Source organism: Pituophis catenifer, unplaced genomic scaffold (genome assembly GCF_029215685.1).
Source record: "Pituophis catenifer annectens isolate HBS135680 unplaced genomic scaffold, rPitCat1.0.hap2 SCAF_2, whole genome shotgun sequence".
Classification (NCBI taxonomy): Eukaryota; Metazoa; Chordata; class Lepidosauria; order Squamata; family Colubridae; genus Pituophis; species Pituophis catenifer.
Genome location: NW_027256882.1, coordinates 232,822,086 through 233,110,443, shown reverse-complemented (window position 1 = coordinate 233,110,443; position 288,358 = coordinate 232,822,086). Strand labels below are relative to the sequence as shown.

The 288,358-nt window shown below is 38.0% G+C and overlaps 1 protein-coding gene across 3 annotated transcripts; it reads right to left on the bottom strand.

Annotated features, from left to right (window-relative positions):
• Positions 1–89,773: 89,773 nt before the first annotated feature.
• Positions 89,774–250,046, bottom strand: NTRK2 (neurotrophic receptor tyrosine kinase 2). 3 transcript variants are annotated; one of them, XM_070935629.1, is made up of 14 exons: positions 249,914–250,046; positions 235,197–235,333; positions 234,260–234,392; positions 233,032–233,331; positions 228,910–228,960; positions 226,246–226,278; positions 220,727–220,830; positions 219,755–219,854; positions 173,959–174,147; positions 138,573–138,703; positions 128,343–128,515; positions 118,728–118,962; positions 91,558–91,716; positions 89,774–89,959 (listed from the first exon to the last, which is right to left on the bottom strand). In XM_070935629.1, exons 1-14 carry the CDS (start codon positions 250,029–250,031, stop codon positions 89,774–89,776), a joined length of 2,049 nt encoding a protein of 682 aa, XP_070791730.1. In that variant the 5' UTR covers positions 250,032–250,046. The 3 variants fall into 3 exon arrangements, with proteins under 3 accessions (XP_070791730.1, XP_070791732.1, XP_070791731.1); XM_070935631.1 differs by lacking the exons at positions 226,246–226,278; positions 228,910–228,960 and adding an exon at positions 228,592–228,614 and having other exon boundaries at positions 233,028–233,331; XM_070935630.1 differs by lacking the exon at positions 228,910–228,960 and having other exon boundaries at positions 220,727–220,827; positions 226,246–226,274; positions 233,028–233,331.
• Positions 250,047–288,358: the final 38,312 nt, after the last annotated feature.

Genomic DNA, 288,358 nt, shown 5'->3' with positions numbered 1-288,358 from the left:
GTTAACCCCTGATGTTCCATATATACATTATTTACACATTAGAGAATAAGGCATTTACATCTGACAAATCCCCCTCTAAATGCCGGTTCGTTATACAACACCAGTTACATTCAGATTCAGGACAATATAATACATATAATTTAGAAGTTAAATATTTGTGTTGTTTAGAAGGTAAGGGTTTTGTTAATATGTCAGCTAATTGTTCAGAAGTATCACAATGTATTGCTTTGATGAATCCGTCTTGAGATAGTTGTCTCACGTGCTTAAATTTTATATCAATATGCCTGGACCTTTGTCCAATTGCATCGGATCTAGATATTTCAATGGCCGCTTTATTGTCTTCATGCATAATGAATGGTAAAGTAGGTTTCTTCCAAATATCTGTGATCAAATCATTGAACCATACAAGGTTATTTGCAGCTTTAGACAAGCAAACATATTCCGCTTCTGTGGTAGAAGTGGCTACCAGTTCTTGTTTACCAGTATACCAGTAAACTGGACAATCGTTCAATAGAAAAACATAACCAGAGGTACTCTTTCTGCATGATGTATCACCAGCCCAATCTGCATCAGCATAACAAGTAATTTTTGGTTCTTTGTCATTATTGGGTTCCAATATTAAACAAAAATCTAATGTACTTTTTAGATATCTTAAAATTCTTTTGACAGCTTCCCAATGATACAAGGTTGGTCTGCTAACATATCTTGACAATAAATTGAGAGGTAATGCAATATCTGGCCTAGTCCAATTGGATATATAAAGGAGTGAACCTATAACTGATCTGTAAAATGTGTTGTCTTTAAACTCAGGTGAAGATTCATCAATGTTTCTGAGAAAATCAGTTTGCATAGGTGTGTCACATGTCTTGGCATTATTTAAGTTACATTTGTTTAGGAGTTCAATGATTTTATCTTTCTGAGTAAGTTTGAATCCCCTTTTTGTTTTGTTAATTTGTACACCAAGATATTTGTTCACTCTACCTAGTGATTTCAATGAGAAGTGTTCGTTTAACTTATTTACAAAGATTTCCCTGCTCTCTTTATGCTTTCCAATATATAAAATATCATCCACATAAATTAATACAAATTCAATATGATCATTACTCTTTTTTACAAAGAAACAGTTATCAGCAGTGGTGGCGTTGAAATCCATGGTTTTAAGTACTTTTACCAAACAATCGTACCATCTTTTTCCAGATTGCTTCAATCCATACAGACTCTTATTTAATAACCAAATTTCGTTCTTATTAGTGTATTGACTGTGTGGTGCTCTTACATATATTTCTTTATCTAATTTTGCATGTAAGTATGCAGTCTGTATGTCATATTGAAACACGTCCAGATTGAGTGCAGATGCTACTACAAGAGCTGTTTTGACACTCTCTGTTCTCACTGTTGGTGAATATGTGTCAGTATAGTCTTCTGGATATTTTTGTGCATAACCTTGTGCAACTAGTCTGGCCTTGTATAAGGTATTACCTCCTTCTAAATTCTTAATTTTATAAATCCACCTGGTACCTATAATTGTTTTATCCTTAGGTGCGATCGCAGGTGTGAATACATTTAATCCTTGTAAACTTTCCATCTCTTTTTCCATAGCTAGTTCCCATTTTTCTCTTTCTTCACGGGGAAGTTTCAATACTTCCTCATATGTATTAGGTGTTATTTGTTCTCTATCCATATGCATTATGTAATCTTTGTATTTATTTGGTATTTGGTTTCTATTGTTTCTAATATTTCTTTCAGGTTTGCTATGGTTGTCATGCAAAAATCTAGCTTCCTTTTTTGTTAATGTGTCTGTCTTTATTTTATGCTGACTGTTTGTCCAAGTTTTGGTTTTGTTCTTACTTTTGTTAATACTTTGAATTTCTGTTGTTCCTTCCTCGCAAGATATATTATCTTTGCTTTTATTAGGAAATATTTCATTAAGGTGCAATTTAGACCAATTGGCCTGCTCATGGAACACAGCTGTTCTGGATACTATAAATTTGTTATTATTATCAATGAATCTGTACCCTTTGGTTCCAGTTTCGTATCCCATGAATCTTAATCTCCTGGATACATTTTCTCCCTTTCTCCTCAATTGTTTAGGTATGTGTACGTCTGCAGTAACTCCAAATATGTGCATGTGTGCTAATTTGGGTTTTCTATTGTACATCACCTCATATGGTGTCTTATTCACAATACTGGACCATGTCCTATTTTGAGTGTAATTTGAATAATGTAAGGCTTCTGACCAAAATTGTTTGCCTAAACCAGCATCCTCTAATGTGCATCTAATCATGGTTTGTAGTGTGGAATTCTTTCTCTCTGCAATCCCATTTTGAAATGCAGAAAATGGATTGGACGTGAAATGTAGCATCCCTCTATCCTTTAACCATTGGGAGAATTCTTTAGACATGAATTCACATCCCCTATCTGTCATAATTTGTTTTATTCTAATATTATGTTGTGTTTCTATGCGTTTGTAGAATTCCTTAAATTTCTGAAAGGTTTCATCCTTGTGCTTTAATGTGTAAACAAAACCATAGCGACTGTAATCATCCACTATTGTTAGGAAGTAACGTTTTCTATAGGTAATTGATGGAGTTAATGGACCAACTAAGTCCATATGCACCAAATCAAAAATATTGTTGGTTGATCTGTTAGATTTTTTTGGTCTGGGACTGGTTTTTAGTTTGGTGGATTTACATACTGAGCATTCCAAATAATTTTCACAATTTTTTATTTTGACACCTTCTGCGTGTTCAGTCATTTTTTGTACTACAGGAAAGCTTGCATGTCCTAACTTCCTATGTAAGATGTGAGCACACTCATCATGAATTGGTTTACCTATTTTTGGTTTCTTCTCATTGTGTGTATTTTTGTTATCATGAGTTATTTTACATTCATCATTGTCACTGTTACTGACATTTTCATCATCTGCTTCAATACAATCTTCCATATTTGAATCAATGTTATGTAACCATCTTTCTTTGGTTATCAGATAGGGTAGACCCCCTTTTATCATCACAGTGCCTACATTTGTTTTGTTCTTTTCTATAGTTGCTTTCCCCTTTGAGAAAACTATATTGATGTCAGATTCTCTGCTTAGTTTTATGGCACTCAGTATGTTGTGAGGTATTTCTGGGATTAATAATACCCCCTCTATTTTCCCTAAACCAGGCAAGGTCACATTTCCTCTGCCTAATACTTGAACCTTTTCTTGATTAGCTACCTTTATCACAAACTTATCTTCTGTAAATGAAGATAATATACTTTTGTTGTTAGTGGTGTGATTTGTTGCACCAGAATCAATAAGCCAATTATTGTTCTCATCTTGTTGTGTTCTGGTGCTGTCTTGTTTATTTAGCCCATTTAGTGACCCAGATTTTCTCTCTTTTGAATTTTCTCTACCCCCTCTACTTTCTCTGTAATTTGGTGGACTTCTATATTTGTGTCTATCTGTGGAAGATTGTCTGTAATTGTATTTGCTCCTGTATTCTGGCCTATGTCTTTCCCTTGGGACTTTGGGACAGTCTCTTCTACTGTGTTCCCTGGATCCACAATTGTGGCATCTAAAGGTCTCATTATATTTATCTTGAAAGACTACTTTCCTAAAAGATTTGTGTTCTGTTTGGTTACTGAAACGATTTTTTCTTGAATTGTCTTCTGCTATCAATTTGTTAGATAAACTTTCTATTGATAAATATCCCAAATTAATGGTATCTAAGTGTGACATAAAGCTATCCCATGATGGATCAAGTGAATTGATAATAACACTTTTCATTGTTTGATCTGAAATCACTTCCCCCCTCAATTGCAGCTCTGCTCTTATTTTGTTTAGATTTATCAAATGCTCACTTATAGAAACCCCTGGTTTCACTCTAGAAGAAAAGAAATCCTTAGACATTCTTGTGGTTGTGGCTACGCTATCGCTGTGAAATAGATTAAACATGCATTGAATTATTTCTGATACAGTTAGGTTTGGTTTGATGCTATGATACATTGCAGGAGACACGCTAGAAATTATTATGAAAAATGCTCTATGATGTAAACAATCTATTTTTAAAGTCCAAGGTCTTCTTGGAGGACTAGTTATAAAGAATAGTAAATTTTCTTTCATAAAAATAACCTGAAGCTGTTGGTACCACTCTTGTAAATTAATGCCATCAACTCTAAGTTTTGGGAAGTCACTGGGTAAATTCCCTACATTATTCTGTCCATTACTTACAACCTGAGGCAGTCCGTGGTCTCTCAAGTGCAGGAAATTACAGAACGGCATTGGGATGCTTGTAACGAGTCTGCGCGGTTCTCTGGCCAGTTCAAGTCTTTCGGGGCCGTCTACGTAGTTTTGCACATGCGCGTTGCTCATTTCTTCTTTGGCGCCGTTGTGGAAGGTTCTCTCCATTTCAGCTCTCTCGATCCGCTCCTCTTCAGATGAGTCGGTCTCTGGCTCGGTTTTTGGGGCTTTGGTGATGGCGACGGTTCTTTTCTTTCTCTTGTGTGCGCTGGCACTCGATTCTGTCTGCGGTGTAGGACGGAATCGGCATGGCTCTCTGGGCTCGGGTGTCGTCGTTTTCGAAGTCAGGATGGGAGCGTGCAGGTCTTGAGTTGTCGGTTTGATTTCTTGCTTCTTTGTTGATGTCTTGGAAATTTTCAATCTTGGCCCAAAAGCAGCAAAAAGCGTTTTCATTGCTGACTTTACTTGAGACTTTGTTAAATCGTCTTCACTTTCTGATTTTGGTTCATCTGAAGAGTTTGAGACTTCTTTTTCACTTTCTTCGTCTGATAGCGTTTTTCGCGCCAGAAATTTTGAACTGAGCGTTTTGATTGGCTCCGCTTCACTCTCTTTTGAAGTTCGTTGAAAACAAGATGGCTGCCATTCAAAATTTCGCGCGATGTCACATCTTTTCTTTTTTACAACTATTTTCTCAGTAGTCATTTCACTCACAGTTTTTTGATCTTTGGATTTTTCTTTAATGACGTTTTTCTCTCTCGCTGCTCCGCTATTTCTCAGCATCTCCTGGAGGTCCGCGATGAGGCTTTCATCATTCTTTTGGCTTTTTAGTATCTTTAATATCTCTGACCTGAGTTCGTTATTTTCTATCTCGATTTCTTCCTGGTCGTTATTTTCACTCTTCAGTTCTTCTTCTTCAGTGGTGTATTCTTCGGATTCTCTCGAAATCGCATTAGTGGATTCGTTGATTGTCTCTTGGTCAGTTTCTATTTCTTTGCTGTAGGCCCTGGTGTTGGGCCTATCTTTCTTGGACATTTTTTATTACTTATTGAGTCAATTAACCATCCTCTGCTACCAGCTTGTTGCAATATTTTCAGGATCAGACTCAATAAAGATAATAGAAGTTAGAGATTTAAATATATTTCTCTTTAATCATAATAGGCATTCTATATTCGCTGAATATTCAAGATAGAAGCAATGAAAATGGGGAGGATGGCTCCTTATATATACAAGGGGTGGAGCCAGGAATGGGAGTGGTAAATTATGAATACATTAAAGTCCAAAGAATAAGTTAACCCCTGATGTTCCATATATACATTATTTACACATTAGAGAATAAGGCATTTACATCTGACAACTACAATGATCTCAAGACCAGTACAGGTTTGTTGAAAAGAATTTGCCCTTTTAGAATTTCTGATTTTCCCCCCATCACTATTCAGAATTAGTAGAAATTCATGTGGGTTCGTACTGATACATTGTATAAAAGAATATTTGAAAGAACAAGTAACACAAATGTCCCTATTTCTTTCATAATTGAAATATTCCAATACAACAACCTAATACAAAATACTGTACAATGTGTCAATCCTCCTAATTTAATCTTGATGCTTGTAAAATGGATGTCAGCCTTGTGAGATGTTTCAGACAGGAAGCACGACTAGATGGACTAATTCTACTTTATTGTACGGTTGCCTCAACAGATCTTGCAAGTACATTTCTTCCCTGTCACCTTTACAACTAAAAAACTGAGCTGCCTTTTGTCCCACCATTCCCCTGGCTGTCTCTCAAGATCATTCTCACATAAAAGGTAAAGGTTCCCCTTGCACATGTATGCTAGTCGTTCCTGACTCTAGGGGGCAGTGCTCATCTCCGTTTCAAAGCCGAAGAGTCAGTGCTGTCCGAAGACGTCTCCATAGTCATGTGGCCGGCATGACTAAATGCCAAAGGCGCACGGAACGCTGTTACCTTCCCACCAAAGGTGGTCCCTATTTTTCTACTTGCATTTTTTACATGCTTTCGAACTGCTAGGTTGGCAGAAGCTGGGACAAGTAATGGGAGCTCACCCCATTACGCGGCACTAGGGATTCAAACTGCTGAACTGCCGACCTTTCGATCAACAAGCTCAGCATCTTAGCCACTGAGCCACTGCATCCCTATGCATTCTCAAATACCATTACAATATAGCATTAAACAATCAACGCTAACTTGTGTCCAATATATATAATCTTTTTCAAATGTTGGCATCCTTCAACACAGTGAACTTCTTATGACACAGATTCAAAAAGCCTGTCATGCTATGTCCCAAATATATTTCTGAAGATAAATGTAAAACAAAATTATTGATACTTATTAGTCTGGAAAAAGGTGGTAAACAAGAGATATCTACAGTCCTCTTGTTCATAATTCTTACCATCAGAAAAGCACTGTATAAAAAATGGGATTTATGCTGAATAACAAGGCAGAAGGCATTGCTTTCTAAGAAATACACTGATGATTATCAGAAAGATAATCCTTTAGTCTTCCTGAGACATGTTGTATAGAGTAGAGTCAAAGGTGGAACTTTTGGGGCTACATTGGGGTCCTTAGAGTTGGTGGAAACCAGTTCCACAATAACAGCCTTACATCAGTTGCAACATTTGGAGGTGGCAATTTCATGGCTCAGGGATGCTTTGCTGCTTCAGACCACAGTGACTTGTCATCAGTGAAGGAGAATAAATTCTGTATTATATAAAGATACAAGAGAATATCAGACCATCTGTCCTTCAGCTGAAGTTGAAGCACAAGTGATTGTCCAGATTTTTATAGCCCAAATGTACTGTAATAGACTTACTTATTATAGAAGCTTATGAAGTTTTACTCAACCAAAATGTGGAGCTGGGAGCTCAGATGGCATACTCCAGATTGGTGACACATGATATAACTGGTTCAAAATCTTCAAAGTGAATTTTTTAACACCATCATATGAGTTATGCATTGCTCTGGTATTGCTCACGTTGATGGCCACGCAGTTTTCCAAGGTCTCATGCAAGGTCCCTCTACCACCATAGCAGAGGAAATGGCCTGCCTCTCAGAGTTTGCATATGCTGGGTCACATTACTGGCTTGCCCTGACCTGCAACATGGAGATGCTGTGAGACAAACCAAAGAGAAATTCTTAAAAAGCAGCTGTAAAAGCAGAACAAGGAAAAAGGAAACACAGGGACTGCTGTGTTCTTGTCCTATTGTTTATTTATTCTTTTTTCTTTCCAGCATTTCTGTTTGAACGAGGCTTCACTTAGTGGAATAAGATTTTTATTTTTATTTTATTTTTTGGTCTGTTTATACATTTCAGAGCTTTCCCTGAGAAAGAAGTCATCTGAAACTCATGGAAGAAATAGTGTAAACAGCGATGCTGGAAAGAGAGAGAGAAAAAAGAAATAATACAAGAGTTGGGTTAAAAACGCAGCAACTGTTTTGTTTTTTCCTTGCGTATGCTGTGAAGGCACCAGAAACAACAAAATGTGTTGCTTTAAGCAATTGGACATGAATGTGAATCCATGCAGCAATTGTACCACAGTGAAAGGATCAAACTGAAAAGGCTGCTCAACGAATGTTGTCCTATTTTCTAACAGTTCCATGGCTAACGTTCAGGAAAAAACAAAATAATTCAAGGTTAACCTATCACCCTCTTTCTTCCAGCAACGTATTTGCAGTACGGGATTTGCACTAAACAAATGGCATATTATATCCTTTATAGGTTATAAAAGAAGCAGCCCCGATGGAAGAACTATACAATTGAGAGGAATCTGCTGGTATAATATACTCATTAAGTATCATATTTTTCGGAGTATAAGATGCACTTTCCCCACGCTAAAAGAGGGTGAAAATTTGGGTGCGTCTTATACACCGAATGTAACCCTGCCCACCCGCTGGCCCCCCACCCTTTGGCCTCTGCCTCCCAGCAATTTACCTCCTTGCAGCAAGCAGCAAATTGCATACAGCCTGTTTCAGCTTCAGCACAGCCTGATTAGCACAAGCAGTTGATTGTCGGTTGGATCGGCCTCCCGACCCTTAGCTGTTTCAGGCTGCAGGGATTGCCATTGTCTATTGCTGCATGGGCCTCTGCTGTTTGCTGCAAGGAGGTAAATTGCTGGAGGGCAGATTTTTTTTTTCTTGTGCTAATCAGGCTGTGCTGAAAATGAAAATGAAACTGAAGCTTCCTGTTTGCTGCAATGAGGCAAATTGCTGGGAGGCAGAGGCAGATTTTTTTTTTCTCGTTTTCCTCCCCAAAAGGTAGGTGCGTCTTATAGTCGGGAGCGTCTTATACTCCAAAAAATATGGTAAATGTAATGTTTTGATGTAGCTAGAATTTGTCTCACCCTCCCGTTTCTTTCTCTTTTTTTGGTTCTATTTTTGACTTCCAAATGTTGTCTTGCTTTCAAACTATTATTTAATTTAAGCTTCTAAAACAATTCCAAACTGGTATACAATCTGTTTTTATGTACTGTGTGAAAAGGACACTAACAAAAAAAATAAAGCCTTTTCTAGAACAAACATATTTTATCTGTAAGCCATTGGGGGTGGGGTTGTTCTTGTTATTATGCTATTTGAATAGTGCTCTGATCAACATTAATTGCTAAGAGTTGCCATTCTAAATTTGTAAAATAGATCATGATGATACACACATAAGTGCTTGGAAAATATAACTGGGATTCTTATAGAGCTAGGATGCCATGTCTAAAAGAGCAGCCAAATTCTCCATTACATTCAGCAGGATGTAATAAACAACAATCATGCTAAGAATATCCATTGTCATTTGGAAAAATCTAATTTAGAGCCAGAACATGGATACCAATACAGTGTCCACTGGAAGTGACCCTAGGAACCAGATTTTATTCTGTCCTGATAATATCTGAAGAACAAGTGTTTGTGATTTTAAAAGTCCTTTCCTGCATCTGAGGCCAGTTGCTGAAACTTCCTATTACACCTCACTACCATAAGATTATGTTGTATGTAAATGAATGGAACAGCTAACGTGTGAAGGCTCCACTTTGATATTAAGAACTCTCAGTGACTGGGTGCCTATGATGTGCTTATCAATTAATTTAATTTTCTAAAATTGCTGAAGCGTAATCTATCAACATGGTTGGGTTCAAACAAGCACATTAAGATCCAGTTCAAATGGGGCAAACAAACACAGTCATATTAAGCTACAGTTCTGGAGATCTGGAATGCCAGAATAAACAAGAGGAACAGTACAGAAAATAATAGGGAAGCACTTACACCCACTACTGCTTGTGGTCTGGCATAAGACCCAGATTTAATTTTCTTGTGCTTCAAGTTCAACAAATAGAATCCAGGTGGTATCTTTCTGCATCCAGAAGTGGAAAAGGGAAGCCTGTGATTTTTTGGTGACTCCCCTGTCTTTGCCATGAAAAATGGGGGCTGGAAGACTTCAGGGAAGTGGAGAAGGTCAATCCTTATTTTACAGATCAATGGCCGGGATATTGTATTGTGAAATAATAGTGCACTTTATTGCAGTCCAATCTTTTGGCACGGTTGCAGATTGTTCATAACATGCTGGGCCGATGAACTTCTTATCAGTTGGAATTTGTGCTATGGTTAGAGATCTGAAGCTAAGGTCAACTATTTTATTGCTATATTTTGTAGCTTGGAATTTGTAAATGCTCAAAGAAAATGGGTTCATAATTTGTACCGGACCAATTCTTGGAAATAGAATTTCAGTGAGCAATCATCTTGAATATACCATCTAGATGTCCTAATGCTACTCTCCTATTCCATAAAATATTCATTAGGCAAGAATAAAGGTATGCTATATGATTTTAGATGAAGGGGTTGTGGCAAATAGAGATCTAAGGCACAAGGCTGGAGACTGTGAGTCCTGCGTTAGGCATGAAACAAACTGGTTCATCTAATGGACTAATCATCCTCTCTCAGCCCTTGGAAAACTGCAATGGCAAGCCACTTTTGAAAATCTTGCCAAGAAAACTGCAGGGACTAATCCAGGCAGTCGCCAGAAGCAGAAGATTATCATCAGAATCAAATACAACAGCACTCCTTTAACTCCATTCCTTTAATAAGAGATTATGGTTTAGACGGTAATGTGTGCATTCAACATACTTGAAAAATTACTTTAAAATATATGTATAGCTCCAACTTCTTTTTTTAGGATGAAACAGCTGGCCCATATACTTATTTGTTAATGTTTCAGCAAAATACAAAACTACAATGAAAAATCTAATGCTCACATGATTCATCATTCCTATTATATTCTATGCCAAGTGAACATGTTTATGTGCCTGAATTTAATCTGAGAAGTTTTTAATGTCATCAGAGTAGAGACTTAGAGACTCAATAAATATTCCTAAGTGAACTAATATCCTACAGAATCTTTAAAAAGAAAGAGGGCAGATTATAAAAGTCCATTGAATTTACAGGGAAATATAGTAAAGATTTCTGGTATTTTATGTTTTAAGTACACAATGGCATTATTAAATAGTGGGAAGAAGTCAAAAATATTACATAAGCCTCTTTGCGTTATATCCTTTATCTTTAAGGGAGGAGCTCATCTCAAATATTTGTGCATATATTTCAGATGGCAACATCTCTTCCTCCCATCCCTTAAGGCCACTCACTCTGCCTTCCACACTCCCTTCACACTGATCTCAGATCTGGAGTTCTGGATTTGTTATCTGTATACAGCAACTGAGTCCATTAACTTACAATGCAGCTGCTATACAAGGAATCAAATGAAGGCAGTACTATGACAGTGACATCAGTTTATTTATGGTCAATTCCCCACATGTAGAAATATTTATCTTGCTTCTCATCCTAGACTCTCAGTCTTTTTTCTTGAGAATAAAATGCTGAAGCCAAGCCCAAAGTCAGAGATGACACAGTGAAGCCCAATTGAGTTCAATCTTTTATTTGCTTACCACTAATGGACAGAATCTTGCCAAACTAAAACTATAATTTCCTACTAGATATATCCTGAGGGATTCTGGAGTGCAGCTGCCCCGAACCTCTTGCCCTCTCCCCCATCCAGCACAGTTTCTTAATCCGAGCCTTTTTCTGGGAACGCTCTGTGTTGCCAATACTCTACCCCTTTGTGGGTCCCTTGCTGCTCTCTGAGCATGGTGGTTTTCTTGCAGACCTTTGATCACCAAACTAGGTAACATCATCAGTGCTAAAAAGAGTGGGGTTTGCTCTTATTTTTATATACTATTAGTTTGTCCTGTCTGTGTTGGTGGGAATGGTTTTAGTGGATCCTTGTTGGTTACTGTTAGCTTGTTGTCTGTGTTGGTATGTCCTTCATTGGGGTATTGTTTACTTCTTGATTGTTGGTCGTCCAGGTGCACTTTCCATCATGTTTGGAAGAGAGAGAGAGGGGAGGGGGAGGGAGAATGATGGTTGAATCTTGTCTCTCTATGTTGCCTTTAAGATGAAATGACTCCAGACATCCAAAGTAGGTCTTATCCAGTACAGAAGTGGCATTAACTTGCGTCAGGGCAAATAGCAAATAATACTAGCTCTCAATTCTTTATGAGCTGCTCAGATTGATTGATGTGTGGAAATCAAAAGAGTTTCAATTGATGGAAGACATTTACAAGAACATTAATACAAGCATGAGATAGGCCAGAAATAATCTTATTTATCCACTCCTAAGTAATGAGCTGCACACACACATACACACACACAGTCCACAAAACCTCAGGTTTGGAGAAAGTCAAAGTGAATGGCCCATATTCCAGGAGGAAGAATAGTCTCAGGAGAAGGTATTTCACTGTACCCCAAGCTTTTCTCCCTGTCTGTAAAAGGGAGCTGAGGTCCAGAGAAGTAGCCCCAGAGATCATAAATAAAGCATCCAGATACTTATCTCCCTCTCTAAGTGGCACTGTGGTTCAGAAACAGCCTTGGGAATGGCTCCTACTTTATTCAACCAGGGGTTGAATAAACCTTTTGTTTTCATCAGGCATATGCAAAATTATCCTTGACATCTTGTCTTCTTCCAAGCCAGCACAATTCGCTATGGGAAGCAAGACTTTTCTCTCCACACCCTAAGAGTTATTAAGGTGCCAAAATCAGTTGAGTGACCAGGATGTTTATCTTGAACTTACACACAATTTTGTAATAATAATAATTTCTAATGGGAAAGGCGCCATGTGGGGATAATTAGAGCTTTTTTCCTTTTTGATTGAATAAGATTTCACCATTGTTTCTCTGAATAAAGCCTGCGGGGTTGGCCTTTCAATCTCTCTCTTCTAATGCAGGGACAAAAAGGGAACTTAGAGCGCGAGTGAGCTATTTATTTTATTTTATTCATTTGATCTGGTTCATATTGTATATGCGTCCTCCATGCAGTTGAGGGTGATGGGCATAGTCCCCAACCTCTCATTTTAATTCCCTAATAAATCAGTGAGGATGAGGAGAGTAAATCTGAGTCAAGGACACAAATGATGTCAATGGAGCCTAAATTCCTCTGGAATATTCTCTCTCTCTCTCTCTCTCTCTCTCTCTCTCTCTCTCTCTCTCTCTCTCTCTCTCCCTCCCTCCCTCCCTCCCTCCCTCTCTCCCTCCCTCCCTCCCCAGGCAGGGATCAGCATAGAAAAGTTTGATTTATACAATTTAGTTTGTAAGCCAAAAACAAGAAATGGTTGCTACAGTGAGCAACAGTGAGAGTCACAGGTTTGCTCTGTGACTGTATAAGACAACCCATGTTTTAAATCATGAGAACGCAAAGAGAATCATGAGAACGCAAAGAGAACGCAAAGCAGGCTTGGCATGGGATTGGCAGCTCTAAGCACAATCATATAAGATTGCTAAAAATATTTCATATAATAACTTTAGCCTTTTGTCCCAATGGCTTTCAAGAGAGAAAGATCCAACTTCATTCTGGCAATTTCTTTGTTAGTGTCCCACTGATTTCCTATGCTGCAGTGAAAAATGGAACTCCTGTATATATATATATATATAACCCCCAACCAATCAGAACACACCTCCACCCAATCAGAACACAGCCAAGCTCCCACCCAATCAGTTCACACCCCCACTGGCAGTTAAAAGGAATAAACAGCTGCGATCACACATTGTTCCTAGAAGCACGAAGCTGAAAACACCAGCCTGAAATGACGAATGAGACTTCGTTGAAACGTCGCCAAGACACTTCCAATTTTACGTGGGAGAAGACCCGAATAACCAAAGACCTACATACAAACACCCGCGAAAACCTGAGAAAACATATATATATATATAAACTGATGCCACAGCTAAACTCTTTCTCACATTGCAGCTCTTCAACAACACTATAATGGTTCCATCTTAGCTGCACAAATCTTAATGACCATTAGATGGCAACCAAGAGATACAACTGTTAACTCATTCCTGCTACCTACTGGTTGAAAACTTGATCTATTGTTTTGTTAATACCCACAAGGAATGAAATTGACTAGACTAGTGTTCTCAAACTTGGCAACCTTAAGATGTGTAGTTTATAGCAGTGAAATTCAGGTAAAATTAATTTGAAAATGCCATGGTATTTGACTTCTATTAAACTGAGTGCAAGTGCTCATAAATGTTCTTTCTGCACTATCCTACAATGTATGTATGTTTGAAGAAACAACTTCCAGGAACCAAAAGACAATTACAGAATCATCCCTTGCCTGCTTTATCTCCAGCATAAAAACCTTGAATGTAGGTAAAATTGAGGGCAATTGATTGGTTCAAAGTGAACTAGTGAACTCTGATCAAGCTGATTGCTAAACCTGGGACTTTCTAGGCCCAGCCCAACTTCCTAAACTGTACTGGCCTTCATGGAACAACTAAATTTATACATGGCCCAGTATAAATCTTTATACTGTGAGATCTCTTGTGAGCAATTAATTGTGAGATCCAAATAAACAGTTCTCCAAACACTTATGAAAAGTCTGAAGAATGCATCTTAGATTGGGTTCGTTCATTGTAATAAGTCATTGTTCGTTTAATGATCTTTTAATGGGTAAGCTACAATTGGCTGGGTTTCACAGAACACGGTGAACTATGCACAATGGCTGGGGTCACCCAAAGTATTAAACCAAAACCAAGCCAAATGCCTTATAACTTAGTATAGAGTAGGCAATCTTTTGGTGTGCATGATCCTCTTAACATTGTCTTTTGCTATTGTTGCCAATTGGGTGCTTTTTTGCTTTTTAATTTTGGCATCTAAGCTGCAATTTTAATCTGTTTTCCAACCTCAGAATGATAACAATGGAAGGGGCTCGGAGGGTCACAGAAAAAGGGAATTTAGGTTTATGTGCTACTGATCTGGGGGGGTTACATGTTGCCTACTTCTGGTGAGTAAATACCATCCTTGTGAGCAAAGTTGGCCATGTTTTCTGTCTTGCTTATTCTCTTGAAAGCTGAAATAGCTCTGCCTCCTGCAAATGTTTTTACAGCAATATAAATATAAAGAAGAAATGCTTTGGAACACATAAAGCTCATACAAAGAACTTCTTTCTGAACAATTGAAAATATTTTGCTATTTTCTCATAGTGTATACACCACAAAGATCAAACTCTCTTCAGCTACCATCAGCTTTGACAAAACAGTCTTTAATGTTGCCTCCATTACGAAAGCCCATCTCTAAATTTTATATTTGTTACAAGTGCCACATTTCTATCATTGAACAATATGGCTATATTTACTGTAGCAAAATGTTGTAAAAATGACTTCTTGATAATCTGTTTTTATTTCCTATTGTAGCATTCCCACTTCATTTTTCTCCCACATAAACCGCCATTTCCCTCCTGCTCTCAATAGGTTGGAAAGTGATCTCTATTTTTTCATGCTGATTGAGTGATTAAGACCACTTTTCACCAGCTTGTTCGTCTTTCATTCTGGTCTTCTTAAGTCAAAGCATTAGAGTCAAGAGATTTTTCCTGCTGACAAGAAAAGCAAGCTGCTGTTAAAATGGAAAACATGGCAGATACAAAAAATTCTCACTAACATTCAGACTGAAACTATTTGTATTTTCTGCATTTGGTCTAGTTCAGGATTTTTTGCATTTTAAAGTAAAAAGATTTCCTTCCTTCCTTCCTTCCTTCCTTCCTTCCTTCCTTCCTTCCTTCCTTCCTTCCTTCCTTCCTTCCCTCCCTCCCTCCCTCCCTCCCTCCGGAGAAAATTGAGATGAGGGCTAACTGGCAAATGCCTATTAGTGGTAAAACTAGAATTTTCAGGATTGTCACATATCCAGTAACATAAAAAGCAATCTAGAACAGTATTCCTCAAACTTAGCAACTCTAAGATATGTGGACTTCAATTCCAAGAATTCCTTAGCCAGCTAGCTAGTGAATTCTGGAAGTTGAGGTCCAGATATCTTAAACTTGCCAAGTTTGACTAACACTGATCTAGAAGTGACAAAAGTTCTAACAAAAAAGCAAGTATGATTGTGGCAATGTTTATCTTTAAGATGTGAAAAATGGACATGATTTTAACTACTTTGCTCTAAAGTATTTGAAGAACATTGTCTTCCTAATATTTATCTGAAACCTGTGATATAATTTTTAAAATGTAAATTAAAATGGTTTAATATATTTTATTTATATTTTCTCAGAAACGTATACTTTTCTGGAGAAAAGATGCCAAGTGAAATGGCACTGTTTTAACTTTCTCAAACCATCCACGCTGGTAAAGGCCCTGCTCCATTTTATGGCATCATTGTGATTTCCTATACATTTCTAGGAAGTGAGGAGGCAGATTTAAAGCTTCTGACCATTCAAAAATTGACTAACTCTAGTTTTCTAAAATCTTAGTGGAATTGCACAAAAAGAATAGGAAGCTATTGTCTTCTGGTAGAATAGAAGAAGTGGTACAAATGTGCTTTTGAAATTTTCTATCCAGTAGGTAGGTAGAGAAATTGGATGGACATTTATTTTTCAAATTTCTTCAGAGGAAGGAGAAATTCACTAACAATTTCTCAAAGCAGGATTTCACTTTATTGAGGATGATATTTGCTTATTTTATTTTACTCAGCCTTTGTATTTATTTCTATTATAAAGCTGGCAAACCTGACTCAATAATGTTAGAATTGTCATTGCAGAAGATGATCAGGGCTTTGTAGGGGTTAGCAATGAAATGTTAGAATAGAATCACTGGGTATCTTGACATCACAGTCACTTCACAGACAATGAAGATCGGGGTCTGTGAAGGAAAATCTCTTCGCTCAAAGTAGCTCCTTTTCCCTCTGTCTTCTGCTCCACATGTAATTAGGCAAATCTACTGGGAAGCATATTTCTTCTCCAGAATGGCCCACACAGTTGAGTAAAGGAGGAAATGAAAGGCTCTTGTGTGAAATTTTATCTGGCAACATAGTTGGCTTATACAAATAATTCCCTTTCTCTTGGAAAATTTGAAACAATGGTTTTTTCATGCTAATGCTTAAACAGCACAAAATAGTGGTATAATAACAGCAAGATTCAATGTTGTTTCATTCCACTCCAGTCTTAACAGTCCACAAATAATTTAAAATAAATACACAAAACTTTTAGGGTTATGTGTATCTGCGTTTTATTGTTATGGATACCAGAATGGGACTGGGTAAAGGTCTCTGTGGAATAACCTTTCCTAACCTGGCACTCTCTATATACATTGGCCTAAAATAACAGTAATCCCAAGGCAGCATGACTGTAATAGGAGCCGCAAGCTGACATATATCTAATTCCACTGTTTAAAAAAGACAGATGTAGAGAAGATACTGTGTTTCAGAAGACTCTTTTACATGATTTCCTGATTTTGATATTATCAGGGCTAAATCCTGGAAAGAAGTGAAGTCTAATGCAAAAAGTTTCATAGCTTGCCTATGGCTTTTTTGTAGGCTCACAGCCAAGTGACAAGCAGGCTGATGGATTTATTTTTACCGCATATATATTCAGAGTACATTGCTCAAAACTAAATCAGTTAAAGAATAATCTGGGAACCATTCATTAATCTTAACTAATACCATCCACAGCACATGGTTTCTACCAGCTGAGTGAAGAAAGAATAGAAATCTGATATGAAGAATCCTCTCTATGACACCAAGTCTGGACATATGCAGAAGTCTTGAGCTCAGTATTAATTTGGCTTTTTCTTGAACCCATTTTGGTTCTATATAATCCAACTGGAAAGTCCATACGTGAAAGATTGACAATATTTTAAATCATAGTTTTGTATAAATTAGATATTTTATATCCATACAAATTCTCATTCAAAAGTTGGGATCTGGTTTTGTCCAGATATATTGTGGATCTTCTTGTGGGCAATCTATCTTTTGAAACCTTTGATAAGAGATCTAGCTACTCTGTGCTCCATCCTGTCTGTATGACTTGAAGTTGAATCAGACTTCCCCACAGTCTCAGCAAGAGCCAGAAAACTCTGCCTCGAGAAAAACTTGACCTACTGAGAACTGCTACCATTGAAGAGAAAGAGACCAAAGTTAAGATGGGAAGGGAAGGGGAGACGAGTATTCCCAGCTGGTCACGATCAGAGATAGCTTGCTGAAATAGCTATTTTTAAATGTTTTCTTGATTATCTGTCTGCAAGTGAAGGTCTTGGATATCTGTGTGAAATCTGAAGAGCAACTCTTAGCCCAAGTGCTCGTAACTCAGTTAGTTTCATAGAACTAAAGTCTTTCTGCTTTGAACAGCTACATAAAACAGGAGAAACTGTCTCAACTTTGGTTTCAACTTTAGATATCTTACTTCCTGTTCTATAACCTAGCAAACAATGACACTCTATTTTTCTACAGCTGACTAGAACCATCAAGTTCATTAGTGCCTCAGTTATTAATCTTTAACTGAGTATTGACGACTATGTCAGGGTTCCAAGTAACACCCCCAACTATTTGTGATGCTGTTCTGCACAATTCCTTCATGGAGAGTTAGCATTAGATTATCTCACTGTTACATCACTACTATGTTAAAAGGGCCAAAAGCCTTTTTCAATAAGTGGGCAGAGAAAAGTGGATGGATACATAAAGGTGAAAGTGATAGGTAATGCCAAATGGCCAAAATAGAAGAATTTTCATTACTCAAATACATTAACAATGCCTAGTCATTTAGCTTCACCTATATAAATAGGACATTTGCTACTGTTTGAGCATGCATAATGTATTAAGTTTTCAAAGACTGATTTTTAGAGAAAAGAGAGAAAAATACAGCCTATATTCTAGTGGTGAAATGTAAAATTTGTTACTACCGGTTCTGTGGGTGTGGCTTGGTAATATGACTGAGTGGGCGTGGCCAACTTTTTTTTTTTACTTTTACTTTTAAAACCATTTTTTCTTCAACCTCTTCAGCTGAAGAGGTTGTAAAAAAAATGCTTTTAAAGCCTCTGATGATTCCAGCTGACTTGCCTGATTGGCAGAGACTTTCTTTTTTTTTTTTAAAGCCTCTGATGATCCCAGTTGACTTGCCTGATCGACAGAGGCTTTTTTTTCCTTTTAAAAACATTTTTTCTATAACCTCTTCGGCCGAAGAGATTTTAAAAAAAATGCTTTTAAAAACTCTGATGATCCCCGCTGAGCCCCGCGATCATCAGAGGCTTTTTTTTTTACTTTTAAAAGCATTTTTTGGGCCAAAGAGATTGTAGAAAAAATGCTTTTAAAAAAAAAAAAAAGCCTCTGATGATTGCACAGCTCAGATGGGCAATGGGGGCGGGGGCGCAGGGATTTTTGCTACCGGTTCTCCGAACCACCCACCTTCATCGCTACCTGATCAGGCGATCCGGTCCAAACCAGGAGCATTTCACCCCTGCTATATTCTCAGTCCAATGTGACCACTGAGGCTGAATCCAAGTGCCAGGATCCTGTAAATAAATCCTGTCACTAAATATATGTTCTTTCAGGGTCATTCTCAAGGGAAATCAGGTTTAAAAAATGATTTAAGAAATCTTGATCGAGAGATAGCAGAGCCATAAATGGCAATGATTTTATTTGTTGTTATAAGTGAACAACATCCAAGTCCCCAGCCATTCGATTTCCCACTTGCTCTTTAGAATAGGAATCTTCAATCCTTATGCCACCCTCTCATGAAGAATTTGCAAAAATAAGCATGTTTTGGGAAAATGCATCGAGTCATTTTCTGAATCTTGAAGTAGCTGAATAGCAGTGTTATTATGGAAATTTCAGGTCTTCAAGTTTGTGTACAACAGCTCAGCTCTATTTGTAAATGGCAATAGATTTCAGCTGACTTTGCACCTACAACATTAATTTTCAATGAGTCACATCCTGTTATCATGATATATAATACTGTTTGCGACTCAATCAAGTATCACCCTATATTCTCATCCACTTGTTGATAATTTTTGCCTACGAGGCACTATGTAAGCGATACAGTACCAAAAAATAAATAATACTCAAAATAACCCTCCAAAAGAATTTCCATTCCAAAAATGAATACAGTTATTACACACACATTTGTATGGATTATAGAAAACCATCAGATCCACGTTGCTCCAGCAAGGGGAAAACAAGCCAAAATCCATAGTAGGGTTTCTTAAAATCTTTCTTAGCATCAGCAATTATTGGTCATTATTCCCCAGGCTCTTTGAGTAGTAACAGCACCATGTCTCTTCACTGGACCAATGTTCTGTCTTTCCCACTTCTCTAGACAATTCTGCCAGACCTGACTGCTGATCTACAACATGCCAAGACATTGAGGGGGGAAAATACAACCCATAGCAAAACTTCCCACCCAGCCCTGGAAGCATAGGTCAGGAGTGCCTGATTCACAGACTGAGTTTCTTAGCCATGACTGGGGGTGGAGGGTGTCTTTCATGTAAGGGAGAGTGTGTCTTTAGTGGAGGTTCTTCAGTCCAATGCAGTGATCCATGAGCTTGTAGAACTGGCACCTAAGGAGCTGTTCATCCTATGTTCTCTCTACCTTTTCTCCAACATGTTATTCCACAAGGAATTGATGGCCATTTCCCTTGCTTTGCTTCCCACAGGAGACTCCAACACAAGTCCTCTGATATCCATGGTTAAGGGAGTGTAGAACTTAATTCTTGGAGGAGTGGACAGCCTTACTGCAAAAGGTTGGTGGATAATAAGGGAATGGTTCTACCCAACTTCCGTTTCCCTGGAGGAAAAAAAAGTGGGAAAGCTTCTTTTCATGGGTTAAGCTTGTGGGAAAGTGGACCAGTTGTGTAGACAAGTACCAAAAAGACCTAGTCTTACCTTTTTCTTCTGTTGAATAACAGGAGAAAAAGAGAAACAGGTAGGGAATGTTTAGTCCTCCAATTCCCCAGACTGATCATTCCATGGTAAAGGATAACTGATGGCAGAAGACCCATTGGCATCAAAAGGGTATTTCTCATTCTGACTCTCTCATAGACACCCCTTCTCCACAATCTTCTCTAGCAAGTAGAACACTGAATTGTCTTTTGGCCAAGGCAAAGTAGAAGTGGGACATTTTAAAGCAGTATCGTTTCCTGCTGGCTTACAGTTTGCAGAAAGGCATTTTAATGTGCTTTAGATGCATTTGTCAGTGATAGGTACAATTGGTGTCATGTTACCTTTAACAGTCAAGGACAAAGTGAGGATGGCTCCTTATTCAAGAGGTTACAGAAGAAGAAAAAAATCCAGCCTGAAGATTCCTTTCACATTTCTTCAACAAAGCTCTCTTCTCTTGGCTTGCTTGGCACTTTACTCCATTAGTAGTTAAACACACTTATTCTTTTTAAAATATTTCAGAGTTGAACCAGTTCACATAATTGCCTTATCTTTTAAGAATCTCTGCTAAATTGAACTGAGCTGGCTTGAATGCTAAAATCCTCCCCCTTGTTTTGCCATCATTAGAAATCCACAGCACAAAATAAATGTTTCATATTCTCTTGACAGAAGAAGCACAGGTTATGCAAAGACAAACCAGAAGCATTGCATGAAATGCAAAACTAAGCCAATTGCCATCACAACACCTGGACAAAAAAAGATACACAATGCTTCAGTTAGCATCAAAAATAAAAGAACCAACACACTTTCCCACTGGAGCCCATGGCATCTTAAGGTCGTGTGTGTGTGTATGTGTGGCAAAGTGGTAAAATGTGTGTCAGTATGTTGCAACACAAACTCCACCCTTTATGTAATGTTTGATATTGTGATGCAAGTATAGGTAGTCCTCACTTAGCAACCACAGTTGGGACTAGCAACTCAGTCACTAAGCACCCCAGTCGCTAAGTGGAAAAATCACACAACTGGAGTGGACTTACAACAACAACCCCTTCAAAGTTAAATGAATCACCATAGTCGCTAAGTGAAACCTTTTGTGACTGGGACTTGTGATTTTACTTCCACATTCTCCATTAACTCTGTTTGTTGCAAGCTAGTAGGTAGCGCACAGATGGAGACCAAGTGATTCTGGGATGTTGGGGTTGTAATTGAGCACTGGTTGTGAAATGCCTGAATGGCAATCACAAGACCTCAGGAACTGTGATGGTTTTAAAGGCAAGGATTGCTTGCAAAGCAGTGCTTTCAAAAATATTATTGTAACTTCAAATGGTTGCTAAATGAGGCAGTTGCTAAGTGAGGATTACCTGGACAAAAAAGTGGAGCTTGCATTGTGACATCACGACGCATGTTCCATCATGTTGGCATCATGTTAGATGGTAATAGACAGCTGCTCTAGAAACAACTACCATGTCTCCCCGAAAATAAAACCCTGTCTTATATTTTTTTGAACCCCAAAATAAGTGCTTGGCCTTATTTTGGGGGAGGTCTTATTATTTTGGGGCATGTGGAGCAAGATGGGGATCCTCTTGCTATCTTACCTGATTTCCAGCTCTGTGTTTAAATATTTTTGGGAATGGCTTATTTTCAGGGAGGGCTTATTTTTGGGGGGAGGCTTATTTTAGCACATGCGCTCAAAAGCCCAATTGGGCTTATTATCAGGGGATGTCTTATTTTCAGGAAAACAGGGTAATAGTACAGAATCAAAAATTAAATCCAGAAGAGAGTGTCCATGCATAAGCCTAGAGGGTATGCAAAATATTACTAGTAAGGAGCCTAGGATCAGACACAACATTGGTGCTGTAAGACATCAATATTTAAGAAAAAGAGAATGGCCTGAATTTTGCACACAAAAATTTTGAAAAACATTCAAGTCTTTGCTTTTACTTTGGCACTTCTTTGCACAGAACTCTTAAACAAAACAAAACAAAACAAAAAAAGCTATTTTCCAACTGTTATTCCTTCCAGTTTTAATCAAGCATATCACACAGTGACAAAATAATTTATGAGTGCAAGAGGTCAAGCTGGAGAACTATACCTTCCGAGGCTAAAATTAGGGAGTGCAGAGGGAGAGAAAGTTGAGAAGAGGCAATTCATATGGAAAAAGTGAAGAGTAATGGAGGGTGACGAGAGATTCAAAGCTCTCCCCAGATATTGGAAAATACCCAGAGAAGGCAGCATTTCACTGAATTAGGAGAAGGGAAGAAAAGGCACCATTCTGCTGTATCCCTCCATGTTCCTTGCTCTTGGATGCATATTATCCTTGGGACTCTTCCTCACAGACAAGTTAAAGTGCTTTCATGTGTTGTTCCTTTTACTCTGCCCTAATAACAAAGTTGCAAATGGTGCTGTAGTTATTTTTTGCAGGTTTAGTGAAAAAAGGTTTTGATGGATTCCCTCAGCTTCTTCTTTTCCCTTCCTCTCTGACAAACCCTCTAGTGGAAAAATAACTTTCCCCCACATAACTTTCCTTAAGGTACAGTGAATTAGGGCGCATTTAGATGGATACTTAGCATGACAAGTTTAGTCACTTGATGTAATGGCGTGTGGGAATGACCTTGGGAGACAGATGGAAGAGCCACAGACTAGACAACAGTCAGACAAGCAGCAACGTGAGTTTACAGAAGGATTTTGAGCACGCAAACCACTCAGAAGGGACCCTCCCCAGTTTCTTGGACTGTAAAAGCAAGAGGAGAGAGATGAACTTTCAGATTTGCAATGTACACACACACACACACACACACACACACACACACACACACACACACACAGAGTATATATGTCATTTTATTATCCCACCTTTATTTTTAAAAAAAATAACTTAAGGTGGTGAACATTGCTAATATCCCTTCTTCCTATTTTCCCCACAATAACCATTCTGTACAGTGAGTTAGTCTGAGAGTCATCTTACCGGCTTTCATGACTAAGGCAGGACTTGAACTCACAGTCTCTTGACTTCTAGCTTGGTGCTTTAACCACTGGATCAAACTAATATAATGTAATCTTACAATAAAGTTTCAAGGCATGGTGGCTCAGTAGCTTAATGATGCCAGCAATGGTCTTTGTTTCAACAGTTTGAGTCTTAGCACTGCATGGCAGAGTGAACTCCCATCACTCACCTCAGGTTCTGTCCACCTAACAGTTCAAAAGCATGTTTTATGTGAGTAGAAAATAGATACTACTTTGGTGGAAAGATAAGCTGGTACTCTGTGCAGGCAGTCAGATTTGTGCTAGCTCTGAACCTTCCTGTTACGATGTCTATTTACGAGGTGGCTCTGGGAAAGAGAGGGCCTTTGATGAGACTGCAAAATGAACCCTCATCTTTCTTTCTGGTGCGAAGCCAGCTCACCTTCCTGTGGTGCACCCTGAGAAGCACGCAACTGTGTCTTACAACAGAACTGGTAAATTGGCAGCCAAACTATTACTCTACAATAGAATTGTGGTCTCCTAGCCAATGTAACAAGTCCATACACTAATAATGATAACAATAAAGCTAGAACTAGTGCTATTGGGTGGGCTAATGTGTGACAGAGTCACACATTAGAACCAGCACATACACATACCCACGCCCCCCCCCAAGTCCACACCAAAGACCTACTCCTATAAAACAAACTCTCTGTACCCCATTTTCTCTGTCGTCTAACCCCAAAAGCAAACCTCCTTGTTTTGGGAATAAATAAATTTCCTTCCTCATACCTTGTCTGGATTTCATTGACTTATTCCTGGCCAACTCTGGCTTGAATTGGAACCCCAAATTATTTTTCTAACAGCACCTAAAGCAGCATTAGAATTCATAGTCTCTTGGATTTTAGCCTGATGTTTTAAACACTACACTAAACTGGCTATTATTTAAAATATTTAAAGTATTTAATATTTATTTAAAATTTTAGTGTAATATTTATTTAACATTTAACAATAAATCCTATTGAGTTTATTACTGAGGTGAGTTCTCAGCTTTCACTTTTTTTCTTAGAACATGAAACATCTGGATGACTGAATTAAAAAGGAACTGCCAAAGATCAATTTTAAAACTCACTAAAACCAGTTATACAAATGCCTGAGCTTGAAATAGTACAACCCATTCCCTACTTTTGAGAATAGTTCATTACTGCTTGTAGATAAGTGGGAAAAAAGAGGAAATGTTTACTGAAGGAACAAAAATTTAACACTTCATGTGTGTCAAGTATTGTTTAACAAAAATATGTTATTGCTGGAAAACACTTGCTGAAAATACTTTCTTAAAAACCCTCTGTGAAAAGTAGTTTTAAACATTTTGCTAAACTTTTTTTTTTAATAATATAATAATGCTGATAGCTGGATCACAAATTTACAATTGTTTTGGGCCAAAGTAAATGTTTGTAGTATTTAATTTATTTGAATGGAGATTGCTTATATGAAGAACTCAGTTATGGGTCTACAACCAAATCAGATCATGGGGTTAGGGAGCACAGTGACTCTGCAGTTAGGATACTGGTCTGATGTTCGACAGGCTGCTGTTTGTTACCGCCTGGTGACCTGTAACTTGCTCCAGCTTCTGCCAAACCAGCAGTTTAAAAACAGGCAACTGTGAGTAGATAGATGGGTACCACTTCAGTAGGCAACTTAACAGGGACATGAAAGGAGCCCCCAACTGGGCATCCCCCAGGCAACGGAGATGTCATCGGTTGATCCTTTCACTAGGGAAGTACTTGGATGCTTCTGACACAGAAGTCTAGTATAGATCATGAAGTTCATAAATATGTAGAGCAGGGATGTCGAACTTGATTTCATTGAGGGCCACATCACGGTTGTGTTTGACCTCGGGGGGGGGGGGGGGCGGGTTGGGTGTGGCCAGGGTGGGCATGGCCAGCTCAATGTCATTCATGTCAGGGGCACCTGTGGCGGCCCAAGCGCTCTGCCAGTGAAATGGGCTCCTGAGTCCCATTTCTGGCTGTGACGGCCTCCTGCAACACTCTGCCAGCAAAAACGGAGCTCGGGAGGGCCGTGTGCAGCCCTCCCAAGATCCGTTTTCACTGGCACAAGCCAGGGGTGGAGTCTAAAATTTTTTACTACCGGTTCTGTGGGCATGCCTTATTTTGTGGGCGTGGCTTGGGGGGGTAATGTGACTGGGTGGGCATGGCCAACCTTTTTTTTTTAAACTTTTAAAAGCATTATTTCTACAACCTTAAGAGTTTGCAGGAAAACATGTTTTTAGAAGCTTCTGACGATCAGGCAAATCTGCTGGGATTGCCAGAGGCTTTTAAAGGGATTTTATTGCAGAAAAAAATGTTTTCAGAAGCCTCTGAAGATCCCAGCTGAGCCACGCGATCATCAGAGGATTTTTTTTTAACTTTTAAAAGCATTTTTTCAGCCAAAGAGGTTGTAAAAAAAATGCTTTTAAAAGTAAAAAAAAAAAAAAAGAAGAAGCCTGTGATGAGGTGGGCGGGGTAAGTGAACGGCGACCAGGCCGGGGACCAGTTTGGGGGCGTGACCAACTAATGTTATTACAGGTTCTCCGAACTACTACATTTTTTTACTACCGGTTCTTGTGAACCAGTGCGAACCGGGAGCAACCCACCACTGGCACAGGCACTGTGGGCCAGTCCCTCGCTGTTTCCAGGTGGCCCCACATCCCATATCTAAGCACCCCGTGGGCCGGGCCTTCAGTTTGACACCCCTGATGTAGAGGAATTTGAGTATCAGATTGGAAAGGCAGATTGGTATCACAGGCTGGGAAAGTTAGATATCAGGAAGTGACTCTATCAAATAATATGGAGACAGAGTAATAGGGGAGACATAGAATGAAATGATAGAAGCCATCTAATTTAATAAACTCATACTTGATTCTTAAGTGATTGCAGATATTACTTAAAGCAAAATGTTTGGCAGGTGGTAATTTGGAAGAGGTTATTTACTCAGAGCAGAGAGATCTAAACACACTCCATTTGGTTTTAAACCAGCTAGGTTTTGAATCTGGACTAATTGAGACTGAGAGCAGATCTGCCCTTTCTGCTTGTCCCATCTTCAGTATGGGCCATTCACTGCTTTCTGAGTGCAGGAATGGATGAAGTCATTCTGTCCTCCTTTCACTTCCAAACCATTACAAATCCATTCCATGCTCATGTTTTCCAGCTTTAATTCAAAACAATTTCCCCAACACTTTGTTCTGCTCTAATAACAGTCATAGCGTCAACTCCAGGAGTTGGTTGCTAGCCATTTCAACTTAACCTGCCAGACTGCTGGGTTCTTGGATTCTTCTTCTTCTTCTTCTTCTTCTTCTTCTTCTTCTTCTTCTTCTTCTTCTTCTTCTTCTTCTTCTTCTTCTTCTTCTTCTTCTTCTTCTTCTTCTTCTTCTTCTTCTTCTTCTTCTTCTTCTCCTCCTCCTCCTCCTCCTCCTCCTCCTCCTCCTCCTCCTCCTCCTCCTCCTCCTCCTTCTTCAAGTCAACAAGACCTAGATAGAGGTAAAATATACTCATGACATCCTATGGAGTGCTTTTGTGTTACACAGTTTTCTCCTCTGCTTTAATTCAGGTAAATGGCAGGTGGAACAACAGTTTCTCGGTTAAAGATTGATATTCAATCTTAAGCCACTCCTTTGCGTTAATTTCTAAAGATTCACAATAAACACATGGCATTTATTTTCTCTTTCTTAAATTCAGAGCAAATTTCTGAGAAAAATGATACATTGTAACATATTAAAGTTGAATTTATAGCTCTTTTTAATCAAATTGAATTTAGACAAAGCATAGTAGAGGATGCTTCTAGAGAATTCATTGCAAAGATTTGCACAGGAAGGAAATTGATGGTATGCATTCTGCTTTTGGGGGAGATTTTGACTGCCAGCACATTGTGGGAACAGATTAAATTTTGCAGGAAGCTGAATACTATAAATTATTGAGCAATGATAATCTCATATTTCTGGTTTACCCTCCTCAATTCTTAAAGAAATTATGATTTAGTGTTGAAATCAACGGTGACAGAGATACACATCTAAATGAGCAAGAAAGCAGATCTGGTACCGCTGAGCCAATCATTCTCTCTCAGATTGAAGCTACTTTACAGGTGGTTGTGAAGGCAGAACAAAAGAGAAAGTATATAGATTGTTTTGGATGCCTTGGTGAACAGATAGGATTAAATTCAACAAATAGCAATACTAATTTTGTAATTCCAGTTTGGCCATATCCAGAATGCAGGTCAGTACTTGTTAATGGGATGGGATGTAGGCAAGGGAACATTGGCTTGCTAAATAATCTTTTACAGAAAAGATTCTAGCCTTTAGACTAGAAAATAACATGAATATGTTTTTGGATAAAATTGAGCTTTGCTTGGATTTGTGACATAATGGCCAAAATGTGCCTAAACTGCTTTTACTATGCTGTACCTGGCACGGGAAATGCCAAGGATGGTAACCTGGTCTACGTTTTCTCTGTCTTATTAAAAAGCATTATATGAAAGCCTGAATAGATTATAGACATGATGGAGATCAGTATCTGTGGGCCCAGCTAGTGATTCTAACGTAAGGAAGACTGAGACTTGGAATATGGAAAGGAGGCAGGGAGGGAGGGAGGGAGGAAGAGAAGGAAGGAAGGGAGGAAGGGAGGAAGGAAAAGGGACAAATATAACAGATCTGAGGAAAGGTAGTCTAATTCCGTGAATCAAATGTTCATTAATACAGGCAGTGAGGTGAGAGCATAGGTTGATTTATGAATGAGATATCTATAATATATGTCAGAAAGTATGAATTTATTTCAACTAGTGTATAGGAATCCATAGACGGATAATAGTTGCATGTTATGTTCCAGTGAACAATGATAATGGAAAAACCAGGAATGAATTTTACAAGAAGAGGCACACCAATGAATGCAATACAGGGGCAGGAGGGATATTGTGCTAGGTGACATGAATAGATATGGGAGAATGAAAGATTACTGAAAATGATGGTACCATTCAGAGGCACCAAGAAGGAAGGTGCCCATTTCTTGAGCGTCTGCCTAGAAAACCAATTTTTCCACACATGCTTTTATGTACAAGTATTCATATGACACATGGCAAGAGAACGAATATAAATCTCAAAGCATGATTCATCTGGTTGTTTATGTTCAAACATTGAGAAAATTAGTGAAGGTGATGAAATGCTCGGCACATGGCATGGACCATTTTGTAGCAGTGTTAGAAGCTGATCGGGTGGAAACAGAGCATGGAAGAAAAGGAAAGAAGAGAAAGAAACTAGAGTGAAAATAGACAGACTGCAAGAACAAAAAGCTGTTGTCTGCATGTAAAAGCATTAGAAGGTAAACTTCCCAATATAATGAGGGAAAAAAGAATATGGAAACTGCTTGGAACAGTGCAAAAAGAATTATGTTCCAGAATGCCAAGGAAAAGTATGTGAACGGGAAATATGAAAAGAAAATGCATGGCAAAATGGTGAAAGAAAAGAGACAGTGGGTTAGAACAAAAGTCCATTTAAGGGAATTCAAAATACAAGGCTGAGAGGATGCATAATATGCAGTATACCGAGAGAAAAAGATAATTGCAGAGAACATAATCAAAGTGCAAGGAATGGCTAAGATTTAAAAAGGAGAAAATGCAGCCTGGTTCTGATGTAAGTTGAAGTTATCTTGGAAGGGAATGAAAGAGTGAAAGCACAGTTTCCAATAAAATAAATGGAATTAAAAATAAAAGTGATGAAATAATTTGCGATGGAACTGAAAGGAGGGTATGTTGAAAGTGATTTGTATGGGAACAATAGTGATATGCCAAAGCGTGGAACTGAAATAAATACTATAACTGTTGGTTCCCAAAGAAAAAAAAAAAAGGAAGGGAAGAGAATCATAAATGCAGTGAAAATGATGAAAACTGGTAATGCTCAGGAGCAGATGGTATAACTGAAGAAATGTTAAAATATGGATGTGATTTTGCTTATGGAGCAGCTGTGCAATTTGTTTAACTTGTGTGAAGATAGTATCTTTGCCTGATGATTGGGGGGAAAGCTGTTATTGTTCTTTATACACTGGGAAAGTTAACAAAACTGTAAAAACTACAGGGGCATTTGTTTGTTAAGTATATCTGAAAAAGTGCTTGGCAGAATTATGGTTGAAAGTAATGGTGAACAAAATTCAAGAAGTCCCAGCCAGGGAATGTGTAGCTCAGATTTTTGGTCTTCAGGAGATTAGTTTCAATTATACACTTGCACACACAATTGCTATTGGAAATTAGCAGTTTGCTCAAGGTAGAGGAGATAATAGGAGACGAGGAATGAAAACCAAAACAAATGCTCTGGAAGGAGCTTGCCTGAATGGTTTTGCTTTTAACGGGAGTGCAACAGAAAAATATTCAAAATCCAGTCCAGAGTTCTTGGAGCCAGGTCGGTGTTGTCAGTCAGAAGTCCAGCGGTCAGAATTTCACAAGCAGAATCCACACAAACATCACACAACAGCCATACATAAGATAGTGGATTCCAGTGAAGGATTGTGTATCAGGGCTGCCTCTTAAATCAAGCTGCAGTCAGCTGTCTTTAATCAAGAGACTTCTTTGCTTGGCAAAGAGCCTCATAGAATGCCTTTGCTCGCCTCTGAGCTCTACTCTCCAGATGCGGTGACTGGGAGGTCTTATGTCATCATCATCTGACTGTTCCAGCTTTCAGGTGATGCCTGTGCTTGATTGTCCTCAGGTGATTCTTGGCTTTGTATGGAGCTAGAGCAGCTTCTTCACATTCAGAGTCAGCATCTGAATCCTGAGTCATGAAAATCATTCCTTTGTTGATTTGGAGCAAATATGCGATCAAATAAAGGAGCCTTGGTAGTACAGTGGTTTAATGCACCCTGTAATTAACACAGCTGCCTGCAATTTCTGCAGGTTTGAATCTTACCAGGCTCAAGGTTGACTCAGCCTTCCATCCTTTCTAAGGTAGGTTAAATGAGGACCCAGTTTGTGGGGGCAATAAGATGACTTTGTATAAATATATACAAAAGTATGAAGGCTATTGCTTAACGCATTGTAAGCCGCCCTGAGTCTCCGGAGAAGGGCGGCATATAAATCAAAATAAAAAAAAAAAAAATTTGTGTTATGGAATGTTTTGCATGGATATGTTGAAGAGAGAACCATGTGTTTTGCAGTTAAAGTGCTGGACTAGGAACAGGGAGTCTCAGGTTTTAATCTTCCTTACACATAGAAGCCAACTGGGAGACTTTGGGCCAAACTATCAAGCCCCAAGGACTATCAACAAGATGCGGAATTACTTCAGAGTATTTTCTTTATTGTGGGTGGCCTGTAGACAGAACCCTGCCAGACTAAAGTAACTATCTGCTTAACTAAGGTTATACTCTGTAAAAGGCTAGGAGGGACTGTTTTAGCTGTATTCCTGCCTATCAGATATCTCAAGCTCCATTGTCCTTTGCCCTCTGGGAGCAGCCCCTCCCTCCTGGGATTCCAGGCTACATTCTACCACATCTAATTTCAATGTCTCCTATACTAAGAAGTCATCAATATGCCAACCGACACTGGTAGTTTAGGTTTATAACGTTAACCTTAAATGAAGAGGCCTTCATTTTAGTGTGGATTGATTCAAACCGATTACAACAACAGCAGTGACAGAGTTAAAGGTTGATTGTTGTATTTGATAAAACTAAAGTGGAACTAAAACATCAGTGATAATAAATAAAATGAATAGCCCTGGTGGCACAAGGCTTAGAATGCAGTATTGCAGGCTAACTCGGCTGGCTGCCAGCAGTTCAAATCTCACCAGGCTCAAGGCTGACTCTGCCTTCCATCCTTCTGAGGTCGATAGAATGAGGATTCAGATTGCTGGGGGCAATATGTTAACTCTGTAAACTACTTACAGAGGTCTGTAAAGCATTGTCAAGTGGTATATAAGTGTAAGTGCTATTGCTATTGCTAAATATTTATTGAATGGGTCAATACTGATTGCGGTAAGGACATTGTGTTATTCCATGTATGTATGTATGTATGTATGTATGTATGTATGTATGTATGTATGTATTTATTTATTTATTTATTTATTTATTTGGTTCGATTTATATTTAATAAATGTACTGTTAGAAGTTGAAAATTTAAATATACATGAGTTTTGAATGAAAATAGTGTTGTGTTGTTAGCTGAGAATCAAATAATTTGCAAAGAGTATTGGGTAAATTCAGTGGTGGGATTCAACTAATTTAACAACCGGTTCTCTGCCCTAATGTTTCTTCCAACAACCAGTTCACCAAACTGCTCAGAAATTTAACAACCAGTTCTCCTGAAGTGGTGCGAACTAGCTGAATCCCACCACTGGGTAAATTGTATAATACAGTGAGAAATACAGCTCTTATAATTAATATATCAAAGATCAAGATATATAGGATTGCTAGGGAAAGTGTACTGAAAACCTAGAAAATTTGTAAACATGTAAATTAATTTGTATACTTTGGTAAAATGTTTCCCATAGATGGGAAAATAGGAAAGATTTTATGACAGGCAAATGTTGTAGGAAGGCAGCGTATAGCATGTGATCTGTTGTGAGAAGTGAATATCTGTAAAAACAAGCAAAATAATTGCATGTAAGTCTGCCCACGTTGATCTATGGAAATGAGAAGTGGATAAGTTAAGAAAACTGTAAATGTTGAATGCAGTATTTAAAATGGATGTTGAAAAAAAAAAGACGAGGTGTTCAAAAATGAATGTGGATGCAACAGAAAAGTGAAGGACTGCCATAAAAGGATTATTTATTTACTTATTTGTTTATTTATTTATTTTACAAGAGAAGTGTATTTATTTCATCAGATTATGTGGCAGTTTACTCACTAAGCAAGAAGATGTTTTGGTGATTTAGACAGAATTAAATGCAAAACACATATATGAAAGAATGAAAGATCCGAAGGAATGGGGAAGCTGAGAAAGTCCTGGTTGGATGGAGATGATAACATCCTTAGAGAGGGAACTGAGAAAGTTCAAGAAGAAATTGATGAAGAAAGAAGAAGATAAGGATAATTTGCAATGATATGAAAATATGGAAAGATAGTGTTGATATAAACCACATCTAGTTTGATAGCGTTTTATTTTTATTTTGCTTTTTATTTCCTTTATTACTTCCTATTCACTTTCTGCTAGTTTGGAAATGTTAGCCTATTCAGTATATGTAGTATATTGTATGCATATACTGCAGTGGTGGGATTCAAATTTTTTAACAACCAGTTCTGTGGGCGTGGCTTGGTGGGTGTGGCTGGGTGATCATGTGATTGGGTGGGCGGGGCCGGGTGCGCATGTGACTGGGTGGGCATGGCCAACTCAACATCACTCATGTCAAGGGGCGCTTTGCCCAGCCCCTTCCTTCCCAGTCACTCCTTGTCACCCCTGGCCTCAACGTATCTATAGTTCTGTAAAATGTTCACTTTTTTCGTCTTTATTATCTGCATCTACATACTATAGATGTACTTTCATGGACCACTGAAAGGAGGAAATGGCTCACATGCTTTGCCCAAGAGTGTGATAGGCAACAGGCTTATAAGGGGCTGCCAGAAAGAAGGGGGGGGCAATGTATTTTCCAAAGCAGCAGAAGGCAAAACAAGAAGCAATGGATGGAATCTGAACAAAGAGAGAAGCAACCTTAAACTAAGGAGAAATTTCCTGACAGTGAGAACAATTAACCAATGGAACTGCTTGTCTTCAGAAGTTCTGGGCGCTCCAACGCTGGAGGTTTTCAAAAAGAGACTGGACAGCCATTTCTCTGAAATGGTATAGGGTCCCCTCCAAGGTCCTTTCTAAGTATTATTCTGACACCTTTCCCAGGCCCTCCACTCAGATTTGGCATCCTGTTTTCCTGCCTGAACAGGGGGTTGGACTAGAACAGAGGTCTTCAAACTTGGCAGCTTTAAGACTTGTGGACTTCAACTCCCAGAATGGCTGAAGAATTCTGGGAGTTGAAGTCCACAAGTTTTAAAGCTGCAAGTTTGGGGGCCCCTGGACTAGAAGACCTCCAAAGTCCCTTTAAACTCTGTTATTCTGTTATTCCTAAACTAAATAGCTAAGACCAGTGGTGGGTTGCTACCGGTTGGGAGATTGCGCGCAAAGTGAGTGCACGAAGTGAACCAGTGGTAATACCGTTAGAACCCATCACTGGCTAAGACACTCATTGGGACCCTCTCTCTTTTAGCATTTCTCTTGACACTTCTCCAAAATGCACCCTCAAGAAGCGACATCTCTCTCCCTCTCCCTCACACACACGCACAGAGGTTGGATTGGATTTGGATATCTCTCTCCCACCCTCCTTCCCTCTCTGCTTTAGGCTTAGAAAATTCCCCCGCTGCCTTCCCCAAACACCTCCCCCCATTGCAAATGCGGCGTGCGTTCGGGTGGGAAATGCCTGGAATGCAATAAAGCCCACCAATTCACCTCCTGCTGGCAGGCTGGTTAATAGCCTCCCACCGGCCGGTACCCTCCGATAGAGAGGGGCTCCTCTGGGTGCCGTCGGCCAAACAATGCCGACTGGTGGCCCCCAGAGGGAGAGCCTTCTCTGTGGGGGCACTTACTATCTGGAACGAGCTCCCCCCAGAGATACGGAGGATCCCGGATCTGCGCACCTTCCGCCGCGCTTTAAAGATCTTATTATTTCACCAGGCGGGCCTGGCCTAATTTTCTCCCTCTTTCATAAAATATTTTTTAATTTTTAAATATCTTTTAGTATTTTATACATTCAATTTTAAAATTGGTTTTAAATAGTTCGGGGTTTTAAATTTGTCGGAGCCAAAATTATTTAATTTGATTTTATTCTACTTTTAAATTTTGTATGGATGTGTTTTATTGTTTGGCTGTGCACCGCCCTGAGTCCTTCGGGAGTAGGGCGGTATAGAAATCGAATAAAATAAATAAATAAATAAATAAATAAATAAATAAATAAATAAATAAATAAATAAATAAATAAATAATTGAATGAGAGGAGAGGTGGGGGAGCCAATCTGAGCCCTCCGAAAGAAGGGGGGCTGAGGGAAAGTGCATGTGCTACAGCATGCTGCAGATGCCCTCACTCGCCCTTTGCCTGGCTTCCCTCCTCCCGCGGTCTCCTCAGTGCTCGCTCGTGTTCCCCCTCCCAACTCTAGCTTGATTGCAGGCGGAGCCATATTGCCTTTTGCAAGCCTGCTGTCGGAGAAGCTGGGTGCCAGTGAGAGCTGGCTTTTTACTTAGCTTTGTCCAGCTGTCTGGGGGGCGCATGGCTTCCTCCCCAGTCCCCTGTCCATCCGTCCCCGACAGCTGGACAAAACTAAGCAAAAAGCCAGCTCTCACCGGCACCCAGCTTCACCGACAGCAGGCTTGGAAAGGGCAATGTGAGCTTCTACCTGCATCAACCTAGACTGGGGAGGGAGGGAGCACGAGCGAGCCAGAGGTCCTTCCCTCCAATCTTTGCCCAAAGCCCCGTGCTGCACTGGGAGGGTGAAGTTTGAATTTCTTCCCCCCTCCGACCCACGCGTACCTTGGCAATGGGACTGTTTCCCTCCGCCCCCTTTTCCAGCTGCTGGATCAGAGAGACGAACCTAGCTTTGCTACCCATTGCAGCCAGGAATCTCAAAGCCCAGAATGAACGTTTGTGCTACAACCAGCCCCTAGATCGGCCTCCTGCAACCTCTGTCTCTCGAGGAGCCCGGCCGAACTTTTGCGCGCCACTTGCTGAGGCAGAGGGTGGGGCTGGAGCTAATAGGTAGCCAAACTAAGTGCCCAAAGGACCCCATCCCGTCATCAGGAATCCTGGTGCCTCAGCAAGTGAAACTTCGGCTAGGCTCCTCGGAAGACCATAGAGTTTGCAGGCCACCTGCCTAGCTAGTGCCCAGATTGGCTGCAACACAAGCATTCATTCTCGGCTTTATTTGAGATTCCTAGCTGCGATGGATAGCAAAGCTAGGACTGACCCCAGCCAGTTTTCTCATTTAGGGAGCCTCTGCTGATTGGGAGGGTCATGCGGCAAGATCTGGTAAGATCTCATATTAGGAATTACCTAGTGGCGATAAAAGCAGCGAAATGTAGCTATTTTGCTGCTCTTATTGCGTCATCAGATAATCGCCCGGCCGCCCTGTTTAGGGTGACCCGCTCCCTGCTCCACCAGGAAGCACTGGAGGACCCCTTGGAGGGTAGAGCCGAGGATTTTGTTCAATATCTGTATGACAAAATCACTCAGATTCGGGAAGATCTGGACTCCGACTGGGTAGTCTCAGGGGGAGGGACTGGGGCAGGTCTTGAGAATGTTATCTGGGATGAGTTTGATCCTGTGACCCCTGAGGACGTGGACAGGATTCTGGGTAGACTGAACACGACCACTTGTTTATTGGACCCGTGTCCCTCCTGGTTAGTGCTGGCTTCTTGGGAGGTGACACGAGGCTGGTTCCAGGGGATTATAAATGCTTCATTGGGTGAGGGTGTCTTTCCTGCCGCCTTGAAAGAGGCGGTGGTGAGGCCTCTCCTCAAGAAGCCTTCCCTGGACCCGGCAATGTTGGTAAATTATTGTCCGGTCTCCAACCTTCGTTTTGTGGCGAAGGTTGTTGAGAGTGTGGTTGCGCAACATCTCCCCCAGCACCTGGATGAAACGACGTATCTGGATCCGTTCCAGTCGGGCTTCAGGCCCGGGTACAGCACGGAAACGGCACTGGTCGCGTTGGTTGATGATCTCTGGAGGGCTCGGGACAGGGGGTGCTCCTCTGTCCTGGTCCTGTTAGATCTCTCAGCGGCTTTTGATACCATCGACCATGGTATCATGCTGCACCGGTTAGAAGAGTTAGGGGTGGGAGGCACTGTGTTGCAGTGGTTCTCCTCCTTTCTCTCTGACCGGTCGCAGTCTGTGTTGACAGGGGGACAGAGGTCAACCCCGAGGCCCCTCATATGTGGGGTGCCGCAAGGGTCGGTCCTCTCGCCTCTCCTGTTCAACATTTATGTGAAGCCGCTGGGTGAGATCATCCGTGGTTTCGGGGTGAAGTACCATCAGTACGCTGACGACACCCAGCTGTACATTTCCACTCCGGATCACCCCAACGATGCCCTTGAAGTGATGTCTCGGTGCCTGGAGGCCGTATGGATCTGGATGGGGAGGAACAGGCTCAGGCTCAACCCATCCAAGACCGAGTGGCTGCGGTTACCGACATCCCGATATAGTCAGTTGACGCCATCACTGACTATTGGGGGCGAATCATTGGCCCCCACGGAGAGGGCTCGCAACTTGGGCGTCCTCCTGGATTCACGGCTGTCTTTAGAAGAGCACTTGACGGCCGTGACCGGGAGGATTTTTCATCAGGTTCGCCTGATTCACCAGTTGCGTCCCTTTCTGGACTGGGACTCGTTACGCACGGTCACTCATGCCCTTGTCACCTCCCGCCTGGACTATTGCAATGCTCTCTACATGGGGCTCCCCTTGAGGAGCACCCGGAGGCTCCAACTGGCGCAGAGTGCGGCCGCGCGGGTGGTAACGGGAGCGACATGGCGCTCCCATGTAACACCTCTCCTGCGCGAGCTGCACTGGCTCCCGGTGGTCTTCTGGGTGCGCTTCAAGGTTTTGGTTACCACCTTTAAAGCCCTCCATGGCTTAGGACCTGGTTATCTACGGGACCGCCTACTACCACCAATAGCCTCCCACCGGCCAGTACGCTCTCATAGAGAGGGACTCCTCTGGGTGCCGTCAGCCAAACAGTGTCGACTGGCGGCCCCTAGGGGGAGAGCCTTCTCTGTGGGGGCACCTACCATCTGGAATGAGCTCCCCCCGGAGATACGGAGGATCCCGGATCTGGGCACCTTCTGGCACGCTGTGAAGACCTTTTTATTCCATCAGGCGGGCTTGGCCTAATCTCTTCCCTTTTTTAAATATGTAAATTTTAATCTGTTTTTAAATTATTGGGGTGTTTTAATCTGTCTGGGCCAAAATGATTTAATTTGATTTTATCTGGTTTTTAAATTTTTTGTATCTATGTATTTTATTGTTGGCTGTTCACCGCCCTGAGTCCTTCGGGAGTAGGGCGGTATACAACTAAACTAAACTAAACTAAACTAAACTAAACTAAACTAAACTAAACTAAACTAAACTAAACTAAACTAAACTAAACTAAACTAAACTAAACTAAACTAAACTAAACTAAACTAAACTAAACTAAACTAAGAGAAAAGGCATTACATATCAGCCTCATCCGAGCCTAGTGGCTGGGAGGGGCAAGGGGCATGACTGGGCGTGGCTAGCTACTAGTTTGGGCGAACCGGTGCAAACCGGCTGAATCCCACCACTGATATACTGTATATATATGCAGCTTGTCTGATTATTCTCTTGAAAGAATGTCTAGGATTAACTATCCACCAATGATAAAAGTGAAGATGGGTTTCCTAGAATAATAGGCTGCATCCACATTATTTTAAGTAGATCAATTTATAGAAAATGGAATGCAACCTGCTCATTGTTCCCAGTCTGTGTCAGCCCCACTAGAGGAATCACACCAGGAACTCAACTCCACAGGAAAGCTAAAACCACTTTTATTGAGATCAACATAATAGTATCTTACAAATTTGATTGTCCTACATCTCTCCTGTGTTTTATAGCTCAGTAAATTAAGGAGGTTATCTCACTGTTCTAGATGTAAAAAAAAATGCTTAACCCTCTCTTGCCTAAACAACAGCTCCTGCATATCTCCATCAAACACATCATTCTTACTCTGTAAAACTGAGTATCAACCAGATTTACTATCTTTCCATAATCCATAACCAACATGGGAGCATTAAATCAAGAAATCTACAAAATAGTTTCCTGAATGGATCTAAGGCAAGCACATCTTAAGACAAAGTACATTTTTAAAGGCAAAATACGCAGTCATAACCTAATCCAGTGAAAACCTTACTTGTGGTTCATGAAGAAAAAGAAACCTTAAATTCATCTAAAGCAGGGGTGAAATCCAGCAGTTTCTGACAGGTTCTGAAGAACCGGTAGTGGAAATTTTAAGTAGTTTGGAGAACCAGTAGTGGAAATTTTGAGTAGTTCGGAGAACCGACAAATACTACCTCTGGCTGGTCCCAGAGGTGCTATTTGCCAGGAATGGAGATTTGGCAATATCCTTCCCCCAGGAGTGGGGAGGGAATGGGGATTTTGCAGTAGCCTTCCCCTGCCACGCCCACCAAGCCACACCACGCCCATCAAGCCACGCCCACAGAAGTGGTAGTAAAAAAAATTGAATTTCACCACTGACCTAAAGCCATAGCTGGGTCATACTTTTATTAGGACCAACCAAATAAACATTAAAAAAATGAACATGCTTTTGGGTTTTCCACCATCAGGCTAATATTTCTACTCAGCTATAAATCCAATCTCAAAGTCAAACCTTTGCTCTGAAGAAGAGCAGATTCATATTTATGCTTTATTATATCTTGGTTGATAAAAATTATATTTACAATGTACCCTTACATGGGAGGTTACATTAAAGACATTTATACTGAATTGTGAATACTATTCATTTTAATGATAATATCTTGCCAACACAGTGTTCCATAGATGTAAAAAAAAAAAAAAAAGTCAGGGGATTAAACTAAATATTGTCATGGTAACAGTAAGAAAAAGAAATACTTCTAAAAGGATTTCCCATAAGTGAGAACAGTTCACATTCAGTAAGTAGCCTTCAATAGAAGTTGACATCTGTTATTCATTTGTTATTTCTTGGTTTCAAGAAAAGGCAGAGATAATTGGAAATAGTCAAGTGTTCTGGGAACATACTGAGTGAAAGAGCTGTTAGACTTAGAGCTTCTTAAATTCTGGTCTGTTTATCCCCCCAAAAAAAACCATTGCTAACATACCTTCATTGTCCTTATTTTTCCTGAATGGGCTAGTTGGCTAGTTGTCTTGAGTTACTTATTCTTCAGCAATAGAAAATCAAAGCAGATCTTTTTATTAAGGAAGCAGAAGGAAGAAATCTAGCACAAGTAGCACCTCTCTTTTTGAATTCTCAAAGGTGCATGGAAAAGAGGACAAGAGAGTGGAGGTTTATGTTAATTTCTTATGTTTCACGATGTTGACCTCTTCCATTGCTTGAATAGCTAGGCAAAATAACTCCAGCCTAAATTGCCTTTCTCAATCAGAATTTCATAGGACAGGCAGTGGTGAAATCTAAATTTTTTTCTACTGGTTCTGTGGGCTTGGTGGGGGGGGGGGTCATGTGACTGGGTGGGTGTGGCTATGTAGTCATGTGACTGGGGGGGGCAAAAGACAGAAACTCACTTTAACAATGTCTTCCTGGAGCAGGAAGTTGTACTAGATGACTTCCAGGTCCCTTCTAGCTCTGGATTGCTGTGGTCTTTCAAGGTACCCTCTGAAGCTGCATCTAGTGCAAGGTTTGTGGTCCTTCCTTTCTCTCCTTTCTCCCTCCCTCCCTCCCTCCCTCCCTTTCTTTTTCTTTCTTTCTTTCTTTCTTTCTTTCTTTCTTTCTTTCTTTCTTTCTTTCTTTCTTTCCTTCCTTCCTTCCTTCCTTCCTTCCTTCCTTCCTTCCTTCCTTCCTTCCTTCTTTCTTTCTTTCTTTCTTTCTTTCTTTCTTTCTTTCTTTCTTTCTTTCTTTCTTTCTTTCTTTCGCAGCACCCTCCCCACCTCCCATTTTTGGCCTAACAGACCTCAGGGAAGCCTCCTGGGAGCAAAAACAGACTCTCCCCAATAGGTAGTAAACAAATGCTTTAAAAAGAAAAAAAAAAGTTCAAGGATTGTGCCCCACAGCTGATTGTCACAGCTGATTGTCGGAACCTTTTTTTAAAAAAAAAAATAGCATTTTTTTTACTACCTATTGCCCGAACGGGTAGTAGAAAAAGGCTTTAAAAAAGTTTTTTAAAAGTTCAGACAATCAGTTGTGCCGCACGAACTTTTTTTAAAAAAACTTTTTAAAGCTTTTTTTTTACTACCAGTTCTGGCGAACCAATAGCATTTTCACTACCGGTTTGGGAGAACTACCCTGAACTGGTAACATTTCACCCCTGAGGACAAACTCAGGGGTGTCAAACTCGATTTCATTGAGGGCCACATCAGGGTTGTGTTTGACCTTGGGGGCGGGGGGAGGGCATGGCCAGCTCAACATCATTTGTGTCGGGGGAGCCTGTGGTGGCCCGAGCAGTCTGTCACCAAAAACAGGTTGCTGAGCTCTGTTTCTGGCTGCGACAGCCTCCTGCAACCTTCTGCCAGCGAAAACAGAGCTCACTGTGGGAAAATTCAACAATTCAATTTAAGTATTTAAAATAATTTTTAAAAATATTTTAATTTATATCATTCACATTTCATTTTGTCCCTTCTCTTGCATACTTTTAAAATTATTCTATTCCACCATTTCTTTGCTATTAGTGTAACTCTTGTCTTGTGGCAAGTTATCCTGCAGCAAGCTGGCTGCAGCGGATTGGCTACGCTGAGTTGTCCTAGACCTTATCCTCTTTTATTGTTATTCAGCATTTCATTAATGAACATATCAAATTTATTCTTAAATGTTTTCTTTCTTATTTTCATTGAGTTGAAACTAATGACCCCCTTTTCCATAGAAATATTATTTTAAATAGTGGTTGAATAATGTGACCATTCTGTCTGATTCATTATCCCCACTAACCAAAACCACCTATACTCTGATTTGCCTATAAATGGGCTTCTCATTTGAAAGCAAAAGTACCTGTTAGAATTTTAAGGTGTGTGAGTAAGGGAGGTAGAGAGAGAGGGAGGGAGGGAGGGAGGGAGAGAAAGAGAGAGGGAGAGAGAGAGAGAGAGGGAGGGAGAGAATGCAATTGGAGAAATCTGGGAAATGCCATCAATACTGCAATTCATATTTGATCTATTTTGGGGTTCTCTACAATTGTGGGCATTACAGCCCAAAGCATTTGGAAGACAGTTTTGAGCAGCATTGTATCAAATTGTGATCCATGAGAAGAAAGCCACAGCAAAGATGAACAAATTCTTCATTTTCCTTAGACAAGGGGGGAATGCCTTGTTCACTTGATCTTAGTCAAAAGGCCAAATACAGTTTATAAAATAAAGACAATTAACATCTTGATGCATTATTAAATTGCAGCATGATCTCAGTACTCCAACAGCAAAACAGCCCCTTGTCTGATTAGTTACAACATGCAAATAGTATCTAATGAGCTTGTTGAGAGCTTGATTGTGCAAAGGACAATCTTGTGAGGAAGAGATTTTTTTTTGGTTTTTTTTTAAAAAAGTTGAATAATAGCCACAGTTTTAGTTCAATTAGCTTGGCAATCAATTAGTGAAGGCCATCAGTGATGCTACAAAACCTTGCAGCTGAGCATTAATTATTCATTATTGTGTAAGCTTTCTATATATCATATGGAGGATTCAAATGTCAGAGATCAATAAATATAATGCATGCCGGTATAGTCGACTGAAAAGGTATTTTATGTACTGTTGGAATTAATGAGTCCATAGAAGTGATGATTTATTTTCTTCTAAAAGTGGTTAAGGCAAAGGTTAAACTACTGACAATTGCAGCTTCTGGACTTACACCCCAGGCTAGCCCAATGGTATATGCAGGCTTTTCCATGTATATCCTCATGCAAAGCAGGTATAGAGAGTATCCTTCTAAAAATTCAATCAATATGAGATCCGTCCAATCAATAACATTCTCAATTTGGCTGGGCTGCTCATCCACCCATCCCCAAACTGAAAAAAAATGTTAACCGACAATCATTAGGCCATCCTTTAGTAAATTTATAAAGGGTTGTTTTGTGCATTAATGGGCATGTGCTTTTTTCTTTTTAGTTTTTACTGATCCTGAAAACTTGTACTTGACTATTGTTGTCTTCCTGGCCAAATTATCACCAAGTCTGATTCTAGCACATTTGGATTGCATCAACATGCACACACAGTATCTTCAAAAATTAAAGGAAAAAGTATATTTTTAATGCCATTTTTAATGGAAGAAAGTTTCCCTTATAAGCAGTGCTTATTGCAGAGTTAGCTACTGTACAATTCTGTAAATGGATCATTGTGTTTTTTTTATTACACAGATGTCTTGCCCAAAAGTATTGTGTTTTGGTAAATGTTTTTTGGGGTGGCTTGAAACATTAAAGAACATATATAGGATCCAACTTCATTTATATGTGCCAGTGATTGCAATTTGGCATCAGTCTCAAAGCCTAATCAAACCTATTATTCTCCCTTCTCCTCCAACGATGTAAACACTGAGCTTAAAAATGATGGGTTGTTACTGCCTTTGACCCTTTTAAACTATGTTGAAATACTGCAATATAGCCTTAGAATCCCATTACAAAGTTTTAATTTTAGTTTCATGTGATTAAGATGAGCACTTACAGGTTGCAGAAGGGCCTCGCCTGATTTCTGCCTATTCTCCATGCAACAATGCAAGCATAATCATGGGAATGTTTAAAGTTGACCTCTGATATTTGCTCAGGTTTTGTTTCTGTGCACATGGACATCTGTTTATTCAGACGGGATGAAACAACATTAATAATCATAACGGAGTCTTTAGAAGACTTTTCTTCTCAGTGGGCAGCTATCTGATTTTTTGCAAAACCCCTGGAGCCATTTTTGAAGCACTGGATAGATCAAAGCGATAGCTTGGAAATGGAATGGTAGAAATGGCTCCAGTTAGCCATCAATGCTACAAAGGGTTCCAAATCTCGCCTCAGAATGCTAGGTCGGGTTGGTGGCTGGGGAATTCTGGGGCATTGAAGTCCACAAGTCTTAAAGTTGCCAAGGTTGGCTAGCCCTATGCTAGATACTGATCCCATTTTGCAGGTAGAAATAATATTGACTTTGTTTCTATTTCTTTCTTTTCTTTTTAGCTTTGCAATTAGTAATAAACCTTATGGGAATGGAAAAGAAGATTTGCCCAGAAGAAGTCATGATGGGAAGGAAGTGAGGTATTACTTACATCTCTCTCTCTCTCTCTCCCTCTCCCCCCCTCTCTTTGCTTTTATTCTATTTATCTTTCTCCTTTCATTTGAAAAATCACCCTTTAGGGCCATGTCAGTGAAAAGCAATTTAGTGACAGGTTGCAAAGAAAAAGTTCTGGTTCGAAGATTGCATAAGCAGCACCTTCGTTGGGGAATCAAACTTTTCCTTTGCAGATGCTTCTTTAACATATTTGAATCGAAGAGGGAATGACAGTTTTGCATTGTCCCAGAATTGTTCATTCTGCTTACAAAATCTGATCTGTTCATAAATTTTCACCTAGAGGTATGGAACTATTAGGAAGGACTCTAATGGTTTCTGAATGTCCTCTGAAAATGACTCTGGGCTTCACATAGCCTCAGATTTCCTGCAGCTCCCCAGAGAGAGCATGGATTTTTCTACCATATTAACCCTTATGATACTTTTGGAAAGTATCCTAGCATTAGTGCGTCTCTCCATTTCCTTTAATCAAAGAAAGCAAGGCAACAGAAATGATGATGGGTTATGTTCAAATGGAATGGCTGAATGAAAATTAGGAGATGGTGTTTGTTTATTCATTGGTGAAATGTTTATCATCTAACAATGCTTAAAAGACAAGTACTTTTTTTTTTAAAATTGCTAAAGTCAAGAGAAGACTAACTGAAGACAGAAAGAGACTACTCTCTAGTTGGAAAAGGGCAAGAAAAGGTGATGATCAAGTGAAATTTAGACCCGGAAGGCAGTAATATGAGAACACTGTTGGCATCTTTCCTTTTTTTTTTTCCGTGCTGAAAGGGGCCGAAGTTTCTTTGCACTACTGTTCAGAAGAGTGTGCAAAATCATTCAACTCAGTTATCTTTAGTACTACCATTTGAAGACAGGAAGAAATCTTATGATTTTCACTGACCATTGCTTTATCTCAGGATAATTTATTAAGGATATCCCTCAAATGAAGAAAAATTCATTAAATTAATGCCCATCTATGTTTCTTTTTTTTTATTGAAAAAGTTTTCAATTACAAATTTTCCCCCCCTTTCCCCCCCCTCCTCCCTAACCCCCCTCACCACCCCAACCCCCCTCCCCCCTGTGACTTCTTCAAAAATAAAAACCTAATACATAACAGATTATATAATATTTTACCATCCCCTTATTCCCTCCTCCAAATACTGACCCTTACTTCTAGTAATATTATTAATATTATTACTTCCCCCTCTTACCATACACTTCAAAATAACATTCCATTATAACACTATGTAATAACTTCTAATTTAACACAGTAACATTATTATAACTCCCAATTTATCAATAATCTGCCCTTTTTTCTCCTCCCCCATACTTATGTCTATATATTAATATAACATTTCAAAACAACCATCCACTTTAAAACTATATAATAAATCCTACTTTAACATTTAATCTTTTGTGTATATTAATATGACATTTCAAAGCAACCTGCCCCATGAATTCTAGTTTTACATTTGTTCTACTCTATCCATTTCCTCCACTCCCATAAATATATCTCTTAAGCATCCCTTTTCTTAATCTATACAATCAATACACTAGCCTGTCTCCACCCACTTTCCTACAAAATTACCATACACAACAATTCTTAATATCTTTATTCTTCCGCCCATCCTACTAAAAAAAATATTCCCTTATATAAACAAAATCAATGACTTTAAACTTATAAACCATATAATATCTTCTTTGATATCTTTCCACTGGATTGCTGACTCCATCATCCGGATTAGGGTAACATAACATCCCAGTTGCAACAGAATATTCAAAATCCTCAGTTATCATCTGCCCCCATCAATAATGAATATCTTCATATATATATATAAAAAAGAAAACAACCACCCGAGTGACTTTATAATTGTAATCCATATAATATCTGTAATAGTGGCTTTCTTCAGGATTATTATTTCCCATTCTCATAATGGTGTAACAACCAGATCTTCTGCATGCCCCAGCATAACTCTCTTGCCTTATGGCTCAGCATAGATATAATACGTTGATCAATAAAAAGAAAACCAAAAATAGATAATTCCAATCCAACAATTCAAGGCCCTTTTCACATCCCAAAATTACGGCATTGCAGAGGTCTGTCACTCTCCTCAGGATGATATTAACCACATAACTGGCTTCGCTATTGCTTAATTTAGAAATTTTTATTTTTGTGAGACCTATTTCTTTTTTTCCTTTCTTTTTGTGGGTTTGATCTCCATCCTGATTTCCTTTCTGCAAATTGTGTATCAACTGATCGGTTTTCATTCTGGTTTATAACTTGATCTTGTTGGTTTTGTTTTTGTGACTCATATTTCTTTTCTGTAAGTTGTATATCAATTAGTTGATTTCCATGGTTATCTGTAACTTGGCGAGTCGTCACGTTAGAATCCGATACCACTTCTCTCTTATTTATAAATAATCCAGCTGAGGTATCTGGAGAATCCAAAGGCAATTCATCTGCAAAGGCCTCTGTAACTTGATATTTTTCCTTTATTTCTAACTCCTTCTGCTTGTCTTGTGTTGTGCATAAAGATGTTAAGTTCATTTTTAAAATTTTTTGATAAAATTCTTCCGCTTTTTCAACAGTATTTAATTGATATCTTTCTCCTTGATATCTCAATATTATACCAACTGGAACATTCCATCTGAATAAGATATTTCTTTTTTTAAGCTCAGCCACCAAGAAACCAAATTTCTTTCTTTCCAATAATATCTTAGGCGGGAGCTCTTTATAAATCCAAATCTTTCTTCCAAAGAGTTGCAAAGTAGACTTAAAAGATTTCTGCACAATATTATTTCTTATATCTTTATCTGTAAAATAAATCACCACATCTCTAGGCAATTGCCTTTGCTTTGCAATCCAGGAGTTTATTCTATAAACTCTATCGATCCTACAAAATACCTCCTCAGGTTGAACCTTTAAAATCCCAGCCAGAACTTCAGAAGATATTTTCCTTAAATCCTCTCTGTTATTTTCCTGTAATCCTCTCAGTCTGATCGCATATTCAGTAAAATTATATTGCATCATTAAAACTTCCTTTTCAATATGTTGCTGTATATTTTCTACATTGCAATCAGCTTCCATTTCAGGTTTTTCTTCTAAGCTATTGTCTTGAATATTTATCAAATCATTTTCAATTTTTTCTATTTTATTTTCCAAATTGTCCTCAATTTCCTCCACTTTAGACTCTAATAGATTAGTATTTGTATCCAGCCTGATCATAAATTCTGAGAAACCATTAGCCATTTTTATAATCTTTCAATGCAAAATATCAAACTTAGATTGCACCAATTCTTTAGTTTCCTGCTTAAATTTCTCAAAGTTCTGATTCATAATCTCATCCCTTCTTACAATCTCCTCCAGAAGAAATTCAATTATATTAAAATCAGTTTTCTGAGATTGTAAGTTAAGAACTTGTTCATATAGTTTGTGGATGGGGGAATTCCCCCCCCCCTGCTTGTTTGTCCAGCTTTGTAAGCCTAAACGCCATATTTCCACACAGGCAAACTTCTTTAGAAAAGAAAAAAAAAACCAAGCCTCTTTCCAAACAAGATCAGTATCAAATCAAATCTCCAAGAAGGAGAAAACACAAAAGTGGAGCTTTTTCTTCAAATGTAGCCAGGAGCATTTATTCCGCTACTTTGTGGCTTAATAAGAAACTGAAGGACTTTCCCTTTTCAGCTTCCCTGCTCCAGTTTCGGCAGTCGCCATTTTAAAAGATCTTTTTTACTTTATTGAATATCCTTTGCGAAATAAGTATTAATACTTGCAATTTAGGGTCACAGGTCCAGATCCAGATGTTATCCTCTTTGGTTAATCTGTTAGTTATCTTGAGAAGCTTGTTTTCGTAGCCTTGCTCTGCAAAAAAGCAGAGGTCTCCCAACGCCCGGAGCAAACGGCGAGTGATATAGGGAGCCTCATCCGCTCGCCCCCAAGAGTAAAAAAAAAGACTCTGGGGGCTACGGAGAGCTCTACCTACACTCACCTGCTCTCTCTCACATTTCCTCCTGGAAATGGAGTTTTTCGAGCCGCCTTTCCGCTGTACAGGTGGCTCTTTACAGGCGAAGGGGCTGGCGGTCCCAAGGGACCGTCTGGTGGCTACAAAAAGCAAACTGGAAGCCCCCATCTATGTTTCAAAGGTGCCCATTTTGCCAGTTTGCCCTGATGTCAATTATTTAAATCCAGGATGGATTATTTCTTTTATATCTCTCGACAACATTTCCTACCTCCTATCAAAGCATAAGATCATTATTACCCATAATGAAGTCAATTTTTGCCTCACTACCATGAGGATAAGGTGGCAAATATAGGTAGTCCCCAAATTATGATCATCAAGCCTAAAATAGGCATAAAGCAGGTCACCAAGTAACCAGATCCAATTTCATGACCTTTTTTTGGCAGTCATTAAGTGAATATGGTTGTTATCAAGAGAATATTGCTATTATTTGCTATGGCGGGATTTTTTTTTTTGCCAGAAACCAGAAGTAAGCACTGATTTCTATCAAAAACATTATAAATTGTAGTTATGTGACTCTGAAGTGAGGGACAGATCTCATTCCTTTAAAACCAGTTCATAAGTAGCTTTTTCAGAGTCTGTCATAACTTTGAATGGTTATTAAGTGACCGGTCATAAGTTGAGGACTACCTGTGTTGTCTAATACAACTGTATTTCTTTGATAATTTCCAACTTTTAACCTCTTTCCTTTCTTTTTCTTTTCATTCTTTCTTTAATTGTTATTTTTATGAACTATGTAGAATTGTAATTATGTATGTATATATGCTGATCAAAGACTGTAATACAGCTTACCTACCTACTTACCATCTCTAAACCGTGATTGGACCAGAATATTAAGTATGAGTCTTGAAACAGTGCAATTATATTTTATTGGGTGGCCTAGAGCAGTGTGTCCCAACCTCAGCAACTGTAGATGTACATGCCCCAATTTCCACAATCCCCTAGTCAGAATGGGAGTTGAAATCTTACCCATCTTAAAGTTGCTGAGGTTGAGAAACACCACTTTAGACCAGGGGTCGGCAACCTTAAACACTCAAAGAGCCAGAAAGATCCTAACTGGAAGCCCCCGTTCAATTCTGGAGCCAACCGGAAGTCCAGTTCTCCCATCATAGTCTCCTCCTAGCGTGGCGTCCTTTTTCCTCTACCTGTTCTAACCGAAAGCCCTATCAATTGTGGAGCTGACCAACAACAGGGAGCCGTAGCAGAGGGATGAAAGAGCCACATGTAGCTCCAGAGCCGCGGGTTGCTGACCCCTGCTGTAGAGACTTCTAGTCTAAACTATTTCCTAGAGACTATGGAATACAGTGTGATGTGAATGTTAGCTTGAGTTTGTGTTAAGAGTGAGAAACGGATGTAGTAAACAACATACAGAAGGAAAGTTTGCGTACTGTCATTCAACAAAGTAGAGAAACTATGGCTATATTGTTCAGAGTTTCAGGCAACACACACCTATACTTTGACCTAAACAATACATGTGAAATTCAAGTTCTGCAGTGCAACAAATGGAAAAGTTCTGAAGGTCTCTATTATGCGGACATGTGTTTTTTCCAACGTGATATATACATACTCAGAGGTGAGGTGCAAAGGCATTTTATGTAACCACACAGACTTCAGTTTGTGCTCAATTACCATAAACGTCCCTCTCTATTACCAACCTTTTACCCTTCAAAGTGTAAAGGAAGTAGAAGCTTTTGTTTCTTTGAGGCTAATATTGTGGTTATACGGCAGCCCTATACGCAGAAGCCTTTTAGCGTTTCATCACTCCCAACTGGCTGTTTTTCATTGCCTGTGGTTTATTGTCTAAGGTCTTCAGGAAGATTAATCATCTGATGGCTCATGATTACAGTACAGGATCTGGAAAGCTCGAACCAAATTCTTTCATCGTCACATATGAGCACTGGAAAAGAAAAAGAATCTGAAATGCTCTTCACCAACCATAAAGTTTGAAAAATGTTTCTGATTACCATTTCTGATATCATGTCATCTGTTGACTATAATCTGTCAAGCTCTTTTTTGGTTTGTAAGGGTACACGAAAACAGCTAATCCAACTAACAAAGGATATGGAAATTATATTCTCCGTAAAACATTCACAAGTCCTTATTAATTAGAAAGGCAACACAAGTAGTCCTTGACTTACAACCACAACTGACGCCAAAATGTCTATTGTTAAGCACGGAAGCACACCCAATGTTATGACCTTTTTTGGCATCGTTATTTAGTGAATCACTATAGTTGTTAAATGAATTTGGCTTCCCACATTGATTTTGCTTGTCAGAAATTCCCTAAGAAGGTTGCAAACGACAAACCCAGAACCCTGGGACATTGAAACCATTGGCCATTAAACGAATAGTTGTAAGTCAAGAACTACCTGTAGTCATCCATACTAAGGATAAGATCTTCTGATTTGTGTTCTGAAATGTATTGTAAGGATGTATTGCTTCTTGTGGCTTTATTCTACAGATTCTCTTACAATATTTTTTTATTGGTTGTTTGATGTTTGAAGAAGCTCTTTCTTCTTTCTTCTTTAGCTTGCAGATTTGATCCTCCTGCTCTATCTTGAACATGCTGGCTTGTGCAAAGCTACATTGGTAGAAGGAATTGTGAATTTGTTCCTAATAACATGACCTTTTCAGTGCTTTGCAAAGCCCTAAAAAGTATTAGACCAAAACATTGCAAAAAAAGTAATTGTAATTACAATTTTTGGAGACAACAAACACGCACACACCAGGAAAATAAATGAATATACATTTTTCCATAGAATATATAACTCCATTGTTACGTACTTTGTTTCTGTTTTTCAGTCTAAAAATAATTAAAAAGTTGTCTTTCCGGTGTATGGCTGCCCTATATTATCATAAAGTGTATTTTTAAAAAATTCTGCACAGCATAGGAGAAAACTACTGTCGGTTTATACATGGAAATCTCTTAATAGGATATGTAGGCATCAGGAATGACCATTTTATTGCACTTCATTAATTTTGAAGGAAGGAACGATTAATGCAAGTGACTTTTGGAAAATTGGTTCTTATCAGATTATTTACACTGTATAGTGTTGCTCCTTGTAATTCTTGGACTGCAGCCCACCCTTACCAGATTTCCATGGAATTTACTTAAAATCCTCACTGCCTACTTCTAAATTAGGGCTAGCAAGATTTTAATCTTACAAAGTTTATCTGTTTTCTACCAAAATCATCCCAGCCACCCATCGGAGCTCAGGTGTGAAATAGCAATGCGAGAAGACTTACATTCAGAAATAAGCTACAAAATTGCACAAGTATGTATTCAGCTATGATCCAGACCAAAAACAAATCCAAGCATTATATACATACATACATACATACATACATACATACATACATACATACATACATACATGTATGTACATGTATATGTGTGTATATATACATATAATCGCTTAAACATTTTAAAGCAAAAACATTTTATAGTCACAGTACCTATTAAATTAACATTTTCTAGGATTCCCTCGAAGTTTAAATCAAATCTATAAGGTTCTTGCTATGTGTTTTGTAATATTTAGCTATAATATTTAAATGTCTTTAATAAACTTGTTGTTTATTCTGAATTTACTCTCTTTTTTAATTGGCAATTTTGGTAATTGCTTCTCCAGTTATAATTTCCTGCATGTTTTGCCCCAAATTTGTATTTTCCTAATTTTGTCACTTTATTCTTAGGCTTTCACAGAAATAACGGAATGAAAATATAATTTTTTTTTGAAAAGGATTGAATGGAAAACATTTTCTCTTTCATTTCTTATAGAAGAATAAGAAGACATGAAATGAATTCAGAAACTGATTCTCCCATTTTTACCAATAAATATCTGCAGAGATCCTTGCTAATGCCTACAAGAAATGTTTACAATAAATCGAGACAGTTACTGTACGCTCTAATATCCTTGACAATGTAGATTTGAAGGACAACACATGAATTTTTTATCAGCAACTGGAAGTAAATGAATGATAAAATACTAATAAATAAATTAATAATAGCATATCAGCAATAACATTTCATACTTTCTCATACATTGTTTCTGATTTTAGCTTTCCATCTATAAATAGGGCATATGAAGAATATTAAGTTTATTATATTTAATGCATTGTTGCATATTATTCTGATCAATTTGTTTGATCCTTTTTTGATTTTGTGAAACTGTTCTAAGTTTGTCAATATTAATAAGAAGTCACTGAATTTTGTTGTTGTTCTGCTTTGATTACATATCTTCATACAAGTGGATAAGTCTCAGTGATGTGAACTTTGCTTCTTACATTTGGACTTATTATGGCAAGTTTAGCATTTTAATATGGACATAATGGCAAGGATTGGAGAATAATGGCAGTCATTCCTTATATTCCCTGTTTTTTAAATGTAAATTTAAGATATTGTAAGCAGTTTCGTTTACATACTGTTTTTAATCTGATCTATCTTGAACATGTAGAAAACATATTGAACATAAATGGCAGTTTTCTGCGCATCTATCTGGACATGAGAAAGGTTGACATCCTTTTATTCTGATAACGTAAAAAAAAGAAAACCAATATATATGCAAAGTTTTTTCCCGGGGCAGATTTCTTGTATAGGCATTTCTCTTTGCCAGAATCAATCTCTATAAAATCTGTATCTTTTTCACAAGAATGCATAGATAAATCTACAGGTAATCCTCAATTGACGACCACAACTGAGCCTAAAATTTAGGTTGTTAAGTGATAAATTTATTAAGTGAGTTTTGCCCCATTTTATGACTTTTCTTGGCACATTTTTTAAGTGAATCACTGCAGTTATTAAATTAGTAACACGGTTGTTAAGTGAAACTGGTTTCCCCCATTTGACTTTGCTTATCAGAAGGTTACAAAAGGGGATCACCTGTCTCCAGGACACTGCAATCGTGCAGTGAAGCATCCCATGACCATAGAGATGCTACAATGGTCGTATGTATGAAAAATGGTCATTAGTCACTTTTTGCAGTGCCGTTATAATGTCAAACAATCACTAAATGAACTGTTGTAAGACAAGGACTACCTGTATTTGACTAAAGTTCTCTAACAAAGTTTAAAAAGCTGAAATATGAATTCCAATTGCTATGTGCAGTTTCCCACTTGTCCTAACAAACACGTGTCATATGTAATTTTTGACCATGAACTGCCTTGCAAAATTCTGAGACAAACATAATCTGAAGAATAGCTGCTCTGATCCAATATTAGCCTGAGATATATGCCATTAGGTTAATTGCTTAAACATATGGATTAGATGAAATTCTCTATCATGCGTAGTTAACTTCCTGTATCTGGTTTCAGGCTGCACACGTGTTTTGCTTCCTATGGCAATGTATAAAAATAGAGATGGTGAGTACTGATCATTGTGAAAGTTCCTTGAAAGTAGCAAGAGCTTGAAGTTTTATTTAGTATTTTCAACAGTTCAGAATAGAAATATAAAATAATTTGGCTGGGAACTGCAAAAAGGTTTATGGAACGGGCATGATGGGCATGTTTATCTATGGTGGACATGCCAATCTACAAAAAACTACTGGGCCAAAATCAGAAAATGGCTGGAAGAGATAATTGACCAACCCATATATTGGAAACCGGAGACATTTTTGTTGGGAATATTTACTAGGAAATATATTAAAGAAATACAATTTTACATATAATAATGGCTGTAAGAATATCATATGTACGGAACTGGAAAAATGATGAGATACCAACTGAGGAAGAACTGATAAGGAACATTCTGGACTGTGCCGAGATGGACAAACTAATGAAGGAGATAAAAGAAAAGGAAGATACAGAATATTATGCAGTATGGAACAAATGGTATAATTGGCTGGAGATTAGAAATAGCAAATAAGAATGAATGAGAAAAGATCACAAACGGATAATGTCTGTAAAATAATTTATAGTTATAATATTATATGAGAAGGAATATATATAGAAATAAGGGATAATGGGACAATAAGGATAAATATATTTAAAGAAGAGTAAGAGGAAAATGTAAATAATAGAAGACTACCGCTACGAAATTGTTGTAAAAAGGGAATATAAAATTTGTGTTTGTGTTAATAATAATAATAATAATAATAATAATAATAATAATAATAATAATAATAATAATAATTTGGCTGGAGGTGAGGTTAGAAATTCTGTTTGCATTGCACATTGCAATGTATGAACTCTAGTGTAAGCCCACTCATATCCATCTCTCCTCAGCTGAAACTTTGCATATATAAATAAAGCTCTGAAAAGAAGCTATGAAGATTCTCAGTCATCCAGGTCATACTTGTATCAAAAGCGGTTTTTATTTTTGAAAAGGCAACTGGGCTGATTTTTTTAAGGAAGAAGAAGAAAAAGACATTTCGCTTCTTATCCTGGAAGCTTTATCAGCTTCATCATGCCATCCAATGCAACTAATGAAGCTTCCAGGATAGAAAGCGAAATATCTTTTTCTTCATCTTCCTTAAGAAAAATAGGCCCAGTTGCCTTTTCAAAAATAAAAACCGCTTTTGATACTCTGAAAGGAAGGTACAGTATGCTATAACAATAATAGTGCTCTTTAAAATAAGCTTTAAAAATAAAATAATAAAATAAAATAAGCACATTAGGGGAATGTGCATTTCAAAAAGTTTAAATTACATGGTAAAAAAGTATGGGTCAATGAAAACAAAATAATCTGATTTTCCCCTGGTTCATTGATAGTAACATCTATATAAGGTAAGGAAAATTCATAGGAGACCCTTTACTATGGATTTCTTCCAGTTCATTAAAATAAAGTTCAATAAAATCCATTTAACCAAATTGAGAATGTCTTTTTTTGAGGGGAGAACCAAGTAATCAGCAGATGAAAAAAATTATTCTATGAAATTATTCCTATCTCAGAACATGTGTGACAGAAGCCAAAAATAATATATTCCATTGTTTTCCTTAGCTTCTAAACAGCCTGAGATGTTCTCCAGGACTAGCAGTGCCTAGCCTTGAAGGTATTTTTTCTTCTTTTCTTATCCAAACACAGGATAGTCAATAAAGACTATTAGTGGGCTTCTTTCAACAATCAAGGTCTATAAATATCAAAGGAAAGATTGTCATCAAACCAGGGGTGAAATCCAGGGGTTCTGACAGGTTCTGGAGAACCGGTAGCGGAAATTTTGAGTAGTTCGGAGAACTGGTAGCGGAAATTTTGAGTAGTTCAGAAAACCAGCAAATACCATCTCTGGCTGGCCCCAGAGTGGGGTGGGAATGGAGATTTTGCAATATCCTTCCCCTGCCAAGCCCATCAAGCCACGCCCACCAAGCCACACCATGCCCACCAAACCACGCCCACCAAGCCACGCCCACAGAACCGGTAGTAAAACATTTTGGATTTCATCACTGCATCAAACTTATTAAGAATTAACTATTTGCTTTCATTCAATTTTAATTACTGCCATAGTTGAACTTGCATTTGTGAAATAGTTTTATGGTTGTAAAAACAAAACAAAGCTAAATCAAAGATGAGCTAAGAGCTGGAGCCAAAGAACCTTGCCAGGCAGGAAGAGAGTGGTCTCCCTGGTAATATTTAGACTTACTTTCAGATCCAAGTGCTTTGAATTAAAGCTTTCCCAGCAGTTGAATTGCACTGTTAGCTCTTTAATGAATGGGGAATTACAGTTAAATTTAACCAATATAATAACTAGAAGAGAATAACTAGATAATGGCTTGCTATTTTATAACCTATTAAGCTGTCGTAATTTTATATTCATCTTTTTAACATGTCTTATTTATATATAAAAAAATTCTATTCACATGATAATACTGTGCATTTCAATGTAAAAGAAAAATGACCCCAAAGAAAAGGAAAAGAAAAGATCAGCAATATGCAAAACTCTAAATGGTTATTATTGTTTTCTGCAAAAGGATTACATATTGGAATTAGTTATTAGACTGTTTAGGATCTGCTGTCTGAAATGTTAATTATCTAAATTCAGGTGTTATGTATTTGTTATAAGCAAGCAAGAAAGACTGATATTCTTACCATATTGATTCAAATTAATATGCAAATCTTTTGCGATTCTCCTATTAGTGTAAAATTGTAATTCTACAATGCCTAGAAAGGCATCTCAAATGATATCAAGAGTTTTCATATTTTTATGATTCCCGCTTGGAGAGGAATATTATGCTAGAATCCTGTTCCCCATGTCCTATAAATCCCTCTGATCATCGCCCCCCCCCTCCCCCCAGGTGCTGAACATCATATTGGAAAGAGAGAAAGGTATGAAGAAAACTGACCAAAGGGGTATTCTGAGAGAGGAGTAGCTTGCAATTCATTTCCAAATCTAATAATTTGGAAATGAATCTAATATTTACCAGAGCTGGTATGCATTTATTCCTTTCGATTGGAAAGGATAATACTGGCATTTCTGGGCACAAAACACTGATGTGCTGGTTGGGAAATTCTGGGATATACATTTTAAAATTGCTGGAATTACACTACTTCGGTCTAGTAATCCTGTGACATGGAAGGAAAGCAAAATGCCAAACTTCTGGCATACATGAATACTCATTGAGACCAACTATTAATGCCTACCTTTCTTCCTTTTATAATCTACTCTATAATCAGACCTCCCAGAACAGCATACTTAATTAAAAAAATAGAAACCTAATCATTAATTAACAGTAAAAATTTAAAAACCAAGAATAAAAGCAAGGAAATCTGGAAGATTAAATAGGCAAGCAGAAAAAATAATTTTAGGACCTTATTTATTTAGGCTAGCAAATATTTTTTTAAAAAACCCACTTTTTTTTTTTTAAAAAAGAGAAATCTTACATTTGAAATCTTAAAATATCCCACAACATGAAATCATTTTACCATTTTACTATTAAAAAAAAAATGTCCCACAAAATGAAATCATTTTACCATTTACTGAAAAAATTACATCAAATGGCCTATCTAGAGAGAATATTCCACAATTTGAGAGCCAGCACACAAACAAAATGCAACTATATATGGTTATTAAAAACAACTGCTAAATCTCATAGATATTTTTATGTAGGTGGCACAAACCAGAGTAAAGCATAAAATGTTATTCTGAAGGCATAAACAGGAAATGGTTGATAGAGTTTTTTTGTAATTACTGAGGTTTATAATCAGGAGTGAAATCCAACAGGTTCTGACAGATTCTGGACAACCGGTAGCGGAAATTTTGAGCAGTTCGGAGAATCGGCATATACCACCTTTGGCTGGCCCCAGAGTGGGGTGGGAATGGAGATTTTCAAGTTTCAAGTTTATTAGATTTCTATACCGCCCTTCTCCCGAAGGACTCAGGGCGGTGTACAGCCATATTAAAACACATGGATTTATAAAATTTAAAACCAATTAAAATTGAATATAAAAATTTGGCCCACGAATTAAAACACACATACACCCATTTTAAAATTCATACTAGGCCAGTCCAGCTTGCTGAAACAGAAGGGTCTTAAGGGCACGGCGAAAAGTGTGCAGGTCGGGGCTAAGACGAAGCTCTAGGTGCAGCTCATTCCAGAGGGCTGGTGCCCCCACAGAGAAGGCTCTCCCCCTGGGTGTTGCCAGTCGGCATTGTTTGGCCGATGGCACCCTGAGGAGCTCCTCTCTGTGGGAGCGTATTGGCCGGTGGGAGGTTGTTGATGGCAGAAGGCGGTCTCGTATATACCCCGGTCCTAAGCCATGGAGCGCTTTAAAGGTGGTAACCAACACCTTGAATCGCACCTGGAAGACCACCGGTAGCCAGTGCAGCTCACACAGGAGGGGTGTTACGTGGGTGCACCGAATCGCAGCCATAACCACCCGCACGGCCGCATTCTGGACCAGTTGGAGCCTCCGAGTGCTCTTCAAGGAGAGCCCCATGTAGAGAGTGTTGCAGTAGTCCGGACGTGACATGACGAGGGCATGAGTGACCATGCGCAGGGCATCCCGGTCCAGAAAGGGACGCAACTGATGCATCAGGCGAACCCGATAGAAAGCTCCCCTGGCCACGGCCATCATGTGATCTTCCAAAGACAGCCGTGCATCCAGGAGAACACCCAAGTTGTGAGCCCTCTCTAAGGGGGTCAAGGTCTCACCCCCAATAGTCAGCGATGGAACCAGCTGACTATACCGGGATGCCAGAAGCCACAGCCACTTGATCTTGGAGGGGTTGAGTTTGAGCTTGTTTCTCCCCATCCAGATCCGCACGGCCTCCAGATATTTTGCAATATCTTCCCCCAGGAGTGGGGAGGGAATGGGAATTTTGCAATATCCTTCCCCTGGAGTGGGAGGTGAATAGGGATTTTGCAGTATCCTTCCCCTGGAGTGGGGGGTGAATGGGGCTTTTGCAGTATCCTTCCCCTGCCATGCCCACCAAGCCACACCCACAGAACTGGTAGTAAAAAAAAATGGATTTCACCACTGCTTATAATGTCATGAAAGATTTTCTACTTTCCACTTAAAACCTGAATTTATAAAAAAACAAGCTAATGATTAAGTATTTGATGTATTTTGGATAGTTAATGTATATATCCCTCTCAAGTGAATTATCCTGTGCTGGGTGTGAGTAAATCTGTCAGCCAGGGTTATATTCTAATTTCTATTAAAGCAACAAGAGCAATACAGCTTTTGCAAATAATGTGCTTTAAGATGTTGCATTTTTGTCCATTGTTTCCCAAATAATGGCATAGGAATATATGTTATCTTTGTTTTTTTCCAATCTATAAACAGTATTTAAAATCTGTGGATGATAGATGAAAGGAGAAAGGTTCTGCGAGCATCACTTCCTTCTTTTTTGCGGGACATTTTTCTTCTCCGTTTACAACTTCCAGATGCTCTAAAACGAATTGTCCAACTATCCCGTCAATCACACCATCCCCTCAGAACACCGCAGTTACACAGCCTCAATAACCAACTCAAACTGTCTCCTTTCTTTCTGAATAATTGATGTTTTATTATTGTAGTTAGTAGCAGTTACCATCAGGAGGAGTAGAAAAACATTTCTGCTAGTGGCCCTCGCATTGTTGTTCGTGTTCTGCTGTTGCTAGGCAACCAAATGTCACTACTGATGTCTCACAAGGATCTGATTTCAGAGTAGGACAGAGAAGAGCAGATATTGAAGCAGGCACAAATGCAATTCATAGAAAGGTCAACATGTCTGCTTTCGGACACCATCAGTATAAAAATTCTCCTTGACTACAGTCTATGTTAAGGCTATTTCTTTTTATACCCAAGATAACCTGTCATAGTCATAGTTTAAATCTTAAATAGTTAAGGGGAAGCAGCTCTCCTTTCTTAAATGTTGCTTCTGTATTCCAGAAATATCCTACTGGAGATCTAGCTCTGGCAAGTGAAAATCTGCATTGCCAGATATAGTGTGGTCTTCTGAAGTAGATTGAGAGGTCCACCTTACCTGGAGCTGAAGTGAAGTGACTCTGATGCCTACAAGATAAGCGGGAGCGGGATGGGATGGGATGGGATGGGAGAGCAGAAGAAGTAGAGCCATTGGAAAAAGACTACATAGGAAGAAATAAGAGAGACACAGCAACAAAGAATATTTATTTATTTGGTTTATTTGATTTCCAGAAGTGACACTTTACAGCTTGCTCTCACTGGAGGTCTCCCTTCTGCTTGGTGTAGACTTCTTTTCCCAGAATTTCCCAATCAGTGGCTGGTTGGGGAGTTCTGGGAGCTGAAGTTCACATCTCTTAAAAGTTTCCAAGTTGAAGAAACATTGTTTTAGTCAGTCTCTATACATTGACCTCTATATTTCAACTCTTTATGTGGTATAATTTTTCACATTAATCTCAAGTATAGTTCTCAAAGGATTCAAGACTATATTTATTAAAATGTTTATCTTACCCAGTCAAGCCACTCATTAAGTTATTATAATTATTATTTATTTCTATTTTTCTCAAGAACTTCTTGTATGATCTGTCCTCTGTTAAAACGATGAGATACCACAATTGTTTCTTCCTTTTCTAGAGAAAAAAGGACAGTGTTTTGTTTTGCCTTTTCTTCATGTTATAATTAATTTCCATCAATGGAACAATGCATGCAAATAAGCTTCAGCATGTACAAGGAGGCACGTGCAAGGATGGGTTTGAAGAAGGATAATTATCTGAGCTCCTTCGTATTCCATAATAGCCCATTTTAAGTCCAACTGTTTGATGTGACCCTGACTGAACCTCAAACAAACCAGACTGTTAATATAATCATTAACGACAAATTTTAGCAAAGGATGTGATTCCATTACAGGTAATCTTCCACTTATGACAACAAATGGGAACAGAATTTTCATTGCTAAGCAAGGCGGTTGTTAAGTGAGCGATGCCTGATTTTATAACCTTTTAGCCAAGGTTTTTAAGTCAATCGTTGTGGTTATTAATGAATCATACAGTTGTTAAGTGAATCCAGCCTCCCCCATTGACTTTGCTTGTTGGAAGTCAGCTGGGAAGATCATAAAGAACATGTCATAAATACATGCTGGTTGCCAAGCACCCAAATGTAGATCATGTGACCGTTGGGATGCTGTGCTGATTGTAGGTTTGAGGACAGATTGTAAGTCATTCTTTTCAATGCTATTGAAACTTCAGTCACTGAATGAGTGGCTGTAAATCAAGGATTATCTTTACTTCTCTTTCTCTCTCATTATATCTATCTATCTATCTATCTATCTATCTATTTATCTATCTATCTATCTATCTATCTATCTATCTATCTATCTATCTATCTCTATCTTCTCTCTCTCTCTCTTAGCTATATTCTATCCATCCATCATCTATCTATCTATCTTCTATCTATCCATCCATCCATCCATCCATCCATCATCTATCTATCTATCTATCTTCTATCCATCCATCATCTATCTATCTATCTATCTATCTATCTATCTATCTATCTATCTATCTATCTTCTATCCATCTATCATCTATCATCTATCATCTATCATCTATCTATCTGTCTATCTATCTATCTATCTATCTATCTATCTATCTATCTATCTATCTATCATCTATCCATCATCTATCTATCTCTATCATCTATCTATTAAATTTATATGCGTATCTCACTGACAAGTTACTAATAATGCTAATTCTATATTTCACTACATATATACTTTATATGTACAGTATATGCTGTACAATGCTACTAATGCATTATAGATATGATAAGCATTGTAAATAATATGTTGTACAATTCCTACAAAGATTAGATTTATAAAACAACAACGTTGCTTTCAGAGGACACAATAACTTCAGTCACATGCCAGTCAAGGGTGACACAGAGATTGAAGTGACTGCACATTGGCAGGGCAGCTACCTGGGTAGAGCCTACACCTTTCATATTGCAAGGCATCACAGTTGTATTTGGGAGGAGAATTAGAAGGTGCTAGCCAAACCCCATTTTTTTGAAGATGCTGTGGTATGGCAGTTGTAGGCACTTTCAGTACTTGTTTCTAATTCAGATACAGGCAGTTCTCAATTTACAGCCACAATTGAGCCCAACCGTTCCATTGATAAGCAAGACAGATAAGTGATTTTTGCCCCATTTTACAACCTTTCTTGACATAGTTCTTAAGTGAATCACTGCAGTTAAGTTAGTAACACAGTTAAGTGAATCCGGTTTTTCCATTGAGTTTGGTGGTCACAGGTTCACAAAAGGTGATCACATGACCCCAGGACACTGCAACCATCATAAATGCAACCATCATAAACTGCCACGCATCCAAATTTTGATCATGTGACCATGGGGATGTTGCAACAATCGTAAGTGTAAAAAATGGTCATAAGTTCAGTGCCATTGTGACTTCAAAGAAAAGAAGGACTGGAAAGACATGATAGCAGTATCCCAGTATTTGAGTGGCTGCCACAAAGAGGATGGGGTCAAACTATTCTCCAAAGCACTAGAGGGCAGGACAAAAAACAATGGATGGAAACTAATCAAGGAGAGAAGCAATCTGGAATTAAGGAGACATTTTGTAACAGTGAGGACAATTAACCTTGCCTTCAGACATTGTGGGTGCTTCATCACTGGAGGTTTTTAAGAAGAGACTGGACAGTCACTTGTCTGAAATGGGATAGGATCACCTGTTTGGGCAGGGGGCTGGACTAGAAGATCTCCAAGGTCTCTTCCAGCTCTATTCTGTTTCTAATTCTGAATGATTATAAGTCGAGGACTACCTGTATTTACTTTAGATTGTGTGTAGTAAAAAGATCTAAAAAAGAATTAAGATGCAGTATATGTGCTTTAGAATATTTGAAGTCACCTTGCTGTTTGCTTAATGTACCTCTTGAAAAGAAAAAAGATTTCCCCCCACCTGGGTGTCTTCCCCTCCTTAAAGCTCTGTTCATGCATACAATTTTACTTCTTATTTAGCTGTTTATCCCACCACCCTCTGCATGGCTTCAAGGAAGTGCTATTTCCCCAGGCCTGTTTCTACAGGTATATTCTGCTCCTCCATCCATTTCTGCCACTCAAAATCCTCTTATCAAGAAGCTGCAATGCCCAAAGTTTTAAAACATTTATGTCTGTCAGCATATGGAAACTGAAGTTGTTCCAAAGAATCATCAGAAATGCCAGCAAAAGTAAAATAGGAAATTCTTAAACAATATTAAAATAACACCCCCAGGAGTATGGAATGGAAATCAGGAGATAGAAGCCACAATATACCTGGGCAGATTTGCCTAAACCACACTACAATATAAGTTATTTTTACAGTAAGTCAAGTCAGCATAAGTGAGAGTAAATTAAGAAGAGATAAACAGTTCAAAAAATGAATAATAATAATGACAACCACTATAACAATAACAAAATGCATTTTTCTAGCCAGTTTAAATATTTGCCAAAACTTCTGTTTGCTTCTTCCTTCATCTTTATATTCATAGTTTGTTCTATCACTTGTTCCCTCCTCCCCCTCCCCTTCCCCCTCCCCCCCCCCTCCTCCTCCTCCTCCTCCTCCTCCTCCAGGTTAAAACCCAGGAATACCACTACTAGGTCAGCTCTTCAACCACTACACTGCGTTTTTCTTTCTGATCTGTAATTGTTCCATCAAAAGAGTTGGCGCTTCATTGGATGTATCCACACCAGCAGGAATACCTTCTAGGCATCCACGAATCCATATGCTCCAACCCTCATGTCGGTTTGTGACCTTTTATTGTCCCCATCAGAGCATAAAAAGTTTTGACTTGAGTTATCTCAAATCTGCTAATTTAAAAAATGCATTCAAAATCTGGAACTTATTATCCCGTGGAATTGAAATTTCAAGCATCTTCACACCAGTTGTATTTGGAAATTTGTGGCTTGTCCAGCATGACTGAAGTTAGCTGCAGTCATATGATCATGATTTCTAATGCTTCCTGCGAGCTCCCAAGGCAAAGAATACAAAAGCCAGCAAGAAATCAAATTTCCCCCACCTGTCGTTATTGTTTCTCTGTTTAGGTAAAAAAAAATATATCTGAAAGCATGATCCAACTCCAGTTCTCTATAAAATTTTCTCATAGTTCATTTGCATGTCTTTTTGTTGTTATTGTTATTGTTGATGTTGTTGTTTCTGAGTATGGGAAAGACCTCTGGCTCATATCAAGTAATATGCTTCTATATTTTTTGCCCGAAAGAAGCAACTGAAATATTTGGGGGGTGGGGGGGGAAATCCATAAATCCTAATAGCTATTTAAAGACATGAGTATTGCTATGTTCTGCACATTTTTGAAGCCTCTCTGATTTCCTTTTCATCCAGTTTCTGACCTGCATAACTTATTTCTTCTAATTAGACTGAGCAAGAGGAAGACATTCAGAATTAGGTACAGCTTTCTCTGTGTTCACAAATACTTCATAAGTAGCCTCACAAGGACAGAATGCTATGTTTTAAGTGGTAACCTTAGTCTGTTTATTGCATAGCTATTGATGTGTATTGGACTTGTTCTATTTTTGAAACAGTGCCATGGTAACTAGTCTCACTTGACAAAAACCTGATGTCACAGCAAAATTAAAGGACGTAGAGACTGAACTTCAGGTAGCCGGAGAGATCAAGGCTGTTAGCACAAGAGTCACATCATCGGAAAAACAAGTTGCATTTGTCTTTCGACAATATATTCCTGACTGGAGACTGCAGGATTGTCAGTGAATCAAGGACACTTATGTTTTCTCATTCCTCCAGTGATCCCATCATTTCTGCCTGCCTTCATAAATAGATAATACAGGAGAAGAATTTGAGAACACAGATAGAAGGGTTTCTGAAACATTTTGCTAATAATGAGCCTATTGGGGAAAGAAAACATGCATCTGAAGGTGATGAGGATGGTATCTCCAGTAATTGAGATTCGGTTTTTGCTCTTTAGCCCCAGCTATTCACTTCCTTTAATCTGCATGGTAAAGATTCCTTGCCTTGCTTTGCAACATAAAATCTACATCCAGAATTTACTTTTCATTCCCTTTAAAGGGAGAAATAATTCCAAGTCATTGAAAAATGTATTCAAGGCCTATTCTTCTATATCTACTTTAGCAACTTTGGGGGTGGGGGGAAAGTACAGATGGGGGCATGTGCTTTATGGCTTAACTACCAATAGAAGAATTAGTGTCCAAAGTTGCTTTAAAAAACAGAATCCGTTGTTCTGAAAGGAAAGGCCATAACTTTGCAGGCATCGATAGGCAGAGGGTGATTTTGGCAGTGATAGTGGTTATTGTTTCATAAGTTCTAAAAGAGTCCACATTTGGAACTCAGTGTTAATTTGAATCCAGTTACTAAAAATTGCTAGTTAAGGTTGCATAACCTATGCGTTTAAGGCTGCAAGTATCTCTCAAATATTGGTGGTGCCTCCCCTACAATAGTGATCACTAATTATAATGTTGTATATATGGTTTAGGGGTTAAGACATCAGACTAGAGATGAGGAGACTACAAGTTCTACTTCTGCCTTAAGCACAAAGCCAGTTAGGTGAAGCCCTTGGTGGTTTTCTTGCAGATGTTATGTTACCCAACTAGGTAATGTCATCAGTACAATGAGAATGTTATCTAGTTAGATAACGAAATGTCTACAAGAAAACCACCCAGCTCAGAGAGCACCAAGGACTCCACAGTCCAACTCTGAGCTACAAATATTCTCTTATATTGACAGTTAAGTGACTATGAGCTAATCATTTTCTCACAGCTCTAGTAAGCAGGCAATTGCAGACCACTTCTGAAACTATAGAGAATTGTCCAGATAGGAGTCAGCATTGAATCAAAGGCATCTTCCAATTAAAGTCAATCAAATGTACTGTTTCTCCTGGTCCCACTCACTTTGAATGGAATGGCCCCTGGTTCAATAATTGAAGGCCAAGTCAGTCTTCAGTCATGAGCCTTTCTCTATTGAGTTCTGCTTTCCTGGGAATTTAGGGAATTTGAATAAATCATACAGGCTTTGTCAGATTCAGATTGCTGTCACAATATGTTTAAGCTTGCCATTCAGGTTTCACTTCTTATATTCTCCAGAGAGCAAATTTCATGAACTTCACTTTTTCTGATGCTTCACCTAAAGCAGATTTACACATTTTTCTTTCTCTCCCTCCCTCTCTCTCTGCAGAGAGAGAGGGGTGGGGGGTGAGGGGGAGTGGGAGGGGGGGAGAGGAAGAAGGAGGGAGGGAGGGAGAGAGAGAGAGAGAGAGAGGGGGGAGAGAGAAACACTCTTATATTTAGAACTATCATTGCTCATCATCTTCCCTTCAAAATATGCTTACAGAATGCAAGACGTAATTCATGGTTACCAATTATAGTTTTAGCAATGCCTGTTTAGCTTCTGAGAGGGAACGTTGGCCTGTCTCCAACTTTCCACAATTTTTCCCACATTTTTTTTTTATTATCTGAGAGCACGGAAAGACAAAAGCCATATCACACTCTGAGAATAAAACCTATGTTGGAAGCATCATCCCCAACTATCAAATTGTTTCTTTTTTTAATGATGCCTAAAGTAGAGAAGGAATTACTTGGTGTTCTATTTTCCATTTTGTTGCTTACGTGCATGGAAGAATGGAGTAAGCAAAGACCAATAGCCCTATGGGACTCTCCATACTAATTGCCCACAGAATTGTTTACAGTTGCTTTGAAAAGGGTTAAGGTTATTGCCTCAACAATAAGAATTTTGATATACAGGTAGTCCTAAACTTATAACCATTCGTCTGACAACCGTTCCAAGTGACATAGGACTGGTCTTTGCATTACAATCACAGCGGTCACACAATCAGAATCTGGGCAATCCGTATTTATGAAGGCTGCAGCATCCTAGGGCCACATGATCAGTATTTACAATTTTTCCAAGGGGTTTCTGACAAGCAGTCAATGGATGGAGGTGTAGTCACTTAACAACTGTCTGACTTGCTTAACAACTAAGGCCAAAAAGATAATAAAATCACTTTAACTTCAGTGCAATTTACTTTAAAATCACTGAAATTCACTTAAGGACCACATCAATTGATGATGGAAGTTCCAGTCCCAGTCGTGATTGTTAAGGTGAGCACTACCAGTAGAGATATAAAGCTATAGAGATAATATAAATTGTTGCCTATTGCTTCTCTCGTGGTTTCTGCCTATCCTTTTTGTCCTGTTTTGCTAATTAACTGTTTTTGATGTTTCCTATTGTTTAATATCTAAACATCAATCTTTTTTTTTTTTTTTTGCTAGCTGAACTGAGTGGTGGGCGTGCTTATTCTGATCTAGATGTAGGAATTGACTGAGAGTAAGCTGGAGACAAACTAAACTGGAAATGACCCATAGTAATTTTCAATGATCTCCCACTGGATTAAGGTATTTAAATCCATCTCACTGCACAGAAATAAATTGGCTAAGTTATTAAAAATTATGTTCGGTGGTTGAATCTTTTTTCTCCTGCAACCATTCCATATGTGCTGTGAGAAGAAATCTTAAACATTTGCAGTGGTTCTTTCACTAAGTCAATGTTTCTCAGCCTTGGCAACTTTAAGATAGGTGCACTTCAGATCCCAGAATTCCCCAATTATCTGGCTGAGAAACTCTGGAATTTGAAGTCCACATCTCCTACAGTTATTAAGGTTGAGAAAAAACTGCACCAAGGCATGCAAATTCATAAACCCTGGCAGATTTGCATGTACTGTAGCAGTGGTGAAATCGTTCACAGTGTTACGTCCTACCGATGAACACGTGACAAAGACTCACAGCTGATTGGCCACCAGCCAGCAACCAACTGGCGGGAAAGCGAAGCATGCGGATTGGCTGAGCCACTGATAGCTCTAGTATAAAAGAGCTAACAGACGCTCACTCACCCTGTTGTTAGCTCATTGAGCAAGACCTTTGTTAGCTGTTATTGTTAGCCAATAAAGAACTGTTAACTGTTTACCTGCCTCGCCTCCGTCTTTGCCCATGTTGTTCTCAGACTAGAAGATGTGGGTGGCCACCAGTTCACTGCCCACACATGTGTGGTGCATGCCAGACACACACATGCACAGTGCGCACCAAACACAGGCTGCGCACACATGCACAGTGTGCATCAAATGCACGCTTCATGCGGAAAAAGAAGCCGTTTGAAGGTAAGTAGAACAGCGAGGGCGGGAAACAGCTGTGCCGCGTGATTTAGATTTCCTGCTTTCTAGTGAATATAAATCACGCGGCATAGCTGATCTTCGGAAATACTGGTTCAGACGAACTGGTAGCTTTTTTTAAACTACTGGTTCGTCTGAATTGGTGCGAACCGGTAGCATTTCACCCCTGTACTGTAGGTGTAATACTAAAGCATTCATAGAAGCAGATCAAATCCAAATGTTCATCTAAATCTAACAGTGGTTATTGGAGGGAAAGATAACTTGCATTAGGATTGCAATTAGGAATATCCTCTCTGCATCGTATTAAAAATAGCTTCCTTTCTGGCGCCTGCAGCAGAGCCTTAGCTGGAAGTCTTAACTTTTTTTAAATGTAAAGTCTATTTAGGAGAAAACAAACATATTTTCCTGCAAGTCAACTCCAGCTCGTGGTGGCTTCGTGGCCATTTAGCTGTGTAATTTTCTTGGTGATGTTATGGAAATGGTTTGCATTTTTCAATTTTCCTTGCCACTCTATGGCCCTGTAGTTCCTGGAGGTCCCCCATCTAAATACAATCCAGAGTTGACCCTCCTTAGCTTCTAAATCAAGTAAGACAGCCTGTTAATATGGAATGTTTTTATCAATTAGCCACTTTATGCTTCTTTATGCTAAATACTGCATAACAGTTTTTTTTTTTTCAAATTTATATCTATCCCCAAAAGGTTAAAGGCTCTAATCCTGTCTATGGAAAGACAGGAAAGAGCATAATAGAAAAATCTATCTACAGAGTAAGATCTTATCGGTCTGAACAATGAACAAATCAAAATGGCTCAGATGATTCAAAGTGTGAAATAGCCCACTGCTCTCTCTGTTACAGAAAATGGCCTTTGTATTACACAATCAGTTCAGTTCCTTATACACATCAACACATCTCACTCATTGTGAATCTACACAATCCACTTTAAAGGTTGGGGAATGGAAACTGAATATGTAAAATAATAACTATAGATCAGGCCACTAAGCCAACAAAGGTTAAGCTGTGGAAGGAGAATGGGTCCTATCACTTTTAACTGTGCCAAATTATGTATTTGCTGTTTGTTGTCTTTCAAAACATGTCACTAATGCTTTAGAAAGTAAAGAGGACACTAGATTTGACATCCAAGATTATTTAAACACCAATGTGGCAACTAATAAAAATGTGATAATAAATAGCAATATATTTATGTAAGGGTGAGGTAAATAAGGCTAATCTGTCTCTCTTTTTTTTAAATGTAAAGTTTAGTTTAAAATTTTATGCCCCTTGGACAGAATTGGAACAATTCTGCCTTTAAAAGGGAGCATTTGCTTTACTTAAACTTGTCTGAAAAGATGCCTATCTCTTGAGTACATCTTATTTTGTCACTCACCAGTTCTTATGATTGCCTGACATGTTGATTCGAGGATTTGGGGGTATTAATGGAATTCTCTTAAATAAGAAACTTTTGGTGATGAAAATATAATTTGATGTATAAGAAGTCTATTTTAGAAATAGCAATCAAATTCAACAAAGGCAAAATGCGCAAATGCTTCGCATCGAGAGCACTGCTCGGCAACCAGGTCTCTAGGATTTTTACCTACCCTGTTGCTAGGAGACAGGACATCTATATTTCTACTGGCTTGAGAAGCAATCAGAGTGTGTGTGTGTGCGCGCACACACACGTGCACGCAAAGGAACATGTGCACATACATGCCAGTTCCCAAAATATTGAAGAAATACATTTGCAGAAGAAAATGAAGGAAGATAAAGTCAAAGCTAGAATAACCTGAACAGCTAATGAAAAGCTAATGGGAAGGAATAAGTGAAATCTAACCCTGCATGAATCCAAGAAGAAGACGACGATTAAGAATCAGCAACTGGAGATTACAAATGAAACAGCTTTGTGCTGTACCTGATTTCTCTGATTTGATTTCGGTTTTTGTGACAAAATAAATGAGTCAAGAGTGCTTATGGAGAGTTATTTATGGGGTTATTGTACATTTATACATTGAGAATTTCTTGCAATTTCTTGTACATTTATACATTGAGAATCTTCCTGCAACCCAGGATAATAAGAGCAAGTCATAGATCTTTGTAATTCAATCTCAAAATCACAACAGTCATAAAACACAAAAGTAAGCTGTTGCCTGTGTGTATCTACATATATAGCAGAGATTGCCAATAGTGCTGGATGGGCATTTCCTTGTTTTAATTTTCTCTTTGTTGTAGAGTAGGGTTTTGTTTTTCTTTGTATGCTATTTAATTCCTATTTCTGCTCATAAGGCACTTGAGATAGCTAACAATGAATATATATATATATATATATATATATATATATATATATATATATATATATATATATATATATATATATGCATATTCTTTCTAGCCAGGTTTTACCTATGTAAACTTAGTTGTTCTTCAGCCCTAGGTTCTGTGAAATCTCATTCACAAGTTCTTGGGCCCTGTATATATATATACATACAGTATGTGTATACAGTTAATATCTCGGGTTTCTTCCCGTGTAATTGTAAACATATTGTATCCCCTTTTAAGGATATGTTTACAATTACACAGGAAGAAACCCGAGATATTAACTGTGTACACACACACACACACACACACAAACACACACACACACACACACACACACACATATGTAGGTCTTTGGTTATTCGGGTTTTCTCCTGCGTAAAATTGGAGGTTTCTTGGCAACGTTTCGACGAAGTCTCATTCGTCATTTTCAGGCTGGTGTTCTCGGCTTCGTGCTTCTAGGAGCAATGTGTGTGATCGCAGAAAACAAATGCATACATATATATATATATATATATATATGCAAAAAATTAAAATCTCGGGTGTTTTCCCACGTCATTATAAATAAGTTGGTTAAAATATTTAAAATCCTGGTTAAAATCCCAGCTTAAAATCTTCTAAAAATCCTTACAGAGCACTCTGCAAGGTCCTTTAAAACCTCAGCTAAAATCCTACCAGTGACTTTAAAAGTTTTTCTTAAAGCAATGTTTCAACAGGCTCACAACCCTGTCATCTTCAGGCTCTGTTTCATGTAGAAGCTATGGGTTCTCTGTTGCGGGGCCGGAGCTGTCGCTTATCTATATTTGCTGCTGCTGACGTATGCTGGCTAGCCTGCAACTCTGTGTTCCAATTGGAGGACAACAGTTTTTCTTCCTGCTTCCTCCTCCTAGTTGCTTGGCTTCGTGTTACAGGCCCAGCTTTCTCAGATTCTCTATTATTATCTGTCTGCTGTAGAGGGGAAAGGATTCAGGTAGGCATCACAGCACCCTTGATTGTTAGTTGAGATCTCAGCCTATCTTCTGGCTCGATCCTCTCTAGGCTCTCTAAGCCTAGGCTCTCTCTAAGCTAGATACTTAGCCAAACAATTACAACCATTTGCAGAATCGATTGCTTCCTATGTGCAGAACTCATATCATCTCATAGAAATTCTGAGAAACCAACGCATAGAACAGGGTGACCTACTTGTAAGCTTCGATGTGGTCTCATTATTCACCCAAGTACCCATTACAGAAGCTCTAGCAACGATCAAAAACAAATACCAGCGAACAAATCACATCATAGAATTGGCAGAGCATTGCCTATCTAACACCTACTTCATGTACGGAGGGCAAAGATATAAACAAATGCAAGGGGCACCAATGGGGTCACCGCTCTCCCCAGTTATTGCCAATCTGTTCATGGAAGGATTTGAAATTAAAGCATTGGAACAAACTATCTATAAACCAAAATTATGGCTCAGATATGTAGATGATACGTTTGTCATCTGGCCTCATGGAAAGACAAACTAGACAATTTTCTAGCACACTTGAATAACATGCACCTGAAGATAAAGTTCACTATGGAAATGGAGAAGGAAAATCAACTCCCATTCCTAGATATACTAATATGTAAGAGAACTGATGGCATCCTAGGACACAGTGTTTACCAAAAGAAGACACATACAAATCGTTACCTGAATGCACACTCACACCATCCTCCCTCACAAATAAGTTCAGTGGCAAAAACTTTAATCACTAGAACTAAACGTCTAGCAGATGAGGCACATGTACAAACAGAGCTTAAGACCCTCACAGAAGTATTAATGGAAAATGGGTTCCACGAAAATAGAATTAGAACTATAATCCAGCAAGGGACAGTAGGACAGAGCAAAACCCAAGAAGAAGAACAGAATATGGGAACTGCCATCCTGCCCTTAGTAAGATATTACGGAAACAAAAAATAAAAACAGTGTTCCGTACAGATAGAAAAATATCGATGATGGTGAGAAACCCTAAGGATAAAATTGAGTTGGAAAACCAGGGGATATATGAAGTGCCATGTGCCTCCTGTCAGTCATCTTATATTGGACAGACAAATAGATGAATAAGTGTGCGTTTAGAAGAACATAAAAATGCAGTGAGGAAAGAAGAGCAAACTTCTTCTTTGGTACAACACATGAAGGCCACGGGACACAATATTGATTTTAATAAAACCAGAACAGTGGCGAAAGAGAAACATTTCAACAAAAGAATAATCAGGGAGGCCATCGAAATTGAAAAGAGGCCGCAGATTATGAACAGACGGGACGACGCCTCTAGGTTATCAAGTATTTGGGGACCTGCACTGAGAGAAACTCGAGTGTTAACATCAGAAGAGAGGCAGAGATTCCAACAAGAAACCACTGGTGTTGTAAGGCCTGCCAGAATTCTTCCTTCTTTGCAAGGGTGGCTAGCAATAGGGAGAGAGAGAGGATCGAGCCAGAAGACAGGCTGAGATCTCAACTAACAATCAAGGGTGCTGTGATGCCTACCAGAATCCTTTCCCCTCTACATCAGACAGATAATAATAGAGAATCTGAGAAAGCTGGGCCGGTAACACGAAGCCAAGCAACTAGGATGAGGAAGCAGGAAGAAAAACTGTTGTCCTCCAATCAGAACACAGAGTTGCAAGCTAGCCAGCATACGTCAGCAGCAGCTGACCTCTCTCTCTCCCTATTGCTAGCCACCCTCTGCAAAGAAGGAAGAATTCTGGCAGGCCTTACAACACCAGTGGTTTCTTGTTGGAATCTCTGCCTCTCTTCTGATGTTAACACTCGAGTTTCTCTCAGTGCAGGTCCCCAAATACTTGATAACCTAGAGGCGTCGTCCCGTCTGTTCATAATCTGCGGCCTCTTTTCAATTTCGATGGCCTCCCTGATTATTCTTTTGTTGAAATGTTTCTCTTTCGCCACTGTTCTGGTTTTATTAAAATCAATATTGTGTCCCGTGGCCTTCATGTGTTGTACCAAAGAAGAAGTTTGCTCTTCTTTCCTCACTGCATTTTTATGTTCTTCTAAACGCACACTTATTCATCTATTTGTCTGTCCAATATAAGATGACTGACAGGAGGCACATGGCACTTCATATATCCCCTGGTTTTCCAACTCAATTTTATCCTTAGGGTTTCTCACCATCATCGATATTTTTCTATCTGTACGGAACACTGTTTTTATTTTTTGTTTCCGTAATATCTTACTAAGGGCAGGATGGCAGTTCCCATATTCTGTTCTTCTTCTTGGGTTTTGCTCTGTCCTACTGTCCCTTGCTGGATTATAGTTCTAATTCTATTTTCGTGGAACCCATTTTCCATTAATACTTCTGTGAGGGTCTTAAGCTCTGTTTGTACATGTGCCTCATCTGCTAGACGTTTAGTTCTAGTGATTAAAGTTTTTGCCACTGAACTTATTTGTGAGGGAGGATGGTGTGAGTGTGCATTCAGGTAACGATTTGTATGTGTCTTCTTTTGGTAAACACTGTGTCCTAGGATGCCATCAGTTCTCTTACATATTAGTATATCTAGGAATGGGAGTTGATTTTCCTTCTCCATTTCCATAGTGAACTTTATCTTCAGGTGCATGTTATTCAAGTGTGCTAGAAAATTGTCTAGTTTGTCTTTCCATGAGGCCAGATGACAAACGTATCATCTACATATCTGAGCCATAATTTTGGTTTATAGATAGTTTGTTCCAATGCTTTAATTTCAAATCCTTCCATGAACAGATTGGCAATAACTGGGGAGAGCGGTGACCCCATTGGTGCCCCTTGCATTTGTTTATATCTTTGCCCTCCGTACATGAAGTAGGTGTTAGATAGGCAATGCTCTGCCAATTCTATGATGTGATTTGTTCGCTGGTATTTGTTTTTGATCGTTGCTAGAGCTTCTGTAATGGGTACTTGGGTGAATAATGAGACCACATCGAAGCTTACAAGTAGGTCACCCTGTTCTATGCGTTGGTTTCTCAGAATTTCTATGAGATGATATGAGTTCTGCACATAGGAAGCAATCGATTCTGCAAATGGTTGTAATTGTTTGGCTAAGTATCTAGCTTAGAGAGAGCCTAGGCTTAGAGAGCCTAGAGAGGATCGAGCCAGAAGATAGGCTGAGATCTCAACTAACAATCAAGGGTGCTGTGATGCCTACCTGAATCCTTTCCCCTCTACAGCAGACAGATAATAATAGAGAATCTGAGAAAGCTGGGCCTGTAACACGAAGCCAAGCAACTAGGAGGAGGAAGCAGGAAGAAAAACTGTTGTCCTCCAATTGGAACACAGAGTTGCAGGCTAGCCAGCATACGTCAGCAGCAGCAAATATAGATAAGCGACAGCTCCGGCCCTGCAACAGAGAACCCATAGCTTCTACATGAAACAGAGCCTGAAGATGACAGGGTTGTGAGCCTGTCGAAACGTTGCTTTAAGAAAAACTTTTAAAGTCACTGGTAGGATTTTAGCTGAGGTTTTAAAGGACCTTGCAGAGTGCTCTGTAAGGATTTTTAGAAGATTTTAAGCTGGGATTTTAACCAGGATTTTAAATATTTTAACCAATTTATTTATAATGACGCGGGAAAACACCCAAGATTTTAATTTTTTGCATATGCACACCCGTGAAAACTTAAGAAGACATATATATATATATATATATATATATATATATATATATATATATATATATATATATATATATATATATATATATATGTTTTCTCAGGTTTTCGCGGGTGTTTGTATGTAGGTCTTTGGTTATTCGGGTCTTCTCCCACGTAAAATTGCTCAGATTGCTCCTGGAAGCACGAAGCTGAGAACACCAGCCTGAAGATGACAAATGAGACTTCGTCGAAACGTCGCCAAGACACTTCCAATTTTACGTGGGAGAAGACCCGAATAACCAAAGACCTACATATATATATATATATATGTGTGTGTGTGTGTGTGTGTGTGTGTGTATGTGTATGTATGTATGTATGTATGTATGTATGTATGTATATATAAAACACTTAGCATTCCATAAGAATAGTTAACACCACTGTTAAACTAGCTAAAACTACAAAGATGTCGGGTGCAAAGAATCAGGACCATACATTAAGTTCTAGTTAAGCTGATTTATTGCTCATGCCTATACACAAGAATCTAGTTGATTAGTAGTCGGCACTAAATCAGTGCTAGATAAAAGTTAAGAGAATTCAAGAGAGATTGAACTTGGAACGTAGTGACTCTAGGCTGATTCCTCCCTTGACTCCATCCCCAGGCTCTGCCTGTCCTTCTCTTACAAAAGGTCTGGAATTTACTGTATTAAGAAGAAACTGCATGAAAGAGAGGGGAGAATGAACAAGATAAACAGCAAGGATTTGAGAATGTTGATTTTGGAGAAGAGATGAATCTGAGAAAGGACTGAGTAATTTTTGAACTGATTTTTATGAAAAAAAGAATTATTCATTTTTTTTTAATATTCACAATTATTCATATTTTTATATCTACTGTATGTATAGAGGATTTTACTCTGAATAGTAACAATGCCCTTATTGAGTGTAGTCATTTCCTCAACCATAGGCAACGGGACAGTAGTGAAATGCAATTTTTTTACTACCAGTTCTGTGGCTGTGGCTTGGTGAGCATGGCAAGGGAAGGATACTGCAAAATCTACATTTCCAACCCACTACAGGGGAAGGATATTGCAAAATCGCCATTCCCACCCCACTCTGGGACCAGCCAGAGGTGGTATTTGCCGGTTCTCTGAACTACTCAAAATTTCCGCTACCGGTTCTCCAGAACCTGTCAGAACCTGCTGGATTTCACCCCTGCAATGGGACCATTGATCGGAGCAGTGGGAAGGAAATGCACATTTTTCTCAATAAACGAGGACACCTCTGTGGTCCTGACATTCCATGTTGTTAGTGAACATGTACACTAAGCTTTCTAGACCACTTTATAATCCAGTGGTCTTTTTTTCCCTCTGCATCCCATTTTCATACATTGAAAAGGCAGCCAAACCCAGAGACAATTGAACAAATTTAATGTTGGTCCTCCAGAAGATAAGAACTGAATTTACAGATCCAAATTACAAGACTGACTAAACTAGTCACTAGAGTAAACATTATGAAGAAAGTTGATAATTTGAATAGCTGGTTTTGATCATAGCAATCATATTTTACCATGATTTATAAGCAGAGATTAGCAATTCACCTATGGCAGGGGTCCCTAAAACACGGTCCGTGGACTGGAACCAGTCCGCGTCATGCCAGCAACTGGTCTATGAAAAAAGCGAAGCCCCATCTGTGGGATGCAGGCAGCACATGAAACCATACCCCCTCCAGTCCACAGAAAAACCTCTCTCCACAGAACCGGAACCTGGTGTCCAAAATGTTGGGGGCCACTGACTTCTGGTACAGTTGGGGAGAATTGGGTTAGCTCAGGGATGGCCCACCTTCTTCAGCAGAGATTATATATATTTTTAAGCATGGTGTTGCCTTCAGTTCACTAGTGTGATCTTGGGAGATCACTAGTGTGATCTTGGGATCTTGGGACACAGAATGAACAATTAGGGACTACCCATCACTATATTAGATGAGCTTTCATGTTTTACCAATTCTGTGCGTCTGTGCATGAGTTAGATATTGTTCCCATAGCATCAAACTAGGAATTGGTATCAGAGACATGAATGATTTTTCCAATTTTTCCTTCAGAGACCCTGTCTTGGCCAAGGTTACAAATAAACACTTGACTAGAAAGATTTAGTTGCCCCCTCCCCTTCTTGGAAAATCAACAAACAAATGTTCAAAATAAAACAGCTATGTTTTATAGACTTGATGCATTTTCACAAAAGCTTTCCTCCAAGGGAATCAGTTAATATGAATAAAATATTGAATCCAGAGCAGGTAGACTAATAGATTTACCCTCACTGAGCGGAGTGCAGATACTTTTTTCCAAGTTTATGTATCTGCTTTTACTTAAATAAGTTAATGTTTGCCATTCAGTTCTATGGAATGAAAGATATATTGTACATGTAGATATCACTGTAATAAGAGAAAATGCTGCTAGGATTTCATAGGAAGGAAAAATGCTTCACTACATACTTTTAGATTCACATATATGGATGCATGCACATGCACATACACAGATTCATTCTCCCTATGGTATAATATAGAAAATGTACAGATGTTTTTACTGTCTATCTTGGTTTATGCAATGAGAAAATGGTTGTAAAAGATATAACTGAATGAAAAATGCAGTGGACATTATATATTTTGTCCATTTGAAAAAGTATTTTTGAGCTGCTGATTACCCAGAAGAGTTCTCATAAAAATGTAAAAATCCAAACTTTCAGCAATAAAAAAAAAAAAAGTAAAATATCACATGCAGCAAAATTGGGTCAGAAAAAAACCTCTAAGCCCTTACCAAACAAAAGATCTCATGTATTTTTAAATGCTTTAAAAGTCGTATCAAAATCAACATGACTTAACAACTAACTCAAACTAAATAAAATATCTTCATGAAAGAAATTAAGAATATGGGAAAGCGCAGAGAAAGGAACAGTTGTATACTCCCACCAATCTAATTTCTCCTGGCGATGAAAAGATTCAGAATGATCTATAAAACATAACTTTAAAAACAGACAGTTCTTATACTATGAGAGCCAGTTTGCCCTACTGGTTAGACACCAGGCAAGAAATCAGGAGAGTGTGAGTTCTAGTCCTGTTCTAGGCACGAAAGCTGGCTGGGTGACTTTAGTCTATTCACTGTCTTAAGCTCACAATGTCAGGCTTGAATGACAAAGTAGTTGATCAATTCCTATCACAACCAATGAATCAACCAAGTGTTGTAATCAATGGATCATCCCCCCAAAAGTGGACCATAATCTGTGGGGAACTGTTAAGAAAAAAACTTATTTGGAAAAGGTGGATTTTCCGGCAATCAACTGAAACTAATTATGGTTTAAGTCCCCTTTTTAAATGTTCCCTAAAATATACTTATGTGCAATTCATAAAAGAACTATGTAAAATATGAGCAATAATGTGTTTGTATCAAAAAGAGAAATGGCTACAAAATGGTATTTTGTATTGACTTAACTTCTGGATATTCTTCAGTAATTCCATTTTGAGAGTATTTAAGACAAAAAGGAGATGTTTAAAGGCATGACTTGCTGGGGTTATAGCAAGCAACAAATAGGTTCTCCTTGTCTTGCAAATATTTGTTTAGTGACCATTCAAAGTTACAACAGCACTGAAAAAAGTGACTTGCAACTGGTCCTCCACTTCCGACTGTCTCAGCCTCATCAGTCATGTGATCAAAATTCCAGCACCAGGCAACCAACATGTATTTACAATGGTTGCAACAATCCAGGATCATGTGATCACCATTTGTGATTTTCCCAGGGGGCTTCCAACACACAAAGTCAACGGGGAAATCCGGATTTGCTTAGCAACTATATGATTCACTTAACAATTGCAGGGATTTCCTTAAAAACCATGACGAAATAGTCGTAAAATTGGGTGTGACTCACTTAGCAACATCATTTGGCAGTGAAAATGCTGGCCCCAATTGTGGTTCTAAATCAAGGGTTACCTTTGTTAGCGTTTGGGCAGACATCCTTTCCCAACAAGCAAAATGCAAGTATGATTTCCATTCTGTATATAATATGTAGAATTAAGAAAAATGTGCTTCTCCTACAGCAGGAGTGTCAAACTCAAGGGCCGTGGGCCGGATCCAGGCTGTGGGGCACTTAGATCTGGCCTGTGGGACCAACCTGGAAACAGCAAAGGACCGGCCTGCGGTACCTCTGGCAGCAAAAATGGGCTCCCAACCTCCATTTTTGGCAGGGACGGCTTCCTGCAACCCCCCTGCCAGCGAAAATGGAGCTCAGGAGGACCGCATGCAGCCCTTCCGAGCTCCATTTTCACTGGCAGGCGGTTGCAGGAGGCTGTCCCAGCCAAAAATGGAGGTTGGGAGCCCATTTTTGCTGCCAGAGCACTCGAGCCACCACAGGCACCCCTGACACAAGTAAGGTCAAGCTGGCCATGCCCATCCTGGCCACACACACACCGCCCCCTGAGGTCAGACACAACCTTGATGTGGCCCTCAATGAAATTGAGTTTGACACCCCTGTCCTACAGGGACCAGCATAAAGGGGAACAATTGCTTTCTGTCTGTCATAAATATAAAAGTAGATTAGTTGTAGAATGTTTAACCTCAAACAACCTAAACAAAGCTTTTAGAAGCAAAATATTTGAGTGTTTGATGGTAAAAGAGGGACAGAGGCTCAGGGAACTGAGACAGCACGTGACCAGCATGCAGAGACCTGAAATTCCAGTTCAAGGAATTGATCAGAGATGATGGGGAAAAGCCTTCATTATCTCATTCTGCAGATCTATTGCCTGAGATAGCAGATGGTGCTTGGTGAGATGCTTAAGTCTTAAACTTGATATAAATTGGTGACCTTGCACTTCCCTATTTCTAAAATGGCTTTCAAGGCAAAAATAAATGTGAGATACTTTGTCACAAACTGTGGAAGAGTGGCATGCAGGAATATTTTCTTTATTAACTAGTATATTGTTTTGAAAGGTTAAAATTATCCTCTGTAGTGGAAATGTGTAGTTTCATTGGAAGTCACACAGCGTTTTTAATGCAAGTGAATGATTGGTTAATTACACATGGCCTTTGGCTTAAGGGGGAAAAAATCAGATTTCTAGTAAGAATGATTTGTCCCTTTGCATGCTGACAGGAGGGGAGGGAAATTGAGAGAGGAAGAGGAGAGGAGAGGAGAGGAGAGGGGAGGGGAGGGGAGGGGAGGGGAGAGGAAAGGAAAGGAAAGGAAAGGAAAGGAAAGGAAAGGAAAGGATCCACATGCAGTTTTATCCACATGCAGCTACTAACAGATTAGATCTGAGACAATGAGGCCTTCATAAAAATAGGTGCCTCTGGTGAGAAGCAATTTATACATGCAGAGTCTGAATTTAATTTGAACCAGTTTATTAAGATTAAGAGGATTAAGAAACCTCTTAATCTTGTGCACTGTCTGTGCCTGGCAATTCACAGAAATGAGACTTATTTTCTAAGGCTACATTCCATGACTGTAAACTAGACAGGGAAGTTGCAAAACCATCCCCGTGGGTGGTATAGTTTTTATAGTTGTGTCAAGAAAATAACACTGAGCTTTATTTGACAATGTTTACAACTTATTATTAAAACTTTATAATGCTGGAGAAAAAATAATGAAAAAGCAGCTGGAAGCGGGACCATTCTGTCCACCAGCATTATAGCACTGGCAATAGCACTTAGACTTATATACTTTATAAGTGCTTTGCAGCCCTCTCTAAGCGGTTTACAGAGTCAGCATATGGCCCCCAACAATTTGGGTCCTCATTTTACCCACCTCGGAAGGATGGAAGGCTGAGTCAACCTTGAGCCTGGTGAGATTTGAACTGCCAAATTGCAGGCAGCTGGCAGTCAGCAGAAGTAGCCTGCAGAACTGCACTCTAACTACTGTGCCACCATGGCTCATAATTCTCCATAAAGGGAACAGAATGGGACAAAAGTTGGGGTGAGGAGAGAAGCCAGCAACATAGAGTTTGAATGTGAGGTGAGCCATCTTGGAGACTCCAAAGAAAAATTTCCTGAAAAATTCCTCAACTTCATCCCTGTAGAGAATAGAGTTCTCTACAGAGCCCCCAAAGTGTGGCTGACTCAGTCATCTAAAGCCTGAGTTAGACTTATGCATCACTGTATGCCAGGGAATGTATGCAGTGGTGGATTTCAAAAATTTTTACTACCAGTTTTGTGGGCATGGCTTGGTGGGCGTGGCAGGGGAAGGATACTGTAAAATCTCCATTCCCACCCCACTCCAGGAGAAGGATACTGTAAAATCTCCATTCCCTCCCCAATCCAGGGGAAGATTACTGCAAAATCTCCATTTCCTCCTGATCAGCTGAGACTTGGGAGGCAGAGAATAGATGGGACGGGGCCAGTCAGAATTTTTACTACCAGTTCTCCAAACTACTTAAAATTTCTGCTACCGGTTCTCCAGAACTGGTCAGAACCTGCTGAAACCCACCTCTGAATGTATATGTCTGTCGTTCAGAGAAGGTTACATAGCTGTTACATTTATACTTCTGTGATTAACATTAATAATAATAAAGTAATGGAAATGGGCATTAACCTGACTAATGCCCATTTCTGATTAGGAGGCGAATGTGCCTTGCTTTCTGCCCACCTCCGTACAGGAAGTCAGATCAACCAATCAGCATGCTGGACATGCATCTCCACACAATAAGATAGTTGAGATTTGGGAGATGTGCACCTTGGCCTGTCTGCAACCATTTGCAACCTACACTTATCCATCAACCCTTCACTGAGTAGGTATGCGTCCATGCCTATGTGCAGTTGCGAACAAGTCTAAATCAAATTTTACACACAGAGAGACACACACACCCAACTACCCCAATCACATAATCCAAAACAGAGCTATTATTAAGAATTCCGGAATCCCATAATCCACATGTTTTCCTTAAAAGGAGAACGCTTTGGCCATGCCGGACTAATGCCAATTTCCATCAGCTTATTATTTTTAGATGTTTTTAGGTTCTTCAGCTTCCAAAAGCAAACAAGCAAACAAAAGAATCCTAATTGAATTCAAACTTTGGCCTTGCAAAAAATGTTTCAGCAACCAACATGGACACAGGAGTGTCGTAATTAATGTCAATCTAAGCAAGGGGTACAGAAATGATGACATGTAGCAGGAAAATCTAGACATTTTTCCCCTTGCAGTGAAAACATTTTCAACCTTGGGAATTTTAAGATGTATGGACTTCAACTCCCAGAATTCCCCAGACAGCATGATGACTGGGAATTCTAGGAGTTAAAGTCCGTACATATTAAAAGTTCCTGAGGTTGAGAAACACTGTATTAGACTGATGCAAGCTGAGAGTTGAGATGCATTTTGTTCAAGCACTGCCTTTCAGCGTAAGCCCCGATTGCAACCTATAAAGCCACTATAACTTAAAGGTTGGGTCTAAATAAACCAGATATAGGAAAGTTTTGGCTTTAGGGTCTTCAAGAATGGTGATACATGACTCTCAATTTTGTTTCCACAATGTGTGTGAGAGAGGGAGAGAGGTAGAGGGGAGAAAGGAGAGAGCGAGAGAAAGAAAGAAAGAAAGAAAGAAACAAACAAACAAACAAACAAACAAACCAAGTGTTGATTGACAGTTTGTTGCAAAAGGAGTGTGTGTAGGAAAATCAGGTAGCAGAAAAGTAGATATAGTGTAAGAGAGAGATGTACAAAGAGTGATCGTATCCTTATATATTGCAGATTTGCTGCTGACGGACTACCCTTCCCCCTATCCAGAATGTGCTCCTCATAAGAAAAATCACACACTTGTGACAACCAGACAGTGATCCCTAGAAAGCAAGCTACTGCGGTTCATTACAGTGTGGTGCTTTGTGAAGTAACAGTCATTATGTATCTGATCTCTCTCTTTTTTTTAAGGATGACATTCTTTATTTTGGGTCATAATTTGTATTAAATACACTTTAGTACAAGAGACTTTCCATGTCGGACTTAGAGAAGTTGATCACATGACTCATCATCAACAAAACTAATGCTGCTTTTTGGGCTTTACTTTAATTTCAGCCAAGATGCCACAGGTCTTTAATTTTATTTCATTTTTTTAAAAATCAATGAATGTTGATACCAAAGTGCAAAACAAGAACTACTAAATATCTTTACGGAGACATCACATTCAACTAAAAATTGAATAGAATTCTAAACACCAGGTCACAGCTTGAGTGACATTATAGGTATTTTTATTGATATCTAGATCTTTCTCTTGTTTATCACACACCAAAACAGGAGAAGCACAGAGAAAAATCTAGAGCCGTTATCTATATACATATAATATCTATGTAGGTACACTACTAAGTAGCCCCATAGCACTGGGATGAACAGTTTTGAAATTAAACTTATTTATGATGCAAACTGTAAGTAGGGCTACTTGCTGATTTACAAAACATTCTCAGCTGTTCATTCAACATGTAAGTATTCTTTTAAAATTACAGAAATGTGTTTTTAAAAGCTGCACGTAGGTCTACGAAAAGGTTTGATTTTTGTCTGCCTTCCTGTCGCACCCTCTCCATATGAACAGTTTTTCACATGTTCCTGCTTAGATTTAGCCAATTATCGTTTGATCTTTTTCTAGCAGGCAGCATACGTAGCAGTGAAACCATAGACCTGGCTTTGAATGCATAGACAGTAAACATAACATATAACGATCCCAGTTCCGCTCCTGAGACATATGTTCAAAAGATGGCAAACTAGTCACTTGGTTGTTTGTATGAAATTCACAGTGTTTCCCCTACAACATACTTTTTTTTTTTGCTTCATATTTGCAATGAATGTATAACATTAAAATAAAGGATTTTATTTTAGGATACCTTAACTGGCTGCCAATATCCTGGGAAGAAACCTCTCTTTGTGGCCATCAAAGTGGGAATCCAGATATCTGCAGCCTGGATAGTACAGTATGTGCCTAGTATTAACCATGGCTGTATATGGGTCTCTTGAATTAGAGCAGCCGTCCTCTGGCCTGAAGAAAACACTCCCATGTGTGCCATCAAAAGTTTCATTTAGCTAGAAAGCTCCAACTCATGCATATTTTTCAAAGTGGCACTCACAGTTCAATCACGGGTTGCACCAAACCCAAGATGATCTTCTTAATAAACTAAGTTAATTGGATAGTCTTCTTCTGGGTTAGTGAGAATTAAATGATAAAAGTCAAAACATAACTGAAAAAGATATATACAAACATACACATACTCACATATACTGTACATATACACAGATACACATTCATTCATTCATTCCATGATGTGCTGTAAGGGAAAGCTTTCAATGGAGCAAGGCCTAGAGCAGGGGTCTCCAACCTTGGCAACTTTAAAACTTGTGGACTTCAACTCCCAGAATTCCTCAGGCAGCTTTGCTGGCCTAGAGGAGGAAAGGACAAGAAAGCTGCACTGGCCTACCTTAATGTCTCTTGCTTTTTGCCAGGTTGTAGATCAGAAGGATGAACTAGCTTCCTAGTTACTCATCTTTCTGAGACAACAATTTGCAGCTTAGTCTAGGAGTTGTGAATTATACGATGGGATGGAATTTAGGTTGCCACCTAAATATCTATCCTCTCAAAAGAGGATCTGCAGTGCAAGATGCAACTACATGGTGGAGGAATGAAGAGAAAGAAAATTAATTAAACAAAATTGAGTCAAATTGCTGAGAAAGTAGGAAATGCAGATCAAGGACCTTGACTCAGGTGGCTCCTAAATGACAACCATTTGTAAACAATCTTCAGATTATTTACAATCAAAGGTAAACAATTCCTGCAAGAAAGGCAACATCCCCGTGCCACAGCAGGAAATTTTTGTCACTACCAAGATTGCATTTTCATAGCAATCTAAAGAGTTTCATAAAATATATTTGTGGACATCCTTCCCTTCCCCAAAAAAGTCAAGAGTTAGCAGTACAGCTACTTCAAACAGGTCATTTCATTTCAGTTTCCTCATTATTATTCAGGATTTGTTTTTTTTAAAAAAAATCCTAGACATTAGCTGTTTGAAGAAAGTCTTTTAATAAGTTCTTTTCAAATGCTGCTAGGCATTTTACTTTTGATAATATTTATTCTCCTTATATATAACTGCTCTTAATTGAAATGTAATATGAAAACAGCTGCAGTTAAGGCTTACAACTCAATTAAAAACAAGGCATATGAATTTGAAAAGCTCTGGATAAAAGAAACCCATGAGTCCAGCTGGAGATAGGGCGGCATATAAATCTCATTAAATAAATAAAAAAATAAATATTCAAAAGACCTGGGTGAGCAATAAGGTCTCCATGTGTTACTGGAAAGCCCATATAAATCATGTCAGAGAGTGAAACCATCCCAAAGCTTTACACACTAATGTTCAACCTCCTCAGGACAAGGACATTCTGAAAAAGAGTGATGGGCTTTCCTGACACAGGCCATAGAACAGAACAGAATAACAGAGTTGGAAGGGACCTTGTAGGTCATCTAGTCCAGCCCCCTGCCCAAGCAGGAGATCCTACATCAGGGGTGTCAAACTCACATCGTCACGTCGTCGTCACGTGACGTATCAGGACTCCCCCCCCCTTCGCTAGTGGCCATAGTGTTTAACTATACACTATTTTCTTTTAAGAATGCAGTAATACAGGTAGTCCTCAAATGATCACAATTCAGCCCCAAATTTATGTCGCTAAATGAGACTTTTGTTAAGTGAATTTTGTCTCATTTTACGGCATTTCTTGCCAGAGTTATTAAGCGAATTGCTACAGTTGTTAAGTTAGTAACATGATTGTTAAGTGATTATGGCTTCCCCATTGACTTTGCTTATCAAAAGGTTGCAAAAGGGGATCACATGACCCCAGGACACTGCAGCCGTCATAAATATGAGTCAGTTGCCAAGCGGTCAAATTTTGATCATGTGACCATGGGGATGTTGCAGTGATCCTAAGTGCGAAAAATAGTCATAGGTCACTTTTTTCAGTGCCGTTATAACTTTGAATGGTTGCTTAAATGAATTGTTGTAAGTCGAGAACTACCTGTACCCCGTGTAAACTCTTCTACAACCTATCTGGCTAAAAACAGTCCAATGCTGTCTGTAGTCACAAAGCTCCGTAAGCTTTAGATCATTTGGGAAATGGGAAATGTTTCCCCATTTAGTCCAACAAATGTAGAGGTTTTAAACTTCAATTGTTCCAATACTGTAGCTTGGGGAATTCTCTGAATCAGTCAGCCTGCTCCAGAGAGTGCATAGTTCTCATGAGTCTAATCAATATTTAAGGGGTGTATATGCATTGTAAACAGCTATATCTGAGCTTTCATACTATCTAGGACTTAGGTATTTGCTTAAATTGTTTCTGAGGAAAAAAAATCAAACTCATTGGTGAACGATTTGGGAACTCTGTCAAACCCAACTTTGTTTGAGCTTTGCTAAGCAGCACCCATTTCCCTCATTCTGCATGATTCCAACCAGAAACAGAAATGTTCATTAAATAATAACTGGAAAAGACCTTGACAGTGATGGAGCAACTCCATGTATGTCGAACCAGAAGAAAGTTCTTCCAGTATTTTTAAAATAAATCTGTACAGGAGTATAGCTGTAGCAAATCTACCTCTTAGTCCTAAAGCCAACAACTAAAATCGATTTGAAAGAAATAAATAGATGGGAAGAAAACATTGAGGGATTTTTGGGTTGAGCAAATAATCTATATTTAAGAATTTCCTCTATTATGTAGATCTGTATGGAAGTTTAAAATTGACTTACCAAATATAGAAAAAACATACATTCATTTTTTTTAGAAATGGAAATTTTGGTTACTTAGCATACTCAGCCTATTCATATTACTGTCTTCTATACATCACCATTAAAATTGTATGTGTAGTTTACACACGCTTATACATATACACAATCACCAAAGTCTGCATATGTATAGATCAAATATTTATAAGACACATATTCAGGTATGTCTCTGTTCTTGATATATACAGAGTTTATGTAAACACACACACACACACATATTTATATATATTAGTGTATGTGTGTCTTTATACACTTATATTTGCAGCATAGGGAAGAAAGACATTCTCCTTAATAAGCGTGATTGTCACATTTGCTCAATGTAGAATGTTAGCTAACACTTTAAGCATGACAAATATATGCTATACACAATAGTTATTAAAACCTTTCTTTCCTCTGGGTATGTACATGTGTGTACATGTATATCTGCATACATGTGTATACACACACAGAATATATATATATAATATAATATAACAAGTATATATATATATACTTGTTTTCACTTGAATGTCTAAATGCAAATAAGTTAATATCATTCCTACAAGACAGTAGCTTCTATTCACAGGTCCACATTTACAGCACAACCCAAATTTTAGCCACACTGTACAGAATGCTGACTGTATAGAGCATTTGGTCCTTTAAAAAGGATATGTGGTTATGCTACTGCACACTACATTATAACACAGTACTTTTAATTACTCAATTATTCTTTTCCAGAAAGGAAAAAAAAAGGATACCATCTAGTAAAAAATTACATCCATTTTGGTATACAATCCTTCAGCAATCATATAATACACATGCTTATTATTCTCAGACTAAAGCCATCTTCAAATTGATACATTTTAATGAAGCTGTTTTCCACACTAACGTCTGTCTGCTAATCCAGCTGTTATCAAATTCAAGCTAATGTTCCACATATTTTCAGTTTTGATTTGTAGCACTCCCACCCACCCACCCCAAGACACAAATGCAACATCAATTTGTCCAGTGTGGAAAGGCAAAGTGCTATTAAGGCTCCTCAGAACACTCAGCACATTTTAAACTAGGTTCTTGTTGTTTATAGGTCATACCTGTTTTATTGGTTCCCTGTGATCAAGGCTGAATGATTAATGATAAATATCTTCTTAATTATCCCTTGAATGGCGTTTCTTAAGGACCTTATGCCAGCTTCTATTGCCCCGATGAGGAAAGCCTTCACCACAATTTGCTTGGTGGAGTTTATTGGTTAAGTTTATTTTGAATAATGAAATAACATTTCCTTATTAAAAAATAAATTTCCAAGAGAAACAATCATTGTGGCTTCTCATTCTCCATCAGAAGAGAGAAACTGATGGGACATGCAAAGTGGGAGATCTTAATGAATATTAATTGGCAAAGGGCTTGCTGAGAATCTCTACTTGTGACTAAACATTATGGACTACAGAAAGATCTGGAATATATAAAAGAACAGAGCTGAAAAGCCACTACCATCAGAAGTATTGTGAGTATTTTAATTCTAACTTTGCCAAGTAGGGAATTCCGTCAGAATTGCACTTTTTCAGAAATTATGAAAGTGCATAATCCATGGATAGATGTGCTTTTTGGCAATCTCTGACACATCAAATTTTGTTTTCTATATATATCTTTTTACTTCATTCAGATTAGAGCAGTTTATCCCAATCTGTCACCCTTAATGTTTTTCAGGACTGCAAACTACAGAATTCCCAGTTAGGTTCTAATGGGAATTGCAGTTCTAGCATAACTGAGGGCATCAAACTTGAGAAGATTGAACTAAAATGACACTGTATAAACAAAACTGGTTTTAAAGTCAGTATGCAAAAGTGAACATTCAATATTTTTCTTTTTCTTTTGTCTTTATGTATTACTTTTCAGCCATTACTTAAATAATCTTCAAAGTTTATTTCATATTAATCATCCTAACATTTTTAAAAAACCTATTGAAACTTATATAGGAACTAATATGTGTGTATGTGTATGTTTGTTTGTGTGTGTGTGTGTGTGTGTGTGTGTGTGTGTGTGTATACACACACACACACACACATACATATACATATACATATGGCTTTAGACATACATTGTTATATGTATAACTTAGCAACTTCTAAAATTGACATAATAGAATCCAACTTCACCACTATTCACATTTCTAATTTTAGTTCAGATTTTGAAACAAGATCAGCATCTTTCTAGATTGCAAAAGGGTGCTTCAAAAGAAGAAATGTAAGTCAAACACATTTAAAATGATTCTGAAAACAATTATAAAAATAAGTGTCAACTCTTTAAAATAAAATTACAATTACAAAACATTTAGGAGCTCTATATTCAAATCTCCTTTAGTGATTTAAAATATTCCCTCCACATTTTTGCAGCAGTTTTGAATTTATTTCATCATAATATCTTATAATAAAAATAACTTGACATGTATATCCTAAACCTTCCACGTTTATATGTAATATGTTTTTGTTAGCCATATAGTATAATACTTGTCACTCCTAAATGAAAGACTGGCCATTCTCAACATTCAATATCCGATTATCTGATCAACCAGTAATTGTTTCTCATTCTTATTTTTGCTGACTTTTCTCCAGAGTTTCTTAAATATGTCCTATTTCACATCAGTAATAAATATTCAATATTGTTGCATGACCCTATTGCACCTGTAACAACACATATGTTTCACAGCAGCAATTTTATTACAACTAAATATCGGAATTTATTATGCTTACTTGAGTGTTCAATGAGATGTGGGAGTTTTTTCAGAATGAATAGTGGAGTAATAACTGATAAAATGTATGCTGGGTTTGGGGAAAAGATTGTTGGGAAACTGCCAGGTAGGCTGGAAGGAGAGATCAAGCAAGGGCCTAGCTTAGAGTCCTTGTACAGCCACAAGAGGCATAAACTTGATCTCCACCCAAGTTTCATGAAGCTTTGGTCATTCCCAGCAGAAGGGTGTCTAAGGAAAATCTTATAATATAGGTAGAAATCAATAAAGTTGTTTTCTTCAGCTATTTATGAGTGGTTCTGGTTGCTTCGGCCTGACAAGGATAAACAGAAGTTGAATAGGAGGAGAAGGATCAGTAAGTGCTGATAAAACATCATGTTGTAACCTCTATATTATCCATGTCTAGCTTTTCCCACATCTTGGGCATCCTAAGATAATACCACCCAGATGTGTGGGGTTTCAATCCCATTCCAACCCAACCCAACCCAACCCAACCAGAGACATCAGATTTGAGGCATAATATATTTGACTAATGCCACTGTATTACAGCCCTGTTTTCAAAAGAGCCCTAGAAACTATTATGGGTATATTATTTAATATACCCAACCATGCACTTGCATTATCAAAAACAAACTAGGGAATTCTTGTAGTAGTGACATCAGGAGAAACTATGGCAAGGTGAAGTTGGGGGATCCTAATTGTGCATAAAGTGATACAGTTCTGGGAAATGTGAACAAGACCTTTACTTTTCAGTCTAGTTGACACAGAAGCCCCTTTCAATATAAAAAAAGTTTGCAACCGGAACAATGCCTTTACTTTCCTATACGTCTCGCAAGGCAAAGCACCAGGTTCCTACTCTTTTGTGAAATAATTACATTATTCTGTAAAATGTTACATTGGATGCCATCTGATCTGATCATTTTTCAAAAGAGAAGTTTACATAAGATGCCGACTGATTTTTCCCCCTTCAGCTTGACCTCAACTAGAAATAAAATAATTATTCCCATAGAGAATGCCAGTCTACTGCACTTGACACTTCCATTTTCAACACAGATGTCAAAGCAAATAAAGTAGAGGCAATTCCATAGATGTTCCAGATATCCATACAGCAGAAGTCACAAGGTATGAGTCTTTTTTTTCCCTTTTTTATCCAGATCAAAGGCAAAAGGACAACAAGGCATTTAAGCTGTGATGAGCAAAACCGAGTATCTGCTGATAAAACAGATCAGGTTGTTAAGGCCTTTGTCTATGCAGAGTTATAATAATGCAGAAGCCTGGTTGAATAGAAATTGGGGGGAAAGAGAACAGAAGGGGAGAAGAGATATATGTCAGTAAAGTCACAACGTCAATACTGTGTATACAGAGGAAGAGATGCACACAGCTTGCCCTTTGAAAGCTTCTCCGTATCTTTGTATTTAATACTGCCAGAGTTAATAACACATTGTAATGGAGTTTAGTTGCAACGGAAACATTCATTCACACACTTCATACAAGGAAGTGCTAGGAGTTTCTACCCTAGAATATCCAGGTAGACTGGAGAGGCCTTGGCCAAGTTCTGAAGGAGAGAGTAGATTTCTTTGATATTGAGTCTCATATGAGGCTCCCGCTGCCAGCACCCAAGCATCAGGTCATATACTTCCTTTGGGCAGGTACGAGGTCGCTGTAGGACGCGGCCCTGAGTAATACACTCAATTACCTGAAGAAAGGACAAGAAGAGAGCCTGTTGATTTGTTTCTTTTGTTGGCGATACATCATTGGCCAATACATACAAAGATAATCTCCCAACATGTTTGTCTAACACTTTTGTACTCTTATTCCTATTTATTTACTTTTAAAAATACCATTTTTTATTTGCACCAGAAATACCCAATAATGACGGAAAGGCAAGGCAAGGCATAAAAAAAAAAAATAAAGTTATTCCATTTCATTGATACATTGGGAAAAATGACCTACACTGGTACACAAGGAAGATCTTTCAATATTTCTCTCCTCCTTTTCTTATAATAGTAATTTATTAAACTTATAGGCAGCCCAACTCCCAGGGACTCTGAGAAGTTTAAAATAAGAGCTTATAGCTTTTGAATATTTTCATTTTGAGGTTAGGATGTGTTAAGATATTTAAATTTAGTAGCTGGAACAATGAGGTTGGACAATGATTCAGAACACACAGTTATAGTTGATTGGTTGGAGAGTGCTGGCTCCTGCATGAGTCAATCGGCACTGTGATTAGTTGCTTGGGTTGGAGGGGGGATTTCCCTTTTCCCCCGCCTTTTTCTTCTGTGTGCTCTGTGATTTACCTCATGATGCTCCTGTTTGCCTGACTATCTTATTTATAGTAAATATAGATGTTAAACATGTTTATTTATATAAAACTAGAAGTTTGTGTCAGCATCTCTGACTTCATTTGGACACCTGCTGCGCAATTCCCTGACAGGATGCTGGCAGCACTGCCGCAGCACAACCTACTCTTGGCTGAACAACTTGGAGGTTGCTGTCAATCCCTTCCTCATCCCTGCAATCTCTGACTTAAAATTAATACAGGAAAAATTAATTTCCAAATTTTCTTACAGTGAAACTACAGTGAAGATATCCTGTGGAAACTACTGTAGATTGGTTTCATGTCCTCTAAAGAGCTTGCTATCGTTATATTTTCATCCCATTTTGACAAAGATGAAGCAACTGCCAACATTTTGATATTTCCTCATTTTAGCCTATGAACAAATGGTGTTTCAAGGAAAGTTTCAAAGGAGATTGAATCAAGGTGGTTTCTTCTCAGTTTGCAAAATCAAATTAAATCTCTTCAAATCTCCAGTATGAACTGCGTTTTGATTGGCTTTATATAGGGCTTTTGGACTGGCATTGATGCCTGGCACTGATCTTCTTTTTAAGGTTCCACTATAGTTTAGGGACGTGGTGGCTCAGTGGCTAAGACACTGAGCTTGTCAATCAAAAGGTTGGCAGTTCAGCGGTTTGAATCCCTAGTGCCGCCTAACGGGATGAGCTCCCGTTAATTGTCCCAGCTTCTGCCAACCTAGCAGTTTGAAAGCACGTAAAAAATGAAAGTAGAAAAATAGGGACCACTTTTGATGGGAAGGTAACAGCGTTCCGTGCGCCTTTGGTGTTTAGTCATGCCGGCCACATGACCATGGAGATGTCTTCGGACAGCACTGTCTCTTTGGCTTTGAAACGGAAATGAGCACTGCCCCCTAGAGTCAGGAACGACTAGCACATATGTGCGAAGGGAACTTTTACCTTTACCTTACAGAATGGTAACATAGGACAATATCCACATACCTCATTGTTTGAGAGCTGATACCACGGCTGTTTGCCATAGGTAAAGATTTCCCAGAGAACAACGCCAAGGCTCCAGACATCACTTTCCGTGGTGAACTTTCTATACATGATGCTTTCAGGTGGCATCCAACGAATAGGTAACATAGTATGGCCACCAACCTGGTGAAAAAGAAAGAAGTTTAAGAGTCTGGGGGAGTAACGAAATACCCAAAGTGGCATGATATTTTATTATTTGGATATGACATATTATGTGCAATGATTACAAGTTCAACTACAGTTATCAAGCATTTTCTTCCAGCTGTGTGCACCATATTATTATATTTAGAGAATTCTGCTGCTGTACTAGAACTGATCTCCATGTGGAAAATATCATGGGGGAAATTTAAAAGAATCAAAAAGTATTTTCTGTCACAAGTTACTATTGATTTCTGACCTTCCTACACCCCCCCCCCAAAAGAAGAGTCAGCTGCCCTTCTTGTTTTATGTTCTCCAGGGAACATGAGGTACAGTGAAAATTGATATTTTTCAGATAATCCCTTCTTCCTGACCAGAATACATGGAATACAATAAACAACCAAAGGTGGACATTGTATTTGCCTAAATGTCAGATTTTGGCAGGAAGCTGGGTAATTAGGAATAGGTTTTCTTTTTTCAAGGCCCGAATATGTGAATGTCTTGTCGCAATTCTAAACCACAATAAAACTCCTATCTTGACCTGCAAAAACTGATTCTGAAACAGCAACAGCAGTCCAGGGAGGAGAAGCAAACACGCATTTTATTTATGGCTTGCTTTCTCACATTTACTTGTGCTGGATTATAACAATTACATAATCCTATAGTGTAAGTGAGTCAGTTTAGTGTAGCGATGAAGGCATCAGCTTAGAAACCAGGAGACTGTGAGTTCTAGTCCTGCCTCACTCTCTCTCTAGTCACTCTCTCTCAGCCATAAGAAGCAGGCAATGGCAAACCACTTCCAAACACTTCCACTTCCAAACAACCTTGCCATGAAAACTGCAGGGAGTTATCCAGGTAATCACCAGAAGTCAACTTAGACTCAAAGTCATAAACCATAAACAAATAAACAAACAAATAATAGTTGAAGGATTGATAAGCTTCTCAAGAAACTGGAAAGCCACTTGTTGGTGATCCTATAATTCTAGGTTTCCTGAACTAAGCAGCATCACATACTGTACATGCATGCATATACCATAAACAAAGCTAAGTTACTGAATCACAGTGCTCAGCATCCAACATCTCATAAATGGGCTTCCATCATTTGCTGCTACTGTATTTGTAATAGCTTCGAAAGGGCTTAGCCTTTACTTTACACATCTGGGATCTATGTGTGAAGCACTCCTGGTGTTCTCTGTTACTCTAGAGATTTGTTTTGGTTTCTAGAGCACATTACAAGCTGCTTATCATGGGCTGTCAGAGCCAGGATGTGTAAAAAAAAAATCCCTTAACCGAATCAATATGATCTATGGCTACATATGAAAAGGAGAGCATTAATAATGTATTGTCAGCATGCATACCAGACATAAACACAGATTTCACTTCTGACCTTTGGTCTAAGAAGAGCTGGGATGGCAAACAGCTTTTTCATTTACTTGGTGGTTGCATTCACTTTATTAGAAAGTTTTTTTAAAAAAAAATTAAACTCACAGAAATATGTGGTTGCACACAAGGAGCATAGGGCAAGTGTCATTAGAACATTATTAGTTGTTAGAGGCTTGGGGCTCATTAAATATTCAGTGGCTTTTAAATCTGTTCATCATATTGCATCTATAGCTGCAAACCCATTCAATGGGTTTTATGGCACAGTCTTTAAAAAATTAATGAAAATGGCTACTGTAAAACATATTTTTTTCTTTTATTGAGATTTCTCTAGGATTTATGTTTTTCCCCTGCCGTAAGAAATGTAAAAGCCTACAAGTCAGTGAAGCAATATTCCTTCTTATTAACCTGTTATATTAGATAATGTAGCTCAATAACAGAAATAAATGTAAGAACATCATGTGACTGTTAAGATTATATATACCTAACAATGGGTGGGATGGTGAGAAAAAAATAATTATATTAAAAATATTTAATAGCAATAACACATATATGCTGCTTTACAGCCCTCTCTAAGCGGTTTACAGAGTCAGCATATTGCCCCCAACAATTTGGGTCCTCATTTTACCCACCTCAGAAAGAAGGAAAGCTAAGTCAACCTTGAGCCTGGTGAGATTTGAACTGCCAAATTGCAGGCAGCCGGCAGTCAGCAGAAGTAGCCTGCAGTACTGCATTCTAATAACTGCACCACTGCGGCTCACAATGATTAATTAACCAACTTAGCCAACTTAATATCAGAATTATTTTTATTTCTGTACCTTTCATTCCTGTGAAATGACTTGCTGAAGATGAACCTTCTATCCTTATGGCAAAGCAAAAATTAAGAGCTCCCCGAGTTTAAAACCTAACTGCAAATTATAACCCTTGTGCGATTCTTATGCTTTCATCTCTAGCTGGCTTTGGTCTCAAGTCTGGATGTTGTGACATTTCACAAAAATTGAGGCTAACTATATACAAAGTATGGATTCGGTTAGGCCCATCTCATCAAGGGCTTGCAGAGGAATTAAAGGTAGAAAGAAACATAGGGAAGATGCTGGCATAACAATCACCTGCCTCACTCAGTTGGCAAGAAATTTGTAAAGGAGCAACAGGGACCGGGTTGTCCCAAGGTGCTTTTTTCCAAAAGGTAATTGGACTGAACTGAAGAAGCTTCTTGGATGAGAAGTGAAGTATTTTCAAAGAAAAAAACCAAGAAAGTCAGTTGCCTTCGGAAAAATACACCTCTGGGGCAACCATGACCTGGATGAGTGGGAATCAATAGACAGGAATTGAGCTGTTTATTCCACCCCCCCCACCCCCACCCCCACCTACACAGACAAGCAAAAGCCAATGGTGGGACCTCTGGTTGGGGATGGCAAGAGTAGACAGGATCATACCACTACAATCATTGCACTGTTCCTTTCTTCCACCATTCTCATGCTAATCGGTGGGACTCCTACACTCCTTAAACATGCATCTTTCAGCCTGTTGTAAGGCACACTCATATTGCAAAAAAAAAAAAAAAAAAAAAAAGGGCTACCTGTTTATAATATAAACCCCTTCTCCCTGCTTACTATTTCATTCATGCTCACTTTAGGGCCACGGTAACAATAAACACTGCCTGCTTTTGTGGAGTGCATAAGAAAGACAACGAGGAGAGCGTTGCTGCATGCTAATTGACACATTTTAATGACTGCCTTCTCTTACTCTCTCTTTGCCCACCCCCTTCTCTAAATTGCTGCTTTCAAGCATGTGCGACTCGCAACCATGGAAACCAAGTCTCTAAATGCACAAAACCCACCACATCAACCTTTGGAGCACACTGCTGGTGAATTTCCAAAAGATACAATAGCTGGGGAGATGGCCACGAGGAGAGTGATTGCCTTTACAGGCATGGCGCTCTAATCTTGACAGATTTATTTTCTAGAGGATAAAAGCTTGCACATGCATTCTACTAATAAACACTATTTAGCACTGAATGTAGTATGTAGCATCCTAGCAACCATGCTTGTACACCAATAAATTACAATACAAAAACCCCCATCAGAGTTCAAAAGCAGCAGCTAACTTGCCTCCTGTTCCTATACCATGGTAGCAAAATCCCTCTTCCTCTTCCTTTGCCTTCTTTTTCTTTTTTATCTTTTTCAGTTAGTCTTGAAATGACATCAAACGTCAGGTGCAGACATGACAAAACATTGATATCCCAGTAATGCTACTCCTTGAATTGTGGAACTTCTACTTGGTGCTTTTGGTGTTGAATGCTAGCATGAAGTATCCAAGGCTTATTTTAATTCATTGATAGCTTATATTCTGATGTTTTAAAGGTCAGGTTACTTAAAAGTACTTCCTATACTTTCATTTACCTCTCTTTTTCTGAATGTAGCAATTTCTTTATAAATGGAGCTCTGAAGTCATAAAATTGCAGAATTAGAATGGACCTTGGAAATACACCCTCCTGTTCAGTATAGGATCTGAAGCTATTATGTTTGACCAGTAGAGCAAAATTGACAAAGTTTATCAGTGAAAAGTAAATATAGATTTAATCCAACAGTTAAACATAACATGTGTGCGCAGTCAGTGCAATATTATTTTTATAAATCTGTTTTCTCTTTGAAAACATTTCTTAAAGAAACCAAAATCCAGTTCCCACAGATATTTAAGTCTCTTTCCCACCATTGTCTCTTGCTCTTTTTCTTGACTTCCTCCACAGTTTCTCCTGTTCTCTTTGAAAGACATTTTTAGAACCTGTTTTTAGAACCTGTAAGTGAATCCTTCTTCTGTTCCAACATAACTTTCATCAGTAACTAAATTCTGCCTCAGTATTTCACATCTTTGTAAAATATGATCAAGCTTTGTGAGTATATATTTAATGCCAGGAAAGGGAAGTGTTGACAGCCTTTATATACATGGTAATGTTAAGCGAACCTGTTGACTATATAGGTTATTTAATCAGAGTTAATTATTACTCATTAATAAATTGGCTGTTTGCCTACATTTTCCTTCCTTTCTATCTAGCTATGTTACCTCAGATTTATACAAAGAAATGGGAAATAAAAAGATCTTCCAGATAGGTGGTGGCAGCAAAATCAAGAGATTTTTTTAGAGATGTCCCTGGGTTAATGGAAGCTTGCTTTCCTTCCTTCCTTCCTTCCTTCCTTCCTTCCTTCCTTCCTTCCTTCCTTCCTTCCTTCCTTCCTCCCTCCCTCCCTCCCTCCCCCCCTCCCTCCCTCCCTCCTATTTATGTATGGTATATATGTGCTAAAGAAAGAGACAGGAAATTAAAATCTGTTGATATGAACCAGAGATTCATAGAAGAAGGAAGAATTTTGAACCTTAATCCAATATGCTGCTTAATTCAGAAAATACAAAATTATAGAATTACCAGCAAATGTCTTTCTAGCTTCTTCTTGAAAAACTTGTCAATTCTTTGACTACAGGGTTATGTAATTGCTATAATTGAGGAAGGAAGGAAGGAAGGAAGGAAGGAAGGAAGGAAGGAAGGAAGGAAGGAAGGAAGGAAGGAAGGAAGGAAGGAAAATTTCCATATCAGAGAGAGTATATGACTCAAGTTCAGGTGTAAACTTTAATTTTATCTACGAGGAAACAGTACATCTGTTATCTAAAAGTTTAACAAAACTGGATCATTCACCCCCACCCACCACCAACACAAACGGGTGAGATTCCTTATAGATCTTGGAACCAGCCTTTGACAATGTGGGTAGGAAAGGATACATTTTTTAAAAAGGGAGAAAAATCCACACTGAAGCATGTTGTTTCAGTAGACAAGGCAATGACAAAATAATGTTCTGGAAAACCTGGGCAAACTGTAATGAGCAAGAAGAAACCTGGAAAAGTTTTCATTTCAGTGGAATCTCATATTATAGCTCCTCAGGGATAAGTCAACTTTAATCTTTAAATAACTTTCCTCTTAATAACTGTAATTTAACCTGCTCATACTCAGCAGTCTTCAGTTTCCTTTAAGGCTCTGGGATGCTGCTTCACAGAAGGCAAGGAGCATCTCTATGTAATTAAAATTACATCTGCAGAATAACTGTTCATTGAGCTTTCAAATCTTGGTGCCAAAAACAATGTTTATAATTGTGAGGGCAGCCCCTTGAAAACCATGAGACTGGAAAATAAATCTCACAGTATACAGTAATAATAAAATTACAGCCCCCACAACTGCCCCGAGAATTAAGAGGGGTCACATCTAGGATTCTCTTTTCCCTTGCTGATCTTGTACTATGCTACATTTTCTTTTTCTTTCACCCAGATAGAGAATGTCTATCTTTGTGTGTCTATATGCTTGTATTTATATAGTGTGTTGCATTTATATATTCTGTTTGTGTGTATTCCATAAATCCCATAGCATAAGGTGAGAATTTGGCTGAAATCAGAACAACAAACCTTCTGTTATCTACCTGGATAATACTTAATATGAGGACTACCAACAAATGTAAAATGAGCTCCTTAATCCTTGAGCAGCTGATTGATAGTACTTCACATCACCAGGATTTCTACCTCCCAACCTCTCATAAATCATTGAAATCAAGCTCTATTCATGATATACTGATCAAAACACACTGAGTATTGTCCTATCTATGTGCCTGAGCGTTTACTGCTTAAAGGAAATACTATAAGCTTCCAGTCAACCAACAAAACAGCAATAGCAATAGCAATAGCACTTAAACTTATATACCGCTTCACAGTGTTTTACAGCCCTCTCTAAGCAGTTTACAGAGTCAGCATATTGCTCCCAACAATCTGGGTCCTCATTTTACTGACCTCGGAAAATTGGAAGGCTAGTCAACCTTGAACCTGGTGAGATTCGAACTGCCAAATGAATAATATGAAGAAAGCCTGTCCTCTGAGCTACTAATCATGAAGAAACAGAAATATAAAGTAAATAAAATAATTAGTCCTTCAAACTCTTCCATATTTTTTCTTTACTTTTCTGGTGATTTTAAAAAAATTCTAAGGTGTTGCTGTGAAAAGACACAATGCAGAGAAAATTAGATTGTAAAAAATATCAACTAGTCCACTGAACTCTTCTCTCAAAGTGTCCATTCACTATGGCACCAATTCATGATTGTATTAAAGGATTCTTGGGACTTGTAAGAATGACATGATGATTACATGCTACCAATTTGCTAACTAAATGTTTTCCCCAATCATTATGACCACAATTGCGTATAAACAGAAGTGGAGAAGGAGGAATAAAGGAAGATTCTAATCAATGTAAATGCAAAGAGAAAGCTCTTGCAATAGAGCACAGAGGGGAAAATCCTCACTGTATTTACTGTGTAATCACTGATATGTCCCTGGCAACATGAAGCTCAAAAGAGACATGCATTATCACAGTCTCCAGTAGGAAAATGGGCTCATAACATAGGCTGCAAAACAACAGCTTTCTAAAAATATTAGAATTTAAAGGAAAATTAGGCTCAGAATGACATAGCTGCAGGTTCCAATTGACTGGAGAAGAATAAGAAAAAAAATTAAATTCAACATCTCAAAAAGAAAAGAATAGATGCATTTGTGATCAATCCTAAAATATTTCAGAACATCAGTCTAGAACTACCTTGAAAATTCCTTCTTGCTTTCATAGTCATTCTTATTTATAGATTTACTATAAACTCAACATTTGATATAGATGATTAGATAGATAGATAGATAGATAGATAGATAGATAGATAGATAGATAGAGAGTATGCTGTGTTTATATTATCTCACATATCTCTTCATTTTGTTTACTTCCTAATTCACAAGGTGATCTTAGCGACGGGACCACATTTTACGTGTCAGTGTATGCATAATTTAGAGAAGCTTCAGAACTCAGAAACCTTTAGCAATATATGGATTTGTAGTGGGGCCAAGTGAAGAGAAAATGGTTCCTTCAAGAGGATGTATCTGAGAAGGCTAATGTGAGTTTTACAAGCTGAGATCAAAAGGAAGTTGCCCATTTGTCTTTCCCAAAGACCCTCCCAAATTCCCAATGTATTATAATTTTAAATATTTAATACAGAAGGAGTAATATCATCAGTCCATGCATTTTTTAAATCTCTGCCTCACTTTCATTTTGGACTGCAGCAACTGTAGCATACCAAAAAAATATAAGGCCATCCCCAAAGGTGTTTTTTTCAAAAAGCAACTGGACTTCCCCCTCCCTTCCTCTGAAAATGTTTCACTTCTCATTGAAGTTTCTTCAATTCTGGATGAGAAGTGAAACATTTTCAAGGGAGGGGGGAAAAAATGAAAGAAAGTCCAGTTGCCTTTTGAAAAAAGCACCTTTAGGACAACCATGATCTGGTGATGGAGAAGCTCCATAGACATTATGCCAAGTAAGGCCCTTGTCCATGGGTCCAGCTAGACTTGGAAGAAATAATTTTACATATACGGGGTAAATGGGAAATGGTTTGGAGAAAGATGCTGACTCATTTCCCTAGATCTTCTTTGCCAGCTCAAAATGGTTTCCTTAACATACAGTGCTTTCACTATAGTTCCCCCTTTAAAATATGCATTTAGAAGATCAGAGGTGGAAGTAGGGTAGCTTGGATCTGAGATGGAAAATGGGAAAAGGAAACCCTTCAAAATCAAATTATCTTTGCCCTTATTCTCTACCACAAAATACCACAGGATTCCCAGATATACCCATCTGGACACCATTTTCTTTCTCTAAAACTGATTCTCACTGATTCTGCAGAGCTGGCAGCAGAGTTGGACAGTGAGGAGGCTGGGGAGGAACATGGGCCACTCCTGAAGTCTGGGGAAGGCTCGGACGAGGGCTCTGCGTCAGAGGCAGAGAAAAGGCCATCTGGGAGGTATGTGCTGCCTCTGGAGACTCCAGAGTCAGACCTCAGAGAGGCAGAGGAACAGAGGGAGTCTGTTCCCAGTGCACACATCTGCAGAGCTGTCAGAAGGCAAGAACAGTTAAAACAAAAGGGATGACTTGGGGGTAAGGCTTGGAGATGATTGGCCCCTCCCATAAGACTTAAAAGAGGAGCAAAGGCACGTGGGCTTTTACAGGAAGCAACGTTGTTAATTCTGTGTAGTTTAAAATCTGAAGCTCTGTTTGATTCTGGACTCTGTGTGGCTTTGCCAATTAGGTCTTTGGCAGCGTGACAAGGGAGATAAAGGTGGGTGATTATCAGCCTTATCCCAAAGGACTCTTTACAACTATTTGGGACTCATCTCTGAATGGACAGACTTCACAGCTGTTGCAATAAAAGAGGTTTTTGGGACTACTCGTGTGTTTTACTGACTGAGGAAGCCTAGATCAGAACACATTTTCCAAACAAACCTTTTAAAAAGATGCTCCCAGAAATACTTTTTATTCGTGCAAAGGCAGCATCTGCTTTCCTGTCATATTTTAAGGAGACCTCTGAATATTGTTTGAGGGACTTTATTGCTATGATGTGGTGGAAAATCCATTTTTTAACATTAGCTAGTTTCCTGTTGTACATCTTTACATCACTCAGTGGTTTTCTTTCCTCCCCTGCCTCTTCAGCTAGAAAACTCTGTCCTATGAGTAGTTCTTAGGGGTTGCCTGAGGCTTAAGTATCAGCTTACGCAAGATCTGAAGTATATCTCCTTATTGGCTTTTTAGAAAATGTTGAAGATGGGTCTCATCCAGGAAGTATGGGTTGCTAATTGTGGTGTTGAGTCACTTTGTAGAGTTGAGTTTTCTTTTGCTGATTTTATTTGTTTTGCGTTTTGCTAATGTGGTGTTTGGGGATTTAAGGGAAAGCTGTTTTATATGTATTTTATGTTTTTGACTTTGATAAAGCATCTTGAATCAATATGATTGGGCACTATATAAATAATTGTCAATTAATAATGATACTTGTCTTAAGAAATGCATCTTTCCTAATCAGTTTTAATTCAGGACAAATAACATAAATCAGCTGAAACTATCAGAAATCCTTGTTTGAAAACCCAAATGTTTTCAGAATGAAAAGAACAGGAAAGAAAATGTATATTGAATATTGAGTATACTGAAAATATATACTGAATACTGAAAATGTATATTAATAATTTTGACAAAAATAAAGGCAACAACATTTGCAAAAGAAATGGAAAAAGAGTTTTAATTTTTTAATGAAAAATAGTTAAAAAAAATCTGATTGGCAGAGATTCTTGTTTTAAATCTCAACGCAAAACAAGCTTTCTAACTTGAAAAATCTCTTCCTTCATATGGAAAGCGGCAAGCAACCATACTCTAAGTTGCTTCATCTTACATGATTATGTATATATGCAGTACATACATATACATATGCATATGCATATGCATATACATATACATATACATATACATATACATATACATATACATATACATATACATATACATATACATACACACACACACACACACACACACACACACACACACACAAACAAACTTATGGATGACTTTAAAAGGACTTGAATTGTGAATGAGAGGGTTCTCAGGAATCTACCAAATGCTCTTCCCCATTATATATATTCTGTGTATATATTCTCTGAGAAAAAAACAGAATATCATTATGCAATGGAAAAATAAAAGAAAAGCATCTTTTTGATCGGATCCAGCATTTGAATCACACAAGCAATAATATGCTTTCTGTATTCAGATACTTTTCTCCTACTTTTCAAAGCAAAAGGCCTTCAAAAGAATTTGTATTCAATATGAAGAACAAGATGAGCATTATTTAAAAATAGGAATTCTATAACCAAGACAGTTAATGGGATTCCCCAAATAGAAAAATCTTCAGTGTGTATATTATTATGAGTGAATTTAACAATTGCAAAGTCACTAGTGAGGTCTTGTCAAATTGGAGATTATTTTATTTTATTTTATTTTATTTTATTTTATTTTATTTTATTATTTTATTTTATTCTATTTTTTAATTAATTAAAAATATATGTTGCCCATTTCATGATGAAGCAAGTCTGGGCAGCTTAGAACATCATAAAATAAGAATATAAAACAATTTGAGCACTAAAAACATTAAGAAAACATGGAACATTAAAAGTTAAAACATTAAAATTAACAACAAACTAGATAAAAAGGACCAATAGGTAAACAGGATGGAGGTGGGATAACTATGTCTCTTGTGCCAATCTCACAATTTAGCATTCATAAAATACATCACAATATTCATACAACATAGCTATTGCTGGGCAGGAACTACTGTAGTTTGGTTCAAATATTTAGCACATAAAAGGTAAATCCATTGATAGCACTATGATACCTTACTCCACATTGATTATTTCCTACAAACAAATAATACACGTTAATGCATTGACTGTTACAACCAGAAACACACAATATCATGGATCTCTTTCCTATCAAATTCTACCTTATTGTTCAAAACTCTTCAGTATAATCTTTGACTCTGAATCTTATACCTTACAATAACAAGCCAAACACATGACAGGAACACAATCCCAGACTGTGAATAGAATTTAAGATTAACAATAACAACAACAATAATAAAAATGGCAAATTACTTCGGTAATTCTGTCAGAAAACTTCATTATTGCAGTCAAAATGAGCCTATCTTGATCTAATGGTTTCTTTACTGTCAGACACAAAAAACCAGAAATAGGAGTAGAGTTCAAAGCACTAAAAGTTTATTTCATGCTACCTATACACAAGAATCTGATCTACTAACAGTCAAGCCAAATTGGTGCTAGATAAGGATCAACCGCGTGGGTGATTATGGGAGCGACGTGGTGCTCCCATGTGACTCCCCTCCTGCGCGAGCTGCAGTGGCTCCTGGTGGTCTTCCGGGTGCGCTTCAAGGTTTTGGTTACCACCTTTAGAGTGCTCCATGGCTTAGGACCGGGGTATCTACGAGACCGCCTTCTGCCACCAGTAGCCTCTCACCAACCAGTACGCTCCCATAGAGAGGGGCTCCTCAGGGTGCCATCGGACAAACAGTGTCGACTGGTGGCCCCCAGGGGGAGAGCCTTCTCTGTGGGGGCACCCGCCAACTGGAACGAGCTCCCCCCGGAGATACGGAGGATCCCGGATCTGCGTGCTTTCCGCCGTGCCATCAAAACATTTCTATTCCAGCAGGCCGGCCTGGCCTAACCTCTCTTTTAAATTGCTTTTAAAAAATTTAAAAAAATTTTTAAATTTTAAATTTGTCTTATGAATTTGGGGTGTTTTAAATTTTGTTTTCCAGGCCAATTATTTAATTGTATTTTAATGATTTTTTAACATTTGTATTATATGTATTTTATTTGGCTGTTCACCGCCCTGAGTCCTTCGGGAGTAGGGCGGTATACAAATTCAATAAATAAATAAATAAATAAATAAATAAATAAATAAATAAATAAATAAATAAATAAATTCAATCCATGGGGTACTGGACATAGGTCTCTTGTGGGAATGTAACAATGTAACAACTGTAAATTGCCCTTGGGTTCTGCCTGGTCATCTACTATATTTACCTTAGTTAACAACATATATCATTAATTGTATCACATCATCTTAATTATATCTCATTTTTCTCCACATTCTTCCCTATGACAATTAGGAACAGATAGTGATGCTTCAGGACCCAGAGGGTCACACGTGTCAATCAGTAGTGCTATAAAAGGTAAGGTGAAGGTTCTCCTTGCACAAATGTTAGTCATTCCTGACTCTAGGGGGCAGTGCTCATCTCCGTTTCAAAGCCGAAGAGCCAGCACTCTCCGACGACATCTCTGTGGTCATGTGGCCGGCATGACTAAATGCCAAAGGCGCACGGAACACTGTTACCTTCCCACCAAAGGTGGTCCCTATTTTTCTACTTGCATTTTTTATGTGCTTTTGAACTGCTAGGTTGGCAGAAGCTGGGACAAGTAACAGGACCTCACCCTGTTACGCTGCACTAGAGATTCGAACCGCTGAACTGCCAACCTTTCGATCAACAAGTTCAGTGTCTTAGCCACTGAGCCACCAAGTCCCTCAGTAGCGCTATAGACTCAGGCAAACAAGTAAACAACAATTCTACTCTGATGGAGCCAAATAGCTTTTGAAGAATTCCATGCAAGGGTCCATTTCATCCTCATTCACATTTTTTAGTTTTGTAAAAAGCATTGTGCTAAAATTGGTTCGAATACTTAGCTGGACCAATCAGGACCTGATCCAACTGAGACAATTTTTTTTCTCACCTCCCCCCTTTATTTGCTACCAGAGACATCCATGCAATCTGGCAAATAATTTTTGATTCACAAATCATTTTTAAGTAGGCTTACTCTGGGGCAAATGAATTAAGGATTGCATATTTTAAAAATCCCATTGAAAGGAGGCTAAAAATAAAGCCAGCTGCTGCGATCATTTTGGCACCCACTTGTAGCCCTGAAAAACACATTCGTCATCCTCCAGATCGCAGTGTGACGCAATGGACAGCCCTGGCAGTGATGTAGCAGCCGAGCTGAAAAGCAAACGTGGGGAAGAAGCTAATTTCATTTGAGCACCACTTGCCAAAATAGCATCTAATAAAATGCCTTCAACTGTGATAGTTCAATACAAACACCCACAAGCACTCCTGGCAAGCATCTTGACTGTCACCAGCTCACTCTCACTTTTCCTGTGGAAGACCTCAACACAACTCGCCCACACAGGTATACAGCTGTGCAGTGACAGCTGAAACCTGCAGGTGTTTGCTAGTATTGCCATTTCTGAAGCGATGGAGGAAGAGAGAAAGACAATTTATCCCTGGCGTTGAGCATTTGTACTATGGTGCATGTACTGGTACTGGCAGTTAAACAACTCCCCCTCTTCCATTATTATTTGAAAAGGAAGAAAAAATCTGCTGTGTTGATTTTCAAATGAATACATATTTTGTACTAGACGTAAGTAAAGCAAAATAATGTTCTGGGCTTCTTACAACGCCATTAATAACTCTTAAGAGGGTCACAATAAGAACAGTTGCAGGAACTCGGTATGTCTAGTTTCATGAAAAGAAGGACTTGGAGTGATATAATAGCAGTGTTCCAATATCTCAGGGGCTGTCACAAAGAAGAGGGAGTCAAGCTATTTTCCAAAGCACCTGAAGGCAGGACAAGAAGCAATGGGTGGAAACTAATCAAGGAGAGAAGCAACTTAGAACTAAGGAGAAATTTCCTGACAGTTAGAACAATTAATCAATGGAACAACTTGCCTCCAGGAATTGTGAATGCTCCAATACCGAAAGTTTTAAAGAAGATGTTGGATAACCATTTGTCTGAAATACTGTAGGATTTCCTGCCTAAGTAGGGGGTTGGACTAGATACTAGAAGACCTCCAAGGTCCCTTCCAACTCTGTTATTCTAGATTCTACAAGGAAAATCTACAATGAATGAAAGTAGGATTTTGAATAACAGCCACATGGAAATGGATGCTTGTGTTATTTGTTCTTGTTGTAGCCTTTCCTGACAGCGGCTGTCTTCCAGCTGTTTGGGAGTTCAGCACTAGCTAACTTTGGCCAGTACATCCAATAAGTAGAAGTTGTACTAATGTACTAAGGTCCCAAATACTCAGAAGATGCAAAGCTGCTGAGGCTCTGGACTATAACATTGTTTCACAATGTGTATCATTCCACAAAGAAGAGGAAAGTGAATGTTACACTTGAGAAACTAAGACAAATCTGTTAGCATAAAAAGTTGCATAGCCATATATTGATGAAAAATTAGCATGCTGTCATAGTTTAGAGACAAAATTAAAAAACACAATTGCAGTAACTCTAACATGGCAACTTCTAAACACCCAAGAAGGGCAGAGAAAGTATTCAAGAGCTGAACAGTCAGTGTACTCCACCTTCTTGGTAAATATTCATGGCTATTTCCTGACACGCAAGGTAGTTTTCTGTGGTATTGGGACAGGCAATGAATATAATTCAGTAGGAAAAATATGGGGGAATGAGGGAAGAAGAAAATATCAGAATGATGATATTTGTAATTGTCTCTAGTATAGATACATAGATTTATTTATCTGAATTTTTATTTCGCCTTTAATCAAAATTAAAAAAAAGAAGTTGGGTTTCTTCTTATTACTACACAGAATTTTCCATTAATTTAATATTTGTATTGCATAATACATGAACCTAGAATATTGGACTTTGTGACATTTACTGTATAATACATTTACATGTGATAAGAAAGTACCACTGCTCAGGTTGAACTTTGAATGCTTTTCCTGAGGGCTTTTTAGATTTCCAGATGTGAAGCAGCTGCAAGTAACTTTGGATAAGTGGAAGAGAAAGAGGATTCTGATGTCTTTGCTTCAGAGATACCAAGATTCCAGGCCCCACGAGAGCTTGTAGCATCAACAGATGTCACCAAGTTCTCAGTTTAATGTGAAAGAAGGGGCAAATAATTCAACGCATTGGGACTAATCAGATGAACAGTGTTTAATTAATAGGGCTTTGCAGATCTGAGAAAGCACTTTTTGTCATAATGATACACAAGAAACAACTCTTCAGCACTTTTTAAGTTTTTTTAAAAATATGTTAATTTTTGCTTAATTTAATTTTTTATTTTTTAAAAAAAATGTTAAAATAATGAATCTATATTATAAAGTGATTATAGGGTGGAGAAAAAAAGAATATATATCATCTTCCTCTGATCCAAAGCAGAATCCATGTAAGTATGGATATACATGTGGATTTTATTTAGTTGATAAACTTCTCATTAAATCTAAACTACTGTATATAGCGTACTATGCCATCTTCTCATTTTTAGAACTCAAAGACTTTTTGAAATTCCTGGAACTTGGCACTCAGGCACATCAACCATCACTATAGAGATAAACCACAAGTACACACTATTCAAAAATGACGATAAAAAAAGCTAAGAAGCAAACTAAAGCCAGAATACATCCTCTTCAGCAGCCAATACCAGCAAATAAGCAGGAATTAACACTAGACAAACAATCAGACAAGCAGAAAACAGTACCATAATCTACGAGCTATTAAGGAGACAAACAATCAAGCAAAAAAAGAAAACCCTAATCAGGAACTGCTAAGGAGAAAAATGCACACCCCACTAAGATTGGCTGGGTAAGCTAAGTATATACTGTAAATAAGGAGAGCACACTCACGAGGTGTGATTATGTTACCTAGCTGGGTAATAAAATGTCTGCAAGAAAACAATGAAGCTCACAGAGCACCAAGCTCAAAGTTCAACCCTGAACTACATATATTATCTCCTATTAGTGTTGAGTGCCACCACCATGCCTATAATTATTTGGGACTGATTGGAGAAAAGCCATGTGCAGCACAGCATGTCACTTCTAAACAGTGTAGCAGCAGCAGCACTTTGCTTATCAAGTGAGTCTTTAAAAGAAGCAGAAAGAGAGGCTAATTGGTCGTATCTTGATGCTTCACCACACTGGAGTAGAGTAGTGTCCCTTGACAGAGATTGAGCAATTAATTGAATGTAATTTTAATTACAATTAGAATTGAGATGAATTAAATTGAATTAAAATTAATGTTTGCGCTGGCCCCACTATAAAGTTACCATTAGCCTTAGCCCTACCTCTAACTCAAACTCCCTTTGCTCTACCTACAGTTTTATACATATTTAGTCAAGTTCATTTCTAATTCTCTTCCTTCCACAGCATGCCAGACGTATCTTCTATTACTTCATGTCCTAGAATTTCTTGTTAATATACACGGCTTCTTGGGATCCACGGACTGCAAGAGGCCTCTTGGGGGTTATCTTATCCAGGACTCTAGCAACCTCTGAATTCCAGAGGTTGACCAAATGGTTGGGAAAATTTCCAGTTGCCTGTCAGAATAACCTCTGGATGCACAAATCATCTAGGACAGACTATGTTAATCAGCAATGCCTACCCCCATCTTCAGTAGCTTGGTAGCTTTACCTGGACCAGGAAAGAATTAACAATGATCACATACTAACCACCCTATAAAGTGCCTATCTTAATGACTCAAGCTAAAGTTACCCAGAACAAGGCCATACTTGCTTTTGAGGTCATTTCTTTCCAGAAGCCCCATGGCATGGAGTCCCTCAGCACTAAGCCACCAATATCAACCCTGTTTTGAGGTCCAGGAACTCAGGAAAGGGCTCTGCCATCCAGAAAGGACTTTATATATAGGCATTCACTGCTCATTGACTATTGAACATTTCTGCTCTAAAATATCCTGAACCACTATGGTTGCCAAAGGATCTGAAATTTATGTTTTATTATGCATATATATATATGCATATATATTTTCATACTCATGCATGAATATAAGTAATGGCAAAATCAGAAGTCATAGGGTACTGGAGATAGGATCAATGAGCTGTGTCCTATCTCAATAGCTCACTGGAGAAGCAAATCAACCCCAGCATAAAACAAACACAATCAGCTGGCCTTCTGCATCACATTGCTGTTACCAGGCAAAGACATTAGTGTGTGAAAGGGAACAACATCTATAGTGTAGAGAAGAAGCATACTTTCTCCCCAATACAAAGGGGCACCTCTGTTTTTAACAACTACAGGCCCTCAAGAGCTATCTAAATCAGCTGTTACCAGGCTATAGTCAGTATGACATATTAAGAGAGACTTCCTGGAGCAGGAGAAGATTTTCACTCTCTGTGTTAGATCCCAATGACTTACCCGTGTTTTCCTGACAATAAGACCCTGTCTTATATTTTTTTGAACCCCAAAATAAGAGCTTGGCCTTATTTTCGGGGAGGTCTTATTATTTTGGGGCAGATGGAGCAAGATGGGGCTCCTCTTGCCGTCTTACCTGATTTCCAGCTCTGCGTTTTAATATTTTCGGGGAGGCTTATTTTCGGGGGGAGGCTTATTTTAGTGCATGCACTCAAAAGCCCGATTGGGCTTATTATCAGGGGATGTCTTTTTTTCGGGGAAACAGGGTAGATCAACTTCCTCTTCTATCTATGGAGGTGTGACCTAGAAAGTACATGTTCCTTTCCTGCCCTAAAGCAATCCTTTTCTCTAGGATACTAGAGGATTCCAGCTGTAAGCTGTAATAAATGCCAGTGCTGCTTTAGCTGTTCTGCACCAAGAACATGGTAGGTGGCTAAAAGAGAGCTGGCACTCCTACTTTTCAGCTGCTTCATCCTATTTCCCTTGGGAAAACGCAAAAAAATTGTATTTCAAACTGGAGTATCTTCAAATGCCAAGCTTGGCTGGGTTGGTTATGCAGGGAAGAGTTTCAGGGAAGAGGAAGAATCCAATTTCGATACACTCCAGAATCAGTGGATCAACAATAGGTTGGATTAGATCCATTAGACAAAGATTCTATTCCTGGTTAAATTAATGCTATGTTAGATGAACCCTCTGACTCTACGTCATATTATTTTCCCATGATCCTAAAGTTACAGCACTTGTTGTAGGCTATCAAATCTGGGTTGCAAAACACCATACAACTCATAGATAGCAACAAAGAGATACAGAAAGATTAAACTCTGTTGCTGCAGCACTAACTCTTTCTTAACACTTTTATCGTGGAGAAATCCTTGAAATAATGTACATGTCTCAGGGAACCCCTGCACAAAAATATTATGTCTACTGCTAGCATTGTGTAGCATTAAAATTTCAAAAAAGGTGGGGTTTTTTGTAGTCATCTGTTGCAGAACCACAGGTAAAAGCAGCATCCTAGCATCATGCAGCACATGAAGTTCAGACAATGCTCTTTTTCCTCATATCTTTTCCTGATCCTCTACCAACTTCTCATGGAGCCCTTCCATTAAAACCCCATTGAAAGAGGGTGCTTTGCTAAATTCACAAAGCTCCTGAAGAAATAACAACAATTAGCTTGTCATAAGAAACATATTACGATCCCATATCAGCACCTGTATTTTCTATATTAAGGTAAATAGCAGCCTCTGGTGTGGAAGGAAGTTAAATTGAGGAGACAGCAAAGATATACTGTACTTCCTGTTCTAGTGTTGCTACTTCATTCGACTCCTCTTTCTTTCAGAAATACATTTAAATAGAAGTATTATGGCATAATACTATGGCATTTTGGCAGAATTATGGGCATGATTCTGACAAATTAATTTCCATTTAGCTCTTAGTATTATCAGATGGCTAGACAGTATTATACAGTGTAGAATTGTACGGTGGTTAGATACCATCAAAACCGATGTCAGCCAGAGTACAAAATAACTGAAAGAAGCTGTACAAGATTGGAAAATGTGGACAGAGGTGACCCATAGAATCGCTGAGAACTGGACACAGTTGAATAGATGGCATCATCATCTTTATCATGTGTGTGGAATTGTTCTTGAGCTGCATCCAGATGGATCTGTCCACTGTGAGATGTGGGCCCATGTGATCTTCAGATCCTTCCCAAAATCTGCTTTGGAAAGGCCAACAAGGGGGTGAGTCCTGCTGCTCTAGGGAACTTCATTGTGGAACAGACTGTACATCTGTACAAATGTAACTATGGATTCTGTGAGTGGGACTATGAACCCAAATCTTGGGATTTTGTGAAAATCAAATCAAAGACAATTTTAAAATAAGCGCAAGACTAGGAAGCAGCTGGGTTACTGCTAATTGGCATTCCAAAATGAAAGCAACGGACAGAAAGGCTAAATCATGCCGATGGTATGAAAGACAGGAAAGATTAAAAAAGAAGTCTTTATCCCAATCCCAGTAGCCTAAATGCTTTAAATTACTGGGATCTTTTTAAAAATGGGCGGATCTTTTGAAAACTAACAACAATCAGTGCAAGAGTAAACAATGCAGAATCTGATAGACACATTTAGATTTAGCAAACCCAGATCAAACCACACAACTGTACATACACCAATGGCATTGTAAAAAACATTTTTAATCAACCATTTCTCAAGGCACATTGTTTTATTTACAAAAGTTCTGGATTCAGCTAATGGATATTACAGTTAAAAATGATCCAACAGAAGTCCTTAACAATATGGCCAACCATGGGAGATATTATTTAGTCAACTCTACAAGGATTAATTATGACATCTTCCTCTACCAGATTTTACTTCCACCTTAAATCACCGCCCGACTCACAACTGTCTATCTCTTTAGTATTTAGTCTTCTGCTAATGCTTTATTTTATCCATGAAGAATGACTGGATACAAGAAATAAAGTACAATTGCTTATATTTGATCCTGGATATAGTATTACGAGATCAAGCAAATGTGCTGTGTTAAGTCTGTTTAGCAGATACATTCACAAGTTGTTCAGTTTAGGATCCATGTTGCAAAATGGAGAAACTCAAATATAACGGATATGAAACAATGGGTGCCAAAAGAACACGGGGCACAGGAAAGAAAGAGGGCTAACAATTTTGGATTTCAACATCTGTGTAGAACAGAAGAGTGAAATCAAGAGGCGGCAACTCTCAACCTATTTGTCCTTTAAGACCTATGATTTAGTCACTTGCTACACATCCTTCTAAGGGTGGCTCATGATGAGGATTATTTTGTGGCAGGCAGGACCCCATCTGCAGAGCTCCCTCCTGAGAGATCTTAAGATATTTTTCTCTCAGTCTCTTCTGCCAGCAATAACAAATGTTTCTTCTTAAACAAGCTCATGATTCTCTTGTTGCTTAATTTAACTTGTTTATTGTTTGTTCTGGCTCTCTGTACTTTTTGCTTTTGACTAGCTTTTAGTCTAGTAATTTTGTTTTAATGGTGGTATATTTTTATCCTTTTGGGCTGCCAGACAGAAGGCTGCTCGAATCTTTGTTCTTCCTCTGTAAGAGTAAGCAACCAACGGCCTTCCACAGCTTGTCCACAGGGCAGGGAGCTGTGCATAGCAGACTTCACCAAATGGCATCTTTTCTGCCTTTATTAATCATAATACCTTTTTCTTACATTTCAGCCTGATGTTTGGAAAGAGATGCTTCTCTGCACCATAGAGCACAGGGCACCTGCAGGGCAGGTTAAAAAAAAAAAAGGGAGGGGACAGCTATAATCATGCAGGGACCAAATCCCCATCCCTTTTTACACACCACACACACACACACACACACACACACACACACACACACACCAGCAAAATGGGCGGGATTTCAATCACACGGTCATGGCTGCCATGCTGACTTTTGGAATGCCGGTGCAAGAGATGCCTCTGATATATAACAGAATCTCATTGGGCTCCACCTACCAGCCCTGGACAACATCTTCAAATCTCACTGTTTGAGGAAGTTGCATCACAGAGACTCTTCCTATCCTGCTTACAATCTTTTTGGACTGTTGCCTTCTGGCAGAAGATACAGAACAATTACAACTTGGACCACACATTTTCTGAATAGTTTTTATCCCAGAGCTATAGTTGCACTCAACAATGAACTTACGGGCCACCATCAGTGAGCTCTTGGACAGCATTACTTGGTCTGTTGTGTGGATGTTTGGGTGGTTTAGGGGTGGTGAATTTGTGGTGGGTGGGGGTGTATTTGGGGATTGTTATGTGTGTTGGACCTGGTCTTTGGGTGTTAAGTGAATTTTGTTGTATGGGTATACTATGTATACACGTACAATGACAATAAAGTTAATATTATTATTATTTGAGAGAATGAATGTGTGATTTTTCCCCCCTCCAGGGAATGATTGCTACACAGAACTGTTGAAATTGCCTGAATTTTTTGAAAACTAAGCTCTCTTCTAAAACTGAGTCTCCTTCCATTCACTATTTGCAAATGGAGGGAGTCTTTATATAGCAAAAGGGAATTGACAAAATACATGCTATATTCATCTCATTGATGAATTCTGTTTCATAGCATTCCTTTACAGTCCAGGGAAATTTGTGCTTTCTTTTGCTCAAGCATTTAAAAGGATTGCACACTTACAGCCAGGTGAACTACTCAGGTGAACGCACATTTACTGAGGGCCAATATAGTATAGTGATTAAACGTCTTAGGTTAAGAAAAGAGAGAGTTGGATTTTACTCAGTAAAGTTCACTGGATAACTTCAGGCCAGTCACCTCTCTGAACCCTACCTAACTCACAATATCGTAGTGGTGGAAAACAAGAGGTCTTGAAGTTTATGCAGATGCAAATGCATACCAAATAAAAATACGGCCCTCTCTCTGTTTTGGAAGCTGATTCAAACCAAAGGACAAGAACTCACTTTGCGGGACCCTAAATAACTTTGGAACTCTGAAATATCCAGGGCATAGCATCTCAACCAACTTGTCTCCTTCCTCTGAGCCAGATCCTCCCATCTGGCTTTATATTCTATGCCTGTGGAAGCCACGTTCTTCATTCTATCTTTACTCAAAAAATGGTACCGCACATCTTTTCATTCCCTCATGGCCATATTTTGTGGTAGGTTTTTTTGTTTTCTCATGGGTATACCAGTGGGAAAAAAAGACAAGATGGTGACAAATGGATTGTTTCTTCATTGGATCCTCCGCAAGTGGTAAAAAAGAATTGTTCAAAAAAAGCTTCATCTGGATGAAACAGGTATCTCAGTTAGCCAGATTCAGCAACTTGGTTTAGGAAGGGAAATGTGGGATATAATAGGTCATTTAAAGTCTAAGACTTTTGGGGAAGGGCTTAGCTTTTCAAAGAAGGGATGCGGTGGCTCAGTGGCTTAGACGCTGAGCTTGTCGATCGAAAGGTCGGCAGTTCAACAGTTCGAATCCCTAGTGCCACGAAACGGGGTGAGCTCCTGTTACTTCTCCCAGCTTCTGCCAACCTAGCAGTTCGAAAGCACGTAAAAAATGTAAGTAGAAAAATAGGGACCACCTTTGGTAGGAAGGTAACAGCGTTCCGTGTGCCTTTGGCATTTAGTCATGCTGGCCACATGACCACGGAGACTTCAGATAGCACTGGCTTTTCGGCTTTGAAATGGAGATGAGCATCGCCCCCTAGAGTCAGGAACGACTAGCACATATGTGCAAGGGGGCATATACCTTTATCTTTACCTTTAGCTTTTCAAACAAAAGATCCTTTCCTTGCAGACCGAGCTTCCGAAACTGAATAACTACTTTCCCATTCTATCTGTACTACCATTCAGGCTCTGAACAAACAAACAGCACCCATGTAGCTAACACCATCACTAGCATGCAGTGTGCCAATTATCCAAAGGTTATCTCTCTCTGCAGTCATCTCTGCAGTATCCCTTAATAGCTGTGCTGACACAGTGCAGAACATTATTGACAATTGGACACCAAAGGAAAAGGTTGGTCCTTTTTTTGTTGTTGTTCTTGTAACGGGACAACAGAAGACCAAAAATTTGAAGGCAAATTAACATCCTCCTGAAACATGACCCAGGTTCTAAAGTGTCAGTGAAAATTATTTTGTGGACACTGCTATTCTTCATCCTTCTTTTCATCATGTTTTGCAGCCCAAAGAGACTCACAGGCAAGGCAAAGTGGTACAATAATTAGTAACAGAGCACACAATTAAGGAGTAACAATGTGTTCCAATGCTTTTTATAGTTGCTTTATAATGGTCAGTCTACACATTTTCTTCAATATGCCGATGAATCTCATCTATTAATACCTCTTGCATAGTACAGCTAGAAGTAATCATATCTGGCTGAAGATATCTGGCTAAACCTGGGTCACCCAATCATCAGCTTGGTATTTGAGAAGGCAACAATTGATGCTTGATTTGGAGGGCAGAGGATGTTAGGAAAGAGCAGGAACATGGGTAAATAACTAAGGTTTTTTTTTTTTAGCTTTGCTTTACCCTTGGGACTTTGGAGGATTTGCAGTTTTATCATTGGTTTTGTGAACCACCGAGAGCAGCCTTTCACATCTGGAGTTCTAACTGAACCCTACAGTTATGCAAGGGACCATAAACATAAAAACCTCCCTTTTTAATTTCAAGGCTAGCACTCCAAGCGGTGGGAAAGTTTATGTACCACACCTCAACTTACCCAACATGCTAATATACCATGAGCTACAAATATAATCATTTTTATGCAGGAGTTCCCCGATACCTGAAAATTATCTCCAGGGTCCCACCAGTGTGGACACAATTCCCAGAATTCCCTAGCCAGCCAGGACTCTAGCGTTTTATATTTTAATTCTATGTAAATAAATATATTTAAAAATGTGGCACTGAGTCAGGAACACAGGATGCGTAAGCGTCTTTATGGGACTATATGAGGTCCTGCCAAGTTGAAACAAGAACACGGCTTTGCTTTTAGTGCCATCCCTGACAGTTCCTCTCTGCATCCACAGGTTGAGGGATCCAGTTTGCAAAGGAATTGATCAGATGCCCAAATCCCTTGGCTCCTGAATAAGATACTTCTTTACAAATGACTGTGCTCAACACATGAATGATGAATACTATGACTGCCAGAAAAAGAAAAGGGGTATTGTAGCTCCCAGAGATCCAGAAGCCAAGCCAAGAGATAGAAAGAAAAGGGGCTAACACTTGAGTACTTATCTCAGCCAACTTAAACAAAGCAACTGTATAACAGAAAAGGAACGGTGGAAAATGAGAGAACACCATCCCAGTGAGATTTTATGGACTCCCCAAAACACACAAACTAGGGGTCCCCCTCAGATCTATTGTAGCGCTAGGGGATATTCCCACCTACAACTTGGCTAAATGGCTGGCACAATGATTAAGCTTCCTGACTTCACCTTCAAACACCACAGTCACATCATCACCATAATTTTTGACACAGCTACGAGGCTTATGCGGCTATGAGGCTCCTTATGAAATCATGGTCTCTTTTGACGTAGTGACCCTATTTACATCCATCCCTCCTCACTTACAAAGTGACAAACAGTAAATTAGAAGATTACAACACAGATCAAAACAACCTAACTAGGTCACAAATCATGAATCTACTCCATTTAAACTTCTTCATGTTTAAAAGGGAAATGAGCAAATAAAAGGAACAACCATGCGATCCTCAATATCAGGAGCTATTGCAGAAACAGTCCCATATAACTGGAACACAGTGCATTTTAAAACACCTAAAGTTTGGTATCACTACATGGATGACACATTTGTGGTTATCAAAGAAATGCGCTGGAAGACTTTCAGACCCTATTAAATTCCATCTTCCTGGACATGCAATTCACAGTGGAGGAAAAAACACATGCTTAGATATGCTTGTCAATAGATGGGAAGATGGAAGCCTAGAAATCATGGTATATTGCAGGGCTACCAACACTCCATGCATTCTAGTTTCAACGGTAACCATCCACTGTCAATAGAACTGCATCAAAATACTGTAAGGCAGAGTATGAACACACTATACTACCCAGCAGGCAAAACAGTAGGTATCTACATGAACAATTTAGGGTGTCCTCATACATTTATCATAGGGTGCCTGTGCAATATGCTGGGGAGAGAAAGGAAGAAAGAAGACAAAAGACCAACTACATGACACACCCTGCCATATATTAAAAACATTTCAGAAGCAGTAGAATCCAACTTCTGAAATCTGCAAGTGGGCATCATCCACCATCCAGAGGCTACCAAATGTGGACAAATCATACAAAGATTGTTTGGAGCTGGAGAAACTTTGAATGTAGTTTACCAGATTCCCTGCATGGATTTCCCCTATGACTATGTGGGACAGAGAGGAAGCTAATTACCAGATTGCAAGAATACAAGTGAGCGGTTAGACCAGGAGACCCAAACTCATTGATAGGGTCACATTGAATGCATTCAATTTTGCAGTTACTATAATTGTTGGCCGAGCAGGGACAAAAGTAGCCAGATAAATCATTGAAGCCTGGGAAACGGGCCTTTGTCAGTCAATAAGAATGCTGATTTATCACCAGCCTATCAGGTGTTTAGAAGCCAAGGGCATATTGTCACATGAAACAACAATTAAGAAGTTAATAGCTAGCCGTCAACACCTTAATAAACAATTAAAAGCTACACACAACCAGGAACCATATAAATACAACACACAGAACAGCCCAGTGCATATATTCTGGAGAGAGAAAATCCCTGATGATGAGCTCTAGCACAAGCCTGAAAGCTTGGAAAAATAAACCTTTGGTCCCAGTGACTAACTCAAATTGGATCCTGCAACATTATCCTAGGGCTCATATATTTACCTTCGTTCACATTAATTCTTTCTCCTGCAATGGAACTATCAATGATGGGAGAACTCTGAGCAAGAACTTCTAGTTCCCACTCCTTCCCATAGTAAAAGAGAAATGAAGACAACAAAAAAGGCCCTTCTGATTCAGGGAAGCTAAGGTCCCCATTTCCAATAACCTCTTGGGATTTTGATAATTGTTACTATAGAACCTGGTCCTCCCATCACTTTGGGAAATGGAGATGATAGTATGATTGTCTAGTGCTTTGCTCCACAACAGTGTGCAATTTTGTGATGATTTTTAAAAAGCAAATACTTTTGGGTAAATCCTACAGTTGCTTGACTTTCCTCTGCTGATTCAATCCCAAATATCCCACTGTTCTCCTGCTTCTTATCACCAACTATGGGATTCTGAAGCTATTTTGGGTACCATGGTTTGTCCAAGCAACATATGCTTTGTAGGATCCAAGGACCAAAACATGCATGCTAAACCAACCATGATGGAAACTGCTGCAACTTTATGAATAGAGGCTGGCTGATGACAGCCTTTTTCCATGTTGAGCTTGTACATCTGCCCCATAATCCTTCTTTTTATCCCATGTTCACTCATATGATGTAATGTCATTCTTGTAATGTGAGAATGAAAGAGCATGGAAAGCAACTATTCCAAAAGACAGAAATCTAGTTCAGATGTCAACTAATTGCTGAGTCTGGATCACTAAAGGAAGAAATAGCACAAACCGAAATAAAAATGTTCTTCTCAGCTCACAATAAAAACAGCTGCATGAATATAAATAATGTCTTTATGTGTAACTTCTTCAGTTTTTCTAATCATATGAAACCATTCACTTTTGAAGCGAACTCTCAAGACGGTCAAAGTAATGCTGCTAAAATAAAGAATGAATTCGCTGGGACAGCAAAACACTTTGATCCAAATGTAACATAAATATGGCCTTTTCTTTTTTTTATGGGATCACAACCACCTTCTGTTCTCCCCAAACTTGTCACTTTACAACAGGGGTATCAAACTCAAGGGCCATGGCCGGATCCAGCCTGCGGGGTGCTTAGATCTGGCCTGCAGGGCCACCCTGGAAACAGCGAAGGACCGTCCTGTTGTCTGCCAGTGAAAACAGAGCTCAGGAGGCTCTGCAACCCTCTGCCAGTGTGCAGCCCTCCGAAGCTCCGTTTTTGCCCTCCCGAGCTCTGTTTTCACTGGCAGAGGGTTGCAGGAGGCTGTCACAGCCTCCCAAGCTTTGTTTTCACTGGCAGAGTGCTCAGGCCACCACAGGCACCCCTGACACAAGTGATGTCAAGCTGGCCATCCCCACCCTCAAGGTCAAACACAACCCTGATGCAGCCCTCAATGAAATCGAGTTTGACACCTTGCTTTACAATAACCACAGCCACTTGCCTCATTAAAGAAAGTTTCAGTGAGGACAGCAATAAATAATTTGTTTGCACAGGAGCTTTAGGGTTTTTTTGCAATACACTTTGGATATTTAATAAATCAGTTTATCAGCAGTGACTTTAATTTCCTCATTACACTGAGCGTAGGATTCAAGTGATCTTTTTTTCTTACAGAATCTCACTAGAAGAAATTCTGAAAATAGGCCCTTCTTCCTAAAACCAAGGTATAACATTACTTACCCTGTAGTAATCTGTGCTATATACATCTCTTGACATCCCAAAATCTCCAATCTTCACCAGTAGGTTCTCCCCAACCAGGCAGTTCCGAGTAGCCAGGTCACGGTGCACAAAGTGCTGTGATGCTAAGTAAACCATACCAGCTGCAATCTGCTGAGCAATGTGCAGCATCTGGGATTGGGTTAGTTCAGCCAAACGATTCCCTTCGGCCATCAGAACTGCATCAGGTCCATGCGCCCTGCGTGAACACAGAAGAAATGTAGGAGATCTAAGGACACCTTTCCAATCGATGGTCTTACAGAAGAAAGCAGGAGGGTGGGAAGGAGGCATGATGGAAGCATAAAGGCCAGAATTCATCAATTTACTCTCCCTCAGCCCAGCCAGGTTTGCTACTGTGAGGGAAAATGAAAGGAGAGACCACTTTATATGCCACTTTGAACTCCTGAACAAAAGGCAGGATGCAAATTTAGGAAACAAACAAATAATAAGTCTTTGAATAGTATTGGCTAGTTATAGATCAGGGGTGGGCAACTATGACAATTTTATGACCTGTGGACTTCAACTCCCAGAATTCCTGAGCTAGCTGCCTCAGGAATTCTGGGAATTGAAGTCCACAGGTCATAAAGTTACCATAGTTGCCCATCCAGAAAGTTACCTAGAGATTCCATATGTGAAAGAAAAATGACATATAAATTAGTAAATTTTGTTCCTATTGCCAGTTACTGCTTTTTGAAGCTCTATTTAGAGGCATAGATTTAAGATGCCATCATTTTACTTAATTTGAGGTGAAGGAAGTTCTGCTCTTTGAAATTCACACTTATGAATTTCCTTTGCTTTTACTTTATATAATAAAGTAATTTTATTATTACTTTACTTTTATAATAAAGCAAACCACAGGACAACAACAGGATAACTCTGTATTGCATATCATGTTAGTTTGGTCAAGTGGTCCAATTTAATCCTATTTGGTCTAGTGGTTAAGGCACCAGGCTAGAAAACAGGAGCTCATGAGTTCAATACCACCTTAGCCATGAAAGCCAGTTGGGCAACTTTGGGCTACCTCACAAGGTTGTTGTTGTGGGGAAAATAGAAGGAAGGAAGGTGTGTTGGATATGTTTGTCACCTTAATTTTTTTTCTCAAAGTTTAATAAAATAAACTTTTTTATAAATAAAATTAATAAATAAAATAATTTATTACTTAATGAAGTAATAAAAAATCTTTTAGATTGTGTAGAAATGAATAGATTAACTTTAATGATTAAGGATAGAGAAGACTCAGAATATTTTAAAATATGGAATTATTTTTATCACTGGTTGGAGAAGAGATATAAATGATTAATTATATAAGTATGCATAAATATGTGATGAATAGAATATTTTGTTAGTAATGAAATGATATTATGGATTGGACAAGGATCAACATAGAAGAAATAGCACATATACAGAAGAAAAAAGAAACTTTGGAAGATAACACTGAGATGTCACAGGGAAGAGATAACTGATGTATTAAATGTTTGTCTGCATACAAATTAATTTTTTTTTAAAAAATTTAAAAAAATGTTTTTTTTGTAAAACTAAAAAACTTGTCTGAAGTAACAGTAATTGTCCCTGTCTAGGAAAAATGTGCTCAATAACATGATTCTTCTTTTTTCCTAGATGTGAAGTAAAAATTAGAAAGGAAGATGAAAAGAAAACGTATCCTCTCTGATCTTCTTACTCTGACTTGGTGCACTTGTACAAAGTGCACTTTGTACACTTGCCTTTATATTTATTTTGGGAGAAGTCTATGGTAGAAATCTACTCTAAATACAGCTGTGTTTAAAAAATACAAATGTATTGACCGGGAGCAATTTATAAGCTCAAATAGAGTTGTAGACATTCAGTTTAGTTTCTGTATTATTGCACGTGCAGACATTGTAAATTCATAAGAAAGAAAGAACCACAACAGTATATAAGTGTATGTGTGTGCACATGAACATACAGGACATTGTCGAAGTGCAAAGGATGGAGCAGCTTTAAATGGTGACATCCCACCTCTGAAAACATCTATCATCTATCTATCTATCTATCTATCTATCTATCTATCTATCTATCTATCTATCTATCTATCTATCTATCTATCTATCTCTATCTATCTATCTATCTATCTATCTATCTATCTATCTATCTATCTATCTATCGCCTTATTTATATTTGCCAAGGAACATGAGAATAACCACTAAGCTTCCTCCAGGCTATTAAGAGTTAAGAGGACATTAGGGGGGTTGGGGGTAGGAAGATCTCAGGGTATGTCAGCAAACCTAAGGTTTTGCAACCTCTGCTCGTATACGTATCATCAGTATGAAATGCTTAAAGCAGAGCTCTAAGCAGAGGCTGCCTCCTTGACAATTAACAGCAAACAACATTCAGAAGCAAAGAAGTGCACCTTAAATGAGCTGCAATAGGTAAATAACAGTTTTGCTGAAACTTCTGGGTTTTGGCAGCACCAGACCACAGTGAACAATGGGTCTGCACTTATAACCACAGCGTTCACTTCACAATTGTGGCATTTACATTTACAACCATTGATTTCTCTTAAAAGAGTGCCACAAAAAGCATTGTAAAATTGGGTCAGTCTTTTGACAACCGTTACGACTTGTGATGGTGATAAAAGAGGTTCCATAATGGTCATAACTCAAAAACTATCTGTATACTCTTTATTTACATATTGAAAATGAATTGACTTGATTTCTCAGTGAAGCGCAAACAATTTTCCTTTTCCTGCTACCGGTATTAAAGTACCACCCCACCCTGTTCTGAACATATTTTGTTATTTTGTTTTAATAAGTCATTGTACCTTCCTGCTATTTCCACTTAATGCAGATCCAAAACAACTATAATATACATCCCCAATCAAATGCTTTTCTTTTCCTGCTTATGCAAGAATCACTCAATGCCTACACTTCATTTTCATGCTACTTTTCAGGGACTTGTTCTGTTTCTTCTTCCTCAATATAATGTGAGATTTCAAAATGTGCCATATCAATACTGGATGATGTGCTTGCTATTTCTATTTCTGAGCTGTAGAGCTGTGAATCAACTCTTTTCAGATAGTAGAAGCACAGATCAAGGTTGCTCAAATTAAAGGCCATGAAGTACATGCACTTCAGAGCTACTGAATACTTTGAAGCTCAAAGAACACTGCGCTGAAAATCAGATACAGTCATATTCTTGCCTGTGACCAAATAGAACATAAAATTGAACATAACTGAAGACTTTCGAGAGGCTGAAATATCACCAGCTTTTAACAGGGCTCTGTGATCTAGTCATGTTGTCCTGTTGCCCCATTCTTATCCCTCCCCCAAAAAGTCAAGTCTATCCATCTCAATTCAATATAATTTTCTGCAGTCATATATCAAAACTTCCTTCCTTCCTTCCTTCCTTTCTGAGTTGCACTCTCTAATCACTGTTTCATCTCCTCTAGAACTGGATTTACTTTTGTCGGTGTTTTCTCCTGAAACATTTGAAGTGTTGCATTGCCTAAATTTCACACTCAGGAATCCTTTGTGATCTTCAGATCCTGGCCTGCGATTGTCTGTCTGCCTCTGTTTGACTGTGTGTGTCTGTCTACAAATTGTGAGATCGTTTTTTTTGGCCTTGGGGGGCGCTGCAGGGTAAGAAATAAATGTGCTTCCAAAGCATGATTACATGCAAATTTTCTCTCCTATTGTAAGTAGTGTCAAATGAGAGAAGAATGCTAAATTTTAATTTCGTGTAAGAGAGTCTCTTTTTCACTGAACCGTTATGGATGCTACAGATGACGAATAACAAACTTTTCAAAAAAGAAGATATATTACCGTCAGATTGCTTCTACCTCAAAACAGGTAGAAGGCAAGCCATGCCATAATATATAAATGAATGGATGCTTGAGTTGCTATTAAAGCCATGTAATTATAACTAATGTTTAATGCATTCAATTGTGGGAGACTATCTCTTTCCACTAATTTCCAAGTCATGCATTAGATAGTAAATCTCTATCAGTAGACTGGTTTTCCGAACCTTCTAAGACTGATGAGCATCTTTATAAGCAAGCAAATAATAGATATATGTATATCCCAGCACTTCCCATCCAGGGAGCCTATTTATTTATTCCACAAAATAAAGCAAAAAGGCACTCCTTGCTTGTGGTTAGTGGCTTTTCTCATTAAAAATTTTCTTAGGCAAAACAGTTTGTGGCATGATGTAATACCATTCTTCACTTACCAACTGCAACAGATAGACCAAAAAAAAAAAAAAAAAAAAGGAAAGCAAAATAGCAAGACAAAGCAATGTAAAAACAAAGAAAATCAGACTTATTGGGGAGGGGGAGGGAGGAAAACAAATAGGAGGTAAGTGAAGATGACCTGACAATGTTGCTACAACAGGATTGTCCTTATCTACTCGCTCACAATTTCAATCTAATTTTTTTAAATGTCTGCATACTAACAGTCTAAGAAAAATTGGGCAACTGTACAGACTTTAGTGCAGGGATGCACAACTACTGAAGCTTCACAATCAGTGGACTTCAGCTCCCAGAATTCTTAAGCCAGCCAGGAGAGTTGAAGTCCAGAGGTTGTAAAATTGCCATAGTTTCCCACCCCTGCTTTAGTGGAAACTAATTTTTTTTAAAAAAATCATAAAAATGGATAGAATAATTCAAATATCATTAGGAGGTCAAGCAGGGAAGCTGCTATTCTACCACCATTTTAGCTACTTCTCCTATGGAAATTAAACTGATGAATCCTGGGGGGAAAAACCAAGTACCCCCAAGTATCAAAATTCTTGATTCAAGGCTTTATTCCATACATGTTAATCTGCAACATTTTATAGAAGAAAATTCTATATTAAAAATATTTCATAAAGAAACATTTATGTAAAATAATAAACTGAGTTATACTAGGACAGATTATTCACTCCTTCAGCTAAACTACACTTCGGTGATGTGAATAACCCAGCTGGGTTCACACAACTAAACCCTAAAATGTTGCTTGCAAATCACACTGTCTAGATTAATAGAACATGCTAGCCCAATCCAAATAAATCATACTACGACTACTAGTACAGCTATACCAATGCCCAGCAGCAATTTTTCAGGTTATTAAGGTAAAATTACTTTACCTAATTAGGAACACCTAGTCTTGAACATGAACTTTATATATACAATGATGATGATATGTTTATGATTATACTTGGCCTCTCCCCTTTGCAGAGGGATTCTTACTTTCAGAACAAGACTAGACAGTTTTATTTGTTTGTTTCTCCTTATTTGAAATATTTTATCTTTCCTAAGGGGAATGCTGTGCATGCATTAATAAACAAAAGGTGTTTGATTTAATAAAAAAAAATGCATTTTGGCATTTGATACAATAGCTTTGATTCAAACTTCTAATTCTATAATAAATGTACTAATCTTTAGGACTTTTAATGTGTGTAAGTAGGTGAAGCCATTTTTAGCGTGAGCCTGGATTTTCCCTGAAGCAAAATTCAGAGTACTTAGTTTGAAAGATTTTTGTTTGTGAAATGAGGTATAATGTGTTTGTGTACTGTATGCGCTATAAAAGTGGTATGTAGTCTATTCTTTACCCAAACTAAATTATGATATATTTATATCATAAACATATTAATTTATAAAAATAAAATATTTATAAAAAAATATTCTTCAGATTTTTCACCTTAGAAAATAAAAGCTTTGCAGTAGAGAACTACAGATATTACTAGTAAAAAATGCTTTATCGACACATTTAAACATGTTGATCATGAAACCTGAGTTATAATACTATTTTCAAGTAATGACACATTCTGTTCACATATTTAAATCATGGTTTGTGAATATATGTATATATATTTTACTTTGATAACCTAATTACCATTCATTTTTAATCACGGGGACATGGCCAATTTTTAATCATAATGCTTTTCGGAATAAGTAGAAAGTAAGATAAATTAATTCAGAGAATATAAGATATGGACAACGTTGAAGAACAGATTCTCCCAAAGAATCACAATGGGAATTAATACCTGACCCCAAATGTAGATTAGATCTATAGATATGCAATACTTATGTAGAAAAATAGACGTTTTTATAATAATTGAAGACTTCTATTATTCTGACATAGACAGAGCTTAGGCTGTGATAAAGAAAACAGTGATTAAGTAATCCTAAAGTATGATGGTGATCTTGTGGGAATGGTAACTACTGCAGAATCTATAGGGGACACTGTGTCAGGGTTCCAATTGGAGGCTCAGAATTTTCTTTCGTTGGAGGTGTTACTTGGAACCCTGACACACTGACTATATTATTTTTATATTTAGCATGCATTCAGTTGAGGAACTGCCTGTTGGGTCCAACACATTTGAGTATAAAAGGGGTTATTTATCAAAGTGAAGGGATGGATGAAAAACAAAGGGCCAAAGAGAACTTATTTAAAGCCTTAATAACTGAAGCTCAACATTAACAATGTAAAAAAAAAGACCACCAAGCCCAAGAGGCCAGCATGGGTTTGGAATAGTGTCCAGGTAACTGTAAGAGGTAGTGAATGAAAAGTCTGTCATAATTTAAGCTAAAGGTTTCCCTGTCCAGTCATGTTGGTCTCTAGGGGGGCAGTTCTCATCTTCATTTCTTAGCCAAGGGAACCAGCATTGTCTGAAGACACTTCCATTTTCTTGTGGCCAGCATGATTATACACGGAGGCGCATGGAACGCTGTTACCTTCCCATAAAAATGGTAACTATTTATCTACTCGCATTTGCATGCTTTCAAATTGCTAGGTTGGCAGGAGCTCGGAGAAATAACGGGAGCTCACCCATCATACACTTGGGTCTTGAACTCAGGTTTGTCAGCTTTTCAGCAGACAAGCTCAGTGTCTTTAACCACTGAGCTATCGTGCCCTCTCCTGTCATAATTAAGAATACAAAAAGGAGAATAAGCTTTGCTAGATAATGTGGAGGGGGGCAGCAGAATATGAAAAAACAAAAACAAAAAGGGAATAGTAAGAACTCCTTTATATATATAAAAATATATTAGAAGCAGGAAAGATATCCAAAGCAACTGAGGTATTAGGTGACAAAGAAGCCAAAACATTCAACATTCTTGTATGGTTTTTTTTTTTTTAAAGTTATTCATCAAAGGGTCTTGAGTAAACTTAGCATCCATGGGATAAGAGCCCAGGTCTTTTTAAAGATTGGTAACAGGTTAAAAAGATCAGAGAGGAGAGAGTGGAAATAAAGCAGCAATTATCTCAGTGGAGGGAAGTACAAAGTAGAAGCCCTCAAAACTCTTTATTAGGAATCTATTCAGCTTATTCAGAAATGATGTTAAACAGCAAACTGCCCAAGTATGGGAATGATAATAAAATATTTGGGCTGATAAACAACAAAAATAACACTAAAGAATTATGTCTTTAAATTGGATGAATGATCAACCAAGTGACAAATGTAGTCCAATTTAAGTAACTGTGAGGCTATACGTGTTTGGGGCATACAAGCCTTCCTCATATAGAATTTGATGTGGTCTAAGTATTGTAACTAACTGGGACAAAGATCTTGGGGTCACAGAATAACACTAAAAGAAGTGGTTTCAATGTGAGGCAACTGTGTAAAATACAGCAAAAGATCATCAGGAAAGGGAGTAAAAATCTATTTAAAAATGCCAGCATTGTACTGTAATCCCCATTTATGAGACAAAGCTTGATAGAAAGGCAATTGACTGAGAACATGACTAAAGCATATAAAATCATGCACAGGCTGGAGAAAGTAGGTGGGAGGTTTTTTTCCCCTTCCTCTCTCAAACATTAAGACCAAGGCCATGCAATAAAACTTGTTGGATGATTTAAAACAGACAATAGGAAGACAATTCTCCATATAGTGCATAATTAGCCTGTGGAATTCATTACCACATGGCATAGGGACATCTGGAAGGCCACTATGAGAAATAAAATGCTGGACTAAAGGAAGGATTTTTGGCCTGATCTAGTAAGACAATTCTTACGCAGGAATGCGTACCAATCAAATTATTCCATTTGGACCACAACTCAGCAATTTGGAAAATAGCCCAATTTCATCTTAGACCCATTGGAAAGCTATTCGGATTGATTGCAGGGCCAAATACAAATTAAGAGTTGGAAATGTGAATCTTTGCGCACTCACTGACTTTCACGGAGAATTGACACACGACTATAACTGTTTACCTTTCTTTTCTTTTCTTTTTTTAACAGAGGTCTATTAAATGCGTATGTATGGCAGAATTTTACAAGAGGGAGAAGTCCACCAAGTTTCAGAAAGTAACTTGGACAAAATTAGATGAAATGTGAGAAGCATAGTTGCCCCTTCTGAGTGGATCAGAGCTGCCAAATTCAAGATGAATAGCTTCAGGGATTTTTCTTTAAGGCCAAACTTTTAAATGTGTTGTGCATTTACAGGAAAGTGAGATTCTGAAAAAAGAACTGCATTTTCCAATGTGAACAACTGTCAGTTTTGAGACTGCGTCTCTCATATCTCACAGATTGTTTCATGTACCTGGGATGGAAAATTTGCAAAGAGTATTAAGTGTTGGCAAGAAAACAAGGAAGCTCTCCTTTCAGATGAACTTCATAGACATAATGCACCCATCCATGCCACTTATTTGTCAGCAATATGAGCGTTGTTTGCCATTGTCTTCTTCAACATATATTTTCCAGTATCCAGTTGGCTTATATTCCCAATATTCCTTGGAGCTATTCCTTTTCATTGTCAATCACAACCTCCTTAGTTTCTGCACCCAAGTAAGGCCAACCAGACACCACTGGTTCTATTATACAGGTAGTCCTCAACATACAACAGTTCATTTAGTGACCATTTGAAGTTACAACAGGATCAAAAAAAAGTGATTTATGACCATTTTTCACACTTATGATTGCTGCGGCATCCCCATGGTCACATGTTTTACACTTCAGATGTATGACAATTAACTCACATGTATGACGGTTGCAGTGTCCTGGTGTCATGTGGTCCCTTTTTGCAACCTTCTGACCAGGAAAATCAATGGGGAAACCAGATTCACTTAACAATTGTGTTACTAATTTAAGAATTGCAGTGATTCATTTAACAAACATGGCAAGAAAAGTTGTAAAATGGGGCAAAACACACTTAACAAATTTCTCACTTAGCAACATAAATTGGGGCTCAACTGTGGTCATAAGTTGAGGACTACCTGTATATTTCAATGTCTCTTGTCTGAAATACCATTGGAGAATCTTAGTAAAATGAACTGTTTTTATTTTCATTGTAAAAATAGTACAAAGCTGAAAGCATATGATTACTTCATTTTCTCCACACCTTGAATTTTTCTTCTTATATCAGAGATATATCCCATCAAATACTGGTGAACTGCAACTCTGAGAATACCACTATCCTTGTTTGTTGTGGCTTCTGGGAATTATAGTTCAGCAATATCTAGAGGACCAAAGATGCATATAAAATGCTTGGAGGAAAAAATATAGATTATTACTGAAACACTGCGTGGAGGTTTTTGACTCTAACTTAATGAAACTTCAGGGGTGTTCAAGCAAATTCATATTTGAACATAGAATTGGGGGGGGGGGACACAAATATTTCTTAATTCACCTAAGGAATTTGTTGAGATCTCCATGTTTCATGTATTCAAAGACCATGATGAGAGGATCTCCTTCTACACACACTCCATAAAACTTGACAATATGTTCATGCTGTAGATTAGTCAGTAGTTCTGCTTCTCGATGGAAGTCTTTGCGGGCATTGTCACTGGCATCCTTCAGAGTCTACAAAGAAAGAATCAAAAGTTGAAAGAAAGGTAGATGCTTAACAACTTCTGTATCTTGTTGTCTTGGGGGGCGGGGAGAATCATGAAATTGGAAGAAGTTAGGCCAAAGAGATAAGATGCTTTGGTGTATATACCACAGTTCCTGATACGGTACTATTGGTAGCTTCTTTACCAGAGACAAATTCCTTGTGTGTCTAGCACTAGCACTTAGACTTATATACCGCTTCATAGTGCTTTACAGCCCTCTCTAAGGATGGAAGGTTGAGTCAACCTTGAGCCTGGTGAAATTCAATCTGCCAGACTGCTGGCAGCCGGTGATCAGCAAAATAGCCTGCAGTACTGCAGTCTAACTACTGTAGCACCGCAGCTCATGTGTGTCTAATCACACTTGGCCACTTCTGTTCTGTTCTGTTCTGTTCTGTTCTGTTCTGTTCTGTTCTTGGGATTCGGAACTCTCAACTCAGTGACTCTAATATCCAAGTTTTTGATCCATCTTTTAATTTTTTTCCAACCCAACTTTGGAATATTGGGAAGAAATTATGCCAATGCTTTGCACTCTGTCCATTCATCTGTCTGTCCATCAGCAAGACAACTCTCTCAAATCTGTACATCTAGTCCTCAACTTACTTCATTTAGTAACCATTCAAAGTTACAACGGCACTGAAAAAAGTGACTTATGACCATTTTTCAAAGTTATAGCCTTTGCAGCATCCCCATGATCATGTGATCAAAATTCAGATGCTTGGCAACTGGTTCATATTTATGACCGGTACTATGTCCCAAGGTCATGTGATATCTTTTGCGACCTTCTGACAAGCAAAGTCCATGGGGAAGCCAGGTTCATTTAACAACCCGATTACTAATTTATCAACTGCAGTGATTCACTTAACAACCGTGGCAAGAAAGTTCATTTAACAACCCGATTACTAATTTATCAACTGCAGTGATTCACTTAACAACCGTGGCAAGAAAGATTGTAAAATCACTTAACTAATGTCTCACTTAATAACAGAAATTTTGGGCTCAAATAAGTTCATAAGTTGAGGACTACCTGTATTGAATGAGATCACATTTGTTATTGAAACCAGTACAGAAGACTGAGCTGAAAAAAGAAGCTTCATTTTTGTCTTGGGCTACATCTCCCCACATTATTGTTGTTCCTGATGGAACTCAAAATAATATTGTGAGATTTTTGGAAACACTGCTGTAAAATGCTGAGACTCAGAGCTTTTGCTGAACTTTGTAATACTGCAAAGATGGAGATACATTTCTGAGGAACTACTGTCATAACCATATCTACATACAGGCAAAATGGTATTTATGCAGAAAGGCAGCCCTAGTAGCCTGAATATACCCACCCTTATTTCTCCCAGGAGTGTTACAGTGATAACCATAAAACTTCATTTGGTAGAACATGTTGCATCTATAGTGCTATTAAGCCCTTGCTATGGAACCCCTAAGGAGCCCACTGAGCTTTTGCTTTTGATCTCCAAGAAGCTGCTGAGTTCTATGATGGAACGGTTGCTGTGGTAACTATACACTGCCTTGTGAAACAGCCAAATGAACAATTTCTCTTAATCCACGATAGGTTTCTTTTGTCTCAGAATTACTCTTGAGGGAACATTTTTAATGACATCCTCTAATGCTGGTGTCCTCAGTGCAGTTCTCATAAGACTAGAAATTAGCTTAATAAAAAAAAAAATTTTCTCCTTGCCCTCTCCATCCCTCTCTGACCTCAGCACTTCCCAGGTGTCTTTTGCAGGATTAAGGAGAATGCATTGGGAAGGAAGGGAGGACCTTTCAGTGGCCACCACATCCTCCTATCTCCATGAATTTACTGGAAAGTCTAAGGACAGGTCCCATGTACATGTTCTAATACAGACAACAGTAGGGTTGCCATAAAGCATAAAGATCTCATATTAAGAATTACCTAGTGGCGTTATTGCTTAACGCATTGTAAGCCGCCCTGAGTCTCCGGAGAAGGGCGGCATATAAATCAAATTTAAAAAAAAAAAAAAAGCAGCAGCAAAGTGTAATTATTTTGCTGCTCTTATTGCATCATCAGAGAACCACCCGGCCGCCCTATTTAGGGTGACCCGCTCCTTGCTCCACCAGGAAGTGCGGGAGGATCCCTTGGAGCAGTGGTTCTCAACCTTCCTAATGCCGCGACCCTTTAATACAGTTCCTCATGTTGTGGTGACCCCCAACCAGGGGTGGGTTCTAAATTTTTTTACTACCGGTTCCGTGGGCATGGCTTATTTTGTGGGCATGGCTTGGTGGTCATGTGACTGGATGGGCGTGGCTAGCTGGTCATGTGACCGGGTGGCCATGGCTATGTGTATAGGGACTACTCAGAGGGCTGAAAAAAGTCATTTCTGACAGGTCCTCGCACTTTTGACTGGTCCTCACACTTATGACCATCCTCACATTTATGCCCGTGCAGCATTCTTAACAACCATGTCACTCGTTTCACAACTGCTTCTCTTCACCATGGTGATAAGATAGGGCAAAAAACGTAAAATGTGAGGATAGTCGTAAATTCGAGGTTCTGGTCAAAAGTGCGAGGACCAGTCAAAAATAACTTTTTCAGCCCTCTGAGTAGTCCATGTGCACAAAAGGACTACCCAGGGGGCTGAAAAAAGTGATTTCTGACAGGTCCTCGCACTTTTGACTGGTCCTCACACTTATGACCATCCTCACATTTATGCCCGTGCAGTATTCTTAACAACCATGTCACTCATTTCACAACTGCTTCTCTTCACCATGGTGACAAGATAGGGCAAAAAACGTAAAATGTGAGGACAGTCGTAAGTTCGAGGACTGGTCAAAAGTGCAAGGACCAGTCAAAAATAACTTTTTCAGCCGTCTGAGTAGTCCATATGCACAAAAGGATATAGCAATAGAGAGGGATGAAGGAAGGGAAGGGAAATTAGAGTAGGAGTGAGGGTAAGAGAGGGAGGAAGAGAGGAGGAGAAGGAAAAAGGAAGAGGAAGTAGGGAGGAGAAGAAGAGGGGGAGGAAGAGAAAGTAAGAAGGAAAGAAAAGAGAGAGGTGGTAGGTTTGAGGAGAAAGATTGCTGTACAATAAAAAAGATGAAAGGGAAGAAAGCCAACCCCAAACAAATATAAAGATATTAAGATAAAGAATGAATTGTTAAACTTTAAAGAATAAAAGAGAACAAATATGAATAAATAGCAATAATTAGAAACACACATACAAACATACAATGTATTTTCTTTGAACAGAGCATTTGGCCGGTTCACAAATTTAAACAGTGTTTAGTCATTTCAATTAAATTTACAATTTCTATATTTCCTTTTTGCCATATTTATTCCTCATCTATTTTTGTAAAAAACCAATATTACCCTTCATCCTCATCTCTAATTTTAATCAAATTCAATTTTTCCCTTCTATTCTATATTATATCCCTTCCCATTGTCATCTATTTTTATATCCATCCTCACATTGGTTAATTATGTAATATTACAGTTGTTTAATATAAATTCAACATTTTAATATAAATCAATTAGTTATATAACTACCTTTTTTGTATATTAATCAATATGAACATGAATATTCCAATTATTTCCATGCAATACAATTTCTTACAAATCAATTAATTATATTTACCAATAATAATAAACCAAATAATTTCCCCCATATATTCCTCCAAACCACAACTTAACCATTTCTGCTTTCAACACAATATACAATTAATAGTATCTCAATTATTACAATTCCCTAGTTAAATAGAGCTTTTTTTCTTTTGTGTTTTAAAATCTTGAATTCTCATCTTTTTCCCTAAATTTCCCATTGTTTGCACCTACTTTTTTTGATGAGGAAAAAGAAAAGAAATCTGCCTGCCTAATTTTCCAACGTTGCAGCAACAGCAAAGCCAACAGCCTGCTTTACTTTCAGTTTCATTTTTCAGCATAGCTAGGGGGAAAAAAATCTGCTCCAGCAAGCAGCAGAGCCCTGAGCAAAACAGCTGAGAGCAAATCAGCTGAGAGTCGGGAGCCGATCTAATCAAGGGCTAATTAGCCTATGCTGAAGCTCCGCGGGCCAATAAAATTACAAAAAAACACCGAACCGTTTGTTAAATTGCTGGCTTGCCCGCCCCTCGCCCACCACTATTTATTGGCAATAAATAGTGGTGCGGAGGGGCGGGGCAAGGGGCGGGGCAGAACCGGCAGAATCCCACCACTGGCTATAGGGCAGCCCTTTGAAGCCCCGCGGCAAGAATTTAAACAGTTTTTTTTCCTCTAGCCATCAGCTGGGACTCAGGAGGCAGCAATAGATTGGGAGTGGGCGGGATAAGCGAACGGCCGGCAATCCAACAGAGCAGAGAGTGAGGGTGAGTGAAGGCGTGGGGGGGGCGAGAGAGGGCTTTGGCGACCCCCGTGAAATGGCCGTTTGACCCCCAAAGGGCTCGCGACCCCCAGGTTGAGAACCGCTGCCTTGGAGGGTAGAGCCGAGGACTTTGTACAGTATCTGCATGACAAAATCACTCAGATTCGGGAAGGTCTGGACTCCGACTGGGTAGTTTCAGGGAGGATGACTGAGGCAGGTCTTGAGAATGTTATCTGGGATGAGTTTGATCCTGTGACTCCGGACGACGTGGACAGGATTCTGGGTAGACTGAATGTGACCACATGTTTGTTGGACCCGTGTCCCTCCTGGTTAGTGCTGGCTTCTCGGGAGGTGACGCGAGGCTGGCTCCAGGGGATTATAAATGCTTCATTGAGTGAGGGTGACTTCCCCGCTGCCTTGAAAGAGGCAGTGGTGAGGCCTCTTCTCAAGAAGCCTTCCCTGGACCCGGAAGTGTTGTCTAATTATTGTCCGGTCTCCAACCTTCGCTTTGTGGTGAAGGTTGTTGAGAGTGTGGTTGTGCGACAGCTCCCCCAGCACCTGGATGAAACGGTGTATCTGGATCCATTCCAGTCGGGCTTCAGGCCTGGGTACAGCACGGAAACACCATTGGCCACATTGGTTGATGATCTCTGGAGGGCTTGGGACAGAGGTTGCTCCTCTGGTCCTATTAGATCTCTCAGCGGCTTTTGATACCATCGACCATGGTATCATGCTCCACCGGTTGGAAGAGTTAGGGGTGGGGGGCACTGTGTTGCAGTGGTTCTCCTCCTTTCTCTCTGACCGGTTGCAGTCTGTGTTAGCAGGGGGGCAGAGGTCGACCCCGAGGCACCTCATATGTGGGGTGCCACAAGGGTCGGTCCTCTCGCCCCTTCTGTTCAACATTTATGTAAAGCCGCTGGGCGAGATCTTCCGTGGTTTCAGAGTGAAGTACCGTCAGTACAATGATGATAAAAGTCAGCTGTACATCTCCACTCCGGACCACCCCAACGATGCCCTTGAAGTGATGTCCCGGTGCCTGGAGGCCGTGCGGATCTGGATGGGGAGAAACAGGCTCAGGCTCAACCCATCCAAGACTGAGTGGCTGTGGTTTCCGACGTCCCGATATAGTCAGTTGGTGCCACCACTGACTATTGGGGGCAAATCGCTGGCCCCCACGGAGAGGGCTCGCAACTTGGACGTCCTCCTGGATTCACGGCTGTCTTTAGAAGAGCATTTGACGGCCGTGACCGAGAGGATTTTTCATCAGGTTCACTTGATTTGCCAGTTGCGTCCCTTTCTGGATCGGGACTCCTTACACACGGTCACTCATGCCCTCGTCACTTCCCGCCTGGACTACTGCAACGCTCTCTACATGGGGCTCCCCTTGAGGAGCACCCAGAGGCTCCAACTGGTGCAGAGTGTGGCTGCACGGGTGGTTATGGGAGCGACATGGCGTTCCCATGTAACACCTCTCCTGCGCAAGCTGCACTGGTTCCTGGTGGTCTTCTGTGTGCGCTTCAAGGTCTTGGTTACCACCTTTAGAGCGCTCGATGGCTTAGGACCTGGTTATCTCCGGTACCGCCTGCTGCCACCAGTAGCCTCCCACCAGCCGGTACATTCTCATAGAGAAGGGCTCCTCCGGGTGCCGTCGGCCAAACAATGTCAACTGGCGGCCCCCAGGGGGAGAGCCTTCTCTGTGGGGGCACCTACTATCTGGAATGAGCTCCCCCCGGAGATATGGAAGATCCCGGATCTATGCACCTTCCGCCGCACTCTCAAGACCTTTTTATTCCATCAGGCTGGCCTGGCCTAATTTTTTCCCTTTCCCCCCTTTTTAAAACGCAAATTTTAATTTAAATTCTTAATTTATTGGGGTGTTTTAAATCTGTCTTCGGCCAAATTGTTTAATTCGGTTTTATTCAGTTTTAAATTTTGTATTTATGTGTTTTTATCCTATGGCTGTTCACCGCCCTGAGTCCTTCGGGAGTAGGGTGGTATATAAATCAAATAAACTAAACTAAACTAAAGCTTTTCCTCAGATGAATGTTTACTTTTCTCGGAATGGAATAGATGTCTTTGTCTGGATCATTGCTGTGCCCAGAACATTTTATTTTCCTTATTAATTTATTTATTTATTTGCATCCTGCTTTTTTAATTTTTAGAAATAACTCAAGGCGGTGGATCTACTTAATACTGCTTCCTCTTCCTATTTTCCCTACAACAACAACTCTGTGAGGTGGGTTGGGCTGAGAGAGAGTGACTGGCCCAAGGTTACCCAGCCGACTAAACCAAGACTGGAATTCATTGTCTCCTGGTATCTAGCCTTGTGCATTAACCACTAGACCAAACTAGTTCTCCTTAGTAGAGATAGTAAACAGTTATTTTCTCAATCAACTTACCTAAAATGATCCTGAACTGTAAATGTTCATTTATTTGTTGGTCCATCTGAAGGATAACTCCCTAAACACTGAATAGAATTGGACCAAATTCTACAAGTGGCGGAAGCCAGGAAAAAGAATAATGAATTCAAAATTGGAGGCAAATCTGTTTATGGAGAAAACAATTTTGGGCAATTTTCCCACATTACTGTCATTTCTTGTGAGTCCAAATATATATTGTACAGTTTTTGGAAATATTATGATGAAATAGAAAGGCTCAGAGCTTATACTGACCTTATAAGCAAAGAAAGAGATAATCTTCTAGAAACAACTAAGTTATAGCTGTAGATATGTTCCAGATAAAATTGCATTTATATACTGAAAATGATCCCTACTGTTTTGAATACTTATCCTTATCTTGCCTGGTACCATAAAAAATAAATATACATTTTCATTTGAAGACATACAATTTTGTCTTATTTGTATAAGTGAACTTATTTGTTCCCTATGACTATCATTAAGTATTTTATTTTTTATTTTTTATTTTATATTGGATTTCTATACCGCCCTTCTCCCTGAGGACTCAGGGCGGTGTACAGCCAGATTAAAAAACATGCAGAACAAATATTAAAAACAATTAAAAGATATATAAATTTGGCCCAATTAAAACTCATTACCAATTAAAAACGTTTAAAACATTTAAAAAACAGTTAAAAATTTCATCTTAAGCCAAAGTGTTGTACCTTATGATTCTTGACAAATGTATCTTTTCTTTTATGTACACCGAGAGCGTATCTACCAAGACAAATTCCTTGTGTGTCCAATCACACTTGATCAATAAAGAATTCTATTCTATTCCCTTGATTTCTTTATCTTTACTGATATTTTTAAACAGCAAAATTCTGACGTTAGTAGCTTGAATGTTTTCAAAATGAAAACATGGAAACCATGGAGAGCAATGTGTACTGGTGACTAGAATTGTAGAAGAAATTAGTCAGTTCCACATATTGATAAAATTTGAATTAATTGTTGCTCCAAAATTTATAATGGGCAAATTAGAATGCCAACACAATTGTGTTTTATCTTTTGCAGTGTACAATAGTACTTTGACCAATAAAAATATCTAAAAATAGCATAGAAGATGGCATATGAAAATACCCGTATTAGGGGAAATTGCTTGTAAAGAAATGCACATGGTTAGGAAAAAAAAAATGCTAATTTCATATCAAATGAAACAGGCCATTTTGACTATCTTTACAGAAGTCTGCAATTTAGCCTGTTGCCAGTGTGTCCTCTTAGAATAATATCACTCCATTTCTCGATAAAAGCAATGTAGCACAAGTCAACTTTCAAGCAAGATAGAAAAATGCTATTCCATTCAGCATAACCCCTCATCACATAGCTTTTAGAAGGCTTATGAAAAGCCAGCACGCCATTTAAATCTCACTTAAGTCCTTCTGCACAGAAGCTCACTGGAAAGTGGGCATCTACAAATCAAACTCTCTACAAACAAATTGAAAGTAAAAATAAGCCCGTTGCTCCTTTTCCTTTTCCTTTTCCTTCTTCTTCTCTATGGAGATTTCAGTCCTCTAGTCATGATTGTCTCAAAGGAGCTGTTCAAAAGGCAACTGGACCAGTGATGGAATCCTATTGATTCGCACCGGTTCGGGCAAACCGCTAATGATAAAAGCTACTGGTTCAGAGAACCAGTAGTAAAAAAAAGCTACCAGTTGGTCCGAACCGTTATTTCCAACGATCAGCTGTGCTGCACAATTTAAAATCGCTAGAAAGCCTGCTTTCTAGTGAATCTAAGTTGCGCGGCACAGCTGTTCCCCCCCCTTGTTCTACTTACCTTCCCGAGCCTCCTTTTTCAGTTCACAGCACGTGTTTGGCGCGTACTGAGCATACACGCGCACAGCGTGCATTTGGTGTGCACTGCACATGCATGTGCAGTGTGTGTCTGGTGTGCACTGCACATGCGCTTACACAGCACGTGCTTGGCGCACACCACATATGCACGGGCAGCAAACTGGTGGTAAACTGGGGAGGATTTCACCACTGAACTGGACTTTCTTGATATTTTCTTTGAAAACAGTTTGCTTCTCATCTAAGAAGCTATTTTATTTCAGAACTGAAGAAGCTTCTTGGATGAAAAGTGAAATATTTTGAAGGAAAATTCCAAGAACGTCCAGTTATCTTTTGAACAGCACATTTGGGACCTTCTCTTTCTCCTTTCCAAAAAGCTAACCATGGTTTTCTTTTCTATGTGTGAACGTGTGCATATTTATTTATCCTATTTCTACATAAGACCTTGGAATACCTACTCTTTTCAAATTATTTATGGTTACAAGATCAGAATATCTGCTGAATTTTTTCACTCTCCCCCTTTCCTTGCCAAGCACTTCATTTTCAGCTGTAGACTTCCCACAAGGCACAACAGTAGCTATTTCTTCACATGCACACAGTACACAATGCTGTTCTGGGTTGCTCAGCAACCAGTGAGCAGGCATGTCAAAGATCCAATGAATGAAAAGAAAATGTGACAGTGCTTGAACATTAACAAAGATATGTTCTGCTTGTTCTGGTACTACCCAAACTACATTTCTTCTGAAATGGACATATCAGTCACAAAGTACTCTATCTCAACTGGAGAAAATAGAAACCATTTTGCAAAACTGGTGGTCAGTGCAACTCTGCACTTATTCTGGAGGTGGTCTTACCAGTCTCCAAAACATATCCTTACTGTGCTTGTTTCTGGATTTCTTCTTGCATGAATTGTGCTTGTTTATTTCATCTTTTTGTCACAGAGACAATCATGGGGTTAGAAAACCAAGTAAACCCAAATGAAAGTTAGTGCTTAGCTTTGAAGTCAAATCTCCAGATCTGACGTCATATCATCACCGCTACTGGCTCGGTGGAACCGGGCGGAACCCATCACTGGTTTACATGCATCATTAACATTGCATTGAATTTATTCAACACAAGTAGCAAGAAGACTCTTTATATATTTTTAATAGTTTTTCAGTTCATCACAATAACCGTTACAGCTACTAGCAGTTCTTAGAGAAACTTGTGGGGCACCAGAATCAAAAATGGTGCAGAGTTGGATGTAACTCTTGGACTTCGTATTATAGGTGCCTGCCTTAAAACAACAGCAATTAACATAACTTTGTAAATACATAGAGAAAGGAGTATTACAGTTGAAATCCAAATGTGGATCAATCTAAACAATAATGGGAGTAATAATCTCAGAAATAAATAGTTTATTCTGGAGAAACAGAAATGACTGATGTATAACACAAGTCTTTAGGATATATATATACATTACCTTTACAGCAACCAAGATCTTATCCTGCTCAGGATATAGGTTATAACATTCAGCCAAGAAAACTTTGCCAAATGCTCCTTCTCCCAGCTCCCTCTTGAGGACGATATTGTGGCGTTTGATATGCTGGACAACTGTAATGTAAAAAAATGAAAATCAGTCATCCGTTTCTAGTTAGACTGTCAACAGCGGAAGCTTACAGCTTGTTGAATGAAGTTTGCTATGAGGGTTTTCGAAGCCCTATTGAGGGGTCATAGAAAGTGAGATGTCTCAGTTTTGCCCTTTCTCATGATTAAAAATATTATGATAAAATAAAAAGGATTAGAGCTTATACTGAGCTTTGCCGTATTGCAAAGATAGAGATAATCTTCTACAAACAAATAAATTGTGGCTGTAAATAAGTTCCAGATAAAATTGCATTTATATACTGAAAATGATCCTAAGTATTTTGAATACTTATCCTTCTCTCTCCTAGCACCATAAAAAGCAAACATAAATTTTCATTTGGCTACAAGTACCTTGATTTTTTTATCTTTACTGATATGTTGAAAGAGCAAAATTGTAATGTTAGTAAGCCTGAATGTTTTCAAAATGAAAAGGTGAAAACCCTTCAGAAATCAGGCCAAGTAGAGAGCAATATGTATCAGTGACTAGAATTGGCGAAGAAATTGGTTGGTTCCTGATACAATTTGAATTAATTTTTGCTCCCACAATTGATAATGGACAAATTGGAAGGCCAACACAATGATCTTTTATCTTTTGCAGTGTAGTACTTTGACCAATAAAAGTATCTAAAAATAACATAGAAGATGGCATATGAAAATACCTATATTAGGGGAAATTGCTTGCAAAGAAATGCACATATTGAGAACGAATATGCATAAGAATGCATGCTGCAAACAGATGCCAAATCAGGATAGAAACTTTTGTGGTTAGAAAAAAAATACTAATTTCATATCAAACTAAACAGGCAATTTTGTCCATCTTTACAGAAGTCTGTAATTTAGCCTGTTGCCAGTATGACATCTTAACTAGGCTTCCTGCTTCCTGCTCCAAAACAGGCTGTATTCAAATAATTTGTAGTATGGCTATATTATTATTATTATCTTCTTTATTCTCCCCTCTTATTGGGATGATGATGATGATTGTTGCTTTGCATGTACACTGAAAGCTTCTGCACTGGAGGCAAATTCCTTGTGTTTCTGATCACACTTGGCAAAATAAAGTATCCATCCATCCATCCATCCATCCATCCATCCATCCATCCATTCAATTTCTTACAGCTCCCTGGCCACCTTTTTATTAACATTACTAGAGCATAAGACCTTATAATCTTTCCAGGTAATTTGCTTTATTTCCTTATTCATCAGAATTTATACTCATATATACCACTAGGACAACTTCTAGTAACAAGTACTTAAGAGTATTTGTATTGATATTTAATGGAACATTGCCAGATTGAGTCTTTCTGAACTCCTTGGGTGGTCAGGAAGGGAGATTTCACAGAGTTGAATGTGTATTGGAAATCTTGCAAAGGTCCTAAACATGTGCTACAACCTGGGTCATGCTGGGTTAGGAAAACTGTCACAGAAAGAGTTATTTCCTATCTGCCAAGGACAGCATGCATTGTATGTTGTTTTTTGCTCAGACTTTAATTTGCGTTTCCTCAAAATCAAATCAAAATGACCAAGAACCATAAAATAACAAATAGCATAACATCAATCACTAACATATATCCCTCCACCTTAAAACAAACCTCCCCAATTATTCAATCAAAGCAAAGAGTGCCAAAGCAATAGTTAATAAAAATAAATTTAACTGGGAAACTCAAACTTACAACATGGTAAACAAAGTGATAAAATAAGCACATAATTGTAAAACTATTTTATACACAATATACTTGTATAGAATCTGTAGAAATATGTAATATAGATCAGCTGCTGTAATCTTCATCCAAAGCTTTCAAAAGGTCAGCATATGTTGACCTGAACCCCAACTGGATTTCTTCCAGTTAATACAAAATGTGGTGATGACCACCAACTCAGATGATTTACAGCGAGAATTAGATAAATTAATCAAGGACAAAAGAACCAATGACAGGTAGTCCTAATGGCTATGAAACTTTAAGAATCAAAGAAACCATATCTCTGAATACTGGTTGCTGGAAAAGTAGGAAAAAGGGGCTGCCCCATATTCTTCTGGTCTTATTATGGGCACAGCAGAGGATGGGGAATGTAAGTAGACTGGTCTTTAGTACAACCAGCTTTGTTCAACTTGTATTAATTACACTACCGCAGTGTTGGCGAATCTTTTCGGCACCGAGTGCCAAAATGAGAGCCCGCAAGAGCCCGCATGCTGGAAACCAAAAGAGCAGCTGCCTGGCTCGCAATCGTGTGCTGGGAAGGTGATCTTCTGGTTTCTGGTGCATGCATGTGCACCAGCCACCTGGTCTTCCAGTTTCTGGCACACATGTACATGCGAAGACTAAGCATGCATGTGCTGGAAATTGGAAGAGTGTCAATGAAGTGTCCCCCCAGCCCACCACCGAGAACAAGCCAGCCAAGCCCCCACTGCCACTTCTGCCAAGAGAGCACAACCGCTTCCTGGCCTGCATGCCTCTTAATTAATAGAAATTAATTTCTATGAAGACCTGAACCAATCTTATACATTGATTTAGCTGGCTTGCTTTTCTATAACATCCAGTACCTTCCAAGACTTAATTCCCAGAAAGTTGCAATCCCAAAATATCTAGACTACATCAGGTAGGGGAAGGCTGATAAACTTTTACTGTTAGTTGCTTCACAATATCTAGACAAACATCTTTGCCCTTGACTGGAAGATCTTGACACTGGACTTTTTACACATGCCCACATATGAGTGAATAGTAGGTCTTGTGAATTGAAGGAGCAGCAGGCTGTAATTGCAAGATACTGACTCTTCTGCTAAGGGCCAAGGAAAGACCATCTAGCAAAAATACTGAAGTGCTGGATTTATTGTACAGGAAGGCTACTATTTGCTCCTATGATGCAGTGACAAGGAATCTACCTGAATCTCAACAGACAGGATAATTCTTAATCTGATGTTAAGTCCAATGGCAAACAGATCACATCCTTTTCTGTGCTAGCTGCTGTTCTTACTCTCTCTCTCTCTCTCTCTCTCTCTCTCTCTCTCTCTCTCTCTCTCTCTCTCTCTCTCTCTCTCTCTCTCTCTCTCTCTCTCTCTCTCCCCAAATGCCTCTCTCTTTCTGAGTTGATAATTACAACATTTGATGCCAAGCAGCTGTCACTGAGGAACAGGAGCTGCCCAAATACTTCCGCTGCACAATGCATGCAGGCTTATTGGCTAATTTAGTGCACTATAATGAACTCTCCCACTGGCTTCCTTCCATCCATAGCATGGGACACAGTGAAACATAGACTACAAGCTTGGACATTTTGTTCCGATGCATTTGAAAGGAGAGGAAACAATTGGGAGAATCTGTACTCACAATTGTCCCTTACGTTCAGCTCACCCTTGCTTAAATAGTGAGCATCCGGAAAACATCCAAGGGTGCCTCTGATTGTCAGAAGGGTAACGGATGTAGCCTTCTGACAGATGTAAGGTGCTGATGAATAATTATGCCCATGGCCAACGGGAAAGTCACACACTCACATGGGGGGGGGAGACTGATTGACTGAATGGCTGTTTCAGCTTTATTCCGACTTTCACTTGCTTAGTCTAATGAATTTGACCTTCAAATAGCAGGCATCAATCTTTTGGAACTTCTAAATTTACTCTAACTTTTGTCTAGTTCCATAATTTAAAATCCTATTTCTCTCCAAAAAGCTTAGTGTATAAATTTCCCCCTTCCTTTTTTTTATCCTAAACAAAGATATAGGAAAGAGGCCATGATTACTCTACAACCTTTTGTTTCAAAAGGTATTTTTGAGCATAGTCTTTCTCGGCCAGAATCCAACATTCTAACCAGGGGTGGGTTGTACTTACCTTTACTACCGGTTCGCAGCAGCAGCACGCATGCGTGCTTCTTTCGCTTGCACAGGTGCTCTTCTGTGCATGCACAGATGACCCATGATGATGTCGTGGCAGGTGGGCGGAACCTCCCACTGGTTTTACGGACAGAACTGGGAGCAGCCCACCACTGATTTTAACCAATTCTCTATACTGGATGTCATATTGCTGGCATAGTGCCAGCAAGAGACAACAAGTATGAAGAAAATCAAGGACCTGCACAACACATATAATAATTGGGGAAAATCCATACATACATATCTAGTGTGGATGAGTCAGAGGAGCACAAATTCATCCTACATAGGGCTTGGAAATTTTGATAGGGGGAGAAGAGGTTGATCTAGCCTAGCATCTCTGATTATTCATCTCCCAACTCCATAGGCCCTCTACAGTCCTTGAGGAAACTTGAAACTTAAGGGCAACTGCTCTGTTAAGAAGACCAAGATGACATTCTGATGAATTAGGAATCCTTAATTTTGTAGTTTTAGCTAAAAGAGGCATGCAAACATTATACAAAAAATCACGCTTTCCTGACTCTTTACTCACTATGGCATTTGAATCTCCTATTAACTGAAATTGAAAATGTCATCTTCAGATAAACAAAGTATCTGACTTTTTCCCCCTTACTTCACAGCAATATGTTGCTATTACTTATCTTTTTAAAAACATTCTGTAATCAAGGTTTATTAAAAACCCTCTGATGTTTATACCATTAAACCTGTGTAAAATGCCACCCCATTGCTTCCAAACACATGCCTTGATTCTATCACTGGAGAAGCCTGCTTAAAAAAAGTGCCCCAAATCAAAAAAATAAAGTGCTCCTCCTCAATTCTGCTAATGTCTCACTTCTGTCAGATATGCTGTTTGAGCTGGATTTTTTTCTGTGCAGGCACAAATAGATGAAGAAAACCAGGGAAGCAGTGGTGAAATCCAAATTTTTTTACTACCGTTTCTGTGGGCGTGGCTTGGTGGGCATGGTGTGGTGTGGCTTGGTGGGCATGGCTTGGTGGGCATGACAAGGGAAGGATACTGCAGAATCCCCATTCTCTCCCCACTCCTGGGGGAAGGATATTGCAAAATCTTCATTCCCACCCCACTCTGGTGCCAGCCAGAGGTGGTATTTGCCAGTTCTCCGAACTACTCAAAATTTCCACTACCGGTTCTCTGAACTGCTCAAAATTTCTGCTACTGGTTCAGAACCTGCTGGATTTCACCCCTGTGGGGAAGGCCAGGGAAGCAACTACCTGGACAGAAACAATTGAAGACCTGGCTGTTGTCCCAGACCTTGGGGACATGGTGATTATGGGCACCCTTCTATTAGATAAGATAACATTTAAGATAAGATAACTTTTATTGTCACTGTCCTGTACACACAATGGTACACATTAAAATGAAATTTTGATGCACCACTCTCAATAGCCAACCAACAATGTCACCATCCCAAGGATGATGATGACAATCATCATCATCATCATCACAACAGCACCCAAAAATGCCAAGTTATACAAAAATGACACCAACAGACACACACACACACACACACACACACACACACACACACAGAGTACAATCCAATTTGAAAACAGCGGAAAAAAGAGTCTTGAGAGTTCACAAGGTTGATACTATATGACAGAAAGCTATTACAGAATCTAATTGTTCTGCTTTGGATACCATGAAGTGTCCTCCCAGAAGGTAATAATAAAAACTGGTCATGAAGAGGATGTGTAGAATCCATGACAATACTGCAGACCCTGGTCAAACAGCACTTATATGCCATGTCCTGGATAGAAGAAAGTGAACTTCCAATAATGTTTTATTGTATTTGATTGTGGGGAGGGGGGTTTACAGCTGGTCCTACTGTCCTGCTCTTTATTTTTATCTGCAAGCTGCCCAGTATCATTGTGGAGTGGGGTGGCCTCAACATTTGATTTAAATCAGTCAATCAATCAATCCAAAGTCTCTTGTAGCTATGGGCACCATACAGCTTCATAGCTGAAGCAAGCAGTTCTGAAGAAACCACATGAGCAACATGTGCCTTGCCCAGGTTTAAAGGGTACCACTTGAATCAAATGAAATGAGCATAACTTAGTATCAGGAAAGGGAGACTTATGTATGTGGAACATATGACCACTCAGAACATACAATAATAGGATTGGAAGGGAAGATCTCCTAGTCTAACCACCTGCTCTAGCTATAACATTCCAGACAAATTATTGCCCAGTCTCTTCTTGAAAATCTCCAGTGATGAGCACCCACAACTTCTGGAGGCAAGTTGTTCCTGATTAATTGTTCTCACTGTCAGGAATTTTCTCCTTACTTCTAGGTTGCATCTCCCTTTAATGATCTTCTACCTGTTACTTCTTGTCCTGCCCTTAGGTGCTTTGGAGAATAGGTCCACCCCTCACACAACTAAACATTCCTTCTCCAAGGCACACTGCTTGTTCAGTCTAAAAGCTCCAGAAATGAAAAGTCAGAGTCCAAGGATTCCAATAGCTGATCAGTAGGCCAGTGTTTCTTAATCTTGACATCTTTAAGAGGTGTGGACTTTGTATGTTGATAACTGCTATAAAGAAGATCGGAAGTTGCATATTTTGGTTTTGTTTGATTTTTTTTCTTTGCTTTATAGCTTTTTTCAAAGCTTTTTCTTTTAGACTTCTTTCTTTTTTATTTTTTTTAAATTTATTTTTATTTTAGGAAATTTATATTGCCACCTATTCACACATGGCAACTCAACTTTATTTTAGGAAATTTATATTGCCACCTATTCACACATGGCAACTACAGGAATATAAAAATCTCATATATAAAACAATAAAACTAATAAAAGAGAATAATCTCATAATATAATAATATAATAATCTCCCACCCCACGCCCAGGTAACAACACATCACACAAGCCATTTAATGGGCTCCATCCCACTCTGTGTTCCCCAGGCCCGCTGGCAGAACCAGATCTTCAGTGCCTTCTGGAAGAGTGTTAGAGTAGGGGCCAGTCTAATCTCTGGGGGAATGGTGTTCTAGAGCCGTGATGGTGAACCTACAGCACCCGTGCCAGAGGTGGTACACAGAGCCCTCTCTGTGGGCACGTGTGCTGTCGCCAGTTGCTGTTCTGGTTTCTGGCATGCACATACGTTCCAGCCAGCTGATATTCGCACATGCCGGAACCCCGGAAACCCGAAGACCAGCTGGCCAGCGCACATGCGCCCACCAGTTACCTGGTCTTTGAGTTCCTGGGGCTCTGGTGCATGTGTGTGCATGCGCACGCATGTGCATGGGTGTTCCAGTTTGGGCACTCAGTGCTGAAAAGCTTTTGCATCACTGTTCTAGAGTGAGGGAGCCACCAGGTAAAAGGCCCTTCTTCTGGGTCCCACCAGGTGTATTCTCCCTAGGGGATGGGACCTGCAACATTCCTTGCCTCCCTTCTCTGATGGGTCGGGTAGACGTGACCAGCAAGAGACGTCAGATAACCTGGTTCCAAGCCATGAAGGGCTTTAAAGGTGTTTCAATTGCACCAAGAAACGAATCGGCAACCAATGCAGTTCCCACAGGAAAGTGATACATGTGCATATTGAGGTCTGCACAAAACCATGCAGGCAGCTGCATTTTGCACCAACTGGAACTTTTTCCCTATGTTATTTTGTGTTTATCTGTTAATTTTGTACAAAAAAAAATTAGCTATTATAAAGATGTGTGGATTTCAATTCCCAAAACTCTGGGGGGCTCTGAGAGTTGATGTCTACACATCTTAAAAGGTTGAGAAACAATGCACTAGGCAAAAGGTATAGACAATGTTTTCGGTGCTACATTATTGAGGTAAATTTTAAACCTAAGGTAAATTTTATGCAAAAGCTCTTAGAACTCCTCTGACAACAAACAGGCATGCCTCTAATTCAGCTCAGAATGCAAATGTGTCACAGTGATACCCAAGGAGGTCATTGTTTTCACACACACTTTGCCATCATGAGCTTTTGTGCCTCTTGGTTACATCCAGTAACGCCATTGCTCCTCTGAGATGTTCTGAGTAATTTGGCTCAAAGATGAGTTCTGCGGATCTGATGGTCTCCATGCTTTCTCTGCTGGCCCAGTGCTTTCACTGGCTCCCAATCACTCCAATGGATGTGTTTCCTATAATGGCTAATTACAAGTCAATGGCTAATTACAAGTCAATGGCTAATTACAAGTCAATGGCTCCTAATGGCTAATTACAAGTCAATGGCTCCTAATATAAATCAGCTGATCGATCCAGAACTCAGCACATTATACACAAATGCACTATGGCAACATGGTTAATCTAACCATGTTGAAAAAGAAAGATCTCCTTCTGTACATCTCAGAAATCATCAAAATGAGTTGAATTTTTATCTTGGAAAATAATAGATCCTACCAGAGATCCACTGGGATAACCAAATTCTTTTACATCAGTACAGTAACCTTATTAGTCCCAAGGGAGAATTTTAATGTCAAGGATTTTTCTAATCTCCTTTTTAAAAATTCTGCTCATTTAATAGAATTACAACACCTTATGGAAACAATTTCCATAATTTAACGATCCACCCTATGAAGTATTTATTTTACTTTTGTTCTTATTTTCTTGCACATTCTGACTGTATGAGTTGAAGTTCTAGAATTATAATGGAAGGAGAAAAGGTTCAGATATAGTTTACGATGTAACCTAATCCTTGGAGTCACCAATCCAAGCAATCTGAAGCCTTATAGCCTAGAAAATTAGAAATGATTTTGTAGTTCAAAGGAATAATAAACATTGGTACAGCTGCATGAAACAGTTGAGGGCTACATAACTAAGTGATATGTTTAACTATGACAATTTTTATTAAAACATATTTTTAAAAAAGATGTTCAAGTATTATAGGTTGTATGGCACAAGCTTAACAATATTTACTCAACAGACGTTACTCGCAAGCTAATATATTGAAAGTTCTATGCTTTTGCATCTGTGAATTTATTCTGAAGGCTAAAAGATGCGTTACTTCACGTTTATTTTTATTTTTAGAAGAATAAATTTCTTTGAGGAGCTTTTCTTAATCTGGCACTAGGCTGATCACCAGATTTCTGATAAAAATGATAACATATTCTTACTTTATTCCTGAAGAGGCCCCATATATGCATTAAGGACATACAGGTAGTCCTTGATCACCGATGACCACACTTGGGACCAGAATTTCCATTGCTAACTGAGTCGTGTCTAAGTTTACATTCTATTTTGCCATGCGTGTTAAATGAATAATGTGGTTGTTAAGCGAATACAGCTTGCAGTATTGACTTTGCTTATCAGAAATGGCTAGGAACGTAACTAATGATAACCATATTACTCAGGGACACTGCAAGCATTGCAAATACATGCCTGTTGTCAAGTGCCCAATTTTGATCATGTGATTGTGAGGAGGCTGTAATGGTTGTAAGTGCAAGGACCTGTTATTAGTCTCTTTTTTCAGTATTGTTGTAATTTCGAATGGTTGCTAAACAGATGGTTGTAAGTCAAGGACTACCTGTACAGTAGTCAGGGAAATGATTTTCGGAAAGTGATGCAAGATCAGTCCAGAAGCATACTCTGGATGAAAGCCATGAAGGTACGAATAGCAATAGAACTTAGACTTATATTCAGCTTCACAGTGCTTTACAGCCCTCTCTTGAAGTGTTTTACAGAGTCAGCATATTGCCCCCAACAATTTGGGTCCTCATTTTACCCACCTCAGAAAGATGGAAGGCTGAATCAACCTTGAGCCTGGTGAGATTCAAACTGCCAAATTTCAGGCAGCCGGCAGTCAGCAAAGTAGCCTGCAGTACTGCACTCTAACCACTGCACCTCTGTGGCTCAAATAAAGATGCTTTCTCTTCAGAATACATGTCAATAAGGCAATAAGCGATTATTATTTAAGAAGTGTTCCTTCTGAATGTTAATAAACTGAGTTTTTAAAAATGATTAGCTTGTAAGCGTTTAGCCATTTAGCTAACCTTTAAATTATCCTTTGCAATCAATACATTTTATTAGGATGCCACTGACTATAATTAAGGTTCTTCCTTAAGTGTTTAAAGAGAAATCAAATGATTAACCAATTATTGATTATTGATCCTGAGACTGCAGAATTTTCATTACATTTGATTGAGAGATCAAACACCATAGGTATTACACATACTAAGAATAACAATCTGTAATGTACTGCAACTACTTGACAAAACTCCCTAAGCAATCTGATCTTCATTGATTCAGATTTAAATTGCATTGTATCCAAATGAACTAGACACAACCAGTTCCATTGTCACAAAAAATGATGGAAACAGAATAAAGGTAGATGACTTGAAAGCTGTATGGAAGATTACAGCTGACAATTATGTCTGGGCTTCAGGAACTATTTATGGATATGCATCTATGAACTGGTTTCTTACACTCGTTGATTATGCATCTACCCGGATTATGGAGGCAATCCCACCTCACACATAGTATGTCTCCGCCAAACTCCTTTACTGCCAAAGGCAATCCAGGTGCTTCATCTGATGCCAAAACAGGTAGAATGAACTGAACAGGTGAATTCATATATGACCAATTAAAGAACTGCAGTTAGGCAGCTAACCAGTTTTTCTTCATGATAGTCTCTTTGATACACAGATAAAACTGAGTGTAATGGGCCATTTGTGAGTAACACGATTCTGAAATTTTGTCTGGGCATCAAAAAATGACAGAAAAGAGGATGCCTCTTCCAAAAGTTGCATCTATGTGGAAGTGGGAAGTCCAGTATGTAGAGCTGGACAGTTGGGAAAGGCGGAACCCATGGGGCAACTTGGCACAAGCTTCTGCAAGGGACCACCTGGAAGAAAGCTGTTGATGCTTCTTTCACACTTGTAAAATAAGGGCAGATCAGAAGGAGGCACTGATATCTGGTCACAGCAAAATGAGCAGGGAGAAAACTGTACCCTTTAGATGCATAAAAGTCATAATAGTCAAAAAAGCTGGTTACAGTGAACAGGGCTGTAGAGATTTAAAAAAAAAATAAGAAGTTGAAGGTCATCCAAGGATGAAATAATGTTTCCAATGTGGTTGAGCAGTTGGGAAAAAGATGAGCAATCTTTGTGGGCAATTAAATGTTTTGATTCAAGTAGAAGACTGCAACTGGTTTTGAAAATAAAGGAATAGCTGTGTAAGAACTGACTTTGTTCAATGAAAATAGAGATTGAGAGAATCCCTTATAAATCGCACAGTTCTCCAACTCAGCAAACAAATATATGGCTATCAAAACCCCTACTTTCCGTGAGAAGAAGTGAATCAGGATGTAGCAATGGGAATCAAATTATTTCAGTCTTAGCATGATGAGAACAAGAGGTTTCAGGCTTGAAATGTGAGGAATGCTGGACGATATAAATACACAAGGCCTTCATGAAATGCTTTATCAGCAATTTTAAAAAAGAGAGAAGTAATTCCTGACAAAGGAAACAAGAAAATACCACAAGATATTACTTTATAAAAAAGACAACAAATCTTGTTGTTTCAGGTGCAGCAGAAAAGCCAACATAAAATGGATCTGATATGGGATGGGATTAAATTGTTATTTCCAGGTGAATTCTTCAAATTATTTCTCTTCAGCCACCTAGGGAGCCCTTGTGAAATATAATCCTTTCTGCTTGCTCCCAAAAGGGTTTGGGAACCAAATCTTCATAGCTGTAAGGCAAAGGAAATTGAGATCTGCAAGGAAAACTTCCTCTTGATGGATAGAAAATTTGTTGGATCAGTTTAGAAGGCAGACATATTCCCAGAAGGTGGGGGAGGTGGGAATAGCAACATAGAAAGGAGGTAGTTGTACATTCAATGTTGAGAGAGATTCTGATTTTGGACACTTGTGCGTTGCTTACTTATTAATCCAAAGAACAAGCTCTTCACCTGTTCACACAAAGGTCATGGCTAAGGGACTGAAAAAGTTTCTGCTTCAGTAGGCTGGGAGATGAACATAGAACATAGAACAAAGAATAATAGAATTGGAAGGAACCTTGGAGGTTTTCTAGTCCAACAAATAAATGGGTGTCCAGTCTCTTTTTGAAGGTCTTCAGTGATGGTAGGTATCTGAAGGTAAGCTAGTCCATTGGTTAATTTTTCTCACCGTTAGGAAATTTCTCCTTAGTTCTAGGTGGCTTCTCTCCTTGGTTAGTTTCCAACCATTGTTTCTTGTTTGTATAAAATTACATCTGAAATCAGTATAGTCTAATTGTTGAAATTTGAGTAGCCTTATTCCCCCCTTTTTTCCAATAAATCTACTTTTGGTTTTATTCAGCAATCAACAGTACAAAGGATAGACAATTCCAATATTCACTGTATCCACTCTGAATCCATGGTTGCCAAGACCACAAAAGTGTGATAAGAAGGCATTTGGAAAAAAAAATATTTGTCAATCTTCATCCAACTCTCAAAAGCAATCAGAGGAAATATGAAACAGGGGTATATTTTAAGAGAAAATGAAAGCATCACCCAAGACCATGAAGATTTATTCTGCCCTCCTGAGGAAAAAAGCGAGGATTTTTCTGTTGTCCCGTAATGCAAATAAATCAGTTGTCCCAGCTGGATTTCAGAAGATATGTTTCTGATGGAATATTTGATTGAGACCATTTCCAGGTTTGCAATCTGGACAGTTTGACCATACAGACAGTCTTGGAAAGCTAAAGTTGCCCTCCCCACTTTTAGTGTTTTACACCTTTGATGCAGAGACCACAGAGGTGTGGTCTCTTACTGTAGTGAAGACATGCATCATGAAGAAAGTCATAAAGGGAACATCTCCAAAAAGATTATCTGAGAACAGCCACCAGTGGAGGGATTCCTAGATATAGAGTGGAACGGAGAAGAAGAGATGTCACATCCAAGTTCACGAAAAGTGGAGTGGACAGACCATACCTGGAGTGGCACAATCAGATAAATGAAACAGACATTTGAAGAAACAGTTGCCCTAGGGCCCAGCAGTTGTAAGATGGTGTCAGTTTGTTAAAGGGGAAATACTGTGTGGAAACACCCAAAGTACACACTGGCACCAAACAGAGTTTCTCCTCTGTTAGGAGAACGTGTAGTATCTACACTTGCCTATAGGAATTGGGTAATCTTTGAGGAAGAAGAGAGGTGTTCTCATAATTAATCCACAGGCTGAGAGATTCTAGGAGCAGGATAGGTTTTGGTGAGAATATATGACAGGGAAGCAAACCAGTGGTGGGTTGCTCCCGGTTCGCCCCAGTTAGGGCGAACCGGTAGTGGCGGCGGTGGGAGGCTCCGCCCACCCACCCAAATGTCATCAAAAATGCTCTGCACATGCGCAGAAGTGCCGCACATCTGTGTGCTATCAATAGCGAACCGGTAGCACCAGGATTTGAAACCCACTGCTGAAGCACACATTTAAATAAGGAAACAAAATGATTCTTTGGCGACATAGAACCAATTACATGTGTCATATATTTACATAAAAGACTTGGGGTCCTTGGTAACTCATAAGGCAAAATGTTACAATGGTAAATAGATTACTCTGTTGTGAAACAAAGGAAGGGGTAATCATACTGGATACCTTGAAGCTTGCTTCCTGCAAATTATTGGCGTAAAACATATCCCTTTCTGTCTTCAAATGACAGTTTCTCATAAACAGTTAATGTAGTGAAGATCCAACGCTAGTCAAAATCCATGCTGATATAGCCTTTGAAGATACCTTTGAAGACGCAGGAAGGCTTGATGTGGATGTAGCCCAGAACTCACTGTGGTAGCCTTGTCAAAAAATCAATGGAACCTGAAGATTTAAGGCAGTTCGTTTACCTTGAAAACGTGGCTGTTCTACTGTGAGAGCCCCAAGCCATAGGACAGTTTGCTATTCCATTTGAAACAGCCTCTAGTTGTGACATGAATAAGGCCATGGATGGTAGCAGGGTGGAGACAACATCAAGTTGTTGCAGTTCCCCTTTGCATTCTGTTTTATGAAATTCTAAACACTATTCAGAGTGGTATCTCTCTTGCTGCTTGAGTAATCTATCTTCACTGAAGGGAAATTCCTCAGGTCTAGCCTTAGCTTTCAGCAATGTGGAGCCAGTCGTGGTAATGCACAGTGATGGAAGATGCTATTATTTTGCTGAGTCAGCTGTATGTCAGAGTGTGTTTAATTCCTGCTTGGATGCTTTTGTTTGAGGGGAAAAATAAGTGGATCCTTTACTTCTGCTTCTCTGGCAAATGAGATGGCTATAGGGATATGCTTTCCTACCAAAAATATTTATTTTGCCTTCGAGTTGATAATATGGCGGGAAAGAGCTCCTGAAGACTATAATCTGCCTCTAAGTCTATCCAATTTTCTACCCTCCTTTGTTTATTGGTGTAAAATACTGCTGACAGCGGAAACCTAATTATTATGGTAGAGGCAGCACCGAGTTAGGACACAAGATACTGGAATATGAAATCAGCACTCCTTTTTCACTTCATAAAAGTAGAAGTTCAGTGCGGTGAGAAGTCAATGGCATAGAATTTGACTCAACCCAGGAGTGTCTGGTTGTCCTCAGCAAGAATGGAAGCACTGGAAAGAGGACTTGGGCAATGGAATAAGTGGAAGACTGCCGAAAGACAAGGCCAGGAAGACTGTCCTCACAGCCATTTCTTCGCTGTATAAACAGAGCCTTCCTTCAGGAAAGCTAGGTATTTGGTCTCTTTCTGAGCATCAGCTGATTAGCAACCCCCTCTTTCTGGTCAAAAAATTAAACAACTCGCCCCCCCCCAAGTAATCTTATGGATGTAGTCTAAAGAATTAAACAGGTGATACTTGAAACAATCAGTTTGTGAAATTAGAAAAGATGGCCTGAACTTTCTAAGATAGCATAAGCCAGTGGTGAAATGTAAAATTTGTTACTACCGTTTCTGTGGGCGTGGCTTGGTGGGGGGGAGTAATGTGACTGGGCGGGCGTGGCCAACTTTTTTTAAAAAATTTTAAAGCATTTTTTTACAACCTATTTGGGTGAATAGGTTATAAAAACTGCTTTTAAAAGTAAAAAAAAGGCTCTGACGATCACAGCTGTGGCACGAGTGTCAGAGCCTTTTTTTACCTTTTAAAAGCAGGAAGTAACAACACCTGGGCAGGTGGGCAGAGCCTCACGCCACCATCGCTACCGATTCTCCGAACCACCTTCCACAATCGCTACCGGATCGCCCGATCCAGTCTGAATTGGGAATGCTGTAGCTCAGCTGACCATCTTGCTTCCTGAGTGGGCTTGCTGGAGGCATGTGCTGCATAGAGGTTCTTCAGTTTTTAGTCCAGGTGGATTTAAGTATGTATGAATATGTGGCTGTCTCTGGACTGGAAACATTTTGTGGACCTCTCTGAGTTAACCACTGGCTCTACGTATATCCTATGCATACATTTCATCTGCTTTTTGCTATTAGATTAGAGAAAATTTTAAAGATAGAGGTCACCTTTTTATTCATTATGTTGAAAATAAAAATATTACTTGACTGAGTAAATTCGATGAGGCACCATATCTTTGCAGAGGCAGGGGAACTATGGAAGAAACAGATTACCATAATACATTCTAATCTGGATTCAGGCTAATTTAGTAGAGAATTGAAAACCTGTTGGTCTCTCTTGGAACTAGAAAAGCACATGTGTCCCTCTTGAATTTTTCAGAAATGTTCAATATCATTAGTTCATACTATTTTTCTGGCCTATTTTCCATGCATATACTGAGGGGAGAGGGATGGGGTGGCTCAGTGGCTAAGACGCTAAGCTTGTCAATCGAAAGGTCGGCAGTTCAGCGGTTCGAATCCCTAGTGCCGCGTAACGGGGTGAGCTCCCGTTACTTGTCCCAGCTTCTGCCAACTTAGCAGTTCGAAAGCATGTAAAAAATGCAAGTAGAAAAATAGGGACCACCTTTGGTGGAAAGGTAACAACGTTCAGTCATTCTTTGGCATTTATTCATGCCAGCCACATGACCATGGAGATGTCTTTGGACAGTGCTGGCTCTTCGGCTTTGAAGCGAAGATGAGCACCACCCCCTAGAGTTGGGAATGACTAGCACATATGTGCGAGGGGAACCTTTACCTTTATACTGAGGGGAATAGTTGTATGGGTTGTATTTATTTATATATTTGTTTGTATCATGCCTTTATTATTTTTACAAATAACACAAGGCAGTCAACCTATCCGACATACTTTCCTCCTCCTATTTTTCCCTCAAAAACAACAATCCGATGAGCTGGGTTGAGCAATGAGTGATTGGTTCAAGGTTACCCAGCTGGCTTTCATATCTAAGGCAGGACATAATAGTTAAGTTCTCAAATTATGAAGCTAGGGAATATCTATTCAACACACCTGTGAATGCACACGTACACACAAACCCATCCCCAAAAGAATCTGTTCAGGGTTTTTTTCAGTGTTTGGATTTAAAAAAAAAAAGTAGGAATATCCCATTCCTTAAACTGGGAATCCCATTTCCACTTTTAAACCCCAGAGGGGGAAAAATGGGAGAAATGAGCATTACTGAATTGTCCTCTGGAAATTTAGGACGCTCTTCTGGTAAAGAAGTTATTTTTTTCAGTTTTGATTGATTCACCAACAGCAAATATTTCTAGATCATTCTGATATGATCAAGCTGACTCATTCTTCTGGCTTTTTAGTTAATAATAATCTTTTCTATGAGGGCTAGTCTTGAAAAACACTAAGAAGCTACAGTTCCTCCAAAATGGGACAGGGTTTGTGGCTGATTCCTGGAACTATTATAATGACAAGCATTTTAACACTTGTCCTTCGGAAGCAGACTTCATACACTAGTACTTTCTAACATAAAGTAGAACACCATTGAAATATAGTACAATGAAACAGTACAATAAAAGCAGCGGATTGAAAAAAAATATACCTGAAGAGTAGGCTTCTAAAAATCAACCTATGTATTAAAATGATTAAAATGCCTGGAGGAAGAAGGAAATCCTTGCCTGGCACCAAAAAGAAAATAGTGTCAGGTATAGTGTCACAAGGAAGGCCTTCCAGAGATGAGGGGGCACACAGTCATCTTATCTCTACATGGGTGATTCAACCACTGCTCCCTGAAAATGATCTTGAGTTATAGATAGGAATATCCAGGAAGAGGCTTCTTCAGATACTATTATCCTGAGCCCTGAAGGGCTTTATAACTTAATATCAACACTTTGAATTGGAAGAGGAAACAAATGATGTTTGTTTCCTGATCAAATTGGTGTAATGTTTTCATCATCTCAGCCAATACTCTTGCTTCAAGCATTTTGTACTAACTGAAGCTTCCAGATCATCTTCCAAAGCAGCCTCATAAGATGTCCCCCCAAAATAAAGATGACTGTAGCAAAGCTATTTTCATTTAAATAAGAACATACCTAGTAAAAGATACTTCATGCCACAGAACATGACTCTCTAATTATAAAGATGGATCTCCAAGCACCCTCAACCTACAAGCTTTGGCCCTTTTGGAGGAATACTATGTCTTCCAAACTAGCTAAACATCACTCACCTGGACAAATAAACCTTCCACTATTGGCATTTGTACCTTGTCCAGGTTGAACTTCAGTTTCTTGATCCCCATCTAGTTCATTACTGTGCTCAGGCACTAATTCATCATTTCTACTCTCTGATTAGAATCTGATGGAAAGGAGAAATAGAGCTTAATGTCATCAGCATACTGATGATGTCACTCTAAATCTCTGAGTGATTTTGCTCAGTAACTTCATATAAATCTTAAACAGCATGGAGAAGAAAAGTGAGCCTTGAAGAACTCCACAATATAAACACCACAGAGTAGCACAGAAACTCCCTAGTGCCTCCTAGAAAAGGCTATCCAGCTCTGAGTAGGATTACTACAAAGCTGTGTCAACAAATCCTGTGTTCAGAAAATCTTTCATTTGTTATTGAAGGATGGCACCGAAGACTGCTGAGAAACTCAAGCAAAATTAACAAGATCATAAAATTCCTTCCTTCCCAGCATAACTCATCCTATAGCAAAACAATTTCGGTATCAAAACCGAGCTAAATTCTAATTAAAAGAATTCTGGAAACCTAGTTTCAGTCATGAATGGATCTGATCAGATTCACCAGTACTTTTCAAAAACTTTACTTAAGAAAGGGAAGCACAATGGCTCAGCAGTTAAAGACAGCTGGAAAGATCACAGCCTGGGTTTGAGACCTGAGTGCTGCATGAAAGGGTGAGCCCAGGTTCAAGACCCAAACACTGCACAATGGGGTGAGCTCCTGTTCCTGGCCCAGCTCCTGCCTACCTAGCAGTTCTAAAGCATGCAAATGCGAGTAGATTAATAGGTACCACCACTTCAGTGTTCCATCGCCTTTGGCATATAGCCATGCTGGCCATATGACCAGGGGAAATGTCTTCGGACAATGCTGGCTCCCTTGGCCAAGCAATGGAGATGAGCACCATGCTCTAGAATCAGACACAACTGGACAGTGAAACCTTTACCTTTTTAACCTAATTAAGAAAGGCACCTTAGTAAAATGGTATGCCCAGACAATATACTGAATTGAAAATACTTATATATAAATAAAAAAAATTGACAGAAAAAAAAGAAAGGCACCTTAGTCATAAGAGAAAAGTTATTCAGAACTCCTGAGTCCTGCACCTTTTTTCCCAAGAGTGGCATCACAATGGCTTCTTTTTAAGAGTCATATAGAGACATATGTATACATTTTTTGCCTAGCAGAGCACAACCCATTCCCTTAGATCAGGAGTGTGCATCTATGGCAACTGCTGCTCAGAAATTCTGGGAGTTGAAATCCACAAGTTGTAAAGTTTTGCTATAGTTCCCCATCCCTGCCTTAGATGTAATAAACAAGGGAAGCCAGGGGAAAGAAAACAGCTGAGTGAACGAACTGTACCAAGCACCTTTGATCACATTCTCAAACTGAGAATAGAAAGGCATCCAAAATAATTGGACCTGATACTACCATAGCCCTTTACAAACTGGACTCCCCAAATTTTAAGGATTAAGGCATGATGCATAGGACTAATTTTATCCCCCAAGAGTCCAGGCAACAGGTTACACAAACTTACTAAGAATTATGTTTGATATGTGCATGGCTAGATCTAAGAAGCCACAACCTGCTTGGGAAATCATTATCTATCAATCATCTATCATCTATCATCTATCATCTATCATCTATCATCTATCATCTATCTATCTATCTATCTATCTATCTATCTATCTATCTATCATCTATCTATCTATCTATCTATCTATCTATCTATCTATCTATCTCTTATGCTACCCATCTCTCTACAAGGTGACTAAAAACCATGTTAGAAGACCCACACCATAGTTCTTATTGAAAGAACTTCCTTCCATTACTAATTTCTTTCTAAGTAATACTCAAGATGCTGGCTTTCTAAAATAGCTTTTGCTGCATGTGAATTTTTTTCCAATTGGTTCCAAATAAATGAGATAAATTCATAATGAACTTTAGACAGAATAAAAAGGTATACAGCATACCTGCTGTGCATCAAAGAAAACCTCCAGACCTCAGTTGATTTGCTGCTTTAATCAGATTTTCTTCCTATTTTCCTGGTTAAGCGTTTTAGCGACTATTAATTTAAATTAATTTATTTTAAGACAGCCTAGAGCACCTGTTTACCAACTGACCAAACATTTGCTTTGAAAAAGAGCTTTTTAGTAGGTATGTCGGTTGCTCAGTGAGAAATTGTCCATTATATTTGTGCATGCAATGCCAAATCCAGTCTAAACATCTGGATGACTGTGCAAGCAATCATAATATTATTTATAAGCCTCCCAACTCTCAGTGACTCCAGGCATTTAATTCCTTGTTATTGGGCATCCTAACTCTCACCAGGTTATAGGCTTATTTAACTAGAAGAGATATTTGAATTGTATGCATGGATTTTCAATGTGTTCCTTTCAACACACCCACCTCTCAAACTAGGTATGAAATAATAACAAAAGTTCGATTGTGCTTAACTCCATTTCCTCTTCCCTATATTCACATGGAAAAATCTATATATCATGGGGTCTTAATTATCTGGTGTATACATGCAAATATTAATAGCACAAGGATGGATTTTGGAAAAGACTTGTGTAAGTGTCAGATGCATTTGAAGTACACGTAGTCCTTGCTTATCAACCAGGACATTCAGCGACTGTTCAAAGTGCTAAAAATGAGATTTATGACTGATCTTGAAATTGTGGCTGTTGCAGTGTCCCTGCTGTCACGTAATTGTGATTTGGGTAGTTGGCAACTAGCTTGCATTTATGGTGGTCACAGTGTCTTACAGTCACATGATCACCATTTGCAATATTCTCAGCCGTCTTCTGACAAAGTCAATGAGAAGTCAAAGTCAGGGAGTTGCAAATCACAGTCATATGACATCACACTTAATGATCCATGGTGATTCACTTAATGACTGCAGCAGGAACTGGCAAAACTTAGGTCATAAATCAGCATGGTCAGGCTTAACAACCATACCACTTAGCAATAGAGTTGCTAGTTCCTATTGAGGTCAGGTTTACTCTTGAAGTATGGAAACTGCAGCTTATCAACTTGTAAATATAAAAGCCACCAGCTCAACTACATCCATGGGGACACAGAGGTAAAGTTGAGGTCCTCTCCCTTTGTACCTCTGCATGTGAATGTGACACCAATGCTTATACAAAAGGGACATCTTGATTTTTTTATTCCCTTCCTATGGATGCTAGTGCACTGGCTCCCAAATTGGATCAGTTTTAAAATAGTAACATTATAAGTCCATGGTCAGCAACATAAAAAGCGAACATTCTAAAACCTGACTCGCTACACCTCATGCGTATGAATGCACTTCCTCAATGAAAGTTGCTAATCAGAGAGAATAATAAAAGATACTGTCACAGATTCAAACACCTTCTGTGCTTTAACTCAAGTTCTGAAGATTTACATGCCTGGTATGAAGAAAGGATTCCTTGAGAGCTTTAATTGCCTGAGATGTAGCCCAGCAAAATATTGTTCAAATTTAAAGTTTGAATTTTGTTTGAATATAAAGTAGACCACAACCTACTTTTGGCAAGAGAGAACAATTACTCTTTTAGGGCTAGTGCTCTTCAACATGTTCATGAATGATCTAGATGGGGGAATAGAAGGAGAACTCATCAAATTTAGAGGTGACACCAAGTTAAGGAGCACTACTAACACCTGAGAGGAGATTCAGAATGAACTCGGCAGACTTCAGCATTGGGACCTAGCTAACAAGATGCAATTTAGCGGTGAGAAAAGAAAACTCCTGCATTTAGGAATGCAAAATCAAATGCACCGGAATAGAATAGTCAATACCTGGCTGAAGAATAGTAACTGTGGGAGAGATATATGTGTCCTAGTGGGCCACCACTCCAGTATGAACCAGCAGTGTGCTGCAGCTGCAAAAAAAGCCAATGCAGTATTTAGGCTGCATCAACAAAGGGGGTGGGGGGTAGCATCAAGATCACAGGTAGCAATCGTACGGCTTTATACTGCACTACTTAGGCCACACTTGGAATACTGCATCCAATTCTGGTCACCACAATTAAAAAAAAGATGCTGAGACCCTAGAAAGAGTGCAGAGAAGAATAACGAAGATGATAAAGGGGTGATGGTGGTATCTGCAGGATAAATCATATGAGGAATGGTTAAGGGAACTATTTATCTCTATTCTAAAGAAGAGAAGAATTAGGGGTGACATGATACCTGTCTTCAGTTCATGAGGGGCTACTACAAAGAGTGGAGGTCAACTTATTCTTCAAAGTTCCTGAGAATAGGACAAGAAGCAATGGTGGAAGCTCATTAAAGAGAGATCCAACCTGGAATTAAGGAGAAATTTCTTGACAGTGAGACCAACTAATCAATGAAATAGTTTGCTTCCCAGACTTGTGGGTGCTCAACTTCCACTGACAATCATTTGTCTAAAATGAGATAAGGTCTCCTGACATGGGCAGGGGGATCGGCTAACAGACTTCCAAGGTCTCTTCCAATCCTATGATTCTAAGCCATCAGTGAAAAGAGCCTGAGTGGCGTAGGAGGCTAATGTCTCCTAAGGCAGCATTTAACATCCAGCTGCCTGCAATTACTGCGAGTTCAATTCTCACCAGGCTCAAAGTCGACTCAGCCTTCCATCCTTTCTAAGGTGGGTAAATTGAGGACCCAGTTTGTGGGGGCAATAAGCTGACTTTGTATAAATATACAAAAGTATGAAGGCTATTGCTTAACGCATTGTAAGCCGCCCTGAGTCTCCGGAGAAGGGCGGCATATAAATCAAATTTAAAAAATAAATAAATAAAGGTAAACAGCTGCTAGACATTGGTCTGTCTTTCTTTTTATCTGCCTCTCACCACTCTTTCTCCCTGCAACTTTTCAAGACTAATATGTTTCATCAAGAGTTTAACAGTGTGACTATTTTAAGCATTCTGCTTCCCCTGCCTTAGCAAAACCAGCCAGCTGATTATCTACAAATCCTATTTCTTTTTCAAAGGAAAGCTGGGGTCAAAAAGCACTCAATTATAATGAAATGCATGTGGCTGTAAAAGCAGTTAGAACTTAAAAGTGTTAAGGACTTTAGAAATTTGAGTGTGCCTTGCTTACTGTGCTACCTCAAATGGTATGCTAAGCACAGAGGTAAACACCGAATGAGCAACGGTAAATTTGTTTAGCTACTGCCATGTCAGTGGTTTGCTAAGCCCATTAAATGAATGAATAAAAGCACATAGGATGCTTGTATTGTAGCTCCTACAAAAAGCATTCGCTATATTGAGAAGATGATGACTGGGAGTTGGTGCTCTGGTCAGCAGCATGATTACTGCAATGCACAAGATATAAATCTGCAATTTAGTTCACTGGCAAATAGTTTCCATTCACATCTGGGGGATTTTGTACCTTAGCAAGGAGCCTGAGCAATTTCGCTGCCTTTGCAAAATTTCATATCAGGCAGTTTCAAGGCAGTGACTGGTGGGTTTCCTCTATCCTTCTATCTATTGGCAGAAGGTCTATCATCCCATAAAATGAAGCCTTCTTGAAGTCAACCTATTCAAAAGATATTTATACTTATGTCAAAGCACCCCCATCCCAGAAGTCTGCCTAAATGTTTAGAAGAGTTGGTTTGAAATATAAGGCAGAGAAGGTGGAATTGGAAAGCACTCACTGCTACTGTATTTCTAGAGCAGAGGTCTCTCCAACCTTGGCAACTTTAAGCCTGGTGGACTTCAACTCCCAGAATTCTGGGAGTTGAAGTCCGCCAGGCTTAAAGTTGCCAAGGTTGGAGACCCCAATTCTAGAGCTTCCACCAACTGAAACCAATTTCCCCCATGAATCTATGTTAGTCAGAGAAGCAGCCTCCTCTCTCACAAACCTTCGTCCCCCTTTGTGTTTGTGAATGTGTATTTATCATCCACTTTGCCTACTTTATGATCTTGCCCTGCACACAGACCCATACAGAGACTCACACAAAACGTAATCCACAACTGGATTCTTGTGCGATGAATCTATTGATCTCCTTAGAATTCAGTGATTCAAGGTTAAGAGACAAAAGGTGTTCAGTCTCTCTCCCAACTAAGGGCAAAATAGCCAAGGCCAAGGACCAGCACCTGGATGGAGAAGATGTGTTTCAGCAGCACTTGCCGAACCATCTGGAACATTTCTTACATCCCCATAATCAGGGGTGGGCTTCAAAAATTTAAGCAAGGGGTTCTCTGCCCAGTTGCTGGGTGGTCATGGCCAAGGTGGGCGTGGCCTAGTCGGCCTCCTGCACCATGGCAGGCAGGGCGTTTTTGCCCTCCCCGGGCTCTAGAGGCTTTCTTTAAGCCTCTGGAAGGGCGAAAATGGCCTCCCCAGGCTCGGAGGCCCTCTAGAGGATGGAAATGGGCCGATAGGCTACCGAACTTCTGGTAGGCCTGTTTTTCACCTCCCTGAGGCTCCGCGCGTGCCCTGCACTTACCTGCATCCAAAACGGGTTGTGTGGGGACTCCTAGGAGGGGTGGGTGGGGCGGGGCCAGCCAGGAGTGGGATTTGGGGGTTCTCCGAACTGCACATAATCTTAGCTAGAGGTTCTCCTGAACCCCTGCAAGCCCCCAGCAACCCAACCCTGCCCATAATCCCTTGTGTCATCCATTCTTTATGAAATGTTTCATGTTGGGAAAAGAAGGGCCACTTTTAAATTGGAACAGCAGCTGGTTTAGCAGTGGTTGGGGATGAGACTTAGGTGATATGTCCCTCAAACACAGCAAAGAGTTTTCTACTGCAGCAGCCAGGATGGGACAATGAACCCACCAACAAAACATATTCAGAAGTAAATCTCCACCTTCCTTCCCCTCCCCCCACAAGAGTACTTTTCTTAGGCCCCATTGAGGAATTCTTGATGTAATCTCATACTCTAATGATGACATTTCTTTCAAATGTGCATGGGCAAACTTGGCTACCATTAAGGATTTTTAATATATTGTTCTCAGCAAACAAACTGAGCAGTCTTAACACCTCTTTGATTCAAACATTGATACAATCACAGAAGTATTTTCTGGGAGCACACTGTTCTCCTGATATGCATCAGCAGTGTTGTTTCCTAGAATGTCCATAGGGCATGCATGATTGCTTTGGCATTCCATAAATTTCTGGAAAATACTGGTGAAGAGAAAGTCCCATGCCACTGAATCATAAAAAGAAAATTAAAGACCTCTTATCCACCTTGTAAGTAGGGATAGTCCTCAATTTACAATCACAATTGAGCCCAAAATTCCCATTACTAAGCAAGGCAGTTGTTAAGTCAGTTGCACCCATTTTACAAGGTTGTTTTTTTTGCCACAGTTGTTAAACGAATCACTGTAGTTGTTAAGTGAATCATGCAGTTGTTAAATGAATCTGGTCCCCCCCCCATTAACTTTGCTTGTTGGAAGTCGGCTGGGAACGTTAAAAATGGTGATCCCATCACCCCAAGACAGCGCAACTATCATAAATATGAGCCGTGGTGGCGCAGTGGTTAGAGTGCAGTACTACAGGCTACTTGTGCTGATCACCGGCTGCCAGCAGTTTGGCAGATCGAATCTCACCAGGCTCAAGGTTGACTCAGCCTTCCATCCTTCCGAGGTCAGTAAAATGAGGACTCAGATTGTTGGGGGCAATATGCTGACTCCGTAAACCATTTAGAAAGGGCTGTAAAAGCACTATGAAGCGGTATATAAGTCGAAGTGCTATTGGCATTGCTATAAATACATGCAAATTTTGATCACGTGACCATGGGGGGATGTTATAATGATTGCAGGTCTGAAAACTGGTCATAAGTCATTTTTTCAGTCCTGTTGTAACTTTGAACAGTCAATAAACAATGGTTGTAAATTGAGGACCACCTGTATTAGAAATAGGCACGCTTTTATTGTTTTTATTTTGTTTTGTTTTGATTTTTTTTAAAAAAAACCTGATCCTGCCCCTCCAATCTGGAATAGTAAAGGGGGAAGGGGGGGGTAACATAGAATAATTTGTTCAGATCTCTGTATTGTATGAAATAATCTAATAGGTTGAAATATCGGATACACATTTCTCTTGAAATTGCAGGATCTGGATCCCATCTGAAAACAGAACATTAAACTTTGGAATTTATAGGGTGTTTTTTTTTTAATCTAGTACACCACCTTCAGATTAACCCTCAGCTCCGCTTTTCATATTCATTCTCTGATAGTGCATCAAAGGATCTTTGCAAAAAGGGTTTGGAAACAGTGTTTGCATATGTTTAAATAACAGCAACATCCAACAGTTCTGTTATCTGTCTTGAATTTTGGGAACGTTAATTTAATTATGTCCTTAAAAATTCTCTAGGATTCCAGCTCAAAACTGTTAGAACTTGTAAACCTGGAGAACAATGATATTGTATTCAGATTCTTTCCCAATTGTTTAGGAGAAGGGTTGGGGGAAGAGAAGGAAAACGAAGAGAAGAAGAAGAGGCCAACAGAGTATTCCACTCATTAACAGGCTACTCATTATGTTGCTTCTGATTGTATCACTGTGGAAACAATCCTTTGGAAGCAACAACATTACTATTATAATTGAACACCAGCTTGTCAACAACAAGTCTGTTGAATCAACAATTGCTTTTATTCCAGACTCTCCTCTGGAACTCTTGCCAGAGGCAAGGAACATAATGCAAGTACAGACACTTGATTAATTACATGATCATTTAATAACAAATTAGAGAGAAGTTTGACTGATTCATGAATAGTTCTTTTAATTTACTCCTAGCATTCTTACCTTAATGGTTCTCAGATATTTTAATCCAGAGATAATAACAACAAACAACACAAATTCACTAGGAATTAAAAATTAAAACTGTTTTTCCCCCCAGTACAGCTTGCAGACTTCTTTTTCTTCCTTTCAGCTGACACTTGCCATTAAAGTAAAATTCCAAAGAAAGTAATTGCATCAAATAATGAATATTAGAACAACTTGAATAATAGCCTCATTTTATGCGTTATACTGGATCAAGCATACAAACAGACGAAGTACACCCTATGTGCTTAACACATAAAATGGATACCTGTAGGAGTACAGCAGAATGCACAAAGGCTAGCATGAGGCTAAAACCCTAGTTACACACTGAATGCCAGACTGCATGAAAGTCCCTATGTACATATAGGTGTATTTGTGTAGGACCCCCCCTTGGAGGAAATGAACTCAGTTCATGGGAGGGGGGAGCATGGCCAGCAGGACGCATAAGCGCTAGGGGCAGAGCACAGTCCTGTTCCCTTCCTCCTCTTGTTCACTGAAAGCATGAAAAGGTTCATCAGAATTGCACTAGGGTCCATCTGAAACATATAGAAACAGTAAACATCACAGTGGCAACTGTAATAACAATGGCAACGAAATGGATTCTAGATCGATGGGTAATATAAAGGTAGTCCTCGACTTACAACTTTTCATTTAGCGACCGTTTGAAGTTACAACAGCATTGAAAAAGTGACTTGTGACCATTTTTCACATTGAAAGCCATTGTAGCATCCTCGTGGTCAAAATTTGGGACGCTTGGCAACTGGCTCATATTTATGACAGTTGCAGGGTCCCAGGGTCACGCAATCCACCTTTTGCGATCTTCTGACAAGCAAAGTCAATGGGCAAGCCAGATCCACTTCACAACTGCATGACTAACTTCACAACGGCACTGCTTCACTTCTTCACGGTGATGAGAAAGGTTGTAAAATGGGGCAAAACTCACTTAACAACTCTCTCGCTTAGCAATGGAAATTTGAGGCTCAGCTATGGTCGTAAATTGAGGACCACCTGTATATATTTGAATCAACATGTTCGCCAAGAAGGACCAGAGATTCCATTTATTGGAAAATGTGGGCAGCTGCCACATATTGGATGCTAGAGTAACTCTAAAAGAACGGGCTGAAGGAGTTTATCTGCATGAGTTGGAGCCGCTGTCTAGTATACACAATACACAATACACAATACACAATCTGAGTGGACGGCTTTTGCGTATAACTGAGGTGGTCACTGCATTGCAAAATTCCTCAGGAATACACAATTGGCATGGAATTGCTCTGTAATTTGTGTTTCAGTTTTGGAAGTTTATTTGATTAAATAATCTAGGAATTTGAATGGAATGAATTTCTCCTCCACCTCTGGTGCTTGTTTTTGTCTGCGCTGAGGACAAATATTTCATCTCCCTTAAACAAGATCAAGAAAAACCAGTTGTAGAAACAGATTTCAAAGTGTAGAAATATGTACTCTGGTTGGATTAATGTAATTAAGTAATAACATTAAAGTAATTAAAAGTTTAGAGATGGAGAGCAGGTGCTTGGATTTGTTTTTGGAAAAATCTGGCTTATTTTGTGATAAACCTGTACATGTTGGACAAGAGACTTTAAATGAAGGATAGCTACATACTTGGACTCAAATTTATCTGCACAATTCACTGCCTTCCCAGCTTCTGATGTTCATTAAAAATAGCCATTCTTTGTGGAAAAAAGGAAAGGAAAGAAGGGGAGGGGAGGGGAGGGGAGGAGAGGAGAGGAAAGGAAAGGAAAGGAAAGGAAAGGAAAGGAAAGGAAAGGAAAGGAAAGGAAAGGAAAGGAAAGGAAAGGAAAGCAAAGGAAAGCAAAGGAAAGGAAAGGAAAGGAAAGGAAAGGAAAGGAAAGGACTACACTGACTGATTACTGTTCAAGATTACATGTTGAAAAAAAATGAACTTTGATAGGGTTAACCATTATGATATTATTTAATGGTTTTAATGATACTCCTTTTAAATTATTTTCTTAGGTTTCTTTTGGTTTAAGTAGTAGTAGTAGTATTTTTATTGGCATAAAGCTAGGGCCACAATTTAGAGGACAATTACAATTTTTTGAAAAAAAATATATCTCAGCCTTGGGAGTCAAGCTGAACTTCTAAGTCCAAGTAAGCATGTACATCTGTTTCTACATGCTTAGCAAGGGCATACAAGTTCCAAATCAAGCAACAACATTGTACTCTTTAAATTATTATTTATGGCTATAGAATAAGCTGTCTTTATTATGAAGTGAACTTACTGTGTATTTGTTTTACAACTGTTTAAGTGCACGTGTCAAAAATCTGTCATACCAATGCAGCTTTTGTAATTTGTTCTATTTCCAGTGTAATGTATTTTGCGAGTTAGGATTTTTAACATAGTTGAAATAGGCAAAACATTCATTTCTTCAAAAATGACAACTAACACCTATTGATCACGTAAACTAACACTATTACTGAATATTGGGGATCCACTGACATTGCTTACAGTTAGGTTGGTGCAATTTAGCAATATCCACCAGGGTGGTCAAAACAGGAACGATGCCAGTTGTGGCATTCCAATCCAGTCCTTTGGGATGTACATTGATTTACAGAAATATACAAAACGGCAGGGCTTCAGTTGTGTTTCAAAACCACCATCTTGCCTGTTTTGAGCTGCAGATGCCACTGATCCAATTTCTCTTGGAAATATAAGCACAACTGTAACATCTCTGCCAGCATGGGGATAACTGTAAAGATATACTGTACAGTTCAATAAATATTTCATTTTTATTTTATGAAGTTGTAAATTTATATCACTGAAATAAATTAAAAGTTTACTAGAGATTGCCTGAACGTGCACCGGTATGTTGCATATGGTTCCATTTTAGTGGAATGTCAGTAAAATCTAGATTAGTGTTTAGATTGGAGATTCGGTGTGCATAAACAAGTGTGAGCACACTTGGGGTGGAAGTGGGCTTCAGTTACACTTGTGGCCTATTGCCCCAAATGTGGCAAAATAATAATAATAATAATAATAATAATAATAATAATAATAATAATAATAATAATAATAATAATAATAATAATAATAATAATAATAATAATAATAATAATAATAATAATTTTATTTCTATACCGCCCTTCTCCCGAAGGACTCAGGGCGGTGTACAGCCTATTTAAAAACACAAACAAAACAATGATATAAAATTTAAAATAATTAAATAAATGGCTCAAATTTAAAACCCCAATAAATTTAAATACCCCAATTTAAAACTATTGTATTGATAGTCCGGCCTGGCGGAACAACAGGGTCTTCAATGCGCAGCGAAACACCCGGAGGTCAGATATCTTACGAATTTCCGGGGGCAGTTCATTCCACAGGGCTGGGGCTCCCACAGAGAAGGCCCTCCCCCTGGGCATCGCCAGCCGACATAACTTGGCTGATGGCACCCTGAGGAGACCCTCTCTGTGGGAACGAACTGGTCGGTGGGAGGCTATTGGTGGCAGAAGACGGTCTCGGAGGTACCCGGGTCCTATGCCATGGAGCGCTTTAAAGGTGGTAACCAACACCTTGAATCGCACCCGGAAGACCACCGGGAGCCAGTGCAGCTCGCGCAGGAGGGGTGTCACATGGGCATAACGGGTTGCGCCCATAACCACCCGCGCGGGCCGCATTCTGGACCAGTTGGAGCCTCCGAGTGCTCTTCAAGGAGAGCCCCATGTAGAGAGCATTACAATAGTCCAACCGGGAAGTAACAAGGGCATGAGTGACCGTGCGCAGGGCGTCCCGATCCAGAAAGGGCTGCAACTGGCGAATCAGGCGAACCTGATAAAAGGCCCCCCTGGCCACGGCCGTCATATGCTCTTCTAAAGACAGCCGCGCGTCCAGGAGGACACCCAGATTGCGAGCCCTCTCCGTGGGGGGCAAAGATTCACCCCCAATAGTCAGCGATGGCACCTGCTGACTATATCGGGGCGCCGGAAGCCACAGCCACTCGGTCTTGGAGGGGTTGAGTCTGAGCCTGTTCCTCCCCATCCAGGCCCGCACGGCTTCCAGGCAGCGGGACATCACATCAAGGGCATCGTTGGGGTTGTCTGGGGTGGAGATGTACAGCTGGGTATCGTCAGCGTACAGATGACACTTCACTCCAAAACCACGGATGATCTCACCCAGCGGCTTCACATAAATGTTGAACAGGAGGGGCGAGAGGACCGACCCTTGCGGCACTCCCCATGCGAGACGCCTCGAGGTCGACCTCTGCCCCCCTGCCAACACGAACTGCGAGCGGTCGGAGAGGAAGGAGGAGAACCACCGCAAAACGGTGCCCCCTATTCCTAACCCCCTCAACCGCTGCAGCATGATACCATGGTCGATGGTATCAAAAGCCGCTGAGAGATCTAATAGGACTAGGACAGAGGAACAACCCCTGTCCCGAGCCCTCCAGAGATCATCCACCAACGCGACCAATGCCGTTTCTGTGCTGTACCCCTGCCTGAAGCCCGACTGGTACGGGTCTAGATAGATAGCTTCATCCAGGTGCCGGGGAAGTTGTCGTGCCACCACGCTCTCAACAACCTTCGCCACAAAACGAAGGTTGGAGACTGGACGATAGTTGGCTAATTCAGCCGGGTCCAAGGAAGGCTTCTTGAGGAGGGGCCTCACTACCGCCTCTTTCAAGGCAGCAGGAAAGGCACCCTCACCCAAAGAAGCACCTATAATCCCCTGGAGCCAGCCTCGTGTAACCTCCCGGGAGGCCAGTACCAACCAGGAGGGACACGGGTCCAATAAACACGTGGCGGCACTAATCTTACCCAGAACCCTGTCCACATCCTCGGGAGTCACAGGATCAAACTCCTCCCAGATAACATTCTCAAGACCTGCCCCGGTCTCCTCCCGTGGACTCATCCAATCGGAGTCCAAGCCATCCCGAATCCGAGCGACTTTATCGTGCAGGAATTGCACAAAATCCTCAGCACGACCCTGCAAGGGATCTTCCCGCACTCCTCCCTGAAGAAGGGAGTGGGTCACCCTAAACAGGGCGGCTGGGCGGTTCTCTGCAGATGCGATAAGAGCAGAAAAATGGTTAGATTTTGCCGCTTTTATCGCCACTAGGTAGGTCTTGATATAAGACCTCACCTGTGTCCGGTCGGAATCGGATTGACTAGTCCTCCAAATGCTCTCTAGGCGTCTTTTCCGACGCTTCATCTCTCTCAGCTCCTCAGAGAACCAAGGAGCTAATTGAGATTGGCATCGGGTCAGAGGCCGCAAAGGCACGACGCGGTCCAAAGCTCCGGAGGCCGCCCTTTCCCAGGCGGCCACCAGCTCTTCAGTCGAGTCATGTGTTAGAGTCTCATGTATCAGTATTGTTCATACCGTTACCAGGAAATGATGCAAATACGATGGGCATGACCGAAGCTATAATCTATCCTTTATTAATATTTGAAAATCGTGGGCAACCAAGATTGTGTGGTGGGTCATAGATAGTGACATGAAGAACATGCTTTTTCAGTTGAACATAGACTGAAACAGCACTGGTCATTTTGGTATGTATCTTTATTAGGGATGTGGATGATTGAAAACAATCCTATTACACCTCTTGGCTGTGTAGAGAACCACTGGCCATGCTGTTGTCCTGGTGAAGGATGGAGTGGGAGATACTCTTTTGCTCCTTCCTGATTGGACAGTTTTAGCCATTATTTATTAAGGACCAGCAGTTCAGACCTTGACTCCTTGAGTGGTCTCCTGAAGCTATTTAAATTCTGCATGGATTCTGCATTGGGAGAGGCCATTATTTGGCTTCCAGAAGTTGTGAGGGACTAGATCAGGGGTGTCAAACTTGATTTCATTAAGGGCCGCTTCAGGGTTGTGTTTAATCTCGGAGGGGGCAGGGAAGCGTGGCCAGAGTGGGCATAGCCAGCTTGATGTCACACATGTCAGGGGCACCTGTGGTGTCCCAAGCGCTCTGCCAGCGAAAATGGGCCCCCGAGCTCCATTTTTGGCTGCAACGGCCTCCTGCAACCCTCTGCCAGTGAAAACAGAGTTTGGGTGGGCTGCATGCAGCCCTCCCGAACTCTGTTTTTGCTGGCAGAGGCACTGCAGGTAAGTCCTTTGCTGTTTCCAGGATGGCCCTGCAGACCAGATCTAAGCACCCCGTGGACTGGATCTTGCCCACAAGCCTTGAATTCAACTCCCCTGGACTAGATGGAACACAGCTAAATTGGAAGCCTGCAGTAAAGTTAATTGAATGAAAAACCAAATGAAAAAAAAAAGATATGGAATGAACTCAAAGAGATAGAACGCATGGAAACAATAATTGGATGACATTCCTCTGAACACTGCACATGCTTGCGACAAAAAAAAAAGTAGATAAAAAGTAACACAGAAATGCTGTGAAAAATGCTGAAAAATGACAAGACTTCAAGTGAAGCTGGAAAACATTAAAATACAGATGTGGTTTGCTTACAGAATGGCAGTGCAACTTGTTTCAAGTGTGCACAAAGGTAGCCTCTGTGCCCGACAACTGGAAGGAAGTTGTTACTCATCCCCTATACAAAACGTAGGGTAACTTGTGTAAACGTCACAACTACAGAGGAAATTAGTTTGTTGACTTGCCAAGTGTGACTGGAAATGTGTTTGAATTCTGTCCGTATAGGTGACCATGAGCAAAATCTGGGAAATCATGCTGAATTGATTTTTCTCTTCCACAGGACCCTGTGAATTGTATAGATGTGACAAGCCTTGTACTTTTGTTGATTTATAGAATATGTGTGATAAAGTGAGCAGGCTTAAACTATGGAATGTTTTATGCAAATATGAAGTTGAAGGTTAGATCCTGAATGCATTAAGGGCATTATGTGCTGGAAGTAAAGGATGTATGAGAATAAACAGGACGCTTAGTAAACGTGCAGCACTGAGCAAGGATTAAGACAAGGATATATAATGTTCCCATGGTTGTTTAAATGTATTTCAAATGTATTTGTGGGTAAAGAAATGCTTGCAGTGATGGTAGAAATGTGCTCATTGGGGATGGAAATATTTGTGTACTTATGTATGCAACATGATACAGTGTTGATGATTGATATTTTCAACATTAGACTGTGGGATGGCTCTGAAAATGCTTAAGTCTGAGATCATGGTGGTTGTTTTCCACAGAGAATACGGAGTGAAGAATTGTAGGTTAAAGATGAATGGCAAAATAACCCAATTCTGAGCAAGTGGATTATTCTAAAGAAACAATGGAAAAATTTTAAGATGTATAAATGGTCGTAGAAAGATAATAAGCTTTCTAATAATATAGATATTTTTATAATAGCTTTATAATAAGCTATTATAATGGAAGAACGTGTATCAAAAGAAGTTAAATTCATTACATGAAAGAAAGCCCATTCAGTTACATGGACATGATAGTAAATACAACTAGCCCTTGACTTTTGAGCCCCAAATTTATGTTTATTAAGTGAGTTTTGCCCCATTTTACGACCTTTCTTGCCACAGTTATTAAATGAAGCATTGCAGTTGTTAAGTTAGTAACCTGGTTGTTAAGTGAATCTGGCTTCCCCATTGACTTTGCTTTTCAGAAGTTTGCAAAAAAGCTGATGACATGACCCTGGAACACTGCAGCCAGTTGCAGTGAACCAGTTGCCAAGTATCTGAATTTTGATCATGGGACTGTGGGGATGTTGCAACTATGGTAAGTGTGAAAAATGGTCATAAGTCACTTTTTTCAGTGCCGTTGTAACTTTGAACCGTCACTATATGAACTGCTCTAAGTCGAGGACTACCTGTATGTTAGGAATAATGTAAGAATACATTGGACATGGCTCCTCCTAAAGAAGTGATAGGGTTAGAAATGAATGAGTCCTGAATGAGTGTGCATCGAATACACAAATGAATTGCCGTGGCAGAAGACATAGGCTGTGGAGAGAACATATGAACACAAACAAATAGAGACGGGGAAGTGGAGGTTAGAGAGAAAGGGAAAGGGAAAGGGGAGACAGAGGAAGTCAGATGGAACTGCTGAAATCCTCAAAAAGAGAGAGAGGTAAGAATTTGAAAGAACAAAAAAGCAATGTCCGATTTAGTGCATGGATGCGGTGGAAGTAAACATGATTTTCCAGATCAACAAAATAGAAATAGATACAGCTATATAGATATATATAAGAATATATACCATAAGCAATAGTACTATTGGACTATACGTGATTATAGATTAAAACATATAGAGTGATATATGTATAGAGTGTTATGGTACAACTATGAAAATAATGGTTATAACTATGACGTACAACATTATGTATTTAAAAAAGACCATATTGTATGACTACGAGAATAATAGTTATACTCACGGTGTATAATACTATCTATACTTAAAAAGGACTTGATATAGCCAGTACACTGTCATTGCAAAACTGGAAATGTGATGTATAATAAAGGAAAATGCATAATAAAAATATTTTTTTAAAAAAAAATCATGATTTTCCAGGAAGGAAGATATTAAAATGCTTCAAATGTTATTGATGTAAACTAGTAATATTTTATTTATTTTCTTATTTCATTATTGTGCCTTTCTTTGGCTCACAATTTCTTGTTCAGTTTCTAATGCTTTAAATAAGGCTGCTTATCCCAAAAGGGAATAGGTGATAGAAATGTGTGTGTCTGCTATTGGTTTTACCTCAAAGTCTATGGAGTCAACTATCCTTTTTATCTACTCAAATATCTCTGATTTCATCCAAAACATGTCACAGTTTGATCACCATTTGACCTTCACTGTTCAACAGATTTAACAATCAGTAAAACTTACTTCACCTGCTGAATTTGTAATTATATTCATTCAAAAAAACATATTTTAAACTTTAAAGGTCAATATTTGTTCTCTGGCCAAAGAAATAAAAGATAAATAGAATATAAATATTAGATTTATTCCATTTGAAAATGTTAACAATGGGGCAATCTTAACCACACCTAATAAAATAAGCTTTATTAAGGCCTATAGGTTGTAATCTGAAGAAACATGTATATGGTTAGATGCATAGCCTGTTACTTAGCATTCATAATCAATTTCAGAAAGGGGGAAATCAATCATAAATTACATGCGCATAGGGAAGACACCTATTTACCTATAGACATACATACACATAAATATATATAAATATGTACTTACATGTGTCAGGCTTGAGTTGACTGTTTGTAATTCCAAAATATTGAGGGTTTTCAATTACAGGAATCTTTGTCATTCCAATAATCACTGCATCCGGGCCTCCCTCAGAAGAAGATGGTGTGTTGCTTCCATTAGAGATGTGATGAAGGGGACTTGCCGAATCGTCGTCATTGCTGATAACTGAAGAAGGGCCTAAAGTTAGAAACAAAGATTCCCCTGTAACTTGGCAAAATTCTTCCCTCCCTCTACTCTCTCCTAGGCTCTCAAGAGCCCAACGCACTCAGAAATGACACTCAGTGACTTTATCTTCAGCACCACCGAGGTAGGATGGCTATCAAAGGAACTGAGAGAACTTCTGCATAGCTGTTGGCCTCCCCTTTCAGATTTTGGGAGGAGGCTTGTCCCACCTCAGTAGTGTCCCACAGAGCCACCCAGTACTCTTTCCAGAGCTAACAGAAAAAAGCAATAAATAAATAAATAGCCACTAGTTATTGAGCAGATCCTGGGCTCCTTATTCCCTCACCGTGTTTCAGCACTGAAGAAAAAGTGAGAAACTAATTGGCCCATTGAGGTAGAACAATAAAACAATCCCTATGACTGGGAAAAGTAGATGGATGGATGGATGGATGTAAAGATAGAAAAAAAGAAGCTACAAAAACAATACGCAGTTAGTAAATAATAACAGAGAGGAAAAGAATACTGTCAGCAATCTAAGCCAATTTCATATATATCATATCTTAAGGTTATTAAAAAATTCTAATTTAAAGATAAAAAAATAGCAATATAGGTAGTCCTTGACCTATAACCACAACTGAGCCCAAAACTTCTGTGGCTAAGTGAGACAGCTATTAGGTGAGTTTTGCCCCATTTTATGACCTTTCTTGCCCCAATTGTTAAGTGAATAGCTGCAGTTGTTAAGTTAATAACACCATGGTTAAGTGAATTTGGCTTCCCCATTGACTTTGCTTGTCAGAAGCTATCAACGGAGGATCACATGACCCTGGGACACTGCAACCATCTAAAATATGAACCAGTTGCCAAGCATCTGAATTTTGATCACATAATCCTGGGGATGCTGCAATGCTCTTGTGAAAAATGTTTATTAGCCACTTTTTCAGTGCTGTTCTATCTTTGAACAGTCACTAAACAAATGATTGTAAGTCGAGGACTACCTGTACTCTATTGTTGTAAAATATAATGAAGGCTGTACCAAAAGGAAACATATTGCATGCTGGATGCATAGATTACACATCTCCTTAATCCAATCCTTAATATCTGGAATAATACTTTTGTTGCTCTTGTCAATATCATCGTCACCACCACCACTACTTTAGTAAGTATTCAGGACATAAGTTTCATTAGGTCAGGGCTGGATGGTAAAAAGGCTCACACTCTCTTTATGGAAGGGAGGGTGGAAAAGTCAGCAGCCACAGAGCAGGATGAGGTAGGAGTTCTCACTTGTGGAAAATTTCCTGTGTTGGACCTCCATCAAACACATTACAAAAGTGCTTTCACGATATTTTGTTTTGAACTGAGCTGGTTATTAATTGTCTCTCATTCCTAGGACCCAAGCATAGAGTGCCACATCCAGGAACATCAATGCAGTCCTTGTGTTAGAAGCTCCTTCAAGCATTCAGCGCGGTCCTGATTAATTCATGTCTCCATACTTCCTGACAAGGATCTTTCTCAGTCCTACTGGCAAGGTAAAGTTAAAGGAGTCCCTGAGCTAGTCATTGCCGACTATAGGGGGCGGTGCTCATCTCCATTTCAAGGCCATTGAGCCACACAGTCCAAAGACATTTTCACAGTCACGTGGCCAGCATGACATCATAGAGCACTGTTACCTTCCCACCGAAGGGATACCTATTTATCTACTCACATTTGCATGTTTTTGAATTGCTAGGTTGGCAGGAGCTAAGCCGAGGATGGGAGTTCACCCAGTCATGTGGCGCTTGGTTTTCAAACCTAGGCTGCCAGCTTTGCAACCAACAAGCCCAACATGGTGGGATTTTCTAAATGGAAACATGTACTTTGCCTGAAACTGTTCTTTTCTATTTTTAGGTGTTGATGATAACACATCGAACTGAAAACAAGGGGTACTTATATTAATAATTAAATCCTTGTACCACTTTTTGTCATGTGAGCATTGTACAATAAGGTAGACCAGGGATGTCCAACGTTACCAACTTTAAGATTTGTGGACCTCGACTCCTAGAATTCCCCAGCCAGCATGAACTCTGGGAATTGAAATTTATGGGTCTTAAAAGTGGCCTAAGTTGGACACCCCAATGTAGACTTGAAATGGAACATATTGCAGAAAAATAGGAGAGCAACATCTCAAAAATACAGGAATGGACTGAATAAGAAAAGGATATTTGCTTTTTTTCCCCCCTTGTCCCTCACAAATTCCCACAGGAATTTTTTCAGTCCTGCAAAGTTTTGGGACTACAGGGTGAATGTGGAATTTGTTTCTTGGATGCTGTTTATAGCTGGATAGACTCCACTGGCTTTCTCCCAACTTTTGAGCACACATAAAGAAAAATAGCAGGCACGCACATGCAACGTGTACATATACAGACAAATTACAAGGGAGACGGAGTAATTATTTAAATTAAAATATATAGCTAAATCAAAATGTCTCAAACAGGTGCTGAAAGTTGGTACAATGTACATCTCTTTGAGAAAGACATTCCAAAGCTGAAAGAACATCATTGGGAGGGAAAATATTTTGCTTTGTGAAAACATATTGCACTTTCCATAAGAAAACTCCTTGAAAGAAGTCTTCAGCCAAAAGTCTTGTACCCCTCAAGATCAGCAAGATCTTGTATGTCTTTCCCAAGATTCATTCTCTTATTGCCATTTTAAAACATATGGCTATGGCCCTTCTCCTTAAGATGGATTCGGTCCTGCTTTTAATAATTAATGTTTATCTTCCGCCATCACTAAGAAAAGCTGAAACCACTGCAGTATGGATGGAGTTGGAACACTACATTAGTAAACTCCTCATGGACCATCCAAAAGCCAGGGTCTTACTAGGGGGAGACTTTAATGCTAGATTGGGACCAGATGATTGCACATTATATATGAAATATCATCAATATCCACCATTGGAGGTTCCATACAAACCAGTAGCTTCCTCACACAACTTTCTAAAGACAATTCTATATGACACCACTAATATTGTATTTCTAAGAATTTCCATAAGAGGAGGAATGCTTATTTATTTACTCAGTACATTGCAACAATCAAGGCTTCTTGAGGAGTTAAAATAAAAACGTAGTAGTAGAATTTAACGTGTCATTTAAAATCAGAACATCAACACTGAGTTATAATTTTCAGATCGAAACATTCAAGACTTCCGATCGCAATAATCCAGATGTAATCCTCATTAAACCCATTAAATTAAGACCCTTTCTCATATCACAAAGCCTTTATTCATGTTAATATCGTAATGTCTATAAATATTCAAGTGTTAATTATGCTCAGGAACAGAAGAAATGCTCCTAAATAATTTAAACCCTCTAGGAAAAGCTGTGCATTGGGCATTCTGCAACTCAGTGCCAATAATACATAACAAGATGGAAGGGGAGGGGAATCAAAGAAATGCAAATTATTTTTTCCTATGTTACCTTGTCTTCAAGTAATTTTTGACACTGAAACTAGATATTTTCAAAGTTGTGTTGTAATGACATTGGCCTCCCCGACATATGTGGCATCTCTGGTACATACCCATACATTCTTTACAGCCCACACGGTACCCCCCTCATACCATGGTAGCCCCATGCACCTCTTTGGTCCCTTCTGTCAGCGTTCCAGAAAGCCCCAACTCCAATTAAAAACTCTGGGACAAACATTTCTCAAAGTTCTATTTATTAGAATAGGTATACTGGCACATCTGGGAAAACCCGAATCCTCCTCCAGGTGCAGAAACACCATGACCTTGACCGAAGGGAAGAATGCTATTATGTCTAACTACAATCACTCTCCTGAATCCCCCCTCCTACTTTCCCAAGTGCAAGAAGTTGGCAGTGTGGAAGCTTCTGGTGTTAATATGGCTTCCAAAGATGACACCTTCCCCATCTGGGAGCAACCACTTATCTGCCAGCTGGCCTTGGACTTGCAACTTATTGCTGACTACCCCACTGACTTTCTCCTTGCAACTTTCCCACAAGCAAAGGGAGGGACGGAGGGAGGGAGGGAGGGGAAGGGGGAGGGAGGGAGGGAGGGAGGGAGGGAGGGAGGAAGGAAGGAAGGAAGGAAGGAAGGAAGGAAGGAAGGAAGGAAGGAAGGAAGGAAGGAAGGAAGGAAGGAAGGAAGGAAGGAAGGATTTCTGATGCTTCCTGCCAACTTCCTATAAGAAACTCAATGGGGAAGCCACCAGTAAGTCAGAAGTCCCTCTCACTCCCACTGCTTTTTTACTTAACCTTGGTCATTCTGTTTCTCTGTTTAGGTAACGAAATCCCTTTGAACTGATGACCCAACAGGAATCAGGTTTTCTAGTGTCTAAAGGGCAGGTTGAAATTAACTCTGGCTTCTGATGATTTACTGAATAACGTTTTTGGCAATATTATCAAATCCATTCTATGTTCATCTCTGCCAGGATTTAATTTATTTTATTTTATTTTATTTTATTTTATTTTATTTTATTTTATTTTATTTTATTTTATTTTATTTTATTATTTTATTTTATTTTATTTTATTTTATTTTATTTTATTATTTTATTTTATTATTTTATTTTATTTTATTTTATTTTATTTTATTTTATTTTATTTTATTTTATTTTAAGCTTGCCAATCAAGCTATAAACCTGAAGTTTTCTGCTGGCCTTATCTATTCCCAAGTACTAACAGATCTGATTCTACTTATCTTCCAAAACAAGGCTAGGCAATTGTTGCCATTTTAAGATAAAGATATGATTGTAGCTCAGTAAACTAAGTTATATAATAAAAATAACACTTTAAAAGATACTTTATTATTTGCTCAATCTCATCATGCCATAACTGGATAGAATTACAAGTTAGGCATTGAGGGAATGGCAAGACGTAAAATAAATCCAGTAAAGCACGTGGATAATCATGTGCAGAATTATCACCCCATCTGAATAATTGCATAATAACCCCTTTTTCTGCAGAAATCCTTTGGGATACTTGATCAAAGAGTGAGGGACTAACCAAAGGTCACCTAGTGAGCTTCCACAGCCAAGGAGAGAGGTCCACCACCTTGATTCCTACATCAGATTGGGCAAGGAAACAATACTGACTACCTCTGTCACCATTAGTGGCTACTATTACATTGTTATATCTATTGATTGGTACTTGTTTGGTTCATATATCATATATCTTGTGTCCTGTATTCATAAAAAAGTATGAATGGACATTTATCAAAGATGGAATACATTAAACACAACCAAAGTAGGTCACAGAGGAGTAAAAATTCATTCTAGATTTCAACTAATGGAACATGTAGAAATATCAGAATAGAGTTCTCCTACTCAACAGCAGTCAGTTCTCAATGCAACAATGGTACTTAAAACAAGAATAAGTTCCCATGTGAACTGGATAAATGGAGAACACTTACTGGGACTGGCCAACATTGCCAGAAGTTATAAATATGGATGAGAACTATAGTGCTTTAGAGCCATCACAGAGAGTGAATTATTCTGGAATTCAAACCTAGCCGGATTTGATAGTCTTTGAGTTGGAAATACATAGATGCATGTGTGCTTGAGAAAAAGAGAGAGCTACAGAAGCTTGTACTACAGAAAGAGAACAAAAGAGATTGTGAGAATGCATTTGTTTTTATATGTCCTCAATCTCTGGGTGAATTATAACAAGTAGAACTGGAGATACTGTCTCTTTATAATCCTCCATAAGATATGCATGGACATCTGATAAGATACTGTAAGGCAGGGCTGTCAAACTCAAGAGCTGCAAGGCCTCCATGCGGCCCGTTTTTGGCCAGCAGAGTGCTGCTGAAGGTGGGGAGGCTGAAAAGCCCCCTTCCCATGGCCCATTTTTGGCCCGTTTTCAGTTGACAGAGTGCTTCAGGAGGTCATGGAGGGTGAAAATGAGGCACGGGGGGGGGAATGCGTGCAGCCCCCCACACCCTGTTTTGGCCGGTAAAGTGCTGCAGGAGGCCGTTCAGGCCAAAAATGGGACAGCCGTACCCCATTTTTGCTGGCAGGGTGCCACAGGAGGCATCTGTCCCGTCTTCCCCCCTGCTGCCCCTCCCCACCAGCCCACGGAGACCTACAATGCTGATCCAGCCCTCGAAGGAATCCAGTTTGACACCCCTGCTGTAAGGGAACATTCATCATTTCTTTTCCAAATGAATGGTCCTAATATGATAGTTGTTAAGTGAATTACTTCAGTTGTTAAGCGAATCTGCTTTCCCCATTGATTTTGCTTGTCGACAGCCAGCTTGGAAGGTTACAAATGGTAATTATATGATCATGTGACAATGGGGATGCTGCAACAGTCATAAGTGCGAAAGCTGGTCATATCTCACTTTTTTCAGTGCTATTGTAACTTTGAACAGTCACTAAACAAATGGTTGCAAGTCAATGACTACCTGTATGCCTTGCAGAGCAAAAATATACTCAAGATGTGTTACATAACACCTATCAAATATGCCTGAAGCCCCATGTATTAAATTCAAAACCAACAAGCATACAGTGAGTAGTGTTTACATCTTACAAGATGACTAAACTCTTCAAAAACATGAAGCGTTTGTCAAAGATGTCTTGAGATTTTAGGCTTACAGAATGAGACCTGGTGAAAGCTCATGTGAATTTGATGACATACAGGGAAATTGCGAATCTTGGTTGTTTTAGAGTGAAAGGGTGCCTGAGGGGAGAAAAAGTTGCCAAGCTTGTATCATTTGGCATGGCTCTATAGCAAGCAGGTGACAGCAGTTGGCTGATCTTGTCTGGACAGGATCAGCTCAAGTTAACACTTGGAGGGATCTCCTGAAGGGAATCTCAGGGCTGTACCCTAGACCAGGGGTATCCAACCTTGGCAACTTTAAGCAGATTTCAACTCCCAGAATTCCTCAGCCAGCTTCATTTCTCTGCTAGCTGGGGAATTCTGGGAGTTGAAGTCCACCAAGCTTAAAATTGCCAAGGTTGGACACCCCTGCCCTAGACTGAAAAGTTTAAAATAAAAACATCTTAGAAGAAGACCATGGCAAAACACTGCTATGAAAACGTCATACAGGTAGTCCTTAATTTCCAACCGTCATTGAGCCCAACATTTATGTTAAGTGAGAAATTTGTTAAGAGAGTTTTGCCCCATTTTATGACTTTTCTCACCACATTTGTTAAGCGAATCCATGCAGTTCTTAAATTAGTAACACAGCTGTGAAGTGAATCTGGCTTCCCCATTGACATTGCTTGTTAGAAGGTCGTAAAAGTGGATCACACAACTCTGGGTCGCTGCAACGGTCATAAATGTGAGCCAGTTGTCAAGCATCCGAATGTAAATCACATGGCCATGGGGATGCTACAATGGTCATAAGTGTGAAAAATGGTCGTAAGTCACTTTTTTTCAGTGCCATTGTAACTTTGAACGGTTGTAAATCAAGAAATACCTATAATGGTAGTTGGTAGTTCTACATGGTAACTCCATGTAATTTCCAAGGATTGAGCTCAGCTCAAGAGCGTCCTTAATTTATTTTTCTCCTAAATAATAAACTTTACAGGACTCAACCTCACCTTGTGTTTCCTTGACATGGAATTCTGATACAGAGGATTATTTGGTGATTTTATGTTTCCGTCTCTACTGCCTAGGGAAAGTATGGCACTGATGATAACAGGAGGTTTATATGGGCTCAAGCTATAATTATATAAGTGGAAAATCTTCAAACAAAGGCCCTATTGTCTTGCAAGGTTTCACAAGAAGAGGAAGAAATCCTGGGATAAAGCAAGAATGGAATCCGTTTTCAGACCTTGCATTACCTGCGGGGTGTTTTTTGTGCCTGCTATCTTTGTGATGCAACAGATGGCAAGACTCTGCGTGGCAGGAGATTGCTAAATATCCATATATTTAAAGCTTAATTTGTCAGTACACTTGACAAATGAGTAAACTGCCACATACACTGTTTTAATGCTTGCTTATTTCACAGGCAAGCTATTAGGCAAAAGGCTACATCCCAATTTACTCAATGCAATGTTGAAATTACATCACAATCAAAGGCGAATGCTGGGCAGCCAAAATTCAGCTGAACAATCAAATTTATAAGTGGAACTTAAAGAACACAGAACAATTTTCCAGAGAGAATGTGATAATACTGGCTTTGGACTGAAACAAGGATCCACTGATGGACTAGATCGCTGAAATGTACAGCAGGAACCTCCAGGCAAAGGTTATTTTTTATTTTTTGCTTTATCCAGATCCTGAAATGCCACTATGTCAGGCTCAAATGGCTCAAATGGAGGCCAGATAATTGTCATAAAAATAGAATATAGAACATAGAATATCAAAGGTGGAAGGGACTTTGGAGGTCTTCTAGTCCAATCCCATTTCAGACAAGTGCCTGTCCAGTCTCTACTTAAAAGCCTCCAATGATGGAGCACCAACAACTTCTGTTCCACTGGTTGATTGTTCTCACTACCAGGAAATTTCTTCTTAGTTCTAGGTTGGTTCTCTCTTTGATTATTTTTCATCTGTTGTTTCTTGCCATGCCTTCGGATGCTTTGGACAATAGGTTGATCCCCTTTCTTTTGGCAGCTCTTCAAATACTGGAACACTTTTATCATGTCTCCCCTGGTCCTTCTTTTCACTAGATTAGCTATACACAAATCCTGCAACTGTTCATCCTATGTTTTAGGCTACAGGCCCCTAATTATCTTTGTTGCTCTTCTCTGCACTTTTTCCAAAGTCACATCTTTTTTATAATGTGGTGACCAAAACTGGGTGCAGTATTCCAGGTGTGGTCTTACTAAGGCTTTGTAAAGCAGTACTAGTACTTCACATGATCTTGATTCTATCCCTCTGTTAATGCATCCTAGGATTGCATTGGCTTTTTTGGCTGTTGCTGCACACTGCTGGCTCATATTTAAATGATTGTTCACTAGGACAGTTACTGTTATTGAGCCAGGTTTCACCTCATCTGTACCTATACTTTTGTTTTTTCTTTCCTAAGTATAAGATCTTACTTTTATCTACATTAAATTTCATTTTGTTGGATAGGGCCCAGTGTTCACATTTGTTGAAATCCCTCTGGATCTTGAGCCTATCTTCTGGAGTGTTGGCTATTCTTGCTAGTTTAGTGTCATCAGCAAATTTGATTAGTTCCCCTTGTATTCCTTCATCTAAATCATTTAGATGAATGAAAGGTATGAATCAATAAAAGAATTGTTTAGATGAATGAAAGGAACTATTGGTCTTATTGATTTAGCTCTCACCAATCCAGTTTTGGCTTATGCTCAAAAATTTAAAAAGAAACAGCAACCCACCCACCCACCCACCCATATGTGGCATAAAAATATAGCTCACTAATAGTGACCATATTTTACCAGGGGGTAGAGGATAGGAGAGTGGCGAAGTAAACTAAGACTAAACAAACAAACAAGCCAATCACCCTTAAAACACCAAAGGTTTTGTGAAAGCAGAAATGTCTTTTTGGTATGTTCATCTGATTTTTTTAAAGAAAACAATCTTTGCTATGTTGACAAGATGGCAGCCCAAGTCAGATAAGAATTAATACTCTGTCATGAAGAGAGATCAGAAAATAAGAGAAAATAAATAGTTCAGGACAGATTTCTTCCTCTGAGACATTCAAAATGTCAGAATTGTGCCTCTCTGTGTCTTGTGCACCATATGTGTTTTAGCATGGAGCTTAACTTGGATTTTTAAAATCAGAAGTTACATTTCTGAAAAGGCACAGATTGTGACTAGTCTTTTTGTAGGTGTGAAGTTGTGTGGAAAGAATGTCACCTGTTACACAAGCCATTCGAAACATAGAAACAGTCCTATAATCTATAATCTGTCTCCACATTAGCTCCCTCTCCCTCACTCAAATTCTTACATACAACACTAATGCTCGGGGAAATCCACCCACAATATCTTATAATGACATTAGTGGCATACTTCATATAGGAATAGCAATATCACTTAGATGTATATACCGCTTCACAGTGATTTACAGTCCTCTCTAAGCGGTTTAGAGAATCAGCATATTGCCCCCAACAATCATTTTACCTCAGAACATGGGTGAAATCCAGCAGGTTCTGACAGGTTCTGGAGAACCAGTAGTGGAAATTTTGAGCAGTTCGGAGAACCGGCAAATACCACCTCTGGCTGGCCCCAGAGTGGGGTGGGAATGGAGATTTTGCAGTATCCTTCCCCTACCACGCCCACCAAGCCACACTCACCAAGCCACACCATGCCCACCAAGCCATGCCCACAGAATCAGTAGTAAAAAAAATTGGATTTTACCACTGCCTCAGAAGGATGGAAGGCTGATTCAACCTTGAGCCAGTGAGAATTGAACTGCTGAACTACTGGCAGCCGGCAGAAGTAGCTTGCAGTACTGCATTCTAACCACTGCGCCACCACATCTTAGTGATAAGACTTCTATGGCTGCCTCTTGTCACAAGTAGCAAATCTGACCCTGAAAATCCAGTACTGCTGAATTTATATTCTGTCATCTGCACAATGCTCCCCACCCAATGCCACCAAAGCAATGTTGGAGGAACTTAATAAAAATGTGGCAGTTAAAATAGAATCATGCGGATTTTCCCCCCCTTAAATATGGACATTAATAACATACTTCATTTTGTTCTACATTAAGAAACTGTAGCACGGGTGGCAATACAATCACATACTGTATGTGGCTAGTCAAAAACAAGTGTTTAATCAAAGGTGAAATCTTGCAAATCCTGAAAATCTGAAACCCTATATTGTAATGCTCTCTTTATTTATTCTTCTCCAATGTCATCCTCTAACCTTTCAGTGACAGAAAACTGATCCTCTATTTATTCTTAGTTAACTTTTGGCTTGAACTGAAATCTTGATAGAATCTGAAAACAGAATTAAGCCTTCCCTGTGGGCTAGTTTAGCAAATTGGACCATATAACTTTAATCCTCTTGACTGTGCTTTTTCTATTTTTGTTTCCCCCTCCCCCCCATTTTGTTTTATGAACATTTTGAGATCTTTATTTAATAAAATATTTAATGGCCTCAAAGTGAGATGGGTACAAACAAATCTAATCAATCAATCAAACAAACAAATAAATATTTCAAGACTATCAATTCACGTCACACTAACAGTGGCTCTTTCTATTTTATATTCAGCTTTGGATGAAAAGTTAAATACTGGAATGTTTCTCTTTCTATTTTCAATACTTTAAGCTTTTTGAATAACAGAATGATATTCACTTTTAGTTTTATTTTATTTTTATTTATTAGATTTTTATCTCACCTTTATTACTTTATAAGTAACTCAAGGTGACAAACATACATAAGGTTCCTTCCTCCTCCTGTATTCCCCACAATAGCAACAACCCTGTGAGAAGGTTTGGGCTGAGAGAGAGTGACTGATGCAAAGTCACCCAGCTGGCTTTCAAGCCTAAAATGGGACTAGAATAGAATGGAATAGAATAGAATAGAATAGAATAGAATAGAATAGAATAGAATAGAATAGAATAGAATAGAATAGAATAGAATAGAATAGAATAGAATAGGAGAGTTGGAAGGGATCTTGGAGGTCTTCTAGTCCAACCCCCTGCTTAGGCAGGAAACCCTACACCACTTCAGACAAATGGTTATCCAACATCTTCTTAAAAACTTCCAGCGTTGGAGCATTCACAACTTCTGGAGGCAAGTTGTTCCACTGATTAATTGCTCTAACTGTCAGAAAATTTCTCCTTAGTTCTAAGTTGCTTCTCTCCTTGATTAGTTTCCACCTATTGCTTCTTATCCTGCCCTCAGGTGCTTTGGAGAATACCTTGACTCCCTCTTCTTTGTGGCAGCCCCTGAGATATTGGAACACTGCTATTATGTCTCCCCTAGTCCTTCTTTTCATTAAACTAGACATACCCAGTTCCTGCAACCATTCTTCATATGTTTTAGCCTCCAATCCCCTAATCATCTTTGTTGCTCTTCTCTGCACCCTTTCTAGAGTCTCAACATCTTTTTTACATCGTGGTGACCAAAACTGGATGCAGTATTCCACGTGTGGCCTTTCCAAGACATTATAAAGTGGTATTAACACTTCACGGGATCTTGATTCTATCCCTCTGTTTATGCAGCCTAGAACTGTGTTGACTTTTTTGGCAGCTACTGCACACTGCTGGCTCATATTTAAATGGTTGTCCATTAGGACTCCAAGATCCCTCTCACAGTTACTAGAACTCACTATGGAGACTAGAACTCACTGTGGAGACTAGAACTCACTGTGGAGAATGTAGTCTGAATTCCCAGGAGGGAGAGGTTGCATTCCAGAGAACCAAGAGGCAGTGACGTTTAGATGGTATAGTTGGAAGAAAGAGAGTCAAGATAGATCCTCCCTAGAAATTCTCAGAGTAGATCTTTGATGAGGTGAGTAGATTCTTTACTTCGGCAAGATCTCTGTCATTAGCAGAGCTCAGCTCCCCCCCTCCTTATCCTACTCCCTCCCTCCCTATCTTTTAGTCATAATTTGTAATTTGTATTTTTAAATAGAATAGAATAGAACTTTACTGTCACTTTAAATATACACTAATCAGCATACATTAAAATGAAATTTCATTGCATTCAGCTCTCAAAGGATAACCATTCTGGATATACCCACATACACACACATATATGACACAGAGAAACATCACAATCTAGTTCGAATGTATACATATACATAATGAAAAAAAAAGAATCCTGCAAATTTGCAAGATGAATGGCATAAAGAACAAAGCTATTACAGAATCTAGTAGTCCTACTATAGATACTTCGAAACCTCCTCCCAGAGGTGGAAGAAATAGACTGTGAAGTGGGTGTGTGGGGTCTCTAACAATAGTTTGAGCTCTAAGCACATGGCGCTTATAAGCAGTATACTGAATACCGTGAAGTGGGCTTCCTATCATCTTCTCAGCTGTCCTTACCACTCTCTGTATTACAGTTAGATATATGTGTCAGTATGGTTTTATTGTTTTTACTGTTGTTAAGTTGCCCAGAGCCGCTTCACAGCAATATGGGCAGAAAATAAAATAAAATAAATAAAATAAAATAAAATAAAATAAAAATATATACAAAAATAAATACCACCACATTTTATATTAAAGTAGCAATTAACTGACAATAGTTTCAGTCTGAAATTAATTACTTCATATTAGGATCTCCATGGTATTATTACCTAGTACATATATTTATATATTGATAAAAGGAAATAAAAGATAGGGCTAGTCCTCGACATGTGACAGTAATGAAGGCTGCAAGTTACAAGTTGTACAACTGTGGCTAGAAACTGGGGATGTAAAAGGAAGGGAAGGGAAAATAATTGGACTAAAAAGTAATTAAACTTTTCCTTTTCTCACTGTGGTATTTTTTATTTTAAAAAATGTAGAACAATTTTTAATTTCATCTTGCCCTTTTTAACTTTCTTTATACTTCATTATAGTATGTGTTTTTCTCTACTTTAAATTTCAATGTTTTAATGATAAATATGCCTTTTTAAAAAAGAATCTTCTCATTTCCTTTGACATCAGTTAAATTCATACTGGTATTGTTCTGACATTGAGCAACTGATATTGCTCATTTCTTGAAAGCTGAGAGGACAGGAATCCCTACTACAACTCTTTAAATGCTTCCAGCACTAACTCCTCACCATATTTTCCTATTGTCCAAAGGTTCTGTGTATCATTGGAGAAGATATAGGCCTTGCATGTTAAAGATAGTTCGCAACTTACAACAGTTCGTTCAATGACCATTCAAAGTTATGAAAACTTTGAAAAAAGTGATTTATGGCTGTTTTTCACACTTATGACTATTGCTGTAGCCTCATGGTCATGTGATCAGAATTCAAACGCTTGGCAACAGACTCATATTTATGATAGCTGCAAGTACTCAGGGTCATGTCATCATCATTTGCAAACTTCTGACAAGCAAAATCAATGGGGAAACTAGATTCACTTCATAACCGTGTTACTAACTGAACAACTGCAGCAATTCGCTTAACAAATGTGGCAAGAAAGGACATAAAATGGAGCAAAACTCATTTAACAACAGTCTCGCTAAGCAACAGAAATTTTGGGCTCAGTTGTGGTCGTAAGTCGAGGACCACTGTCATATCTTGAAAAGCTGAGGGGACAGGAATCCCTATTACAACTGTTCCAATATTTTCAGTAGTAACTCACAGCAAGGGGCTACAAATCACTCTCTTCCCATGTTTATTTCATTTTCTTCCTGACTCCAAAAGTAATTACAAGAATTTCCTCTTCTTCCTCTTTTATAGAAATACATGAGAAGTGGGCTGAATCCACAAACCCCTTTGATACCACCTGTGTCTACTACTGAGATGATAGAATATGTTGTACTATTACAATTTTGGGGAAAAGTTCCATTCATAGATTTATAACTGGAAACATTTTAAACATGAGGAGAAACCTATTAGTCAGTGGTGCGATTCAGCCAGTTCGCACCACTTCGGGAGAACCGGTTGTTAACTTTCTGAGAAGTTTGGAAAACTGGTTGTTGGAAGAAATAATTAGGGCAGAGAACCGGTTGTTAAATTACTTGAATCCCACCACTGCTATTAGTGTATGGTGGCAAAAAAGAAAAGAAAAAAAAAAGAAAAAAGAAAAAAGAAAGAAGAAGAGAAGAGAAGAGAAGAGAAGAGAAGAGAAGAGAAGAGAAGAGAAGAGAAGAGAAGAGAAGAGAAGAGAAGAGAAGAGAAGAGAAGAGAAGAGAAGAGAAGAGATCTGGAAACATCCTCTCCAACTAACTGATTTTATTAAAAGAATTTTGAGTTAGGATAGGATTTGTCCAACATCACCTGCAGGCTGTGACTGATACTTAAAAAATGAAGTGCTGCAAATAGCGATGTTATTACTTATTAAATATGTAATACTATTACTATTAAATAGTAATTAAATTACTATTAAATTACCTAGTTGACTTTAATGAAAACCAGATTTTTAAGATGGCACCAGAAATGTGCTAACCAGCATAAATGTAAGATGTTAAAAATGGAACATTTGAAAATCCTTTACCCTTTTATTCTCTTGGATAAATAAAGCTGCTGTGAATTAGCAAACATTTAATAACTGCAGATATTTCTGATAGGCAGCTGTCTAACAAGACAGAAACTTAGAAAACAGTAGTTTTTTTCTGAATGTAGTAGAAAATGATACTAAATTTGGTATTTACAAAGGAAAATCCAGTATATCTCTGTATTTATAAAGACTTTTCTTCAGTTGCATTATTATCCTGGAAATAAGGTAGTAGCCCTAGCTAATGCCTTAGTAATTTAGAATCACTACTTAGAAATAGTGACAATTCTGACAAACATATGACTCAGGTTCATGTTAATGACTAAATATGATAGGTGACAGTGTTGACTAGTTTTATTCTCATTCTCCAGAAACAAGTGAGTTATACAGTTCTATTACTATTAGTATAGCATATTGTGTAGTATACTAGCATATAGTACAGTGAATATTACTTTAACTTGATAGCATAAAAGCTGCTTTTACAAGAGGTAGCTTTGCATTAAATGCAATGACAGATAATGGTCTTCAATTACATTGTCAGGGATTTTTTTCATTTACTCAACTTACATCAAGAATATCCATATTTATTTAGCTAAGAATCAAATGCACATTTTAAACATATTTCTGAAAACTGAATAGTATTGTGAATGACAGGGCAACATCTTTGAGACAGAGCTGCTGTCTGGAAGAATTATTTTTCAGCAGAACGCAACTCATTGTGTTCTCATTGTGTTTAACAGAGCACTAAGCACGTGAGAAACAAGGAACAAGGAAAAAATCAAGTGGCATGGAAGAGAAGGTATTTTATCAGAGAAGCAAAACTATTACTCCTTTTCAGTGGTTGGTTGCTCCAGGTTCTGTCCGCAGAAGCGCAAGCGCAAATGCGTGCTCCCATTGCAAACCGGTAGTAAAGGTAAGTAGAACCCAGCCCTGTTCCTTTTACTATATATAATTGTAGTGTTATTATGTATTAATGAACTATTATGTATTAATTTACATTTTAAATCATCCTGTTACCTTCATTTAAAAAAAAAAAACTAAATTCTGTTTGGCTGCCCTGAAGGACTTTTAAAATTCCTACCATAGATTGTTGGGGCTGTCTTATAGTTGAAGACATACAATGATATTATGACCCATGAATGGTAAAGATCCAGATGTCTTAATTTCAAATAAGGCAATGCATTTTCTATGCTTCCTTTGAGACTGGCTTTTCACATGATGCATCACTCTAAAGTTCTTGTTTCTGATTTTTGACCACTGTTTGTGACTGTAATATGAATAACTGGAAGCACAGATGGGGCTGCAATAATAATGACATAAAATGCATGTAATCCTCTGCTTTTGTATGTCACGGCAGTGGATTATAGGGTCAAGCCCTTGGTTCCAGAGCTTGTAATACATTTTCCCCAGTCAGAACTTGAATAAAATCAATAATAAATAAAGCAATTCTACATTCCCTGATATCCAACTGCACTGATATGAGGACTTGCTCAATAGTTTTCTATGCTAGTTCTTTCTATTTAAGTTTTACGCACAGCTGTCTTATTTCAAGGACATTTGACACACTGGGAAGGAGAACATTCTCTTTTGATGCTTGGCAGGATGGCCACAGGTGCCTAAAATTCAAGTTCAAGAACCAACCTGCTGGGTTTTTGTCATCCAGGACTGAATGGGATCTCAGCACAAGGACAGGCTTCGTGAACCTTGGAATGGGACACCTCTTCATGCATTTTTCATTTTATCTATCAGGGTACTGTCATGTTACACCTTTTTGCTTGGCAGAAAAATCAATTTCTCTAGAGCTTAAGAGAACTGCAGTGGTATATCTTTGCTATTTGATTTTGATGAAGAGGAAATGTGCCAGGATGACATTTTAAACATTCCCCACTCTTAATAACATTGGCAGTCAATAACAGGGAAGGCAGTGGTTTGTTTCTCAATACCAATGTCAGAGGGTCACCTGCTAATTTAAATACATCTTTAACTATGGGGCAGGTGCTTTATCATAATTGCTCACTGAGAAAGAAAAAATAGAAGCTATTTCCTTTGAACTATTTGCATTTTATTATTGCTTTGCTCTTCAAATGGATCAAAGATGCAAATGAGTCATAAATGAATTGTAAGCTGCACTGGCTGCAGTTGACTTCTGAAAGCAGTTCAGGGTGTTGGTCATCACGTATAAAGCCAATTATGGCAAAAAAACTGGCTGTTTGAGGGACTTCCTGTCTCTGATATTTTCTGCCCAGGCAGTGAAAGTAGACAGAGTTGGTTCATGTTAGGTCCCTTAAATAAAGCAGTGCCATCCATCAGAAGCTGAGGAAATGGCATATGGCTGCATATGGCTCCTACCCTGATGATGATCAAGAGATGATTGAGACCTTAGGGCATTGAGGTGACTGAGCCCCAATCTGTTATTTTTTTCACTTTTACTTTTTTTAAGCTTACTTTTACTTACTTTTAGTTTTTAATATAAACTGCCCAAAGTCAACTAGAATTGTGTCCAAACTGAATGAATGAACAGATGAATGAGTTCCAAAATCAGGAGGCTACTACTAATGAAAAGAGAGAGAGAGAGAGGGGTGGGAGTTCATTCAATAGAAGCAGGACTTACTTCTTCTACCTGACTCTCTTTCCCAAGTTGTCTTTCAACTTTGGTGCCAAATATATTACAACCATGCCTGGGTGGGAAACTTTCTGGGGAAGGAAGCTGCAGATTTTAGGGGATGAGAGGGGGAGGAGAGACTGTGAACTGCCATTGGCATGGAGATGATGCAAAATGGCAGAACCATGTTTTGCTTCTGGGTGAAACAAGTCTCTCCTCCACCCCCAAGTATGATGGATATAGGCTTGAAAGTATCTCTTGCTTGTTTGTTAGTTTTTAAACTGTGTTAAGTGTGTAGTGTATTTTCCACCGAAAAGGTATGACTTTAGTTATTGCTTTTTAGCCGGGGTGAAATCCAGCAGGTTCTGACAGGTTCTGGAGAACCAGTGGTGGAAATTTTGAGCAGTCCGGAGAACTGGTAGCGGAAATTTTGAGTAGTTTGGGGAACCACCAAATACCACCTCTGGCTGGCCTCAGAGTGGGGTGGGAATGGGGATTTTGCAGTATCCTTCCCCTGCCACGCCTACCAAGCCACACCCACCAAGCTACACCATGCCCACCAAGCCACGCCCACAGAACCAGTAGTTAAAAAACTAGATTTCACCACTGCTTTTTAGCCTCTGTCACATTCAGCAGTGCACTGAGTGGTTGATGTCTGATGCTGAGTGCAAGATCTACATTATACCTGGTCCTGGAGGCAACTGGCTTAGGGTGACCATATGTGGGCAACAAATAACCAGATAGCGAGTAAGTGGAAGGCAAGAGTATCTTCTTGCACAGATGTAGTGGTCATCCAAATATTTACAGTTCTGCTTTTGTTCCTATGCATGTTGCTTTCAAAAGTTTAGGGGAAAGTGCTTAGTTAAAACCTATCATAGCTCTGAACCAAAGATAGTGAACAACTGATCACTGATACAATCTGGTGTTTCTGGTTCCAGAGAATGGATCACTCTTTTTTTTTTTTTTTTGTAATCTATAGTTAATTGTTCCTATGTTCCATTTATATTCTGTATGAATATGAAGAAGCTTCTTGGATGAGAAGCAAAACATCTTCAAAGAAAAAAAAACCCAGAAAGTCCAGTTGACACTTGAAAAAGCACCCTTGGGACAAAGCATTTCTTTGTTTTAGCATTTCTTAGAAAGCTGTGGTTATTTGCCACAAATCTTTCAAACAAAACTCTTTCCTAAATCTATAAGTTACAAAGTTGTAAATTAAGGTCCATCTTCAGATTCATTCTTGATATAGCTTGGCACAATAACCCCACCCATATGTGCACATGGAAGCAAACAGAGAAATGTTTCAGCCTTACTGAAGTTATCATAAGTTTCCAAGTTTGGATGCTTTGGCAATTTTTATTTTATTTACTATTATACTTTGATCTCAATTGTCTGAGAGGTCAAACTGGTACAGAGGGATATAACCTGATCTACACACCCTGATCTATCAGTCTGTGAAATAGGCTGAGCTGATTAGCCTAAATGTGTCCAATAAGGTCCATGACTGAGCAGATATTTGAATTTCCCTAATCAAGTCAAATCTCTTAGCCATTACAGAAAGAGCAGTGGGTTATCTGTATAAATTTCTTTGTATATAATAACATTTTATTATATTAACATAGTTCTTCATAAAGAAGAACACTAATATAGTTTTTCACAAATTTCCTGTATGCTGAGGGACATTCAGAGACACCCATGAAAGCAATCGGCCTGCATGAATGAGCCCTTAATAAGGTTACATTTCTTCCATTGTTCCATCCCTCAAACAGTTTCTAATTGTTGTTTGGTATGAAGAATCTTGCATACTCATTTTACACTATTTTTGTTTTATAAGCCTTGTCCCCTTTTATCAGCCAAATAAAAAGTTTGCACTTTCATGCCAAAAGGCATGTAATCTATACATGGAAAGAAGCTTTGTGGAAAGAAGCTTCAGATTTTTCTATCTGAAGAATGTATATAAGATGTTTCATTATAACATTATGATACAAAAGCATATTATGATACTTTTTTTTTTAAATCAAACATGATCCAATGGATTTGGAGAAGGATCATGACAGTACTGTTCCAAAATAAATTATGATGCATTTGCCTGCTGGGAAGAGCTTTTATCTATTCTTAACATGGGGTTTATAATAAAGCAACAGAAACCAATAACACCAGAAACCAAAGCTGTACAAACATTCCCATCACGAGCAAGGAGTCCACATTTATTTGGCATGACAGAATGTGAATCTGGCTTCTATTAACGGGAAATAATGGAAAGATCAGATGGGGGAGTTCATATGATGTACCAGTTAGGGAAGATACAGATACAGGTACACAAGGCATGGCCTGGTGTTGGATTATTTCCTTGTTGTATAGCCTACCCTATGCCACAAAATAATTAATGGTTCAGAACAGAATAAAAGGCACAGAATAGAAAAATTATTCAGTTCACTGGAGGAATGATAGGCTATCATAACGTAATAAAACAATTGGAGTTGGAAATTTAAAAAACTATCTGTTTGCGGATAAATTATACACATTGATTAAACTCAGAAGTGGTGCAGTGGCCTAGAGGTGGAGCTCTCACAATCCTCACAATCAGGAGGCTGTGAGTTCTATCCTAGGTAGAGGCAGATGTTTCTCTCTCTGGGTACACTGAGAATATATCTGTTTAACAAAACTCCGCATTGGCAACAGGAAAGGCATCTGGCCATTAAATCACTCTGCTAGCCCCATTCAATTGCCCAGACTCCATCCCACAAGGGATTATGGGGTCATTAAAAGAAGATGATGATGATTGTTTAAACTCAGAAGTAAGTCTCTTAATGAATGAGCTTTATTACCAGGCAGGTGGTTTTAAATAATAGCCATAATAACTGAGGTCCCTTTTTTAGAAATTAAACCCCATAAAAAGTCTCAATTTCAGTGGTGGTAGCTTTTTAAGAAGATCTTTTTATAATTCTGTAGAAAAATTTGATGGCTAATTTCTACAGAACTATTTAAAAAGAAATAATATCCATTTAAAGAGAATTTCCTAAAAAAATAAACATTAAAAAGTTTTTATTTCCAGTGTAGATAAAGGTTTATTCCAGAAGCTATAATCAAAGACTAGCACTCACTTAGAAAAAAAAGCAATTCTAAACATTGACTTGCATAATCAAGCATCAGAGAATATTTACAGCTTGACAAGTTGTTGACACCAGAAATGTTCTAGGAATTCATTATACAATTATTGTAGCAGGTCTTAATTTATGTTCTTTTAGGGAGGGGGAAACCTGAAATAAAGACATGTGTATGTTTTTGAAGCTTTTAAATGAATGATATATGTTGTGCGACTAAAGTGAGTGTTTTAAAAAACATAATGGTGCTAATTTTGAAAACCACTTATGTTCCCAAAATACAGATCACGATTTATTTTTATACACAATAATTAATTTGTCTTTTATTCAAATGACAATGTGTGCTATTAACATTGAATAGACATGTTTGAAAAAGAATTCCCAAATTAACAGTCCATTCTCTTTAACATTCCAAACCAGACAATCTTTGAAGTATATTGTTTGTTGGACAATATACTGTTAAACAGGTGGTCCTCATTTAATGATCACTTTTCCAGCAATTATTCAGATTTACGATGGTGCTGAACAAGTGGCATCTATGACTGGTCCTCATACTTAAAACAGTCACAGCATCCTCAACAGTCACAATTGCAATCCAGGTATTCAGCAACCAGCTTGTAATTACAACATCACAGAATCCTGCAATCACAATTGTCGTTTGCAACCTTCACTGCCAGCTTTCAACAAGCAAAGTCAATGGGGAAGCCGACAGGAAGTCAAAAATGGCAACCCTGTGATGCTGTGCTTATCAACATTGCAGGATTTATTTAACAACAGCAACCAAAAGTGCCAGAACTGCTATTAATCAGTGGCATGCTCATGTGACATTGAGTTTACAGCTGTGCTGTTTAATTTCAGAAATTTTGGTCCCAACTGCTCTTAAATCAGGGCTATCTCTATGCCTGTGCTTCACTTTAAATGCTATTCATTTTGGTTTTGCCCACTTTATATATACCGGTGCTTAGAAAGATTTTCAGGAATGGAAACAGACACAGTTAGAATTAAAAAAAATATTTTTTCTTCAAATATATATTTTTGCTGAAAAGATTGTGGAATATCAAAGTCAATACTAGAAAGTTTGTAGTGATACAGTAAGCATTACAACAATCCCTCTCAGCCTAAACCAAATCAAAGCTAAAGGAAGTTAAAGCTTCTGACATAACCTCTCACACGATTTACCGTATTAGATTTTCCAATGAATTTTTAATATTTCCATCCTCCCATTGCTGGCCAATGTAGAGCTTCAATATCTTGACGAAAAAATGTTCAAGAAGACAGCCTCAATTTTTAATTCAAAAAAAGCATTAAGACCATCTTCCTCAATCTGAATTTTTGCAGTACTAACAGTTATTTTTGATGTTCTAGCAATTTTAACTGTTTATATGTTGTTAGTGCCCTCTAGACTTCCCTATGGACAGAAAGACAGTGTCTAAAGCAAAGAAAGAAGCACAATGATTATGGAGAATGCCCCAGAGGTGGGTTTCAGCAGGTTCTGACCAGTTCTGGAGAACTGGTAGTGGAAATTTTGAGTAGTTTGGAGAACCGGTAGTAAAAATTCTGGCTGGCCTCTGCCTCCCAAGTCCCAGCTGATTGGGAGGAAATGGGAATTTTGCAGTATCCTTCTCCTGGATTGGGGAGGGAATGAAGATTTTACAGTATCCTTCTCCTGGAGTGGGGTGGGAATGGAGATTTTACAGTATCCTTCCCATGCCATGCCCACCAAGCCATGCCACGCCCACCAAGCCACACCCACAGAACCGGTAGTAAAAAATTTAGAAACCCACCACTGGAATGCCCCCCCTTAATGAGCAATAAGGAGCTCAATAGTTTGATATATAAAGCAAGTCAGATGATTTCATTCTTCAAGGGCAGGAAACTGAACTAAAGCACAAGCTAAATTAGCACAGTTGAACAACCACAGTGCTCTATGTCCCTATTCCTTCTACACATTGTCTCCTTACAAACAAAGGAGATAATGGTATAGCACTGAAGTTATGAAGCAGGAGCTCTTCACCTTTAATTAGCAGGGTGAGATCCTAGGAATCATGATAAAAAAGCTTTTCGATTTCAAGCTGGTTGGAGACATTGATATCACTACCTGCTGACATCAAATTCTAATTCCTGCAGCAGAACCCTGGCATAAGTGAGTGTTCATTATAGACCACTTGGATACCAAAGATGTGGAGAGGAGCTAACATTATTCCCATTGGTCAAATTAGGCTGATTATTGAAAGTGCTCCCCTGTTCTCTCAGAGTAAAAATATGCACGTTCACATTCCATAAATGAAAGTATCTCAGAACATAAAATCTACATCTACCTAACTGCTTGAACTGTAATATTCAGATCCGTGAGGTAAAAAAAATACACGACAGTAAAAATTGGAAGAAAAGACAAGAGATAAAGATCTTACTGGCCAAATTTTCTCCCTCTTTTATAAAAGATTTTTAATTTTTAAATATCTTTTAGTATTTTATACATTCAATTTTAAATTGGTTTTAAAAGTTTGGGGTTTTAAATTTGTCGGGGCCAAAATTATTTAATTTGATTTATTCTACTTTTAAATTTTGTATGTATGTGTTTTATTGTTTGGCTGTGCACCGCCCTGAGTCCTTCGGGAGTAGGGCGGTATAGAAATCAAATCAAATAAATAAATAAAATAAATAACAACATTGCTTTAACACTTATAAATTATTCTCCTCATTCTTTCAGAAAATTCAGAAACTGCTATTGGGCATAATAGCCCACTGACATTCAGACAATCCCCTAGAAATGTTTTAGAGCATTTCTTTATGTTTTCTTTTGAAAAGAAAGCAGCACAATTCCTCAGACTGTTCTGAAGTGGGGCAGCTGAACCACAGCTCTATGAGAAAGATCCTTTTAAAAAAACGAGCAATCTGAAAATGCAGAGTGAAGTCAACAGGCCACAAATGACATAATGTGGTGAAAGCAAAACTGACAATCCACTAAGCTATATACTGTACAGGACTGATTTAAAGTTGCAGGACATATTTAAATAAGGTGCCTCCGAGATACATTCCAGCTCAGTTCTAAGTGTCCCCTAAGAGTTAAGCAATTCTCCTCAGCATGTCAGTCTTAATCTTGGTTTTCAGATCCAAGAAAATAAGATGGGAGAACATACTGAATCACTTTTGTCTGTATCTGTAGTATATTTCTAATGTTATCATCATCATCATAAGAAACAACTATGACACATTGCAGTAGTTGGAGAGACGGGTCAAAGAGAAACAACTAGAAGAAATAGGGAAGTATAAATACCTTCAAACAGAGATCAAGAGAATGTGGATACTAATAATATTTTATCGTAACTAGTTAACTCTTTTTCTTGTTTTCTTGAGCCGTGGTGATGCAGTGGTTAGAATGCAGTAATGCGGGATAATTCTGCCGACTGCCAGAGATTCGATCCTCACCAGCTCAAAGTTGACTCAGCCTTCTATCCTTCCAAGGTCAGTAAAATGAGGACCCAGATTGTTGGGAGCAATATACTGACTCTGTAAAAAGTGCTTAGAGAGGGCCATAAAACACCATGAAGCTGTATATAAATCTATGTGCTATTGATATTGATTAAAGTGGTTTTACTGAACATACCAGGTACACTTTTTTCAGATCAGCCAAGTATTGACCCATTGGCTGCGATAGAAATTGACTAACCAGCTGATCGCCTAAGCCAGACACTGCAGGCTGAGTGTGACTGGCTCAAAGACTGGCTGTAATTAACTATTCTCTTAACTATTGCTGCATGTATAATAATGCTTTATCATAATTATTTCTTAATGAGCTAGTGTTATATTTTCTTATAGTTAGTAAATATAAATGTGATTTTCTCCATTTGCTCTACGTATGAGGACCCTGGTTCCTGATTATTAAATGAACAAACATGGGGAATTCTGAAAATGCTGAGTTGCAATAAATCAAGTGACCAATAAGCTGCAGCTGAAAAAAAAGCACTTGATAAAATTGATTTTATTCTATTAAAGTTAATTTAGTTCCAATCATTGTATCTGTTTTTATCCACTTTTTGATCTTGTGAATATCAGAAATATTCCAAATCCAAGTGAAATCATATTGGGAAGTGAAATTTCTTTGCTTACTTCCATTAACAATGCATTCCAAATGCCAGATGACTGGATCCAATCTGTAACAGCTCCTATCCCTGAGAATTGCACAAACCTTAACGCTACAGTCCAATTAGCCTATTAAGTGGGCCAAGTAAACTATGTATATGGGAGAGCAGACAGCTTAGCAAAATTGTGCTGTCTTCTTTCCCTCCTATTTGAGCCTTTTCCCCTAATGTGACAGGACAATAGAGTTGCCAAAAAACAGTGCAACCTTGGCACTGGTGTGGGAGGAGACATGTTTTGGAGCTCTGCCACCACCAGCCAACAGCACTAGCAGTCAAACAAAAGAAGACATTTTTTCCTTCAGAAAGGTGGATGTTCCAAAAGAGAAGAAAATAAGTATGGCAGCCCACCAAAACAAAAGCACAGTTCAAAAAAAATGGTGCAAGAACTCTACATGTTGGCATTAATAGGGGGGCGGGGGGAGGGAATGAAATCTTATAGATTTCTGCTGTATGCTGCTGATGCAATGATTCTTTCACTCGCATAGGTGGTTCTCAGGAGAAATATGTAGACCTTAACAGGATTTTTTAAAGGGAAAAGGGCTGAAACCAATCTTTTTAAGACCAAATGCATCATTCTTAGGAAAACATAGCCACCACAAACACCAGTGGCAAACTGGAAATAATAACACTGAACAAGTTTCAATCTTCAAATACCATGCTTAATTTTTCTTTGATGGAAATAGATTGGAGCCATTTTTTCCAAAGCCAACGAAGCACCAAGGGAATAGCACTCCATTCATATCTGCCAATTATTAAACTTTTTAGATGCTACAGGGTGCACAGGCTTGTATCTACAATGGTTTAAAACCTTTAGTCTCTGTTCAGTCTAGATCAGGGGTGTCAAATTCGCAATGACACGTTGTTGTCACATGATGTATTGCAACTTTTTCCCCCTTCGCTAAAATGGGAGTAGGGGTGGCCAGCGCGTGACGCATCTGGGCTGCGGGCCGTGAGTTTGACACCCCTGGTCTAGATTCTGATAACCTATTTTCTCTATGCAGCATTTCAAATACTTTAATTCACATGGAAACTGATGTGATTATACTGGATTCAAGAGTGTGTTTTGTTAACTCTGCTATTGGCTTAAAATCCTCTTTTCCAATGGGCCACTGGCCCTATTAATTTCCCTTCATTGCTTTTCATCAAGGTGGAAAGAAAAGAGCTTAGCTAACTTCAGTTACTGGGGACCTTCTGCCTACTCTATGCTGCTCCTACATTCAGAGAATGCTAAAGCCAAAATCCATGGAAGAGGCTTGAACATTGCAAAGCAGAATGTTACAATCAACTTGGCATTTGGAAAATATTTATGCCTACAGACTACTTATTCAAACCTGTTTGCCTGGAATCCTATACAATCTTTTCATTGCTTCAATGACTTACCCATGGCAGTACTCAATGGGAGATACAGTATGACATGAAGAGACCCTTATCCTTTCTCTGCCAATTTACATGCAGACATACTTCTATTTCTTAACAAAGGCTACATCTTTTATGAGGGATGAGTAGTCTATTTCCTACTCGCAGGCCACAATCCCACCAGTACTTAAGTTTGTATCTGCAGCAATTTCCATAAAAAGACATAAGATATATCTTGGATGATATTATGAACTCTACTCACCCTTTTCTTTTATTGTATTTCTATTTTACTTCATGTTTTATATTGTTTTATTGTATTTCAATTCATGTTTTTTTCCTGAAGTGGGTTTAAGGTTTTTAAGTTTTATGGAACTGTTACACTGTAGTTGATAGTTGTTTCTAAGGGTTTTTTCTTTCTTTTTCTTTTGGTCATTAACCATTCTTAAATACATTTGAAAATTTGATACTTACTTCTCTTAACAGGTCCTGAAACCTAAATTCTCTGAAGAAATGAAAATCTCTCACATATATGTATGTGTGAACAAAATAAATAAACAAAAGAAACTGACTCCATATCACAGAAATAACCTATAAATCTTACACAAATATATAGTGAATTCAGAAGAACAAAATGAAATGAAAGAATCCCATGTCCATAAATTGTAAAACTAAATGGATATATTTTTAAAAATTCAAGACACAACAGTAACAAATTATAAAACTTTATTACTCTGTTAAAAATAAGTTTAGAAAATTCAGTAAGTACAATCTGCTCTTATTATCAAGAGCATATTTTGAAATAAAATAAGTGATTGTCAATTATATACAAGAAATAGAAAAAAACTTTAAAACTGAATATGACAAAGAGTATTTAAAATTCTACAGTCGATTAATAGATTACAGCAGTGCTAATTATCCCTACAGAAATAGAAAATTGGATGTGAACAATGATCATAATTGAAAATAATTGTATTGAAGTTGTGTTATGCTTTAATTAGGCTATAAACAATTCAATTATTCGTCATGAACCGGCATTTGATTCTTTTCTTAATAAAATGCAGAGTAAAACATAGGTTAAATCCTATTGACCTCACTAGTTATGAATGCACAAGCAGCTCATTTTATTTTCTGGGATACCCTATCAAAATGCAGCAAAAATTTGCACATGGATATCAGCTATTTACATAATTTCCTTACAGGACTTCCAAAGTGTAGGGATTATTTGCAATACCTTCCAATGAACAGATGGAAATACTTATCCATAGCAATGATGAACACAGTGAGGCATGTCTACGTTTTGTCAATCTATTAAGAATTTAAATTAAAAACATTATTTTTAGGGATATAATCACACATATATTTTCTCATATTGAAAATGACATTTATGAGCATTTGGGTTGTTCTCCTTTTGCAAAAATAGATTATTTATTACATAAAATTTGCAAAATTTATATGGACTTGAATTCTATTAAAAATAAAATGATCATAATTTTAAATTCTCAATTGTCCGAAGTATTACCATATTTTGTTTGAAAAAAGGAGAAGTGTTATATCAATACCCCAAAACTGAAATTTATTCAAAGCCGATGCTAGCTGGACAATCATTAGATATATAGCCTGAGAAATCAAAATTGCACTTGAATTTGGTCAAGTGTCAGCAAATAAAATTTAATTCCTTTCAAACTATGAGCTTTTATATTAATTATATTTCAGAAAAATAGCACAATCTGTAATTAAGTATGCCATCATACCTAAATCAAAGTATTTAGCTTTTCTTAATAATTCTATGCCATGTCAGCATAAATTTCCAAACCAGTTAAATGACAAAGGATGCAAAGCAGTTCACTATATGAAATTATTTGTGGAAGGAATTACTTTACCTTTTAAGCAAGATGATGTTAGAGCATTAAAAATGGGTTAGCATGCACTTGTTGCTTGTCCCAGTGGAGGCATCTGGGCATAAGGATTCCCACAAGGCTCAGCTGAACTGATTTCATCATAAATCACAGCATGATCCCCCTCCTCTCTCTCTCTCTCTCTCTCTCTCTGTGTGTGTGTTTAAGTAAACCAACCCTTGTTCTTCTAAATGACAATGTGGGTTATAAAATCCAATTTAAACACTAGGGGTAAATTTTCCTCGTTCAGACTTTATAAATGTATAAAAAGCACAAAACAATTTTTAAATAATCCATTAGCAATTTTTATTGCCTAGTAAAGTAGAAAAAAACATTTTAACTTTGAATGCTGAGCACTCAAGTGTCTAACAAACTTAATGGATCCTGGCTGATTTCTTAGTATGACTGTCACTATGGTTTATAAGGGTCATTAATTCTATAATTAACCATGATATTTGTGAAGCAATACTGTTTGGGTAGATTAAAATCTCTCTAGTGACAGACAAGAATAATTTATTATTCATTCATCAATCAATGAAATCAACATAGTGCAATTTTCAGCTTAAAAATCTGGTTTGAATCAGATTTATTTATTCCCCTATTGGAAAGGAAATTAACTAACAATGCTAGCTTCGTTCATTATTTAAGATGGCTTGGTTGTTGCCAAAACAAAAGTAACAAATAGCCATGTGCTATAATCCATAAAGCTCTGTGAAAAATTACAATGAGAACAATACATTTGGTGGCAAACTTTGTATACATTTGGTATACAAAAGCATCCAAAAGTTTACTCTGCATTGCCTGTGTGCATATATAAATTGATGGTTCAAAAAGAATTCTATTTTATTAAAAACAAATGCCTCAATTAGACAAATCCAAAATATTCTGTCAGTATATGTAGAACTATCCAAAAATCAGACTTGAGGCTATAAAGTTGAGCTGCAAAATATTATAAAAATAAAGTACTGAAAGATTGCAGGAAAAATAACTTATTATGCAGCTAAATGTTCATCTGGAACCTTATGTACTTTGGGAGAATTAAATTTTGTGACTGACTAGAAGTTTGGTACGTCTAAATTGGTGATTTCGTCTTCAACTATCGATTCTAGTTAAAAATAACATTAGCTCTGTCAACCATTCTATTATTTAATAATAGCATTATTAAAATTAGGTGGCTGTCAATATTGAAAGATTCTTCTCTGTAATTGGCTGAGAGAAACTAACAAGACAATTTGGAGATATAAAAACTGGAGTAGGGGTGGAACAAGAGTAGAAAAGTTTTAGTAGAAAAAATCATCTCATTTGTATCAAGATGCTCCAAAGGTGCATATAATAGAATTAAAATGGAAACAACAAATATAAACATCTTTTCTTCCTTAAAGATAATCAAACTTCTTGAGTTACTGTACTGAAAACTAACTTTTTCATAACTTTTATAAGGATGGCATTTGAAATGTTTCATTTTCCAGAATAACAGAATGTAAGATTATCTCAATATTACAGAATTATTTTCTTTCTTACCATATGTAAGAAAGTATGACAGATAAGAAGTGGGAGAAAATTAAGAGGGCTTGTTTAGGGCTCCAGATAATATAGCTAGCAGATATTACGGGAGCAATTGCAACACTTTCTGCTGGATTACAGAAGATTATGTATGCTAAGATTATCTCAACTATATACATTGAAGGATAGCAATTCAGTAAATTTAATGGAGATGGTGATGGAAGAGACCAAATTAACATGAGTATTTGCTTTTACATGGTTTCTTCGCTAACATAGATGTTTAGCATGGAAAGTGATCAGTTTTAGAACATGTCAGTGCACATAGTCAAGCAATACTAAGATACACCTTAATTAATTTTATAGAAATTTTTTACTGCTTACATTCTCTTCAGATGATCTCCTCCATACTATTACTACTCCATACTCTATACTACTCCTCCATGCATACTCCATTCTACATCATTCATACCACTCACATGGAAAAGCTGTGCAGAGCTATTTTTAATACACATTTAGGGCCTGCCAACTCACAGAAGGGCAAGTTTAAATAAACAATTGCTCTACTAAGATCAATGATTTATTCTAAAGGCTAAAAATTAACATTCTGCAGAATGATCTAAAATATTTTATTTATTTACTACTTTTAGTACTCAAAATATTTGCAGTTCACCTTTAATAAATAGCTATGAAATTAATTATCTTTGTAGCTAAATTCAAACAATAAAATCAAAGTAGCAAAAATGTGTTGAAATGTCGCTTTGTGAAGAAGATCATTGTTAATGTAACATAACTGTTCATGTTTGTGCTTTCTTGAGTTTTATAGCTGCCTAGGGCTGAATTTGTGGTGAAGTTGCCAAAATTTTGCATACTTCCAGATCCTTCAAATATAACCCAACTCTACCAGACAGGTCCAAGGAGTGTAGCAATTGACAAAACAATAAACTGCCTAATGTGCAGCACAGAAGTTCAAAAAACATGCTCAACAGCCCTCTTTTTTCTTTATTTCATTTATTCATCCAGTGGAATCTTATGAAACAAAACAGAACCTAAAAGAAACAAAATGAACACATGAGAAATAATGCCTATAATGATTAACAAAAATTAACACAAAGATCCAAACACAAATAAATTCTTAAAAATCAAATAAATCTGAAATGCATTTACATACCATATGTCAAAAACACAAATTAAAAAAGGCACATGTAATTTAATTAAATTTAATATGACTTACATGTATGGTTTAATTTACAAATAAAATAACATGTACAACTGAATATGATACATTTAGGCAAAAGCAGCCATAAAAAACATTTCTGGGTAAAAGTGTAAACTCTGCTTTATTCCCAACTAGCCAGAGGTAAAGGAACAACTATAGAAACCTATATTAAAGTAGGGGAAGATAATAAGGATCATGCAGAGAAGCAGAAGACAATTTGCTCACATGCTCAGTATGTGGGTAAAGAAACGGGTGGATTTTATGTTGGTACTAGAATGTAAACAATTATTATGTGGAAAAGCTCAACTATGCTGAAACTGTAAGGACAGAACACCCCCATGTATTAGAAGAAACAATTCACTCAACAAGCTTTGAGTAAGTTAAATGAAACCCTTTTGTCCTGAAGAAGGACTATGGCTGAAATATAAGAACACTGTTTACAAAAAAAGTTCCTGTCTAACTGGATTCCCATATATTCTTTAAGGTTATGAGACATCCTGCTTCAGTTCACAATGGCTAAAACCACAGTGGCTAAAACTCTGAAGCCATCCCGTTTAAGGGATATCTGTCCAAATCATATCTAGATAAAGAGCCAAATGGAGAGCAAGACCCTTTCAAAAAGGAGCATCAAGAAGTAAACCGAGCAGGAATCACAGATTATCAAATCCCAGCCTTCCTCACTATAATGACATTTATTTTATTTCTACTTACATTATACTTAACCTTTCTAATTGTGCAGACATATTTACAAAGTTGCATTCCATATGCAATTTTTGTGCAAATCTTTGTGTTTTTTGTGGGCTACAATTCTGTCTTTTGGGCAACATGACAAACCTGACAGCCAATTGATTTAGTGGCTAAGGCACCAGCCAAGAAACAGGAGACTGGGAGTCCTAATCCTGCTTTAGGCATGAAAGCCGACTGGGTGACTTTGGGCTTTCTCATTCTCTCTTAGCCCAACTACCTCACAGGATTGCTGTTGTGGGAAAAACAAGAGGAAAGAGCATTAGGTATTAGGTATATTATAAAAATAATAAAGGCAGGATTAAAAAAAAATCTAAGAAAACCATTGCTACCCTTTCTTGTTCATTTTTTTCACTGAAAAGTCCCAATACGTACAACAAAATATGTAAGACAATATTTGTCCTGTTGTTGTGGTAGCAGAGTACCATTCTGATCTCAGCGCTTTAAACTAGTGTCAATTTTCTCCTCAGCATTTTAGCTGCCAAAGTTATTTAACAACTTATAAACATGTATATTTTTTGCAATTTCTAACACAGAAAGATTCCGTGTAGAAAATTTCTCTCATCTGAAGTTGCCACAGAGTCTGTTTGTTGTTTGTCTTTCCATTTATCACACTATATGTATCAATATAAAAAATTGGCACGTATAATGGGGTAAACAGCAATTACCTCATTTGAATTCCATCTGATTGCTAATTAAATACCTGAGGCAGCCAGATTATTTTCTGCTTCACTGTAGGTAACAGAAGATGTGCAAAACCAAACAAGCTTACTAGATGTGATTTCATGTTTCTAATAGGGCTTGCCTAAATTCCTTTTTGTTGAAACATTCACTATTACTTGCCACAAAAAGCCAAGAAAAACAGATAGAATAAAAGGGATTTGGCTAAATCGCACGCAGAAATTATAATCTTAAAGCAAATGCAATCAATTACGACTGCCAGGATTCTATAGTCAGCTGTTTCAAGGAAAAGGCTTTAGGATATTAAAAAGATTAATTTTATGGGGTAATACTTGCTGCAATGTCAACTGCTTCTGAATAATATCACATTCATGTTATGTTAATACTCCACAGTGAAATAAAATATACTGGCACTGTTAACCTTCTCAGCAAACTATTTATATCTTGCCCAGGTAGGAACAGACATCCTTCAGCACACTGTGGTATAGTAGCACATTGGTAGCACTTTGAAGATCTGAAGTCAGTGTAAACTCGTTGATTAATCTTGTATAGGAAAGTTTATCATCTAGTGGAAAACTAGACAACAAAACAAGGAGTCACTCTGAAGGAAAAAGTGTGGGGTTTTTTTTCCTGTAAAAAGTAGCATCCTCAACCAGATACCTTTGAGGTATTTTAGAATGCCACCATCCTTGTTAGAAATACAATGAATGTTGTAGTGCATTTCATCTCAAATAAATAAAGTTAGGGGAGACCACACCAGGCTAATTCCAAGTATGTGTTAACTGTGCTTGTGTGTGTATATGTTATTCAATGCTGATTACCATTAGAACTATTTTAAAAATATAAATATAAACTTTGCTTTCAAAATTTCAAAGTAATTTGGAAATGATTAAGACCATTACGTGAGTAATAATTTATTGAGAGACTTTTTTTAAAAATGTTGGTAAATTAAAAGAAAGTGAAAGAGAGAGGGAAGTGGGAAAGGAAGAAATGCAGAAATATTCCTCCCAAAAAGAAAACTTATCCAATTGTTCAGAACTGGATAAAAATGAGCAACTGATCCTTTGTAAAATCATTTGTACATGATTTTATTCCTTTAATTTATTGAAAAGAACAGAACATGCTTACTTGTTTCTGAAAACCATTTTCTAGGCAATAATGTATTAATATACATTATACCAAGAGCCTTGGTAGTACAGTGGTCTAAGTCACCCTGTTATTAAGCTGGTTATTAAGACCAGCTGCCTGCAATTACTGCAGGTTCGAATCTCGCCAAGGCTCAAGGTTGACTTAGCCTTCCATCCTTTCTAAGGTAGGTAAATTGAGGGCCCAGTTGTGGGGGCAATAAGCTGACTTTGTATAAATATACAAAAGGATGAAGGCTATTGCTGAGCACATTGTAAGCCGCCCTGAGTCTCCGGAGAAGGGCGGCATATAAATCAAATTTAAAAAAAAAAAAATTCTCTGTCATCAGCAAATACATCCATGGCAATAGATAACTTGGAAAATCTTTTATACAGAATTTTATGAAGAATCACAGTTGGAGCTAATACATTATTACCAATGTATTGAAAATGAAAATACTCAGTCTACTATTTTATATGGTTTGTAACATACATTCAAATTTTATTTCTCAGTAACTACTTAATAATATTAAAATATTTCAACCAATTGAAAATGTTCTTTAAATTTCTGACAGTGTTTCTAAAATTATCAGAGTTGTTTTTAAAAGCACTTTTTTTCTTAACTGAATGTATTTTGTAATCACAGATATCTCATCTAGATACCAGAGGCAAATACTTAAGTTGGCACTTTCTTTTTATAGCTGGTTCCACTAAACATGGGAATGACAGGGAAGAGCAGGGGGGAAAAAAAGAAAACTCTGGATTATTTTTTTATCTCACACTGATAGTTAGGTCCAAATAACAGGTATAAATTTAATATGGAGCCTTTGCTGAGTAACTTTAGACAATTCCTAATGACTAGCTTTTTTGCAAATGTTTAATCAATGCACAGGGAGGTTAAGTGAATTATTGAGCAAGATCACATATCCTTTAGTGGCTGAAATAAACTGCAATCCTGGTTCCTTTTTAGCTTTCCTTGAACTTTTGCAAACATATGGTTAGAGTAATAGATGCAACCCACTACTCTTCAATAGTATCATACTGCTGGTATTATACACTTAAAAATCTTTCTCAACACTCTTGCATGCTAATATATATGAAAGAATAGTTAAAATAAAAAGGAAATTACTGATGCAGTTGCCCTGGTGTTTCTTATACAAGTTTATTAGTTTGAGATTTTGTGGTTTTAACTGTATACTGAATTCCTATTGTGTTGTTCAATAAATCTGCAAAATAAATAAATATAGAGTGAATAGACTTTAAAGCTATATTTATGTACATTTCCCAAAAAAAACCTCCCTTCTAGTCATGGGACTTGATTTTTGTATATTACAACTGCAGAGAGATTATTGTATGCCTAAAGATGGAAAGATGTGGCAATACCCACAATTACAGAGTGGTTGGTGAAGATAATGGAATTTTCTGAGCTGACCAAATTTACATCTTTGATTACAGAAAAAACAGTATCTGACTGGAAACTCTTTATGGACTTTTTGTGTAAAAGAAAAAAATGAACTTATGATTTAAGGAATTGATAATTAGATAGAATGGGGAAAAAAAGAAGAAAAATTATGTAGTAATTTTAGAGAAAAGGGTAAATTTAAAATTGTGCTTATAACTGTTATAAATAAGAATGGAAGTTACTTATTTTTATATTTTTCTTTATTTTTCTTTATTTTTCTTCTCTTGCACTTATAGCTTCCTCTTTAAATCTTTCATTTTCTTTTTTCTTCCTTGCTTTGCATTTATCTGTATTAATTTTTATCTTTCACTCACATATGCTCCAGACAGCTGCCCCTTGCAAGGAGACCACAGGACAGTGATTTTAATAGGTCTGAAAGCCAGGGAGAGTTAAGATTAGCTGTCTTGCTTGCAGCCACAGTGGAGCCTTTTAAAGGACACTAAGTTCGTAAACCTTACTTTCTAATCACTTGTGGAATTTACCCATTAATTAATTTTAAGTTATCGGAGACCTTTAGAATGACGAGCTGGAAAGCGCCAGGTGAGTCTGCCTTCAACCATGAGTGGAAGAAAATTTTAACCATAAGTTTAAATCTTCCCCTTTTTACATGTGGAAATTTTAAATTTGTTTTAATTATAGGGTTATGGGTAAGGCATTTTAAATTGGGCAGCCATTTTGGATTTAATTTTTCTTTTAAATGTATTTTAATGTTTATATTATATGTTTTTTAATCTTGGCTGTTCACCAGCCCGAGTCCTTCGGGAGAGGGGGCGGCATAAAAATTTAATAAATAAATAAATAAATAAATAAATAAATAAATAAATAAATAATCTGAAATAAATAGGAAAAAGCTAAATAAGATTTGATCTTAGAAACATATAAACAGATTAAGGGTCTGGATAAAATTAGAATATTAAAATATATTTCCAGGAAAAAGATGGGAAATATATACAAAGGAATTGAAGTATGTGACATACATAAAATAGAATTACACATGTCAATAAATAAATGTTGTAGACTGGCTTTCTTGGTGTTCATAGCAATATGGAACAATGTAATGGCACATGACTCCCAATTGAGATATGATGCAAATTAGATCTTAAACTATGTAATTTATGCACATGTATTTGATAATTAGCAGTCCTTGAGAAGCTGAACCATAATGGATAAGTATGGGTTGGAATGAAATGTTTCAGGGTTTTTTCCCCCTGCCATAAAATAAATCAAAATTATCTGTCAGATGCTGACATTTACCTTTTAGAGAAAGTTTGTTATGAAAGCTACATTTGAAATACATAGCATAACATCCAGGTTATTAGGGAATTAAATAAATTACCTTCTCATAACACCAAGCTTATTTTTAAATATTTATTATTTATTTATATCCTGCCTTTACTATTTTTGTAAATAATTCAATGGGGCAAACATATCTAATACTCCTTACCTCCGCATATTTTTACCACGACAACAAACCTGTGAAGTGAGTTGGGCTGAGAGAGAGTGACCGGCCCAAGGTCACTCAGATAGCTTTCATGGCTAAGGTGGAACCTGAACTCATGGTCTCTTGCCTGGTGCTTTAACCACTAGACCAAATTGGCTCAGTAATTATGAGTCAATGATAGTTTTTTTATAAAAATCATGAATGTTGATTGCATTCACAGAATTAATGCCATGACTAGTTTGGTCTTGTCAAGAGAACTGATTAAAAAAAATCCAAGAAAGAACGTCGACAAAATATTAAATATTGATTAAAAGTGCATGTGTACCACAAATGCAAAATTATCATGCTTCCTTTCCATTTCAGCCCTTCTCAGATTCAAAAAAGTCACCTCAAGGGCAAAAAAAGGCCTTAATCAATTTTAACAAGTCTTTTTGTTCCTGTGCCATATCCTAACCCACTTTTGAAAATTGCCTCGTTTTTCCAGTACATTGCCACATAGTGAAAGTCTGTTTAGAAGTTTCTGCTTGAGGAACACAAGTACACAACCCCTTGGGCACACAAACAGATTTAATTCTACATCTGCATACACAAGTTTTTTTTCTGATTTTAGTTCTGCATTTAAACAGAAAATCAATGTTTATGTTTGTCATTCTAGACTAGAGGGATGATTTAGAATTTCTATTTAAATTTTAAATTGGTCAGTTTCCACCCCACAAGACTCAGAAGTAGGTCAGTAAATCAGGTCAAACGTTCAGACCTATAACATCTCTTTTGTCTCTCCCGGTTTTCTACTTTTCTGGAGTGAGAGACAGTTTTGATGACGGGGATCTCTGGATATTCCTCCTGCAAATAAGGACAGTATGCTAATAAAAAGATGTTCTTATTTATACAGAAGGAACACCCAACTATGTGACTATGCTCTTATGGAGAAAAGGAGAAGGGTAGAATAAAAAGACCATGAGCACACTTTCTAATTGTGCTGCAGCTGGGCAGATTGGATGGGATAAAAATAATGATTTAAGCTTGGAAAGAAATCAGGGGAAACAAAAACTTTACTCAGGACAAATTGAAACCTGCCCTGCTTTATGCAACAGTGTTAAGTTTTAAGTCCAGCAATTGCATGTCTAAAATGTCGTGACATCTTCGGGCTGTCACTCAGGCAGCATGTTAAGACAGGTTTTTCTACATATAAACTTAGAGTATGCTTGGGTAAAGAATTCAGCTGATGTTTTATTTTATTTTATTTTTTCTTTAAATTGGGTCCGGTGCAGTTTATCAAGTCAGCTGCTTTGGGAAAGCGCCATGTAAACTTGATTCTGACTCCTTTAGTAGAATGTATTTTCAGCATTTTACTGTCGGCAGTAGCCTCCGCTCCAGCCCTACTAATCCCAGCAGCCAACATTATTCCCAGGCCTAATGATCAAGACCTAACCACCTGGGCATTCATTCCACTTGGCTCTATTGGGCTGGGGAAGGAAGGAGGGGGCTGGCATTTAGACCAGATCTATAAGCAGGCAGGAAAAACAAAAGGGGAAACTCCAAAGAATTTTGTCTTAGAAGGGCAAGTTGAGTTTTTACTTTACTTCAGACTGCCACACAGCCTTTTATTTTAAGTGCCTGGAGGATCCTGCAATAACCGGATGAAAGGAATGAGATTTCCAGTAAGTAAGCATGAATGGGAGTGGGGGTGGGGGACGGGTTAACAAGTCTGGGAAGATAAAGAAGATGAAAACATTGTGTTTAAGGCAATTTATCCTGCAGCAGGAATTTAATGGGTCTGTCTGTCTGTCTGTCTATAGTTACATACATACACATCAGTGATGGGATTCAAAAAAATTTACTATTAGTTCTGTGGGCATGGCTTGGTGGGCGTGGCAGGGGAAGGATACTGTAAAATCTCCATTCCCTCCCCACTCCAGGGGAAGGTTATTGCAAAATCCCCATTTCCTCCCAATCAGTTGGGACTCGAGAGACAGAGAATTGATCGGGGCAGGGCCAGTCAGAGGTGGTATTTATCGGTTCTCCCAACTACTCAAAATTTCCGCTACCGGTTCTCCAGAATTGGTCAGAACCTGCTGAATACCACCTCTGATACACATACACACACACAAGACACAAAGACACATATATATAGCCAGCAAATCGCATACTCATATGGATTATGGTATCTAATGAATGTAATGAAATGTTTGCAAGCAAACAACCAAGTTTAGAGAGCACCAAGAACTTTACCATTCTAATGCTAGTTATAAAGCCCTTTATCGCATAGGTACTGGTTATAGATTTTTTAAAATAATACAAATAAAATTGTGAAACAGAAAACTTTGGGACTAAGACAAGCAAACAGCCTGATATCATACGTAAGAGCTATCAAATCTCGGTGCATGTGCTCTTCATCACAATGGCACTGCCACATAAAGAGAATTTAAGATTTAAATCTCTTAAATTTAAATCTCTTAATATTGAAGCCCTGTTGAAAGATTCGCTCCTTGATTCTACAGTAATTTATCTCCTTTTTTATTAATATTTTTTTTATAAAAGCAAAATGCCTATCCAAGTCTGGTCTTTTGTTCTCCTGTTCTTGACTTCTGATTGCTTGTTGAATTTCTAGAGAGAGAGAATAGTCTTGGAGAAATCCAGATAGAAACTGAAGGAGACTAGATGACACAATGGTTAGAATACAGTATTGCAGGCTAACTCACTGCTCACTGCCAGGAGTTCGATCCTGACCAGCTCAAGGTTCACAGCCTTCCATTCTTCTGAGGCCGGTAAAATGAGGACCCATTCTGTTGGGAGCAATATGCTAACATTTGTAAACCACTCAGAAAGTTTGGAAAACACTATGGAGTAGCACATAAGTCCTACTGCTATCATGCACATGTAACAACTGTGAAGAAGCTACTTCAGTAGCTTCCGAATAAACTTGAAAAAAATGTACGGTAGCTTTCATTGGAGCCAAACACCTAGTGCTTTTATGTTTCCAAAAGTCAGGTTTTACACTTAAATGCATTAACCATACATTGTTAATGCATTTGACTTCTTTCTTCTGAATCAATTATGTTGCCGCTGCAATTTCCCATATGAGAAGATTGGTGGATGCTGCAGGAAAAACAAACTGATTTTGCTACAGCACAAATTTTAAAATAAAAATAAAATTAGGATTCCTTGATAAAATGTGGTCCATCACAATGAAAAAATCAAACTTCTGCATCATATTTGTAAGCAGCCCAAGTTTAACATTATGTTTTTTAAATTAAAAGCTGCTCAAATGACATTACACAAAATGTCATTCATCTGAAACAGATAATATGTAGCTAATGGACATACAATTTCATTTACCAAAAGTTCTAAGTTAATTCCAGTTCCTCTTACCAACTAGCTGCCAAGCTTAAATTTTTCCTATCAATTTATGACAGATCTGGCTAACTGCATCAGGCCCAAATCTCAATTATCTATTCTCTGTATGACTGATTTAAGGTAAGTTTTTTCTCACCCCATGCAGAAAAGAGAAAATTTCCATACGTAACTTGTATTAACTGATTATTTTAATACAAATAGCTCTATTGGTTCTTTATTCAAAATAAAAAAATCCTCTTTATTTTTGTTCCATAATTAAATGCTTCCAAAATTTCAGAGAAGATGGACTGGAACTTTCAGAAGAAAAGTTTATATAAATTAAATTAATAAATAATAAAAATAAATTAATAAATTAATAAAAAAGGTAAAAACAGTGACCTTGGCACAGAAATTTGTCTAGTGACTGGAAGAATGAAATTGGAAACCAACCATTCTGAATCATTAATGAATTACAATTAGGTACTCTGAAATGAATTTATCTTTGAAAAAAGAAAAAGCAAGTTCTCTTAGAATTCTTCCAAAATATCTGTATACATGCCTTTCTTAACTCAGACCATCTTTATTTAACATTTTAAAGGGTTTTTTCTGGATTGTACTCTTCAGTATAACAACTCTGAAATCACTTATTTTTTTTATATATGAAAACCATTTACATCCATGTCAGCAATAATGGCTGAATAAAAGTAATAAAGGTTCCCCCAAGAACAGTATTATATTTATTATGGGTAATTTGTAACTGTATTAAATCAAAATACTACGAGCCATTTAAGTTTAAGATTAAATTGCTTGGATCTTTTTGTTTATTATAAAAATATGTCTTTGTAAAAGGAAGCTAAAGAACTTGAGCTACAGTTTTTGTTTTCTTTTGTTTTTGATTTGATTTATATGCTGCCCTTCTCCGGAGACTCAGGGCGGCTTACAATGCGTTAAGCAATAGCCTTCATACTTCTGTATATTTTATACAAAGTCAGCTTATTGCCCCCACAATCTGGGTCCTCATTTTACCTACCTTAGAAAGGTTGGAAGGCTGAGTCAACCTTGAAAAACGGGGGAGTTTCTTGAAAAATGGGGCCATCTCTTGAGTATCCGGGCCAGCTCTTACTCTGAGATGTGGTCATTTCAGAGGATGCTCGGATGGCAGCAAAGCTAGAGAGTATTTGAAGCAGCTGGAAACATTAGGATGTGGGACCTGATCCAGGACCATCTCCCAGCACTAAAGCTCATAGGGCTGAGTGAAGGGCAGAAGGAAGACCAAGGCAAGGGCATTCTTAGCAGTGATCATATGCAGCTGGTGTGTGTGAGCCACACACCCCCCTCGCTAATTTAGAGCCACTCTTAGCAAACAAACTCTTGTTGAGAACAACTGCTCTGTTTGCTGGAAACTCTGCCTCTTTGCACCCTGAAATCTTATATATAAAGACTTCGGCCACAAAGAAGAGGGAGTCAAGCTATTCTCCAAAGCATCTGAGGGCAGGACAAGAAGAAATAGGTGGAAACTAATCAAAGAGAGAAGCAACCTAGAACTAAGGAGAAATTTCCTGACAGTTAGAACAATTAATCAGTGGAACAATTTGCTTCCAGAAGTTGTAAATGCTCCAACGCTGGAAGTTTTAAAGAAGAGATTGGATAACCATTTGTCTGAAATGATATAGAGTTTCCTGCCTAAGCAGGGGGTTGGACTAGAAGACCTCCAAGGTCCCTTCCAACTCTGTTATTCTATTCTACATAGAAATTGTTCCTTTGAATCTGGACCAGCTGACAACCTACCCATCATACCTACCCATCATCCTTGGACCATGCATCTAAAATGCTCCTGCCCAATGCTTCAGACCTAGTTACTGAAAACTTCCTTACAGACAAGATTTTAGAGTTGGGACTGTTCAAAACTATGCATGCAACTGCATACATGTCTTGCCTGCCACTACTTATAGTTATACTAACTGGAATAGAAGCCTTTGCAAATGATAATGCGTTAAGTGTGGGCATGTGTACGCATCTGAGATAGGACATTGGGTATCCATATTAGTAAGGAAATATGTAAGATGCCCACCAAGCAGTGTTATTCAATGGAATGATAGCACATGTGAAGGATTGTTTTTATAGAGGGACAGAACCTTTTAGCGTGTTATGGGTTTATTATGGAATGTAAATTACTATAAATCTAGCATGGCACTGAAAGTAATTGGGTAAAAGACTTAGCATTTTCTCTACCATTCAGAGAAAAACATTATGGCTGACTCACTGGTACATCATCAATATTCTAATAAACAGAGGCTGTCCATATTCATTTAACCTCTGCTCCAAGGACAGTGTATTGGAATTGACAGCAGTGAGTATTACTATACTATACATGGTGTTCAATTCCTGCCTTCCTATAGTAATATGAAACTACTAGCTCTAGATCTCCAGAAGGTAAGCAAGGCATTGTCAGGGGTGGAAAGAGTGGGAGAGGGGAGGGGGCAAAGCAGGTCCAGGAATTTTACCAGATTTGCTTATCTGCTATCTAGAAAGGAGAGAATATTCGAAACTACAAATATATGTGTATATTATAAAAGGCAGCAGAAACTCTGCTAACTGCAAAATATGCTCCATTAGTAACGACAGACCTCTACGACCTCTACGCATACAACCTCTACGCATAATAAGAAATGAAGGATGGATCTATATTATTTGCAGAAGTAAACAAAGCAATCTTTGCAAATAAGAACTCTGTACATTCAAATTCCTGTCAAATTCCTATGCACATTTACCCAAGAGTAAACCTATTAACTCTTTGTTAGGCAACAAGCTTAATTGCATGAGCTGTGTTTAAGCATTTACCTATGCTTACCATACCATACCATATGAAGGACTCTCTCCAATATCCATGCACTCAAATAGGTGAGCCAAAAGGGAAGTACACTCACACTGATTAGAAGACAAATATAGCTCTCCATCTGATCCACGATATTTTAAAGCATTTTCTACAATTGGGGCATGGGTTGCCTCCGAGTCAATACTAGCTCTCAGTGAAGGCCTGTAGCTTACTTGGCAAGATTTCAGCAGTAGTTTGCTGTTGCCCCCTTCCTAGGGCTGAAAGCAAGTGACTGGCCCAAGATCCCCCAGCCAGCTTCAGGCCCAAGGGATTATAGTTTCCTGGTTGCCTTAGCTGCTTTCCCAAATGTGTCTCTTCTATTTTCTACAAAATTTATCTTAAATAGGTTTTACACCCTGAAGAAGAAATAAATAGTCCAAAACAAGGTAACATGTCTCTCTTATAAATTAACCTTCAACTTTACACTTTTGTTACTTTGATAGACTTTCTTCTTCTTCTTCATTATCATCATCATGTTCATCATCCTATATTATTCATATTGTTTACTTCTAATATATAACCCATATTTTAAAAAACTTTAAAACTATAAGCATAGGGTAAAACATTTTTAAACTACTTTAGGTAGGTAGGTGGGTAGAGATAGATACTAGATAGATAGATAGATAGATAGATAGATAGATAGATAGATAGATAGACAGATAGACAGATAGACAGATAGATAAATTTTATTCTCAGTCATCTTTTAAAACTAATTAAGAAACCTAAAATAGAAAATCCGAGAAATACAACTTTTTAAATAATCTTTTCCTTCTATGTAACTATTGTCACTTCTGACTTGTACTGATCTTAGAATTAGACAAAAAAGTGATTCATGACATACTTTTATCTAAAGAATGGGAGTTTATATTAAGATGTATTTTTCTTTTATATTCAAATCAGAGAAAACCCTAAAAAACTATTCCATATAACCTAATAAATGTGATTTTACAACTCGAGCTGTTCAATTCTTTGGTAAAAGGTGCTTTGGAATAAGTGACGAGCATATACCAAGCACCACTTTTCATATTGTTAAAGCAGCCATGTCTCTTCTTCTAGGATCATGTGGCTGTTCTGAAAACTGCTCCAAAGCAACTTCACTAACAGCCATTCAAGCCTGGAAAAAAGATAGGGATGCTATAAGGATCTGAAAAGACCCTTTTTTCTGTGTTCTCACACATTCTAAACCCTTCTGAAACAATAGCAAAGGCTTAATTATAAACTTGCTTACTGGAAATGTCGGAATGAAAGCAACATACATGGAAAATGCAAAATCATTATTTTTATTAAGAAAAATATATAATTCACTTACCCATTTCCATCTGTTTTTCTAACATAAAGTTCTAAGATATAGGTATATAAGAATATATATATATATATATATATATATAATTTCATATTCACTGAGGCCAAGATCCTGTCCCTATGCAAATAAATATACTTGCAATATGTGTTAATGTGTGTGTATGGGGGGGGTGGGGGGAGGAAGAGAGAGAGACAGAGTCAAGGAACACTTAGAAAAGACACAGAATTGGAATGTGCTCAGGTGACATGATATTCAAGAGTTTGCCTTCTGAAGCATCCACTCAAAGTTCTATTTCTCTTCTTATTTTTTCAAAGTAACCACAATGGGCTAAAAAGTGAAATGTTGTGAAATGAACCTGAAGCACTGAAGGGAAAGGAATCAGCCATGGAGAAAAATGAAAAAGGAATAGGATTCTATGCCCTGCAAAATGCCATTTTTGCATCAGAATATTTAACATTTAGAATATTTAACCTTTAACAGTTAGCCCACATCTGCTCGATGGACAAAATACTGTAAATCTTTCCAGATGTAACATTATGTTGTTAACTTCAACAATCACAAATAGTTTTACTACATATATCATACAGATTCCTGAAAAAATACTAATTACATAGAACAGTGGTTCTTAAACTGTTTCAGGCAAATACATTTTTCTGGGCTTGAATAATATCATTACCAAAGGAAAAAAAGATAAATTCTTATTATTTTCACAAGCATCATAGCAATGGCAGTCCCAAATTGGATCCTTGACTTAAAAATTAGCAATTAGCAATTGCAAATTACCCCCAGAATATACCCCCGTTTAAGATCCACTGAGCTAGGCTAAGACCTTGACATTAGATGTGATGTCTGCAGCTTCTCTGCACCCCCCTTCCTCAGTAATTTTTTCTGTAGTCCATGGATTAAAGCCAATTTTCACTGGACCATCTATCATGCAGACACTGCTGCTCTGTTCTGGATACAACCATTTTAAATAAAGAACTTGCATGAACAACAATGTGGATTTTCAGCTGATTTTATCAACACAGGAATGTCAGGGTAGTTTGACTTTCACTGCAGCCTTGAGAATAAAAATATTTTTTCTTTTTTTAATCTAAAACTTACTTGAGATAAAAGTCAGGCAAAACAGCTCATTATGATAAGAAAATTGGTGAAAGAAGGTCTTAAAACAGACTCATGTATATTCTTTGCATATAAAGAGAAGCTACTTCCTTTATCTATACTTAACGCTGGTTCTTTTACAGTGGGAGAACTCCCTTACATGGCAATTAAGTCTATTTTAGGAATAAACAGTACCTACTTTCCTGGAGGAATGTAATCAGATCAGAATTGTATAGTTTACAACTGAAGATAGGACTTCATGCTCTTATCTTAAGGATCCATGGATAAAAACTAATGCTGGTTAGCAAGGAGAAGAAACATGGTCATTACCAGGTTTGTCAGTGTGGAAAATATATTGAAGGAGTGGGGAAGTGTTGAAGAAATGTTGAGGTAAAGGAGCTTGTCCCATTTGAAATCCCCAGACTTCATATGAAAAATTATTCAAAAATAAAATAACTGTAATATTTCTTGCAAAACATATTACTATATATCAAGTGAGGTGGAACCTGCATTGCATGTAAATTAATTTCTGTATGTCAGAACCAAATACCATACATCAATCTACTGTAAATCACGCAATTCAATAGAAATGTTGCACTGTTACCTTTACATGTTTAAACAATTTGAATAACCATTTTGAATAAGAGAACGAAAATGTATACTTGTAATTGTCTATATAATTACGTAAAACAACCAGAAACTTATGGAAAGAAGAATTAAAAGCAGTGGTCTTACCTTTCATTCCAAATTTAGAATGTCTTCCAAACTTGAGAATAATGAGCATAATAACTAAGCCAGTGCACACCAATGCAGCAATCCCCACTACAACATACACCTAAGAAAAAAACAAGCAACAATAAATCAAATTGCACAATTTTTCCAAGTTTCACTGTTCTAAAAATATTAATTAGATTATTAGATATTAATATAATATATTGGCAACATTCTTAAACATATAGTATCAGTGGGTTGGTGGAGCATTTCTTCCATCAATCATGTCTGATTATTAAACACTACCTTGACAAGTCCCTGCAGTTTTCTTGGCAAGATTTTTCAGAAGTGGTTTGCCATTGCCTCCTTCCTAGGGCTGAGAGAAAGTGACTGGCCCAAGGACATCCTGCTAATATTGTACCTAAGGCAGGACTAGAACTTTAGTGCTTACATAGCTTCTCTAACTTGGCATCTTCTAAATGTGCTTGGACTACAAGTACCAGAACTCCAAGTTTACTAGCAAAATCAAAGCATAAACATCTGGAGATTGTAATCCGAGCTCAGGAAGAAGACACAATGCTGCAGAAAATTAAATGAAGGAAATGTGAACATGATTTTAAACCATGATGCACCAACTTTCTAGACATTTCAATTATTTCAGGGTGCACTTCAGCCTTTTAGTTAGCATTATACTTTATTTTTCATGTTAAAGAAAACAAGTTCAACGTGTAAATGAAAGCTGCATTCTTGTGGCTTGGGAGCCACCATTTCCTAGTATCAGCTGAAATGCATGAATCAAATTATGTAAATAATGTTATGTCTAAATTTGACCAGCTTGTCCTTAAAAAATTGCTTCATGTTACAAAACCACAGCTAAAAGCTCCAGGGTACATGCAAAATAATGTCTTGTTGCAAGCTAAAATATCCTCGACCAACTAGATTCTTAGTCGGAAAGACTATTGTGATTACAAACCAGGAAATGATGTTTATACTTACAGTGATGCTATCTTCGTTGTCTTTGTTTGATACATCCGTAGAAGTAACTTGGTTACTATTATTTGTAGTGTCTTCAAAATCATTTGTTGGTGTTCCATAATCTTCTAAGAGAAAGAACATATTTATTTTCTTTAAGTATTGTAAAGTTTTTTTGTGTGTCTGCTAAAAAAGCTAAACACATACAATTACAATTTGCAAAGATTTAGGAACACACTGTTCAATTCTATCTACTTATTTGCCACGTTGCTATATGACTTGTTTAGGACTATAGTGCATGAAGTCAGAATGAAGATTACGGGAAATAACTGAAGAGATGTGCAGATATTTAAAGGGAGGGAGAGAAGCTACACTCATATGTACTATGGGACAGAATACTAGACAAAATGGAGATGTCTGTAGAAAAGCTGTGTAAATATTCATGACTGTCTGACACAACTGAAATTCCCTAGCTTTTTCTGATGCTTCTGATCTGTCATTGTTTGTGGGTTCTGTGTGTATCTTTAAATCTGAAAAAGGAACCTATTTTCAAGCAAAATACAAAGATTTTAATAGATATGGGAATATTTTTAATGTAGTAAATATGAGAAGTTTTTAAGATGAAATATAACAAAATATATTAATACAATGAAAATTAATGCAAAAACATTCCACACTGGCAAAAAAGCTAATTTCCAGCTAACATTCCATGCAATACGGAAAAAATTTAATTCGTGTAGGAATTTGGAAGGACAAAAGAGTAATTTTTTTAAAAGCTCTTCAATAATGGTCGCATTAATTTTCTTCTAAATTTCTTTATCTGATACAGAAATGTGATGAAACAAAATTAAGACTGCACAAATGAAAACTTGAGAGAAACGAAATTCAGAGTTTGGTCTCTCCCTGGTGCTAAGTGAGTCAGAATAATAGCAGTATTGTAAGGAATAATGTTCCTTTTGAGAAATGCTAACTGTTTAAAGTCAGGATTAATTATTTAATCCTCCAAGCAGGATAGGAATGGTTTTGATGTCTGCAAAATTCATTGTAATTCTGTGATGTGACTTGGATGAGAAGATTGTAGTAAATGGCCCATGTATGCCGCAGTACAGATCTTCCAAGCAAAACATTTCTTAGCTCTTCCTTTGGTGTAGAGAATAAATCAACCTTCTGCAATCTGGTGACTCAAGGTGTTTTGAGTCTACACAGATGTGTTGGCCATTGCAGACTTATATTTGGAAAGCAATATTTGCATTTTGGAAATTTTTACTTGGTAGTAAAGATCCTAAAGTATTAATAGGGAGGAGGGGAAGAGAAGGATTGGTTTCCAGTATCGACTCTAGTAGGGTTTTTTTAAGACAATCTACTGCTGAAGGTATTAGACAGGTTACCCGATCTGACTACACCAGAGTGGAAATTGGTGAGAAGCTTTCAGCCTAGCCTTCCAAAACTGTAAATCAGAAATTTAGCCCATGGCATATATGTATTTTAAAATGTAAACATGAAAACACTGTTAAAGCCACTTGCAAAGAGTATATCCTGACAGGCTTAATTAGCAAGCACAATTCAAGGTTCAAGAAAGTCAAAAAATTAAAAAGATGCAAATGAAGTTTCAGTGGCACATTAATGACTTTCTTGTCCCATCAAACTGTTATTCTTCATTGTTTTTTAATACAGTCCTCAATTTACAAGCACAATTGAGCCCGAAATCTATGTTGCTAAGTGAGAAATTTGTTAAGTGAGTTTTGCCCCATTTTATGGCTTTTCTTGCTACATTTGTTAAGTGAATCACTGCAGTTAAGTTAGCTACATGGTTGTTAAGTGAATCTGGCTTCCCCATTGACTTTGCTTGTCAGGAGGTTGCAAAAGTTGATCACATGACACCAGGACACCACGACCGTCATTAATGTGAATCAGTTGCCAAGCTCCTGAATTTTGATCATGTGACCATGGAGATACCGCAGCGCTCTTAAGTGTGAAAAATAGTCATAAGTCGATTTTTTCAGTGCTGTTGTAACTTCAAACAGTCACTAAATGAAGTGTTGTAAGTTGAGGTCAACCTGTATATAGGTTTTCTCCAATAAGTGTCTTCCTAGAAATTACAGTTATAAAGGAATGACACAAATAGAAAATGGTTACGTTACTTTATACGAACCCAAAATATAAAGGGCAAAGAGAAATATCTGATCATATGGATTGAGAATTCTGAAAACTAAAAATAAAGGATCGTCAGGTAGAATGTTCGGTGTAATTATATAGACATTGAACGGAATATTTAGTTTCACTTTGTACCAGGTGGTACCATGCAAAATGTTTTTTATGTAACGCTTTTAAAATTATACATCTTGAGTTCACTCTTTTATATAATTTTAATGACTTTTGTGGTGGGAGGGAATGATGTATCCAGATCTAAGACTAGAAACTGATCAAGCAAAAATAATAATTTTATTCATATGAATTCTTTGTTTTATTAATGTCATTCTCCTCCCAAACTATATAAAACATTTTGACTTTTCTGAAAGATCTTGTTCCCTATCATTTATCCTTTAGCAAGTTGATTTGTATTGCTGGCAATTATTTTAATATAACTTTTCACAGTCTGGGGAGGGGGTGGGAAGGAGGAAGAAAAAGAAGTCGATGAAACTAACTGAGCTTTTACCTAACACTGAATCAGAATTAAATGTGATATTAGCCCTCTGTAAGTTCAAACAAATATTAGACTCCCTTTTCCTCTACTCTTCTAAGAAGAGAACTTTAGATTTCAGTTTGACTCTTTCCTAATTTTTGTATACAATCTGAAAACATGTTTCAGCACACTCAATAACATAAAAATATCAAGTATCTAGAAATATAAAATCTTAGATAATATTTTAATATTATTCCTACTATACTTTATTTTAATCATTAAAAGAACTTATAAACAGCCCCAAAGATGACATTTGTTGGGCTGTTAAAATATTTAAAACTATAAAGGTTCAGAACTAAAGAACCTAAACAGTGTATATGTTGTTATTTTCTCTTATTTAAATTAGAATTCTAGCACTGAATTTAATGAAGTTTTGCCAGTTTAAAGGATAATTACTTATTGATCAAATTTGCATTCCACTTGAGTAAAAAAAATATTCAGTCATTTCATTGGAAGAAAGAAAATGCAACTGTTTCCTGAATTTGTCCAACATTTATTGTCTAGGGAGTCCAATATGCATGAGATCCCTTCACATACCTACTTCTACCACAACTCCATTGTGTGATGATTGCAAAATGTGCCCAGCCAAGGGGGAAAAAGAATTTTCTGATGCTCTGCTATGAAGATAATTGTAAGAGAGAGCAATGGTTGATATAAATGCAATGCTGCTAGACTTAATAGGGGGAAATGTACAGTATTAAAGGTCTTACTAAAATCTATTTCAGATGAGACCTATTTTCTGTTATAAAGCATTGGTTTCCATCACTTTCCAAAAATATTATAGAGCAAATTGATTGTGGCACTACGGAGAGACAGGGAGAACCCAAAGCAATCTATAGTCCTTTATTCAATGGCCTTGGAACGCTAACTATTAAGGGGGTGGAAAAGGGGGTAAGAAATGAAAACTGAGAATAGGGACAAAAAAATGAATGGGTGAAGTCCTGAAAGAAAGAGTTCCATATATAGTAGTTTTGTTGTCTATTCCTTTTGTTTTATAAATTTTGGATCTTTTCATGAATCATTTATAATTAAATATATACAATTTTAATGATATGGAATAAAGCCATATTCCTTTAACTTTTATGCTGACTAATTCACAATTAAAAATATGTATTTATTTATCAGGATTAAGCAGCTTTCCTACTTTGGCAGCACATACAAGAGTGTATAGAAACATTGTTTAAGATGGACTTTCATATTCAAAAAGGATGAATGCAATTATACAAAAAGATAGAACTTTAAATATGTGCCTAATAATATCACTGCACTTTTAATTAGTATGTGAATCCTACATACAGTATTATTAGTCTTTAAATGAGAAACTTGAGCAGACATCGGATTTCAGTCTTCGGTCAATGCAAATCAATTAAGATGAGTTTTTCCTTCAGTTAGTAGATAATTTGATAGGATCATAATTATGCTGTATTACATTTTTTCTTAATAATTATATTAATATAAAGGCATGTGAAAGAAAAAAATAGTTAATTGATCTTATGAAATAGTCCCAATCTAAAGACCAGTTAATTAAGACTATATCTCACAAATCAAGTAAATAAAATTATGGATTCCAAAGCTAATTAAGAACTATGTCGTGTTCTTTAAAATAATTCCACTAGTTTAGATAGTCCTGCCAGTAAGTGAAGTAAGTGAAGTTTTTCTTTAAAAAGCCTTACTTACAGATAAATATGTATAGGATTGAAGCCTTAACTTTCTTTATATACAGGAAACAATGATAAAGTTATCAGAGAAAATTTGTATAAAAAACTGAAAATTCAAAGCACCTTGAATCTAAACAGTGCTCTGAGAAATAGATTCATTTGTTATTTATCAACAACACTGGATACATCACTATACGTTGTACAACTTTTGTTTCCTGTTATGAACTGAAATTAATAATAACAAATAAATTATCTTGGAAATTGCATAATAAAAAATAATAATAATTTTAAAAAATGGATTATCTCATGCTAATTCAGTATGTTTTCTCTTTGGGTTGAGGGGCATTAAGATCTCAAAAATGAAACAAGATTTGTTGTCTAGATTGATCAAAATATATATAAAAAATAAAAATTACATGACCTCTCTATGAACACTAAGAAATTGGAATGGGAATTTTTTTACTATTGTATTACAATGAATTTATTAATACTGCATAATTCTATCTTTTGCCAAAACATTCGGAAGTGAACCACTGGTGATGTCATGACATTTTAAATGAACTTAATGAATAAAATTATTCTTCAGGATACAATCTGGGTCGGTCACTGGGACTAGAGGTTTCATCTTCCGAGCTTTCGGACTCGTGCTGGAGCCCATCTTCAGGGAAACTTCTCAATCAAGAGAGAAGTTCCCTGAAGGTGGCTCCAGCATGAGTCTGAAAGCTCGGAAGATAAAACCTCTAGTCCCGGTGACTGACCCAGATTGGATTCTGCACCATTATTAACTTCTCAATCAAGAGAGAAGTTCCCTGAAGGTGGCTCCAGCATGAGTCCGAAAGCTCGGAAGATAAAACCTCTAGTCCCGGTGACTGACCCAGATTGGATTCTGCACCATTATCCTGGGCCGTGTATATTCACCTTCATTCATAAAAATTATTCTGATTTAGAGAAGTCAGCAAGATAGCACCATCATTTTCAATGAAAGGATTAAGTATATGTCAACATCTCCAAAGCTCAAATTAATGATATTAAAAATGTTAACTGTGGCTGAATCATGCCCATCATAAATATTTCTAGTGATATTTAAACAGTATGCAAATCACATCAGAGTATAACATCTATCTTCTCTTTCAAACATTTAGTTATTACATGTTGTGTACATATATCTATCTATATATATAAAATAGAAAATGAAAATATACCAATGTAACCGGGATGATCATAGAACGGACTACCTACAGAACAGAAAGAAAAAGAAATATATCATAGCGGCGTAGTTAACAGAAACAACTTGTGTAATTGCATCACATTTAGGCATACAAACTACTTTATATTTAATACAGAACTGAGTTTAGCATTGCCAGAAGCAAATTCTAAATTTTCCTGGCCATGGGAGCAAAATCCCAAAGCAAAAGTGATCCCTTTTACACATAGCAAGGTTTTCCTATTTATTTCTCCCTACTGCAGGCCTTGCAGGAATTCAGATCTGAAATGACCAGGAATGACACTATACTCCAGGATGGGAGTAAGTACATGAAGGAGGACTGTAGTAGGGAGACAATATTTACTCCACAGATTTACTCCACAAATGGATTTCGCTTTGATAATATACTAATTCAACAGTTTTCATAACATTAGAATTCAGATTTTAATTGGGATCATTTCTATCAGAGAATCTACAAGTATGAAACAATATTTTTCTGAAAGAAAGAAAATAATATAACAGTCTGAATAGTTCCACATCATTTCTTAATGCAGACTTCCCTTACTTAGTGCCTTCCAAGTACGTTGCAATACAATTTCCATTATTCACAATTAATAAAATCTGACACCTATAGTAAAATACATTTAGGAAGATACCATGTTAGGGAAGGTTGTGATACTAAACATATTTCGTACATTATAATTTTTTTAAAAAATTGGTCATTCATTTGAAATCTGCTGTACAAATTTAAGCTTGAAAATAAAGGATTTTCAGTCCATAAAATCAACTTCTGCATCAAGAAAAAAAAATCACTTTTTACTGAAGATCAACAAAGACAATTTTCTTCTGTAATGTTACTGTTACAAGATTAGCCTAATTTGGGAAGCCTGTCTCCCCTCCCCACCCCCAATTATTTGATGAACAAATAAACCCAAACATGTAACGTGTTTGCATTAGAGAGGTATCCTAGCTTGGAACACTCCAAGTTCTGAAAAAAACACACACCATATTCTAGTGCTTTGTTCAGATCTTGGAACAAAGTGGGGTGTTTGTTCCGAATTTTGAGTGCTCCAACATACCACACTTGGGTTGTTTTTGTTCTTAATTTCCTTAAAAACATAGAGGCTTGGAAAGTGCATAGATAATAAAATAATAGGCACAACTACTTAAGGAGAGGATAAGAGAGAATGAAAGTCACAATCTCAAAAGATTTGAAGCCACTTTGGAATGTTGCTCCTGGAATGGAGAGAGAAGTTAAAGACTGTAGTCAGATTTTGAGACTTTGAGACTGAAATTCATAGATGAATGTACTATTGCTTGCCTAGACAATTTCCCTCCCGTCTTATGCTCCAAAGTTAATCATACTGTGTAGGTTAATTAATTAGTTAATCAAGAGTTTAAGAGGAAAGAAAGTAGGAAAGGGATTCTATCCCTCTTGTGTTTTTCCTTTAATTATGCTTCTACATTTAGTTCCCTCCATTCCCTCAAATATGCTCCCAACTCAGAAGTGGTTCTTTATTTGAGGAGAATTCAATTCAATTATTGTAATATATCGGTATATCAGTGCATATCATTTTCCTGGTACATGTACATATTGGCTATTGGACTTTCTAACTAGCCAATTGAGGGCAATTAAATATCAAACCCTACCCTCACCCTCCAGACTGCCACCAGTTTATCAAAACATTCATTAATTGACACTGATAACGTGGCTAGGCCCATCACTAACTCACTGAATTTACATAGAGTATACTGCCTCTAATGTTATGTGCTGTTCAGCTGAGGACATTTGGAAAGGCCAACCAACTGGACATGGAAAAAGACTTCTCATTTCCTGATAGTTAAATTTCCTATTGTTTTACATTCTTTGCTGTGAAGAAACTGAAATTAAGTTTTAAGTTTGTAGCTGCCCAATATGTCACGTTTTGCTTTCTTTTTTAGGCACACTGCCAAGTGTAGAAATGTGCATGATGTATATGTTGTACAGATAATATTGTTCTGCTTTTCAATTTTCACACTATCAAATACAAGCACTATGTTGCTTTAGTTATATGTGGAGCTTTACAGAAATATTATGTAAGGGAAAAAAACATATATTTTGCTGTTGTGACATGATAAATGGGTTGTGCTGAAATTCATCTACTGGTGTCACTCTTTGGCTGAGATCAGTTCTGAGGCTGTTGTGCAAGCACTGGCTACAGAAAGCATTGAAACAGCTGTTGCTTACATAATTTGCTTTGGAAAATATTATAATGTTGAAGAAAAAATTAAAAATAATTTCCTTGATCATTTTTTCCAGGTTGTACATAGCGTTCGATGCAGACTACTACACCACCTAGGATACTAAACAAGGGAGTAAAAGGGTTACTTCAAGTTCAGATTGTTCAGATGACAAAACACTTGAGATATTTCAATTTCTGTTTGTCAGAACACAGTCCACTCTATCATCCTTCTAAAATATGTTCTAAAGCAACTTCTTGCTTTGCATACACCCCTACTTTGCACCTGTTTCAACTCATGCAGCTGGCATACTTATTATTTGTACTCTTTTAATTATGTCTTGATCAGTTTACTAGAGAAAATAAATGCATATCATAATATATGTTATGTGCCTATGAGGAATTCTCACATGAGCTTGCTTATGAGACTCTGGGTTGCCTACCTGTAAGTTCTGTCTCATCTGGGGTTGGAAACCAGCATTCCAGGTATTGCTCTGTGGAGGAAGAGCTCTGTGAGCTTACTCATGAGACACTAAAGTGCCTACCTGAAAGACCTGTCCCACCTGGTCTTGAGCTTCAAAGGGAAAGGCACTAGAAGCTTTTCCAGAAAAAAAGGGGCCTGAAAGGAAGACTTTAGTTTATTCATACTGACTTTTTCTGATGACTATTTTTGTCTTGTCTTTCTTGGGAAAGGAAGGGGTCTAGAATAGGGGTCCCCAACCCCCAGTCTATGGACCAGCACTAGGCCGTGGCATGCCAGAAACTGGGCCATGCAAACAAGCGAAGTCCCATCTGCGGGATGCAGGCAGCATGTGAAACCATGCCCACTCTGGTCCTCAGAAAAACATCTCTACGGAACCCGTCCCTGGTGCCTAAAAGGTTGGGGGCCGCTGGTCTAGAAGACTTTGCAAAAATTTGAGAACTCAGTTCTTTGGTGCTAGTGAAGCTTTATGGTATCGCTTTTTCAAATAGAAGAACCACTGCATAAAGGCCAGGGCATACCAATGCCATTAGAAGATTTCTGTCATTTACTGACCTGTATACTGTATAGTACTCCTACAACATAAGCTGGGGAAGGTTCCCAACGGCCACAATAAACACATCCCAGTGAGGAATCCAGACCCAGATGATTTTTTCGTTTCTCTTTTTGACTTACTCCAAATTTTAAAAATGGTGATTTTATTGTTAATTGTAGTTATCACAAAAATTATCAGAACTTGCCAACAGAAGGCATATTTTAAAAAAATAGGAATATAACAAGTGTTTGACTTTTCTCATCTGTTTCAAAAACCATTTTGCCTCTCCTACTTTAAAAGTAAATTGGTATTCTAATCCTTTATTACTTATTTAAAAACTTCTGGAACAATTTCAATAATCATAATAATAAAAAAATATTACTGCCTGCTCTGAATAAGAACAGAAGCCAAAATTCTGTGCCCGGACCAAAAAAATTATCTTCTGTACAGTTTTATGTACATATTTTATATTAACAGATTATCTGGATAATGAAGTTGTCTCTAAGACAAACTGGTTTAAATATTAGTAATAAAAATTACATATAATTACATTTGAAATGTATTATTATTCTCTTTGATAGTTTTATATGAAAAAAGGGTGCAACCTTAGAACATTTTAAAAATGGCTTGAAATATAATTAAAAAGCACAATGAAGTCAATAGTTTCTTGGAAAAAAAACCTTGCATATGAAAGTTCTGGAATAGCATGGGAAATTAGAAATTATTTTATTTCCCCACTTAACCCTCCCAAACAATGGAGAAGGACGGAATGAATTCCCTTCCTATGTTGCACTATTCTGTTTAGGGTTAATTGTACAATTTTCCTCTTGGCCAGGGACTTAAAATAAAATGGCTGGTTGTAGATTGTTTACTGCATCCCATAAATCACTGACAATAAAAGGCCCTTATTTGTTTAATAGTCCTATTGTTATATCTGCATAGTTCTAACCATTTTCTTAGTCATAGTAACATGCATCAATAGACTTTGACAGAACATTGTTACTAGATATTATGCATTCCTATTGAAAGATTTACATAGCAGACATTAGAATAATTAATTACCTATCTCTGTCAGTACAGAATCTTAGCATACATTAATTGTTTTCATCTTTGAGATGAAACTGATCTTCTGAGTTTGATAGTGATAATTACACTTAAAAAGTAGATAGATTTATCTTATAGCCTTCAAATCTGCAATTTTGTACACACTTTTCAAGATTCAGTGAGAATATGCCTCTTACTAAATTAAGTGAAATTGACCTATGCTTATACAAGCATAAGATCCCACTGTTATTCAAGTATTTGTCAGTTCTATGATGACATAAAATCAATTCTAATCTCAAGGAGCATATTCCTGCTCATTAAACATCCAGTAACATTTAATGCTAGCACGTAGGCATGGAAATGAATATAATACCAGGGTGTGGGTCTACTTGTCATGTTTCATTGTGCAGAATGTACAATTCACAATGACAATGCAAAGAAACAATAGCCATGCTAAGATTCCAAGAATGATTTGTATTCATCTTAAATAGCAACAAAAACTTTGAATGTAATCACAGCAGATTTTATCTTTTCACATTTATCTTTATTTACATAATGGGAAAAGATGGACAAATACTGTTTATTCTAATGTCCTTTTAAAGGATGATAGTCAAACTACATAACAAAAAATGATTTTTAGTTTCTGGCATACTAAAATTAGGTCAGAGCCTAAAAGAGTGGCATGTTTATCACGTTAAAATATATTCCTGCAGGAGTGAGGCCACTGGGTACAAGTTTATCTATTACTTTCAGGCCTCACTCCCCCACTTTAAGCAAAACTTTGCAGCACAAGAAGTCTTGTAGGGCTGCTTTGTAGGGCAATGAAGATATCTTAGACTGGAAGAAGAAATATGATTTAGAGCATCCCGTGTAGAACACTGCTGGAAACACCTTTAAGGCAGACCATAAGTAGCTCATACTTACTTATACTATAAAGAACAATAAGTAACCTCCAGAAATTGGAGAGTGCTCCAACACTGGAAGTTTTTAAGAAGAGATTGGACAACCATTTGTCTGAAATGATATAGGGTCTCCTGCTTGATCAGAGAGTTGGACTAGAAGACCTCCAAAGTCACTTCCAACTCTTGTTTTTCCGTTCTGTTCTGAATCCCAAACTATCATATATTTGTACAAGCACATTTCTAGGATATCAAATATTTGACAACTATCCCAAGATGCCATCATTCTCTTTATAAGATCCAGGTCACAGTAGTTATTATTATGCTTGAAAAATACAATACGGGGAACAGAGAGCATGCCTTTACAAAATTTGAAAGAATCTATTGTAGTTTCTTATTAGGGATATTAGAGTCACCGTACAGGTGAGATGGGTGGCATAATTACATTCCATGTATAAACTATTCCATATAAGCACTAGGTGCAGAAGTCAAGGAGGTTTTGTTAATGTCAATGATATATTAAGTTGAGGAATAAAGCCATTAATAAATTATATGCATCGTTTAGGTTAGTCTTCTTCAATTGGCATTAGGCATCAAGCACTATTCTATCCTTTTACTCTTATAAGTTGCAAGATAAAGAGAATAAGAGAAATCTCCTGTCCTCATTCAATCCACTTTTATTTCTTTTCCCTTTATGTACTGCCATTTTTTTTCTTGAGGGGAAGAAAAAAAATCTTATCCAGCCTTCCCCAAGCTGGTTTTCTCCAAATGTATTACAACACATAGCCAGGCAACCTCTAGACAATTAATTTACCAATTTTTAAAGCATTCCCATAGTACTGCAAATTTATAAATCATTCCACCACTATGATTGCATTTATGTGATCTATTCATCACAGAAGAAACAAAAAAATCCCAGCATTCTTAAGAGTTTCCTGTAATTAATAAGTTTGCCAGCAGTAGTGATAAAAAAGAAAGATGATATGACTTAAATCACATTTAATTAAAATCACAGGTAAATATAAGAAATGCAATTAGCTTTAAGTGTATCTGAAAAGAAGACTTAATTGTTTTAATTCAAAGGAAAACAGTAATTTTACGCTGAGGAAATTATGTTAAATCCATCTGATCTAATCAGTTACTAAAAGTAGACCCCGGTGACTGATGACAAAAAGAAAGTAAAAGTTAAGCAAGCAAATGGATGGAAAATGCTCCCTTTAGTGGCAGTAATGTACTTTTAATCTTGTACTGCAATATTGAAAACAAGAAAATATTATTTTTATTATGAATTTAACCATATAATAATATTCTATTGTTGGCTAAAGATCCTAAGCAGAAATACTTTAAGCCATCATGAAAAGTTAAGGCTACTTTGCTATTCAATCAGAGGAAGATTATATTATATTTGCATAACTTTGCTTTTTAGCATTTTAACCATCTGATCTTTTAGCTTAATAGTACAGGACTATTAAGTAATTTATTTTACTTTTGCAAGTAAATAGATGAATGCTCAATTTTTAGTGACATCATTACACCTAATGCTACTAATATATATATATAAACCTACTTAATGCTTCAACAATGTTCTAATTATATTATTACTTACTACCTCCAGGATCTTCCATAAAATAAGCAGAGACATTGGCTTCATCTTTTCCATATTGATTCTGTGCCACCAAAGTATAATTGCCATTGTTGACATGAGTAGGATTGTCCAGCTGAAGGCAGCCATGATATTCTGTCCGATTGGTAACATGTATTTTGGTCCAAATATATTCTGATTCATTCAGTTTAGCCCCATCGTGTAGCCATGTCAAGACTGGTTGTGGATTTCCCCTCACACTGAATGGAATGCACCAATGATGGTCCGAATATGGTATTTCGAGAAATGTGATATTTGGGGCAACTATAATAAGAATGGAAAAAGAAAAAGAAATAACCTGAGTCTTTCATGTATTCTCTTCTTTGTCAATCAGTCAGTTTGTTCAAATAAAGCTAAGATACAAGCAGAAAGGTAGAAGGAATGAAATTTGAAAAAAAACTCATTTGCATATAATAATAAAAGAATTATCTAGAAGAGGAATTGCTAGAATAGGACCCATACCACCTCTGCTGACTACCATGCCATTGGTGGATGGTGGGAATTGATTTGGGGGCTTCTACGGAAACCAGGAGATCTGTGCAACTGCTTTACCAGATGCCTAGTCCCACCAAACCCTCCATTTCATTATTCCTTTTCTAAGATTACTATCAACACTAAGAATGCGTGGCAAATTTCAGTAGTCGGTGGGAGACAGACAGTTCTTTAAGGGCAGACCAATTTAGAGAACTGAATAAGATATAATCTTAATATTGACTGGAACACCCTCCTAGAGGCCATATCATATTATCATATGTAAATACCATTTACTTTGCTGCTGGCATTTACCCATATCATTGCTTAATGGCTAATGTAGTAATAGTACTAAATACACTGAATCCTATAGCAAATTCAAATGAAGAATTTCATTGGTGTGATAGCATGGTAATTATGGCTATAAGTCATTAAGGACAGCCAGGAAATAAAAAGATACAATTCTCAATCTCACTTATCTGAAATAGTATATGCTTGAGCAGGGGGCTGGACTAGAAGACCTCCAGGGCCCCTCCAGCTTTATTCTGTTCTATTCTGTTCTGTTCTGTTCTATCTAACTCATTTCTTGCAAATATTTATTTTATAAACAATCTCTCTTTCTTGGAAAACTTCAGCATAAATTCCAAAATGTTATTTCCCAATTTTTTTCATTAGGCAACGATTTTCTGCATGAAAATTATGTCTAAAGTTATTTACATACAGAACACGGTGAGGTCGACAGAAGCTTGGTCTTCACCCACAATATTTTCTGCTATACAGTAAATCTGTATGCCACTGTCACTTGATGAGACATTCTTTATAGTAAAAGAAGCGGGGTTCTTATTTGTATCACTCTAGAAGGAATACAAAGAAATACATAGGCTTAGAGAATTTCCATTGAAAACTGAGTATGATTTTCTGCATACTATTAATGCCAACAAATGTACTTAACTAATTTACATAAGAACACTTTCAAAAACTTTATTCACTACTAATATGGAACAAGCACTGTATACACACTGCTTGTTTTGAGGACCTCTTTGCAGATAGTCTATTATGCCCAGTTTCCCTTGGATGACAGTTAGACAACATCCACTGTGGTGAAGAAGGTGTGCCTTCTATGATACTATGGGCTTGTAGCAGTGGTGGGTTGCTACTGGTCCGCCTTGGATCAGGCGACCCAGTAGTGGCAGCAGTGGGAGACTCCACCCACCCACCCGAACGCTTCTGTGCATGTGCAGAGGCGGCATGCACAAGTGCACGCCCACACAAGCGTACCGGTAACAAACTAAATTGAAACCCACTACTGGCTTGTTGAGCCCAAGGGAGTAGAAAAATGTTTTGGTAATTTGACTTTCCTCATTATCCAGCTTGTTTCATGCCCTTCCTAGCTCTTTAAGAAGCAAAGCAAGATATACAGATGATTTCAGGAGAAAATTAACATTTCCCCATGTTAGGAAAATGAGGAGAGGTATAATGCCATCCATTCTAAAGCAGGTAGTTACGCATTCTCTTTTGAAAGTTATATCTGGACCCAAATGTCCTTGATAAAATGAGCTGCAGCAGAAATGAAGACCACCCAAGATAACTTAATGCCTGCTCAAAACATGAGTTTTACCATGGCTAATTATACATTTTTTTTAATATTAAACTCTTACCTCATGTTTTGAAACAATATTATTGAAAACCCAAGCTATCGTTGGTGATGGACTTCCTGTGGCTTCACAATATAAAGTGATAGTTTTGCCTTCAACAACTGTGAGATTTTGTGTATTCAACTTGACTGAAGGCATGCCTAGAGAGTAAGACAGAAATATTTTTAAATCTGAACATATATAGTATGGTATATGTTTGTCAGTTCTCAGAAATTAACGCAATATTTTGGCGCATCAAAACAGAACTTTAAAATAAACAGAGTACTGATTCGTTACGACAACCTCACAAAGTAAAAGGACTTTATTCTACAGACAGTTTCATATAGTAGCAAAGACTGTTTGATGCTATCCCTATCTCAAGTAAAACTTCCTTAATATCTAGTATGAAGTATTTAATATTTGTCTATTCATCTGCTCCCTTATTGCATTCAGTTAAATATGTTTATCAAAATGTGTAAAGGAAATTTATATCATGTGATTTACTGGATTATTCTCCATTCCTCCCAAGTGAAGACATCTCCAAAGTAATCCATCTCTCACAGTAACAGTGACCACTACAGAGTAGTCATTTAGATTACCGTTTAAAATACTCAACTATGCCACTGGTGGAACTATAGGCACCAACGATTATTCTTAAAAATCCTTTTCCTTTCACCAATATTTGGAGCAAATCTCTCCACAAGATCTAGAATAGGCCTGGATTTATTTTAGCTTTGTGCTTACTTAAAGCACAAATACTGCTTTATTGTATACTGTACAACAAATATTGACTTGTCATTTTCAACCCCAAGCCTAATTTTGTTTTTCCCTGGAATTCTGACATCAACCTAGAAAAAGTAGGGTCCTGTTTTAATTGTGTAGAATGTGTAAAAAAAAAAAAAAAAGGAATGATTTCTGAACTCATGCAACATGAAAGTTTGTTCATGTATAAAAATTCTACTGATTTCTTGTAACCTAGCCCATATACTGATGCCACCAAATACACCCAAGGAAATGTACTGCATACATATATAGGAACCAATAGACTTTACAGCATCCTCTGATACAATTTCATCAGATGTTTGATGCTTCTACATACAAAGGACATAAAATATTTTACATTAAACATTAAAAAACATTCAGTTCAAAAGCTTTGTTCCTCATTGTTGATATTGAAAATTAATACATGCCCATATAACTATTATCCATTCCAATTTATATAGAAATTCTCTGGGACTGTGCAATAACATGTGGACTGCTATTATGTTCCTCAGACAGGAACATGTTCTCCCCTTGTGAGATGTCCTTGAAAATATGTTATTTGTTTTGTAGTATAGGTGCCTAGTAATTTGTGAACATAATGAAAGTTGGAAATATATTTTTTCCAGAAGAAATTAAGTTAAATGTGATACTTTTGGAATGATGACCAAGATGATAATCTGAACCTTTGGAATTCTTCTTTCAAAATCAGTACATTTCTTTTTTTAAAAAAAAAAATATGAAATTATATTCTTATACTGCTATTTCAGTTTGTCATTTGGAATACTACTTCATAAGGTAAATCTTGTATGTATTTGGCAATGAATATGTGCAAATAAATTTCCAATTACAGGCTAATGGATTGCTGCAGGTCTGAACTATCTGCGAAGATCTTAAGTCCTTTTCATTGATTTCAGAAAGTAAAGGCAAAGAATGCTAGTTACCATTTAAGAAACAGAATGGAACAGAATACCACTGTCATTATGTCACATAATCTCCTAGATACACAATTATATTTGCAGCTGAAAATTTAAGGATGGGAAGAAACTGAGAGAAAACAGATAAGGTTTTCACATACATACGGCTCTCAAGAGAGGGAAAAGGAAATAAAAATCTGCTGAAGAGCTACAGGAAAGGTCATGTTGGAGTCAAAGAAGGAGAAAGAGAATATGGCTAGCAAATGAAGTGGATCTAGGCAATTTCAGATTGCTGAAGATATCTACGTTCCTGTGAGATGGAAAATAATCCACAAAGAGTCAGCAGATGGTTATCTATGCTTTATCATATCAGCCCCCACTTTGCACCCCCAAGGAAAAGGATGACTGAAAAATAAGTTGATTAACTTTCTACTAGCCTCCCTCCCCAAAACAAATTGCCAGCTACTGTAAGTCTAACAGAAGCCTACCTAAATACTTATGTTGCTAACAAAAGGGGCACATTAGCAGAAGTGTTGCTTTTGGAGGCAAAGGGACGGTTTTGCAGAGTAATGTATGTAATTGAAAAAATGTCGACCTCCTAGAATACTGAATGCCCTTTCTCTGTGAAATGTTATGAATAAATAAAATGTGAACCAAAAGAACCCCCCTTTCATTCTGCCTCTAAATAGCTACAAGCTTCTATTCAAAATACCAGTCAATTTGCACTAAAAAGTCTAGAGATTGAGAACGCTCAAAATTCAGGGCAGACAAAACTAGCAGAAACCTTTAACTTACAATAAAAAGAAGGTGCAGTCATAGATGTTCCAAAGTGTGGAAACCTACCCTCTTTTTTGTACTGTACATTTATTACTTTACGTTCATAAAATACTCTGAACCCTACTGAACAATTATGTAACCTTTCAAGAGCCTATTTCAAGTTCATTTATGCGAGGGTATGATTGAGACAGAATGTGAGCAGTATTGAAATAGTAATATTAGAATCCTCTACAAGCCCTACCAAACTGTGTAAGGCTTATTTTTTAAAAAAATATATACAAGCTCACAAGTTAATAACTAGCTGCACTTAACATTTTGAGGACCAGAGGACTGAGAGCTACAGGCAAAACTATTATTCAAAATGGATGTACTATGGATTACACAACTGGGCGAGGCTGGCATTTTGCTGTTCAGTTTTCTATAACAAGAGTTTGCATTTGCCGCACCAGGCAAAAAAAAGGAGTTCTGATAGAACCAAGCTTGTATTTGTTTCTTACTCAACCAGTCTTCTAAAATTTATGCCCAAACTTGCCTAAACACAAGCTACTTTTAAAAAATCCATTCAAGACTGATTTTCCCAGCTTGATATTGTCACAATGGTTTTGAAAATTATAGGTGAGATTATTGGGCTTCTAAAGTGCAGCTCCAATATTTGAATATATTTTAAAATGCTCAAGTACAGCTTAATGTCTATAAAATAGCAAATCTTTTTTTCCCCTATATCACAGAGACCTTACTTTCATAGATAATTTCTCCCATAAGTATTTTTATTGGTCTCAGATTTTTTCAAAGAATATGATATTGATATTATATTCTAATAAGGAAGCTATAATTCACTCAATGAGGCATACCATGTCATCACAAAGCTTTGATTGGCAGTTATCTAAACTGGAAGAAAACTCTGCATGTGAGTTGCATATTTATTGTAGCCTCAAAGCTTTCAGTAACTGGAATTACTGGACAAAGTCTTAAGAGCAAAATTAAACAGAACATCCATTAAAATCCTAGTGCCGAATATATTTTTGAACCTGGTTTACTGTTTGTATATTTTAATACAATAAGGTGAATTACACAGAAAATATCTCCATGGTTGCAACTGCACAAAGCAAATAACATATTATCTATTTAGAAGTAACACTGCAAACTATATACACACAAGTAATGAAAAGTGGTGGGCTTGCATACTAATTGGTTTGACAACAGGAGAGAACTTCTCTAAATATAGAAACACTGCATAAGATATTAGTTGTTTTTGTATACCCTCATTCAGAGGCCATTTTGCATAAAGCATTTGGCATTATCAAAAAGGCTTGCATAGTTAACTTAGACATAATGCCCGCTATTATTAATACTTTGGTGTGATGTACATAACAGTAAAGGCAAAATCTTCTCATGAGTCAAGTTCAAATCCTGGTGACTCCATGGAACTATTGATGGAATCATTCTGTAAAAATACAGAAGTGGTGGTTTGCCATTATTTATTTTCAGAATCTTTCTAGAAAAACTAATTTAGAATTTTCTGATTATATTTTCAAGTATTAACTAGATTCAATCCTACTCAAGTTTCTAAAATCAACCAAAGCAGTTACCTCTCTGATTCTTAGCTAATATGCTTCCACGGTCCCTCATTCTTCCATACAGTATAATTGATAAGACACAAGTACAACATTTTTAAAAATTCTTTTTTTCAATTAACTGTTGAAAACTATTGTTTAAATGAGAAATTATACTTAAATTAAATAATTAGAAAACAATCCAATCATGATCCATAATCTGAAGTTCATTTGTTCCCCTAAATGATAAATCTAACCAATTTTTTCACTTATGAATATTTTGAGAAACTACAATTTAGTTTTTAAAAAATGGAAGATTCTGCTGTGATCTTTGCTGCCACGCTGGTGAGAAAAATCCTATAAATCAAAGCAGGTTGTCTATCTGAAGACAATATTTATTGCTCCATTTCATAATTTCTGATTATGTGCATCTCTTATAACAAGGTTGCATTCTTGTGCATCAATAAAATACAAATTTTCTTGAGTTGGGCTTAATTCCCAGTTACTACATGAACACATTCATGTAGTATTCTTGACAACAATACAGAAGTAGTTTGTCACTGCTTTTGTCTATTATTTATTCTCAGCTTCTTTGACTAAAGCCTTTGGATTTCCAAAGGGTCTCCTATACAAGCATACACCCAGATCAACTCTATTTAGCTTTTTGGGAGCAGCAAAGTTCGGGCTGTTTGTTCCCTATTGTTGTCATTTATATAATAAGAATCATTAAGTGAATTTTTCAGATCAGGATATATTTTGCAGACGACAACAAGCTCACTGGAGCTGATGTTGATAGGTACATAATGAATCCATATGAATCTGCTGGATATTTATGCTCCATCCAAAATCTGTGGAGAAGCAATTTGACAAACCTTCCATTCATCTGGAATCTTTTTTTTATTTATAGATAACTTTCCCTATCAGTATTATGGCTGTATTTGGATCTGTGTTGAAAGAGCAAAATGTGATTCTGAGTATGTGTCTTAGGAAAATATGCATCTTAGGAAAATATAAACTAGATCTTAGGAAAATATGTATCTAAGATGTACCTGACAGGGGTTAGATATGTGCCCACGTATATTCCAAATCACTATTACCCTTCAAATCTAGACCTCTACACAACTAGAATCATTCTAAAATTCTTCTGATTTTATTTTAACAAAATAATGCCCTATAAATAACTAAAGATAATTTACAATCAGTATTATAAACAGGGATGTAGTACTATAAACAGGGATGGAGTATTATAAAAAGGAATGGAAACAGATATGAGCTCCACCTCCTATAGTTGGCAATGACTAGCGAAGTAAAATCTGCAGGGACTCCTTTCCTTATTATAAACAGGGAAAGAAATAATTTGAAACTTTTCTGGTACATCCATTCTTCCAAGCATTACCTGGTAAAAAATAAGTAGGGAATATTGTTTAAGGTATCTTAGATGTTGATATCTCTATTGTACAGAATTTCAGCATAATCCTCTTTGTTGGATCTTTTTTGACTCAGTTATTATCTATTCATTGATGTCGCTTAATATTATCAATTCAAGGTTGCAAACTCTGAGTTAGGAAATCTTTTGGATGACTTTCCTTGTTTTGATGTGACTGTCTTTTCAATGTCTTTACTATTTCTTGTCTCTTCTAATAGGTTTTTGAAATTCTATGTTAAGTTCCTTCTTGAAATCATGTCTTTCTTGCCTTTGTCTTGTCTTCTCTTCTGGGCAATATTCACTGTCTGTTTTGCCATCCAGTTTGCTTTATTCTATTTTTGGGGTAATCTCATTTCACATTCACTCTCAAAAATGGCTTTGATTTAACTCCACAGTTCCTCTGGTTCCCTATCAATGAGTTCAAGACGTCAAAGCAGCACTGATGTTTTCTTTGATAACTGTTGGTATATTTTAAGATTGTATTGATAGCTGGTTGACTTTGTTCTTTTGTTTTTTCTTGGCTTGGATTTGCATATGAATAGTTCACGATTTGTTCCTTCCCACTTTTTAGATTGTTTTAATCCAGCCTTTACTATCTTTTATAAATAACTCAAGGCAATGAACATATTTGATAATCCTTCTGCCTCCTATTTTCTCCATAACTATAATCCTGTGACCAGGTTGGGCTGAGACAGAATGATTGGCCCAAAGTCACCCAGCCAGCTCACATGCCTAAGGCAGGAGCCATGGGAGTAGAATTCAGTTTTCTAGTTCCTAGCCTGGTGACACTACACCGATTTGGCCTCTCGCCACAGTTTTGCTGTTATAATTTACCTCTTCAATTCCGTGTATTAATTATATATTAAATTTTATTTCTGTGTGCTCTATCTGGTTATGTCCATGTATACGTGTACCGTTTTGGATGTTGAAGAATGTGATAGCAATGAAGAAATCATTACTTTGTCAAAAATGTATAAGCTGTTCTCCTGCTTTGTTTCTATTTTCTAGTAGTATAAGGAGTATATAAAAATATAGTCCAACTACATTTTTATCCTTACTACTTGCAACTCTTCAACCACAAGCAGCGCATCTCACTTGCATGTTTTGTCATTTTCAAATCAAACTTGACTACAAAACTCATCAAGCTCCTTCACTTTTGCATCAATGGTGAGAGCAAAACCATTCCTTCTTTATTTTTAATGCCTTGAATAGTAAGTAGTGTAATATTCTGATTGAAAGTGTCAAATTCCAGTCCATTTGAATTTGTTGAAGCCTAAGATGACTCTGTATATGTTGTTCATGTCTGTGCCTACATTTTAACAATATTTTTTTAAAGGTGGCGTTTTAATCTAGAACTGTGTTATTAAAGTCTGATTTGAGAATCCTCGGGGGATCCCTCAAATTCTACTCAGGGATCTGCAAAATCAAAATTATTTGCCAGATATTGGAGACATTTGCAAAAAATTTTTAAAATGTTACCATTCTCATTATTATTATTATTTGTTTTAATGAACAATATTTCATTAAATTTTATTTATTACCTAGTGGTTTTAATATTGTTATGTTTAACTGATTCAATACATAAGTATTATACAAATGCATATATTTTAATTTTTAATATGGTAAATATTGATAAATGTAAGCAACACAAACAAATGCTCTTTGGGGGTTCTAAATTTTTAAAATGGGAAAAGGTATTGAGAGCAAAGTGTTTATTAAGATGAGCACTGACTATTAGACTGCATTGCCTTTGTGGCAGAATCTTATCAAGGCAGTCCAGATGGAAAAGTTTCTGTGGGATTTTGCCACCTACTGGTAAGGAAAGGAACTATATGATATGTCTCATTTATTATATTTACCTGAAATAAAAATGAATTTTTCCTCCAAATCAATATAATTTAAAATGAAGGGGGAAAAACTTAGATTCTCAGGCAATACAGTAATGGACACTTTTAAAAATTCAGATTCTTTTTGGCAGGAGGATATCTTGAATTTAAAGAAGTCTTCCTTTCAGGTAAATATCTAGCTGTTCATCTGCCTATTATATAAAAGTCTTGGGTTTAAAATAGTCTTATAATGGTTCCAAAAGCTTTAGAGTAATCTACAATTAGGGGAAACATTTCTGGGAAAGGGGAGGAATAAATGCTCAAAAATGGGTTGGAAAGACAGAGATAACTATAATTATTTCAATATGAACAATGAAGAGTTCAATGCCATAATATATATGCATATATATATTTCATAGGCTGATATTCAAATTGTTCAGTATTGTTTCCCAGATTTAGAAAATGTATAGAACTATATTTTCATGACATATAGCATTAGGTCATGAAAAACTAGATGGGATTATGAATTCAAGTGTAATGGATTTTATTTTTAAGTAATTTTGGAGTATAGTGGGTTTTTTTTTTAATTAAAATTTATAAAAGCATAATCTCTATAACATGTGAACCATATGTAGTATATAAAACATATGGCCAATATTACTGTCAATATTTCCAACAAATCAATGTTTGGCTTAAGTATATCCTTCAGAATCTTATTGTTACAATTCAAATGTATTGAGGGATTTAAGTTACTAGTTAAACTCCTAGAGGCAAAGATAATATTTTGAAGTAATGTTCTTAATCCAACTGAGGTTTCTGAATGTACATGATAAAATAAGATCCCATTCCATTCTTGCAGCAAGACTTGCAGTCACATTCATGGGAACTTGTTTAAAAGAGTTATAATTCTGGCCTAAAGTAAATTATATCTCAAAGCATTGTGCAAATTGATAAATCTTCCATCATTCGAAGACCTAACAGCCCCCTCTATGTTCAGACCAGGGGGATTTTACACATCACTAGTTCCAGCCCGATCATTTTAATATTTAGTCAAGATAGCAAAAAGCAAAAGTTCACCTTTAGAAAATTATTTAGCAGAAATGAAGATAGGACATCAGTGAAGATTTACAGAAGGCTTCTGTCAGAGAAGGAACAAATACTAGGAATGGGGAAAATATCTCATTCAAGACAACTTGATTTCAGAGTGATTTTTAACAACAGTGGAATAATCTGCAACAAGAAGTTTTAAACATGGACTTCATTAAAATATAAAATTTTGAACAGGAAATACAGTTAGTCCTCAACTTATGACAAGAATTAGGACTAGAATTTCGATTGTTAAGCAAGATGGTAATTAAATGAGTTGCACCTGATTTTATGACCTTTTTGCCAAGATTGTTAAGCAAATCTCTGCAGTTGTTAAGTAAATCATTCGGTCATTAAAGAAATCTAGCTTCCCCCGTTGACTCTGTCAGAAGCTGACTGGGAAGGTCACAAATCAGTGGTGGGTTGCTACCGGTTCTCCCCGGTTCAGGCGAACCGGTAGCAGTGGCGGCGGGAGGTTCTGCCCACCCCCCTGGATGTCATCAAATACGCTCTGCACATGTGCAGAAGAGGCACACACATGAGCGAACCAGTAGCAAAGGTAAATGAAACCTATCACAAATAGTGATCACATGACCCTGGGACATTGCAACCATCAAACACATGTGGGTTTCCAAGGACCCAAATTTTCATCGCGTAACCAAAGGGATGCTGCAACTGATGCAAGTGTGAAGATTATTTGTAAGCCACTTTTATCGGTGCAGTTGCAACTCTGAGCAGTCATTAAATTAATGGCTCTATGTTGAGGACTCCTGTACTGAAAAGGATTTGTCCAAACTATAATCTTTTTGATCAAGATATAGATACATAAATATCCATACTGCTGCTACATAGATACATAAATAAACATCATGCTATTGCTATTTGGCATAAACAACACTACGCAAACAGTAAGAAACTGTAAGCCACAAAAATTGTCATGTTTTTTCAATGACTTTCTGAAAACAAAAACCTAGTTTTCGCACTCTGCTTGGTACAAAGCTGTACTTCCCAAAATTTTGCTCAGTGTGACCTCTTCCACACTTTCAATCAGAATTCTGTCAAACATCTTCTCAGACATACTTAGCAATGAGCCTTGATAGTACAGGGGTTTAGTGCACCCTGTTATTAACACAGCTGCCTGCAATTTCTGCTGGTTCGAATCTCTCCAAGGCTCAAGGTTGACTCAGCCTTCCATCCTTTCTAAGGTAGGTGAAATGAGGACCCAGTTTGTGGGGGCAATAAGCTGACTTTGTATAAAATATACAAAAGAATGAAGGCTATTGCTTAACGCATTGTAAGCCGCCCTGAGTCTCCGGAGAAGGGCGGCATATAAATCAAATTAAAAAAAATGTATGTTTGAGTAAGTATGTCTGAGAAGATGTTTGACATCTAAGTATCTAAGTATCTCCCTGTAATTCTTACATTCATTCTTGTTAGTTTTCCTTTTGTATAAGGGAAAAATAACAGCATTCTTCCAATTGTTACGTCCAGATGCAGTTTTTCACATATATGTTAAGCAAGATACACACAGCCATTCCATAGACAAATTGCATTCATATGTAGACATTTCTCCAGTTATATAATCTACTCCTGAGCTTTAACTGTTATCAACATTCTCACAGCAATTATGACTTGTTTTTTGTCCATTTATCTTGGGCATTAACAACTATAATGCTTTTAATTTTATTTTTTGGCAATTCACTATCATCTCCCTATAAACTATAAATATAAAATACTTCTTCCAGGATTCCCTCCTTCCCCTCTTCTTCTGATCCACTTCATTTTGGGCTATTAAAACTTTACCATTCCTTGCTCTCTGCACCTAACCTTTGGTCTTTTTACATATTATACAATACAATAACTTTTTTCTCCTTCTATTTTTATAATTCCTTTTTCTCATTCACAACCACTTTTCCTTTCATATTCACAAAGCATTTTTCCATACTTTCCATTAGTGTAATTTCTCAGCCTTTTGGGGTAGGTGAACAAGTTGGAGGAAGGCAGGCACAGACTGCACATGAATTAGGTGAAACCAGGCAAGGGCTAGGGAAGCTGACATACATACAGTACATATGTCATACATATGAGATTAGCAGTGATATAAATAAATAAATGAGAAATGTAGCTACTGAGTAAAAAAAGAAAAACCTACACATTTTCCCCTATGGTGCAGCAATATTTATTTTTAAAAGTGAATCCAAATTCTAGTCTGTTAAAAAAAAAGGTGTTTAATATCTCTTGAGATAAACTTTCTCAGTAGACAATTAGATAAAAAGAAATCTGTTTCCACAAAACAGAATTTTAAAAAACTAGAAACAACATACTAGATACTAAACAGAAAAACAGAAAAGTCTGTTTTACATAGAGCTAGTGAATAGCAAGCCTCATTGCCTGTCCTCAGATAATATATACTAAGCCAAGATTGGTTTAACTACAGTTTATTAACTAAAGCCCATTTGTCTGTAATGACTCAACACAATAAATCATGGTTTACAGACCACAATAGCTAGATTTTATATTTAAACTTCTATAACTAATCATGTGGCACGTGGTGGCTCAGTGGCTAAGACGCTGAGCTTGTCGATTGAAAGGTCGGCAATTCAGCGGTTCAAATCCCTAGTGCTGTGTAATGGGGTGAGCTCCCATTACTTGTCCCAGCTTCTGCCCACCTAGCAGTTTGAAAGCACATAAAAAATGCAAGTAGAAAAATAGGGACCACCTTTGGTGGGAAGGTAACAATGTTCCGTGCCCCTTTGGTGTTTAGTCATGCTGGTAACATGACCATGGAGACGTCTTCAGACAGCACTGGCTCTTTGGCTTTGAAAGGGAGATGAGCACCACCCCCTAGAGTCGGGAATGTCTAGCACATATGTATGAGTGGAACCTTTACTAATCATGGTATGAATATATTTCCGGCTAAAGACTATACTCCAACATTACTGGATAGGAATCAGGATGAAAACTAAATGTAATTTACATTAAAATGTAATTAAAAATTAAAATAGGTAATTTGATTTTGTCTCCTGTTGTGTATCTGATCATTTTTACTTCCTGTCATATTATCATTCCAATTTGGTGACAATTTGGAAGTCCCTGAGAATTACATATGACACTGGGGCTCAGGGCCTCTCATTCAAAATGGTCCATGAACTCAGGAACTCTCATATAAACATGTGTATGATTGTCGTTTAAATTTTCCATGCTCCTCAGTTAAACTTCTTTGTTCTTACTTTTCTCTTAAGCAAAATAATTAGAAGCACTGGTTTTAAATACTGTTTAAATTTGGGCAGGAGAAGATTTGTTTAGATGTATAATATGGATAATTTGATTATGGCAGGTCTGTGCAGTGAAGTTATGACAACTAAAATATCTCTGTCTTATAAAGTGCTCCCAAGAAAGAACATCATAAGATAAAAATTTTATCCTTGTATATTTGCACTTTATAAACAAAGCCCTTGGCAGCCCAATTGTAACTGATTCCCATAGGAAACAAAGATACAAAATTAAAAGAAAGAAAATACTAAAGAATGAAATATTCATAATATTACAAGTTAACCAGTGGTGGGATTCAGCACCACTGAATCATTGTGCAAACCGGTAGCAGCGACTGCAGGAGGCTCCGCCCACCCCCCCAGACATAATGCACAACTACTGCACACACACACACACACACACACACACACACACACACTCACATATTTGCGAACTGGTAGGGAAGGTAAGTGAATCCCACCTCTGAAGTTAACACTTGTATATTGAGCTATACCTAATCTATATTTATATCTCTCCCAATTATAAACCTTATACAAATCTGTCTAAATAAATTCTATTGTCTCTCACACAATAGGTGAGGAGTCTGAGCCTGTGTGGGAGAATGGTTAGTTTTACCTCTAGATATGGCAAATGTGAAATTGTCCAGGAATTTCTATATGAATAGCACAGCATCTTTAGTATCTTTTCTCAAACAGGTAGGTAGGTAGGTAGGTAGGTAGGTAGGTAGGTAGGTAAGTCAACAGATGACTACCACTACACTAGCTCTCCAAAACAAAAATGGAAGAAAATCTCTAAGGAGTATACATATAAGTAATATGCCTAGCTTAAGTAAAGCAGCATTTCTTGATGTTGATATTTCAACAGCAAAGAGTAGTATAGTCCTCACCACAATGTCAGTGATGGGATCAATGTTTAGGAATTGGTATAATTTGAATTCCAGAAATCCAAAACAATTCAGAAATCCTGAACAATGGTCTGACTCTATGTAAAATTCATCTGTACTATATTAAATTACACCATAAAGAACTATAAAAAATGACAGCTTGCAGTCTGCCCTAAGGACTGGTCTTTGTTGAAGAGATTTCATAGCTATTGAGAGATTTCCCCCAACTTAAAACAGCATTCTGCTTTAAGCATGTCTGCATATCTAGGAATAAAACTGACAGATATAACACCAAAGCCACCAAATATAGTTCAACAGTGTGCCCAAATATTGATTCTTATGACAATTTTTCTATTCATGCTGAATGATATTGTGCTTAATTTGAACATGCTCCATTACATCCTTATTTTAAAGTTGTCATTTTTAGTACTGAAATAAACAGGTTACCATTTTTTCAAGTTATAGTTGTATATGTTTTAAGGAATATATTATCAAAATTACTGCAGGAATACATTTCAACAGAAGCCTCAAAACTGATTCATCCATCACTCCAACCTTGACCATAATAACATATGGCTAAATAATTATAATCTGACTATTGCCAAGAAGCAGAGCTAAAACAGAAATTTCTCACCAAACAAGAAAAAATGCAGAATGCAAAACACTGTGGAGGGGAATGAAAGCCAAATACTTTGATTCATCTTGTATTTTTTTAGACAATAAAATGCTATCATGGTTAACCTAAGCTATCCCAGTAATTAAAAGCACCACAGGACTTGTTGGTTAACAAATATTTTATCCAGAAATCTTGTAATAAAGTACTAAAAATAATCTGGTTTCAAACTGGCAGATGTCAGAGAAATTTCCTTATGGATTTTTGTTTTTCAAAGCTTGTAAGGCTTAGGTTTTCATGTCTGTCAGTTGCATTGATCCACAGAATTGTTAAAGAACTATGTCTTCCTTCTACCCTATGCCAAACTCACATCTTTTAAAGAGGTACTTCAGACAATATCACACAGATCATCAAAACAAATTACACCATACTAAATGCGTCTCTTAAATTTTACTCCCTGTTGGATCAGAAGTAAAGAGAAATATAAAAAAAATATAGTGTAATTCATTTTAAAAGGGTAATAAAGTAAACCTTAAAACTTTTCAAGATGATGCCTCAAAATGAAATTTTACACAATGCTGCTCCAATATACAATATAAATATGCCCCTCAATTTTTTTAATAAGAAAAGGTAGCAAAGAAAAGAAAAAAGAAGGCGCAAGTCCATTGACACAAACTATTAATGCAAGGAAAGGAAAACAGGAGACAGAATACCAAGCACCATAAACGAGCCTGCAAAAGACCTTCATTCAAGATTTTTCCATTTTTACAGCGTAAACTACAGAAAGCAAAAGGGATAAGTGTACGTGACTCTTAGATACTACATTTTCCTTCCACTAATACAAATAAATTTTATGCATTTTGTCAATTTCTCCCTCCCACCATAATCTCCAAAATCGCCACCAACTCATTGTTTGGGATGGTCAGCAGTTCTCCAGCATATATTTTTATGGAAATGCAACAGAGAGAAGAATCAGTGAAAATTGTTTCTCTTTCCACCAACAGGAACTTTCCATGAATTGAATGACAGCACAATCCATTAAATACCAGATTATTTGCTCAGATAAATAGCTTGCTTCATTCTTGATGCAAGTGATAATTTTGTGATATTTGAAATGTTTAAAATTATAATTTTTTAAAGCAAAACTTTCTGAAGTGGGAACAGATCTTGAGTTCATTCAACCTACAATTATCTGTTTCAGTTTTAACCAACAGTTTTATTTATAGAATAACAGGACATGAGCAGTTTTCAATGTTCTTATAATAGAAACAACACTTCATTAGATAAACTAGAAATAAGAGTACATTTGGGGGGGGGGGAATATGTGTATCACCAAAACGAATTTGAAAAATTTAAAAAGTCAGAGAATTATTTCAGGCAGAAAATCATGCAGCAACTTAAATTCTATTAATCATGATTCCATTTAAGCACCCTATCTATATATGACTGCAAGAGTTGTCTGAAATAGGATGTATGTATCTCCCAATCAAAACTAAAACTTGTTTTTAAAATAAGAAAATCCATTAAACTTTCTATGAGGTTCTACCAAAATTAATGAAGTTTAGACAGAGGTCTCTTGTACTCCATTTTTAACAGCTTAAATATAGATATTAATAAAAGTGCATTACCACAGTTTGGGACTGGCTTCTCTAGCAGAGATATCCTCTGGTTGTAGTCATTTATGCAGTAAAAATCCTGAGTTTCTGCTTTTGGAAACTTGGTCTCTTGGAATACTTTGATCCACATAATATCACAGGAACACTTGAAAGGGTTGCCATCTAAAATCCTACAAAAACAACAACAACAAAAATAGATTTATATCAGGATTTTTAAGAAAAAAATTCCCCAAACAACAGTTGACAAATGAAAGGTACTTTAAAATAAGACTAGACAGGTCTAAACAGTGACAAAAAAGCAGATAATAGCATATTGAATTACACTTGTCTCTAATCAGGCCCACAATTAGGATAAGAGGAAAACACTTTTCATTGCTGTCCAAATAATGTATTTATTTTTCCAGATTCTTATGTGGATATTTAAATACAACATTGCCATTGCATGGTGGCTCCTGAGCTTTAATTTAGTAATCAGCTAAGTGTATATATCAATAAAATAGTACTTCTGTAGACCTGACAACATTCATTGGATCAGAATATATTCCCTTTTGCATCTCTGGGAAAGGGGATGCCTCTTCTAAGATGAGATCCCAAACCCTCTTTGTTTGATTTTGCCCAAAATAGTTCTAATCCATTTATCTAGTTTAGACTACAATCTGATCCATCTAAATGTGTTAGGACTATAATTCCTAACATTTTTAGCCACTGCTGCTAGTTTAGACACATTTGGAGAGAAGCAGGTTTGAAAAGTTGTAGCTCAAAAATCTGACTCTGACTGGGAAGAAAAGAATGCCATTTTCTTCAATTCAGTAGAAAAAAAATTATTCTGGATCATGAAGAAGAATCATATTTAATTCTCAGTATACAGTGTCCCATAATACAGTTTTAGATGTTTTCTATTATTGAGGATAAACTGAGCTCCCCCTTATGGTCAAACGTCACAGAAATATATTTCAAGCAAAAGATGCAGAAACTTGAAAAAGAAGTCATCTATGAAACCCTTGGAACAAATGCAAAAATGGCTTACATTTAAGACTACAACAACAAATACTGGACTCTAAGGCTTAGAAGAATATATAAGCTCACACTGAGGAATTAAAATAGACTCTTTATTACCCACTTAAAATTAACACATCCAGGAAAGCTTATTTAATTGGGTACTTAAAGTATTTCTTGTACTTAATGTATAAAGAAGCTAGAATAAAAAAAGAAACAGCAAAAAGTCCAGATGTCTGGCTCAGGCAAGGAACATTATCTCAGCTTTGCTCATAAAAGCATAACCTATATTTCATGAGCTAATTCATTGATGTACCACTTGTTGCCCCTAAGTCATTTTATTAAGATGAAACAATCCAGCACTAATTATAACAATCTACAGGCAGAACATTTGATTTGGTCTTCCAGATCCTTCTGTTAATGTAATCTCATAGAATATTCACAGCAGTTCAGATGTTTTCGAAGCTGTCTGAGTAGATCAGCTCAAATAAATATTCAGATCAAAGAGAGAGTTTTGTAGGTTTGACAAATTTATGCTAATATATTGAAAACATTAAGCAGTCTACTTCCACCTGTTTTGGAGAAACAATAGTTGATTTCAGTGGTGTGTAGGAGAAAAGAAAGCATGTAGACCTCAGTATAAATATACAACTATACCAAACAATCTCTATTCTCAGCTCAATTACACTTTAATTGGAAAAAAGCGGGAACTATATCATAAAGCAAATCTGTATTTGAAATTCCACAAATAGCTTCCAAATCTGGAGAGTTCTCCCTCTCCAATAAATGGATGAATGTGCTAATATATTTTTGTGCATACATATATTTGTGTATATATGTTCAGGAAATAAATGGAATTAATAATTTACAATTATCTGTTTATAAAATAAAGTAGCCCATTTATAAAAAATAATTGCTACAATATTGGCCTATATGAATATGCTTTGATTTCCAACTGTTTAGGAAAAATATCTTCCTATCTGATAAATATGACACTTGTGAAATTAACTGTAACAATACAGTGAACAATAACATTTCTGTTGTGCAAGGAAAAAAGGGTGGATTTGAACAGGCCTGGTATTGTGGATGATGATAGAAAGGAAGAGTTTTAACTACCAAACTTGCAGCCAAATTCTAATCCTTCTGGGACAAGGAGAAAATTTGAAATTTTAAGTATATGACATAGGCACCATGGTAATTCTGGTCAGAAACAGAAAACAACCCAGCAAGATGACTCCTCATGAATTTCTACAGATTTCCAGATTGATTTCTACCACTCTAATTTTTGTTATTTTTAACTGGGAAGATGCAAGTGCAGATAGACAAGCAGGCAGTGGGTGATGCAGTGTGGCATGAGTGTAGCTCAGTAGGAAGGTGAGCAACTACAGTGTGCAGTGGGTGCACATGTGGTGCCATAGTGCAGCACAAATGCAGGTGGGGAATGAGTGCTGCAGAGTGGTGCGAGGAGGTGCGTGCTTTGGCCCAGTACAAGTTCAACCAGGCAAATAGAGGGGGAGTGCTAAAGTGCAAATGTAACCAGGTGGGTCTGAGCTATGGAGTGCAGACAAGAAGGTGCACTATGGAGTATGAGATCTCTGGAATCCCTTACTCAGTAATGTGGATCCTCAGGAGAAAAAGCAGAGTGACTTACAGGAATGTTCTGCAACCTTCCTTGCCAGCTTTCCCATTGACTTTCATAGCCATGGTGATCATGTGACTGTTGCAAGCTTTGTAGTGCGAGCTGGTTGCCAACCACCCAAATCATGTGTCTGTCATGGAGCTGCGACGGTGAAACTTCAAGGACTAATCGTAAGTACCACTAATTCAGCACCACTGAACCTTTGAACAGTCATTGAATTAGTGGTTGGAACCCTAGGATTACCTATACCTTCAATCTATAATCATGGATTGTTCTTGGCTTACCTGGACTGATAGTAATTTTTCATAGTATCCAAACATGGACTAATGAGTAGTTCAGAGTTAAGGAGCCATTGCATGGTAACTGAAGCAAATTCCAGGACTAGCTGCAAAGTGAAACTATTCTTGCAACAATGGCTCTGTTGCTGCAGTGTGGTTAGCCTAAACACAAAATTATTTTGATGCTTGGAAGGGTAGCCACAAGATGCCCTCAACTATATGTTCCCTGGACTGTGTCCCATATGTTAAATACACAGATACACCCAACACACATATTAAAAACACACAGTACTGTGAAACAAAATTTATTTTTCCTAGAAACATAAACTTTAAATGTTTTCTTCCTGGAATCTAAATACTAAAATACTGTGCCTGGTAATAATGCTAATAACATTCATTATAACAACAAACTTGATTTTTCAGAAAAGCAATTACTTACAGATCTGTCAAATTCAGATGGCGGAAAGTCTTCCTGGACAAACTTGAAAGCTTATTTCTGGAGAAGTTACTGTAAAGAAACAGTGTCATAATTAAAATGAGGAAACAAGGGAGTTTTGAGAGACACATCCCAGGAAGTTAAACTCTGTCAAACAACTCCCGTTGATGATCTCCAAAACTGATACAGATTGTATCCTAGCTTGACATCAAGACTGGGCACACATAAACACTGATTGCAACATGTACCTTAAAACAGTTCAGTTCAAGTGAAGGAAAAGAAACATTGGATTAAGTTTTACTCCAAAGATGTTCTCAGATGTTGACTAAACGCTCAATTTATTCATAAGCAAAATAGATGTTTACCATATCGTCTTTGATCCTACATCAAAGATTTTACTTTTCCAAACCCTGGCTAAATCCCAAACAACTCCATCACAGACTTTTTAGAAATACTTTTTTAAACTATGTGTTCACAGCAAACATCATGGAAAAATGGTAACATGAAATCATTAAGCCTTTCAGTTCAATTACATATTTACTGTATTATATTGCAATACACTTTCGCATCTTCCATTACAATGAAAATCAAATGCATTCTTGCTCTTGACTATATTCACATGATTGCATGCACTGTGAGAGGCACCCCTTTACTAAAGAATATTTAAATTTGACAAAATATAAAGATTTCCAGACTAGCAGCACCTTTCTTTTTATTTTCCATAGGAAATATATTCTCACTGAATAAGATATAGGCTCCCTGCCACAATAAAAATGTTGCGAAATGGTGCTTGTCTGAATTTTTTTCAATCCAGATCCACCTACCTGAAGTATATAACAGTAGTTTCCTGCATTCTGTTTTACATCAGGGCCAATTATGAGATGTCAAATATCCAATAAAATAAGGTAAAGGTAAAGGTTCCCCTTGCACATATGTGCTAGTCGTTCCCGACTCTAGGGGAAAGTGCTGATCTCCATTTCAAAGCCAAAGAGACAGTGCTGTCCGAAGACGTCTCTGTGGTTATGTAGCCAGCGTGACTAAATGCCAAAGGAACACGGAACGCTGTTATCTTCCCACCAAAGGTGGTCCCTATTTTTCTACTTGCATTTCTTATGTGTTTTTGAACTGCTAGGTTGGCAGAAGCTGGGACAAGTAACGGGAGCTCACCCCGTTAACATGGCACTAGGGATTCAAACCACTGAACTGCCGACCTTTTAATTGACAAGTTCAGCATCTTAGTCACTGAGCCACCATGTCCCTTAGATCCAATAAAATATGTACATATTAAAAAGTGTACTAACAATGTGCAACGTTACCACTATGTCCTTAGCAGAAAATTTTCTGAACTCATCCATGACATAATAATGCCACACGAATGAAGCAGGAGAATAGAGGGGGATTTTTTAGATAGGTGTTTCATCAGGGTTTGTGTATATGTACATCTTACTTTCTTAAAGTCTATCCTAAAAAACCTTTTTCTTCTTTAATTCTTTTAATTCTTCTGGAAAACAATTGGAAGTGATGCATTTGTTGATTTGCCACCAAAGAGCCTTGCTGGTACAGTGGTCTAAGCCAGTGGTCCCCAACCTTTTTATCGCCGCGGCCCGCTGAGCGCGCGCAGGGGTGGGGGCACGGCCCAGGAGCTTTTGTGCACGGCCCATTGCGCACGGCCCAGGAGCCTTTGCGCTGCAGCGTTCATGTCCCCCGGCCGCTGCGCGGCCCGGTGCCAGGTACTCCACGGCCCGGCACCGGTCCGCGGACCGGGGGTTGGGGACCACTGGTCTAAGCAACCTGTTATTAACACAGCGGCCTGCAATTTACTGCTGGTTCGAATCTCTCCAAGGCTCAAGGTTGACTCAGCCTTCCATCCTTTCTAAGGTAGGTGAAATGAGGACCCAGTTTGTGGGGGCAATAAGCTGACTTTGTATAAATATACAAAAGTATGAAGGCTATTGCTTAACGCATTGTAAGCCGCCCTGAGTCTCCGGAGAAGGGCGGCATATAAATCAAATTTAAAAAAAAAAAATTCAGCAAAGTAATCATTGTGGACTGAAGAAAAAGACATTTGGGGAATAGATAGAGCCAATGAATTGCCCATTCCTATTCTAAACTATACTGAAAATTAACTAGTGTTTCTAGGGTTCCATGTTACGAGCCACATTGTTATCTGAAAACAAAAATAAAAGCTTCTCTTTGTTTTACATCTTAAGAAGAGATTAAAATGCTTAAAATGTTTCTTAACCTTTACCATTCTAGTGGCAGCCAGATGTTTTTGACTAGTATTTGCAGAATTCTCAACCCAATTATTGTTGAACATAGCATATTTGTAGTGAGATAATCAATTTGTAGTGAAGTCCTTATGGCAAAGCTATAATGACACGTTTTGGCAAGATACATCTCTCATGTGAATTGATTGTTCAACTTACATGGACAATAAGGTTAATCTAAAGCTACACTTACAGCTGCATTGGCTAAAGGTGACCTTAGCCAGTATTCTCCTCTATATGCAACCTGTTTCTTATTTTTTAAAACACTTTTCCTTCTTGTCATTATCCTTTTTCTTCCACAAACAGAAATTTTATTATTCCCTCTAGGACAGGAGTGTCAAACTCAAGGCCCATGGGCGAGATCCAGCCCGCAGATGCTTAGATCCGCCCTGGAAACAGCGAAGGACCAGCCCGCAGTGCCTCTGCCAGTGAAAATAGAGTTCTGTTTTCACTGGCAGAGGGTTGCATGAGGCCATCAGGGCCAAAAATGGAGCTCACCCTGGCCACACTACCACCACCCCCAGCCCGCCAAGGTCAAACACAACCCTGATGTGGCCCTCAATAAATCGAGTTTGACACCCCTGCTCTAGGACATATATTTGTCTTATCTTAATATTGTAACACCAAAGCAGACCAAGGAAATGTCAATAAAATGTCTTGGGAACACTTTCCCCTTATAATACCATGGGCCAGCCTATGCATCAGTAACAAAAGTAATAGAAAATATTCTTTATTATGTCTGCACAATAGAAGAATATACAGCAAGATGCAGTGATCTTTTTTGAAAATACAGAAAAGATTTTTAGATTTTTCCATTAGATATTTATTATTCAATTCAATTATTCAATTTATATCCCGCCCTTCTCCTAGTGGACTATTGCAACTGATACTACAGTTTACATTTAGGTAGTGTCTATGGAATATTTAATTTCATTTGTTTACAGTATTACTGATTTTTATAATTATACATCAGCTAAAGACAGCCATTTTGTCTACATAAATTTCACCTGGGTAATGGGAAAAAAGGCAAATATGTTTATAAAAATATTTTATTTAAAGTTCTTTAGAATTTGATACTACTAACGTTGGTGTATATGTCTATATTAGTATTGATATTTTTGAATTATTTATATTGTAGCATATCTGTTTTAAAGGGATTTTAAACGGAATTAAAGAGATCTGATATGAGTTGATTAAAGCCCAAATATTTTTTTTTTAAAAAACTGGAAATTCTTATAATTTATGTCTTATGTTTATTTTCTAAAAAAAAGAAAGTTTCTAAATCACAAACGTGCCAAATTCTTGTTAAGAGAAGACACAGGGAAATTATTAATGTACATTATCGCTATATACATAAATTATTGCTATATATATATATATACATATACATACATACATACATACACACATATATAGATATAAATAAACCCTCCAATAGCCAGTGGAATAGCTTGCACACTGTCACAACAATCTTGGATAGCTGATAGTCAAAACAACATTTCTTCCATCCTTTGCTTTCCTTTCTGCTCATCCAATATCCTCCTCTTTTCTAATGGATGAGATATTTCTATAGAAGTGAATTTTGTAAATGAATCAGCACATAGTTCCTTAGTAGCTATTTGTCCCTAAAGATAGAACTTTTAAAGTCACTTATGTAAGATCTTTAGCCTTTGCTATTATCTGACAGTGGAAATTACTTACATTAAAGAGCAAGATCAGTAAATCACATCTTTATTTAAAACAACATTCCAATATGTATCCAAAAATAGCTGGATATTTTCCAGTCATCATTCCTTCTAATACTAAACTTGGACAGTCCACTGCCATCTGTTTGGCAGCAAACTGTCTAACCATTTTGCTGAAAATGTCATTTGAACAACAGAAAAGGAAAATGAGTATGTATTGATTGGCTGCCATGTGCAGCTCTAGCAATTTATAATACACTCAAATGGGAGGAGGAATTTAGGTCAGGAGACAGATACATAATTAGCAAGAACAGAGTTGTTGGATTAGTTCAAAGGGCCTTTTAGTCAACTTAATCTTTTTATAGTGGTCAGTCAGAGGTCCATATGAAGACATGAGCTTCTGGAATTCCCATACATCCTCCAGCTTGCATTCCCTAACAACTAAAAGTGGATTATACCCAGTATCATTGCAATGGACACAATACCTTTGTAACTGAGTGTGTATATCTAGATAGGAAAATATATATGGGAGGAGAGGTGCCTGGGTATACTGTATTATACCGTTTGGGGGGAGGATGCATACTGATTGGCAATCACTGATAACCAAAAAGTTTAAAAAATCCTTTGCACCTAATATAGGGGAAACATCATATTTGTCTTTTTCCAAATTCTTCTTGCTCTTGTATACAGTGATAGGTGGTCCATGGGGGGTTAGGAAAAGTTGGACACGACTTAGCAACTGAACAACAGTGATATATTCTACCAAGTGGCAACCAGTCGCAAGCTGAATCCAGCAATATAGTATGGAAGACAATATTTTAAATCCCGACTGATAATTAAATTATCCCGCTTGTTCGAAGGTCATAAAGTGGGTCTTCACTTACATGTACTGTAGGTTAATATTTTTCAGGAAAGCTTGGCGTGAGACAAACTTCAAGCCTGAGTCCACCACAGTTCTGTAAAAGTACACAAGCACAAGTTACAATTACTGAGTGATGTATCATCCATCCATTCATTTATTTATGGAGAGTATAGCATGTAACTCAAGGAATTTCAGAATAAATTGTTGTTTTATTTCCCAATTCAACAATCTGTGATGCCATGTGATAAAATTTTCAATTTGCTATAATTACTCATTATACTCAGCTTCATGAATTACATCTACAAATATACAGAGTTGAGTTGCTTCTTTTAAATGAAATAAATGAAGACAATGGCCTATGTAAGACTTCAGTACATTCCACTATAACGTTTACACAAAGTGGGCAAAATATGTCATTTATAATACTAAATATACGTAATTAAAATATATACTTACAAATTTCTCAATCCAGTGTACAGTCCAACATCTATTTCATTTATGCTTTCTAAACCCCGCTGGTTTGCAATATAACTATTTAAAGGGACAAAAAAAAAAGGAAGAGAGAAATGTTACTATGGTAGTACATTATTTTCTTATTTATATAATAGGCATACAAATAGCAGTTGTCTGACTTGGAAATGGGAAAACAGAGAAATAAATTGTTCTTCCATTACAATATGATAGAGAAGGGCAGATTTGCAGAAACATATTAAGTACTATAATATGTTAAGAGGCCCTTTGCAAGATGGAAGCAGGTTAATTTGGGTATATTCTGGGAGTAATGGAGCAATTTGTAATAGATTGTTTGTAAATCAAGGATTCAGTATAGGGTTGCCACTGTGGAGACGTTTATGTAAAATCAATGGTGTGTGGTTGTTGGTGGGTGGGTATGTGTAAAAGGGAAAGAGAGAGGGGGAGAGAGAGGGAGAGATAAGGATACAGAGAGAGAAATGACATTATTCAAGTTGGAGGTAAGGGGAATTCAGTCAAAAAGTTTAAAAACCACTATACAAGTAGTCCTCAATTTATGATCAGAACTGAGCCTAAATTTCTGTTGTTAAGTGAGACATTTGTAAAGTGAGTTTTGCCCTGTTTTATGACCTTTCTTACCTCAATTATTAAGTTATAATACCTGCAATTATTAAGTTAATGACAATGTTGTTAAGTGAATCTGGCTTCCCCATTGACTTTACTTGTCAGAAGGGTTACAAAAGGGGATCACATGAGCTTGGGACACACCAATGGTCATAACTATGAACTGGTTGCCAAGCATCTGAATTTTGATCACATGATCATGGGGCTGCTGCAAAGGTCGTAACTGTGAAAAATGGTCCTGTCACTTTTTTCAGTGCCATTGTAACTTTGAACAGTCACTAAATGAATTGTTGTAAGTTGAGGACTACCTGTACCAGGGTTGTTTGCTGTCAGCTTATTTGCCTGATTTATTAAAAAATATAGCACAAGAAATATTTAACTAAAATAAGTAGAAATTAAGATTAATAACCATAGATATGCTGATAATACAATTTGCATGGCTAGAGTACAGTAAAGAAAATTTAAGGAAGCTCATGCTGAAAAAAAAAAGAGCCTGCAAGACTAGCCTTCTCTTTAGCATTAAATATTAAAAAGAACGCTAAGATTATGTGAGTAGCAATGCCAAACCAAAGCCAACAGACTGAGAACTTGAAACAATAGTAGACTTTATCTTTTTGACCAAAATTTTGTTTTTAAATCACAAGACTGATGACTGTAGTCATGAAACAAACAGACCTTTGCTACCTAAAAGAAAGTTTATGACAGGTCTGCACAAAATATTGAAATGCAGGAATGTTATACTGATAACAAAAATAGGTATTATCAAGGCTGTAGGTTTTCCAATTGTAGCACTTGGCTGTGAAAGCTGGATCCTGAGAAAGGCTGAAGGAAAGAAAATCAATGCCTTTGAATTGTGTGGCACTGCAGAAAATGGTGGAAAAAGACTTTGAACTGCAGCAAGAACAAAACATTGAATATTAGATGAAGGAAAACAGATTATTCATTGGAAGCTTCAGTTGAGATATTTTGGACACATAATGTGAAGTCAAGAGTTATTGGAGAATACCTTGATGCCTGGAAAAATCGAAGGCAATCAAGAAACTGACAGAAGATAAGATGGCGAGATACAATCACTGACATCATGAACAAGAGTTTCTTAGAACTCAAAGGAGCTGTTACTGACAGACTGACCTTGCCAAGTGATATCCAGTGGGACTCAGAGAATTGGAAGCAACTGAAGGAAAAATAAAATTGTATTGGCTGCCTTGCTTAAATGACTAGATATTCAACTTTTTTCTAATAGCTATGCTTCTGGTATGTACTTATTATTTATATATTGAAATGCATTTAAAGAAATCTACTTCATTGTATTGGCTTCTGATGTTATGTAAGTCCACCAAATAGACTGTACAACATACTATTCCTCAAATCATGTTTTATCTTCAGATGTTCCGGCATAAATTAGGATGGTACACATGAATGGTCATTATTCGGTGCCATGAATATCATAGACATCATGTAATAATGAAACATAGCAAGAGGATGAACAAGAAAGCAGTAGAAAAATAAACAAAAATAAAACAGAAATTACAAGAGAGAGGTTTTTTTCACAATGGTTTGCTCATAATCTCCCCTTGCATGGTGTCAAAATCAAATCCTTCAGAAACTTGGGTGCTCATTAAGGGTGTCCTGCCCCAGTCCACAAGCACATGCATGCTGTAAGGAGTTAGATGTGTTTATTCACACAACTACCCTTGGGCATCCCCCAAGTTCCCACTGTGCATGCAAAAGTGTTACAGGCCGTCCTCTTTAAGTCTTTTCCAAGTCCTGGCCAATAGTGGCCTAGTCCGAATGAGCAAGGCAAGATGCTCTACTTAATTCACAGAACCTAAGAGTAGCCCTAGTCCCATCAGCTCACAGCTCCCCACAGTTCAGGCAAGGCAGAGGCAAAGGCAAACATGACTCCAATGAGTTGAAGCCAGATGAAGACAAATATTATGTCACTGAGTTGAAGCAGGACAAAGGACAACTCCCAACAGGTCCAAAGCACAATGAAGAACAAAAGGGTTCCAAACATTCACAGTGAGTTGGAGCATTAGTTCCTCCAATACCAATCAAGTTCAAAATCCTACTTAAGTAGGCACCAACCAGTGCACTTCATTAAGAGGGGCAAGGCTATCTCCTCATGATTAGTCTCACTGATCTCTACTGCGCCTCTCTCCACTGGGCCTTGCACATCCTTGGATTGGGAAGAGGAGGCAATTCCTTCTTGTCCACACTGTGACTGGTTGCAGCTGCATATCCTCTCTGGATTGCACAACCAGTAGTTCTTCTGACCCTTCTCTCCCAGATTCCTCCAACATTCTAGGGATTTCTTCACCACAATCACCCTATTCCACTGCTACCTTGTCTTGCCCCCAGCACAGACCCTTCCATCTTTCCCTGATGTTCCCCGTACTCCTTCTAGGATAGCTCCGAAACCAGCTCTCCTCCTCATCCAAGCTAGAGTCTGAGGGAACCACCGCAAAGAGCCACAGCAAAACTAATGGAATAATACTACAGATTCTCGTCATGCACTGGATCACATAACTGCAAATCTCACACTGAGCTTTGAAGTATATTTACAAAAATACATAGAGAGAAAAAGAAAGAAAAAAGGAGAGTACTTTCATCCAGAGTACTTTGTCTATTTGTTGCCAGCCTCTCTGAAATAAGTAAAACATTGTGATTAAAATTCAGAGGGATGTGTTACTCTAGATGTATTCCAGATGCACTCTGCTAGTTGTTTTCAAAACAGTATTCCAAGAAACCTTGGTTTCCTTGGAAGCTTATCAACTGTACCCCAACCAAAAGATCAGCAATGGCATGATCCCTCACATGAAAAAACAGTTTGGGATGATTTACCAATTCCAATGGGTATTTTGGAAGCTGCAGTCACAAAACATCTGGAGCATTCCAGGTTGGGGAAAAGTTATTTTAGGATTTATTCTTAGTTGATGCAAAGTGACAAGAAGGATTAACAGGTTTGGCCAGAGTTCTTTATGAACTGAATGTGCTCCAGGTTCTTCTAACACAGAGGGTTTTTGAGGCCAGAGATTTAATAGCAAATAAACTCATTGCAGAAAATATTCCCTGAAAGCGCACAGTTTCAAAGTTAGTGACCTAGGCAATACATGTAGGATCATAAGGATTGAATCAGTCTAGCATTTTATTTCCCACAGTGTCCAGTGTCCAACTAATTGCCACTGATATCCACACAAGAAACATGTCCCTATGCCACTGTTATTCCCTGGCAACTGGCATGCTACCCCACCCCATCTAAGATGGACTCTTCGCTATTTAATATACTTGATCTTCATGATTTTTACCTAAGCCCTTTTGAATACCATCTTAGTGCAGGTAGTCCTTGACTTACGACCACAATTAAGCCCAACATTTCTGTTGTTAAGCAAGAAAAAAATAGATACCCCTTTTATTCCAGTTGCTGAAAGAAACTGCAAGCCATAAAAATGAACTTTTGTTGATACTATAGAAGGAATTGAGCTTTTTTCCCAGTAGATCCTAGTTCCCATTCCAAATACCTAAGGCCATTTTCAACAGGTGGCTTGAATGATATCGTGTTATATGAGATTGAGTGTTGCTAATACAGGTAGTCCTCAACTTATGACCACAATTGAGCCCAAACTTTCTGTTGCTAAATGAAACATTTGTTAAATGAGTTTTGCCCCATTTTATGACCTTTTTTGCCACAGTTGTTAAGTGAATCCCTCCAGTTATTAAGTTAATGACACAGTTGTTAAGCGAATCTGGCTTCCTCATTGACTTAGCTTGTCAGAAGGTCGCAATAGGTGATCACATAACCCTGGGACACTGCAATCGTCATAAATATGAACCAATTGCCAAGCGTCAGAATTTTGATCATGTGACCATGGAAATGTTGTAATGGTCATAAGTATAAAAAATGATCGTAAGTCACTTTTTTCCAGTACCTTTGTAACTTTAAATGGCTACTAAATGAACTGTTGTAAGTCGAGGACTACCTGTAACCATCATATGTATTATGGCAATTAACTCTTCAGATCAATTATGCACCATAAAGATGTTCTTTTGTCACTCCTGGCTGCATGACTGTAACTTTGTTGCTTGTATCCTTACAATTTATATTGATATTGATTGTTTCCTGATTGCTTATTTGTACTCTGTGACTATCATTAAATGTTACACCTTATGATTCTTGACAAATGTATCTTGTCTTTTTACACTGTTTGTACACTGAGAGCATACTGTATGCACCAAAGACAAATTCCTTGTGTGTCTAATAATACGTGGCCAATAAAGAATTCTATTTTATTCAGGTATACTCTCACCTCCACCAAACTAAAGAACTACAAATATTTTAGCCTTTTTTCATACAAAACTCAAGGCCCTTCTTCATTTCAGTTCCCTTTTAAACTTTTTATATTATTTTCAAATGTGCTGAGGAGAACTTTATGTTCACATTACATATACTTGTGTAATGGCATCAGAATATTATTTGATTGTCTATTTGCTATAACACTCTATATTTTCTAATCTAAATGTTTATAATAAAATACTAGGTAAAATTCACTGTCATAAAACTATCAAAATAAAAATGTATTCAAATGTTTTAAATTAATTTTAAAAATCAAGCTTCAGCATGCATGACAGGTTGGGGAGGGAGCCTTTCAGAAAGACTTAATGTATCTTAATTAATTCACTATAAGTCTGCCTGGAATTTACTCTTACTGTTTATAAGATTGTTTTTATCCCTGATTAGCATTAAAGATGCCTTTCTGAAAACAGCGTGTTCTCACTTTTCTGATTTGCCAACTATGTTGAGTTTGACAGCATCTTGCTCATAAAGAAAATAAAAGCTATGAAAACAGTCTGAAAGTCAGACGGAATGTATTTTGTAAACACCCTAGAGTTGGGATTTCTTTTTAAGGGAGACAGCCTTAACAAATCTAATAAATAACAAAATAAATAAATAATGAAGCAAATCTATTTAAAGCACACACGCCCTATATATCTTTTGAAAGTGGAAATATGGTTTACAGTGGTTCTCACCTACCAGTAGGCAGGCAATTGCATTCTGCATAACTCCAGTTTCTAGGTTATCTTCAAGGGCAGCCTTTAATGTGCCCTGCAGTCATTCAAGCTCCATGAACCCAAGCCTCATATCCATGAGGGCATGTGTTCTTGTTGCCATGTTGTCCTGCCCTAAATAGGGCCACAAATGGCACACCAGACATTGCTGTAGAAAGCTACCCTGTCCATGGATTTCACCTCCAAGTCACAGATCTGCACCTTCATCAGGAGTGCAATCCAGTGGTGGGTTGCCCCCGGTTCGGTAGTAAAACCGGCGGGAGGCCCCGCCCACTGCCCCGGATGTCATCATCAGCGATCTGTGCATGCGCAGAAGCAAGGTGCGCGCATAAGCAAAGCAAGTGCGTGCACGTAATCCCATTGCGAAACAGTAGTAAAGGTAAATAGAACCCACCTCTGGTGCAATCCTGTCTAGAATTAAACTATACCAACAGTGTACCATATGCATTTTAGACAAAAAGCAACCCAGATTAGGCTTTGACTTCTTTCTTTCCACACTATTCTTACGGCTCCAGGCCTAAGTTAAGAATTTTATCACATCTATAGCTTGACTGGGTAATGCTTGAAAAATTGTACTAAGGAAAGAACTTGTAGATAAAACAATTTTCTCTACTAGTACATCAATTCTAGCCTAAAGCCATGTATAATTTGTGTGAGAAACTGTGGGGAGGCTGAAATAAACAATATAGACATAGAAGACGAGTCTATCAGCAGCTTATTTTATAAATTTCAACACAATCCAAGTAGCCAGAAATAGGAAAAAAGCATTTCAAATCATTCAAAGAGACTTCTCCTTACTGAATTCACTATAAAGGAGGGCTGGAAATGCTTATAATTGCTAAGATTCTCTATTTACTCTAAGGCTAGCATTAAATATACTTTACTGAAGCCTGTGTAGTTTTTGTTTACTTGATCTTGCCCAGCTGTATAAGGCTTGACTATTTGTTAGGGAATCATCTATGGAAAATAACAATAATGCCAAGGTTTCTAAAAATATGACATATCTCACCGAGCAATATATATGTTATGTATACCATGGATGGGAAGAGCCAAATAACATCATATAAAACACTAGTAAAGCCTCATCTATAATACCATGGGCAGTTATGGATGTCCATGTTGAAAAAAATCCTACAAAATAAAATAGAAGTAACCAGAGATCTGAGTACGATAGAATACAAAGATCAACTCACTTATTGATTACACAGCAAAACTGACCAAACTAATTCCAAACAAAGGAAGCATCACATCAATACTACCATGCCTGGATTTCTTCAAGCCTTCCTCTTTCCAGGTGCTTGGCAAGGTACCAATGGAGGATTATCTTGCTTTGGTTTTTTTAATTAAAAACTGAAGCTCTTTCCGTCGCGACCTGAAAACGTGGCTGTTTCGTTTGGCTGGCCTGGACTGATGTGGTTTTAATTTTTAACTTGTTAGTCTTAATTGCACTTTTAACTGTTAAATTATGAGATTTGGATTTAATTTCTTTTTAACTTTTTCATTAGATGTTTTTTACTGTTGTGAGCTGCCCTGAGTCCGGCTGGAGATAGGGCGGCATATAAATCTCAATAATAATAATAATAATAATAATAATAATAATAATAATGTGGATGGAAAGGTTTAAGCCCTCAAACTGAACAAAAATCTGGATTTCGCACACATTAAAATTAGCAACATCATTCACATACTGCACAGTTAATATAAAGTGTCCTTCAACCTTAAAAGTTAAAGTTTCTACTTAAACTGGAAATGTAAGGGTTAACATATAACAACCTGGACAAAAATAACAACACTACAGTATGGGGAAAAGTTTGCTGTTTTTAAATTAGAAGTTAGAATAATTATTGCCTAAACAATAAATTAAAGATATATATTTAAAGGATTCCAACATTATTTATCTTACTATTAGATTTACTTCCTGCCTTTATTTGTACTACTAAAAAGAATGTAGATAATACTCCTGCCTGTTTTTTTATAACAACTTCCCTGTGAGGTGGTTTGGGTTGTGAAAGAGTGATTGGCCCAAAGTCACTTAGCTGGTTTTCATTAGAACAGGGGTGTCAAATTCATATTGTCATGGCGGTGTCACGTGACGTATCAGGACTTTTTTCCTTTCGCTAAACCGGATGTGGGTGTGGCCAGCACATGACGCATCCAGCCCACAGGCCAGGAGTTTGACAGCCCTGCATCAGAGCCTTGATAAGGAATCTCAAGGCCCGCAGGCCGGATCTGGCCCACGGGGTGCTTAGATCTGGCCCATGGGGCTGCCCTGGAAACAGTAGAGGACCGGCCCGCGGTGCCTCTGCCAGCAAAAACGGAGCTTGGGAGGGCCGCAGGCAGCCCTCCCAAGCTCTGTTTTCACTGGCAGAGGGTTGCAGGAAACCATTGCAGCCTAAAACAGAGCTCTGGAGGGCTGCGGGTGGTCCTCCCAAGCTCCGTTTTTGCTGGCAGAGGGTTGCAGAAAGTTGTCACAGCTGAAAACAGAGCTTGGGAGCCTGTTTTTGCTGGCAGAGTACTCAGGCCACCACAGGCAACCCCAACACAAGTGAGGTCGAGTTGGACACATCCACCCTGGCCACGCCCACCCTGGGCCCCCAAGATCAAACGCAGCCCTGATGTGGCCCTCAATGAAATTGAGTTTGACACCCCTGCTATAGACTATCAGGTGTTGTTCAAACAAAACTTACAATAGCCCATGGTAGTTAACCTCAAATTAACAACTTCACAGCTATAGTTTATATCATCATTTCGTCCTGTGCACAGCACGCTGGGCAGCAAGTGTTTTTTGGCATATAGTTTATATATAGGATATTATTTAGCCAACCAGACACATTCTAAATAAAAGATTGAATAACATAGTTGGGAGGCTTTTCCTAGACATTCGAAATTGGTGAGCGTCATGGAGCATGAACTGTGGTTATAATATGAAATTAAATTGGTCTTTGCCCAGCCCAGGAATGAATTTGCCTGAATAAAGTGAGACCTGCTGCTACTTTGTGAGCATTTTGATATAAAACTTCCACTTTAGCTGCATCTCACTAGGGGATGGATGAAGAGCAGCAAAATTCTCTGAATATAATCTTGTCAGAAAGAGATTTAAGAACAAATCTTATCTGACCAAAAGCTTTTTCACAACTACTTTGCCTTGATGTTGCTTATCAAACATTAATATTCTAAAAGCTTTGGCTTTACAGTGGCTTTCTGAGCACAATTGTGAGAAATTCAGTATGTTTTTCTGCTCTCAGAAATGGCTTTTATTTAACTGAATCATCTTTCTAAGTTAGGCAAAAATCATTCTAACACAAGGAGGGCAGATTACTGAAGCCATGTGGTAGAACATGGTGTTCCTTTAATATACTACAGTAAATGAAAACAACTTGAGACATCTAAAGTTCTTTCAACCACTCCAGTCATTAGATCCCCCAATTATTTTGGTCATTAACAAAGCCCAGCATGTTGATATATTTGTTTTCCTCTTTATCTGCACTATGTGATTGGTATCTAACGATCTTGTCTTCTATCCATTTCATAGTACTTGAAAGCTGAGGTCCCTAAAGTATTGAACTCTGATAATATAACACAGTACAGGGGAGTCTCAGATCAGGGGTGAAATGCTCCCGGTTTGGACCGGATCACCCGATGGCGGGTGGTTCGGAAAACCAGTAGCAAAAATCCCTGAGCGACCCCCACACACACCATACCAGCTAAGCTGCATGATCATCAGAGGCTTTTTTTTTTTACTTTTAAAAGCATTTTTTCTACAACCTCTTCCGATGAAAAAATGCTTTTAAAAGTAAAAAAAAAAGGCTCTGATGATCACGTGGCTCAGCTGGGATCATCAGAGGCTTTTCAAAGCATTTTTTTCTGCAACCTCTTGGCCGAAGAGGTGATAAAAAAAATGCTTTGAAAAGTCTCTGATGATCCCAGCTGAGTTCCCTGATCGGCAGAGAGGCATTTTTTAAAAAGTCTCTCTGACGATCCCAGCTAATTTCCGGATCAGCAGAGAGGCTTTTCAAAGCATTAGAAAAAATGCTTTGAAAAGTTTTTTGTTTAAAAAAAACTTTTACCCTCTCCCCCACCCACCAAGCCACGCCCACAGAACCAGTAGTAACAGATTTTACATTTCACCCCTGTCTCCGATCAATATACAATACTAGCATTTTTAAAAAGTACACATGCACATGCATATTATTCATAACATTAAAAACCCAGAACTGCCAAAGGCAAAGTACGAATCAAGGACCACTATCATCTAAGATTGGCATATAGTTTATGAACACTGGAGGAGAGGGGGAGAATTTTCTTACAGTAGTTTTCTTACAGTAGCATGATTTAGAATTTGTTAATTTTTATTGTTAATTTTTTCTATTTCAATCTCAGATTATGCCAGTGAAAATCCTAAAATTGCCTCCCAATCCTAAAAGGCCTCCCAATTCTAATATATGATTACATTATTAAGACAATTTTTGAACTAACTATTACATTCAGAAGATTCAAGGCAGGATTGGGTTCCACTTACCTTCACTACCAGTTCACAACGGGAGCACTCACACACAGCATTTTTGTGCATGCACAGAAGCTTCTGCGCATGTGCAGATCATCCATGATGACGTCCAGGCAGGTAGGCAGAGCCTCCCGCCGCTGTTACTACCGGTTCACAAGATCCAGACCGAACCAGTAGTAACCCACCACTGATTCAAGGACAATTTCTCAATCATCATACAATGTCTAATATATCTATCTAATATAAAAACAAATAAAGAACAATTTTTTTCCACAAGGTAAGAACATATTCAAGTGACTTCTGATATATATATATCTTATATATATCAGAAGATATATATAGCCCTTGCTATCAGGGCTGAAATGCTCCCAGTTCAGACCAGATCGCCCGATCTGATAGTGATGGTGGCGAGTGGTTCGGAGAACCAGTAGCAAAAATCCCGGCAAACCCCCCCCCCAATGCCCAGCTGAGCCGCGCGATCATCAGAGGCTTTTTTTTTTTACTTTTAAAAGCATTTTTTCTACAACTTCTTCGGCCGAAAAAATGCTTTTAAAACATTTTTTTAAAACAGCCTCTGATGATCGCACGGCTCAGCTGGGATTGTCAGAGGCTTTTAAAAGCATTTTTTCTACAACCTCTTTAGCCCAAGAGGTTGTAGAAAAAAATGATTTTAAAAGCCTCTGATGATCCCAGCTGAGTTGCCTGATCATCAGAGGCTTTTAAAAGCATTTTTTTCTGCAACCTCTTCAGCCAAAGAGGTTGTAGAAAAAAAAATGCCTTTAAAAGCCTCTGGCGATCCCAGCTGAACTGCCTGATCGTCAGAGGCTTTTAAAAGCATTTTTTTCTGCAACCTCTTAAGGTTGTAGAAAAAATGCTTTAAAGTTTTTTTAAAAGTTGGCCACGCCCACCCAGTCACATTAACACTCCCCCCACCAAGCCACGCCCACAGAACCGGTAGTAACAAATTTTACATTTCACCACTGCTTGCTATATTCCTTAACAGAATAAGCCAAGGCTCAATATCGTACACTTTTGAGTAATGGATAGATACCTCCAAATATTTAACACATGATGAACAAACATATAGACAGAACAATAGTTTAATTAAAGTTATTTCAGATCTACCTTACTTCTGTGAAAGGATTGATGTCTCATAAGATAGGCTTCTTTGTCTGGGTTGCAAGAAACAAAGCAACCACAAGATGGAGCTAGGGTTTTCTGTATTCTTACTGCCATCTAGTGATTATTCCATTTTTTTGCAGTTCAGATATAAAACTAATTGAAGATACCCTTTTTCAGGCTTCTGAGCCAGCTTCAAGGATCACATTATCTGAGCTGTAACTACATTAACTATAGTAAACAAACCAAAATCTATCTATCTACCTACCTACCTACCTACCTATATATATATAAAAGCAAAATACCACTCATGCATCATCACAAAATCTCCAGAACCGTAAAGCCTACAAACTTGAAATTTGCCACGTATGTTCCTCTTGGCTTCTAGGTGCTCACTAAGAAAGGATTTTTCGAAATGACTATCAGAGCATAGTATTTCCTATATTATTATTATTATTATTATTATTATTATTATTATTATTATTATTATTATTATTATTATTATTATTATTATTATTATGCTCTGATGCTAAGGAGTTATACTCCCCCTCCCCACCTGAAAAGAAATCTGTTCCAAATGCAAAACACAAGCAGAGGAAAGGAATTTTAGTTTCAGTTTTACTTTCACAGCAGCAAGCAGAGGATAGGATAGGGTAGGCTTCTGTGGGCACGGTTGAGGGAGAGAAGGGGATAGGATAGGGGAGGCCTCTGTGTAACAAGGCTAAGGGAGAGAAGGGGAAAGGAGAGGTTGATCATAGCTACTCATTAATTTTCAAGCTGTGTCGATTTATCAAGCCCAATCACATAGTTTCATAGCGGAGCACGGGTATTCACAGGTATTTCTATAGTTAACTATAGAAACCAAATAAACCAAAATAAAAGAGGAAAAAATAACAATAAGGTAAATATTAAGATAAGGATGGCTAAAACTTCCTAGCTAATCCATATATTTACAAGAAATGGAACATTAAATGCAAGCTGTGCAAACTGGATTTAGAAGAGTCAGGGTCAGGAGTACCCTCAAACACATTACTAATTAACACTGGTTTATGAAAAAAATAACTTTACTCCCTGTTTATATACAACTCATTACTGTGCCGGTTTTGGGGAGAATGCGGTTTTCTCCTTAGTAGTTCCTTGATTGGGGTATTGTTTTCTGTTTGATTGTTTGGCTGATATTAATCCCTGTTTATTTGAGGGATGAAATGTGTTCTGGTCTTTCTGTTACCTTCTTAGGTTTTTTCCTAAGTTTTTTACTAAAAGTTTGTTTCTTTTGAACGGTGTGTAAATATGGGTTTTTTATATATGTTTACTGATGGCTGATCCTAATTATAATATTTATATATTATAACTATAAGGCAGAATGCACCAAAACAAAACCTGTAATGGAGAGTGCTGTAGCATACTGGTAAATTTTGAAACCTAGCTTATTGTGATTGCTCTGAGAATTCATAATTACATTATCCCACAAGGGTATCTATGTCACTATCGTTTTGTTTTCTACCATTTATATTAACAGAAAGTGGCACTCATATTTGATAACAGAAAATTGGTACCTCAAACAAACACAGCATATTTACAGTACATTTTATGAGGACATGTCTACAGCATACTTCCAAATATGTTTATCAAGCTAAAAGGGTTCAGTATTCCTGCCCAGACAGCTATGGGGGGTAAATCATACACTAAATCATTCATTGATTCATTGTCTTGTGTTCTTTACTTTACCAGTCTATTTTTCAAAATTATCATCAATCCCATCCAAGTCAAACTTTGTAGGTCTTCTCTTTCTCTTAACCTACGAACTTCTCCTTTATATTTTTCCTTTTGATTCATTCCTCATTCATTGTCTCTGGATGGCCATATCCATTGAATATACTTCCCAGTGGTCAGTCACTTTCATATTCAAAAGACCCATTTATATTTGACCCCATCTCTTCTGGTTTTATCACACATACTTCTTAAGTAACCCTTTCCCACAGCATTCAACATAATTTTCTTGTTTCCACTGAAATACCAACTCTCACTTTGGGTAACAAAGTGGAGAAAAGCACACACAGCCATTTTCACTTTCTTCAATATTCATCTCTTGAAGTAGACCACATAAGACTGCATGTCTTAACATTTTCTCATCTATTCCCATCTTTAATGAATAATTTGTAGAGGTACACAAATGCATTTGTTTGCTCTGATTTTTTTGCTATTTAAGTAAAACTTCCAATCATTCGTTCCATTTTCCCATGAAATACAACTGTCTTGGATAATTTAATGTTTTCAAAATATTTACGGCATTTATTACTTTTCTTTATAATAAGATGTCCTTGACTTATACCATTGGTTTCAATTCCCATCTTTTATATATCATTCCCATTTTTATTAATTATCATAAATATTTTTGTCAGAAGCCCTACCTTCAGTTTAACCCCAATTGATTACTTTTATTTTTAATTTCACTTTCCTTGTTTAGCCATCTTTAGCATCTCCAAAACAACTTTCTAATTTCAATAGAACTGCTCTGCATTTTCTCTGCTTCTTCAAGGCCTAAGTATTTCCAGTTTTCTTTGATTAAAACAAATTTGGAACGACTAATAATGAGAAGAGGGTATCATCAACCAGTTTCTGAAAATCACACCTGTTCCAAAAAACTTGGCAATTTTTGCAGCAATTATCCAAGATAGGTCTTAACAGAACAAACTGTAGTTCTGGAGAAAAAGCAATATATCAATCTGGCTTCAGTCATCAGAACAGCCTGTGATAGAAAATCCAAAAACTATTAAGATCTAAATGAATTTTCTATCCCAATGCTTCTCTTTACCTCAGCTCCCACAAACAACTAAGGCATTGTAAACCTTCAGTCTTTATTTTTTTTCTGTTCTTCAGATCTTGAAAGTGTCAACAGCAGTTTTCCATGAATACAGGATATGCTCCCTATCATACAACCATTACCCCAAACAACATATCAAGGTTTCTATAGTGTTCCTCTCTAAACCTGCTATATTCTTTAAAAATTGCACTGAATATCTCACCAGCTTAACTGGCAATAGCCAGCAATATTTCCTCACTACTCCAGCCATAATTTTGTGGGAAGCATTTCCCAAACTGTTTGATCGGCGCAGGAATGGAAGATGCGACCAGCTCATTACATTAATAACTTTATTTAGTAACAGTAGCAAGACTGGCTGCGCGCTGCCGGAGCTCTCCTTATATTCGCTCCGGCAGTCGCACCGCCCCTGACAGTGATTCAAACTTTCCCGCCTGATGGCTGGCAGCCAATCCGGGCAGATGTCCTTATAAGGACATAACACAAACCTATAGATGGGCAAAAATCATCACATAATGGGACTGGATTTCTGTGGATAAACAATATCCTTTGCGGCCTAGGGCGAGTTTATAATGGATCATTTGTCTCATGGTTTCTGCTTGTTGAGTAAGATTAGGAAGAATTTATACACTTCAGGTCCCTTCAATAAAATAATGCCACCTCTTGGAACCTAGGAAGCAGTTCCCAGTTGTTCTCTGTCATGGTGCCCACCCTCTAGAATGATATCATCACAGAAATGTGTGCGCCACCCACCCTAACAATATTCCAAAAGTATTTTGCACCCAGACCATTAGGCAGAGTGATTGTGGAGCCCAATCACTATTTTGTTATATGAGATATGCCCCTGTTCCTTTATATTGTTTTTCTAAAACTGTAAGCCACTCAAGTAATAGAATAGAGTATCAGAGTTGGAAAGGAATATATATATATATATATATATAGGACTATTAACTGAAAATATCACCATTACTCTAAATGCTTTTAAGAATGGCAACTGCTTCCCTATGCAAAGGAATGCAAAACTGAAGCGCAGCATAATATTTTCTGCACTATCACAACCAATCTTACAATCAGAGTAGGTACAGGGAGCAAAGACTTAGACCTACTGTGAATTTCAAAAGTAAGAGGAAAAACCTGTCTTCCCTCAAACAGAACAACTTTTGGTCCAAATATAGGTGGCCAATATTAATGGTCAATGTCAACAAGTAAATCTGCTGGAGTAAAAATCTATACTGCAAAGAAAAATATATATACTGTGTTTATTCTCATTTGTATTTTTCTTTGAAATCTGAGCAACCATTTACAGGCAAGAAAAGAGATGCTAGGATTCTTGAGAATAAAGCAATGAGAATTTCATTTCAAAATGCAGCAACTGGAAGAAAGAATAAATTCCATGTTGGGGATCAACAGGAATACACACATGAATATAATGCCAAATGCATGCCTGCATACATATAAATGCATGTATGGAACAACTCAACTTCATGGAGAAAATCTATTTATGTGGTCACTAGAATTTGACATCAACTTGATGGTACAACTATGGTGCAACTATATACCCTGTTTCCCCCAAAATACGACATCCCCTGATAATAAGCCCAATCGGGCTTTTGAGCACATGGCAATAAGGCCAAGCGCTTATTTCAAGGTTCAAAAAAATATAAGGCAGGGTCTTATTTTTGGGGAAACACAGGTATGTATATATTTATGGTGCAACCACACTGCATATACTATATTTTAAAATGGATCAGGTTGAAATGGGTAAGTCCAACAAAATGCAACCAAAATAATCAAGAGCATTGCACAGCTTTTAACTGAGGAAAGATGACAATATCTGGGTCTTTTTATTTAAAAAAAGTTAATAAGGGGAAACAGTTTTTCTTCTCTCAAACTACAAGAAATGAGAGGATATGCCAAAAAAAAAAAAATACTGTATGTAGTGCATAATTGCAACTATGGAATGTAATATCATGAGGTGTGATCAGCCTTTAAAAGGGTATCAGGAAAATTTGTGGAAAACAAAGTTACTGTTAGATCTGCAAGATTGAGCGCACACACTCAAAAGACTGAACTAGCCCCAACTTCTCTAGCTTATCATAATTTTATTATATTTCTTTCTGTTATTAGGATATGATACTTTATTATAAAAGTTAAAGTAAAAAAAGACCATAAGGGCATTTTTCTGAATCATATAATAATACAAATAGCAAAAAAGGATTTGCCTACATATAAAGTAGATCTCTCTGAATCAGAAAATATTTTAAGCGGAACAAAACTGATTACATGTTGTAAAATGAAACACATGTTTGTTATAATTAATAAATTATTCTTTTCATGCTTCATTAAAAACTGTCCACTACTTATAAAGTTTGCTTAACAACTCTGACAGAGTAATCTCTTAATATTCTATGTATAAGACATTCTTACAATGAATCTTCCATTATACAATCACTACCAATTAACCGGCATCACTAGTACCATCCTAGGAAAATTAAAATAAATATTTTGATTACAAAAGGCAGTATCAAATAATTTAGTTCATCGTAGATTGTTGAACTGATACTGAATTTCCTCAAAAGTGGGCATTAGCACCTCGAGGAGGGGGCAAGGAAGGGCAAGTGAAAAAATATGCATCATGATACAAATGTTCTTTATGTACTTGTGTGCGAGATTAATAAACAAGGATAGGCAAGAGTTTTTGTCATGTGTATCTTCCTCATTAGACCTATGAAAGTAGGAACAATAACAAAATGTTGTGGGGTGCCTTTACTTCAAAGGAAGAACACCCCTATTCAAACTTCCATGGAATTTCTACCCCTAACCCATTTTAGTTTTCTTTTCCAACTGTACTTCAATATACCACAGCCATTTTTAATTTTTACTGGTTTATTAATTTGGGTTGAATATTATTAATTAGCAATTGTGGACTTTAGTTCTAATCAAAAATAACCAATTCATGACTATGCTTTATAGTAGTTTAGATTTATTTTAAACCCAGTCACTTTCTCTCAGCTCACCTCACCTCACAGGGTTGTTGTTGTTGTGAAGAAAATAGGAGGAAGGAGTAGTACATTTGTTCGCCGCCTTAAGTTATTTATAAAAAATAATAATAAAATATATCTCAACTACATTTTTTGTTCTAGGGCAAAGAGAACAATTCTGCAGAAGTAGCAGATTTAGAACTCAGCCTCTAAAAATCAGTTTAACACTACCCATCTCCTTCCACTTATGACTGTATGACTGTAATTTTGTTGCTTGTATCCTTACAATTTATATTGATACTGTTTCCTGATTGCCAAATCACACTTGGCCAATAAAATTCTGTTCTGTTCTGTTCTGTTCTGTTCTGTTCTGTTCTGTTCTGTTCTGTTCTATTCTATTCTAGTCTAGTCTAGTCTAGTCTAGTCTAGTCTAGTCTAGTCTAGTCTACTCTACTCTACTCTACTCTACTCTACTCTAGTCTAGTCTAGTCTAGTCTATTCTATCTCATATAGAAAAAAAAATCTGCAAGAAACTAAATGTTTCATTAAAAGTTGTGTTCACTCACTGTAAAATAAACGTAATAGATTAAAAGTTCATATAAAATCATAGTATTGAAAAATTGATATAAAAAACCTTGGAAGAATAAGAAGGTGGCATTAGGGACAACGTAGTCTTCCAAATCATATCTGGATAATGATGCCTTACCTTCTTTTCTAACCATTTCCTATCTGTTCTAGAGCAGTACAGCTAACAGGGAATAAAATGTCCCTTTAAAATTGCATGAAAGTAATTTTTCATATAGTATCTCAGATACCTCAATTGGTCTGGGATTGTAATGTATGTATGATTATTCTTTTTGTCTCCATTCTTATGAACCAATATAGGCAATGGCACAGTAGAGTAAATTGGTTGATACTGATTGTATTTTCATCATAAAATTTGTCTGGGCCTCTTGGAGACACACTGAAATCTGCCAAGATTTCTTGCATGTGTTTTCCTTGTAATCACACACTGAATGTAACATCTGATTGATATTGAGTTGTCCTTTTCAGAGAGGACTAAAATTTCAATCCCAAAAGAATTTCCTGTAGAGGCAAAAATACCCATAAAGTTTTAAAGAGAAGATATATTAGTTGGTCTTCTTTCAAAGGAACTTTCCCTGAATTAAAAAAAAAACAACAACAACTATGTAAGTAATAAAGTACTGAAAAAATAGGATATCAAATGTATCTTCTCTCTGATTTCACCAAACATTCACTTCATTATATTTTATTCTTAATTTTTTAAAATTTATTTATTAAAATATTTGAATTAGTTTATATAATGTCTGCACACATTTCTTTTGTGGTTTTTTGATGTATGTAATTAGCACATACAGAACTGATTTTTTAAAAAACCTGGAGTGTAGAGGTTTTGGGGGAGCCAAACTGAACAGAGCAATTAACTTCAATTGTTGGTGTTCCCAAAAGCTGTCATGTCAGTGTAATATTATTTTCTACGAACCCTATCAAATTTTGCTAAACCATAAAATGATTTAATAGAATAAGCCATTATTTGCAATTGCATTTATTTTAGTACAAAAGGAAGAATTAGAAGAACTAGTACCTGAAAGCACAATGTCCATTTCCATTTAAAATTCTATATGAAAAAAATCTGACTTAAACCCCGAAAGTGATTTCATAAGTTCTGAAGTCTAAAGTGATTTTGCTTTATCTTTTTTCTAACAGAAATATCTTAAACATGTTCTTTAGCATCCGCAACAGTTATGTGAGGTCTCCATTAATGTTCATGGCAGAGTGTCTCTCTGCAAAGATTGGAATATTTGTGTAACCAATAACCTTCAACAATTGCTTCAGAAGTAGATTATGGTCCATTATGGAACAATAATCATTGCCAATATATATATGTAACAAAAGCTTTTTAAGCTCGCGCCAGGACCCCAAGGAACAGGATCAAACACAATCTCATTATAAGTATAGGTTTGTAAGATCATGACTATGTTATTCATTAAAACAGACAAGCAAGTCTGTGAATAACCTACTAAGAGAGAGAAAGAGAGGAAGCTTGGTAAAAAAAAATCCAACTTCTTCCTGATTCTATCAACCTAGTTTCCAAACAAAAAAAAAACAAAAACTCAAGGAGTTTCTTTTTACACTCCATAAGTTCTGGATAAGATGTATTTGGGGGCGGGGGGGGGGGGTAATTTTTCTGAACTTCTGATACTTAAAGTAACATTTTTTTGACCAAAGTAAAATCTGGGCCTTTGCAATTTTATTTCTCAGCAATTATTCTGTTGGTTTAAAACTTCACCCTTTCTCACTCACCTGTAGATATCTATTTCACCCATATCTTTTGCCGTTTCCTTTTCTTATTATACCATAAAAAGCACTCTATGAAAAACACGAATAGGAGAAAGGGTCAATTTCATTTAGAATACCTTTCTCAATATGGGCTTTCTAGATATAGTATATCAAGCATCCATATATTCGTTAAGCTTTCATAAAACCTATGCATTGGGTATTTACAAATTCAATACAACTCAACAGCTTCAGGGTTAAAGAAAGCTGAAATGCACCTGTTTCAAAAGCACTATGATTCCCCCCCTCCCCGGTTCTAATAACAAGGCCTTGAATTTTCCTAAATCCTATAAAAACTGTCATGAACCCTAAATTTTATCATAAAATCTGACAAAAACAAATCAATTCCAAACATTGTTTAGAGAAAACTTCAGTAACAAAAAACATTGTTTCATATGAAAGGTATAAGAAATTCCATCATGTAACTATTATGAGTGACAATACAGTTAAGTAGAAAAAAGTAGTTACTATTCCTGTGATGCTTTGAGCTCTGAAGTAATATTCCACGGTGCTAGCTTACTTTGTTTTGTTTCCAAAGCAATACAATGGCATTTTAATTAAGATGTAGTTGCCATGCGGATATTGTTAAACTATTAAAGCAGCTAAATGTTTAATTATCATTGAGTATTAATGAACAACCTTGCCTTTTCATCTTTTATGAACATCTTTTAAAGTCAAGGCCAATTTCAGTGCTTCATATCTTATAGAGTAAAATATTCATATACAATAAATGCTCTTGGGAAATCTATAAGCTTTGTATTAGAGAAACTGCCAGTTTGTAACAGAATAAAAAGCAAATTTTAGTCTAGAGGCAAATCCAAATCAAATGATTAAATAGAGATACCAGAAAAGACATAACATTAAGTGTATTGCTACAACTTTATAAATGTAATGAAGAACATTTTAATTGATCCCAGTGATTGGTTGGGATCTGCAAAATAATTTATAAAATCAATGTTATGTATGTTGACAATCAACAAACAAGCATTAAAATAAGCAATTACAATCACTGCCTGAAACATGAATGTAAAGCAAAGAGCAAAAATACAAAGGCCTTTAAATGCTGTGCAAAGAAACAATTCAAATTCTTTCTGCCACATACAGGAACTGGTATAGGATATCTTCTTCAGGATTCCTTTTATCACAAAAAGCAATCCTGAACAATAATTTCCCAAAGATTATTATTGTATCTGCATATGCTGCAATAGCTTTTATTATCATATCTGCATAATATGCTGTAATAGCTTTTTTTTAAAAAAAAAACATAATTATAAACAGTTAAAGTACAGAACAAAATTCTTTGCTGTAATACTGTATGGTAAAAAATTTGCAATAGTAAGACTTCCAAGGCAGGTGAGGGAACAAAATTATTTTCTACATACAGATATGTTTATATACATGAGATGGTTGCAGTCAACCATCCTCAACTTCTGATTTCATAAAGAACAAGGCCTGAGTTCAAGAAGAAGTTAATTGCCATGATAGAAACTTAATAGCAATTAAAACAGTCCCACTGGCTGCACATTCGCCTTTCAAATAGACTCATTTGGTTTAGTTAAAACATTTAGTCTTAGTTAAAAGATTTACTTTTACTTAAAGTAAATTTGGGGCATGTTGTTAAAACAATCACGGTTTAATCCAAGGTTTCTCAAGTGTTATTAACTTGATCTCTTCCTCCTTCCTTTTCAAATTACCTCCCTGACACCACCCTACTACAGCATCAAATTATCTGCTGTAGATGTTCACATACTATTATTGGCACGCATGCATGAACTACACATTAGGAATATAATCTGACCATTATACCAGAGGGGGAACTGAGCCCAATGAGAAGAGGAACAAAATATTTTTGTCTTCCTCTTTCAAATGTATGGATATAGATATAGAGATGGACATGGACATTCTAATGTATGTCGGCTGATTGTATTGATGATAGTCATCTTACAGCTCCAGTATAGACCAGACACTCTACCATTGAGCTTCAATCTCTCCATATATACTTTATGTGCAGAGAGAAGGGTCCACCTGCTTGTTATGTTGCACAGCCTCCAGAAACAGTAGCCCTGCATTTGAACACACAATAAAATCTATCCTATAGGAACGGAAGGGAAGCATATCTTTTTTTACAAACAGACCCAGCTCTTACACGTAAGAACATATTCTACAGCAAACAAAACCCATGCACAAGTGAAGACTACTGTTAAACTAAACATAAAAGCTGAATATGTGTAAGGAGGGAATAAATCCCACTATCTTCCCTGTTTATACACAGAAGAATATAAACAAACCACACAGCTTTTACTACCGGTAGTACTATCACACATAACCAGCCTATTCAACTTTATCTGCCTTGTTTTCCTTTATTTACATAACATAACATTTTTTTGCAAAAGAGGAGTAACAGGAATGTAGAAGTTAGCAAGCTTCTCCATAGTAAAAAAAAAAAAAACCTGACAAGCAATACAATACTAATGTTCAACCAAAACCAACACAACCTATTTGTTCTATTGCTTTATCATTTAGTTGATTCCCAGGAAATTGGACTCAGGGCAATTAAGATTCATAAGCTAAATGCTTTTAAAATTGTATCTGAGGGAAAGTCAAATCTAAATTAGATCAATCCAGGCTTTTAGACGTTCAGCTAGTAGCCTTTGGAGCAAGTGCATTGCTATACAGAAAACATCTCCTCTTACACATTCTTTCCAAAACAGGGACAGGCATATTCTTAAGCAGAATCCCTATAATAAAAATCTATTTGGCTACTGCTAGAAAGCTATTTTGTCCAGTTCACCAAAGCAGATTGAAAATGTTTGGGTAATAACTGAAAGACTTGATGAAGGGGTAGCAAATGGATTGTGGTGTTTAAAAGCAAACCTCCAGTTAAAAGTGTTTCAGAAGGTTCTCTGTGTATTTTTTTTTTTTTTCTCCAGACAGTGGACTGTCATGCAGGATCCTTTCCTGGAGTACCTTAAAAGATCCATAAAATGGTGTACGCATCCAGCGCCACAATGGGAGACATAAAAAGCAGATAAGAAGAGGTATGCTTCATCTCAGTCCTCATTTTATGTCCTCCTTAAGGAAGGTAGCGCTTTTTTCCAAAGAGCACACAAGATGCTCTTAAACATCCCGGCAAGAAGATGTATATCTGAACAAATCAAATTGCACATACAATACATTACTGCTTAGCATACACACAAACATGTATGTATGTATGAGCCTTGTTTAAATTAATAAGAGGGAATCAAATTTCGCTATATTGAAGGCGACGCTACTAAAAGCAAACCCCCCAAAACTCAACCCGATCGTCGCTCGCAACCCCGTTACTTTTCCCTCCCGTTCCCCCCGGCCCCCAACCCCAAACGCCGCTCAGGCAGCACTCACATGTCGGTGATTTTCTCCCGCTCGCTCCTCTTGCCGAGCACGGGGAAGGACACGAGGCTGGCGGCGGCTTCGCTGCACCAGATCCGCTCGGGACTGCAGGCGCACGAGGTGGGGCAAGCGGAGGCGAGCAGCCCCCGCCAAGCGCCCAGCATCAGCCAACACAAGCTCCAGAAGCCGGTCGCCGTCGCCCGGGGCGAACCCTGAAGCCGCCGCTGCCGCCACCGCCAAGACCACCATGCCCTTGGCGAGGCCCCCATGGCACCGCCGCCGCCGCCGCAGCTCCTCGGTGGCTCTTCTTCCCGCCGGCCAAGCGCGATCAATCCAGCTCGGCTGCCGGGACACCGAGCCGTCAGTCACTCGAGCATCCTTTCCCTCTCCCGTCCGGGGGCAGCCGCTCTTTCTGCCTTCCCTCGGAAGGCGGCAACTTCTGGGCTTCGGTCAGGCGGCCAAATCTCTCCCGGCTCCCCTCAGAGAGCGTCCGAGGACCAAGCCTGAGGGAGAGGGAAAGAGAGAGAGAGAGAGAGAGAGATGCCCTGTGAGGGGCAGCCGGCGCCTCCTTTGCTTCCCTTCGCCGACTCCGAGCGGCTTCCCGCCCCGCGAGCAGGGGGCGCCAGAGGCGCGCGCAGAGCCGGGCTACGCTGCCCGAGCGGAGAAGCGCCCGACCGTCGCCCGACCCGGGATAGCGATAATTAGAGCCTAGCGCAGCCCCTCCGCCTCCTCCTCGGCCAGGTGGCCGCTGCCCCTACCTAGGCGGCCGAGCCTCGGCCAAAGCTGCAGTGCCGCCGCCACCCAGCTCCGTTGTTCCTGCCCGGTTCCCGCTCGCCGCTCCCGGCGCAAGGCTGGGAAAAAAAGGAGGAGGGGGCGGTGGGGGCGTCGTCGCTTCTTTTCTCTCCCCCCCCACCCCAGACACACACAACAGACACACACGCACAGGCGCTGTCAGCCCGCCGCCGCCTCCCGGTCCACGCGCTTGCTGATAATAAAGCGCCCCGGTTCCTGCTGCAGCCCCAAACCGAGGGAGCTGTCACCGGCGAAGTGACGTTGGGCTGCTGACGCAAGGAGGGGTAGAAAAAAATCCCCCCAAAAAGCCGGATTCTTTTTTTGAAGGAGGTGGCGGGGGGGGGAGAGGAGAGGAGAGGAGAGAAAGAGGAGGGGAAAAGAGGTGTGGGCAACGAGATACCAATAGTCAGGCAGAGAGTCTGGATACAACACACACAACACGCACGCACGCGTGAGGATGAGCGAGACAGTCCGTCGCCCTGGGCAAAAAAACCTCGAAGCGTCTCTCTCTCTCTCCCTCTCTCCTTCTCTCTCCTTCTCTCTCCCTCTTTCCTTCTCTCTTTCCTTCTCTTTCTCTCCCCACTCCCTGTCTCTCTCTCTCCCTTTCCTTTTCTCTCTCTCCTCCTCTTTCTCTCCCCCACTCCCTTTCTCTCTCCCTTTCCTTTTCTCTCTCTCCTTCTCTTTCTCTCCCCCACTCCCTTTCTCTCTCTCCCTTTCCTTCTCTCTCTTCCCCTTTCCTTCTTTCTCTCCTTCTCTTTCTCTCCCCCACTCCCTTTCTCTCTCTCCCTTTCCTTCTCTCTCCCTTTCCTTCTCTCTCTCCTTCTCTTTCTCCCTCACCCCCTCTCTCCCTTCTCTCTCCCTTTCCTTCTCTCCCTCTCTGCCTGTCTCTCCCTCTTTCTCTCACCCTTTCTTCCTCTTTCTCACCTCTCTCTCCTTCTCTCTCCCTTTCCTTCTCTCTCTGTTTCTCTCCCTCCCTCTTTTCCTCTTTCTCTCTCCCCTCTCCGTCTCTGTCTCTCTCCCTCTTTCCCTCTCCCCTCTCCTTCCCTTTCTCCCTTTCCTTCTCTCTCTCAGTCTCTCTCTTTCCCTCTTTCTCTCTCCCCTCTCCTTCCCTTTCTCCCTTTCCTTCTCTCTCTCCGTCTCTCTCTCCCTCTCCCTCTTCTCTTTTCTCTTTTTAAAAATAAATCCTGCAATTTCTCGCCGCCGCACAAACCCAAGCACGGGCACTAGCAGCTGCGCCTTCTCCCTTCCAAAACACGCCGGGACGTGATCTGAATAACACCCGGCTTGACCTGCTATTGAAACGCCTCCCGGCTCTTTCCCGAAGGGAGGGTGGCTCTTCACTACGTTTCGCCGCCTTCCGCAGTGCAAGGGACGGCGGGCGAGTCCCGCTTTTCGCTTCCGACGCGCTCGCCGCTCGCCAGTTGCAGCAACTGGGGACTGCTGCGGGTCCTTCGAGGCGGCCTGCGGGCTTTCCTGGGCTAGGAAAGGATGAAGCCCGGGATCGTCGCTGCTGACATTGTAACCCTGTTAAGAACCCGGGAGATGGGTGGAAATCCAACATTCCTTCCAGCTTGCTTGCTTGCTTGCCTGCCTGCCTGCCTGCCTGCCTGCCTGCCTGGTGATCGGACTAGTCAGCTTTCTCCGCTGAAACACACGCGCTTGCATGTCACATGTATGCATGCAATATGTACACACCGGTGAATCTGGAGACAAGCGACATATATATCTTCCGCCATGAAAATGGATGGATGGATGGATAGCTAGACAGACAGACGATAGCTAGCTAGCTAGCTAGATGATAGATAGATAGATGATAGATAGATAAATAGGTGATAGATAGATGATAGATAGATAGATAGATAGATAGATAGATAGATAGATAGATAGATAGATAGATAGATAGATAGATAGATAGATAGATAGATAGATAGATATCCATACATGCACTAATAGAGAATATATTCTTCTTCAAGCATCTTGAATACCCTGGCACGTGTGATGGATGGCAGGCATCAAAACAAATTGTCGCGGAATCTGTCTTTTCATTAGCGGTTGCTTCTTTCTTCCGCCCCCCCCCTCTCTTTCCGCAGTAATTTAAAAAGCAGGAAAAATGCACCGCAGTGTCTTCAGCCAGGAGCGAGGTCTGGCGCCACCCCGTGCCTGAAATGTGAACTACTCGTCGGAACGAAAAACAATCTCATGCGCGTTTTAGGAAGATAAATGTCAGGTGGAGGTGGACACGGAAAAAACTGCGAGCGCTTTGCTTCAGTTTGCCATTTCTTCCCCGGAACTCAAGATAGCATGTCTTCTCCGTGTATACTGATAAGACACTGCAACAAAGTATTTTACTCCCTGAATTGCTCTCTGATCTGGGAAAATTGAATTTTCCAGTTCCTGGAGTAGCTTCTATGCTTTTTTGACACCCACCATCACGACAGAAAACAGAAGGGGCTCAAATGAGGTATTTTGGGCAATCCCAGTTACATACACAATGTATATTTATTTCCACTGTGAGTATAAACTTCTAGAAAAGCCTAGTCTCTATAATTTATCAGTATACCGATAGGGGAAATAAAATAAATAAATCCCTTGGTGTGTTGCCCCCCTCACTGAGTTCATTCATAAGTTTTTTCAGAATAAAAGAGCATACTGCAGAATGAATTTCAACAGTACCTTTTATTTATATCCTGCCTTTTATTATTTTTATAAATAACTCAAGGCAGGGAAATACCTGATACCCCTGCTGCCTCCTATTTTCCCCACAACAACAATGCTGTGAGTGGAGTGTGGCTCAGAGAGTAATTGGCCGAAGATCACTCAACTGGCTTTCATGTCTAAGGCAGCACTAGAACTCACAAGTCTCCTGGTTTTTAGCCTGGTACCTTACCACTAGACCAAACTGGGTCTCCATGAGTCAATTATGAGTTGTAATAGATTACCCCCAAAAAAATCAAATGGCAAATTGCTACAACTGTTTGAAATGTGCCCAATTACCCCTAATCGTTTTGGATCTGACTTTGGTTTTCAGAATGGAAACTTGCAATGATACAGAACATGGTGATGGGGAATAACAACCCCACATCACTTTCTGATAAATAAGTCTTTTGTAATTAACCAAGTTCATCATGGCGGCCATTTTGTGAAAGTGTTGTAGCAAGCTTTGGGAGGTACCCTTTTGTACAAATTTTAGTTGTTCTTGTATTGTATTGGCTTTAGAAAACTATTCAACTCCCAAATGAGGATATGTTGTATCCAAATGTGGATTGTGCAAGCATCTTACGTAATCGAAAGATGGAAAACAATTAAAAAGAAAATAACATGTGTCCAAATAAAACTCACCTTGTGTTACAAAATATCTTTCAGGAGATCCACAATGAACCTAATCTAGGTACCAGAGAGCACCGCCACATTTTCAAGGCCTTGTGAAACTCTTGTAGGATTTTTTAAATGTCCGGACGGGATGGTATTCCAGAGGGCAGGTGCTACAACAAAAAAAATGTGTTACCAAAGTGGCATTCACTGATGTCTAGGTTGTATTTCGAACAGCGCCTTGCAGAAAACTAAGAACTATTGGAACTTGCAAAGCACTTGGGACACGTGGGTGTACCGAGATGCACTCATCGCTTCCTATGCTGCTGCATTTTGGACCAGCCTGTAGCATCCAGGTGATGATCAAGGGCAGCCCCAAGCAGAATGAATTTCAGTAGTCTGACCATGAGGTGACAAAAGCATGCATGAGCATCTGAAGGGCCTCCCATTCTAGAAATGGGTGCAACTGGTATACAAAATGAACCTTTGCAAAGGTCCTCATGGCCACTGCCTCTTCAAGCTGTTAGTTCAGGATGAGGCTGGAAGTTGTTGTTGTTGCTAAATTTATTTGCTATCCATCTTGGTTCGCAGTGAATAAAAGAGACTTTTAAAAGATAAAAAAGGGAATATCTGTTTCATTAGCCCACAGCCTTCATTAACTTCAGGCTCTCAAGAACTCTACATACTTGCCTGAAAAGAAGTTTTGGAAACAAAACAATCTTAATATCAGAAAGACTTATTCCCTTCAGACTCCTGATCTACACTGCTTAAGAATTACACATTTTCTCATTACTGTATATGATAAGTTATGGTGGCCTCTACTGGACAACACCTAGATTTGTTCAGTTTAACTACAACAGCATCAGAAAATGAAGATTATAGTCAGGGGTAAGTTAGTAAATGTTTAATAACCAATTCTGCTATTAAACAGCTGATCGATGTACTAGGCATCATGATTCAGTTCTATTCTCAGTGGGCTTGCTAACTTCCAGAATTTAACAATTGCCAATTTAACAAATGGCTATTGCTAACCAATACAAGCTGGTGCCCACACACTACTGGTTACAGTTACTATCAATGGAGGATTTTAAAGTTTTCTTTGTAATACGTTATTTGACTCGAAGGGCATAGGAAACAATATGCCTGCATAAAAATGACTAAGCATATTGATTGAACATATACATACTATGCGCAGAATTTCTAACATACTGATCCTCATTGTCAGGAATTACATCCACGAGATCAATGTTACTTTGTCAAAATAATAATCTAATAGGAAAGGAAGGAACATTCCCAAAATTGAAACAATGTGGGCTATAGCAGATAAATATTGCCTATTAATGACGATGCTGCTTAATTATACTTCTGCACAGAATATTATCAGTTCTGTTCAGTAGCAGGATGAGCTCATATAGTGAAAAGTCAGAAGTTTCAAATTTTCTTCTTCAAAATCTTTCTGATTTATCCTCTTATTTCCACCTCCTCCTGTCAGGTGCAAGAAATCAGGGGCTAGGATAGAGTTCAAAAGCACTGTGAATTTATTCCATGCAATCTATAATAATGATCTGATCCATTAATGGTCAGGCCAGATAAGAGACAACGGACTTCAAGAGCAACTGGACTTAGGTCTCTTTCAGGAATTTAGGGACTCCAGACTGATAATGTGTTTGACACACACACACACCCAGGCTCAGCCTGGTCATCTCCTACACCTGCCTTGGTATAGGAGCTTGGCAGTTTTTGCTTCTACCACCAACTTTCTTCCAGGAAGTTGCCTTTACTTAGCAACTTTGCGCGTGAGACATTAGAAACACACAGTCTGTGCATCTTACAAGTACAGTAAGTACAAGAAGCAAAGCTGAGAAAATGAGATACATTCTATCATCATTTAGGGCTCTGGATCATTAGAAAAATTGACTAGAGAAGTCACCTCCACCATCCTTTGGGAAACCAATTAATTTTACCAGAAATAGATAAAAATAATATTTAATAAAAAGGGGGAAAATAGCTCAAATAAAAGCATCTTAAAAGAACAGGAAAATACGAGGAAAAGAAAAAATGTTCATTCATGAAAATGTGGTGGTGATTTCTTCCTGCTTTATAATGCAACACTGCTTTAAAGAAGATGTGTTGCATGGATAAAGCATGCAACGACTGAGCTTGTATACATACCAGTGGTGGGATTCATTTTTTTTTACTACCGGTTCTGTGGGTGTGGCATGGTGGACATGGCAGGGGAAGGTTACTGCAAATTAATTGGGAGGAAATCCCTATTTCCTTCCAATCAGCTGGGACTCAGGAGGCAGAGAATAGATGGGGGCGGGGCCAGTCAGAGGTGGTATTTACCGGTTCTCCGAACTACTCAAAATTTTCGCTACCGGTTCTCCAGAACTGATCAGAACCTGCTGAATATCATACTCTGATACATACAATAAAATATTAACTACTGCATGTTAAGAAATCACAACATTCTGTGAGCTAAAGTCCACATGTCTTAAAATCTCCAAGGTTAGACACCCCTGCTTTAAAGAACAGATGTTACCTTTGTGCTTTTGTTACCTGGAAAACTCTTCTTGCAATTTCCAGCTGGAAGTTGAGCTGAGAAGATTCCATCTTTGTTTTTGACCTCTTATAAAGCCATTTCTGCTTGATTTTAAAAGAAGAAAAACACTGCATCACTTGGAGAAAAGTGAGGGGTAAGGGGAGTCTGCTTGTTGCATTTGTGCCCAAATCTGCACTTTTGCTGGAGATAGGAAAGAATGTCTGAGCCACAGCTGTGAAAGTGAATGTGAAGCATGGTGGGGTGGGGGGTGGAGATGAGGCTTGCCTGCCTATTCCCTATAAAAGCACTTCCCATGTCATCGGCCTGCTTCATTTTG

What these genes read in the sequence shown, in the direction of transcription:
- NTRK2 (XM_070935629.1), bottom strand. Translation starts at nt 250,031, where the DNA reads ATGTGGATCAAAGTATTCCAAGAGACCAAGTTTCCAAAAGCAGAAACT. An exon ending in AGATGAGACAGAACTTACAG is followed by an intron (nt 226,279 to 228,909) that starts GTAGGCAACCCA and finishes TCTGTTCTGTAG; the next exon opens with GTAGTCCGTTCTATGATCAT. An exon ending in TGATCATCCCGGTTACATTG is followed by an intron (nt 220,831 to 226,245) that starts GTATATTTTCAT and finishes TCTTTCTCTTAG; the next exon opens with AAGATTATGGAACACCAACA.